At 41.3% G+C, this 258,994-nt stretch overlaps 2 protein-coding genes across 3 annotated transcripts; both read left to right on the forward strand.

Moving 5' to 3' along the window:
• Nucleotides 1-42,267: 42,267 nt before the first annotated feature.
• Nucleotides 42,268-138,131, forward strand: ARMC3 (armadillo repeat containing 3). The gene is made up of 19 exons (XM_059057858.2): nucleotides 42,268-42,341; nucleotides 45,357-45,405; nucleotides 53,879-53,996; nucleotides 60,605-60,730; nucleotides 74,950-75,018; nucleotides 75,264-75,439; nucleotides 78,042-78,236; nucleotides 80,450-80,633; nucleotides 86,292-86,444; nucleotides 86,546-86,651; nucleotides 108,982-109,231; nucleotides 113,511-113,647; nucleotides 114,460-114,628; nucleotides 117,027-117,124; nucleotides 117,796-117,897; nucleotides 118,293-118,388; nucleotides 132,089-132,289; nucleotides 134,108-134,270; nucleotides 137,922-138,131. Exons 2-19 carry the CDS (start codon nucleotides 45,358-45,360, stop codon nucleotides 138,129-138,131), a joined length of 2,601 nt encoding a protein of 866 aa, XP_058913841.1. The 5' UTR covers nucleotides 42,268-42,341; nucleotide 45,357.
• A 50,920-nt stretch (nucleotides 138,132-189,051) lies between these two features.
• MSRB2 (methionine sulfoxide reductase B2) lies at nucleotides 189,052-213,039 on the forward strand. Of its 2 annotated transcripts, none has more exons than XM_059057871.2 (5): nucleotides 189,052-189,227; nucleotides 199,634-199,734; nucleotides 204,781-204,857; nucleotides 211,252-211,399; nucleotides 212,285-213,039. In XM_059057871.2, exons 1-5 carry the CDS (start codon nucleotides 189,110-189,112, stop codon nucleotides 212,387-212,389), a joined length of 549 nt encoding a protein of 182 aa, XP_058913854.1. In that variant the 5' UTR covers nucleotides 189,052-189,109; the 3' UTR covers nucleotides 212,390-213,039. The 2 variants fall into 2 exon arrangements, with proteins under 2 accessions (XP_058913854.1, XP_066886491.1); XM_067030390.1 differs by having other exon boundaries at nucleotides 189,075-189,227; nucleotides 211,252-211,762.
• The last annotated feature ends 45,955 nt before the right edge of the window (nucleotides 213,040-258,994 follow it).

The raw sequence follows: 258,994 nt of genomic DNA on the forward strand, positions 1-258,994 counted from the left end.
AATCAGCACAGGACATGCAACTGTTCGAGTCTAAAGCAACAAGATCGACAAGATCGTAACTGCAGGTAATAGCCAGATTCTATCATAATCTTTCATATGATATCAGCTTTTCAACAAATTGCTGAATCTGTTATCAAGTCCATTCTGACATTCATTCAAATGGGGGGGTCCTGGGAGGAGAGGTGGGACACGAGATGGGCTCAGAAGTATGATTCAAGAGTATGAATGCTCTTGTACGGATGCCAACTACGGAGTTTGCATGATACCCTCTGATAAAGAGGCATCTTTCATTAAACATGTATTATTACAGGTCTAAGGCATGGGCCCCTCAAAGGCACTCCAGTGGTTGGAGGCATACCAGTAATAACTCTTGATTTATTTTAATGTGGAAGTTTTAGCTACTTGACTGTGAATTGAAGGGAATTTGGATGGAGTTGATGTGGCTCTGTAACATGCAATGTGGTGGCATCGTTCTCCAGATTTGGGGAACACTGGCACAGCCCGGTCGGTCTAGGAACGATCATTGCAGGCTTAGGTAGACATGGTTCAAAGCAAGAGGCAAGACCCTGTATGCAGTAAAATGCTACATCAGGTCAGCCTGAAGGCCTTTTTTGAATCGTTGTAGCCTGTTAAGATTTAAATTCCTCAGGCTTCCACTATTTTGTCTGGTAAATGTATAAATAACCTTGCATAGATGTTGTTTTTAATTTGGTTCTGTTTTTTTCAACTGTTACATGCAGGCACTGTTCATATCCATCAACATTAGTTTCATATTAAATGTTGAAAAGTTGGTTTTTGCTACTGTATATTTTTCACTCTCTAATTAGATAAGATGTAATAAAAATTTCCATATATATGTGTTTTCCTGAAGCCAATCTGCTTTATAGTCAAGCAGTTCTTTTACTGATTAGAGATGCCCACAAATAGACATTTCTTTAGAGATGGTGACAAAAAGTATGATGGCCATAAGGACTTTTTTTGTCCTTAGAACGCCCTTTTCTATTTCCATGTGAATCTCATTGCATAAGGGTTGAAGTAATTAATTAGCCAATTTGTAGGTAAGTCTTTCTGACAAGCTACCCACCTTCCTTTAGCAGAAGTGTAAAATGAGCAATCTCAGAGACATGCATTAAATTCGCTAATTAGATTAAATACCAAACCAAGGACTTCCAGGGATCATGTTTCTTTTGTAAAGCAAGGATGTTTTATAATTAATAATTATGTTGCAGTCAATCATTAATTGTAACTAGTACCCGATTTTAAGGGTAAATTTATAAAACAACATTAGAGATCAAATGTACTTATGTGCTAGAGCCTGAACATTTCTACCATTAGATTTTTCAGATGACATTTTCTCCATGGATATTATTAGTGAGGAAATTTTTTCTGGAGTTATAAGACTTTTCCTGTATCTTTCTAAATCCCAGAAGAGAGAATACACAGACGAGCGTATCATGCATACTAGTATCTTGGGCTATACTGGTGGTGTGACAAGAATGTCACTTTCTATTTCCAAAAGATGTTATCACACAGGAGGATAATTATTGCAACCAGTGCCCACTGCAGGGGAAGCATAATCTCAGCTTGGTGATAGTCAAGTAGATCCTACACGTGATGGCAAGTGGAGGCCACTGCAAGGCTCTCTGCCCCTGGGAATAGGTGCTTCCTATGGAATTGCCATCCATCCTATTTTGCCTGTCACACCTTTATGTTCAATGAAAACAGTGGTGACTGGTTAAATCTGCAAGTAGTTGTTGAGTACATGCATCCACAAATCAGGAAAGAGGTCCGAGTTGGCATTATGTTATTTCAGAGTAGAGAGTCCTCAAGGAGAGGAGACAAAGTGCAAAGAGGAGATGCAAGGTGGTGGCCTGAGGGACATGAGTGCTTAAGTGGTGGGGGGAAGAGGAGCATGGGAAGGAAGCTGCACAGAGTGAAGTAAGTCAGACAGAGGAAGACTAACATCGTATGATATCACTTACATGTAGCATTAAAAAAATGATACAAATGAACTTATTTACAAAACAGAAACAGACTTACAGAAATAAAAAACAACCTTATGGTTACCCAAGGGGAAGGGGGGGGATAAATTAAGGATTTGGGAGTGACATATACACACTACTCTATATAAAATAGATAACCAACAAGGACCTACTGTATAGCCCAGGGAACTACTTGGAGCAGTAGGTAGAGATCCCAGAAGGGTCACATGTTAAGTAGTAGAATTAAATTAGTCCTTGATTAAAGACTACTCTAGACATACCTGAAAAAAGCTTATAAACAAGCCTCAGAGGGTCAAACTGACTTGCAAATAACTGCCTGTCAACAAAACAAAGGAAGAAAAAATTCAGATACTCAACAACATAATACAATATCCAGCACCCAATAAACGAGTCAGTCAATATTGGAAAAAAAATAGAAAAAGATCCAGAAATGATAGCAGTGATGAAACCAGCTGAAAAAGGCTTTAACACAACCATTATAAATATGTTCAAGTATCTAAGGGAAAGCAGGAACACAGTGAGGAGAAAAAAATATATTTAAAAAGAACAAAATGGGGGCCTTCCTGGTGGCGCAGTAGTTAAGAATCCACCTGCCAATGTAGGGGACGCGGGTTCGAGCCCTGGTCTAGGAAGATCCCACATGTCGCTGAGCAACTAAGCCCGTGCGCCACAACTACTGAGCCTGCGCTCTAGAGCCCGTAAGCCACAACTGCTGAGCCTGTGAGCCACAACTACTGAGTCCGTGTGCCACAACTACTGAGCCTGCAATCTAGAGCCCTGGCTCTGCAACAAGAGAAGCCTCCACAATGAGAAGCCTACACACTGCCACAAAGAGTAGACCCCACTCTCTGCAACTAGAGAAAGCCCACGTGCAGCAACGAAGACCCAGTGCAGCCAAAAATAAATATATTTTTTAAAAAAGAAGAACAAAATGGAACTTCCCAGAGGTGGAAAATACAATATTTAAAATAAAATTTTATTGGATAGGATTAGCAGCAGATTAGGCATGCAGGGAGAAAAAGAGCAGTAAACTCAAAAGCACTGCAAAAGAAACCACCCAAACTGAAGCAAGAAGAGGAAAGGAAAGGATAAAAAAATGAACAGAGTAGGGAACTATATTCAATATCTCATCATAAACTATAATGGAAAAGAAAAAATAAAAATGAACAGAGCCTTGGCATCCTGTGGGACAATGAAACTCAGGTGGTCCAGATCCCTGTAATTGGAGTGTGGAGGAAGAGGGGAAAGGACAAAACAGAAGTCATGTGAAGATGCCTGAAGAAATAATAGCCCCCCAATGTTCAAATCAAATAAAAAAATTATAACCAACTTGTTGAGAAACAGTGAAAAACAATATTAAAAGGAGAAGAAGGAGAAGGGGAGGGAAGACATTACACACGGGAGGAAAAAAGAATAATCACTGACCTCAGAAACAATGCGAGCTGGAAGAGAGAGGAAGAACATTTCTAAAGTGATGAAAGGGGATAAAAGACTCTAAAGTTTTATATCTAGGAAAAATAGCCTTCAAAAAGATAGACAAGGGCTTCCCTGGTGGCGCAGTGGCTGAGAGTCCGCCTGCCGATGCAGGGGACGCGGGTTCGTGCCCCGGTCCGGGAAGATCCCACGTGCCGCGGAGCGGCTGGGCCCATGAGCCGTGGCCGCTGAGCCTGCGCGTCCGGAGCCTGTGCTCCGCAGCGGGAGAGGCCACGACAGTGAGAGGCCCGCGTACCGAAAAAAAAAAAAAAAAAAAAAAAGATAGACAAAAATAAATAAATGTTCAGGCAAACAGAGAAACAGAAAATTAATGGTCAGGAAAGCTGCACAACAAAAAACATTAAAGAAAGTTCATTCTTCAGGCCATTGAAAGATGATCCCTAATACAGATTCAGATCTACATAAAGGAATGAAGAACACCGGAAGGAGTAAATATATGAGCAAATATTAATGACTTTTTTCCCTCATTTATAAAATAATTAAATAGACAACTAATGAAAACACACTGTATAGCACAGGGAACTCTACTGTGGTGACCTAAATGGGAAGGAAATCCAAAAAAAGAGGGGATATACGTATATGTATAGCTGACTCATTTTGCTATACAGTAGAAACTAACACAACATTGTAAAGCAACTGTAGTCCAATAAAAATTAATTAAAAATAAAAATAAGAAAAAAATAATTGGCTGTGCAAAACAAAATTAATGCCATTGTATTTGTGGTTTTTATCACGTGGAGAAATAGTGTATGATGATAATAGCACAAAGGATAGGAAGGGATTAAGTGAAATCACACTCTATGTAAAGTGGCGTAGTATTATTTGAAGGTGGACAGTGGCAAGTTAAAGATGGATATTATTACCCCTTGAGCAGGGATAACATTAGGGATCTGGGTGGAGGTCTGTGGGAACTCCGGGTACTTCTGCAGCTTTTCTGTAAGTCTAAAATTATTTCAAAATAAAAAGTTAAAAAGAAACAATATATGTATTGGGTACATTTGATCTTATGTTAACTGTATCTCAAAAAAGTTGATTTTAACAAAGATGATACAGCTATGTCTCCTCTCTGTGTGTCACAGAGTCAACTTCATTTCCAAGGTGGTTCCCATAAAGGTCTCAAGACTTCTGCCAGCTGCAGCTGGGACTGCTAGTTTCATCACGTCTATCAGGGGAGAGGGAAAGCACCTTACAGGAAGTTCCCATAATTCTTTCACAGAGAGCCCCTAAACGTCTTAGATCTCACTGCACTGACTGGATCACATGCCTACTCCTGAACAGAGCCTTGTGGCCTGGAAAACAGCATATCTTGAATTACTAAAGCCAATCAGGTCTCACCCTGGAGCTGGGGGTGGCATCAGTCACACCTAAACCTCGCTACTGGGAAAGTTAGGGTTTTGTTAGGACAATGATAGAAAGAAATGTATGCTGGGGAGACAGCCGACAAATGCCTAGAAGAGATGGCTTCTGGGTTGCTATAAGCAAAATATATGTTAAATTCCCAACCTAAGAGGCTCTAAAGACTAATTCTCAGCATTACTTAACTACAGTTATTTTATCATTCTACTTGCTTTTTCCAATCAGAGAAATTTCCAAAGAATTTGGATCGGCTTACACTGGGTAATACCATTTAGATAAAATATTAGATAAACTCAACTCAATGATTTTCATGACTTCCAGAAGACACACCATTCCATTCTCTTTCCTCTCTCCTCTACTTGACAAACTCCCTTACTTTTTCCTCCTTCTCTTATTTTCCCCACTCTTTTTGTTCTGAACACCTTGTTTACAGTAACACAGGTAGAGAAATCCTTGAGTCAAGTGCAATGCCAAATGAAATTAGTTTGATAGTCCTGCTCCTTTCAAAGAATAAGTTTGTCCTACCAATGCTGGGTCTTTGATTTTTCCAATGGCTATGAAATGTAAAAATGGTTAGTGTTGCATATAAAAAGAACAAATGTTCTAACTGTGAGCTCTTTCCAGTGGGAATAATCAGTTTAAGAGTGAGGATGAGAACCTCTGCAAACAGAAGAATGCATTTACTGAGCATCTTCCCTCACTCTTGCTTACTGTACCCAATTTTCTCAAACCTTCATTGGTAGATGTTTTCCCAGGGACTGCCATGGAAGAAAACTGTCATTTTCCTAAGCCTGCTTAAGTGCTTCTAGGCTTGACTGTTTCTAGCCTTGACTGCATCTAACAGTTTTGGGACAAATTTCGATTTTCCTAGGAATAATAATTAACTAGTTTCAGAGTTTGCCAATAACAGGAATACACATCAAATAATATATTATCTGCAATTATGTTTCAGTTAGCATGCTATTACATAATTAGCAATTTTTAGATTACTATAATAATCAGAAGAGCATATATTTTGATAATGTGCTGATTACATGGCCCATAAAATATCTTAACTCTTCAGGAGAGGCTTGTCTCTGAGCATTTTTGAAATTCATACAGTAGAAACTCAGCTCATCTAGCTTCTCAGCTGCAAACCACTTAAATCCAGAGTGAATTTTTAAAAATGCCAACCCTGCTATCTGAAGAGCCTGCTATTGTGCCAGATTCCGCTGATGGAAGAATGTTTTCACAGCTTGAATATCAATCCTGAAAAAATTTCCAAGAGAAAGCAGAAATAGTAGACAAAGGAGAAGACTATAAACCCAAGAAAGGATGTATTATTTCCCTTAGCTATAAGTGGTCTGGACTAATGATTCTCTGAATACTGACTTTGCACATTTGTCCATTTTAGACATGTTACTTTTACTATTTCTAACATTAAAACATTTCACATTATTCACTGTTAATAATTCACGATTTAGTTGAGTGTTAATTTTTTTAAAAGGCTAAGTATAATGTGTATATATTTAACCAAGTTTACAAATCAAAATTAAGTAATTATTCTTTTTTCCCTAGAATGTAAAATATTCTGTGATATTTCAGTGGGAATTGGAAAAACTAAATATGAGTGGGTGAAGCCAGGATCTACAATAACTGACCTCATACCCAGCCCAGTGGGAGAGTTAAGAGATTCTAGAGCCACGTTGTCCAAGAGAATATAGTGAGAGCCACATAGGTAATGTCTAACTTCCTAGTAGCCATATAACAAGACAAAAAGAAACAGGTGAGATTAGTTTTAGTAATATATTCTATTTAGCCTAATATATGTAACATATAATCAATATAAAATTATTACTAATATATTTTGCTTTTCTCATACTATGTCTTTGAAATCAGTGTTATTATACTTAACAGCACACCTCAACTTGGACCAGCCACATTTTAAGTGCTCCAGAGCCACATGGGGCTGGTGGATACCATATTAGACAACCCAGCTCTAGGTAGATTTGCCAAGGATTGATATCATCTGCTTCTCAGACTTTTGGAAGACAAATTAGATTAATAGATTTTTTTTTTTTTTTTTTTTTTGTGTGGTACGCGGGCCTCTCACTGTTGTGGCCTCTCCCGTTACGGAGCACAGGCTCCAGACGCACAGGCTCAGCGGCCATGGCTCACGGGCCCAGCCGCTCCGCGGCACGTGGGATCCTCCCGGACCGGGGCACGAACCCGTATCCCCTGCATTGGCAGGCGGACTCTCAACCACTGCGCCACCAGGGAAGCCCTAGATTTTTTAAAATGTAAACTTCTTATTGAAGTATAAAAAGTACAGAAAAATGCACAAATCCTAAATGCATTTGGATGAGTTTTCATGAAGAACATAGCTGTTTAACTATAATCCAGATCATGAGATGAACATTAAGAGAACCACAGAAGGTCCCTCAAAATCCCCTTAGATTTTTAAAAATTTATTAATTAATTAACTAATTAAATTTTTGGCTGCATTGGGTCCTCGTTGCTGCCCGCGGGCTTTGTCTGGTTGCGGCGAGTGGGGGCTACTCTTCGTTGCGGGGCACGGGCTTCTCACTGCGGTGGCTCCTCTTGTGGAGCATGGGCTCTAGGCTTGCGGGCTTCAGTAGTTGCAGCATGCAGGCTCAGGAGTTGTGGCACACGGGCTTAGTTGCTCTGTGGCATGTGGGATCTTCCTGGACCAGAGCTCCAACCCGTGTCCCCTGAATTGGCAGGCGGATTCTTAACCACTGTACCACCAGGGAAGTCCAGATTTTCTTTTAATATCACAGATATGAAGACATTGCTTTCCTCGCCCTCCCTCCCTCAAGTGGATCTACTTATATAACCAGGAAGAGGATATTGCTGATGTGCTGAAAGCCAATCCTTGGGTGCTCAGGGCCATGACTTAGTGGCCATGAATCTGGATTATGGGCCCCCACAAATGTGAAGAAATCCTCGTGGGATCATGCCAGGAAAGCAGGCTTGGGAAAGCAGGACATCCCTGACTACATTAAAAAAATTGGCTCTATCTATATTTGTCTAGGCTCTCATTTAGTTTCAAATATAAGGTGATTTAGACCCAAATAGCTTTTTTTTTTTTTTTTTTTTTTCTGTATGCGGGCCTCTCACTGTTGTGGCCTCTCCCGTTGCGGAGCACAGGCTCCGGACGCGCAGGCCCAGCGGCCATGGCTCACGGGCTTAGTTGCTCCGCGGCATGTGGGATCTTCCCGGACCAGGGCACGAACCCGTGTCTCCTGCATCGGCAGGCGGATTCTCAACCACTGCGCCACCAGGGAAGCCCCCAAATAGCTTTTTAATCTGCTTTCTTGCTTCACATCGTCATTACATATGAGAGTAGGGTAATGATGAAAAAATTATTCCCAGTTATACCAACTTGCACAGAATTTTGTGACGACCATAAACGTTTTTACTCAGAGGCAAAATTCTCTCTTGGCACAAGAAGAGCTGGGTATACAACATATGCTCTGGAAATACTTGGTGTAACTAGGAGCATGAGAGGCTAGAGCAGGCATCCAAGCATTTTATGTATTCTTCAGAAAAACAATTTTGGGGAAGGCTATGTCTGAGATTTATAGATGTAAAATCTTTCTAGAGCCAGGTTGGGGGCTGGGGCACAAAGGGTCAGAGTGAGGGTAAGTATGAGTGCAGGGAAGCAAACGTGGCCGAGCTAGAGATGAAATCACACAGCTCTGCCCTCTCCTTTAGGACCCTCTGCCTAGGACGGGAGAGCTGCATGCCTTAAAGGCCCTTCCCAAGCAGAGAGCAATCTCATCAACAGCACAGGTCAAAACGGCTCTCCCAGGAAACAGAACACCTTGCTCCCGCTGTGAGCGTGATGTCTCTCTCTTCCTTTCTGGCACATCCTTCCCAGTAGGGTGACTTTCTTTGGGGGGGAAAAAAGTGTCTAGGCTATTTTCAAGCACCTGACAAATGAAGATCATAATGAAAGCCAGTCGACCACAGAGCTATTTAAGTGGTTAAAGATAGAAAATGGTATTGGCGAAAACCCAGTCTTTCCATAGCTTAGCAACTATTTTGTCATAACCTATTCTGTAGAGAGTGAAATCATTTTATAATATTGGTGTCGAGGAAAGGAGGCTGAGGATTCCAGGTTATATCATTTGTTCTATCTCATAGAATATGGCTTAACCCTTTATGTATCTGAACATGATGGAAATCCATATCATCATGAGGTCTTGGAGCTTGGCCAGGAAATGGGCTGGCAACACTAGATCTGCCAGGGAATGGAACCTGTCTAATTTCCCACAAGACTTTTGGAAAGGTTGTTGTTTGATTGAGTACCTCTGAGAAACTTTTTGCCCAGATGAACATTAGGGCATTAGAACATTCAAGAATAAAATAAGTTAGTATAATCTTAATAATTACGTGCAAAATAGATCTCACTTCCCAGAAAAGAAAACCACAAGACAAAATAACGGCAGTTCTATATTTACTTTTTAAAAATATTTTCAGCTTTGTTGAGGTTTAATTGACATATAAAATTCTAAGATATTTAGAGTGTCCTTCAGGGAGATTTGATAGATGTCTACATTGTGAAAGGATCCCCTCCATCAGTTAATTAACACATTTCTCACCTCACCAAAACAGTCAGTGATAGCTACATAGTTATTGCTTGCATTTAGCAAAAAGAGTGAGATCTAGCTCTGTGAAGGCAGTTTTTAACAACAGCAAGAGTCTGATCGCCAGATAACCCCGGACAATGCCTAAACCCCACCCATTTCCATTACAACGCAGCTTGAGGAGGGAGGAGAAAAAGAAGAGAAAGATGGCAACCGTGTGTAAAAGAAACCGTGAAGTTTTACTTTCTCTGGCTCTTCCACCTACCTTCTGTTCCAACCTACATTTTACTCCCTGATAAACCTCTAAACGGTTAATCTGAGCAGAGTACATAAAGCCGTACTAGAACTTTTCTTTGTGCACGTTCTTCCCTAGATAGGTTTATCATTCTCCTGAATTTGCATACCTTCTATATATTCATACCAACAACTCCTAGATCTATTAATATATATCCACGGCACAAACCTTTCCTCTGAGCTTCAGGCACATAAATAGCTTCACAGTAGACACCTCCAAACACATGGTTTATAGGTACGGCAAATTCAGCAAGTCCAATTGAGCCTGGGATGTTTCCCTGACAAAGCTGTTCTCTTGCAGCGTTCTCTGACTCAGTGAATGGCACTTGGTTGCCCAAGTCTGACACCTGGGAGTCATCCACGACATGTCCCAGGTCAGTACTCCAACTCCCAGTCAATCACCAAATCCTTTTGATTCTAGTTCCTTCAAATCTTTTTTTTAAAAAAATTTATTTATTTAATTTATTTTTAGCTGCGTTGGGTCTTCATTGCTGCTCACGGGCTTTCTCCAGCTGCCACGAGCAGGGGCTACTCTTCGTTGTGGTGCACGGGCTTCTCATTATGGTGGCTTCTCTTGTTGCAGAGCACAGGCTCTAGGCACCCGGGCTTCAGTAGTTGTAGTACGCGGGCTCAGTAGTTGTGGCTCTCAGGCTCTAGAGCACAGGCTCAGTAGTTGTGGTGCACAGGCTTAGTTGCTCCGTGGCATGCGGGATCTTTCCGGACCAGGGCTCGAACCCGTGTCCCCTGCATTGGCCAGGGAATTCTTAACCACTGCGCCACCAGGGAAGCCCTAGCTCCTTCAAATCTTAAGTCCATCCACTTCAGCTCAAGGTGAAGGGCACAGTCCTCCAGACTGCCAACTCTGCCCAAGACTTCTGACACCAGCTGGAAGTTTGGGGGCTCCCAGAGCTACCCTTACTTCAGACTAGCTGCCTACAAATACAGGGGTCCCCACAGACACTCTCAGGCTTGATAATTTGGTAAAATGACTCACAGAACTCAGGAAAGTACTATATGTACAATTATGATTTTATTACAGCAAGGAGTAAAAATCAGAACCAGCCAAAGGAAGAGATGCGTGGGGCAGAATTTGGAGCTGAGAGGGCTCCACACTCAGGCTTCCATGTCCACAGGTTGGTGTCCAGAGATTTTACTGAGGCATTAAGTAGGCATGTTGATTGAGTCGTGGCTTACACTGTTAAACTCAATCTCCAGCCCTCTCTCCTTCTTGGAGGTCAGACTGGCATCACATGGCTCAAAGTCCCAACCCTCTAATCACTTAATTCATCTCTCTGGTATGGCCAGTCCTCACTTTAAGACTTTTGGTGTAGGAAGAACCCACCAATGAGTCATCTCTTAGCATAACCTATCAGAATGTCCACCATGAGTCATTTACCAGCATAAACTGTTAGGTGTGGTTTGAGGGGTTACCATGAATAACAACACATTCCTATTACCTGGGACATTCCAAGGGTCTAAACGTTAACTCCCAGGAGCAGGGACAAAGGCCAGGCCTCTCTCTGAGTAAAGTTAATTCATCACTGTACCACATCTTAGAACTGGCAGGTTGGTACTCTGGACAGACAGGCTGCATTCTTTTCTTAACTGCATATAAGAGACCAAAGGCCAAGAATAAGCAAATTGGGGCTTAGGGAGATTTTAGTCTACAAATGCCATCAGCACATTTTATTTTGTCTTCAGCTGCTAAAACTTCATGGTATAGACAAAGAAGAATTAATATTACCAGATATACCCCCAAACAATGACCGCTATACTAAGGCTTAGTTAAACCAAAGGTTACAATAATTTTGGCTTACCTCTTTCTGGTTATTTATAGTTTACAAAGTGCTTTATATACCTTATCCTTGGATTGTTAGTCATACTGTAAAAAGAATATAAAAATTAATTCAAAAATTGAGTGACAGGACTTCCCTGGTGGAACAGTGGTTAAGAATTCCCCAGCCAATGCAGGGGACAAGAGTTTGAGCCCTGGTCCAGAAAGATCCCTCATGCCACAGAGCAACTAAGCCCATGCCCCACAACTACTGAGCCTGTGCTCTAGAGCCCACGAGCCACAACTACTGAGCCCACGTGCCACAACTACTGAAGCCCGGGTGCCTAGAGCCCGTGCTCTGCAACAAGAGAAGCCACTGCAATGAGAAGCCCACGCATCGCAACGAAGAGTAGCCCCAGCTCACCATAGCTCGAGAAAGCCCATGCACAGCAACGAAGACCCAACGCAGCCAAAAATAAATAAATATTTTAAAAAATTGAGTGACAATTAGCAGAGCAAAAAGATTATTCAACTTAATTCATTTAAAAATTAAGTTGTGCTAGAATTCATTTTTCTAACTCATTTTTCTAACTGTTGATATGCTAATTTAGATTCCTCTAGGAAGTCTGTTATGTGGCAATCTTTTGTTAATATAGTTCAAGATATTTTGTTAATTTGAAAGTTCAGAATTTCATATGCAATAGTTTTTTGAGTTTTTTTTCCCTCTAAAACCAAACTTGTGTTAGTGTGACATGAAAAAATTAAGATAAAGTAGATGATGAGGGGCTTTCCTGGTGGCACAGTGGTTAAGAATGCACCTGCCAAGGCAGGGGACACGGGTTCAATCCCTGGTCTGGGAAGATCCCACATGCTGCGGAGCTACTAAGCCCATGCGCCACAACTACTGAGCCCGCGTGCCACAACTACTGAAGTCCTCGCTCCTAGAGCCCACGAGAGAAAGCCCACGCACAGCAATGAGGACCCAACGCAGCCAAAAATAAATAAATAAATGAATTTATTAAAAAAGAAGTAGGTGATGCAATTTTTTTGGAAGGAAGATGTTTGTCATTTAAGCAGAATATTTCCCCCCTGTCCCCTAAATAGGGAGAAATTCATTTATCTTTTTGAGAATGTATGAAAGTTCTTTACTTCTGATATAATATCAACCTACCTACCAGCAATTTTCAGATGCAGAAACTTATGCCCTCACCCTTTTCTTTGAAATTTTCTATATTTAAACTTTTCACAAATTCATACTGACCAAACTAAGGAGGCTTAGCTATAATGATGATATATTTTCTAAATCTTTTGATTTAGAAATTTTTTGAAATCTTTTAAAAAGTGGTTCCAGATACTTTATTTAGAGAAAAACAACTAACCAAAGGATCTGGTCATGATAACAGACTGAGTTCACACCAAAGCCTTATTCTGTGCCTCCCAAACCCTAGAAATAAGATAAAGTAAATATAATAAACTAGTAAATCTATAACTATTCTAGAAGATAAGAATAGCAGTTGAAGACCAAAAACTATAAGGTTCTTTTAAAGTATGGAAAGCAGATAGGTCCAAAATTTTAAAACCACAGCTGGAAATTCAAGAACTGCTATAAAAGACCATTCATGAATCTATAGATGTATTCCAGTGTATCCGTTAGGGAAGGAGAGAAACAGGACCAGTAGTGGAAATATCTACATCCCTATGTACCAAGCGATTTGTTATAGGGTTACCACTTGCTCAATTGTGGGAGCTAGTTAAGTGGTCTCTGTGAAGCTATTGTCTCTGCATTTGATGCTGGAGCTTGAAGTCCACAGGGCAGGCAGTCACGTGGAAAGATTGTGAGCAGAACGGAACCCACAAATGCAAACTGGAACTCCATAAGGATAGACTGAAACCTGTGCTCATTCTTGCTCCTCCTGACATTGGTGTCATTGGTGCCATTGTGTCATAGAGCTAAACAGGCAAACCTGACTCAGGGGTCAGAGAAGTGGAAGGGTGATCCAGGGGAAGGGAGAACAATTGCAGGCCTAGCTGCAATTGCTTTGTGCCTCTAAGATATATCAGCAGATCGGTAACAACATGTGAGCATCCTAACCAGAAACAAACAAGAAAGGGAATTCTAGGAGATGTAGTCCAGCCTACTAGCCAAGGTTAGCACATGACAAAGCTGGAATGCAAGAAAAAAAAAAGAAAAGAAACCAGTGAAATAGGGACTTCCCTGGTGGCACAGTGGTTAAGAAACCAGTGAAACAACTTATTAAAGCTAAATGTGCTAGAGACAGACAAACACTACATGATTTCACTTATGTGTGGAAACTAAAAACCAAAACAAATGAACAAACGTAACAAAACAGAAACAGAGTTATAGATACAGAGAACAAAGAGGCGGTTGCCAGAGAGGAGTTGGGAGGGGGTGGCAGAATGAGAAATAGGTGAGGGAGATTCAGAGATACAAACTTCCAGTTACTGGTATAAAATGTACAGTGTGGGCAATATGGTCAATAATTATGTAATATTTTTGTACAGTGAGGGGTGGTAACAACTTATTGTGGTGATCATTTTAAAACATATAGAAATATCCAATCACTATGTTGTGTAACAGGAACTAACACAGTGTTGTAGGTCAATTACATCTCAAAAACAAACAAATAAAGAAGGTCATAGAAAAACAGATCAGATTTGTGCTTACCAGAGGCCAGGAGTGGGGGGAGAGGAAATTGTACGAAGGTGGTCAACATGTACAAACTTCCAGTTAAAAGATAAATAAGTACTAGGGTTGTAATGTACAACATGATAAATACAATTAACACTGTTGTATGCTATATATAAAAATTGTTAAGAAAGTAGGTCCTAAGGATTCTCATCACAAGGAAAATAAATTTTTTTCTATTTCTTTAATTTTGTATCCAAATGAGATGATGGATGTTTGCTAAACTTATTATGGTAATCATTTCATGATGTATGTAAGTCAAATCATTACACTGTACACCTTAAACTTATATAGTGCTGTATGTCAGTTATATCTCAATAAAACTGGAAGAGAAAACAAACAAACAAAAACTAAAATTCAACACCATTTTAGTTTCGTAAAATGTATTAGGAAAAATTGGGTAATGAAGGGAGATACAGAAAAAAAATACTAGGAAAAAAAAGGAGAAAAATACACTTAAATGTGTTGATTTTTTTTAAAAAATGTAAAGCAAAATCTATAAAAATTACAAATAATACTTTAGAAGAACTCAATATAAGAAACAGTAGGAGTGAGGCAGGAAGGAGGAGAGGGAAAGGAAGAAACAAAATGTTTCTGAGATTCTGCTGATTCAGCAAAAGATATAGCTATTGGCTAATTCTAACAACAATAAAAAAGTGACTTTAAGAATGCATTTTAAAATTATGGAAGCAAAAACAAAAAGGTGAAATAAAGACTTTCCCAGACAATCAAAAGCTTAGGAAATTTTTTTGCTTATAGAAACACACTTTAAGAAATGCTAAAAACTGTTTTACTGATGGAAAGTGATACTAGATGGAAACTTAAATCTATGCAACTGAATAAAGAGTGCTGGAAAAGGTAAATATGTGGGTAAATATAAAATGCTTTTTATATAAAATATAAAATTATTTCTCATTTTAAAATATAAAAAGACAATTGACTGCTTAAGGCAAAAATAATAATACTTTATGGGTTTATAACATATATAGAAGTAAAATGCATGATAATAGCACAAAGCAAGGGAGACGGGGAATTAGTGTATACTGTTGTAAGGTTATTATATTGTGCAGTGATACAATATTATTTGATGGTAGAATGTGATAAGTAAAGATGAATATTGTAAACTCTACAACAACCCCTGGTACCCTCAAAAAACAAGTAACAAGAAATTCAAAGAATATAGCTCTAATGAAAAGCCAGTAGAGAAGATACAGTGGAATACTAAAAAAAAGTCAAAAGAATTTAAAAAAAAGGGGGGGGAAAAGAACATATGGGACAAATAAACAGCAAAGAGCAAGATGGCAGACTTAAATCCAACTATATTAGAAATTAAATGTAATGTAAGTGGCCTAAATACCCCAATTAAAAGATAAAGCCTTAGTGAAATAAGTCAAACAGAGAAAGGCAAATACTATATGATATCACTTATATATAGAATCTGAAAAATAATACAAATGAATATATATACAAAACAGAAACAGATTCACAGACATGAAAAACAAACTTGTGGTTACCAAAGGGGAGAGTGAAGGGGGAGGGACAAATTAAGAGTATGGGATTAACAGGTACAAACTACTATACATAAAATAAACAATGAGGATTTATTGTATAGCACAGGGAATTATACCCATTATCTGTAATAACCTATAATGGAATATAACCTGCAAAAATACCGAGTCGCTATGCTGTACACCTGAAACTAATACAATATTGTAAATCAACTATACTTCAATTAAAAAAAATAAAGAAAAAGCCTGCCAGACAGGATAAAATGACAAAAGCCAACTACATGCATGTTAAAAGAGATGCATATTAAATGGAAAGACACTGAAATGTTGAATGTTAATGGATAGAAAAAGATAAATATAAACCATAACAAAAGAAAACTGACATGGCTACATTAATACTGTCTTCTGGCTTGCGTAATTTCAGACAAAAAGTCTTTCTCTTTTTTATATTTGTTCCTCTGTATAAAATGTGTCTTTTTTTTCCCTGTCTGCTTTCAGATATTGCTCTTTTTTTTTTTTTTTTTTTTTGTGGTACGCGGGCCTCTCACTGTTGTAGCCTCTCCCATTGCGGAGCACAGGCTCCAGATGCACAGGCTCAGCGGCCATGGCTCACGGGCCCAGCCGCTCCACGGCATGTGGGATCTTCCTGGACCGGGGCACGAACCCCTGTCCCCTGCATCGGCAGGTGGATTCTCAACCACTGCGCCACCAGGGAAGCCCTAGAATTTGCTCTTAATCATAGGCAATTTAATTATGCTAAGTCTTGAGGCATTTTTCTTTGTTTTTATCTTGATTAGGATTTGTTAAGATTCTTAGATCTGTGGATTTACACTTGACCTCAAATTCACAAAAATGGTTTGCCATTTTTCTGCTTTCCCCGTTCTTCTAGGACTCCAATTACACATATGTAAACGTGTCTCATAGATAATAAAGGATCTTTACTTATTTTTCCAGCTACTTTCCTCTTCATGTTTCATATTAGAGTTTCTATTTGCTATGCCTTCAAGTTCACTGATCTTTTCTTCGGCAGAATCCAATCAGCTGTTAAGTCCACCTAGTAAATTTTTATTTCAGATTTTGTATTTTTCAGCACTAGAAGTTACGTTTATATAATTTTAATTCTCTCCTCATGTTTATGTATTCCTTTCATTCCTTGACATATTTTTAATAGTAATTTTATAGTCCATTTCTACTAACATTATCATCATCATTCTGGTTCTGTTTTTATTAACTAATTTTCTCCTGCTGAATGTCACATATTCTGCTTTTTTGCACAGCTGGTAATTTTTTTATTGGATGCTGGATGTTGTTAATATTATGTTGTTGAGTGTCTGAATTTTTAAAAAAATTTTCTTTAAAGAGTGTTGAATTTTGCTATGACTGGTAGGCAAATTATTTGCAGTTCAGTTTGATCCTTTTGATGTTTATTTATAAGCTTTGTTAGGGTCGGCAGACAGTGATCTTTACTCTAGGCTATTTTAGCACTATTACTAAGTTGCAACCTTTCTATGGTCTCTGCTGAATACTCCAGCTTTTCAATATGGTTTCTCCATTGTAGCTAATTAGAAAATAAAACATCTCTCAGCCCAGTGTGAGCTCTGGGAATTTTCCAGTTTACAGTTCATTTGTGAAGCCTTATGGAGTTCTGCACTACACATGTGTAGCTTAGTATTCAGCCGAAACCTCAACAGACCCTTATGCAGATTTGTACATTTTTGGAGCTCTAACTCTGCACAGTTCCCTCTTCCCCAATATTTTGCCTTGTAAATTCCATTCACCTTGGCATTCCCAAACTCCAGTCCCTGTCTCTTCAGCTCAGTGAGACCACTGTCATCTGCCTGCTGCCCCCTTACTGTACTACAATATGCAAAGTACCACTGGGCAGAAACCAATGGTGATCATCAGTTTCACTTTGTTTCATTTTTTCAAGTGTTACAGTCCTGACTGGTTTCCAATTTCTAAACACTGTTGTTTCAGATATTTTGTCCAATTTTCTAGTTGTTTATGGCTAGTTCAGTACCAGGTATTCTGTCATGGCTGAAAGAAGAAAACTTCTACACTTTCTCTTGTTTGTATCATGAACCAGTGAATCACATGAAAAATTACCTACCTCTGTACTTTTTAGATACATGAGCCAATATTTTATTTTAAGACAGTATGAGTTGGATTTTTCTGCTGTCTACAACCAAAATTTGTATCCTAAGTGATACACTATATAAAGACTTGGATTCATAGCTAAAAAGTGAAATATTGGGCTTCCCTGGTGGTGCAGTGGTTGTGAGTCCGCCTGCCGATGCGGGGGATGCGGGTTCGTGCCCCGGTCTGGGGGGATCCCACATGCTGCGGAGCGGCTGGGCCCGTGAGCCATGGCTGTTGAGCCTGTGCATCCGGAGCCTATGCTCCGCAACGGGAGAGGCCACAACAGTGAGAGGCCTGCGTACCGCAAAAAAAAAAAAGAAAAAAAAAAGTGAAATATTTATTTAGTATTTTATTATTTCTCCTACATTTTTTCCCAGATTGATCTTTAGCAATGCAAGCATTGTTCTAATTCAGTTCCGTTGCCTTCTGTCAACTACAAATTGGCACTTGACATTGGCATTTGCCATCTACCTCTACAAGGATTAAACCATGTCCTGCTGCAGCTGCTGACTTTCAACACCCACTGAAAGGAGTTCAGTGTGGAGAGCAGAGATGAGGCACTCTGTGCTCTGGGAAAAACGAGCAGAACAGCTCTTCAGATAGATAGTTTCAGGAGCCGATTTTATGAGCTCAATTCTTGTATCTCCTCTTATCTAGAAAAGTACTAAAATCCTTCATGGTGACGTCTGTTCCTCATGACTAACAGTAACTTTCACGAGACTAGCAGAAACCTTCTGCAAAACATATGTGCTTGATTGCATGTACTCTCCCTTCACCAAATTCACATATACACTGACCTTCCCCCCTACCTCTGTGGAGCAGTTTCTCAGAGCTAACTGAAATGCTGTCTCCCGGTCTATAGTCCTCATTTTGCCCCAGATAAAAGTTAACTCACAACTCCCATGTTGTGCTTTTTTTTAAGTCCACACTTCTATACACATTTACTGAAATGTGTCCACATACATTGACCTAAATATAATTTGATGATATGCTAGATACCAAGAGTGTAAAGATAAATTTACTGCTCTCAAGAAGCTGACAGTCTACTAAGGGGAGTTTACATATAAGCAAATAAGGACAATACAGTTTCTTGTGGATTGAATTGTATCCCCTAAAATATGTAGAAGTCCTAACCTCTGATATCTGTGAATGTGAATTTAAGAATTTGGATAAAGGGTCTTTGCAGAAGTAATCAAATTAAGATGAGGTCATACTAAATTAGAGTAAGCCCTAATCCAAAGACTGCTTATCCTTATAAAAAGGAGGACATTTGGACACAGACACAGAGAGGAAAGCACCATGTGAAGACAGAAATGCAGAGACACAAGGGAAGAAGGCCACATGAAGACAGAGGCAGAGACGGGAGTGATTCATCTCCAAGCCAAGGAATGCTAAGGATTGCCAGCAGCCACCAGAAGCTAGGAAGAGATAAAGGAAGGATTGTCCCACAGAGCATTCAGGAAGAGCATGTCCCTGCCTACATCTTGAGTTTGGACTTGTAGCTTCCAGAACTGTGAAAGAATAAATTTGTCTTGTTTTAAGCCACCCAGTTTGTGGTACTTTGTTATGGAAGCTCAAGGAGACTAATACAGTTTTATACACACAATGGTGGAAGCACATGGCAAAAATGTAGCACAGAGGAAGGAATAAAGCTTCTCCGGGACTCAGAAGTGCTATGATGCATCTACTAAGTAGTGAGTAGAAGGACCAATCACTAGACACCAGTCCAAGTACTTTCCATCAGTCAGGAGAAGCCAGAAGGGAAGGGGAGGCAGACAAATATTTCAAGAAATAATGGCCAAAATTTTTCCAAAATTGAGGAAAACCTTAAACCCACATTTTCAAGATCATCAAATCTCAGGGGCTAACAGCAGAAAGATTTCTCATGCACACAAAACTCACTGTGTTTCTGGGAGACCGTGCCAGGTACCCGTCATGAAGGTGCTGGCTCTGCAGGATCTGCCTCAGCTTTCCAGCCAACATCACACCATCCTCAGGATGGCCCCTAGTTGGTGATAAGCACGGCAATATATCAAGGGCCTAGTCATTTCCGCCAAATGCAGAACTCCTCGGAAGGGCAATCTTTGCTCCAGAGTTCTGTCTTTCGGTGGCAGAGACTGTCCCGTCTGCCCTGTGGTCTGACAGCTCCCCTACCCCATCCTCCTCCCTCCCCCTTTCCTTTGTAACTTCTACTTCACAATAAAACACTTACACTTCTGACTTCATTACCACAACTGCTTCCTGGAGAATCCAACCTGTGATCCTCCTCTTAACCCTCCACGCCACCATCAAGGGAGGAATTTGGAAATCAAAGTAAGAAAATCGAGAAAGGTAATTTTTCTGGTTTGACTCACAAAGAGATACTTCCTGCTAAACTGAGAGCACGTTTTAATGAAAACAGACCCAGGTAGAAGGCAAAAAGTTTTTAGCACAATAAGAGGTATTACTGTGTAAGATACATGGCCTAAGTCGTAGGAGGAATAGGCTGTCTGTAGTCTCAGAAGAATACTAATTCCTGAGAGAGTCAGCGGAAGCCAGCTGCAATCTCACTGGGAAGAGAGGCCAAACTGTTTCTCCCAGCATCCAGGAGCCAGAGCCCCTTTTCCATTCTTTCAGAGCCAGGCCATAGCTGGGCATAGGAAAACCCATCCACACCCAAGCAAGGTCTAGGTTGGCAGATTTCTGTAAGTCCCCCAAAAGCGGCTGGAGATGACACTCCTTATCTAGCAGGATTGCCAACCTTCCCCCCAAACAGGTGATGTAAAGGGATCGTAGCCAGTAATATCCCGACCAGCAGTGTAGTGGTACTGTGCTGCTCAAGGATGCTTACAGGAACATTCGGTGACGACATTTTTATTTTAAATTTTTACACAGGCTGCTTTTACCTCCATCCCAGTTTAGTGTGGTTTAATCTGGGAAGTGAGGCATGGCAATGTTAGGAAGGGGCGGTTTCTATTCCTGATCACCTGGTAGGTCACTGTCTGAGACAACCTTGGTTTCTCTTAATGATCCCTCCCTCCTGAGGGTCGCAAGGGACACCCCGGTGGCATGAGAAAGTATTCCCATCATACTGGTGATATGATGATCTGTCTGGGTGTAGAATTTCCTGGGTGCAAACTGATCTATTTTAATTTTATGAACCTCCGTAGTTGTCCTTTTTTATAAAGTGGTTTCCCAAAATGTACAGGATAAAACTCAAAATGCTTTGCATAAACCCCTTGGGCATAAGGTCCCTTCCTATATCCCAGCATCATCTCCTTCCCTTCTCATGGGCTGTCAGCTCATGTCATGATAACTTTCTTGCAGTCGGCAAAAGATATTTTGTTCATATTATTTCCTCTCTCTGAAATGATATCCACCCCATTGTCTATCTGGCTAAATGTAACCAGTTCTAGAAATTCAGCTCCTTGGAGCCTGTCTGCACCTTCTTCCTTCTCTCCTGGACCTGGCAGTGTCCTGTCCTATTGCTTTTCTCTGAGCCTTTTTATATCTAATCACTGAGACTGAGAACTATGAGTTATTGAAGAAGTTTATAGAAAAGACTAAGATTTTGTGGCCACTAATGAACTCTTCTTGTAAATACAGCACACCTATTTCTAAACCTGTTCATATCATTCAGATGAATTGATGTAGAAAACATCTGTGAAACAACAATAGTTTTAAAATATAATAACTTACTAAAATAAATCACTAGTATAAATATCCCAATTGCTGTATTCTTTAGTACATATTCCTGAAAAAGGGGGCCTTATAGTTAGTTCATGAAATATATGATGGGCCAAAATCTCAACAGAGGAGTGAGGTAGAAATTTAAGTAATCAAATAGTTTTAAAATAGATTCTTCTTAGCAATCTCAAAATTTTGCTTCTGAAACTATTCATCTAATTAAGAACTAACATTCTAGGGAATTCCCTGGCAGTCCAGTGGTTAGGACTTGGCACTTTCACTGCCATGGCCCGGGTTCAATCCCTGGTCGGGGAACTAAGATCCCACAAGCCTCAAGGTGTGGCCAAAAAAACCCCCAAAACAAAAAAAAAGAACAAAAAACCCTAACATTCTAGTTCTAGTTCCACAGATGGAGTATCGGTAAAACACCAATAAGTTTCCCATCTCCTGAGACACAGCAGGGAAAAACAAGAATGGTCTTTGATAAGGTAGGGCGTTCATTAAGCATTAGAGTTTCTTACCATTTCTGATGGTAAGAGGGTAAGTGTCCACTGTCACCTGAGAGGGAGGATAGATTTATTTCTGAAATGCCTAAGTTTCTAAGCAGCTAGACTCTTCTCCACTGGTTAGAGCAGGAGAACACTGGCATTGGCAGTCTCAACAATAGTGGAGTGGGCTGGCTGTGCATCCTGTCACCTCAGATTGTTCCGATAGGTAGGGACCATGAACTCTGGATACACCCATGGTTCTGTCAAGCCTAACAGGTCATCCCGGATGTGGGCTGCCCAGACACGTTACCTGTTATTCTTTTCTTTCTTTTTGCTTTAATTTTCCACTTAAAAATTATCATTAAATGGGTAATATAATCACGTTACACAAAAGGTATCAAATGTTATACCATGAAGAATAAGTCTCCTTCCCATGCTTGCTTTCTAGCCAGCCAGTTCTCCCCCCAGATTCGAAAACTGTTATCCTCTGCTTGTGTGTCTTCTAGAGTTTTTGCTCCACAAATGGTAGCATAATATTCACACTGCAATGCACCTTGCTCTTTTACTTAATATCTTTTTGAAATTATTTCAAATCAATACATATATTTCATTCTCTAACAACTGCATATTATTCCATCAGTAAATGAATTTCATTCCCTAGCAATTGCAAATGCTAGAATGAATATTCTCTCTTTCGGCTTTTATGAGGTATAATTGACAAATAAAATTGTAATATAACATTAAAAGTGTACAATGTGATGATTTGATATATGTATATATTACAAAAGGATTCCCACTGAGTTAACTAACATCACTTCTCATATTTACCTTTTTATTTTCTTTTGCTGAGAATGCTCAAGTTCTACTCTCTTAGCAGAGTTCAATTGTACAATACAGTGTTATCAACTGTAGTTGCCATGTTACACATTAGATCCTCAGACTTATTCATCTTATAGCTGAAAGTCTGTACCTTTTTATCAACCTATCCCTATTTCCCTCACCTCCCAGCCCCTGGCAACCACTTTTCTACTGTCTATGAGTTTGATTTTTCAAAAATTATTCCACATATAAGTGACCATACAGTGTTTGTCTTTCTCTGTGTAGCTTATTTCACTTAGCATAATGCCCTCCAGGTTCATTCATGATGTGGCAAATGGAAGGATTACCTTTTTTTTTTTTTTTCTGGCCATGCCACGGGGCTTGTGGGAATCTTAGTTCCCCGACCAGGGATTGAACCTGGGCCCTGCAGTGAAAGTGCTGACTCCTAACCACTGAACCGCCAGGGAATTCCCTCCTTCTTTTTTAAGTTTTTTTTTGTGTGTGTGCTAGGCGGGCCTCTCACTGTTGTGGCCTCTCCTGTTGCAGAGCACAGGCTCCGGACGCGCAGGCTCAGCGGCCATGGCTCACGGGCCCAGCCACTCCGCGGCACGCGGGATCCTCCCGGACCGGGGCACGAACCCGCGTCCCCTGCATCGGCAGGCGGACTCCCAACCACTGCGCCACCAGGGAAGCCCCCTCCTTCTTTTTTTAAGGTTGAATAATTTTCCATTGTACAGATACCAAATCTTCTTTACCCATTTCTCCATCGATGGATGCTTAGGTTGTTTCCATATATTGGCTATTGTGAATAATGCTGCAGTGAATATGGGAGTGCAGATAGCTCTTTGAGATAATGATTTCCTTTGCATATATACCCAGGAGTGGGATTGATAGATTATACGTTAGTTCTATTTTAAATTTCTTGAGGAACCTCCATACTGTTTTCCACAGTAGCTGTACCAGTTTACATTCCCATCAAGTGTCCAAAGGCTCCCATTTCTCCACATCCTCACCAGCATTTGTTAGCTCTTACTTTATTGATAATAGACATCCAAACAGGTATAAGGTGATATCTCATTTTGGTTTAGATTTGCATTTCCCTGATTTTTAATGATTTTGAGCACCTTTCCATGTACGTACTAACCATTTGTATGTCTTCTTTGGAAAAATGTCTACTCAGGTATTTTGCTCATTTTTAAATTGAGGGTTTTTTTGCTATTGGGTTGTATGAACTCCTGAAATATTTTGAATATTAATCCCTTAATGGATATGTGGTTTAAAAATATTTTCTCCCATTCCATAGGTTGTCTTTTCATTTGTTGATGGTTTCCTTTGTCGTACAGAAGCTTTCTGGTTTGATATAGTCTCACTTGTTTATTTTTGCTTTCGTTGCCTTTGCTTTTGGAGCCAAATCCAAAGAATTATTGCCAAGACCAACATCAAGGAACTTATCACCTAGGTTTTCTTCTGGGAGTTTCAGGTCATACATTCAAGTCTTTAGTTCATTTTGACTCAATTTTTGTGTATGGTGTATAGTATATCCAGTTTTCCTAACACCATTTGTTGAAGAGACTATTCTTTCCTCATCGTATATTTTGCCACCTTTGTCAGAAATTAATTGACCATATATGCATATGTTTATTTTTGGACTCTCCATTCTGTTTCATTGATCTATTTCTGTTTTTATGCCAATACCATACTGGTTTGATTACTCTAACTTTGTAATATAGCTTGAAATCAGGAAGTGTGATGCCTTTAGCGTTGTTCTTTTTTTTTTTTTTTTTTTTTTTTTGTGGTACGCGGGCCTCTCACTGTTGTGGCCTCTCCCATTGCGGAGCACAGGCTCCGGATGCACAGGCTCAGCGGCCATGGCTAACGGGCCCAGCTGCTCCACGGTATGTGGGATCTTCCCGGACCGGGGCACGAACCCGTGTCCCCAGCATCGGCAGGCGGATTCTCAACCACTGCGCCACCAGGGAAGCCCTAGCGTTGTTCTTTTTTCTCAAGGTTGCTTTGGCTATTTGGGGCCTTTTGTGGTTCATAAGAATTTTAGAATTATTTTTTTCTATTTATGTAGAAAACACCATTGGAATTTTGATTGGGTTTGCACTGAATCCATAGATCACTTTGAGCAGTGTGGACACTTTAACAATACTAATTTTTCCAATTCATGAAATGTCTTTCCATTTATTTGTGTCTTCTTCAATTTCTTTCATTTGTGGTTTATAGTTTTCAGTGTACAGAGCTTTCACCTCCTTGGTTAAATTTATTCCTAAGTATTTAATTCTTTTTGATGCTATAGTAAATGGAATTTTTCTTAATTTCTCTTTCTAATTGTTCATTGTCAATGTATAGAAACACAACTGATTTTTGTATATTGATTTTGTATCCTGCAACTTTACTGAATTTGTTCTAAGAGTTTTTTAGTGGAATCTTTAGAGTTTTCTACATATAATATCACATCATCTGCAAATAGAGACAGTTTTACTTTTTCCTTTCTGATTTGGATACTTTTTATTTCTTTTTCCTTCTTTTTCTTTTCTTTCTTTTTAAAAAAATTCCTAATTGCTCTGTCTACTAATGTACAACAATGCTCTATAAAGTAGCTTTGGCCATCAAATAGTTTTCTCAGTAGTCATAATACTAGCAAATCCACATTCATAATTAAATATTTGCATCAGTTACATACCTTCCCCAAACACTAGAAGCTTTACTTGAGACATAGGGCAAGATTGTCATCTAGTGTTTTTAAGGCCGAAGAAACATATGGCAACTGATTATTTTAGCAGATATGCATCATTTCTTTGACTTTGGCCCTTAATATGAGTTTTATCTTGATTGAAGCCAACTGTAGAACCATCTTAGAACCTTCAAATCATAAACTGCAGTACTCAGAACTAGTGGATAATAGAACTTCCTGTCTGAGCTGCTACTGTCCACTCTGGTGAATCAACGGAAAAAACTTTTCTGTAGTTACACAATAGAAATTGCAAATATTTCTAATCACCAAAACTGTAATATTCTTTAAAAAAATTCTTTTGAATAAATATATAGCATACTAACTTTCTATTTGAATTAGTTTTCAGGTGCTGTAATTAGTATTGCCAAGCTTAGAATGACAGTTTTTGACTTGGATTATGTTCATTAAGATGCTAAAAAATGTGATGAACATAATCCAAAATTGCAAGGTTCACGTGAAATATAATGTGTACAGTGAACATTAATAGGTTCAAAGAAAAAAGTCACTAGTGTTTAATTATTGTTAGAATTTAATGCTAAATAGTAAGACCAGTAGAGTAACATTGGTTTATGCTTACTTTCTCAAATAGTATCCTGTGACTGCAATGAAAACAAACTCCTTAGTAAGTGGAATATACATAGAACTACATTTTCTGCAGAGGTAGGAATGTGTTTATAAGAGATAGAGACTAAATTTGAAGTGAAGAACTCATCTTATTTTGAATAGAGGAAAACAAAATCTCTCTATTTTGGCATTGTTTTCTTTTTGGACTTTATTTGAATATATTAAGTCTAATTTAATATGAAAAATTAGATTAATGTGATAGAGAAAATTATTTGTATTTAAGAGTTTGTTTTGTTATTTAGTTTTTGTGTGAACTTGGTCTGTCTTCCATTAAATAAAGATTTCAGAATATTTTATCTCTCTTTAACTTTTTGATTCTTACAAAGGGGTCATATTTAAAATAAGCCCTACACCTTGAAATAACTGTTCAGAGAATTATTATTATTTTTTTTTAACATCATTATTGGAATATAACTGCTTTACAATGCTGCTAGTTTCTGCTGTATCACAAAGCAAATCAGCTATATGAATACATATATCCCCATATCCCCTCCCTCTTGCATCTCCCTCCCACCCTCTCTATCCCACCCCTCTACGTGGTCACAAAGCACAGAGCTGATCTCCCTGTGCTATGCGGCTGCTTCCCACTAGCTATTTTACATTTGGTAGTGTATATATGCCCATTCCAGTCTCTCCCTTCGTCCCAGCATACCCCTCCCCCTCCCCGTGTCCTCAAGTCCATTCTCTGTCTGCGTCTTTATTCCTGTCCTGCCCCTAGGTTCTCCAGAACCTTTTTTTTTTTTTTTTTTTTTAGATTCCATATATATGTGTTAGCATACAGTATTTGTCTTTCTCTTTGACTTACTTCACTCTCTATGACTGACTCTAGGTCCATCCACCTCACTACAAATAACTCAATTTCATTTCTTTTTATGGCTGAGTAATGTTCCATTGTATATATGTACCACATCTTTTTTATCCATTCATCTGTTGATGGACACTTAGGTTGTTTCCATGTTCCAGCTACTGTAAATAGTGCTGCAACGAACATTGGGGTGCATGTGTCTTCTTGAATTATGGTTTTCTCAGGGTATATGCCCAGTGGTGGGATTGCTGGGTCGTATGTTAGTTCTACTTTTAGTTTTTTAAGGAACCTCCAAACTTTTCTCCATAGGGGCTGTATCAATTTACATTCCCACCAACAGTGCAAGAGGGTTCCCTTTTCTCCACACCCTCTCCAGCATTTATTGTTTGTAGATTTTTTGATGATGCCCATTCTAATTGGTGTGAGGTGATACCTCATTGTAGTTTTTTTTTTTTTTTTTTTTTTTTTTTTTTGCGGTATGCGGGCCTCTCACTGTTGTGGCCTCTCCCGTTGCGGAGCACAGGCTCCGGACGCGCAGGCCTAGCGGCCATGGCTCACGGGCTTAGTTGCTCCGCGGCATGTGGGATCTTCCCGGACCAGGGCACGAACCCGTGTCTCCTGCATCGGCAGGCGGATTCTCAACCACTGCGCCACCAGGGAAGCCCTCTCATTGTAGTTTTGATATGCAGTTCTCTAATGATTAATGATGTGGAGCATTCTTTCATGTGTTTGCTGGCAATCTGTATATCTTCTTTGGAGAAATGTCTATTCTTTTTTTTTTTTTTTTTTTTGATATTGAGCTTCATGAACTGCTTGTAAATCCTTGCTGGGGAGTAATTTTGGTTGTAGGTTTTCCCCTTTCATCACTTTAAATATGTCCTGCCACACTCTTCTGGCTTGCAGAGTTTCTGCTGAAAGATCAGCTGTTAACTTTATGGGGATTCCCTTGTATATTATTTGTTGCTTTTCCCTTGCTGCTTTTAATATTTTTTCTTTGTATTGAATTTTTGATAGTTTGATTAATATGTGTCTTGGCATGTTTCTCCTTGGATTTATCCTTTATGGGACTCTCCGCACTTCCTGGACTTGATTGACTATTTCCTTTCCCATATTAGGGAAGTTTTCAACTATAATCTCTTCAAATATTTTCTCAGTCCCTTTCTTTTTCTCTTCTTCTTCTGGGACCCCTATAATTTGAATGTTGGTGCATTCAATGTTGTCCCAGAGGTCTCTGAGACTGTCCTCAATTCTTTTCATTCTTTTTTCTTTATTCTGCTCTGCAGTAGTTATTTCCACTATTTTATCTTCCAGGTCACTTATCCTTTCTTCTGCCTCAGTTATTCTGCTACTGATTCCTTCTAGAGAATTTTAAATTTCATTTATTGTGTTGTTCATCATTGTTTGTTTGCTCTTTAATTCTAGGTCCTTGTTAAACGTTTCTTGTATTTTCTCCATTCTATTTCCAAGATTTTGGATCATCTTTACTATCATTACTCTGAATTCTTTTTCACGTAGACTGCCTATTTCCTCTTCATTTGTTTGGTCTGGTGGGTTTTTACCTAGCTCCTTCATCTGCTGTGTATTTCTCTGTCTTCTCATTTTGCTTAACTTACGGTGTTTGGGGTCTCCTTTTCACAGGCTGCAGGTTTGTAGTTCCCATTGTTTTTGGTGTCTGCCCCCAGTGGCAAAGATTGGTTCAGTGGGTTGTGTAGGCTTCCTGCTGGAGGGGACTGGTGCCTGTGTGCTCATGGATGAGGTTGGATCTTGTCTTTCTGGTGGGCAGGACCGCATCCGGTGGTGTGTTTTGGGTCGTCTGTGAACTTATTATGATTTTAGGCAGCCTCTGTGCTAATGGGTGGGGTTGTGTTCCTGTCTTACTAGTTGTTTGGCATGGGGGGTCCAGCCCTGGGGCTTGCTGGTCATTGAGTGGAGCTGGGTCTTAGTGTTGAGATGGAGATCTCTGGGAGAGCCCTCATTGATTGTTATTACAAGGGGCTGGGAGGTCTCTGGTGGACCAACATCCTGAACTTGGCTCTCCCACCTCAGAGGCTCAGGCCTGACACCTGGCCTGAGCACCAAGACTCTGTCAGCCACACAGCTCAGAAGAAAAGGGAGAAAGGAACAAAAAAAGAAAGAAAGATAAGATAAATAAAATAAAGTTATTAAAATAAAATTTTTAATTATTAAAATTTTTTTAAAAGTAGAGAGCAACCAAACCAATAAACAAATCCACCAATGATAACAAGAGCTAAAAACTATACTAAAAAAAAAAAACAGACAGACAGAACCCTAGGACAAATGGTAAAAGCAAACCTATACAGACAAAGAAGCATACACATACACACTCAGAAAAAGAGAAAAAGGAAAAATAAAATATATGTATATATATATTTTTAAAAAGGAAGAGAGAAACCAAATCAATAAAGAAATCTACCAGTGATAATCAGCTCTAAATACTAAACTAAGGTAAACATACAAATCAGAATCTAGTCAGTCACATAGCAAACTCCAAGTAAGTCTACAGTTGCTCCCAAAGTCCACCACCTCAATTTTGGGATGATTCGTTGTCTATTCAGGTATTCTACAGGCTCAGGGTATATCAAGTTGATTGTGGAGATTTAATCTGCTGCTCCTGAGGCTGCTGGGAGAGACTTCTCTTTCTCTTTCTTGTTGGCACAGGTCCTGGGGTTCAGCTTTGGATTTGGCCCCGCCTCTGCATGTAGGTCACCCTCTGGCACCTGTCCTTCACCCAGATGGGAGGGGGTTAAAGGAGCAGCTGAATAGGGGAGGGAGGGGTACGGAATGCGGGGTGAGCCTGCGGCGGCAGAGGCCAGCATGACATTGCAACAGCCTGAGGCGCGCCGTGCGTTCTCCCAGGGAAGTTGTCCCTGGATCACGGGACCCTGGCAGTGGCGGGCTGCACAGGCTCCTTGGAGGGGAGGGGTGGATAGTGACCTGTGCTGGCAAACAGGCTTCTTGGTGGCTGTAGTGGCAGCCTTAGCATTTCATGCCTGTCTCTGCTGTCCACGCCGACAGCCGCGACTCATGCCCGTCTCTGGAGCTGGTTTACGCGTTGCTCTGAATCCCCTCTCCTCGCGCACCCTGAAACAATGGTCTCTTGCCTCTTAGGCAGGCCCAGACTTTTTCCCAGACTCCCTCCTGGCTAGCTGTGGCGCACTAGCCCCCTTCAGCCTGTCTTCATGCAGCCAACTCCAGTCCTCTCCCTGGGGTCTGACCTCTGAAGCCCGAGCCTCAGCTCCCAGCCCCCACCCGCCCCGGCGGGTGAGCAGACAAGCCTCTCAGGCTGGTGAGTGCTGGTCGGCACCGATCCTCTGTGCGGGCATCTCTCCACTTTGCCCTCTGCACCCCTGTTGCTGCGCTCTCCTCCGTGGCTCCAAAGTTTCCCCCCGTCCATCCCCCGTCCCCACCAGCAAAGGGCTTCTTAGTGTGTGGAAACTTTTCCTCCTTCACAGATCCCTCCAAAGGTGCAGGTCCCATCCGTATTCTTTTGTCTCTGTTTTTCCTTTTTTCTTTTGCCCTACCCAGGTACGTGGGGGAGTTTCTTGCCTTTTGGGAAGTCTGAGGTCTTCTGCCAGTGTTCAGTAGGTGTTCTGTAGGAGTTGTTCCACATGCAGATGTATTTTTGATGTATTTGTGGGGAGGAAGGTGATCTCCATGTCTTACTCCTCTGCCATCTTGAAGGTCCTCCCCCAGAGAATTATTAACTCCTTCAAGATGCCCTAAGTTTGAGGTCTAGTCAAAATTAAAGATACACTTTAGGTGACTCTGACCTCTTGTGATTTAAAATTTTCATCAATTTACATAATTTCACTTATTAATATCATAGATTATACTCTACTTGAAGCTAAAAATTGTTTCTTTAGATAGTTAATAATTAAGATATTTCACTGGTAGATATATCTATCCATTATAATTTCAAAAATACAAACAGTGGGGATCTTTCCCCTCTACTTATTCAAATAATAACTATAGTGGATTATTATGCACCTTCTTTTGCTTATTTTTCTGTTGTACAAGTACTTGGATCAAACTTTAATAATTTTAAGTATTTCCATTTATTTATTTATTTATTTTATAAATTTATTTATTTTATTTTTGGCTGCGTTGGGTCTTCGTTCCTGCATGCAGGCCTTCTGTAGTTGCAGCGAGCAGGGGCTACTCTTTGTTGTGGTGCACAGGCTTCTCATTGCAGTGGCTTCTCTTGTTGAGGAGCAAGGGCTCTAGAGCGCAGGCTCAGCAGTTGTGGCGCATGGGCTTAGTTGCTCTGCGAACTGTGGGATCATCCCAGAACAGGGATCAAACCCGTGTCCCCTGCACTGGCAGGCGGATTCTTGACTGCCGCGCCACCAGGGAAGTCCTCCATTTATTTTATTTTTAACATCTTTATTGGAGTATAATTGCTTTACAATGGTGTGTTAGTTTCTGCTTTATAACAAAGTGAATCAGTTATACATACACATATGTTCCTATATCTCTTCCCTCTTGCATCACCCTCCCTCCCACCCTCCCTATCCCACCCCTCTAGGTGGTCACAAAGCACCAAGCTGATCTCCTTGTGCTATGCGGCTGCTTCCCACTAGCTATCTGTTCTACATTTGGTAGTCCATGCCACTCTCTCACTTTGTCACAGCTTACCCTCCCCCCCCCCATATCCTCAAATCCATACTCTAGTAGGTCTGTGTCTTTATTCCTGTCTTGCCCCTAGGTTCTTTCTTTTTTTTTTTCTTAGATTCCATATATATGTGTTAGCATACAGTATTTGTTTTTCTCTTTCTGACTTACTTCACTCTGTATGACAGACTGTAGGTCCATCAACCTCACTACAAATAACTCAATTTCGTTTCTTTTTATGGCTGAGTAATATTCTATTGTATATATGTGCCATATCTTCTTTATCCATTCATCTGTTGATGGACACTTAGGTTGCTTCCATGTCCTGGCTATTGTAAATAGAGCTGCAATGAACATTTTGGTACATGACTCTTTTTGAATTATGGTTTTCTCAGGGTATATGCCCAGTAGTGGGATTGCTGGGTCGTATGGTAGTTCTATTTTTAATTTTTTAAGGAACCTCCATACTGTTCTCCATAGTGGCTGTATCAATTTACATTCCCACCAGCAGTGCAAGAGGGTTCCCTTTTCTCCACACCCTCTCCAGCATTTATTGTTTGTAGATTTTTTGCTCCATTTATTTTTTAAACTTGTTTTACTTGGCATTTCTTAAAATAAGTGATGGAAAATATAACAACTTTGAAATGAAAGTCTGATGATTCTGTCCAAAATTAAACACAAAACTCCAATAGTCTGTGGAAATTAAACTTACTATACCTGAAATGATGCTGCTTTGGAACCAGATCCATGCAGGGTGGCCCACCCCTTCAAATAAGGAGGGCCTTCCAAATTCAGGCTCAAGAACCCTCCTTGGGTCAAGGTTATAGTCACTGACTGTCATTGGAAAAGCATGAGCTCAGACCTCCTTTTCCTGCAGTAATCATGTATCAGTCATGATCCAGCTGAAATCTCTGGCCCAATTTGGTTAAGAAAGCCAAGGAGGGATCAGACCCAGCAGCCTGGCCTCAATAGTACCATGTGCTATTGTATGACCTTACAACTCACCATAACAGGCCAAAAGGAGAGCTCAGAGAACCCTCTCCTACTAATGCACTTGTTTTTGTGGGAAGTCCCCAAACCACATTATATTCAATATAGTTTATTCTGGTGAGTCTGATCTGGGATGTATTTTATTTTTTTATTTTATTTTATTTTTTTTTTTTTGCGGTATGCGGGCCTCTCACTGTTGTGGCCTCTCCCGTTGCGGAGCACAGGCTCCGGACGCGCAGGCCCAGCGGCCATGGCTCACGGGCCCACCCGCTCCACGGCATGTGGGATCTTCCCGGACCAGGGCACGAACCCGTGTCTCCTGCATCGGCAGGCGGATTCTCAACCACTGCGCCACCAGGGAAGCCCTGGGATGTATTTTAGATCAACCCACTTATTCTCAGTTCAAGGGATCCTTCCTTAAACAGACACAATTGTTCAACTTCCTTTTAGAAACAAGCTAAATGCCAGAAGCCAACTCGGGGAATGTCTTCATGTGCAGGGGTTACTCTGACAGCAGTTCCTACTGTGTATCCACAAGCATAGGTTACACATTCTGTGTAGAGGGCTGGTCAGTGGTGGGGAAGTCATTCTGGGGCATCCTTCACAAAATGAGATGTTATCTCAAATGGATAAGTTGTCTCAGACTTTCTGTAAGTGGGATGCATCCTATTTTTTCCCTTAAACCTCTAACCTGTAACAAACAGGAAGATTATCTCCATAGTGCAAATGATAGAAACTTGAGTTCAGAGTCCAAGAATGTAGAACCTAGACTAAGAACTAAATGACTTCTACATATGGAACCAGTCCACTAAGTTAAGCTGATTTTAAAGGCCTGGAGTCAAGTACATGATGAGTAATGTTTACTTTGTAATTCTATCTTTCAGGCTTTTCAATGATCTTTTGTATGCTGTGGCTGCCTTTAGTGTGAGGAGATCTTATTTTTAGCAGTGGGAGCCTAGTCCTATTACCCTTTTGAATGGCCAGCAGGGCTCCCCACTGTTTCATGACCATTTGCAGAACAGTGTCAATCTCTGGGGCCCATCATTTTTTTCTCCCCTGGTACAACAAGACAAATGCACTGAAATTGTGCCAAGATTTCGCTTCAACCCTAGCATGAGATAAAGAGGATTTACAGGCAAAGAACTCCCTTGAACAGCAGCCAAAAAAGCAGATAACTTTTAAATAACACAATGTGGTGGAAGAAACAGCCTTGTGGCAGTCTACAGTGGAGGAAAATAGCAACTATTTACAGTACATGCTGGCAAACTATCTGTTTAAGCTCTAGAAGAGGTGAAGGGTTACCATACTGTTTATGGGTTTCCTTACATCGCTAACACTGAATTGAATGTTACAAACAGAAGTCTTACATTTTTATTGTTTATCTTTAACCAAGTTCAATTGATTTACAACAATCAACCATTTGACTAAGTCAATTTGAATGGAAATGAATTCAAAGAATACATTAAAAGGAACATATTATGATAAATTACCTAATATTATACAGAGGTACCCCCTTCACTTTAAGCAAATTTAGATTTATAAAGTAGATAAATAATATATAATTGCTTTCTTTTACTGAAGGGCTCTTTTTCTTTTTTTACATAAAATGATTCATCCTCAGATTTCTCTAAATAGTGAACTCTCAATGTTCTTAAAGTATAATTAGATTGCAAAAATTCTTTTCAAAAACATATTTTCTGGAACATATCTATTGAATCAAATGAAGTTTGTTATGCTAAGACTCTCAAGTCATTAACATGGGATAGTTGATGGTGTTGTGAGGTTTAATTAGTTTCCAAAACCACAGTACTTGTGGGTGGAGCATGACAGTGATAATACCTAAAGACACTGATTTTTTGTTGTTGTTGTTTTGGCCATGCAGCTTAGTTCCCTGACCAGGGATCAAACCTACCCTGGAAGTGAAAGCCCAAGTCCTAATTCTCAAGGCAGTATATATTATTATATTTCCTGTGATCTTTCCAATCTTGGATCATGTTCATTAACACACTCAAAATATTAGTTCATACATTTTTTTAAATTAATTAATTAATTTTTTATTTTTGGCTGTGTTGGGTCTTCATTGCTGCACATGGGCTTTCTCTAGTTGCGGTGAGTGGGGGCTTCTCTTGTTGCGGAGCATGGGCTCTAAGTGTGTGAGCTTCAGTAGTTGTGGCACTCGGGCTCAGTAGTTGTGGCTCGCGGGCTCTAGAGCGCAGGCTCAGTAGTTGTGGCACAAGGGCTTAGTTGCTCCGCGGCATGTGGGATCTTCCTGGACCAGGGCTCAAACCCGTGTTCCCTGCACTGGCAGGCAGATTCTTAACCACTGAGCCACCAGGTAAGTCCTAGTTCATACATTTTTTAAGCCAACAAACCAACCTTCCAATTTTCAAAGTAAGAATTATCTATACCTACACTTACAGCCAAAATTTCAATTCTTCTTTTAGCTCAGAAACTCTTGAGAACATTTTTCATTGGTCATTCTCTTTGGTATGAACTGGCAGAGTGTTTTTTTAATCTTAATTTTTGCATAAAGCTGTAAACAGGTATGACTACAGTGGCTTGGATTCACCATTTTGAGACTATCATTTAATGTAGAATATGGATCCATGGAAAATCTTTACACCAACATTTCTCTGTAATTAAAACATTGAGTTCTTTCACTGATAGGATTTTGGGAACAAACTATAGATGTAAACCCTTTAACCTACAATTAAACCATCAATACATATGTTTAAGCAGTATTCCTAATACATCTTATTTGTTTTAAAATATTCATTAGCACTTTAAATATTTTACCTTAAGGTCTTTGTTTTGGTGCCTCTTTGCAGAATAAATAATGTCTTTTTTGAAGCATTACTCTTCAGGTTATGTAACTAGATCTATTAACTCGTCACACTTCATAATGTCTGTGGATTCATCAATCATTTGATTTAATTATCTTCTAGATTAGTGTTATCTTTATGGTACCTCACATGCCATAAATGTATCTACTTATGGTGCTATTTAAAAATGACATCTTTTCCTTGCCTTTTCCTTGCTGGTCCCAAACATAGACAATTTTCACAGAGGCTGTTAAACGGAACGATTCTGCAATTGTGCATGTGTGACTTGGCTTTAGCTATGAAATTGAGCTTAATTTCATAAAGGTATAGCTATTTTCATAAAAGAAATTCATTTTTTATTTTGAGCTTGCAGATGCTTTAAGAAGTTTAAATCTTTCTCTCTTCAAGGTCTAAGTTGTGTAGAGTGGAGCTGGCCTGATTCGTTAGGCACTATTGCTTCACTTGATAACTTCTCCATGACAGCAACAACCAAAAAACAGGCTGAGGAGGAAAAGAATTAATGAAGAAGGTAAATGCTAATTGGAGAAAATCCTCCTTATTCTGCATGAAAGTGACTTAAACTTCCTGATTCCTTGGCTTTCTCGTTTGGCCACTTCTGCAGTATTTTTCCCAAGCTTTATTGAGATATAATTGACATACGACATTGTATAAGGTGAAAGTGTACACTATGATGATTTGATACATGTAGGTATTATAAAATGATTACCACAATAAGGTTAGTTGATATATCCTTCACCTCATATAGTTAACATTTTGTTGCTGTTGTTGTTATGACGAGACTATTAAGGCTCCATTCTTATAGCAACTTTCAAGTATACAATACAGTATTGTTAACTATAATCACCATGCTATACTTTACATCCCTGGAATTTATTCATCTTATAATTGAAAGCTTATATCTTTTTTTTTTTTTTTTTTTTTTTTTTGCGGTATGCGGGCCTTTCACTGTTGTGGCCTCTCCCATTGCAGAGCACAGGCTCCGGACGCGCAGGCTCAGCGGCCATGGCTCACAGGCCCAGCCGCTCTGCGGCATGTGGGATCCTCCCGGACCGGGGCACGAACCCGTGTCCCCTGCATCGGCAGGCGGACTCTCAACCACTGCGCCACCAGGGAAGCCCGAAAGCTTATATCTTTTGATCAACATCTTCCCATTTTCCCAGACCCCTCAGCCCCTGGCAACATCATTCTGTTCTGTTTCTATGAGTTCGATGCTTTTAGGTCCACATATAAAGTGAGATTATATTGTATTTGTCTTGCCTCTGTCTGACTCATTTCACTGAGCGTAATGCCCTCAGAGTCCCTCCATGTTGGCATAAATAGCAGGAGTCCCTTCTTTTTTATGGCTGAATAATCTTCCATCGTACATAGATACACACTTTCTTTATCCATTCATCTGTCCGTGGACACAAGTTGTTTTCACTTCGTAGTTATTGTGAATTATGCTCTGCAGTATTGTTTTGAAAGTCATCTCTGAAATATCAGCCTAGAACCTGTTTCTCCATCCTTTGCAACAATGCTATAAATCTCTAATTCCCTGCTAACTAGAATAGATTTTGTTGTCTGCAATGGGACTTCAAATGACACAGTAATTGAAACGAGAAGTGATTATTGATCTTAGAAGTTCTAAGATGTAAATCTGGGACTGGCTCTTTGACCTGATTGAATTTGAAAACTGAAGATTTGCTTACTTTGAGAGGATGCCTTACTGGGAGTCACTTGTGGTCTCCTAAAAAGAAGTACCTATTGAAGAGTTCTGACAGAATAAGTGACTACTGCCATAGCACAGTGTGGTGGACAGAAGGGTTACAAGGGATGTGGGGAGGGTGAACTACTTCTAATTATATTTAGTCGTTCTGAGAAAGAAAATGACAGTTTTAAGATCCCAGTAGAAGCCATGGCTAGAGAACCAGAGAGTGCCTATGACTGCCACACAATGATAGCTTATCTGTTATCACCACAGTCTGGATCTGTAGATATCTGGTTTATAATGTGTGCTGAATTCAGAGCTTCACCAGGCTTCTGAGAAGGCCTAGAAGGAATGACCAACCTAGTAGCAATGAGCAACGCTAGTGTTTAGATTATGGTCTCTAAATTTCATTTTCCACTGTAATGAACCAGGTCCAAAAATATTTCCAAATTATATATATGATAAATGACCTGTATCCAGAATGTACAGCAACTTCTTGCAACTCAGTAATAAGACAAACAGCCCAATTAAAAGTAGGAAAAGTATTTGAACAGATGCTTCACAAAAGATGCAGAAATGGTTAACAAGTACAGAGAATCAGCTCATCATGATTAGTCATGAAGGAAATGCAAATTAAAACCAGAAGGAGATAGCACTACATACCCAATAGGAAGACTAAAATTAAAAGGCCTGACAATATCAAGTGTTGTAGGGCATATAAAGCAAATGGATGTCTGACTCATTGCTGATGGGAATGCAAATATAGTATAGTTCCTTTGGAAAACAGTTTGGCAAGTTCTCATAACATCAAACATACACATGGCATAAGATCCAGAAATTACACTCTTGGGTATTTTTCCAAGGAAGGAGAAACATATGTTCACAAAAAAAACCTGTGTATAACTGTTTAGAGCAGATTTATTTATAACAGTCCAAAACTGCAAAGAACCCAAATGTCCATCAACCAGTGAATGGATGTTGTACATCCATGGAGTGCAACGCTACTCAGCAATAGAGAGAAACAAACTCTTGATACATGCAACACCACGGACAAGTCTCAAAAGTATTTGCAAAGAAGTCAGACTGAAAAGGTAGTGTATTGTGTGGTTCCATATATAAGATGTTCATAAAAATGCAAAATTAAAGGGAGAGAAAATGGATTGATAAGTTGTTCCCATGGAAATGGGATGGAGAGAGAGATTTGACTTCAAAGGGGCACGAAGGAAATTGAGATGATGGAAATGTTCTATGACTTAATTGTGGTAGTGGTCACACAACTGTAAACATTTGCCAAAACTCATCCAACTGTATAAATAGGACCTCAAAAAAAATAGACATGTGCAGTAAAGACTAAGTCTGTGGGGAAAAACAGAATCAAAACAGCAGTTTTAATTATTTCATGAAAACCCTTTACAATTTGTTATAACACTGTATTTTCAGGATGGGCTGGTATGATGTGTTGGTTCAGAACATGACTGACAGTCAAGCTGACCTCAGCTCAACTCCTGGCTCTGCCATTTATTGATAGAGTGACCTATGTCAATTACTTCATTTGTACCTCACAGGGTTATGGTGGGGGTTTAATGCTGCATTTTAACCATTTCATAATTGCCTGGCTCATAAGTATTCAATAAATATGAGTTATTTGAAGAATATTCAGAAACAGCCAAGGTGGGGAGACACACACATTACAAACGAATTACAATATCATGTGAAAATAGCAGAAACAGAGCAGGTGTAAGGTACAAAATGAGAAATGTTTATTATGTTTGGAGAATTAAGACTTTCTGGAGGAAATCATGACTAAAATAAATTTTGAAAGAGAGGTAAGTTTCAGGTTGATTATGAGAGTTAAGGGCATAAAATGTCATGGTGTCCTTGAAGAATTATGAGCAGTTTGCTATTTTTTATTTTTGAGTGATTAGAGAAGCTATTGCAGTAGGGAGGAGTCAGCCAGAACGAGGTCTTGAATGCAAATTTAGGAATCTTATTGCATCTCATCATGTATGTGGTGGAGTGACTGGGGACCAGCGAGGAGAGAGACAAATTACAAAGATTACCTGGGTCATCCTGGAGAAGACGGACTGAAGCCAGGAGAAAGTTAAAGGATGGGAGACATGTCAGAAGGCTTGTTTGATGAAATCAAGCAAAGGATGGTGACACTCTGTACCCAGGCTATGGGAATGGAAAAGTGAGAATAAATTCAAGAGACTTTTAAGGGAATACAAATAACTGCATACATACGAAGGAGAATAAGTCTAGAATGACTGTCAGACTTCATGCTTGGGTATCTAGGTGAGTGGTGGTACCCCTTGATAAATAGCAAATGTTTATATTAGGAAAATAATGAGTTTAGGTGGTAAACACCTGTAGACATCCAGGTGGAGCTTTCCATAAAAAGAAGGATACATGATATAAAATATAGGTAACCAACAAGGACCTACTGTATAGCACAGGGAAATATACTCAGTATTTTGTAATAACCTATAAGGGAAAAGAATCTGATAAAGAATACATATATATGTATGTATGTATGTGTATATATATATATATAATATATATGAATCTCTTTGCTGTACACCTGAAACTAACACAACATTGTAAATCAACTATACTTCAATTTAAAAAAAAAGAAGGCTATATGAGCCTATAGCACAGTACTGGAGTCTGGTGGGGAGCAATATATATGGCATTTGAAGTCACAAAAATAAGTAAAATCACCCGGAAAAAGCTATAATATAACAAGAGAACCAGGAACAGATCCTTGGGAAATATCAACATTTAAGGCTGTACAGAAAGGACCTTAAATAATGCTTATGAAATTAGGAGGATCAAGGAAACCCAGGAAGGTGTTTCAAGTATGAGGTATCATCAAGAGTGTTATTTGCAGCAGCGATGTCAAAAAAGATGAAGTCTAAGTAACAGACAATGGATTTGGGTAGTTTTAGTGGTAGGACCAAACCAGATTACTATGGTTTGAAGAGTGAATGTAGGTTAAAACTGTGGAAGTATCAAATGCAAGCTACTCTGGGGGAAATTCATGGTCAAGAAGAGAAAGAGAAAAACAGAATGATAGCTAGAAGGAGCTACAGGTTCAAAGGAGGCTTTTTGTGTGTCGTTTTTTGTATGAGGCAAACGAGAGACTTCACGGTATGCATCTACCGAAGGGAAGAGACAGAGAGGCTGAAGATACAGGAGTGTATTATTCAAGGTCCAATCAGGAGACAGAAATCACATGTTATTTGACATTACAAAATCTAAAATAAAGAATTGTTAATATGTATAACGCTGTTTATCAGGTAATTGAAAAGGTAAGAAGAAGACATAAAAGGATAGGAAAGAAGCAATTGTAAGAAGCATCTAACACTCTTAGGACTGGGAGGCCAATGGAGACAGGTAGCAGATGGAGTTCAAAAAGCCTGATGGACGCAACCTAAGTGTCCATCAACAGATGAATGGATAAAGAAGATGTGGCACATATATACAATGGAATATTACTCAGCCATAAAAAGAAATGAAACTGAGTTATTTGTAGTGAGGTAGATAGACCTAGAGACTGTCATACAGAGTGAAGTAAGTCAGAAGGAGAAGAACAAATATCATATGCTAACACATATATATGGAATCTAAGAAAAAAAATGCCATGAAGAGACTAGGGGTAAGACGGGAATAAAGACACAGACCTACTAGAGCATGGCCTTGAGGATATGGGGAGCAGGGAAGGGTGAGCTGTGACAAAGTGAGAGAGCCGCATGGACACATATACACTACCAATCGTAAAACAGATAGCTAGTGGGAAGCAGCCGCATAGCACAGGGAGATCAGCTCGGTGCTTTGTGACCACCTAGAGGGGTGGGATAGGGGGGTGGGAAGGAGGGAGATGCAAGAGGGAGGAGATATGGGAACATATGTGTATGTATAGCTGATTCACTTTGTTGTAGAGCAGAAGCTAACACACCATTGTAAAGCAATTATACTCCAATAAAGATGTAAAAACAAACAAACAAACAAAAAAACACTTAAAAAAAAAGCCTGAGGGGAATTCAGGAGAGGGAGAGATTTTTTGCTAAGATCAATCAAAGAGTATTTTATGAAGACGGCATTTGAGCTGGGCTTCATTATGCAGAAATGAAAGAATATTCCAGGAGTTGTGCAAGTTGCCCATGACCTGGCAAATGGTAGATGCTTAATAAATATTTGTTGAATAGATGAAATGATGAAGGAATAGAGTGAGCAAAAATCTGAAGGAGAAAAGCATGGAAACATTTGAAGAACAGGCTAACGAGCTTAGACTTTATTTTAGGAAGCCGCTCAAGTCTGAGTAGGGGAGTGACATGACTAGAGCAATAATTTCCGGAAGGCTGATCTGTGGGACCAAGAAAGCACTGGAAAGAGAAACCGAAACCATCACTTAGAAGGCAAAAAATGATGACCTGGATTGGGGTGACAGTAAAGATTTAAGAGACGGAATAGACAGGGGACAAAAAGTGGAGGGCGGATCGATTTAAGTGCTGATTGGAGTTGGGGGTGGAGGGGGAAGAAGGGAAACTGAAGTTCTAGGCTATTGGGAGGAACGGCAGAAAGAGGAAACAGGTGTAAGAGGAGGAGGTTCTGAAGGGACATGATACGTTCTGTGGGGACACACCGGACACCCTCGTGCATGGAAAGTTAGCAATGCAGGTCGGCAGCTCGGCGGAGTCCGGGCAGAAGGCGGCGATTTGGAAGTCACCTCACAGAGACTCTGGCCGAGGCCTGTCGCTGGGAGAACGCTTCCGCACCTCAGAGTATGTGAATCCATAGCCAGTCCTCTGGCCAGCTGATGAGGCGGCCCTGCCTCCCGATTTACACTTGTCTCTAGGGCTGGCCCTCAACACCTGGAAGGAGAGGATTCCCAGTGTCTATCCTGCCCCGAAGCCCGGGACTCAGGTATAGAGGGCGCACACGGTCCCTCGGGTACCTACCTCTCTACTCGCGAAGGGAAAGGAGTGCTTCGGTAAGCCGAGCGCGCGCGCGCGCGCGCGCGCTTCCACTGCCGCGGCGCACGCGGGCGCGGATTGCGCAGGCGCGGCCCGCTGTCGCCTAGCAACCAGGCACAACAGTGGACTAGAGACGCGAGCTGGCTGCAGCTGGTGCAGTTGGCCGGGTCTGAGAAGCCGCTGCCCGGCGGGATCTCCCTGCAGGTAAAGGCGGGAGGGCGGCAGCACCGCTACCCCTGCGGTTTGAAGAGAGGCCCAGGGTAGAGGCCCCAGCAACCTCTGGGGAAGGAGACAGTGTCCCGCGTGTGGGGGGCATCTGGGGCAACTGAGGAAACACCTTGTAACGACCTCTGGGTCCCTGCCTTACGCCCGCAGTGCTAGACTGTGGTCCCCGTGGATTTCATAAGCGTGCCGGCCGCCTCCTATTTAACAAATAGGTGACAAAACTGAGGCCCAGAGTGAGGACCTGAGGGTCTAAGATTCCGTTACTTGACTCTGAGCAACTCAAAAAGTGGGTCCCCAATTGCTCTAGCCCTTCTCCTCAAAATAAATCTCGTTAGAAAATGTTTAAGATCGCATAGCCTGAAAGTTCACAAAGAAGATCAATAAATTCGTGAAAAAATGTGACTCCTTTCCAATAACCAAGAAGATGCATATTCAGAGCAGATTTGTTTTCATGTCCAATGCCGTGAAGTTCATACCTTTTCACCCAGTTATTTTACTACTAGGGATTTCTCCTAAAGAAACAGTTGCAGATGTGGATGAAAATTTTATTGTCTAAGGATGTTCATTTGCAGCCTTGTCCATAATTCCAGAAAATTGGAAACAAATGCTCAGCAACAGGGGACTGGCTAGATGGTGGATTTTAAAATATTATTTTAAATGACATGCTGATCCACTAACGATGATTGAAGCAATAAATGGAGAATGAGATTTCATGAACTTGTCCATTAGTTTAAGAATTTAGTAAGAAAATGGTCCCAGGAAGGGAAGTTGAGAATAGCAGATAGAAATCCAGGTAAGATGGTAAAATCAGTATAGAAAATACACAAAAATGAGCCATATCCAAATAGTGCTGATCTCCCTGAACTTATTTCTGAGTGATTTTTTTTAAAATTCCATATTCCCTTCCTTGTTTTCCAAATTCTCTGTAATGAAATGTTATAGCTTCATAAGTGAACAGTAGACACAGAATTATACACTTAAAAATGGTTAAAATGGTAAATTTCATGTGACGTATATTTTAGCACAATAAAAAAAATCAATGGGCAGGTGGTAAAATAGTCAAGAAAAACAGGTTTAGCTTGCTTCAAAAAGTCAAAGAGATTTATTTTCTTAATTTGACGTCTCTGTAGCCCTAAAGGAAAATGAGTCTTTAAAAGAATAAAATAAGGTAATTTAGTTGTATCACGTTGATTTTAAGTGAAATGTTTAACTTACAAATTTTTAAAAAAACCTTAGGGTCATCTCTGGGGTTCACTGCCCCTGGACTATGTCAGCTGTGTATTTTCTCCCCTATTAACTGTTATATACAATATGGTAATAAAAAAAAACAAACGAAATGCTTCCTACTTCACCATATTGCCGAGGACCAGTTCTCTGTAATCCTGTATGTTTAGGCTATTCCAGCCTCTGTATTTTTCAGTGTGCAATTACTCAAAACCACTATCCTGAAATGGGAAAAATAAGTTCCTGAGTGAAAATCAGATGACTTCAAGTAACTTTCTACGGGTGTAACTTACTTGCTTCTTGAATGTTATTCATAAGGAATTATTTTGTAAAGCAAAGGCTGCTATATCTTAGAATTGGTTATAAAGAGCTGTGAGATCTCTTTTTCCTAGAGAAATCATAGGTCAGATTTTCATCTGTCCAGAATAGTGTGTGTGTCTGCCTGAAACATTATAGGCACAAAGTCTGGGATCTGTGTGCTTTTCAAGTATCTGAGAGAGAAAGATATTTGGGATCTGAAAAAAAGCAATTTGGTCTAAAATATGAAAAGAAAATTCAAAAATTAATATTAAAATTACATTTGAAAACAATTTTCTTATTTTGCAAGAATTTCCAGGTGTACAAACCGATGAGTCATTTCAAATGCAGAATTTCAAATCTTTTTTATGATGAAAATTATATTTAACAGGGGATGTGGGTGTATTTTAATGTTTTAACATATTAGGTATAGCATGAGGTAGGGCACAGCATAAGCTTGCCCAGGACCTCAAGGATCTTGAAATTTATGTAACCTGTAATAGATGTCTTTCAGAAGTCACTATGAGTTTCTATGAACATGTGGCTTTTTAACTTATGTGATCAATTCTTGGAGTTGCTGTTGTTCCTTGGCAAGCCATCTGAACTAACCCTGACATTGTAGATTCTCTCCAAAGATTTCCTGCCTCCCCAAATTTTCTTGAGACTATAGTAATTTCCTTGAGACTAGAATATACCATCTGAGATTGTCCTAATACCAAACATAACCCCACAAACTCTCATTGGAGAAAACATGAAAGATTTCTAGGGTGATTTTAACAGTTACTAGCATCTTGGAAAGTTCTCTGTACCTAGGTGGAGTTAGTAACCCCAATTTCCCTAGAATACATCTTTTGATATTCTCAATTACTTTTTTATTGAGCTGTAGAATACATTAGAGAAAACATTTTTTCATCTGGGAAAATGACACAAATGTTCACTTGGTCTTGGTAGATCTTGGATATCATTCAGAAAATAATTACCCCCAGGAACAACAGAGTTTATGATTTTTATAAATGTCAAATGCCCACTATGTACCAGACCCTGTTCTAGGTGCTTGGGATAGATCAGTGCAAGAAAGCAGACAAAAATCCCTCCCTTTGTGGCAGGACATTCCTGCAGATCTCAAAAGTAATTTAGATTTAGTCTCCCAAGCCCTACACAAGTGAGCTATAAGCATGGTAAACCATTACCTGTTATGTAAGTAAAATGTAGGTCATTAATGGATTCTCCTTTCCAGAAACCAGGACTAATGCCCAACAGTCTTATCAATAAGTTCCTTTAAAATTGTGAAGTTTGGGATGTAGGTAACATATTTGTATATGTGCAATAATTTCTACATGTATTGCCTAGTTTCTTTTTAGATAAAATTTAGAGGACGAAGTACATCTCCTCCTAGGAATGCAGGTAGCTGAGAGATTTGTACATATACAATGTACAAATGACATTTTAATCATTTGTGGCATCTTTTTCCAGAATGGGTAAAAAGATAAAGAAGGAATCAGAGCCCCCTCCCAAGGATGTGGTAAGTTTCTGATTTGAATACTAGCAGCATGTTAACAACCAGCTTTAAAAATAAACTGTTGAAACAGTTTGGCATGTACCAGTATATACATGAGTGCACGGTGGCAGAAGTCCAAAGTCTGACTAATGATAAGATTAGTCAGAGAAATCTAACATTATGTAAACAAACAGTTACAACATTGTCATTACTTGATTAGCACAATTAGAGAGTAATTATTAGCTTTTCCAGTATGTGGATGGCATGTTTATAAACCTAGTTAATGAACAAATAGTTTTGGTTTGTTCTTCCAAAGTCTTTAAATTTACATTTGCCAGTCTCTCATTAATGTTAATTATCCAAATGAATTTTTTAAAATGACTGGAAGTTAGGCTATAGCTATTAGGTATGTATGTGAGGTTGTCTTAAGACGACTATTTGGACATTAGGAGTCCTGTATTTTCCAATTCTATGGAGAGAAAAATCTGTGTTCGTCACCTTTTTCTCTTTCCAGTGCTTGAATAATGCATTCCCCATGACACAAAAGCTTGTCTCTCCCTTTTAAAAGCAGGGCTCAACGATGTCCAATAGGTTGGACATTTGGGACAAGGTGATCTTAGCAGTTGTAAAATAATTTAAAGTGCTCACGGTAAATAAGCACGGATCATACAAAAAATTATTTCCATAGCGGTAGTGATTATAGAAGTAACAAAAATATTTTACAGTAAAAACTTAGTTAAATAAATTATTCCATTCTGATAAAATGATGTCACTGAATATTTGATAGCATGGGAATATGATCGCAATATTTGAATTAAAAAGCTATGATATAAAGAGGAAAGAAATTGAGTTATTTGTAGTGAGGTGGATGGACCTGGAGTCTGTCACACAGAGTGAGGTAAGTCAGAAAGAGAAAAACAAATACCGTATGCTAATGCATATATATGGAATCTAAAAAAATGGCACTGATGAACCTGGTGGCAGGGCAGGAATAAAGACACAGACGAAGAGAACGGACTTGATGACACGGTGTGGGTGGGGGAAGGGGAAGCTGGGAAGAAGTGAGAGAGTAGCCCTGACATATATACACTGCCAGATGTAAAATAGCTAGGTAGTGGGAAGCAGCTTTATAGCACAGGGAGATCAGCTCGGTGCTTTGTGACCACCTAGAGGGGTGGGATAGGGAAGGTGTGAGGGAGGAGATAGGGGGATATATGTATACATATGTTGATTCACCTTTTTGTACAGCAGAAACTAACACAACATTGTAAAGCAATTATACTACAATAAAGATGTAAAAAAAAATAACCCATCTGAAAAAAATGGAAACTCACCAATTTTTGGTTTCTGCTATCTTACTGGGATACTGAGTTAATCAGTTTATAAGAAACTACTATTCTTGAACTGTAGTTGTTCTACAGAAAGTGGAGATACAGAACCTATTCTAATTACAAAAAAAAAAAAGCTATTATAAAAAATTAAAGCAGGGTTTTATTGTCTCTCTTTAAAGTTTATGAACTGCTGATTATGTTCAAAATAGAAAATGTCCTCAATTTTCAATTTAAAAACTTATTTTGAAACAGACATTTGGTGTGGTTGTCTTCAAATAAAATGTGAATGGGAAAAACTTGTGTATAGTCAGAAGACTCGCAGGATTTTACTGTTTGGAAGAATCTGAGGCTAGTGCAGGAATCTTCCTGACAACACTGGAACATTGTGGCTACAAATGTGACCTCTGTCCCAGCGCTGCCTCTCATAAACTGTTATTTTGGTGAAGTTGCCAAATTTGGCTTATTTCAGCTTTTAAAAAAAAAATCTCTTAAATGAGAATTGTCATGTCCAAGTCATTTTGGTTGTTCTATCGATTACAATGAGAGTACATGAAGTTCACAGTGCCTGGCACGTAGAAAACACCCAGTAAATAAGATCTGTTGCCTTGCAAATTCTTTAGATTCTGCTACACACACACACACACACACACACACACACACACACACACACACCTATATAACTTCTGTATGATCCTTCAGTGCAGCTGGAAACAGAAGCTACAGAAGACCTGTCTGCCCAGGTCTAGGAAAGCTTTGCAGAGAAGGTCACTGTGGTCTCCTGATATAGTTCATCAGTCTAGCTGCTCTCCTTTGGACATACCCCTAAAATGTTCTAAATTCTCTTAATTTTTCACTGCATCTTATTTGCATTACCCTTCTTTTTGCTGCAAAATAGCATTATTGACATCCTATTAGTACCAGAAAGTAGAGTCATGAACACAGTACTTGAGGACAAACACTTTCTGATTAAAATTAGAATTAAGGAACTATTAAACAATAGATATATTTGTCTGATATATAATTTTATAAAATTATAATTTTGTAATGTCTTGCTGGTGTTGTCCTCTGTACTCCAGTCCTTGAGGAGCACAATCAAAGACTGAGAAACAATTCCGACCCTCAAGTTAACAAAAATCTAGCTTTTGCTTCCTTGGGTCACAGCAGTCTTGAGGGCAGCCAAAGGCATGTGTAACAGTGACCATTGCTCTCTGACAATCCCGAGGATCCTTCCTTCCTTCCCCTACTCTGATTTTATGTTAATAAAGCTGACAGAGTAGTATTAAAGTATCTAACTGCTGTTCTGTCTTATAAATTCTAATACTTCAAAACACGATAGCACAGTTTAAACTATCTGAACTTGGAATTTGTTCCGAGGTATACCTCTTCAAAGTCTGTGAAAGGTTTGTTGTACAAATTAGAAATAAAATCCAGATTTTAAAAAGGGATATATAAGTGCTTGAGAAAATAAACTTTTCTGTGTCAAGTCATGGCAATTTGCTTCTTGTATATCTCCTGAAACATTGTTTCCAAAGATTTTTATTTTTATTAGTCTTTCATCTACTGGTTAAAATGGGTAACAGGTACAGAAAAAAAGCGTGTTTGGTGATAAGGTTAAAACAAGATGCTCCCTTTGCTTTTGTTAGTATTCTCATTGTCAAAGCACACACTAATGTGTGCACTTATGGTTTATTGCTCTCTGTTTCTTCTCATAAAGGAGAACACTAGCTGAGAAGATGCCTAAATGGGGGGAAGATACGGCTTGAATAACCAACACAACTATATCATGCTTTCCCAAATCATTTCCAAGTCTGGCTGAAAGGTTGTTTGTGATGCTTTAACAAAAGGCAGACTTTTTCTGTGGACTGATTGTACGAAAGAATTATTAACAGAAACAGCGTTAGTAGGCAATGTTTGGTATAAGGCATGATACTCGGTAACTGAGTATGGGCTCCAGGGTTATACTGTCACAGGCTGAATCCTCACCTCATCCTCCACCAGCTGTGATCTGGGGCAAAGCTCCTAACCTCGGTATTCCCCAGTGAGGATGCAACCGTGTCCACTGCATACCCACTCGCAGCAGCGCGGCAAGGTTAGAGAAGTAAAGGATGCTTAAAACAGTGCCAGGCACTAGATAAGAACTTAGTAAATGTAATTATTAACGATGTAGTTGAGGGTGCTGTCCATCATTGTACAAAACTGCTGAAGTTTGCGTGAACTGTCCAAGGAGGCCTGGGTATCAGCTGTGAAAGCCCATCCGGCCCCTGAAGGTCCCAGAGGCCTAGAGCACAGCCATCACGATTCATGGTCAGGTCTTTGAGTTTAAGAGCACAGAAATTTTATTCTCTTATGTTTCAGAGGCAGTTGAACTTCAGTGGGTAAATCCACAGTATTTAAACTCACAAGAGACTATGATTTGGCCTTGGAATCTTAGCGGTTAAATATCAAGTCAACTGAACATTTACGTTAATGGGTCAACCCCTTCCTGTTAGGTGCATACGGGGAGCCAGCATGGTGGGTACTGAATCAGAGGAACGGGCAATAGTGGAAACTGCCCCCTCACCTGGGCAACCAAACCCTGTTCCCTGGAAGAGTGGGATGTCTGTCCCAGGATCTTGTTTTTCTGGACCCTTTTCATCAGCCCCAGAACTCAACCGTTAACTCTGTCAGAGACTGCCAAAAGTGCCATAGACTTTTTTCTAGGAATGAAGCCTCTTGGGGACTTTATTTTCCTATCTTTCTCCCTCGTCACAGATGTATGTATAAATAAGACACATATACAAAACTGTATGAATAAATATCGGCTTGCTCACCTTGCTCGAAAGAGTTGCTATTTTGATTCAGATTGTAAAGCAAATGAAAGGCCCTTTTAGTGCTCTTCATTTTACCCTTTACCCTTTTGCAGATCTTAAGTGATGTCTAGAGAGTCTGTACTAAAAGTGCATGCTCGAGTGGTGCAGTCTACTTCCTTCTGTTTATCTGTCTCCCTTTTCCTGTGCAACTGGCTCCTCGTGATCGGAGACCACTGACATGGTAAACACATTCCAACAGAAATCAAAAAAGTCTTTTTTTTTTTTTTTTTTTTGCGGTACGCGGGCCTCTAACTGCTGTGGCCTCTCCCGCTGCGGAGCACAGGCTCTGGACGCATAGACTCAGCGGCCACGGCTCACGGGCCCAGCCGCTCCGCGGCACGTGGGATCTTCCCCGACCGGGGCACGAACCCGTGTCCCCTGCATCGGCAGGCGGACTCTCAACCACTGCACCACCAGGGAAGCCCAAAAAAAGCCTTTATTTGCACTTACCGGCAGCATAAAAATCACTCAACTCTCATGATTCATCTCTTTTCACTGAGTTCAGCTATATAATTGTATGTTCCTTTAGACTTGCGCTAATACAGCAGCCACTGGCCACATGTGGTTATTTACATTTAAAATAACTAAAATTGTATTAATTAAAATCAACAATAAAAAATAAAATGAAAAATTCAGTTCCTCAGTCTCATCAGTTACACTTCCAGTGCTCAGGAGCCACATGGGGCTCGTGCCCGCCATATTGGACAATGCAGGATCGGAACATTTCATCGTTGCAGTTCTGTCGGGCAGCCTTATCCGGAATAGTCTTATTGCCTTAACAGAGGTAGAAAAGCATCTCTACAAGTCTATGGCTTCTCTAATTGACTGGGTATAAAACTCAAAGCTTAGCCAAAACGCTTCCCCTTTCTTTCATTCTCTTTGTAAATAATTTTAGTTCATCATTTATTCAGTACAGAGCACGAAATTATAATTTCACAACCAGCTTGTTGGTGACTGACTGAGTTCTTCATGGGAAAGCAGATGGAATCTGTAATTACAGCACAGGATTATATATTTAGTCATGTGGCATTCTGTTATAGCTATCAATTTATTCTCGGCGCCCTTTTTAATAAAAAATTACTATAATGCCGGAGGCTCTGCAGGAGAAACACATGTCATGCCAAGTTTCTCCACTGTCTGCCAAACACTGGTATTTCTCCTCCTTTGACGGCCCTTACAGTGGTAACTCTCACGGTCTCAAACTTCCTCTTAAGCTTCTTGTACCCCCATCACCTTTTTCTTAAGGATGACCAGAAGATATGGCAAAATACTGAAGCGTTTTCTGAACCACTGAAGGAGCATTAAAAGATATTTAAATGTATTTCCACCTACCCTGCTCCTTTCAGAATTGTAGCCATTCTGTGGAGATCACGACAAATCTATGCTTCAACATAGTTTTTTCAGTCACGTGCTAGTAAAATCAGCTTTAAAAATACTGAAATATCAGAAGTCTCTGAAGTGGAAGTTCTAAAATGGAAGGAAAGGTAACCAGCCGGGATGCTAGGGAAACTGACTTAAGTGGAAAAGGTGATCTAAGGCTTTGATTCTCAAGGGTTTGGTGGTGGGCTGGGGGCCTTACGAGGGTAGGATGGTGACTGGATTCTCTCCCTGTAGAATGCACACCAAATGTTCTGCACACAATTTCAGAGAGACAAGCTGTCCCTGGAGCCCACTGATGGCTCCGTGAACCTCAGATTTGGAATCTTCTTTTCTGGCATCAACAGACAGTACAACAGTTAAGGCACTTCAAGGCCACAAGTATAAAAAAAGAAGTTTCCAGAGGCACTTTAATATATTCCTTTATAGACATTTATTGAGGATTTCCATATATTGGGTATTGTTCTAGGTAGTGGAGATAGAGAAATAACATAATCTTTTGTCTGAAGAAAGTCATTCGTTTACTGGACAAATATTGAGTACATACCATATGCAAGTATTCCTTTACATCCTGGGCATATAGATCAGGCCTCAAGGCAACTTACATTATAGTGGGGGAAACAGTTAATTAACAAATATGTAATTCAGGTAATGATAAGATCAATGAAATTTTACCTGAGTTTTGTTGAAAAAATCTAGAATTTTAATTCCAAATCATTATTAACTTTTTTCCTTATGTTGTCATTACTTCAGAAATCCCTTAAGAATTACACTGTGATTCAGACCATCATTATCATCCAGTTTAAATATCAATTTATCAATTTATTGATCCACCACTACTGTGTTTATATTTTGTCCTCCCCAATCTTGGCTTAAGTATTTGCCAAGTAATTTGTTTACGTGTACAGTTGATATACTCTTTGATTTTGTGAATGCCCGAACATGTCTTTTTCACGTATGAATGACAACTTAGCAAGGTATAAATTTCTAGAGTCACAATTCTTTCCTCTGAACTTTGTTGATTATCCTCAATAGAGGGCTGGTGAAGGGAAGGTCTAGGTCACTTGCTGAGGCCTCATCTTTCCTTATTTTTCAGTAATATTTCTGCTTCCTATTACATATTTTCTATTCAGTCAAACTCCTATTTTTATCCACCATAAATGCAGCATTCATTCCCATTTTAAACCTTCCTGGTGTCATTTTCCATCCTTCCTCCTTATCTCAGCCTACCCCTTGTATCCATTCTTCAAATCACATCTAAAATTCTACCACCACCGCGGACCTTTCTCCATTTATCCCAGTTCAAATTAATTCCCCCTTCCGCATCACAATATTTATTGTCTCTGCCATATGTTTTTGTACTTAATAGTATCCTAGAATTTTATATCTGGAAGAGATCTGAGAGATATAATCCAACTCCCTAATTTTTCAGATTAAAAAAGATGTGGTTAGTGAGCTAGTGATGACTCCAAGTGCTCTGGCATTCTGGGGCTACCCTTTAATGCCTATCTAAGATGTTTCTCAAGCCTCAATCACCGGGTACTTTTAAAAGTTCTTCCTTAAAATTTCTCTGGATTTCCAGGCCCTTATGCTCTCCTGGTCAGTGTTGCAGATAGCATCCTAGCCATTGCTCTAGGCTTTTCTAGAGGCCATTTTTTCTCACTGGTTCATGTCACTGGAACCCGTAAGTGCCGCAAGCTTGGTGCATATGGCAGACTTTTACTGAAGATTTGTCTCCCAGAGAGTCTAAGAAGCTTGAGGCTTTGATAACTCTTTCAGCTTCTAGCACGGAGATAGACATGCACAAACAACAGCTTCAATTTGGATGTTAGATAATGCTGTCCTAAAATCCAACAGCCATTTTCCCTCCAAGAGGTATTTTTATCCCAGCCACGTCCTTTCAGGTCATTGCTTACTGCCATCTTCTCTATCTTCACTCTTTTAACCTCACACAGTTATATCTCCTTATTCAGAACAAACTATCTCTCCATCTCTACCCAAAACTGAACATCAATTTTTGCTATATCTCAAAACACATTAAGATGTCCATTTAGAAAGGGCCAACACAAAGAACCAGGTAAAGCTTTGAAATTCAATTTTTTTCCCTTTAACATAAGCAGAACCTCCTCCTCCATGGTCTCTGGAAATGGAAGAAAAATAGTGTAATGATTTTTTTTCTCCTTGATCAAACAAAACCCATGGGGGTCATGCATTTGTTATTGTTCATTTCAGCTCCACATGAATTCTCAAGATCTCACAGCAAGATACAGAACTTCTTAGAGTCCTATACTTTTTCTTTATACTATATTACCTTTTCCCCTGTTCCAGATTTTATCCAGTTTTACATTTTGTGATGTGCTGTTATCTTTTGCTTTTTAGTTGTTTCACATATGTAATTCTTGCTTTTCAAGAGAGGGTGTAGTGGTTAGAAAGCAAGTACTGATCACTGAGACTGTCAGGGCATCTAATACATACAGGTTCTCAAGGATTCTTGTGTATTGACTGAGAATTATACTAATATATGTTATTTAATGAGCATCTATTATGTGCCAGACAATGTGCTAAGTGTTTTACATACATGATCTCTAATCCGTTCCTTAATCCTTTGCAATAGGTATTATTATACCCATTATTCAGAGAAGGAAACTGAAATTCTAACAGCTTAAGTAACTAGTTTGGTTCCCCATGGCTAAAATGAGAGACCTACACCTACCAGATTCCAAAATACTTTGCTCTTCCCTCCATACTCCAGGAATTCCAAAGCCGCCAATGTTGACAACTGTGATGGCTTTTAAATAAAAATTTTACAATGCACTTTGTGGGCAGTGACCACATCCTTTTTGTAAGATTATGTTCTCTTTAAGTTTCAAGACACCACTCATGTTTTATGTGCTTTTAAAGCTTGTATATGGCTCTGATATTTTTCTCTTTGAATTTCAGTTTGATCCATTAACAATTGAAAGCAAAAAAGTAGCAACCGTGGTGTTAATGCTTAATTCTCCAGAAGAAGAAATTTTGGCTAAAGCATGTGAAGCCATTTATAGATTTGCTTTAAAAGGTTTGGATTTTTTTCAGTTTATCTTTCTATTTCATTAGTTTCTTAAAAATATTTGCTACATAATGGGCACTTTTCTCCCCAGTCTTTAACTTACTTCCTGTCTGATGAATTCTTTCAGACAATCAGAATATCATTTAATGCATCACCTGAAAGTAATATATCTCCCTATGTGCCTAACCCAGTCTTAAGGAGCAATTTAGTCAATGGGTAGAAGAGTCATTTTGAAGGCTTTATTGCAGTTTAAAAAATTGTAAATGTCACAGGAGCTGAAAGAGCTCCTAAGGATCAAAGCTGGAATAATTTGAGCAACAAAATAAACCAAGTATTAGATTTATAGCCCTATAATTTATATTAAAGAAGAAAATAAATATCCATAAGTCTATACAGACAAATGAATGATTGAATAAGTAAATAAATGGGAGAGAAAAGACAAATCTCCAATGCAGAAGTCTCCCAATTTATGCAGATACTCTGCCCTTGAGGAGGTGGGGTGCAACTTCTATTCTTTAGGGGCGTCTTTCCAAAGAGTGCAAGATGGACACAGGGGGAAAAGAGTACGTTTGTAGCAGAGAAGCCTGACAAACACTACCTCTGCCAGGTGATCAAAATCAACATCAACAGAGATAAGTCATTTGATAATAAGTGCTCTTGACATGACATAATGAAAATGGCACTTCTATGTTATTTTCCCCCAAACCTACAGCCCCAGTCTAAATATGATTTTTTTAAAAAATAAAACAAATTCCAATTCAGGGACATCCTCCAATTACCTAACCAGTACACTCAAAACTGTCATAGCTATCAAAAACAAGGAAAGTCTGAGAAACTCTCGCAGCCAACAGGAGCTAAGGACACACAGTGACTAAATGTCATGGGGGATCCTGGATAGGATGCTGGAACAGGAAAAGAAAAACTAACAGTAAGGAAATCTGAATAAACTGTGGAATTTCATTAGTAATAACATATCATTATTGGTTCATTAAGTGCATCAAATGTCCCTACTAATGTAAAACAACAGGGGAAACTGGGGGTGGGACACATGGGAAATATCTGTATTATCTTTGAAATATTTCTGTAAAACTAAAACTGTTGTAAAATATAAAGTTTACTAAAATGTTGTAAATGTTACAGATTAGATTCTATTGAAAGACTTGTTCATAGAGGATTTACAAACATAAGGGACAGTTACATTTTAGTTCATTTCAAGTGGTGATAAAATCAGACTTTTATTATACTGTGTAACATTGAAATTGGAAATATTTGAAGAGTTTAGTGTAGCTTGGTTAACAAAACCTTTTTAAACGAAAATGGTAGCAATTTGATTTTTTTAAAATGGTACTTTAAAACATTGTTTGGGGGACTTACATGAGAGAACAACAAATCATTCAATTAGCAAATGGTAAAATACTCACCTGGCTAGCCATCACCGTCACCTCACTCTAGTCATCACTGGGAATTCTGATAAAAACCAGAGTGGTTCTGGAAGGTATGGTTCATGAGTAGATTGTGTAGAATACTGGCTCAAATTTCAGGGAGACATTGGATCATGCATCTATAGCACAGAGTCATCACATGTCACCTCTTTTTATATTGTAAGTCTGATGTTCAGTACTAGCAGTATTTTCTGAAATATTTTCTTAAGTTAAATGATGGGACTTTGCCTTCTTGCCGAGATGAAATAAGGGGCCAGATCTACCCTCCTTACCAGAACAAGTAAGAAAACAGAAAAATATATGAAATAAGAGCTGGCAACACATTGAATATCAAGCCATGAAGGACAGAGACCACTGAGAAACAGGAAACAAAGGAAATTAGCCCACTGATTGCCCCAGCATATTGATTTCAGAGAGTCTCCAGGCCATAGCCCAGGAAGGGGTAACCTGTGCAGAGCCTGGTGGACTCTCTGAGTTGAGACGATAGACCTGAAAATCCAGGAAGATGAAGGCAGCAAGTTTTCAGGACAGAGTAACAGAGAGGAAAGTTGCACAGAGAGAGAACTCAGCAGGTCTGTAAAGGGTCCCACTCAAGTGTTCAGCTTGATCCACATGTATATGTGTGGGGACTACTTGAAGTCAGACAAAGCACCCAACAGGATTAGAGGTAACAGTGCCTGGTGCTCACACAGGGTCAGAAGTAGTGCCTGTTCACATCAGCCAGACTGCAAAACCTCAAGATTCATGGAGAATTGTGCAAGTACGCAGAAGGGTCTTGCCTCAATAGTTAGAAATAATTAGGCCTAGATTGAGCCCTGTTCTAGTACTATCAAATAAATATTTTAAAAGCAAACCCGAAAGGATCAAACTTTCTCCAGATAACTGTGTCCCAGAACAAATTTCAAGGGAACAACAATATCCATTGCCCCAATTCACTATGTCTGGCACCCAGTAAAAAATTACCAGGTGTGACAAAAAGCAGGAAAATACAATGCATAATGAGGATATAATTCAATTTGTAAATCAAAACTGACCCAATGTATGTGTAACTTGAGTCTCTGAATAAAGGAGTGAAGAACAGAATAAGTATTTGAAAAAATAATGGTTAAAATTTCCCCCAATTTGATGAAAACTCTAAGCCCCCAGATCCAAGAAGCTTAACAAAACTGAAGCACAATGAATATGAAGAAAACTACACCAAGTCACATTATAATCAAATTTCTTGAAAAGACTGATAAAGAGAAAATCTTAAAAGCATCCAGAGGAAAAAAATGTTACATTCAGGGGGACAAAAATAAGGATGACAACAGATGTATTATCACAAATGATGCAAGCAAGAAGTCAGTGGGGCAATATCTTTAAACTGAATCACTTTTCTGTGCACCTGAAACTAACACAACATTGTAAATCAACTATATTACAGTAAAAGTTAAAAAAAAAAAGTACTGGAAAAAACCCCAAAACTTTCAATCTAGATTTCAACACCCTTCAAAAATATCTTTCAAAAACATAAGTGAAATAGTCTTTTTCAAACATTCAAAAACTGAAATAGTTCATTGCAAGCAGACCCACACTACTAATTATATTAAGTAGGTCCTTCAGGCCGAAAGAAAATGGCACCAGATGGAAATATGGATCTACACAAAAGAATAAATATAGAACACTAGAAATGGTAACATATAAGGGTTTTTTGCTTATTATTTAAATCATTTAAAAAGCAAATTGGTTATTTTAAACAAAACTAATAATCATAAATTGTGCAGTCTGAAACATGTACAAGTAAGATATATGACAACAGAACCAAGGTAGAAAGGTGAAAAATGGAAGTATACTATTGTAAGTGTACTATATGTGAAGTAGTATACTACCACTTGAAAGAAGACTGTGCTAGGACATATACTACAGACCCTAATGCAACCACAAAAATAACAGAGCAATGATATCAAATAAGCCAACAAAGGAACAAAATGGAATCATAAAATATTCAATTCATACAAAGAAGGCAGAAATGAAGAAAAGAAAAAAAACAATGAAACACATAAGAAATAAGTAACAAGATGGTATATTTAAACCTAACCATATCAATAATCAAATTAAATGTAAATGGTCTGGATACATCAATTAACAGGAAGAGAATGTTTTATTAGAAAAAAAACAAGACCAAACTGCATGATGCCTTCAAGAAATGCACTTAGAATATAATGACAAATAACTTGAAAGTAAAAAGATGAAAAAGGATATCCTATGCTAGCACTAATCAAAAGAAAGCTGAAGTAGCCATATTAATATCACAAAAATAGACAAAAAAAGAGTGGTACCAGAGATAAACATGGCCATTTTATAATAATAATAAAGGGGTCAATTAATCAAGATGCGATGAAAAATCCTAAACAATTAATGTACTTAATATCAGACTTTCAGATTACATGATGCTAGAAATGTAAGGAGAAATAGACATCTACAATTATAGCTAAGGATTTTGATACTCTTCTCTCAATAAATGAAAGAACCAGTAGACAGTAAATCTGTAAGGGTATAGATTTGAACAGCAATATAAATTAATTTAACCTAATTTATATTTATAGAACACTCCAAGAACAGCAGCAGAGTATACATTCTTTTCAAGTGCATACAGGACATTTATCAAAATGGATTATATTCTGGGCCATAAAACAAGCCTTAATAAATTTAAAAGAATTCCAGTCATACAAAGTATATGCTATTCCACATTAGAATTAAATTAAAAATCAATAACACAAAGAACTCTGGACAATCACTAAACAGTCGGAAAGCAAATAGCACACTTCTAAATAACCTGTGCGTAGGGGCTTCCGTGGTGGTGCAGTGGTTAAGAATCCGCCTGCCAATGCAGGGGACACAGGTTCGATCCCTGGTCCGGGAACATCCCACATGCTGTGGAGCAACTAAGCCCGTGCGCCACAACTACTGAGCCTGTGCTCTAGAGCCCGTGAGCCACAACTACTGAGCCTACATGCCGCAACTACTGAAGCCCGCACGCCTAGAGTCCATGCTCCACAACAACAAGAGGAGCCACCGCAATGAGAAGCCCGCACACTGCAACGAAGAGTAAACCCCGCTCGCTGCAACTAGAGAAAGCCTGCGTGCAGCAACGAAGACCCAACACAGCCAAAAATAAATAAATAAATAAATAAAATGATAATAATAATAATAAATAAATAAATAACCTGTGAGTGAAAGTAGAAATCAGAAGGAAAATCCAAATTAAAAATGAAAACACAGCATATAAAAATTTGTAGGATGCTACTAAAAGAGTATTTAGAGAGAAATGTATTGCACCAAGTGCCTGTTAGAAAACAAGAACGTCTCTCAAATCAATGACCTGAGCTTCCACTTGAAGAAAATAGAAAAACAAGAGCTAATTAAACCCAGGCATTTGTAATAAGGATATAATATATACCTGAGCAAAAATCAATAAAACAGAAAAACAGTGGACGAAAGCAGTGAAATGAAAATGTCTAGCCAGATTGATAAATAAAAAGAGAGAAGACAAATAACTGATATGAGGAATGTGAGCATCCCTACAGCTCCTATAGATATTAAAAGGATAATCTAAATGTTATAAACAATTTAATGCCAATAAATTCTACAACTTAGATGAACTGGGCAAATTCATTTTAAGACACAAACTCTCAAAGCTCATTAAAGAAAAACAGATAGCCTGAATAGCCCCTTATCTATTACAGAAATGGAAATTTGTAATTTAAAAATCTCACAAAGAAAACTTTAGGTCCAGATGTTTTCACTGCTGAACTCTGCCACACACTTATGGAGGCAATAATACCAATTATACACAAACTCTTTTAGAAAATTGAAAAAGATGGAATATTTCTCTATTGATTCTATGAAGCCACCATTTATTTAAGTATCCTAAAATTTATCCTTAAATTAAAATGTATTTGGGACCTCCCTGGCATTCCAGTGGTTAAGACTCCGTTCTTCTAACGTAGGGGGTGAGGTTCCATCCCTGATCAGGGAACTAAGATCCCGCATGCTGCGTGGCACAGCAAAAAATAAATAAATAAATAATTTGACAAAATATTTGCATCTAAGAAATTCACTTTTAAAACCCCAATAAAATGCAAACATTATGAGAGGTTTGAGAAGGACGTTTCCAATAGTCAATAATGCATATTTCAGCATATTCTTATCAAGTGACAGATTTAACCATTTAGATACAGGGCAGTACCACAGGCTATGGGAAGGTATATAGTCTGTGTTCAGAGAACTGAGTTATCAGAATGAACCTATAACTTCAAGTATAAAATATTTTAATTTTATAAGAAAACTGAGGCAAAAAAGTTTAAGACTTTATTTTGCTCAAATTAATTTTGAAAATGAAATAGGCATTTTCATAGCTGGTGAAATTGAAGAGCTGAAATTCATCAAGACCTAAATATTATTCCAGACTTTGCAGAATGATATCCCACTTACTGGGGTAGGGATAAACTGCTTTTACTGTTAGGCCAGATGCTGGCCTTCACTGACCTTCTGGTTCTGGGGCTTCTTGCCATAGCTAAGGAATCCCAGTAACCCCGGTGGCTCCGCTTCGTGTGTGTGTCTCCATGCTGGCTGCAAGAAAACCCACTGGGTGAAAAATGAGCGCCCCAAACTCCACCACACTTGAATCTGAAGTGGGGACTCTGCGTGTTAATTTTTATAATCAATTATGCAAGTATTACTGAGTGCCCGTTACATGCCTGGCACTGTGTTAGGCAAGAGGTTATAAGAGAATAGAACAGAAAGGGTATCTGTCGTCATGGAAAGTTAAGTAACAGGGATGTAAGTGAGCAATGCACAGAGATCGTTGAGTGGTATGAAGGAAATAAAGCAGGATAAAGAGAGATCAGAACAACTGGGATGTAGTGATGACATTAGGTAGGGTGATCAGAAGAGACCCCTCACGAGCTTCAGTGTGAGCTAAGAACCAAATGAGGAAGCCAGCTTTGTAAACATCCAGGGGAGGGAGAGTAGCAAGTTCAGGATACCTGAGCTCTGAGGTTTATTCTGAGAGAAATATGTGTGGAAGCAGAGGAATGTGAAAGACAAATGGCAAATAAGAAATTGGAATGACACAAAGAAGAACTTTGATGAGATTGCTATCCATGTCTGATTTTATTTTACCTGTGATGTCAGGTGAGGAAAATAAAGCAACCCTCCTTGAACTCGGAGCTGTGGAACCATTAACTAAGCTGCTCAACCACGAAGACAAAATTGTGAGAAGAAACGCTACTATGATATTTGGAATTCTGGCTTCTAATAGTAAGTATCCGCTTTTAAAACTACTCAAATAATCTCATATGATGCATTATACTTTTAAATTTAACCTTAAGGGACTCGTTTTAATTTTATTTAAGCTGACTTTAATGTTAACAAGAAAGTTAAATAAGTGTAATGTGCAACGTATGATTTCATATTTTAAGTGATATTTTTAAATATAAAAATATGTGCACATATATCCATGGAAAAACTCTCAGAGTTGGTGATGTAGTATGTTCCAGTCTTACAAGTTAGGAGAACAATCATTGTCTCTTAAAATTAAAATAGTTTTTTTCTTGAGTTAGGATAATGTAATTTGAATGTCTGCCTGTGTAAGTTACACTTCATGTATATTTCATTGTAACTGAAGCCCAGAGTAAAAAGTTTTGATGCACTTATTTTTGAAGCTGCAAGCTATATTTTGCCAAAAATAAATTTAGATATTTACTCCTTAAATCAGACCTATTACTTGCTTTAATATTTTCACATATTTAATGTGGTGGAATAACAGTATTACTTAAAATATGCTGTCACTTCTGTTAGAATATCAGTTTGACTAAAACCATGCAATACAGGCAGTCCCTGACTAGTGAACAGGATGTGTTTTCCATTTGTAAGTCATTTTCATGTTATGGTGGTAGATTTTCGAGTTGGACAACAAAAGCCTTGTTATTTATAATAAAAAATGACTTTCTTGGAGGAGACTGAATTGTCATGAAACTCAAGCTCATAGGAATAAACATGTCTCTATCGTGGCATGTGGCTAAAGTCATCCTACCTTCTCCTTTTTACCATGGTCTCAGCAAGCACACAAGCACAGATTCCTCCTCCAGCTTCCTGCACTGTCCCAGCTCACATATCCTGGACCCTCTGTGATGCAGTGGGGGCCCCTCATTCCATGGTGTCCAGCAGGGACTGTGGCCTTGGTATCTTCAGAGACAGTTATGAGTGGAGGAAGGGGGAAGGGAGGGGAAGGAGAGCCTTCTCTGGCATCTGTGCCATCACAGCCTCAGCTGCGGAGACCACATGAACAGTACCTGCAGTGTTATGGGGTTGGCGGGGGCACTTTGCAGTTAGTGGAAGGGTTTCTGGTGGAAGCTCCAGGAGCTCTAGCGGTGGCTGTGCTGCAAGGAGTGGGCTCTGGAAGTATTTCCGGGAATGACGGCAGGATGAGGACAGTCAGCGGGCAGTGGATATTCCACCAATGTAGATTACAATAACACTAGTCAACACTGACAAAGTACTTACAATGTTCCAGGCACTGTCATACATAGTATTTATATATTAAATCGCTTAATGAGGTTGGTGCTATTATTTCCTTTACATATGAGGCGACTGAGGCACAAAGAAAAAACAAAGTAGTAATCATTCGTATTGTGGGGCCTTCATAAATCTGTCTCTTGGGTTGCCTGTAGACTAATTCTGCCATATTGAATGTGCCATATAGAATTATTTATAACCAAAACAGGCAAAATATTTACATTTCTTCCATTTTATTCTGCATGCATACCACAGAGTTTGAAAACCAAAGGTGCTTTGTAACACCCCATGTGCAACTCCTTATTTTATTTTATTTATTTTAATTAATTAATTTATTTATTTATTTTTGGCTGTGTTGGGTCTTGGTTGCTGCACGCAGGCTTTCTCTAGTTGTGGCGAGCGGGGGCTACTCTTTGTTGCGGTGCGCGTGCTTTTCATTGCAGTGGCTTCTCTTGTTGCAGAGCACGGGCTCTAGATGCGCAGGCTTCAGTAATTGTGGCATGCGGGCTCAATAGTTGTGGCTCGCAGGCTCTAGAGCACAGGCTCAGTAGTCGTGGTGCACAGGCTTGGTTGCTCCGCGGCATGTGGGATCTTCCCAGACCAGGGCTCGAACCCGTGTCCCCAACATGGGTAGGCAGATTCTTAACCACTGCACCACCAGGGAAGTCCAACTCCTTATTTTAAACATAAGAAAGATCCCTCAAAGGATTGGGTTCCTTGCCCAAAGTTATGCAGGTGGCTAGCAGCAGAACTGAGATGAGAGCTAAATTACAACTTTACTCTGTTATTCATAGTTCAGTAGACCTTCTATTCACTTAATCTTTTACATTCCTTAACATTAATGTCCATGCTAAGTCATATTCTCCTTCTAAATGATATAGAAAGGAGAGTTATAATTTCCTGTTTACATTTATATTTTCAATTTAGTATCTAGGTCTCTGTGATTTTTTCCCTTTTTTATGTTATTAATTTCTGTTATTCAGTTTATTTTGTATTTTCATCTTCTAATATATACGAGTTTATCATCTGTGAAACCCTACAATTGTTTGCAAATTTTTCTGAGTAGGTTTTTAAGTTGAATTTCATGAGTTTCTAACGGAGTCTGTGGCCCCCAAATGTTAAGAATACTGTTACATTTGGGTGCTAAATGAGATGGCTCCCTTAGACCTGTTGAACCACCATCTGTAAGATGGCTGGCTGGGCTGTAACCAGCGCTAGAACCAGTGTAGTCTGCAACTGCAAAGCTTAACCATGGAAAGAGCTTTGCTGTCTTCAAGGTCTCCACTGAGTGCCTGGATCTCAAGTATACTGCATGAACTTATAAGGACCTTCTTTTGATTCTGTGAAATGGGTGAAAAAAAATCAAACCATTATTGGGATTAACTTACCTGATTTTCTATTTGAACTATCTGAGGACATGGATAAAACACATGGCATCCTCAACTACTTGTGGAGCTCCTCTTTTGGTAAGAGAGCCAATACAATAGCTAGTGCTTCATTTTTCATACATGTCCAAGGAAACTTGGAATAAAAATGAGCAACAAGTCATTTGACCTAAATGCAAAGTCATGTTTTCAGACTAATATGTAAATAAATGCACCTCTGAAGCTGCATGGTTAAATCATCATCTTTGGACAGTCTTAAAATAACTGATACTTCATCAGAAATTTGTATTTTCATATGGTTTTCCACCACTATGTTCACAGTGGATGAACAAACAGAATGTTCCAATATTCCAGGTGCTAAAGTATTGCTATGAGAACCATCTTTCCCTTTTGCAGTTGCAAATAAATTCCTTTTTTTTGGCTAGAGTGATTGAGCTATGTGCTTGTGCCATGCCTGGGTCATTCAAGATAGGAATTTAAATTACTTTGTTAGAGGAAATCAAAAAATACTTAGAAACAAATGACAATGGAGACATGACGACCCCAAACCTATGGGATACAGCAAAAGCAGTTCTAAGACAGACGTTTACAGCAATACAATCATACCTTAAGAAACAGGAAACATCTCGAATAAACAACCTAACTTTGCACCTAAAGCAATTAGAGAAAGAAGAACAAAAAAAACCCAAATTTAGCAGAAGGAAAGAAATCATAAAGATCAGATCAGAAATAAATGAAAAAGAAATGAAGGAAACAATAGTAAAGATCAATAAAACTAAAAGCTGGTTCTTTGAGAAGATAAATAAAATTGATAAACCATTAGCCAGACTCATCAAGAATAAAAGGGAGAAGACTCAAATCAATAGAATTAGAAATGAAAAAGGAGATGTAACAACTGACTCTGCAGAAATACAAAAGATTATTAGAGATTACTACAAGCAACTCTATGCCAATAAAATGGACAACTTGGAAGAAATGGACAAATTCTTAGAAATGCACAACCTGCCGAGACTGAACCAGGAAGAAATAGAAAATATGAACAGACCAATCACAAGTAATGAAATTGAAACTGTGATTAAAAATCTTCCAACAAACAAAAGCCCAGGACCAGATGGCTTCACAGGCGAATTCTATCAAACATTTAGAGAAGAGCTAACACCTATCCTTCTCAAACTCTTCCAAAAGATAGCAGAGGGAGGAACACTCCCAAACTCATTCTATGAGGCCACCATCACCCTGATACCAAAAACAGACAAAGACGTCACAAAGAAAGAAAACTACAGGCCAATATCACTGATGAACATAGATGCAAAAATCCTCAACAAAATATTAGCAAACAGAATCCAACAGCACATTAAAAGGATCATACACCATGATCAAGTGGGGTTTATTCCAGGAATGCAAGGATTCTTCAATATATGCAAATCAATCAACGTGATACACCATATCAACAAACTGAAGGAGAAAAACCGTATGATCATCTCAATAGATGCAGAGAAAGCTTTTGACAAAATTCAACACCCATTTATGATAAAAACCCTGCAGAAAGTGGGCATACAGGGAACTTTCCTCAACATAATAAAGGCCATATATGACAAACCCACAGCCAGCATCGTTCTCAATGGTGAAAAACTGAAACCATTTCCACTAAGATCAGGAACAAGACAAGGTTGCCCACTCTCACCACTCTTATTCAACCTAGTTTTGGAATTTCTAGCCACAGCAATCAGAGAAGAAAAAGAAATAAAAGGAATCCAAATAGGAAATGAAGAAGTAAAGCTGTCACTGTTTGCAGATGACATGATACTATACATAGAGAATCCTAAAGATGCTACCAGAAAAGTACTAGAGCTAATCAATGAATTTGGTAAACTAGCAGGATACAAAATGAATGCACAGAAATCTCTGGCACTCCTATACACGAATGATGAAAAATCTGAAAGAGAAATTAAGAAAACAATCCCATTTACCATTGCAATAAAAAGAATAAAATACCTAGGAATAAACCTACCTAAGGACACACAATACGTGTATGCAGAAAAGTATAAGACAGTGATGAAAGAAATTAAAGATGATATAAATAGGTGGAGAAATATAACATGTTCTTGGATTGGAAGAATCAACATTGTGAAAATGACTCTACTACCCAAAGCAATCTACAGATTCAATGCTATCCCTATCAAATTACCACTGGCATTTTTTACAGAACTAGAACAAAAAATTTCACAATTTGTATGGAAACACAAAAGACCCCGAATAGCCAAAGCAATCTTGAGAACGAAAAATGGAGCTGGAGGAATCAGGCTCCCTGACTTCAGACTATACTACAAGGCTACAGTAATCAAAACAGTATGGTACTGGCACAAAAACAGAAATATAGATCTATGGAACAGGATAGAAAACCCAGAGATAAACCCACACACATATGGTCCCCTTATCTTTGATAAAGGAGGGAAGGGGATACAGTGGAGAAAAGACAGCCTCTTCAATAAGTGGTGCTGGGAAAACTGGACAGCTACATGTAAAAGTATGAAATTAGAACACTCCCTAACACCACACACAAAAATAAACTCAAAATGGGTTAAAGACCTAAATATAAGGCCAGACACTATCAAACTCTTAGAGGAAAACATAGGCAGAACACTCTATGACATAAATCACAGCAAGACCCTTTTTGACCCATCTCCTAGAGAAATGGAAATAAAAACAAAAATAAACAAATGGGACCTAATGAAACTTAAAAACTTTTGCACAGCAAAGGATACCATAAACAAGACCAAAAGACAACCCTCAGAATGGGAGAAAATATTTGCAAATGAAGCAACTGACAAAGGATTAATCTCCAAAAGTTATAAGCAACTCATGCAGCTCAATAACAAAAAAACAAACAACCCAATCCAAAAATGGGCAGAAGAACTAAATAGACATTTCTCCAAAGAAGATATACAGATTGCCAACAAACACATGAAAGAATGCTCAACATCATTAATCATTAGAGAAATGCAAATCAAAACTACAAATGAGATATCATCTCACACCGGTCAGATTGGCCATCATCAAAAACTCTAGAAACAATAAATGCTGGAGAGGGTGTGGAGAAAAGGGAACCCTCTTGCACTGTTGGTGGGAATGTAAATTGATACAGCCACTATGAAGAACAGTATGGGGGTTCCTTAAATAACTAAAAATAGAACTACCATATGACCCAGCAATCCCACTACTGGGCATATACCCTGAGAAAACCATAATTCAAAAAGAGTCATGTACCAAAATGTTCATTGCAGCTCTATTTACGATAGCCAGGACATGGAAGCAACCTAAGTGTCCATCAACAGATGAATGGATAAAGAAGATGTGGCACATATATACAATGGAATATTACTCAGCCATAAAAAGAAACGAAATTGAGTTATTTGTAGTGAGGTTGATGGACCTACAGTCTGTCATACAGAGTGAAGTAAGTCAGAAGGAGAAGAACAAATACCGTATGCTAACACATATATATGGACTCTAAGAAAAAAAAATGTCATGAAGAGATTAGTGGTAGGACAGGAATAAACACAACCTACTAGAGAATGGACTTGAAGATATGGGGAGGGGGAAGAGTAAGCTGTGACAAAGTGAGAGAGTGGCAGGGACATATATACACTACCAAATGTAAAATAGATAGCTAGTGGGAAGCTGCCACATAGCACAGGGAGATCACCTCTGTGCTCTGTGACCACCTAGAGGGGTGGCATAGGGAGGGTGGGAGGGAGGGTGATGCAAGAGGGAAGAGATATGGGAACATATGTATATGTATAACTGATTCACTTTGTTGTAAAGGAAAAACTAACACACTATTGTAAAACAGTTATACTCCAATAAAGATGTTTTAAAAAAAATAAAAAATAAATTACTTTGTTAAACCTTTTTATCAAACGGGAGCTGCTATCTTCTTTCACCTTCCAGTTTGTATTTGGTTCAATGAGGCCATACAACAGAGACTCATTTAATGAAGAGAGAGAGTTCAGCTAAAGAGAGAGTTCATTAGGATCCTCGTGAGGAGAAGAAGCCTTGGAAGTCCAGACGTTACATTACTTAAGGCAGCAGTCCCCAACATTTTTGGCACCAGGGACCAGTTTTGTGGAAGACAATTTTTCCACAGACCAGGTTGGGGGGGCTGGTGGGGAGGGCAGGGAATGGTTTGGGGATGATTCAAGCACATTACATTTATTGTACACTTTATTTCTATTATTATTACATTGTAATATATAATGAAATAATTATACAACTCACCATAATGCTGTCAGGAGGCAGAGCTCAGGCAGTAATATGAATGATGGGGAGCGGCTGTAAATACAGATGAAGCTTCGCTCAATCCCCACTCACCTCCTGCTGTGCAGCCCAATTCCTAACAGGCCATGGATCAGTACCATTCTTTGGCCCGGGGTTTGGAGACGCCTGACTTAAGGCAATCTGAAGAGCCTGCCATCTTAGGAAAAGGTTGATGTAAAAGAGTATACAAGATCAAGAGTAAATTAGGTGGTCAATATTATGCAACAAAAAAATTGTGAATACGAATTAATCCAAGAGCATGGGATATCTTTCCATTCCATTTTTTAAAATTTTTTTATTTTATTTTATTTATTTCTTGGGGTCATCGTTGCTGCATGCAGGCTTTCTCTCTAGTTGTGGCAAGCAGGGGCTACTCTTTGTTGTGCGCAGGCTTTTCTTGCTGCAGTGGCTTCTCTTGTTGTGGAGCATGGGCTCTAGGATCATGGGCTTCAGTAGTTGTGGCATGCAGGCTCAACAGCTGTGGCACACGAGCTTAGTTGCTCCACGGTATGTGGGATCTTCCCAGAGCAGGGATTGAACCCGTGTCCCCTGCATTGGCAGGAGGATTCTTAACCACTGAGCCACCAGGGAAGTCTCTCCATTTCTTTGACTCATCTTCAGTTTCTTTTATTAATGTTTTATAATCTCAGCATATAAGTCTTTCACCTCCTTGGTCAAGTTTATTCCTAAGTACTTAATTTTTTGGATGCGATTTTAAAATGGATTGTGTTCTTTTTTACATTCCATTTTTGATATTTCATTGCTCGTGTAAAGAAACGCAACCAATTTTTGTATGTTAATACTGTATCCTGATACCTTGCTGAATTAATTTATCGCTTAGTTCTAGTAGTTTCTTGTGTGGAGTCTTAGAGATTATCATACTAAGGGAAGTAATTCAGAAAGAGAAAGACAAATATATGACTCCACTTACATGCAGAATCTAAAATATGACACAAATGAACTTATCTACGAAACAGAAATAGACTCCCAGACATAGAGAACAGTCTTGTGGTTGCCAGCGGGGATGGGGGTGGGAGAGGCATGAAATGAGAGTTTAGGATTAGCAGATGCAGACTATTATGTATAGAATGGCTAAACAACAAGGTCCTACTGTATAGCACAGGGAACTGTATTCAATATCTTGTAATAAACCATAATGGAAAAAAATACGTATATATTTGTGTAACTGAATCACTTTGCTGTGCAGCAGAAACTAACATAACATTGTAAGTCAACTATACTTCAATAAAATAATTTTTTAAAAAAGGAATGCAGTTAAAACAGATGGGATGGGAACTACAATCCTGAAGCTGTGGAACAAAAACCACATTCACAGAAAGATAGACAAGATGAAAAGGCAGAGGGCTATGTACCAGATGAAGGAACAAGATAAGACCCCAGAAAAACAACTAAATGAAGTGGAGATAGGCAACCTTCCAGAAAAAGAATTCAGAATAATGATAGTGAAGATGATCCAGGACCGAGGAAAAAGAATGGAGGCAAAGATTGAGAAGATGCAAGAAGTGTTTAACAAAGACCTAGAGGAATTAAAGAACAAACAAACAGAGATGAACAATACAATAACTGAAATGAAAACTACACTAGAAGGAATCAATAGCAGAATAACTGAGGCAGAACAGATAAGTGACCTGGAAGACAGAATGGTGGAATTCACTGCTGCCCAACAGAATAAAGAAAAAAGAATGAAAAGAAATGAAGACAGCCTAAGAGACCTCTGGGACAACATTAAATGTAACAACATTCACATTGTAGGGGTCCCAGAAGGAGAAGAGAGAGAGAAAGGACCCGAGAAAATATTGGAAGAGATTATAGTCAAAAACTTCCCTAACATGAGAAAGGAAAGAGCCACCCAAGTCCAGGAAGTGCAGTGAGTCCCACACAGGATAAACCCAAGGAGAAACACACCGAGACACATAGTAAACAAATGGGCAAAAATTAAAGACAAAGAAAAATTATTGAAAGCAGCAAGGGAAAAATGACAAATAACATACAAGGGAACTCCCATAAGCTTAACAGCTGATTTCTCAGCAGAAACTCTACAAGCCAGAAGGGAGTGGCATGATATACTTAAGTGATGAAAGGGAAGAACCTACCACCAAGATTACTCTACCCGGCAAGGATCTCATTCAGATTCGATGGAGAAATCAAAAGGTTTACAGACAAGCAAAAGCTAAGAGAATTCAGCACAACCAAACCATCTCTACAACAAATGCTAAAGGAACTTCTCCAAGTGGGAAACACAAGAGAAGAAAAGGACCTACAAAAACAAACCCAAAACAAGTAAGAAAATGGTCACAGGAACATACATATCGATAATTACCTTAAACGTGAATGGATTAAATGCTCCAGCCAAAAGACACAGGCTTGTTGAAAGGATACAAAAACAAGACCCATCTATATGCTGTCTACAAGAGACCTACTTCAGAGCTAGAGACACATACAGACTGAAAGTGAGGGGATGGAAAAAGATATTCCATACTAATGGAAATCAAAAGAAAGCTGGAGTAGCAATACTCATATCATATAAAGTTGTCTTTAAAATAAAGAATGTTACAAGAGACAAGGAAGGACACTACATAATGATTAAGGGATCAATCCAAGGAGACAATATAACAATTATAAATATATATGCACCCAACATAGGAGCACCTCAATACATAAGGCAACTGCTAACAGCTATAAAAGAGGAAATCGACAGTAACACAATAATAGTGGGGGACTTTAACACCTCACTTACACCAATGGACAGATCATCCAGACAGAAAATTAATAAGGAAACACAAACTTTAAATGACATAATAGACCAGATAGATTTAATTGATATTTATAGGGCATTCCATCCAAAAACAGCAGATTACACTTTCTTCTCAAGTGTGCACGGAACATTCTCCAGGATAGATCACATCTTGGGTCACATATCAAGCCTCATTAAATTTAAGAAAATTGAAATCATATCAAGCATCTTTTCTGACCACAACACTATGAGATTAGAAAAGAATCACAGGGGAAAAAAACATAAAAAAACACATACACATGGAGGCTAAACAATACGTTACTAAATAACCAAGAGATCACTAAAGAAATTAAAGAGGAAATCAGAAAATACCTAGAGACAAATGACAATGAAAACACGACAATCCAAAACCTATGGGATGCAGCAAAAGCAGTTCTAAGAGGGAAGTTTATAGCTATACAAGCCTACCTCAAGAAACAAAAAAAATCTCAAATAAACAATCTAAACTTACACCTGAAAGAACTAGAGAAAGAAGAACAAACAAAACCCAAAGTTAGCAGAAGGAAAGAAATAAAGATCAGAGCAGAAATAAATGAAATAGAAACAAAGAAAACAATAGCAAAGATCAATAAAACTAAAAGCTGGTTCTTTGAGAAGATAAATAAAATTGATAAACCATTAGCCAGACTCATCAAGAAAAAGAGGGAGAGGACTCAAATCAATAAAATTTGAAATGAAAAAGGAGAAGTTACAACAGACACTGCAGGAATACAAAGCATCCTAAGAGACTACTACAGGCAACTCTATGCCAATAGAATGGACAACTTGGAAGAAATGGACAAATTCTTAGAAAGGTATAACCTTCCAAGACTGAACCAGGAAGAAATAGAAAATATGAACAGACCAATCACAAGTAATGAAATTGAAACTGTGATTAAAAATCTTCCAACAAACAAAAGTCCAGGACCAGATGGCTTCACAGGGGAATTCTGTCAAACATTTAGAGAAGAGCTGGCACCCATCCTTCTCAAACTCTTCTAAAAAATTGAAGAGGAAGGAACACTCCCAAACTCATTCTATGAGGCCACCATCACCCTGATACCAAAACCAGACAAAGATACTACAGAAAAAGAAAATTACAGACAAAAAATTTTAAAATTTTTATGGAGACACAAAAGACCCCGAATAGCCAAAGAAGTCTTGAGGGAAAAAAACGGAGCTGGAGGAATCAGACTCCCTGACTTCAGACTATACTACAAAGCTACAGTGATCAAGTCAATATGATACTGGCACAAAAAGAGAAATATAGATCAATGGAACAAGATAGAAAGCCCAGAGATAAACCCACACACCTATTACATAGATTAGTTAATCTATGACAAAGGAGGCAAGGATATACCATGGAGAAAAGACAGTCTCTTCAATACGTGGTGCTGGGAAAACTGGACAGCTATATGTAAAAGAATGAAATTAGAACACTCCCTAACACCATACACAAAAATAAACTCGAAATGGATTAGAGACCTAAAAATAAGACTGGACACTATAAAACTCTTAGAGGAAAACATAGCAAGAACACTCTTTGACATAAATCACAGCAAGATCTCTTTTGATCCACCTCCTAGAGTAATGGAAATAAAAACAAAAATAAACAAATGGGACCTAATGAAACCTCAAAGCTTTTGCACAGCAAAGGGAACCATAAACAAGATGAAAAGACAACCCTCAGAATGGGAGAAAATATTTGCAAACAAATCAACGGACAAAGGATTAATCTCCAAAATATATTAACAGCTCATGCAGCTCAATATTAAAAAAACAAATAACCCAATCCAAATGGGCAGAAGACCTAAATAGACATTTCTCCAAAGAAGACATACAGATGGCCAAGAAGCACATGAAAAGCTGCTCAACATCACTAATTATTAGAGAAATGCAAATCAAAACTACAATCGGTATCACCTCACACCAGTTAGAATGGGCATCATCAGAAAATCTACAAACAACAAATGCTGGAGAGGGTGTGGAGAAAAGGGAACCCTCTTGCACTGTTGGTGGGAATGTAAACTGATACAGCCACTATGGAGAACAGTATGGAGGTTCCTTAAAAAACTAAAAATAGAATTACCATATGATCCAGCAATCCCACTACTGGGCATATACCCAGAGAAAACCATAATCCAAAAAGACACATGCACCCCAATGTTCATTGCAGCACTATTTACAATAGCCAGTTCATAGAAGCAACCTAATTGTCCATTGAGAGACGAATGGATAAAGAAGTTGTGGTACATATATACAATGGAATATTACTCAGCCATAAAAAGGAATGAAATTGGGTCATCTGTTGAGATGTGGATGGATCTAGACACTGTCACACAGATTGAAATTAAGTCAGAAAGAGAAAAACAAATATCATATATTAATGCATATATGTAGAACCTAGAAAAATGGTACAGATGAACTGTTTTGCAGGGCAGAAGTTGAGACACAGATGTAGAGAACAAACATATGGTCACCAAGTGGGGAAAGTGGCGGGTTGGTGGGGATGGTGGTGTGATGAATTGGGCGATTTGGATTGACTTGTATACACTGACGTGTATAAAAGTGATGACTAAAAAACAAAAACAGATGGCATGAAGATATTCCGGGAAGGAAGGTGCTGGCAGTTCTGAAACAAGCTAGAATTGTAGGTGTCCCACTGCTTGCCTAGAACGTGTTCATGCGGCCCAACCACAAGTCCAAGTTGCCATATCTGAGAGTGTTCTCTGCTGAGAAAGTAGGGCACAGAGATCAATATTATATTTAAAGTGACAGAAGTAGCAGCTTATCCATTATTTCTGCTGATTTAACCTCAAGAACAGAAGGACTATTTGAACAATCTGGTGTCAGAAAGTTGAATAACAAGTTAATCAGCTATGCCACCAATTTACAAGAGCTGCCATTGAATCTGAATGATCCATTGAGCCTTAAGAAAGTGGTGTAGTGGATAAACCTACTAGATCTGTTGTTGAACAGACCTGGGCTAAATTCGTATGTAGAAAGGAATTACGTGGCCCAGAGACTCCTCTGATGAAAACGTTTAACTTGTTTGGGCACACCAATGGGTGGTGGCACATACAGATGCAGCAAGGGGCCCTCTCCCTGTGGGAGCAGATGCTTCCTGCGGGGAGACACAAGGATCAGAGAGTACACAGGGCCTGAATCTTTCTGACCTCATGGTCAGTGTTGTAGCAGAAACTTTGAAGTAGATGGAAGATTATTTTGTATACTAAGTGGAGAATGTACTTGGAGATCTAAAAGCCCAGAAATGCTTTTATTCTAGCATGTAAAAATAGGGAACTTTGGTATAACCTTCCAAAAAATCATTGCAAACAACACAGACTGGACTCATATAAGAGTGAGAAGAGAATGACAGCATGCTTTTCCAGAGGGGGCACCTCTGCCTAGTTTACCAGGACACTTGGAAGGTTCTGACTATTATGCCATGGCTATTATTTCTTGACCTGTGGAGGTAATGTGTTTTTCAGAGGAGTTTCGACTGTAAAATATGAAGTCCTACACTTCCCCCAAACTCAATTATTCTTTTGTGCTGAAAGCCTATCCATGTGCATATAGAGCTAGCTGTAAGTTCGCTAGCCCTCTTTGAGCCATTTTGAACAGAACGGAGAGAAAAGTTTTGACAGCTTGAGGAACAGCCACATCCCTGAATCCCACAGAAAAAGGTGTCCAAGAAAAGGCAGACGTATCCAGCGGTTAATTCCTGAAACGATCTGCTTCAGCTGCTGCAAAGTGAATTCTTCCAAACTTCTGGTAACACTAATTTTGGTTTACAGAAGAGATAATCGACCAAGAAGAGAAATTGCAAAACTAAAGTAGGAGCTATGCCTTATTTCTCAGAAAAAAAGGGGTTAAGGATGGCAAGAAAGAAGTAGGGGCATAATTGTCTAGCTTTAATTAGGCTCCTGTAAATAATACAAAAGTGAATTTTAAAAAATTAATATACTTATCTTTAAGCATTTTTGGCATTTCTGATAAGCAAATGGAACATATACGAGATGTATTTATGGGAAAAGGCTGAGGATAATTCTTACTTGCATTTTATACTAGTTTTATTAAAATCTAAATTTAAAAATACCCTCCCAACAAAACAAAACAAAACAAAAAGAATTACTGTTATATCATAAGCAAGTGAAGGGCACAGTAACTCAACTTTACTGATGGTGTTCTAGGCACTTTCGTGCATTTATGGTTATCTTTTCTAGTGTTTTGGAAGGTCGTACAGCTGAGCAATCAAGGAACATGGGCTAGAATCTGTCTGAGGTCAGACAGACCTGGGTGTGAAACCCGTCCCCACCTCTTACTTGCTGTGTGATTGTGAACCTCAATCTCCTTGTCTGTAAAATTAGGTAATAATAGAACCTATCTCATAAGGAACTATTCCACAGACACTGCCATTATTATTATAATTAATCAACATTAATATTCTGTTTCTTCTTTTGTAGATGATGTCAAAAAATTGTTAAGGGAGTTAGATGTCATGAATTCTGTGATCGCTCAGCTGGCCGCAGAAGGTAACTGTGCATCCTCCATCCAGCAATATTTCAAAAATGGGGACTGGTTTATTTTTCACATCTGATTAAAGTACCGATTGAAAATAGTTTATGAAACACCAATTTTGTATTGTCATTAAACTCTCTCAAACCAAGATGGGCTCCAACCACGGTAACATCTGTGGAGCTTTGGTTTTCACAGAGTGCTTTAACGTAATGGTTGAATAAGCCTTTACATACTTGTGTTATTTGTTTTTGATACACAGAGGAAGTCGTTATCCATGAGTTTGCTAGTCTTTGCCTAGCAAACATGTCTGCAGAATATACCAGCAAAGTGCAAATATTTGAACAAGGTGGATTAGAGCCTCTCATCAGACTGCTAAGCAGCCCAGACCCAGATGTGCAGAAGAATTCTATCGAGTGCATTTACAACTTGGTCCAGGTGAGATTAATTTCTAACAATGAGTTTGGACAAAAGCTGGTTATAGAATTTATTTTCCCATTAAAAAAAGGACAAAGCTTTAAAAAAAGGTCCAGTTTTAATTAATCACTCCTTCTCAGTACTATTTAGTAGTTATCATTCAGAGGGGAAAAAAAATGGAAGTTTAGAGTCAATACCTTTCAGTTTTCACATTTTGTAAGTAATTGTCCCCCATAAAAGGGCATTTTAAAAGAATAGAATGGCTTGCAAATTAAGGCAGGATTATATTAGGTAAGTACTATTTCTTCCAAAACAGAAAATCTAATATTAGTGTTGAGCTAGTTTTGACCTAGGCAGTTACCTGTTGATCTAATCTTGGTGATCCAATTGGTTGTATCATCTGCCTTACGCAATGTACCAAGATTTTGGATTCGGCTTATTTGTTGGTGACAAGTTGAGTTTTGCTGAACAGGACTCATCATTCACAGTTGCAAGATGCTACCTCACTGTGCTGCTTTCCTTCATAATGGAAGAAACACCCTACCCACCCTCCGCCCACAACCTGTCCTGTCCTCTGGCCCCTCCCCTCCAATCCCCAACGCAGCACACACACCCTCACACCCCCAGCAGGTCAGCTTGCTCCCACTTTGGACAGCCTTCTCTGCTTCTTTTCCTGCTCAGCTTCCTGAACAATTCCCACACACATCTGATAAGCTTTAGATCAACTGGAAGTACAAGACACCATTTTTTTTTTTTTTTTTTTGTGGTATGCGGGCCTCACTGTTGTGGCCTCTCCCTTGCGGAGCACAGGCTCCGGACGCGCAGGCTCAGCGGCCATGGCTCACGGGCCCAGCCGCTCCGCGGCACGTGGGATCTTCCCGGACCGGGGCACGAACCCGTGTCCCCTGCATCGGCAGGCGGATTCTCAACCACTGCGCCACCAGGGAAGCCCCAAGACACCATTTTAAATAGCCGTCAAGAGAATGTGAAAGAAGAGACATGGAAGCAAAGGTGAAGGAGGGTTCGTTGAGAAGCAAAGTATCTAGACAAAATATATAGAAAAAGAGGACAAAGGCACTCATGCCAAAAGGCACCCAAAGCACGCAACCCTGGCCCTGGCATGTCCTTGCCACGTGGCTGGGCACCCACTGGTGTTACCTTTACTCTTCCTGAAGAGCAAGTGCAGCCATATCCCTTCTCTGGTGACTTTACTTCACCCTATAGGCCTAAATAATCCTGCAAACGTGTTTGTGTGTTTCATGCCAAGACTCCTTATTAAGTCTATTTCTCTATATTTTTTATCAAGTGGAAATGAAAAGACTTACCTCCACTATTCTTCATAACAGAAAGACTAGTTAATAAGAGCGTATCCATTTCCTAAGGCTGCTGTAACAAAGGACCACAGACTGGCTAAAACAACAGGGAGCTATTCCCTCACGGTTCTCGAGGCTGGACTTCTGACATCAAGGTGTCATCAGGGCCATGCTCCGTGTGGGACTCTGGGTAGAATCCTCCCTTACCTCTTCCCAGCTTCTGGTGGTGGCTGTGAATCCTTGGCGGTCCCTTGCAGCCTTGCAGCCTCATCACTGCAATCTCTCCCTCTGTCGGCTCTCTCACCTCCTGTTATAAAGACACCAATCTCATATGGACACCACTAATTACCACCCCCGACTCCCCCCACGACCTTAGCTTAACTAATTACATCTGCAGCGATCCCATTTCCAAATAAGGTCACATTTTGAGATACTGAGGACTAGGACTTCAACATATTTGGGGGGGGGGGTTTACAATTCAACCCATAGCAAGCAGCAACCTACAGTTTTTATGTCTGAAGAAAGCTGACTATGAGAGGCCAGTTGAAGGATAGACAGAGGGAAGATAAGCTGGAAGTGGGGCCTTTTCTGTCTTTAATTCTATTCTAAGTTTACCCTGTTTTGATTTAAAATGTCATAATTTAGTAGTCAGAGTTTGGGGGCTCTTCATGACTCTTTTGCTTTGTTTTCTCTGTCGCTCACCCCAACGACCCTCGCTCCACCACTCACCCAGGATTGCAGGCACACCACGCAGAGCGGCTTGTCCGGACTCTAATGACCCCTTGATCTTGTAAATGTCTTAAATTAAGGTCATGTGTCAGAACTAAACCTGATGTAAATTTGCATGCACAGATCCTGCCAACAGCACTGCATGCAGATTAGCATTTTATAAACCACCCATTTGAATGACGATAATAAGGACTTGATACCATCATTTCATTTTATCGACTACTATTTGAAACAGGGTATAGCGTGTGAAAAGAATTTCATTTTGCATAGATTTTACTGTGATGCTGTTTGTAGTAAGAGGAGTTTGCTGTATGATGAAAAGACTGTAGCTGCTGAGAAGTCATAGATCATGCCTATTTCCTATTATTGACAAGGTCTGTATAGTTAAAATGAATATTTTGGTGTTGTCAATCCAGGGTTTGCTTATAGTTGTTTGTGAGTTATTTTGGAAGCAAATCCAGAATAAAAGATGGGAACATTATAACTTAGAATGTTCTTTGTTAGAAAATAGAATCTCTCCATTCTTGAGACTGCATTTTGCTTTAAAAATCACTTATTTGAACATTTATATTTCCTGGCAGGATTTTCAGTGCCGAGCGACACTTCAAGAACTAAATGCAATCCCTCCTATATTAGATCTCTTGAAGTCAGAATATCCAATTATTCAGTTGTTGGCTCTCAAAACCTTAGGTGTTATTACAAATGATAAGGAGTGCCGGGCAATGCTAAGAGACAGTCAAGGAGTGGACCACCTTATTAAGATCCTAGAAACTAAGGTACCTGTAACATTCATTCAACTCTCTATGAGGAGATGTATCTCTCCTAAGTGTTGTTATAAAATACAAATTATAGAATATTTTTTAAAAGGAAATTTTATTATATTTAAGCATGATGCTAAGTAGAATGAACTAATTTGCTTATTGCTACATAGTTTACCAGCACAATTAAATCAGACTAATGGTAGAGGGCATTCTAAAATAATTTAATTTTTTTAAATCTTCTGATTTAGAAGATTTAAGGTTTTTAAATTTTTGTTTGTGATCTTATGTTTTCTTGAAACACCTAGAATTAGTCTTTTAACCTTTGTCTGCCCCAGTTTTCTCTAGGGTAAAGCAAGAAGAGTCATTTACCACACATGGAGGGTAACCTGCTTTACTCAGTCTACTGATTTAAATATTAATTTCACCTAAAAAATGCCTTCACAGAAACATCTAGAATAATATTTGACTAAATATCTGGATACTGTGGCCTAGCCAAGTTAAAACATAAATATTAACCATCACAAGTCCATCGCTAGTCAATCTGGCATCCGTACACAGCTCCTAAATCATTAATCTCCAAATAAAGACAAAAACAAGATCATACTTCCACTTAACATGGTCCAGCTGTCCTGTGTACAACAAAAAACCACACTGTCCCCTTCCTCATAGGAGGATGCAAAGTCCTTGGATGATGTTTACTCTTCTCCTTGACATCTCATAATAAGATGTAAAATTAACCATACTTAAATACCATATTGTAAAGGCGGTACATCTCATGTTGCCTGAGGGGATAAGAGAGCGAAGAAAAGGATATTTCATACACACACACACACACACACACACACACACACACACACACACACACATTCATAACAAAATAAGGAAGCAATACTCATGACAATTATAGTCCTCTTTTCTGTAACTGATCACATGGTTGTAGTTGGTATTTATAACTACCTTCTTCCGATACCCATTCCATATTTTCCCCTTGCCCTCAGCAAGCACCTCAGCTCATCTTGATTCTCTACTTGATGTGGTGACCCAAACCTTCATTCCCGAAGAGCCTGGACCATTAGTAGTGGTACCCAGATTGGGTCATTATAGTTTTCCATCAACCTTAATCACAGGGTATGGTATTACTAAGAGATGCCATAAGGGACCCCCTGTATTCCAGGCAGAGTCTTCCTCACCTCTCTTGTGGAGTAGCAGTCCAATTTCCCTTGGATAGGTGGGATCAGTCACCCCAATCAGCACAGTAACTCCCTTCTTTGCCTGTTGATTCAGAGCCATGAGGCTCCCAAAGAGGCCAGGTGGCAGTCTTAGCTTTTAGTCCTGTGGACTCATTGTTGTGTCTCCTGGTGGAAGTATCCCTCCCTTTGGATCTAAGATTTCTAGATCAGCAGAGCATAAGGTTACCGGTACAGGAAACAAAGTTTTTGCTACTGAATTGCCATGGGTCATAGTGAGTGGTGCCACTTCCATATCCACTCCTCGGTTCCTGGATGCTGTTCCAGGGAATATATAGCCCTGCAAGTTATTGCCACTTAGCTAGCACTGTCACTGTGTCTTCCATAGGCCACTCTATCAAGCCAGCTGCTTCGGGACGGTAGGGAACATGGGAAGGCCAGTGATTTCTGTGACCATCCACCCACTGCTGCATTTCTTTTGCTGTGAAGTGAGTTTCTTGATCAGAACCACTGCTGTGCAGAACACCATGGCAGTGGAGCATCCTTACTGTGACTTCTACCTTAAATTTCTAACTGTTCAGAAAAGGCTTCACTTTTCCACTGCTATGGGGATTCTGGAGATTCCTCAGGCAAGAAAGCCACACACTCACAATACCTCCCTCTACCAATTGGAGATTTTAAGGAATATACTTTCCTTCAGCTTCTGTCTGCTTTTTCAAAAAATATTTTCTTTAGATTTTAAACTTGTTGTTGGTGGAAGGCTGTTTGAGCAACATCACTTGGATACCATTACTGGAAGTTTCCAGCAACTGTTTTTTATCTGCAAAACATTTTGGAATACGGGAAATGAGAAGAGATGGGACTAACGGTCAGGGAGAGAGATGTCACGTTAATAAACAGAACTGTTTCCTTGGGCCTCTGTCACAACAAAATTAATTACATTATGTTCTGACTGATCTGAGTCCCTCTTGTAATAAAATTTGGAAAGTGTGGATTGCTTTTATTACAATTTTCTAAAGTTGTGTTTGCTTTTATTATTAGGAATTGAGTGACCTTCATATAGAAGCGCTTTCCGTGTTGGCCAATTGCCTTGAAGATATGGATACCATGGTGATGATTCAGCAGACAGGGGGTCTTAAGAAGCTCCTATCATTTGCAGAAAACTCTACAATTCCTGATATTCAAAAGAATGCAGCAAGAGCAATTACTAAAGCCGCTTATGATCGTATGTCTCATTTTGTATAAACTAAGCATACCTATTTCCTTCTGTAGTCTTGATTTCAATGAGTACTAACAAATGCTAGAGCATTTGTCTGCTTTTAGACGGTCATTTGAGGATAGTGCTATACTTACTATTTAAGATCAAAATTCATCTCAACGCTAATAAGTAAAAGTAGAGATTGCTTTGTCAAGGATTTAATAAACTCAATATGATTTAATTATAACCTTTTTTTAAACAGTTCATTCCTAAATTAAGTTTTAAGCTTTTATTTCTCCTGATTTTGAAATTTTACAGAATGTATGCACTCTTTGTGATCCCAGAAACGTCATTTCAATAAATCCACATTTGGAATGATATCTATAACAGTAATTTCGAGTTGCAGCTGGAGTCTAGCTCTTCCATGTTATATAGCTGTGAAAAATAATACGCTCATACTATACACAAAATACAATTTTCATTTCACTGGCAAGCTATGTTGGCATAAATCTGTAAAATATGAGAGATTAATTACATCATGAACACTGAAGATAAAATTATAGTTTCAATTTATGTATATGTGGAGTATTTTATTTAATAAAAGATGTGATTTTATTTTCCCCCTTCCACATCACCCCTCTTATAAATGATGACAGCTTTGACTAGGTTAAGTGATTTATATTCTAAACATATATAAGTCACTTCTGTATATATGTCTATGTGTATATTATGGGAAACGTTTCCTTTTCAACCCATACTGGATTTCTTCAAAGTTTTAATGCGTATGCCAAATTTCACCTCCCAGTACAAAGTCAATAGAGAGGGGCCTCGTGAGTTACATCATACAGGCCAAATCTAAAGACAGCCTGTAAAATTAATTTTGGCAAACTTGCTTAATTCAGAATTCTCCCCAAAGGAACTTAGGCCTTGTCATTACCTGGTCAGTTCTGTTCTGCATCTATCCCAGGCCGCCTGAGTTATTTGAGACCATTTGAGAGGGCAATGGAAAGACATGAGCAATGTCAAACCTAAAATTTTTACGTATCTCAACTTCTCTTTGGGTTTCGGCCCCTCTTGTGATACAAGTTTCGTGAGTTTATTACCCATCACGCGAAACAGTAGTGAAAAGAGCACGGGATGGAGAGCTCTTGCACTCTTGTTCTACTGCTAATTACGCTCCTGGCACTGCAGTGACCTAGGGATGTGTCTGTGAGTGAGCTACAACCTGTCTGGATCTGTTTATGAATTCATTTATTAATGTTTATTAAGCCCCCAGTTTGTATCAACAAACCCAGGGCAGGCAAGTAAGCAGGCAGGTGCGACGCGGTGTGAAACGTGCCTGATGATGGGGGAACAGGATCCCCCAGGAGGGTCCGCCTAACGCAGAGTCGGGTCAGACAAGCCTTCCTGGAACAGGTGATTTACAGGCTCGGACCTCGAGGAGATGAGGGAAACTGGCTGGGCAAAGAAGGTCCTGGTGAGCTGGGGAGGCTCAGCAGTGCTCTGAGGAGAAGGGACAGTGTGTAGTGGCCAGAGAGGGACAGAGCATGGTGAGTTCCAGAGCTGGAAGTTTTCAGAATGGCCAGGGAATAGAGTGCAGCGGAAAGCTGAGAGTCCAGGCCGGAGAAGTAATGAGCATCACGAGCCAAGTTTAAGGGCTTTGGACTTTATTTTCATGGCAACAAAGCACCCCTCAAGTGACTTAGAGAGGGGAGGGAACCCTACAGATTTTCACTTTTTAGAGAAAGAGCACTCTTGCTGCAAAGTGGAGAAGAGATTAGTCATGCGCAGGACCAGATACAGGAAGACCAAGAAGGGGACTGCTGCGGTGATCGAGGTGAGAGGAGGAGGGGTCCCGAAACAGAGCCGAGGTGGTCGCGATGGACTCGGAGGCGTCTGCAAGGAGACCCAGCAGCACGGTGCTTGAGGGTCCATATGAGTTTGTTGAATGACTCTGTGGGTTGGGGGAAGAAGAGGGTGATGCCAAGGACAAGGCCTTCTGGCTTGGACAGCTGGACGTAGAACGGTGCCACTCACAGAAATGCGGAACTCAAGAAGAAGAGCAGGTTTTGACTGAAGGAAAGGCGATGAGTTCTGTCCTTTTTTGAAAAATTGTAAAATACACATAGTATAAAATTCACTGACTTCACCATTTCGAAGCGTACAGTTCAGTGGTATTAAATACATTCATGTTGTTGTGCTACCATCACCGCCATCCAGCTGCAGGCCTTTCGTCTCACAAGCCTAACCCTCTGTACCCATGAATAAATAACTCCCCCCTCCTCCCTCCCTGTAGTCCTTGGAAACCACCATTCTTTCTGTCTCTGTGAGTTTGACTATAGGTACTTATATCAGTGGAATCATACAACATTTGTCGTTTTGTGATTGGCTTATTTCACTCAGCATAATGTCCTCAAGGTTCACGCATGTTGTAGCATGTGTCAGGATGTCCTTCCTTTTTAACTCTGAAAAATATGCCATTGTATGATTATATCACATTTGTTGATCCTTTCATCCGCTAATAGGCACCTGGATTGCTCCCACCTTTCGGGTACAGTGAATAATGCTGCTATGAACACAGATGTACAAATATCTTTGAGCCCCTGCTTCCAATTCTTCAGGGTATATACCCAGAACTGGAATTGCTGAGACATACGGTAATTCTACGTTTACTATATTGAGGAACTGTTTTCCATAGCAGCTACACCATTTTACATTCCCGTCAACAGGGCACAAGGGTTCCAATTTCTCCACATTCTTGCCAACACTTGGTATATTCTGTCTTTTTTTCTTTTTTTTAAATAGTAGCCATCCTAATGGGTGTGAAGTGGTATCTCTTTGTGTTTTGATTTGCATTTCCTTCATGGTTAGTGATGTTGAGCATCTTTTTCATGTGCTAAATGGCCGTTTAAAAAAATCTTCTTTGGAGGAATGCCTATTCAAATCCTTTGCCCGTTTTTAAACTGGGTTGAAAATTTTTTTTGTTATTGAATTGTAGGAGTTTTTATATTTTCTAGATATTAACTCCTTATCCGATATATGACTTGCAAATATTTTCTCCCATTCTGTGGGTTGCCTTTTAACTCTATGGATGGTGTCTTTTGATGCGTAGACATTTTAAGCTTTGATATAGTCCAGTTAGTATTTTCTTAACTCCATTCATAAGTAGGTTTGGACAAATGTTGCTCCTTACACTGCCCCACACTCATTTATAACGTTCTCTCTTTACTTTCCATCGTCGTAAAAAAGGGTTCTGTAGGCTAGGCTTAGGGTTAATTTAACGCTGTCAGTGCCTGCCAAAAACACAGTTGAAACAAAACCACGTAATATACACTCTTTAAGTTTTGTTTGGTGAGTAAAGTTTTAATATGCACCCCTAAATCAGTATGCCTTTGACCTGGCACCAGGAGGAGGAAGGTGTTAACTGCCATGTTGCCATGAGGTTAATGAACTGGCATTACCATCTCAGCAGGAGCACAGGTGGCCCAGCAGCAACTTCTGAGACTGGGTAAAGAGAAGCATCACTACATACAGATTTATTTTCAGATACAAAACTTCATGCTTTTAAATCTAGTCATACTGAACAAATGTTATTTTTAAAGGACATTATTCTGTTAGCATAATTCCCTTGCCATCTTTATCTTCTGTGTAATTAACACGTAAATACTTTTCAGTGTAGCAATTCAATGAAGGTACTTGGTTAATAAGTTAATTCATCTTTTAAATCCATTATAGCCACGCTGCAGTCAGCACTTTTGAGGTTTGGCGAACACAGCTGGATTTTGAGAACACTCCTAGCAGGGCTGAGAAACTAATTGCCCACAGTATTTAAATTATTTTTTAAAAACTGTTCCAATAATTGTGTATACACTGTTTTTTTTATTGTAACCATCACATACTCCAAAGTTAGCCTTTTCAAATTAATTCTTTTGGTCGATTTTCTTGATGGAATCGGCGCAGAGTGTTCTGTTTAGGAAAGTTGATTGAGCACCACCTCGGAAGTCTTCATTATAAATCTGAGCATTTTAAGTCAGAGATTCTGGAAAAAGTTTGAGATCTTGTTTATTCGGGGAAAACTAATAAGGACTATATATATTTTAAAACATTTTAGGGGCCATACACTTGAGATGTAAGTATTAATTGCAGCTTTTTAATGAAACAGTTATGGCCTGACTGAATTCCAGTTTTCAATGAAGGAGCAGGGATCAAAATGATAGGATTACAGGACATGGTTCATGATTGCTTTAAGGCGAATGAACAGACGTGTCAGTGACTCAGCTTGTGCCAGTGATGGCCAGATTGCTCAGGCACACGTGTGTGTCAGAGGAACAAAGGCCAAAACAGTATTTGCAAAGGTGGTGACATCTGACCGTGATGCCGCTTCTGTGAAAAAGGTAATTTTAAAAAATCATTGTTGAAAGAAGGCAAAAATCAATAAAAGTGGAAACCTAGTTGCTATAATTTCTGAAGATACCTCTGGGGAAAAAGTTAATTAAAATATGTACAAGTAGTGAATTATTTCCACATGTCGATGTAATCTAAGGTAGTATAAGCATTGTTTGCAGAGATCTTTATTCTAACAAAATATTCTTCTCTTGTATGTCAACATCCTAAGAGCACATATCACACATTATTCCATTTTAATCATTTACATTGACTTTATAAAGGTTAATTAATGAGAACCAAACCTATGACAAAATTTTCTTAGGAACTGTAAATAAATTAGCAAGGAATTATTTGTAAGCTGTTTCTTTTCCAATTTGTCTCTGGTTCTATTATAGCATTAAAACTGAGTTTGGTTTAATATATTTTTTTTTCTAGTACATGCTTTTAATAAATAGTAATTTATTTAGAATTAACTTTAGAACACAAAACAAAAATTGTTTAATGTTCTAATTTAATTCAATGCAGTATTTGCTTTTGTATAGTGATGAGATTGTCATTTATTAAAAAAATCAAACTAAATAGAGGAACATCGGGAACAAAAAGAACATTAAAAATACTTTCGTTTTGGTTTTAATTTAGTGTTTTATAGTGGGGTTAATATCATGCTATGTACTTAGAGTCATAACTGTTTTCAAACAGAACTGTGCTATGTTTGTGTTATTTTATGTTTATGGCAACTTAGCAATTAAGTAATTATTATAATTTTTGCTATGTCAGCATGTATTGTAACAAGATAAAAGATGATCATAAATTCCTTAAGACTTGGGATCACATCAATACTTTATTACTCATTTTGACTTTCTCCTCCTCTCTGCTCTGCTCTTGAGCATCCAGCTCACAGGTTTGTGCGTCTCAGGCATTCTTCGAATATAGGGCTTTGTATTTAAAATAAACAGGTTTTTGTATTCAGTGAGAAGATAGCGTGTGAACACAGCACCATGACAGGCACATGTCTGATGTTAAATAAGTTCTTGCTAAGTCTGAAGCTTGCCTCTTTCTTATAGAATTTTCTCTGCCATAGTATTGATATCATATGAGGGAATATGAAAAAAATGCAATGCCCATAATTCATTTTGCATAATCACTGTGTTCTAAAGGATAAATAGGTATATATTTTAGACTGTGACTAAAGCTAACAAATAGTTTGAATTCCTGTCATATTTTGGATGGGAAGTCTTTATACTTGCACAGTTTTTGCAGCAAAATTCTGATTTTTTTTTCCCTTTTGGTTTATGAAAGCTGAAAATAGAAAACTTTTTCACGAACAAGAAGTTGAAAAATGCCTTGTAACCCTTTTGGGTTCTGAAAACGATGGAACTAAAATTGCCGCTGCCCAAGCTATTTCGGCAATATGTGAGAATTCGGGCAGCAAAGAATTTTTCGGTAATCAGGGTAAGCAAACTGGGAAAGGCCACTTTGAACATTTTAAGGTTGCCGTATTCTAGTTCACATGGATGTCTGTAAAGTCACATTTTACCTTTCTTTTTCTGTAGGGATCCCACAGTTAATTCAGTTACTAAAAAGTAACAATGAAGAGGTAAGGGAAGCTTCGGCCCTTGCCCTGGCGAATCTGACCACTTGTAATCCCGCTAATGCAAGGTAAGTACAAAAAGACTCATCCAACAGGGACTTGTTTATGGGATATTTAACAGTCCAAGATGTGCTCATCGTAATCTCCTGGCTTTCAAGGCAGTTTACATATTCTTTCAGATGCTTCTATGTTATTTATTCCTCAGGAACCCTTATGAAAATAAGAGTCAGCAGATAAGCCTGTTTTCCAAAGACATTACAAAATCTTGAGGGTTTCTGGGATTGCTGGGAAAATGTGCAGGCCATTTGATGCAGGTAACAGGCTAACTCTTGTAGAAGGTTCCAGAACAAAGAAAACTGGCTAACACTGGAAGTATTAAAGACATTCTACAAATATTGGTAAATCAAGAAAACAATTTTAAAGAACCAATTTTAAAAGGACATAAACATTAGATAAATAGAGAAACATTTTAAAAGTCCATTGAAAACAACGTATATGGGTAAATACTTATGGAGAAGGGTTGAAAAGGAATGTCCTCCGTATTCCAAACACTGTGGAATGTGATTTATATTCATTTAAAATTTTAATTGTCTAGATACTCCATCTACTAATGAGGAAACTGAAGCTCTGCAAGTTTCCCTAATTTTCCTGGGTACACATATTCATTCAACTAGATAAGCTGGAAATTAAAGCCAGATCTGTTAGACTCCAAAGCCTTGCTATTTCTTCTACAGAAGATACAGTTGCCTTATAAAACAGTAAGAATTTTTAGAAGGCAACTTTCATAAATAAAATGATTATTGCCATTTGCGATAACATGGATGGGCCCTGAAGATATACTGAGTGAAGTAAATCAGATGGAGAAAGACAAATGTTCTATGACTTCACTCTTATGTGGAATATAAAAAACAAACCAACAAAATTAATGAACAAGCCCAACCAAACAAAAACAAATGCATAGATACAGAGAACAGAGTAGTGATTACCAGAGGAGAAGGGGCGGGGTGGTGGGGCGTGGGGATGGGAAATGGGTAAAAGGGGATCAACTGTACGGTAACGGACGGAAACTAAAGTTTTGGTGGTGAGCACACCATAGTGTATACAGAAGTAGAAATATAATGTACATATGAACTTACATAATGTTACAGGCCAATGTAACCTCAATAAAAAATAAATCTAAATAAATAAAGAAGAGTAAAAAAAAATTATTTACCTTCCCTAAATATGGTATGAGTATTAGTCAGGGTTCTCTAGAGAAACAAAACCAATAGGAGATTTATTATAGGGATTGGCTCATGAGCTTATGAAGGCTGAGAAGTCCCACGATCTGCTGTCTGTGACGTGGAGAACAAGGTTGTAAAGGTCAGTCCCAGTGTGAGAACCAGGAGCACTGATGTCCAAGGAAAGGAGAAAGAGGGCTGTCCCATCTCAAGCAGAGAGCAAATTCACCCTTCCTCCTCTCTCTGTACAGTTCCTCAGTGGATTGGATGTTGCCCACCCACGTTGATAAGAGGGATCTTTATTCAGCCTACGGGTTCAAATGCTGACCTCTTCCAGAAACACCCTCACAGACACACTCGGAAATAATGTTTCGCCATTACTGACTGGGCATCCCTTAGCCCAGTCAAGGTGACACATAAAATTAACCCATCTCAGCACATTAGTTTTTAACACTCATTTATTATTGCTCTGTGGCATTGTGTCTAAAATTACCCCTTTCTTACTTGAAATAAATCCTCCTCCATCCCCATCATATAGTTCATCTGTCTCTTACCCTTTCTTTCTTTTTCTATACTCCCACACAAATATTTTATAAAACCTTAACGGAATGACTAAAAATCTAACAATGTCCAATAAAAATGTAGCTGAAATGCATAAGCATCAAAACAAAATTATGTTCCTTTAATAGCTACAATCTTTGACATGATAATTTCCTAAATTCAGGGCCATCATCATGTGTATGAAAGCACACACATTTCTAGAATACTGGGTCATAGTAAGTAGCCATTTGAAAACAACATATTCAGTGATTTTTACAGTGTACTCATGCTAGTGTAAAAATCTTATGACACAAAAACACTTCTATCTCCAGTGCATTTAGATTTATATATTACCTAACGTCCTCTAAAAGGCCTCCAGTGTATATAGCTCTCTTGATTTGATGTGAGTTTGCCTGGCTTACATCGTTTTATATAAAATCATAGAAAATTAGGATGGTAAGTAGTTCTAAAAGAAGCTGCCTTCAGATCTTCTCTCTCAATTATCTATTTATGAAATTTTTGTCTTCTGCCAATATAGTTCCATTTTGTCAACACAGGGAGGTCAATTAGAACTAAATGCTGCCTGACTTTTCCTCTATGACAATCAACCTTATTTTTGTAATCTAATTTTATTTTTTATAAATTTCAATTGCTGTTATTTCTTTAACCTGTTATGTACCGTACATTGTGATTTCTTTTTTCCAACTTATCTTTGGTGAGGGAAATGGGACATGAATGAAGTGTTTTATGGACTTCTTTGAGGTCTATATAGCTTTTACTTTGGACTTTTTGAGCTAAAAGATACTGAAAATTAATGGTTTTGAGGAGGAAATAGAGTCAGATTTGACCTGTTTGTGCCAAATGCTGAAAACTGGGGTTGAAAAAGATTTTATAGTCAATCAAAAGGAATGAACACAGACAAGCCCATTGTCGAGCCTTCTAGGGTGGTACTTACTGACGCTAACCACAGCAGAAGAGACAACAAAGATGATTGGTTATTTGTAGTAAAAAAATGTTTCCTACTCAGATCATTTTTTAAAAAATATCTTAAACTCGGCATTGGTGAGTGTTTCCAGCATCGATTTTTAGAAGCAGTCCATTTCATCAGCTTTCCTAGCAAAGTGCTAGCTATAGGAGCAAGGCTGAGTCCCTGCCTCTGCTGCTGGGGGGCTGGAGCTGGGGGTTAGAAATATTTAGAAAGTTGCTTTTCCATCACACCTAAGTAGTAAGAGAAGAAGGCAAAAACCCAGAGCTATTGTCTTCCAGGCTCATTTGGTAGCTGTTTGGATACCTGATCATTGCTAGCCTTTTTTTTTTTTTTTTTTTAAATGCAGGTAAGCCCTGAGAATTCTAATTTTGTTTGTTAAAATGTAACCCCTTCCCCTATACTTCTATCTCAAGTGTCTAAAATGGATTTCTAATTCTTACACTCAGGGTACCATCTGGAGCTGGAGACTCATTTCATGAACTGAGTGATAACTGGCATGTTATGGCAACATATAATGCTGGTATAATTTCCTTTTATGTAACTGAGTTTTGCTTGGAAAGTTGTGGGTAAATCAGAATTTTCTGAAGTAAAGAAAATAATCAACCAGAGGAAAGAGGAACATACTTTGCCGTGACTCTTTTTGCAAAACTGGCAAAAGCTTTTTTAAGTCAAAGTATTTTTATAATCTAAAAACATAATTTTATAATATACATAAAATAATTTATAATCTAAAATACCTGGATTCAGATTTGCGGTCTTGCAAGAGAAAACACACCCAAATGTAATAAAATAGTACAATGATGAGAAATTTGGTAGCAATGATAAATAAACAACCAGGCCATCCACACCCCTTTGTGGAAGACTTTCAACTTGAATTATAAGTATCTCTTTAATTGGTACCAAAAGATCTTGCCTAATTGTTATTTTCTGTGAATGAGGCTTCCTAGATAAAGTCTTCTAGATACTTGAAAATTTACTTCTATAATCAACAAAGCGTTTAAAAATTTGTAATGAGTTTGAGTCAAAACTTTGCGGGGCTGGGGTATGGTTATCATTTTGAGTAAGTGGTTATCGTCCGCTCCACGGTGGCGTCGTCAGGGGCCCTTAGGGAAGGTGGGTGCTTGTCACCTCTCTGAGTATAGCCTCCAGGTGGGGTGCCTTTGGGGTTGGTGCATTTTATTGACCCCTACCGGCAGGCTGGCGGTGTTAATATGCACTGCCGGCCGTAGATCTGATTGGCAGGCACGACCCTGCCGAGGTTCTCTTCAGATCCCTTCCTCTCAGTCAGCGAACGGCTTGGACACCAGGTAACCAAGCTTTCTCAAAGTTTACATAAAAGCAGTAAGGGAGGACCTGAGGCCACTGCTCTAAGCGGTGTTTTGGTCTTCACAAGCCATTTCTTTCTTCCTTTCTTTTTTTCCTGATAGTTCTCATGTGTGTTCTGGATATGTGAAGTCTCCAGGTATTGAGTTATGGATAAGTGAAATTGTAGTTTAAAAAAATAATTTAACAAACACAAACCCCTTTACTTACAAACAAGCCAATGTCAGAGAGTAAAATGATGAAGCATAAAATAGATGATAAAGTCTATTCTGAAAGTACATTCACCTCCTAGAAGTGTTTTGCTTTAGGCCTTTGGTATGACCATCCTCTCTGCATGGAATGTTCTTCTACTCCAGGATGCCCACCGCTCAGTCCCTCACCCCCTCAGGTCTGCCCAGATGTCCCCTCAAGGAGGCCTGTGGTGACCACAGTGGTTACAACTGTACCACCCACACACATACTCCACCCTCCTTTCCTACTGCCCTTTTCTCATACCTCTTACCATTTTCTTACATACCATACAGCTCACTCATTATGTTCTCTGACCAGCAACCAACACCTTTGTCTGTTTAATTCACTGACACACACCTAGCATCTAGAATAGTGCCCATCCCGTAGCAGGCTTTCCGGGGGAAATACAACCAAAAGGAAAAGGACGGTGAAAAACAGAAGGTCTATCTGACAATGCCCATGACTTGAAACAGAAAGTGATCATCTGTATTGTGTTGTTTGTTTGTTTTCACACAATTTGGATCACAAAGTGGAGAGCAACTTTGCTCTAAGAGTCTTCTAGCCATACTTTTCATTCTTTATTATCTGCCGAAAAAGGTCACTCAAAGTGGACAAAAGGCAATGAATAAGAATAAAAATAACGATTTGGGGGTATAGGAAAAGAGGACAAGAATAGCCAGATTCACTTATTTAAAGTGACAGAGGAAAAACAAGTAATAGCATTTTTAAGTGAATAAGTAAAAAGTGAGGTTAAAACAACCCCCATAGAAAGAAATAGATAAAAAAGGAAACCAAGAAGCAATAATGAATTTTAAATAAAAATGTAATCCACTTAGTTAATTTGGACACCATTATCTTTTTTGGTTCACTGTTAATCTTTCTGACAATTCTCAATTTATAATACTTTTTGGAAAGGAGAAAATTGTTTGCGTTTGAAAGAAGTACTATTTCAGCTAAATTTCATGTTATATTTACCTTGTACTCTTTTATCCAAGTAGTCATATCAAAGTTTTATATTATTTATGCAAGTACTGAGAGAATCTATTCTTGGTTCACATTTTCTGAGGGGCAGAGTCTACATATTATAAGAATATTTTAAACTATTAATTTATAACATCACTGCCATCTGTTGGATCTGATCAGAATTAGAGTTTTTAAGTTATTCCAAGAATGAAAAGAGTTCAATGCTTTTCATTTCCCAAGGCCAACACTAACTAAATTTTGGCTATTGGTAAACAATGAAAAGATTAGAAAATAATACGATCGTTAACTAGATATTTTTCAAAACATACAATTATTTTAAGAAATAAAACAGTGAATAAAATTAAATTATAAAAAGTAATAACTACAATTGACATGTATACACTACTATATATAAAATAGATAACTAATGAGAACCTACTGTATAGCACAGGGAACTCTACTCAGTGCTTTATGGTGACCTAAATGGGAAGGAAATCCAAAAAAGAGTGGATATATGTATACGTATAACTGATTCACTTTGCTGAACAGCAGAAAGTAACACAACATTGTAAAGCAACTATACATCAATAAAAATTAATTAAAAAAAAGAAGTGGTATATATACATATAATGGAATACTACTCAGCCATAAAAACGAATGAAATTTTGCTGTTTGCAGCAACATGGATGGACTTGGAGGGCATTATGCTAAGTGAAATAAGTCAGAGAAAGACAAATACTGTATGATGTCACTCATATGTGGAATCTAAAAAATACAATAGGCCAGTGAATAAAACAAAAAAGAAGCAGAGTTAAGCAGATTGAGGGAGGAACCAAGATGGCAGAATAGAAGGACGTGCTCTCACTCCCTCTTGTGAGAACACCAGAATCACAGCTAGCTGCTGGACAATCATTGACAGGAAGACACTGGAACTCATCACAAAAGATACCCCACATCCAAAGACAAAGGAGAAGCCACAACGAGACGGTAGGAGGGGCGCAATAACAGTAAAATCAACTTCCATAATTGCTGGATGGGTGACTCACAGACTGGAGAACACTTATACCACAAAAGTCCACCCACTGAAGTGAAAGGTTCTGAGCCCTACGTCAGGCTTCCCAACCTGGGGGTCTGGCAACAGGTGGAGGAATTCCTAGAGAATCAGACTTTGAAGCCTAGTGGGATTTGATTGCAGGACTTCGACAGGACTTGGGGAAACAGAGACTCCACTCTTGGAGGGCACACACAAAGTAGTGTGCGTATCAGGACGCAGGGAAAGGAGCAGTGACCCCAAGGAAGCCTGAACCAGACCCACCTGCTACTGTTGGAGGGTCTACTGCAGAGGCAGGGGGTGGCTGTGTCTCACGGAGGGGACAAGGACACTGGCAGCAGAACTTCTGGGAAATACTCCTTGCTGTGAGCCCTCCCAGAGTCTGTCACTAGCCCCACCAAAGAGCCCAGGTAGGCTCCAGTGTTGGGTCGCCTCAAGCTAAACAACCAACAGGGAGGGAACCCAGCCCCACCAATCAGCAGACAATCGGATTATAGTTTTACTGAGCTATTCCCACCAGAACGGCAGTCAGCTCTACCCACCACCAGTCCCTCCCATCAGGAAACTTACACAAGCCTCTTAGGTAGCCTCATCCACCAGAGGGCAGACAGCAGAAGCAAGAAGAACTACAATCCTGCAGCCTGTGGAACAAAAACCACATACACAGGAGGATAGACAAGATGAAAAGGCACAGAGCTATGCACCAGATGAAGGAACAAGATAAGACCCCAGAAAAACAACTAAATGAAGTGGAGATAGGCAACCTTACAGAAAAAGAATTCAGAATAATGATAGTGAAGATGATCCAGGACCTTGGAAAAGAATGGAGGCAAAGATTGAGAAGATGCAAGAAATGTTTAACAAAGACCTAGAAGAATTAAAGAATAAACAAACAGAGATGAACAATACAATAACTGAAATGAAAACTACACTAGAAGGAATCAATAGCAGAATAACTGAGGCAGAAGAACGGATAAGTGACCTGGAAAACAGAATGGTGGAATTCACTACTGTGGAAGAGAATAAAGAAAAACGAATGAAAAGAAATGAAGACAGCCTAAGAGACCTCTGGGACAACATTAAATGCAACAACATTCGCATTGTAGGGGTCCCAGAAGGAGAAGAGAGAGAGAAAGGACCCGAGAAAATATTGGAAGAGATTATAGTCAAAAACTTCCCTAACATGAGAAAGGAAAGAGCCACCCAAGTCCAGGAAGTGCAGTGAGTCCCACACAGGATAAACCCAAGGAGAAACACAACGAGACACATAGTAAACAAATGGGCAAAAATTAAAGACAAAGAAAAATTATTGAAAGCAGCAAGGGAAAAATGACAAATAACATACAAGGGAACTCCCATAAGCTTAACAGCTGATTTCTCAGCAGAAACTCTACAAGCCAGAAGGGAGTGACATGATATACTTAAAGTGATGAAAGGGAAGAACCTACCACCAAGATTACTCTATCCGGCAAGGATCTCATTCAGATTCGATGGAGAAATCAAAAGGTTTACAGACAAGCAAAAGCTAAGAGAATTCAGCACAACCAAACCATCTCTACAACAAATGCTAAAGGAACTTCTCCAAGTGGGAAACACAAGAGAAGAAAAGGACCTACAAAAACAAACCCAAAACGATTAAGAAAATGGTCATAGGAACACACATATCGATAATTACCTTAAACGTGAATGGATTAAATGCTCCAGCCAAAAGACACAGGCTTGTTGAAAGGATACAAAAACAAGTCCCAGCTATATGCTGTCTACAAGAGACCCACTTCAGACCTAGGGACACATACAGACTGAAAGTGAGGGGATGGAAAAAGATATTCCATAGTAATGGAAATCAAAAGAAAGCTGGAGTAGCAATACTCATATCAGATAAAATAGACTTTAAAATAAAGAATGTTACAAAAGACAAGGAAGGACACTACATAATGATTAAGGGATCAATCCAAGGAGAAGATATAACAATTATAAATATATACGCACCCAACATAGGAGCACCTCAATATATAAGGAAACTGCTAACAGCTATAAAAGAGGAAATTGACAGTGACAAAATAATAGTGGGGGACTTTAACACCTCACTTACACCAATGGACAGATCATCCAGACAGAAAATTAATAAGGAAACACAAGCTTTAAATGACACAATAGACCAGATAGATTTAATTGATATTTATAGGGCATTCCATCCAAAAACAGCAGATTACACTTTCTTCTCAAGTGTGCACGGAACATTCTCCAGGATAGATCACATCTTGGGTCACATATCAAGCCTCATTAAATTTAAGAAAATTGAAATCATATCAAGCATCTTTTCTGACCACAACGCTATGAGATTAGAAAAGAATCACAGGGAAAAAAAACATAAAAAACACAAACACATGGAGGCTAAACAATAGTTACTAAATAACCAAGAGATCACTGAAGAAGTCAAAGAGGAAATCAAAAATTACCTAGAGACAAATGACAATGAAAACATGATGATCCAAAACCTATGGGATGCAGCAAAAGCAGTTCGAAGAGGGAAGTTTATAGCTATACAAGCCTACCTCAAGAAACAAAAAAAAAATCTCAAATAAACAATCTAAACTTACACCTGAAAGAACTAGAGAAAGAAGAACAAACAAAACCCAAAGTTAGCAGAAGGAAAGAAATCATAAAGATCAGAGCAGAAATAAATAAAATAGAAACAAAGAAAACAATAGCAAATTTCAATAAAACTAAAAGCTGGTTCTTTGAGAAGATAAATAAAATTGATAAACCATTAGCCAGACTCATCAAGAAAAAGAGGAAGAGGACTCAAATCAATAAAATTTGAAATGAAAAAGGAGAAGTTACAACAGACACCGCAGGAATACAAAGCATCCTAAGAGACTACTACAGGCAACTCTATGCCAATAGAATGGACAACCTGGAAGAAATGGACAAATTCTTAGAAAGGTATAACCTTCCAAGACTGAACCAGGAAGAAATAGAAAATATGAACAGACTAATCACAAGTAATGAAATTGAAACTGTGATTAAAAATCTTCCAACAAACAAAAGTCCAGGACCAGAATCCAACAACACATTAAAAGGATCATACACCATGATCAAGTGGGATTTATCCCAGGGATGCAAGGATTCTTCAATATACACAAATCAATCAATGTGATACACCATATTAACAAACTGAAGAATAAAAACCATATGACCATTTCATTAGATGCAGAAAAAGCTTTTGACAAAATTCAACACCAATTTATGATAAAAACTCTCCAGAAAGTGGGCATAGGGGGAACCTACCTCAACATAATAAAGGCCATATATGACAAACCCACAGCAAACATCATTCTCAATGGTGAAAAAATGAAAGCATCTCCTCTAAGATCAGAACAAGACAAGGATGTCCACTCTCACCACTATTATTCAACATAGTTTTGGAAGTCCTAGCCACTGCAATCAGAGAAGAAAAAGAAATAAGATGAATACAAATTGCAAAAGAAGAAGTAAAACTGTCACTGTTTGCAGATGACATGATACTATACATAGAGAATCCTAAAAATGCCACCAGAAAACTACTAGAGCTAATCAATGAACTTGGTAAAGTTGCAGGATATGAAATTAATGCACAGAAATCTCTTGCATTCCTATACACTAATGATGAAAAATCTCAAAGAGAAATTAAGGAAACACTCCCATTTACCACTGCAACAAAAAGAATAAAATACCTAAGAATAAACCTACCTAGGGAGACAAAAGATCTGTATGCCAAAAACTATGACACTGATGAAAGAAATTAAAGATGATACCAACAGATGGAGAGATATACCATGTTCTTGGATTGGAAGAATCAATATTGTGAAAATGACTATACTACCCAAAGCAATCAACAGATTCAATACAATCCCTATCAAGTTACCAATGGCATTTTTTATGGAACTAGAACAAATAATCTTAAAATTTGTATGGAGACAAAAAAGACCCCGAATAACGAAAGCAGTCGTGAGGGAAAAAAAACGGAGCTGGAGGAATCAGACTCCCTGACTTCAGACTACACTACAAAGCTACAGTAATCAAGACAATATGGTACTGGCATAAAAACAGAAACACAGATCAATGGAACTAGATAGAAAGCCCAGAGATAAACCCACGCACCTATGGTCAACTAATCTATGACAAAGGAGGCAAGGATATACCATGGAGAAAAGACAGTCTCTTCAGTAAGTGGTGCTGGTAAAACTGGACAGCTACATGTAAAAGAATGAAATTAGAACACTCCCTAACACCATACACAAAAATAAACTCAAAATGGATTCGAGACCTAAATGTCTAAATTCGAGACCTAAACTGAACACTATAAAACTCTTAGAGGAAAACATAGCAAGAACACTCTTTGACATATATCACAGCAAAATCTTTTTTGATCCACCTCCTAGAGTCATGGAAATAAAAGCAAAAATAAACAAATGGGACTTAATGAAACTTCAAAGCTTTTGCACAGCAAAGGAAACCACAAACAAGACGGAAAGATAACCCTCAGAATGGGAGAAAATATCTGCAAACGAATCAACGGACAAAGGATTAATCTCCAAAATATTATGAGCTCCAAAACAGCTCATGCAGCTCAATATTAAAGAAACAAACAACCCAATCCAAAAATGGGCAGAAGACCTAAATAGACATTTCTCCAAAGAAGGCATACACATGGCCAGGAAGCACATGAAAAGCTCGTCAACATCACTAATTATTAGAGGAATGCAAATCAAAACTACAATGAGTTATCACCTCACACCAGTTAGAATGGGCATCATCAGAAAAATCTACAAACAACAAATGCTGGAGAGGGTGTGGAGAAAAGGGAAGCCTCTGCACTGTTGGTGGGAATGTAAATTGATACAGCCACTATGGAGAACAGTATGGAGGTTCCTTAAAAAACTAAAAGTAGACATACCATATGATCCAGCAATCCCACTATTGGGCATATACCCAGAGAAAACCATAATCCAAAAAGACACAGGCACCCCTATGTTCATTGCAGCACAATTTACAATAACCAGGTCATAGAAGCAACCTAAATGTCCACTGAGAGATGAATGGATAAAGAAGTTGTGGTACATATATACAATGGAATATTACTCAGCCATAAAAAGGAACGAAATTGAGTCATTCATTGAGACATGGATGGATCTAGAGATTGTCATACAGAGTGAAGTAAATCAGAAAGAGAAAAACAAATATTGTATATTAACGCATGTATGTGGAACCTAGAAAAATGGTACAGATGAACCAGTTTGCAGGGCAGAAGTTGAGACACAGATGTAGAGAACAAACATATGGACACCAAGGGGGGAAAGCCGCAGGGGGGTGGGGATGGTGGTGTGATGAATTGGGTGATTGGGATTGACATATATACACTGATGTGTATAAAATTGATGACTAATAAGAATCTGCTGTATAAAAAAATAAATAAAATTTAAAAAAATCTTTAAATACCAAAATAATCAAGGAAAAAAAAAGCAGACTCACAGATAAAAAGAACAAACTAGTGGTTACCACTTATGGGTGTGGGCAATATAGGGGTGGGGAAAAAAGGGTTGTCATGGGTTTATATGAAGTCACGTGTGTGAAACTTTTGGAAATTGTAAAGCACTATATAAAATTTTAAAAATCTTCCATTCAATAAAAAATTATTTACAATACAATTATTTTAATACCTATAGAGAAGTAAGTCAAAACTATGATTTAGATATAGAAAGTAATCAGGTCTCCATTGTCTACACATAGATCATACTAACTAACTCTGATTCTTCATACTTACTTCATGTTCTCTCCATAAAGAACTGGGCAATTTCCTTAAATCTGAGAGACCTTGTTATCTCCTCTTTCTTATTTTTTTACTTTTTGTTTTTAATACCCCTTCCTGACTTCCCACAACAGCAGTGACTCAAGGAAGTTTTCAATGGCAGCACATATACTGGTTACTTAAAAAAAAATTTTTTTTTTTGATTGATTGCTGGGCCACTGCTTGCTTCCACAATACCAGAGACAAAGAACTCTTCCCTAGGGACCATCCTGCCATCATGTAACCTACAGTCACGACCACAATAAATGAGGGAGATGAGTAAGGAGTATGCCCCAAGGGGACTCCAGAAAGAGACAGAATGCCCCCAAATTATATGGATGTGCATTTTGAGTGCTTTGGGAACTTTTCAGCGTCCTCATTCTACATGGATGATGTGACATTTTGTATTATCAGTATTAATATTTCTCTTCACTAACACAGAAATAAAGCATTGACCGAATAATTTTAATACCTAGTAGAATTATTCATGGGATACTATGCCTAAGAAAGCCATGTAATGTGTAGGGAAAATTTTTGAAAGATATTCCACATACAGAACTTCAAGAGAAGACAGCACTTCATTTATTCACAGTTGACCCAACTCCCTATCCATTCAGTATTGTTAGGGAACGGCCTGACGTTGAGTGATTTGTTGGAATGTTAAATCTCTCTAGTGTGCATACAAAGCACTTTTCAAAGCTTTTTAAAATTCCCACCCCATTAAATAGTTAGTGGAAGTTAGTATACATGTATATTTATTTTTACAAATATTTTAATTTCTTTTATTCTGTAGACTTAAATATAGACTAGTGCTATTCCTTAAAATTGCCTATATTTTCTTGTATACTGGTCATTTTGGAGGGAAGAAACCACCTCTCAAAGCTGGCAAAACATCACAAGATTCACTTCCACATCTCCGTTCCTCTACAGGAAGAGATGGGATACATACCTCCCAGATGGCTAGAGATGTGTACCATCACCATTTGAGAATAAACTTTAACATCCGTTCTAGATCATACTTCTTGGCCAATATGCACAGATTCACTTAGAATAAGCGATCTTGTCGCTTACAGTACTTTTTTTAATCAAAGAAACATTGACCATAGAAATAATCCACTGTGATTTACAACATTAAAATGCAGTCTCGGGAAAAATGCAAACTCATGTTACAGACGTGATGTATGGGTTGGACTTGATAATGCTGAAGTTCTGCAGTTATTGTCTTTGTTAGGGTTTTTCACAGGGAAAATGTTTTCAGTTCCATATTCCTTCTAACAGTGGAGGAACTGTGTCTTCATACTGACCCCTAGTGGCTGTTTAGGAAGAAGTTGGGGGAGGGGCAAAAAAGGTGATAGAAGGTTTGCTCTGTATTTTAGTGAAAACGCACACTAATTTGATTTGAAATACTCTTCAATGTGTCTAAAATAATATTTTAAAACATTACTGAAAGATTGTGATCTGGAAAGCATTCCATTGTGGTGCTTTTAGAGAGAGAGTATTCTACTGCTGTGTGTTAATAGATGCTTGTCTTCGTCTCTTTTTAAGGTGAAGTCATTTCAGAATCTTTTGACACGTTAACTGTCCTGGTGACTGAATATCGGCTGTGCTATATAACCATATAGGATAAATATAATACACTTAACCGACATAAATTAATCTTGTTGTAAGGTACTTACTCTAGAGTTGAATTTTTGCTCTTGACTTTATATAATAGAAAAGATTATTTTGTTTTAAAATTCTGACATATCATTTTGTTGTCAGATGCTACCTCCTTTGAATTAGAATGCCCACAATATGAGAATCCTGCAAGAAAACTTGAGTTATTTCCTTTTAGAAAGTTCAGTTTTGTAGTAAGGATGTTTCAAACTTTTGTATTCAGGATGATACCTCAAAGAACTTTATTTAAAGTGTTCTTCACTACGTTAAAAGCCTTCTGAGTTAATAGATAAAATAGATGGGAAGCATCTTCGTGGTAACCTTAAGTATTACTCTTGCCTTATTTCCATCCAGGTTTACTGAGTGGATACTTTCCGTTTCTACCCCCCTTACTGCCTAGATTCCTTCTCTGCTGTGTGTTGATAGATGCCTCTGATTTGAAGAAATATATAGAATGAAAAGCTGGATTTTGCAATAAAAAAACAAGTTGATTCTACACCCCCATTTTGTGTCAGTTGATGCCTAGTCGATCTTCACAAACAGTTTGAATTTTGTTAGCTACAAGTTTTGTGAGGCTAGGTGAACCCCATGAAATGTTCATTTAGAAACTTATCTATGCTGCTTTTATTACCTAGAGAGCAGAGACTAACATTGCATAACCTTATTTTAAATTTGCTGCTACATCCTTCAGGTTTAATTTCCACTGTTACTGATTTTAAGAGGAAATTATCAGACAGTTTGGATACCTTTATATTGTGTGATTTTTCTCTTAAAATTTGAAGCAGTGCTTAAAACCTACATAAATTCCATTTTTACTCATCTTTGACTTTTCACTATTAATCCTTTTCCTTGATTTTTCTTCCCTCTGAAAATGGCCTTTATTACTCATTTGTTGCCTAAACCAAGAGACTTGGGGGGGATGCTTGAGGAAACTGCTTCTGCTCTAGCCCTGCAGGGGTTGGAGATTTGACCGTCTAGCTGAAAAGTTGTCTGAAAATGAAAATTTCATACACACATGCAAATTTGGATATAGGATCAATTTTTCCCCATCATCCAAGAAATGGAGACAGGATATAGGACAATCTCTGCCCCTGTGGCTCACTGAGTATGTGTGGATGACGGTGATGATGATACCTGGCCTGTGTGGCCCGGCGCTGGGCGAAGTACTCCAAATGAAATGTATCACTAAATCCTTGAAGCAGTCCTGTGAGGTAGGGAATATTATCATCACATCCATTCTGCAGATGAGGAAATATAGGCACCATCTTCGCTCAAGTTCACAGAGGTGGGATGGACACTTCACACCGAGTCAGCAATGTATATCCTGAGGGAGCTCGTGACTTTTCTCTCTCTCTGCGACCTTGAACTTCTCCAAATCTTCCAACCAAATGTTTCCCTTTGCCTTCCTGGTCGTTTTGGATTCTTCCAGACTGCAGGCACCTTTGGAGAATTGAATTTCCATCCCCTCCTTTCCTTCCTTCCTCCTTCCTCCTTCCTTCTAGGTTCCTTTCCCTGTTTTCCCTTCTCCTCCTCCTCATATTCTCTTTATAAGAGAATGAGAAAGAGGAAAAAATGTATCCAATGGTTAGTAAGAATTTCCCACTATGCTATACCTCAAAATGGTCTCCCTTATTTCTCATTCCCTGAAAAATGATGAAGTGAGCCAAATAGATTCGGTTCTTTTTTTTCTAGAAAATACAGTACTTTTTAAAGCTTAAGAGACTGATAATTGTAAAAAAGATAGTGAACTAAAAGTCAGATCATCATGGTTTTAATTCTGTGTCTGTTGACTGACTTGCTTCCTGAGCAAGTCTTACTCTCACTAAATACTATCTTTCTTAACTCTAAAAAAAGTGAATCTGGATTATCTATTATTTGTGTGTCTAAGCTATTACCCTTGATCCAGGATCACAGGGACCCTGGAACATACCTTTCACTAGGAACTAGATGGGATCACTCTTTACCACTTTTGTCATTTTATCCCAGAGGCTAAGGAAGTTATTATCTGTGAATTTCGGTTTCTTTTGTAACTATTTCACAGTTACTTGGGTGTTCTTTATGTGCCAGGTACTGCTCTAGGCTGTAGGGATCATGACAATGGTTCCATGAAACTGCTTTCATGAAGTCTACAGTTTGGACAGGGAGACAGACAACACACGAGTGATTTTAAGGTAATTTCAGAAGTGGGAACAGTATAGATGAAATAAAACAGCACGAAGTCATAGAGAGGGGCATGCATGACACCAGCGTTGTGAAAGGGGTCACGGGAAGGACACAGCTCGTCAATGACTGTCTCTCTGACGCTCTCTCTGACATTAGAGCTGATGAGATGAGGGTAGTCCTGGCAAGGGCCAGCGGGTTTTATGTGCCATCACACTAGAGATTTCAGCCTCCTTATTTTTTTTAGTTAAGAAAATCAACAACGTGGTATCTCTAATTACTTTGGGATTGTGGCCCTTGTCATATCCAGTTATGTAAATAGACTGCTTTCCAGGCTAAACAGAAACATTTGGTAACTGCAGAAGCCATTTATTATGAATGTTCTAACACCTTGACCATTATTCCTATTTTATCAGGAGACAAGTCAGCCATGTAAAATGAAGACAGTTGTTCTTTCCTGATGGCAGCTAGTTAATTATTGGCAGGCATTCCAGCTTTTTGAAACAGAAGGTGGCATGTATGGAAGTGAAGTATCGTGACTGAACAGATAGGTCAGTAAGGATTCCATGTCACTTGTAAGAAAATTACATCTGATTTCCCTGCACCTTGATTGACTGCCTCGTAATTGGTAACAAAACCCCACATGCTCTCTGTGGAGGTGCTGGGTTGGTGTGTGCTCATCTCTTTGCAACTAGCAGTTTTCTCTTGAAAAATCATGATGTCACAGCAACTGTAGCATAAAAGCATGTTCTGGAAGTTCCCAAATCATACCCGCTAGGACACATCGATATGATGGAAACAATTTGGTTTCACATACTTAAAAAAATGTTTTTTTGCATTTTTTTCTTATTTTGCTATAGGATGTAAAACTTCCCACATCTGTTTCTATGTCTGGGTTTCACTTTAATAATAGTGTTACTTTACACTCTTCATTTTAAGCTTTTTGCCTGCAGCTAATTGTGATTCTCCCCCTTACTATGGATAAGCATCTTTAAATAATACTTTTTTCAAAGGAGACAATACTCTTGGATACTTTTGTCAATCCTGGGGTTCAGCCAGAGTTGGGGGGCACATACATTAGTCTTCTGCAACTGTGGGGCTGCTGCAGGGTGATGGTTCTTTGGGACTCAGAAACTGATCAATTTAACAAACACCCTCGACTTCTCGGGTCATTACCTTTGAAAAACTGGCTGGGATGAGAGTCAGGAATCCTGTTCACAGCATTCCAGATCTGGCTGTGATAACCAGGAGATCTGCTTATCATAACGGCCAGCACCCCACCCCCCTCGCACCTGTATAGACTCGCAGGGAGCCTGCAATTAAACTCGCCAACACTGAGTCACTGCTGCATATGCACCTCTCTTCACCACTTGCAGCATGTCTGCCACCAACATGTCTTCCTTGGTGTGACAATCCTCACGGAGACACATATGAAAAGCCGTGCTGGTAGGAATGGGTGTAATCACTGTTAACAAACAAGGTTCTGATTGCCAATATTACCATCTGTTCCAGCGGGTTCCACATATCCCCCTGTATATGGGCTCTGTTAAACAGATTTTCTCTGCGGCCCAAGGTCACCCTTGATTCATGTAACCAGCCTTTGCAGATGAGTTAAACGTGAGTCTCCAAACAGCAGCAAGGATCAAAATCTGAGAGGTACCAAATCGTGTCGTCTGATGACACAACCCAAACAAACTGTGTTTGCAGAGAAGAATATCCACATCCCTTGATACATGAGAGGGACAGGTCCCAAAGACATTGTCTAAAGTGCAAGATTTCATCTATTAAACTTCATATAAAAATGACTTCATGGGGGGACTTCCTTGGTGGCGCAGTGGTTAAGAATCCGCCTGCCAATGCAGGGGACACAGGTTCCAGCCCTGGTCTGGGAAGATTCCACATGCCACGGAGCAACTAAGCCCCTGCACCACAACTATTGAAGCCTGCGCGCCTAGAGCCCGTGCTCCGCAACAAGAGAAGCCACTGCAATGAGAAGCCCGTGCACCGCAGTGAAGAGTCACCCGTTTGCTGCAACTAGAGAAAGCCCGTGCGCAGCAACGAAGACCCAATGTAGCCAAATAAATAATTAGTTTTTTAAAAAATGACTTCACTATATAATCCGAGAAGCCTAGGTGTGAGGGGGAAATAAACTGCTTTTAAGAACAGCTATAAGTGATACAAGCGGAGATCCCCATATTGTTGGATCCCACCCCTTCTTGCAAACTTCACACTGAGCTAAGTACTTTCCCCTCTCCGCTTCTGGACGCCAGCAGAGGTTTTCATTACTCCCCTTGACTTGATTCAAGTCAATTAAAATATATCGATCTTCTCGGCACTGGGGATATAAAAAGACTCACATGCTGCCTAAGTAGGCACCAGGCGTAGACATGGCAGAGGAGGGGGTGATTAATAAGGAGGGGCAGTGATGGACGTGGGTAACCTCATCCAGGAAGCGGTGAGTGAGCTGGCCTTGCGGGGTCCTCAGGTAGAGGTTCGGGAGGGATTTGGGGGCAAAGGGAGCACGGGCGCAAAGGCACACAGATGTGAAATAGCACTGTACTTTCCGGGAAGCATAAATAGACGCTATTCGTGCAATTGAGTTTTTCCTTAGTGCTCTTAGTGCCCATGCTGTAACTGTGGGGCTTGGGGACTTAATATGAAATACTATGTGCCGAACTCCTTTCTGTAACAGGCGCCGTAAAATAATATTTCGAGATTGTGACTCTTCTCTGACTGTGAACACTTGTGCCAAAACCTCATTTTTCAAAACAAAAGGAAATGAATACGTTTAGCAAACGAATGCTCTGAGGACATGTGAAAAAGAGACCTAACCTAGTTCGGGGGGTCAAGAAATGCTTCCTTGAGGAAGAGACATTTGTGCCAAACTTGGCAAGATGAATGGGAATTATCCGGGGGAAGGGACGTCCTGGAGTGAGACCACAGTGTGGGCACACGCCGAGGTGAGACGGAGCCTGGCATATGGCAGGTTGCCAGAAAGGCCTAGGACACGACAACAGGAAGAGGTGGCAGGGTGCACGGGCTGGTGAGGGAGGTGGGGTCAGCTCATGCTGGGCCTCAGAGGCCACGTGAGAAATGTGGGGCTTTATCCTGAGCAACGGCAAACCGTGGAAGTTTTAAGTAGGGGAGAAATAAGATTATTTTTTTTAAATCACTTAAGCTGTAAGATGGAGAAAGGATTAGAGGGGATGAGGGGAAACCTGTTAGCAGAGTACTTATATCAATCCACAAGATACAGGACGTTGAACTGGATTCAGTGGGAGAGATGGAGTTGGACAAAAGGAAGCCATCTGAGAAATATGGAGGAGAGAAATAGTCAGGACTTGGTAATAGATTGGATACACATGACATGTCGAACTTCACTTCTATTTACATATGTCAAATGACATAAACAGATGTTTTTATACATTCCCATATTTGGTTTGTAGTTAGGTTAATTTCTGTTTCAATTTACATTTTAAATGCTTAATTGATTAAACTCCTAATTGATTAAACTCCAGCCGGATGGAGACTAATGATAGTAAAGATCAGAAAATAGTTTCAGATTGTTGTGATGATATATGGCCCTGTAATTCTGGATTTTGTAACAAAGCAGTTTGACTTCTGTCCTATTCATTTGGATAATGCTCTACCATCTAGGAGACTAAAATGTGTCTTAAAAATAGGACAGGCTTCAGCTTGTGTATATGTTAGACTTGGGGAAAAATAAGACAGAATGTCTTGGGTTTGAAAGCACAAAATTAATGCAATTCTTTTTTTTAAAAAAAGTACAAATTCTGCACTCTATTTCTGTGACTGAAATTAGTTTTTTTAAAGTAAGACTAATAGCTTGATTTTTCATATCATAAGTTAATCTCAATTATGCTTTTTGCACTTAAGAGCTGCACGTAGCAAATTATGGGCAGATATGCACATATAACATACGTTGCTCTCCCAGCTGTGCCTGTATGATATGTCTTTCGGTGCTGGCAGTTATGTTCAATTTAGTAAAAGCTATATTCCACTGTGTACTAGAATCTTTGGTTTTTTTAAACAGCTAGGTTTTTATGTACTTCCCTTTACTGCCTCCATAAAGAGCAAAGAAAAAGCAGAAGGTAGAGTATAAATGAACCAGGGCCAGACATGCCTTCGTACAGGAGAAAGGGAGAAGCAAAATCCAAGCAGAAAGGCTGAGAACAGAGACACACCTGATGAAAATCCCTGTGTCTCCATGACCCAGGTTTGTTTGTTTGTTTTTACATAAACTAGAAAAACTGAAACCATGGAGTATGATCCTACATACTTACTTAAATTTTCCCTAAACTCCCTGATGCACACAAAAGATAAGGCCTTTCAGAATTTACTAGTATGCATTTACCTAAAGCATTTCTGGCTTCTATCATGGATGCCGTTGAAATACCTCCATTGTGTGCTCTTTCTTTACTATCCAAGATGTGTTAAAAAATGAACATTGTCAAAGATAAAAACCACTAAGTGACAAAGGAATCGTGCATTTTAGCCAAGATGTGTTTATAATGATTAAAAAAACAGAGTATTTGGTTTAAGGAACTGATTGCATCGAGTGCATGAAAAATAATTCAAAGGAAACAATTTTTTTTGAGAAGGTTTAAGCTTATGTTAATTAATTAGAATATATGCATAATTAAAAATTCTTCCTGGCATTTTTTTTTAAATTCAGTGTAGAGTATGAGAAGTTCCTGGTGAACTAATATACTAGAGCCTCGAAATTTTCCCTTATTCATAAAATCAAATGATCACCGTGTCAGTTAATAATAGGAGAAAGACATAAATGTGAGATTATCTTAAGAGTGTTTATTTTATCCTCTAGGAAAGGAAATTAAATGCTGTTCCTCAGGCTGCCATAGTGAGATGCAGGGCCTTCCTCTCAATATTTTTCTTGGGCTTCCTCCCAAATTTTGGTCACATGTCATCTCACCAAATTTTAGTTTTAAGGGACTCCATCCCAGAGAAAGACTAGGAGATGCCACAGAGGGTTAAATAGACACCAGGAACTGGAGGAGGGGAAACACGGAACTGAGTGCTGACTTTAACTTGGTATCAATCAGTAGGGTGTGTTTTCTGGATGGATTTATATAAACCGGGGATAGGAGGTGTGTTCAAGTTCAACACCAAGGAGCCCTTTGTTCTCCAGAGATGTTGCCTCTAGTCATTCCGTTCCTGCCCAGTGGCTGCTGTTCAGTCTCCTTCAGAGCTGGTTTGGTGCCTGATTCACAGCTTCCTTTCACCTAAAGCTAGCAGTCTCCTTATTGAGGTTGTGTTTGTATTCTGCTCTCTGATGAATAATTGTGATACCTTCTGTTCTTAACACCGTCAGTTCTCCTTCACAACCAGCAAATTCAAGTGACAGAACCAAATTGAACTCATCAGAATACAGATGGGCTAAACTACATAGCCTCACTTCTTTTTTTCAGTGTTGGTTATTACTGTGATCCTAAATTTTTTTAGAAGTGGCAAATATAAACTGGAAAAAGATGTTCGTATTATTGGAGTCCCAAGTGTATTTTTATTGTCTTGATTAACTCTATTTCTATGATGATTCAAATGGATTTTTAACATAATTTGGGGTTTTCCTTTAAAACCAGGATGCTCTATATATCTTACTGCTTGAAACATCTCTTATTTGAAGCAATTCCAAACATTAAAGAACATAATTAAATCAACTTCCACTCTTTAAAATGATCTCTTTTTAAATTTTTTACTATTTTATGAGCTTTTTGAGTGATTACAAAGCAAGGACTATAGAAAGTATAGTGTTTTTAAAAGGAGGTTTAGGATTTCTAATTGTGGGGAAATGTTTTTATACTAGAAATAGGAAATTTAACGACTGAATACACCTACATTACTAAAATTATTCTTGTCAATATCATGACTTTGATCTTGATATTTAATTTGTAAAAGCAACATCTACCCCCAAAATGATTTGCTGCCTTCAAACGTGTTCACATCTGCCTACAGTTATAAACAGCCTCTTAAAAAGAGGGAAGATGAGCCGAAGAATTTTAAATTCCCATGCTCACTCATTCCTCCCATTTAAACCTTTGTTTTCTTACTGTTTAGGAATATTTTAATAGGCTTTCTCTGAATAGAATTTCCTGGTCTTATAAGTATCACTGAGTTAAAAAAATGAATAGCTGTAGTAGGGTTTCTAAGAAGCAGTCATGCATTTTCCTATAACCCAAAGCTGCAGATGTAGGGAAAGGATTATTTAAATTCCTTCATAACCCCCCAGACTCCACTGAAATCCCCAGGGCCTCAATTCCGGGTTCATCGCCCAGGTAAATTAATTTCTTTCTGAAATTGTCTTCAGGCACTCGTTTGTTTTATAAGCTCAGTTGTATGCTCCAAAGATCAGTTCCTGAGCAGGGGTGAACGGCATTTTTATCCTTCATTGACCCAGCGCTGCTGCCGAAGGTGATGGTATCGATGCGTTCATCAGCGCCCTGTCCAGCAGACGAGATGGAGTCACAGCCAACGCCGCCACGGTGCTAACGAACATGGCCGCGCAGGAGCCCCTGCGGCGGAGCATCCAGAGCCACAACATCGCGCGCGCCCTGCTCAGCCCGCTGCACTCTGCCAACACTGTCGTGCAGAGCAGAGCCGCTCTCACCGTTGCTGCGACTGCGTGTGACGTCGAAGCCCGGACACAGGTGAGCGTTTGCATCACTTTCCTTTTCTCTTTCCTCTGGTCCGTACCTACTGGTGCATTAATTGGAAACATCTTCAAGTATCTGAACCTACCCATCATTTAAGTCCCTCAAAATTGGTGCAGCACGTTGGAAAACAAATTAGCATCACCCAGCAAAGAAGGTTAGCGTACCCTGTGATGTGGCAATTTTAGGTATATACCTAAGACACTCTCTTGTCTCTGTGCACCAGGAAGCATTGTTTATAACATCTCAACAGCTGGAAACAAACCAGCTGCAGTTGTTACGAGAATGGATCCATAAATTTGTGGTATATTCATAAAATAGTATCTTGCATCAGTGAAAATGGATAAACTGTAGCTACAGACATCAACAGAGAAGAATCTCAACCAGCATAATGCTGAGCAAAGTCAAGTTCAGAAGAAAACAGATGTGTGAATTCTATTTATATAATGTTCAAAAATATGCAAAGCAAAGCAATATGTTGTTTAAGCACATACCTATAAAACTATAAAGAAAAGTGAGAGAGTGACTGACCCCAAATTTAAGAAATTGGTTACCTCTTGGGGGGTCAAGGGGGTGGGTGTGTTTGAAGAGGAGCACACGGGGGTTCAAGGTCATTGAAATGCACCATTTCTTAAGCTGAGTGGGGAACACTCAGGTGTGCCTTTTACTATGATATGATGCTTGAAATTTTACATGTGGGTTACTCACACTCTTCCATTTCTCTTGTATTTCAAAAATTTTAAACTTGGAATTGTATGTTTTGCAAGTCCATCATATAAAAGTGTGTTTGGCCCATTTCATAAAGACTTGACATAAACCTACAAACGTACCTTTTTCTCTTGCTTTTTTCCTGTTTGCTTGTCGCGTGGCACTCATTCAAACAGCCTAGGACTCTGTTCCTCTCTCCCCAGTAAAAATAACAATAGGGAGCACTTCTTATGCACAGCCAGTGTGCTAAGCATTTAACATGCATTCAAGCCTCACTTGAAATAGGTACGTTTGTCACTACTTCGAAAAGATACGTGCATCTCAATGTGCATAGCAGCATGAGTCACAATAGCCAAGATATGGAAGCAACCGAAATGCCCATTGATGGCTGAATGGATAAAGAAGATGTGGTATCTATACACAATGGAATACTACTCAGCCAGAAACAGAATGAAATTCTGCCACTTGCAACAATGTGGTTGAACCTAGAGGTTGTTATGCTTAGTGAAATAAGTCAGACACAGAAAGACAAGTACTCTGTTATCATTTACATGTGGAATTTTAAAAATAAAACAAACGAATGAATATAACAAAGCAAACAGACTCACAGATACAGAGAACAAACCAGTGGTTACCAGGGAGAGGGGAAGAAGGGAGAGGGGCAAGATAGGGGCAGGGGAGTAAGAGGTACAAACTACTAGGTATAAAATATATAAGCAACAAGGACATATTGCACAGCACAGGGAAAAATATAGCCATTATTTTGTAAGAACTTTAAAAGGAGTATAATCTATAAAAATATTGAATCACTATGTTGTACACCTCAAACTAATATAATAAACCAACTATATGTAATCTATGTAGCATGTAAACCAACTACACTTCCATTTTTAAAAAAGAAGCAGGTACATTTGCAATCCTCATTTTATAGAGGAGGAAAATGAGGCTTCAAGAAATAATGTGCTGAAAGCAGCGTTGATGGGTCGGGGAATCAGGGACTGCGAACACACCCTTCTGAGCCCAGAGCCCCTGTCCTCACACGGTGCTGTCTGCTCAGACAACTAACAAATCTCTTCTGTCTCTTAGATATTTTTTCTACCCCCTTCTTTGTTCCCGTTGACTCAGTTCATTTGTATTCATCCATGAAGGTAGTAAGATAGTCACTAAATATTTTTTTTCTACCAGCTACCATGTGCCAGGCACTGCAGTAGGCAGCGGCAACACAGTGATACACAACACTGGGTTAGTTGCTCACGCCTCCGCGCGGCTCAGCGAGCAGTCCATCCGCTTCCTGGAATGTTGCAACGGACTCCACGGCCCTCCCCACCCCTGCCAGCGCCTATTCCCCAAGCTGCCCCCAGGCTGACCTTTCAAATGTACGAACCGCATCGCATCACTGCAAGTCCCCAGGGCTGTGCCACTGCCCCGGGGGAACAGCTAAGCTGCTTAGTGTGCTGTGCAAGGGCTCGCAGTGATACACCCTTACCTGCCTGAGCCTGAACTCGCTTCCCAGGTGTAACTCTACACTCCAGAAATACCATACGATTTGAATTCTAAAATTCTCTTATTTACATCTCCTTGATTTCTCTGCTTGGAAAGCTAGTCTCACCTTTGTTCTCCTGATAAATGCCTGTTTCTCCTTCAACACCCAGCTCAGCCATCCTGTCCTCCATGACGGCTTTCTTTAGTCTTCAAACGTGGACCTAAACGTCCCGCTCGCGCTTCCCTGGCGGCACAGTGGTTGAGAGTCCGCCTGCCGATGCGGGGGACACGGGTTCGTGCCCCGGTCCGGGAAGATCCCACGCGCCGTGGAGCGGCTGGGCCCGTGAGCCACGGCCACTGGGCCTGCACGTCCGGAGACTGTGCTCCGCAACGGGAGAGGCCACTGCAGTGAGAGGCCCGCGTAACGCAAAAAAAACAAAAAACAAACAAACAAAAAAACGTCCTGCTCTGTGCTCACACCACCCGCTATGCATGCTTCCTTTGAACTCTGTTTTGCATTAGTTTTTGTATGAAAGACCATAAGCTCCCTGAGGCTTTAGGGACGGGAACTGAGGTTTTCCTTCCCTGCGTCCATGTCATTGATTTATACCTGGCACACAGTATATGCTTAATAAACACTTGTTGAATGAATGAGTGAATGCATGAATGGAGGAATGAGTGGTGAAATTAATAAATGAATTAGGTATTTGCCGAAAGCACACGTGGAGTCTGATTGCTATCTTCTACTCAGATATAAAGATGTTCAGAAATTTGGCTTGCTAAGCATCAGATGGCTTCAAGGAAACTTTTCAGAGCTTGCCCAGGTTATGTGTGCTAATGTGTACTCCCTGTTAGAGTCCCTGTGTTTGAGAAGAACATGATTGGAAGTGGATCGTATCTCACAAGGGCTCCTGTCTTCAGATACTACACAGAGACCTGTAGAATGTTCTTTTTTGTCCTCCGGGCTCAGATAATACAGTATTACATTTCAAACAGTGAGACAAGAGCTCTGTCTAATCTTTTTTTATTTCCCCCTGACTGGAACAATTTTATACATGTGTGATTTCTTTTAATAGTGTAATTAATGTAGTTCTCCCCGATTACCTTCTTGTTCTTTTTCTTCTCTTTTTCACTCTTTGAAGCAACGTGAGTGATAACAAAATGGATCTCCTGGTGAACTGCTTCAGCATTGCTTTGTCCACACTGCTGATGTCATGGCACTGTCCAGTGACACGGGTGGCACTAGCCTGCATTGGTGACCCTGCCTGGCTTTGGAGACTGTGTCCGTTTCCTATTGCTGCTGAAACAAATGACCACAACTTAGTGGCTTAAAGCAATACAAATCTATTATCTCATGGTTTGGGAGGTCAGAAGTCTGAAAATGGGTCTTACGGGTTAAAGTCAGGATGTCAACAGAGCTGTGATCCTTCTGGAGACTTGAGGGGGAAATCTGTTTCCGGGCCGTTTCTAGCTTTTACTGTCCACCTGCATTCCTTGGCTGTGGCCCCTTCCTCTGTCTTCAAAGCAGATTACTGCAATCTCTGTTTCTACAAGTCTCCTTTCTCTGCTTCTCACACTCTTATCTCCCTCTTGTAAGGACCCCTGTAATTAAGTTAGGCCAACCTGATAATCCAGGACCGTCTCTCCCTATCCCCAGATCCTTAACCACATCTACCAAATCCCTCCCAGGGACAAGGGCATCTCTGGGGGCCCGTGATTCTGTCCTCTGCAGGCCAGATGGACACGCAGTGGTGAGTAGCAAAGTGAATGAACGTGGGCCATCCCGCTTGTAGAGGGGAGAGGACAGGCTCTTTGCCCTGCACCCACCCCAGGTAAACTCAATGACCTCCCTCAGTTACTTTACTGCGGCCTCTTCCTGACTTTGAACAGAACACCGCGCTCCTGTCTGTAAGGATTTTGCAATTGATTCTTTCCCCCTGAATTTAATAAATCTAAACATGGACACATCCTAAAATGTTTTTACATAGTCAAAACCCTTTCAACAATCAAAAAATGAGATACTTTTTAAGCATAAATGTTTATGTTCTGTAGTCTTAATGTGTACAATCTTGGCTTCCATTTCTAGTTGAGAAATTCAGGTGGGCTGGAGCCGCTGGTAGAGCTCCTGCGTTCCAAGAACGACGAGGTCCGACGGCATGCCAGCTGGGCCATAATGGTCTGTGCCAGTGATGAGCCCACGGCCGCTGAGTTGTACAGGCTTGGGTGAGTGGAGCGGTCTGGAGGGTCTAGCTCAGATGAAGGACACACAGTCTTCAGGCCCGAGGAAGGTCGAGCAGAGTCTCCACGCCCACTCTCAGGCCGCAGGGCGTTCAGCAGCTCTGCGGGTCACAGTCCCTCTGAAGGGACCGCCTGCGGAAGCAGGATCCTCCCCGTTCCTCGCCCGAGAGATCTCCCCGCCACCTCCACAAAATCGTCTTCAATGTCTCCTTTTGCACTTTTTCATCCTGATAAACGTTTCTCTCTCACCTTCCCCTGCTTTGCTAAACACAATCCTAGTTGTCGCTCAGCTTTCAAGGCTAAAGCCACGAGTGCCACCTCTGTCTTCTCCCCCACAAACCGCTCCACCACGATGACGCCTTTAACCAACGTCACCACGTCGGTTCCCTTACAGCAGCCTGTGAGTCAGCTGCCTTTAGCAACTCAGCCAAGAGGGTTTCAAGGTTGCACAGACAGATTTACCCTGTTTCTAGCCATTTCTGTTCTTCGTATATGTCACTTGGTTAGCTGAAAAAATTGGAGTCTGATAGTAATTTTGCTTTAAATGAAGAACTTTTTCTTCCTAAAGTATCCTTTTCAACTGTTCGATTATGAGTTTCTACATGGCATGTATGTTCTCAAAAAGGACTGATTTGTCTTCATAATTCTGTGAGGATTAGTTTACCTAAAAGGGTGGAAAGGTTTTAACCTTTCCATCTCAATCCTTCGTTCAGGATCTTACTGAGGTGTATGAATGGGAACTTACTGTTGGATTGCTTATATAAGGCAAATAATGTCTTTTTTGCTTTTATTGACAGGGCTTTAGATATCCTTGAAGAAATTAATCTATCAGTAAGTCGAAAAAATAAATTCAGTGAGGCAGCTCGTAACAAATTGCTCAACCACCACCTGTCTCTGAAATACAGCCAGACTGGCTATTTGTCATCAAGTAACATAATTACTGATGGAGTCTATGATTATGGTCGGGTAAGTGGCAGCACTAATTTGTGTTTTAGTGTGTGTGATCAGTTCTTCTTGCATCGTGATGCCATTACGTTGAAATTTTATAACCGCCTAACATAATTTATATTTTTATAGGCAGAAACTTGGGAATCAGAACTTCATCCTTAAACTTTGTCTGGCTGTAAGATTTTGCATTTGTGTACAGTTTTAACTAGAATCTGATGACCTGAACTTAAATTAGTTTGCTGCTGCTAGTCTCAAGTTTCAGAGACGATATAAAGCAATCGGCTTTTATATTACTTCTAGGGCTCAGTGTTAATGATAATGTCAACAATAGAAGTAAAAGTTTTTATTCTGTTAATTACAATCTAATTGAAATTAACCAAATTGTAATACTGAATTTTAAAATGTAATGTAGAAGAATATTATTTTACTTAGCTGCGTTTGTGATTACAATTTTAAAACAACTTACAGTGTAATTCAGTGTTAATGTTAAGAGAAACGGGAAGCTGAACATTAGAGTCCTGAGGGCTTTTTGACATTACTGTCTAAGTCAGCATGTTCTATTTCTTCTGGAAACCAAAAGCAATAAGGAGAATGGGGAAATTTTTTTAAAAACCTACAAATCCCATTTTAGGCAGAAGTAGGAAATTGGTATGATCTGCAGACTTCAAAAATATTTTAAAGTCCCTGGGATCAGGCAGAAGTTACACAGGAGGAAGAATGAAAAGGGGAATAAAGCACAGAGAGGGACGAGAGTGGTAGCAGATCTCAGAAAGCACCATCAAAAGTCTACACTTCCCGAGGGGATGGAGAACTCAGACGTACAAAAGCTATATGCTTGGTTCGCAAGGGGGTGGGTGGGCAGGACCTCAGGATCCAGGGTGAGCAGGGCTGGCAGCAGAAACCCTCTTGGACGAATTTGGTTCAAAGAAGCAAAGGAGACAGGGCCATAAAAGAATCACAGCTAAGCCGTATTTGCAGGAAACACTGTACCGTGGCAACAGAATTAGAGATGTGTTGAACAACCAAAGCCGCTAGCCTAAAACTTCTGTCTCTTCCTTCTGCTTGCGCCAGCCACTGCCGCCACCAAACCCTCCATAACAGACACCCACAAACCACCGAGAAATTATGGCTCTCGTTCAATGATGAGGAATTTTAAAAGAACAGGCGCCACATTATTAGCACAAAGACGCTTTAAGAAAAATGAGGAAAAGGGCAGAAAACCCACCAAAGAGCATTTACCAGAGCACTTATCTGTCACCAGGGAACAGATAAAACTGTGACAAAATATATTTGTTCATGATTAAAAAAAAAAAAAAAAATCTTAATGAGACAATTTCCTTATGAAGGAGAACTCTCTGATTCACTCTAAATATTAAGTTTCTAATATTTCAGGCTTTAAATGTGTCAGTGAACAAAAGAGACAAAGATCTCTACTCCCATGGTACCAGTGAGAGGAAACAGACAATAAACACTAAATCTCACCAATACATTCTATCACGTGATAGAAAGGATAGGGGCTGCAGTGGGTGGGGAGGAGGGTAAAGGGGCTGAGGACACTGGCGTTGATGTGGTCAGGCAGCCCCACTGAAAGGGTAGTATCTGAGCAAAGCATCTGAAGGAGGTGAAGGACTTCTTAGCCCTGGGGGTAGTGGGGAAGCAGCTTTCTAGATGGAGGAAAGAGCTAGTGCAGAAACCGTGCGTTAAGTGTGGCTGGCACTGTCAAGGAACAGCCAAGTCGGGGTAGCTGGAACTGAGTCAAGCAGGGGCGGAATAACAGACCAAATCAGAGCAGGTAAGAGCAAGCAGCTCATGGAAGTCTCGTAGACCATGAGAAGGATTGGGGCCTTTACTCTGAATGAAGTGGGAAAACACGTCAGGGCTCTGGGCAGAAGGATGACACGCTCTGTCTTACTTTAAAAGAACCGTGAAAAGTATCTTGGATGAGAGAAGGATGTATTACTCGATTGGAAAAAGAGCTCCCAGGGTGATGTGGTCTAACCCTCTTCACCAGGCCGATAAAATTGCAAAGGGCTTTGTCTAGCTTGTTAGTTATCCTCACAACATTTTTAGTGATCTGTTTACTAATTAGTTACTCTACAGACAGTAAGCTCTTCCTTATGTATATGGATAGATTTTAAAACTCAAATACTTCCAGGGCCAAGCTGATAATTATGGTATGAAAGAGTTGAGTATCAAGTTACAGAGACTGGGGGGGGGGGGTGCAGGGGGAGGGGGAATTGGAGGGTGTATCTTGCCCAAAGGCAAGATATCCACAAGCTTCAGTTTCCTATTTTTAAGGTGTGTGTGTGTGTGAAATTAGATACCTCAAACAGTTAAGAGCCTATTCTATCAGTATTCATTAAAAATATATATAATGCATGCAGATATTACTTTTCAATTCTTAAATTATCTACAGATAAATCCCGGCACCAAACTTTTGCCTTTGAAGGATCTCTGCTTACAAGAACCAAGTGACCAACGTGCTATACTCTTAGTTAACAGTAAATCTGATGTGTGAGTCTTTGCGGGGAGGAGGAATGAAGGGGAGCAAATCATTTGTTTTGTTTGTCCATCATCATGTGAATACATAAAGGTTCCCATATGGTATCTTTCCTTACTTCTGTATGTAGCACCACCATGAAAGTAAACACTGGTCCACAAACTCATAGCCTGACATAGTAAAGAACACAGAATAGTCACCACTGTGGCTTTTCCTTCGACTCCATGTTACCAGTCAATTCCATGGGTATTTCTGCAATCAGGGCTTCTTACCCTTCTGGTAACATGAAGTAACTGAAGAAAAGTATAAACAGATAGGAGCAAACCAAGATGAATTATGTTTACAAATCTCCAGAACTAAATCCAGGAAAACCACTGCTGCCCAATATTTTTAATAAAATGAGAAAATAGTAGAGCTAAAAATGAAAGCTTCAACAGCCATTAAAATGGTCTTGTATTCCTATATATCTATATAATACATTTTATGTGTCTAGCTCATGAAAAGCTTTATAATATTCATTTTATCTTATCTTAACCTCTCCTTTTTGCTTTTAAAATAATGTGTCACTGTTAAAAGTCAGCTCTAAATATGATTTTTTCAGAAAAAAAAATCTATTTTGTAGGACAAAGTCAATACTGACAAATTATTTTAATTTGTACATAATTTCAAATATGTAAAATTTTAGTTCTCCACCTCCATCTACAGAAGATAAGTCATCAGACGTTGGTTGTGGACGAAGTATTTCTTCTTCATCTTCTTTAAGAAGAGCAAGTAAAGAAAAGACCAAGTAAGAAAATGATGTTTTGTCTACACTGAAATAATTCTCTCCCTTAATTTGGGAGTAAAAAAGCAATTCAGATTTTAGGTTTTGGCAACTTAAATTTTATTCTTCTCACGATCACACAGTTTCAGGATGAAAGCCAGGAAACCTGGTTTGACATTCTGTCTTCTGTGACCCCAGAGTGAGAGCTTGAGCCCCTGACTCAGTGTCTGTGATCGGGCTTCGTGTCCTTATCTGTAGATGGAATGAGGCCTGGTGCCCTGCTTCTTCTCGGTGACTGGAATCAAAACATATAATGGAAGTGAAAATGCCTTGCAAATGTAGTGCATTGTTATTTTCTGTATGATTGAAATTGGTTGTGGTTTTTTTCAAATGACAAGACAAAACAGTTATCATTTTAGTGCTGGATTTGGATCTCCCACCGAAGAGAAATCAGAACCTACTCCAGGCCGCAATACTGCTCTTAGCAAAAGTGCCACTAAAGAGAAAGGATCCAGGTAGAAACCTTACTGTATTCTTCTCCGAACTGTAAAACCATCAAGTTTTAATTACCCACAGAGTTGGTGAAAGGGAGGGGTGGCTTTTAACTAGGAAGCTCTTCTTATGGACTCAGGTGTAGGACTCATGAGGTATAATTAAAATTACCTTTATTTGTGTCTCTTGTTGTCTCTTTAAAACTTACCCAGAGGGACTTTCTTCTCTTGCGTCTGGGTGAGAACTCACGGTACTTTGCTCACTGTAAAGTCCTACAGTCACTTCAATTCAGAGACAACAATGGAAACAGCAGTCTCCAGTTAGCCCTTTAAAAGTCCAACCATCAACTTAAAATCAACTTAACATGCACGTTCCTGCCCTCCCGTGGCGGCTGCCTTTGCAGCTGGTGAGCAGCACTGGCTGGAGTGTAAGCCTTCCCTCCTCCCTGCCTCTTGCTTCCACGTCCCCTCCCCATCTTGCCCACGGAAACCCCTGACCCTTCAGGAAGCAACGAGAAGAGGAAAGGGAAACAGGACCACATTCTGAATTTGGCTGGAACCATTATAATGTGCTTCCACACTTTTTAGGCCTGGCATATTTTAAAACACTGTCTACATGTTTACATATTTTTAAACATATTCTTTCTCTTGTGAGCACTTTCCTGGATTCTTCAAAAAACCACTCAGACCTCCTGCCCCGCTCCATGACCTGTCAATTATTGTTGACTTAAGCCCTTGAAAAACACTGGGGTGCTGGAGGCTATTTGGCACACATGTATACAATTGAGCAGCTACCTTCTAAACGGGACGTCTCCTAAGGTCCCCTAAGGAGTGGTCTGCCCTCCTCCGCAGACCTCAGAGCTGTGTGTGTTCTATTTCTGACTGTATTTTCCCATCAGCCTCCGCTGCTCACCGTTCTGATCTCTGCTTCCGCTCATCCGTCTCCCTTTCTGCCCTCCTGCCCCTCCTCACCTCTTTCCTTCCCTTGCGCCCCTCACTTGGCTTTTCTCGTGTCTCCTCCCCTGGACTGAGAGTGCCTTGAGGACAAGAACAGGTTCTGACTCGAATAATTTCTCTTTTCATCCCCAGCATTTAGCACAGTGCGTGGCTGGCATACATAAGGCATTTGTGTTTATTCAAGAGAATAGAAATCTCAACTTTTTGCAGGAAAAGGTTATTTTCAACAAGATCCACACTTACAAACTATGTCTCTTGAGCAAATAGGTTACCTTCTCTTTGGCTGAGTTCACTTATCAGTAAAATGCAAAATAAAACAAACCTGTAGTCTTTTCCTCACAGTGTCTTGAGAAGATTAAATAAGTTAATGAATGAAAAGGGCTTAGAGCAGGGCCTGGCCCAGAGTAAACATTCAACAAATGTTAGTACTATTGGATGAAACAGTTGCAGGGAGCCCAAACCCACTCCAGCCTTGCAGGGATGCAGAAGAATCCCCAGAATCCAGCGCACGACAGGGAGCTGGGAGTAAAGTAGATAAACCGTTAGTCGGCTTGTCTCTCTCCCTCTCTCTTTTTCTCTCTCCGCCTGCAGTGTCTGTTTACAATTGCTTTGTTACCTTCCCTGACTTTCTTTTGGTTGCCGCCTCACCCGTAACTGTAGCTTATACGTGACTTGGACTTGCCACGGGACCAACTCTGGGCCCAATTCCAAGGCAGTCTTTCGGTTCTAAAGCCCAACAATAATCAAGTACAATCTGCGTCTCTTGTGCATACTTGTCGGGGAGACCATCTTATCTTCACATGCTTGACAGGACGAGGCTGGCTCTGAGGCAGGTGTCTCTCCCTGTGGCCTCCTCAAGCCCCCAGCTTCCTGGGGAAGAATCCACCTGGCTTATTTAAGTGATCATTGTGTCCAGGCTCTTTCCCCTTCTTAGCCCTTGGTCCACTGGGGGACAGACTGGTCATAATCTCGTTGTCCTGTTGTTTATCTTTTGGTCAACCTTTCTTGTCTTGTGACTGTTAAAACTTTGGACCCCTGGACTTAGAGTAAAATGTTTTAACTCTACTCATCTGAAAATGTCATGGAGAATGTTTAATGTTGACAAAAAAGATACTGAGCGATGCTGACGAAGAATAATGAGACATCCAGAGCCACAAAGTGGCTGCGTTTTTGAAAGGGAGAGGAGAGGTGGGAGACAAGTCAGTCAACTGTGTGTGAGGTACCAGACAAGGAAAGTGAAAGTGCGGACTTCCGTCTTTTTCCTGATGAATATTATTACCATATACCATGTAAATTAAAATCATTGAGCAAGAGGCTCTCATCAGGTGACCAGCCACCATCTTATTTCTGTTTTCGCAGGTTTTTAATTGCACTTTCTTTTACGGCACAGCACTCAAAGGAGAGGTGATTAATTTATATTTTGTTTATCCAGACACCTTCTTGATACTTCCCTAGGCTTCACGGAATCCAACATGTGTAATGCTCTCTAAAGCTTTTCCTTGTAAAGACCATTCTCCTTACAACAGACCTTTACCATGCCCATTCGTGAAAGGAATTACAAGTTCTATCTACACCATGTTTTTTATTCAGACTCGTTTTCATAAATATCTAAGTTGATTGCACATGAGTTTATTACACACGCTTAAAAGTGTGCTCTTCTGTCCCCAAACAGGAGGATGTGAAGTACATATCTTTCCAGTCTGTTCATTTTTGGAGACTTTTAGATCTTTACAACATATACTTTAACATTTCTGCTACTTAGGTCATCTTGATTCCATCACAATAACTTCCTAAAACATTTTTGTTTTTAAAATGATTTTCCTCAGAAGACTGGACAGCCACATGCATAAGAATGAAACTAGACCACTATCTTATACCATAAACAAAAATTAACTCAAAATGTGAGACCTGACACCATAAAACTCCTAGAAGAAAACTTAGATGATAAGCTGTTTACTTCAGTCTTGGCAATCAATTTTTGGATCTGACTCCAAAAGCAAAGACAACAAAAGCAAAAAATAAATAACTGGGACTACATCAAACCAAAAAGCTTCTGCACAGCAAAGGAAACCACCAACAAAATGAAAAGACAACCTACTGAATGGAAGAAAATATTTGCAAATCATATAACCAATAAAAGGTTAATATCCAAAATATAAGAATTCATAAAACACAGTAGCAAAACAAAGCAATCTTATTTTTAAAGGGCAGAGGATCTGAATAGACATTTGTTCAAAAAAAGACATGCAGATGGCTAACAGGCACATAAAAAGATGCTCAACATCACTAATCGTCAGGGAAATGCAAATCAATACCACAATGAGATACCACCTCACACCTGGTAGACTGGCTACCAGGAAGACAAGAGATAGCAAGTGTTGGCCAGCATACGGAGAAAAGAGAATCCTTGTGCACTGTTGATGGGAATGTAAATTGGTGCAGACTTTATGGAAAACAGTATGGAGGTTCCTCAAAAAATTAAAATGATCCAGCAATTCCCCCTCTGGGTATTTATCTGATGAAAATGAAAGCACTAATTTGAAAATTTTCTACACCCCCACGTTCATTGCAGCATTATTTAACACAGCCAAGATATGGAAACAACCTAAGTATCCATCAATGGATGACTGGATAAAGAAGAAGTGGTATGTGTATACGATAGAATACCACCAGCCATAAAAAAGAATGAAATCTTACCATCTGAGACAACATGGATGGACTTTGAAGGAATTATGCTAAGCAAAGTATCAGACAGAGAAAGACAATATTGTACAATTTCACTTACATGTGGAATCTAAAAAACAAAACAAATGAACAAACAAAACAAAAATCATAGATAAAGAGAATAGAATGGTGGTTGCCAGAGGGAAGGGGGGCTTGAGTGGGTGAAATGGGTGAAGGGGGTCAAGAGGTCAAACTTCCAGTTATAAAATAAAGTCATGGGAATGTAACGTACAGCATGGTGACTACAGTCAATAATATAGAGCATATTTAAATGTTGCCAAGAGAGTGAATCCTAAAAGTTCACTTTGTATGGTGACGGATGATAACTAGACTTACTCTGGCGATCCTTTCACAATGTATAGAAATATCGAATCATTGTGTTGTACACCTGAAACCAATATAATGTTACATGTTAATTATACCTCAATTAAAAAATTTAATTAAAATTTTAAAAAGAAGAGAATTTCTCTCAAACCCTCTTTTTACCCATACCTTACCTTTTTTTTTCCCCTTCCCTTAAATCTTGAATTCAAAAGTCTTCCAAAAACACATATTATCTCTTGGTAACATTTAAATACCTTCTGACCTTCTTTTCGTGAATTTATTCATTCATTCAACAAATATTTACTGAGCAGTTAGATGCCAGGAATTATTCTAGTATTGGAAGTATAGCAGTGAACAAATACCTCTGCCCTAATAGAACTTATATCCTAGTGGAACAAACAAAATAAACTACAGACACACACACACATCACACATCACACACATACACACACACACACACACACACACACACACACACACACACACACACACACGATGTACCTTCCTAAGACCAGAATAAATCATATCTCCACTTTGTACAATACTCCCTTCTCATCCTTTTGGAATAGACTGGGTAGAACAGGACACCTAAGTGGAATAGATTTTGTTCAGTGTTGAACTGCTTGAGTTTCTAATTTTTATTCCTTGTGGAATTTATTGAATGCTACATGGTATTGTGATTATTTTTGATATACCAAAATCTTCTCACCTTAATTGAAACCACAAGTGGGCCGGATTCATGACTTATGTCTCTCCCACCAGCTCTGCTCTATAATTTATATATTCAAATAGTTGGCACTTCCCTGATGGTGCAGTGGTTAAGAATCCGCCTGCCAATGCACGGGACATGGGTTTGAGCCCTGGTCCAGGAAGATCCCACATGCCTTGAAACAACTAAGCTCGTGCGCCACAACTACTGAGCCTGTGCTCCAGAGCCTGCAAGCCACAACTACTGAAGCCCACGGGCCTAGAGCCCATGCTCCACAACAAAGAGAAGCCACCACAATGAGAAGCCCGTGCACCGCAATGAAGAGTAGCCCCTGCTCACCACAACTAGAGAAAGCCCGTGCACAGCAACAAAGAACCAATGCAGCCATAAATAAATAAATAAATAAATTTATTTTTTAAAATAGTTGATGGGATCAAGAAGGAGCAAGTGATTAAACTTTGATAATGTCAATACACAATTTTGAGCCAATTATCTCTCTCTACTTGCCTATCTACCTACTCATCCACCTGTGAACATAGAAAATATCCTTATTGTTTTGGGTTCTCACAGTAAATCTCTGTTCTCTGAGGTAGTTTTGCTAAAGTTTCTGCAAGAAAGCTAGAATTTCTTATATCTTTAATCATAAATTGATGTTCTGGTGATTAATTTTACAGGAGTTAATTTTGTAATTTCCAAGCTCTTATTTCCATGTTTATCTAGAAATGAAATTCATTTAAGTACTGAAGCCCTTATTTACACCACTTGGCAGCCTTCATGGGAAAGAAGTCCAAGTGAAATACTTCTATTTATAGCACAGGAAATTACAATTCAGGGGTTCCCATAAATTATCTCTTTTTAATCACTCAGTCAGATTTCCCTCTCTGATGCACTTAGACCAGAGTACTAGACGTCATCTTCTCACACCAAATGATTCTTCTCACTTCAGGCAGCATGCTCAGGGAGAACTACACCTGCTTTGTTTCAAAGGTGGCTCTGAGTAATCACAGGGTCGAGATCTCCAATCTTACAAAGCTACCCTGTAATTTTAGAAAACAGGTAAACCTATTTATGCTTTCTTGACATTCTAGTTGACCTTCCCAGCATTAGTTCCTAATTTACTAACATCTGACTATGCATGTTAAGATGTTCAGTTTATTTATCTTACAAAAAAGGAAAAGGGTTAAGATGATATAGCTGGAAAGTAGTAATTTTTGCTTGGAGATTTTATCACAATATATGGTTAGCGCATTTAATGCATGATTAGACTCCTTGGCTGTAGTAAATAGAATATTGGATTAGAAAATATAAAACTTTTTTTTTAGTATTTGTTATGATTATAGAGTTTTGTGTAATTCTCCAATAGCAGCTGATTGGATTATTTTTGTATTTTTTTCTCTAAATTAAAGGGAAAACTCAAATGGACTTTAGTTGATCCTCCTCCCACACCATGCTTCAAATAATACTTAAAGATAATTCCCACCCCTAATTTATTGCTAGTGGAACAGAATGCTCCACACTTGTAAATACATAATTTAGGAGATTTACCTACCTACACTAGCCTAGTCCCATTTTGGGGCTTTCAAATATATAATCATGGCTAAGATTTATTATAGCAAAAGATACAATGCAAGATCAGCAGGCAAAAGATACACACAAGCAAAGGCTGAAAGAAGTCACACACAGGCTTCCTAGTCCTCCCTCTATCTCTGCTAGCATTGCATAGGATGCTTCTCATAAGAGACTGCTCCACCCAAGAAAGCCCACCTGAGTCATGGGATCCAGACTTCATAAAGCTGTAAATTCCAATTACCTATAGGGAAACACCAATTTGAATGACAGTAGATTTCTCTCAGACCAGAAGGAAATGGCAACCATTTTTCAAGTGCTAAAAGAATCAACCATGTGTTCTCTATCTTATGAATCTATCCTTCAGCAATAAAGAGGGAGAAATAAAGACATTCCCAGATGAGGGAAAACAATTTATTGCTAGCTGGCCTACCCTTACAGATTGGCTAGCTAAAGGAAGTTCTTCCAACGAAAAGAAAATAATGAAAGAATCTGGAAGGATCAGGAAGAAAGAAGGAAGAGCTGAAATATGGGTATATACAATAGACTCTTTCCTCATGAGCTTTATATATCATATTTGATGACTGAAACAAAAATTGTAAAAACATCTGATACTCAAGACAATGGTATTTAAAAGTGGAGACAGTAAAGAGACCTTCACAGGTGTGAGGTTTCCATATTTCCCTCAAAGTGGTAAAACATGGATACCAGCAGACTGTGATAAGCAATATATGTATATTATAATACCTACAGTAACCACTACAAACCAATACCAAGAGCTACACTCAAAAGCAATGTAAATAAATCAAGATGGATAAATAAAAAATGTTCAAGTAACCCACAGGAAGGCAAGAAAAGAAAAACAAAGGAAAAGAACCAATCAAAAGGCAGAGATTGGCAGAGTGGATTAAAAAGTTATGATTCGGGCTTCCCTGTTGGCACAGTGGTTGAGAGTCTGCCTGCTGATTCAGGGGACACGGGTTCATGCCCCGGTCCAGGAAGATCCCACATGCCGTGGAGCGGCTAGGCCCATGGACCATGGCCTCTGAGCCTGCGTGTCAGGAGCCTGTGCTCCACAACGGGAGAGGCCACAACAGTGAGAGGCCCGCATACTGCAAAAAAAAAAAAAAAAAAAGTTATGATTCAACTATATGCTGTTTAAAAAAACTCAAATGTATTGATATAGGTGGGTTGAAAATGAAAGGATGGAAGAAGATACCATGTAAACATTACTTTTTTTAAAAGTAGGAATGGCTTTTTAAATATGTATTAAGGTAGACTTCAGAGCAAAGAAAAATTCTAGAGACAAAGAGGGACATTACATATGATTAAATGAATCAATCCATGAAGAAGACATAATGATCCAATGTATATGCACCAAATGACAGAGCCTCAAAATACATGAGGCAAAAACTGATAGAGCAGAAAGGAGAAATAGAAAAATCCAAAATTATAGTTGAGGACTTCAACATGCCCCTCTGAGAAACTGATAGAACTACTTGACCTAAAATCAGCAAGGATATAAAAGAGTTGAACAACACCAGAAATAAATAGGATTTAATTGACATATTATGGAACATTCCATCACCAGCAACAGAATACACATTTTTTTCAGCTGCATTTGGAACATTTACAATACCCTGGGTCATAAAAAAAGGCTCAGCAAATTTAAAATAATTGAAATCATACAGATTATGTTCTCTGACCATAATAGAATCAAACTAGATATTAATGACAGAAAAGAAGAAAATCTTTAAGCATATGGAAATTGAATGATACACTTCTAAATAATCTCTGGGATAAAAGGAAGCCTCAAAGGACTTAAAATATACAAAGAACTGAATGAAAATGAAAATACAACTTTCAAAAATTGTGGGATGCAGGGTCTTCCCTGGTGGCGCAGTGGTTGAGAGTCCGCCTGCCGATGCAGGGGACACGGGTTTGTGCCCTGGTCCGGGAAGATCCCACATGCCGCGGAGCGGCTAGGCCCGTGAGCCATGGCGACTGAGCCTGTGCATCTGGAGCCTGTGCTCCACAACGGGAGAGGCCACAACAGTGAGGGCCTGCATACCGCCAAAAAAAAAAAAAAATTTGTGGGATGCTGCCAAAGCAATGCTGAGAGGGAGATTTATTTTACTAAAATGTATTAAGATGGAGAGGTCATAAATCAATAATCTAACCTCAAGAATCTAGAAAAATAAACCTAATACAATTAGAAGGAAGAAAATAATAAAAACAAATCAATGAAATTTAAAACAGAAAAACAGCAGAGAAAGTCAATGAAATCAAAAGCTGGTTCTTTAAAAATGTCAATAACTATGTCAACAGTACTTTAATTCAGCACCTTAGATGAAATGGACCAATTCATCAAAAACTGCAAACTATCAAAACTCACCACAGATGGAACAGATGCCAAAATCATCATTTAACTATTAAAGAAGTTGATTTCATAAAACCCTTCCAAAAGAGAAATCTCTTGACCCAGATGATTTCGTTAGTGAATTCTGCCAAACATTTCAAGAATTAACACTAACTTTAAACAATCTTTTCCAGAAAATAGAAAATCGAATGTTTCCCAACTCATGTCATGATAACAGCATTATCCTAATGTCAATACCAGACAAGGACCTTATAAGAAAAGAAAATTACAGCTCAAAATCCATCATGAACATAGATGAAAAAAAACCTTTCTGAAATATTAGCACATCAAAGCAATATATAAAGAGAATAACTAATTCATCTCAGAGGAGTTTATCCCAGGAATGCAAGGCTGGTTCAATATTTGAAAATCAATCAATGTAATCCATATTAACAGTATAAAGAAGAAAAAGCACATAATCATATTAATTGATGCAGAAAATCAGTTGACAAAATTCAACATCTATTCATGATAAAAAATAAAACTGTCAGCAAAATAGGAATATAAGGGAACTTCCTCAACCTGATAAAAGGCATCCACAAAAATTACACCATACTTAATGGTGAAAGACTGGATGCTTTCCTGCAAAGATCATGAACAAGACAAGGGAGGAGAGAAAAACTGTTCCTATTTGCAAACAACATGATTGTCTAAATAGAAAATCCTTAAGGAATCCACTTAAAAACAAACTCCTAGAACTAATAGGTGAGTTTAGCAACATATCAGGATATAAGTTCAACACAGAAAAATCAATTATATTTTTATATACCAGCAATGAAAAACTGAAAGCCAAAAACTTTTAATACCATTTTAATAGGGCTGAAAAATGAAATATGAAATTAAAGTGAAAGAGAAAATGAAACAAAACATGTATAGAACTTATATATTGAGAACTGTAAAACACAAAGGAAATCAAAGAATCACTAAATATGTGAAGAGATATACCATGTTCATGTGTTGGAAAACTCAACATAGTGAAAATGTCAGTTTTCCCTGAGTTGATCTAGATTTGATACAATTCTATCAAAATTCCAGCAGCATTTTTGGTAGATAGAGATATGTTAATTCTAAAACATTTATGGAAAGGCAAATAAATGATAATAGTGAAAAATCATTTTGAAAAAGAATAAAACTGAATCATTCTACCTGATTTTATGACTTTCTGTAAAGATACAGTAACCAAAATAGTTTGTTATTGATGAAGGGATAGACCGGGACATGAATGAACAGAATAGAGTCCAATAATAGATGACAGAAGCATGGTCAATGGATTTTTTAATTGAAAATATTATGATATAATTGTAAATTCACATGCTATTGTAAGAAATAACATAGAGTGAGCCCATATACCCCTAACCCAGTTTCCCCCAATGATAACATTTTCAAAACTATAGTACAATATCACAACCAGGATAATGACGAATACAATCCAATGATTTTATTCAGGTTCCCCAAGTTTTACTCCTACGTGTGTGTGTTTGTGTGTGTATTAACTTCTATACAATTTTCTCACATGGGTAGGTTCATATTAAGATAATAGTTCTATCACCACAAGGATCATTCATGTCTAACTGCTCAGCACCATTTGTTGAAAGGTCTATACTTCTTCCATTGAATTGCTTTTGCACCTTTGTCAAAAATAGTTGAGCATATTTGTGTGGGCCTGGGTCTTCTGTTCTGTTACATTAATCTGTGTGTCTGTCCCTCCACCAGTATCATTCCATCTGGATTACTGTAGCTACACAGTAAAATTTGATATCAAGCAAAGTGATTCTTCCCACTTTATTCTTCTTTGTCAAATTTGATTTAGCTATTCTAGCACCTGTGCCTTTACATAGAAATCTTAGAATAAGATATTCTATTCTACAAAAAAAACTTTGCTTGGATTTTGATAGGAATTACATTGAACCTAGAGATCATTTGGGGAGAATTACATCTTTAATATGTTGCATCTTTAAACCTATGGACACAGGATGTCTCATCATGTATTTATGACTTCTTTGATTGCTTTTGACAGCACTTTTTAATATTCAGCACACAAATCCTGCACATGTTTTTTAGAAGTTTATACCTAAGGATTTAATTTTCTTGGCATAATTGTAAGTGCTCCAAATTTTTTTTTGGTTTTTAATTTTGGTTTCCACCTGTTCATTGTAACTATATAGAAACATAATTGATTTTGTAGGTTGTTCTTATATCTTCAGATCCTGATGAACTCAATTCTTAGTTCTGGGAGTTTTTTCAGTAGATTCCTTGGGATTTTCTACATAGGCAATCATGTCATCTGGTTTGTCTTTAGTTTTCAATAGTTTGATTTCAACGTGTCTGGAGTGGATTTCTTTGGGTGTACCTTATTGACATTCACTGAAATTCTTTTTTTTTAAATAAATATTTAGTTATTTAGTTAGTTTTGGCTGTGTTGGGTCTTTGTTGCTGCATGTTGGCTTTCTCTAGTTGCAGTGAGCGGGGGCTAGTTTTCGTTGCAGTGCGTGTGCTTCTCCTTGCGGTGGCTTCTGTTGTTGCGGAGCATCGGCTCTAGGCGTGCGGGCTTCAGTAGTTGTGGCACATGGGCTCAGTAGTTGTGGCTCAAGGGCTATAGAGCGTAGGCTCAGTAGTTGTGGTGCACGGGCTTAGTTGCTCTGCGGCATGTGGGATCTTCTCAGACCAGGGTTTGAATCTGTGTCCCCTGCATTAGCAGGCAGGCTCTTAACCACTGTGCCACCAGGGAAGTCCCTGAAACTCTAGACTATGTAGATTTATGTCTTTAACCAAATTGAGGAAACCGTTTCAGCCCTAATTTATTCAATTTTTTTTCTGTGCTTCATTCTTTCTCCTCTTCTTCTGAGTCTATGATGACACCAGTATTAGCTCTTTTTTATTGCACCACAAGTCCCTGAGACTCTGTCAGTTGCTTTTTCAATCTTTTGTTGTCCAGACTGGATCATTTTTATTGATTTATCTTCAAGTTCATAGATTGTTTCTTCTGTTATCTCCATTCTGCTATTAAACCTATTCAGGGAATTGTGTTTTTTAAGTTTTGGTTATTGCATTTTTCAGCTGCAAATTCTATTTTTTTATCTTCTATTTCTTTCTAAGACTTTCTAACTCCCTAGTCATTTCAAGAGTGTTTGACCTACTTGTTGGAACAGTTTACAGCTGAGTCACATCAGCATTGATGTGTTTTGATTGTCTTTTCCCATACAAGGTAAGATTTTCCTGGTTCTTCATATGTTGAGTAATTATATAGATTGTGATATTATGTTATGAGTCCTTCAGTTCTTATTTATGGGTCTTACACATATTCTAAGAAGAATGTTTCTTTTGTGTGTGTGTTTTAGCAGTCAATTGGCCCAGCTGCTTTCAGTCTTCAAATTTCAACCAGTGTTTTGTGGGTTGTCATTCCACCATTAGTCCCATTTTCAAAGGCTTTGCGGTGCTATTTGGATCAGCCCTGCATGTGTGCCAAATAGTGTCCAGTATGGGACTAGGGCAGTAGTTTATACCATAGTTCCATCTTCAAAATCTACGTATGTACCGTTTAGGATCAGTACTATGCACACACAACTTGGAAGTATGCCTAGGAATATAAAAACAATTTTATAGGATTGCTTTCCTGAGTTCCTCCCTCTCCATGATCTTCCTTGTCTTTTTTGGTTCCTTGGAGCTTCCCTTTTGGTCCTCAAGCCAAGAAAACCTTTATTTACCCTGTGCTGCTACACTCTTGCCATGACTGCATCCATGTCCACAGCTAAATAGCAGGAGGACTGAGCAAGTATAAGGCAGTTTTAGACTCTTAGGGACCTTAATATCACCGCCGCTGCCACCGTCACAAGCTTCCTTAGAAGATGGGGCACAAGATAATGGGTAAAAATAAGAAAAGAATCAAAAAAAAGGGGTTTCCTCCACTGTCTCTCTTTCCTGTTTCTCAATCAGGCTTCTCCTTGGGCTCTCTCTGTGCTGATGCCCACTTCCAGACTTGGGGCTATGTTTAGTTCAGCTTGGAGAATAGTGGAGGAAAGTTAAAATATAAGCTCACCATCAGTTTCGTAGTCATTCAAATGTCAGTCTTCTCTGATCTTCCTGCTATGAATTATTTTTCAGAGTTTTCAAATAGCTATTGCATGCACCCTGTCCAGGTTTTATGACTGTATTCAGTCGGAGACACAGGGTGAAGTGTGCTTACTCCCTGTTACCTGGAATGAGAAACCCTGTCATTGATTTGTTCCACTCATGAGAGAATTAGTAAGATATTAATACTGGTTCAAAGATCCTTTGAGAATATATGCATTTATATCCGAGTTAATTAAGGAATGTTAGAAAAAGATTTTAACCTTTGGGAGCATCTTTTCCATTGAACAGAAATAATTTGCATCTCTACTAAACAAAAATCTATATGTTAATTAGTAACTTCTCTAAGTCTGGAACTTTTCATTAAGAGTATCTTTTAATTAAACAGTATCTTTACTGTTTACTAAGTACATTCTATTTTCCCTAAGTACAGAACTAAATACGTTTCCCTAGATAAACTTTGCATGAGTCTTTGCCCCTGCATGACATGGAAATTCCATGCCATCCTTATTTTGTTTTTGTCTTTTTCCATATTTTGGATAATTGTTCTTAAAAGTGGGATCCAAATTCTTCTTGCAGAAGGTCTCAACTAAAGCAATAGATGATATAAGACTGGCATAGACTCTCTGAGGAGGCAACCTATTTTTTCCCAATTCCATAAATATTTATTACATACCTACAATGTACCAAATATCTTGATAAGCAATGGTACAGAAAAGCAATGATTTTCATAATATATATCAGTCATGTAGTAATCTCTTGAAAAATAATTTCTCTGGCAAAATATAGAGACTATAAAACTCTGTCATTATCATGGAAAATTTGAAAACTCTGTATGGTATGGTTGTTGAGGTATATATAAAATACTATATTTCTGCAATGTTCTTCAGATCAACTCAGAGCACAGCTAGTGCTTATTCACTCTGTGATTTTGATTGCTATTGTTTACACTCTAAGGAAAGGCAGAGGAAAAAAAGAAGAGGAAAAAGTGAAGGAGGAGGAAGAGGTTGCAGTAGCACCAAAAGTGACTGGAGAAGAAAGCCCTGATAAAGAATGGCTCCCTCCCTCTGATCCTGACTTCTGTGTTTATGTGTATGAAGTGACCAGATCTATACTTCCCATCACCAGTATAAAGGAACAGATTGAGGTTCTTGCAAAGTAAGCGTCTATATATACATACACATTTTCAATTTCTGAAAAATGTTTTTGATGTTACTGATTTGCACTTTTTAGCCAATTTTCAAACAACTACACCATAATAAAACCGAACTTGTATAGCACCCTGCCTCTGACTCTGAAGCAGAAACACAATGAATTGGAAATAAATCCTCCATTTCTATTTTAGATCGTATTTCTGCCAAGAATCAGAGCTAGGAGCTGGAAATTACTTAAAGAAAAATGCCTAGGTCATTTTCTCCAGCTAAACCAGGAAAAGCATCTTTCAGGGTGATCCTAAAGTTATGAATGAAGGAATCCTATTTTGAATTATTTGTAAACTCACAAGTTGTTTTCTAATACGAATAGCCATCCCTTATTTTTATGTTATATGTCTGATCTTTTGTGTTTCACGTTGCTCCAAAGTGGGATTGTGGGTATTCTAAGAGATGGTTCGGCACGCTGTATAAGCCAGTGAGGTCGCCTCCTAAATGAGAGCATTTAATCTGATTCCGCTAAGAGAAGGCCGAGAACCTGACTTTATGACTGACAGGAAATCACTAGAGATGGAGGCTCGCCTTCATGACTGGCACCAGCCAGTCGTGAGCTCCTGGCTTGTGCAACAGCTGCATTCTCCGTGGGAGCTTGTACCTTCTCCAAATAGAAGTGAACTGCAGGCACCAAACCTGGATGTGACAACTGCAAGAAACACAGCCGCCAGATCACTGACTTCTTGTCAGGCGACTCTGGAAGAGAGCGTTTTTGGCTACCGAAGTTTTCCTTGGTGTCCTTGAGAAATGATGACTCACGCAGAACTCTGACTTAGCTCATTTCAACACTTGTCAAATTTCCTCATGCTTTGTTCCTATCAGAAGTAGTTTTCATCATTCCCAAATAATTGTTTTTTTAAGCTGAACCCACACCAAGAGAGCAATACAGAGATGTGTCCCCATGCCTTTGGCTCCTAGCGGCTGTTACAGGACACCTGGCTGGCACTGAGGGTCAGTTTTCTGCCTAATCCTTTCTCTTGGTTTTCACCATTGTTCTTCTTCACTTGGATCCACATACAGCAAGAGGAAATTCTTTCTTTACAATGGGCAATTCTGCCTTTACTCCATGATGTAGCAGCCTCAGTTGACAGAGGATTTTTGCAGGTGTGCTTACTGACGTCTTCAGTGAGAGCCTAATCTTAGGAGAAACTCACAGGCAAAGTACACCCCCACACCTCACCTCCTCGCCTGTTAGGAATTTTTCCCTTTTTGCCTCTTCCTCTCTCCTCTAACCTCAGTGTTACGTAAATGCCATGTCTTTCTCTAAATTTTAAAAAAATGATAAAATTTAAAAGAAAAAGATGATGAAACTTGAAACTATTTGTGAACCTCAGGGTTCACAATGGTCCTATATGTTTGTCTTTGTCTCTGAGTTTAAATTCCTTAAAAGAAGGACCACATGTCAGGATAATGCCTTGGATTTCAGATTCAAACATTTGAAAATACTTTCCAAGAGTAAGAAAACATTTAAAAACTGTGTTGATACAAATGTAGTGTGATATTGATTTGTATCTTGCTATAAATATTGGGAAAATTAGCATTCATTTCTTTCTTCCTGCTGAATGAAATTGTTAGAATTTCAGTTTATGTAAGATAGCTTAAATATAGTAAGCATAATGTTAACTTATAGTAAATGCATTTTTAAAGCAAAGCAAACAAAAATCAGAGGGAAAGTATCTTTTACAAGTATAATTACACAGATATTTATACTCAAAGCATCCAAAGTGAGATATTAAACTTGATTGATTCAATCTCACTGTAATTGACACAGGTACGTGGCAGAAAAAATGGGCGGTAAAATTCCAAAAGAAAAACTACATGATTTCAGCTGGGAACTTCATATAAGTGAACTAAAGTTTCAACTTAAATCCAATGTTGTACCAATTGGACTGATCAAAAAAGGAATCTTCTACCATCGAGCTTTGCTTTTCAAGGTATTTAAGAGGTTTTGCTCATTTCCCACTAGGTGAAAATGTTTTGTCTTTATCATTGTGGAGTGAGCCAGTTGCTAACAATTAACTGGATAATATTAATCCTATCATTTAGATGTACTTATATTTGGCATGTATATATATATACATACACACACGTATATTCACCAGACTATTGGAAACATATTCATTCAACATTTATCACACACCTACTCTAGGCCAGGGCCTCTTCCAAGGTCTGGGAATATACGGATACTAAAGTGACAGTCTCTGCATTCAAGGGGGACCTAAGCCAGACTTGTGGGTTCTCAGGTAATGTCAGGGAAAGTTTCAAGGGAGGAAGTGATATGTGGCCTCAGAATTAGAGGCTACATAGGATTTCAGCAGGTAAAGAAGGAAGACAAGGGTGTTCTAAACAATACAAATATTTTATTTAAAATAACAGGTATGAGACTCAGTGGTCCATATGAGGGATGTGGAGTAGTTGGTCTGGATCCAGAAAAACAGGGAGGGGTTGGATAAGGTTAAAGCACCAGACAGTAAAGCACCACGTGAATTTGTACTTGATCTTAAAATCTGTGAGTAACCACTGAAAGTTAAGGGGAAAGTGATTTTGAAAGACCACTCAGGCAACAGAATGGGGAATGAGCTAGAACGGGGGAAAGACTGGAGGCGGGCAGAGCAGCTGGAAGGTCACTGGAGCAAGAAGTACAGGTGCCTGCCTGATACTAAAGCCATGGTGGAGGCTGTGAACGAGAGGTGAGTTTGGCGGGAGACGTAGGAGATAAAACTGAAAGGAGTTGTTGACTGCCTAGCGGTGATGTGAGAGACCGCATGAGAAGTAGGAAATGATTTCCAGGATTTGGGCAGGGTAACTGGACATGATGGCATCACTCACAGAGGTGTGGACACTGGAGCAGGATCAGGTTTATGGGAGGGGGTGATCTTTGTTTTCTCCTCCATTGTATCCAGCATCTGGAGTATAATAGGAGCTGAGAAAATTGTTTCAGAGCCATAGACTTAAATGTATAAACTTCCTACCCTCTCCTGAATACCTATAAACCTCATTGAATCTTACCTCCAGTTCCAAGCCAATTCTGTTTATAATCCAAATGCCAGTCTTTCCTATTTCCTTGGATTCCTTGCTCTATCAATTCTTCTCTCCCATCTTAAATCTCTTTCTCTCTACTAGCTGTTTTACCTTTAAAATCTAAACTTAAGTCCAAAACATTTAAAGAGAAAAAATGTAAATCTTTTCTCATTATATCTACGGCTACTCCTACAAGTGTCTATCACCATGACCACCATCATTTTGAGCTTATGTGCCAGGCACTTAATAAATATAATTGTGAAGAGTCTCAAATATGCCAGATGTTGAAATTACTACCTTTGTTTTAAAGATAAGAAAACTGATACTTAGAGAAGGAATTTACCCAAGGACAACCAGAGATACAGCTGGAATTTGAGCCCATGACTATCTGAGCCAAAACCTACCATACTGCTTCTATCTGAAGATAATTCTCATTCCCGGTCAAAATTCTGAGTCATCTCAACTCTTAGTCACTCCTTGACCTCAGTTTCATCTGCAACTCCCTGCAGTCTGGCCCTTGTTCCCTCCCAATAAGGATCACAGTGATCTGTTTTCTGTCTTGCTTGATACGTCAAAGAATTTGTCACTGATCCTTCTCTTTCTTTAACACCACTTTCTTTAGTAACTTTTGTCCTCTCTTGCCATTTCATCTCAGTCTCCTTTGGAGACCTCTTTTCCTCCACCCTTGTCTTAAATGTTGGGGTCCTGACCCAGAACTCAAGGTTCTGTCCCAGGCTCTTCTCTTTTCTCCCTTTACATACTTTGTTTGGTGAGGTCATCCTCCTACATCACCTTAAATACGACTTACATGCCTCAGGTTTCCAGATCATTTCCTCTGTCCCACAAGCCGCTCCTGATTCCAGGTCTGTCTGTCTGTTTACCCTGTAGCTAGCTGCCCTTGTGTGTCTTGTAGGCACTGCATTAGTCTTCTCAGGCCACTATAACCAAGTACCACAGATGGGGTGGCTTAAACAATAAACAGTTATTTCTCACAGTTCTGGAGGCTGAGAAGTCCAAGATCAAGGTGCCAGGAGATTCAGTGTCTCGTGAGGACCCACTTCTTGGTCGGCAGTTGCCACTTTCGTACCATATCCTTATATTTCAGAGTTGGGGGAGGGCCCTTCCTCCTCTTATAAGGGCACAAATCCCATCCCGGGGGCTTCACCCTCGTGACTGCCTCTTAAGGGACCCACCTTGAGAAGGAAAACTCAAGGGGAAACATTTCAGTCCATAACATTACAGCAGGCTGAATTCACTACCCTCACGCCTCACCTGAGGCACGCAGTTGATCACCCAGGTCTTGCCTCCCACTGAATCCCGAACACCAACACTCACTGGTAAAACGTGTTATCCTTCCATTCCTCCCAAAGCGTTCACTATCCTCTTCATCTCCCCGTTTTCTTCCAGTTCCTTTCCTCCATGGAAGCCTAGATAAATCGTCCACAGGCCGTGTAACCTGCTCACTGATTGCCCTCGTCTTCGTGCCCCCATCCTTCCGCCTCTCCACCTTGCCTGCCCGCACTGGACCAAGCCGACTGCCTGCCCTGCCCACGATGACACTCGGGCTGCAGAACGCGACAGTGCAATGTGCCACAGCCAACTCAGGGTCCAAGGTGGTGGATGCACATGCTACCTGGCCATCTTTTCCAGCTCCTGGCCACAGGCTTTTCCTCTTTTCCTCAGCAGCTGTGCCCCACATCTGCCTTCTTTCCTAAGCCTTTTCATCTTCACCTCTTCCTACACGCAGACAACCTTGTTTCCCACTTCACAAAGAAAACAGATACTTCCAGATTCAAGTCAGCTGAGGTTAAGAACTCAGACTCTGGGAATTCCCTGGCGGTCCAGCGGTTAGGACTTGGCGTGCTCACTGCTGGAGCCCTGGGTTCAATCCCTGGTCGGGGAACTAAGGTCCCACAAGCCAGCTCTCTTATCCACTACCATGCGGCTAGGAAGTTTCCAGATTATTTAAAAAGTGCTTTTAAAATCAGGACAAATTGAAGAGACAGCTTCTGAGGAACATATGCAAGCCCTGAGGACAGGGCATCAGGCAGCCCGAGAAGGACCAACCGCGCACAATTCTGCCCCTGCGGCTCCATAACACCTGTCTACACCACACAGAACAAATGGGCTAGAAACAGGTCCCCACCATTCCAATCCTGCCATTCAATCCCACTGCATATCACACCCAAGGAGCCGCCCAGGAGCGTGGAAAGATTGATAGATGCACTAGAGCTGAAAGCCCGTGGAACAGCTTTTCTCCAATTACATTATCAATCTTGTGCTGCTACAATGTAGCGCAACAGCCTGAAAAATGTCCCTTCCCAGCAGGACCTACACAGAGATTTTGAGTCCACAGTTTTGAGCAACAGGGGAACTTGTCACATCTTACCAACTCCTATCACAACACTCCACATTTTTTCCAGCCTCCTTTCTAAGCACTTTGTTGTTGTTGTTCTGCAAGAGTGTATATTTCACCTTCGACCAAGGTGGGTCTTTCAACCAAGGCTTTTTCTCCGCCCCTCTCCCTCCTCACTCTTGGTTGATCTCGCGTTTTCTCCCCACAGGCTCTGGCTGACAGAATTGGCATCGGCTGCTCTCTGGTTCGCGGGGAGTACGGCAGAGCCTGGAATGAAGTCAAGCTGATGAATGAATCCCGAAAGGGGGTGACTGGGGCTCTCCCTCCCCCGGAAACTTACATAGTTGACCTCATGTTCCATCCAGGGGCACTGATGAAGTTAAGAAGCCGAGAGGCAGATCTTTACAGATTTCTCTAAACTTCCAAATGAACACAAAGGGTGTTCAAACAAAAAATTCATTATATACCCTTTCTATGAAGTTCACCGGTAGATTTTATCAATATTTCTTTAAATAAAAATATTAGAAATGCTCTCCCTGTGTAGAAATGAGGTCACTAGGATTGGACTTGGTCGTGCTTCTGAGTTCAGGCTTTTGGCAAGCATTCAGTCTGATGAGATCAGATTACACTTGTGTAAAGCTTATTATTCTCGAAATTAATCCACCCCGCTGTTTCCTAAGGAGCATCTCTGCCCTTTGGGAATCATGTGTAAAAGCACCCAGCTAGGGCTTCCCTGGTGGCGCAGTTGTTGAGAGTCTAACTGCCGATGCAGGGGATGCGGGTTCGTGCCCTGGTCCGGGAGGATCCCATGTGCCGCGGAGCGGCTGAGCCCGTGAGCCCGTGAGCCCGTGAGCCCTGGCCGCTGAGCCTGCGCGTCCAGAGCCTGTGCTCCGCAACGGGAGAGGCCACAACAGTGAGAGGCCCGCTTAACCACACACACACACACACACACACACACACACACACACACACACACACACACACACACACACACACACACACACACACACACAGCACCCAGCTATTGTTCCCAGGACAGTGCCCTATGGCTGTCATTCTTCATGTTCCGGATGCTCCAGGAAGACTTGGTTAAATCAAGTCCATGGTTTTTTGTGTCTTCAGTCGCCTTGTCTCACTCCCATAAAAGTTATTGATATTTTGAATATTTGTAGATGTATTTTAGTATCACAAATTCATTTCTAAAATTTTTTGTTCATATTTTCCCAAATTTATCATTAAGAACACTGTTTAGTATATACTTCACTGAACTCAAAATATTTCTAAAAACTATTTCCATACACAGCACTTATCTATATTGACTTGGAAACATACCTTAAGTTAAAAACAATTCTGATTTGCTTTTTGCACATTTGAACGCTGGGTCACAAAAATGTGACTTCAAATTTACATGACTTAAAAGTTCTTTTCTGGAAAATTTTGAAATATAAGTATAAAGTAAATCTTTGCTGAGGAATTGTGTTTTCAGTATTGAGCACAAAATGGGGAGCAAGCACCCACTTCAAATGGCAAGAGAAAATGAATCTCATGAGGTATACATTTTCTTAGCCAGGCTTTAAGTCTAAAGTTGACCCGTCTAATCATATTTTGCTAGAAGGTTTTCAAAAGTGAGTTTGATTTTAGAAATTAAGGTGAAGATTATTCTGTATGAACCAATGTGTAATTTCAAAGAATGTGTAATTCTTTATTTCAAAATAAAGTTCCTTACATCAAATGGTGTGGTAATTATATTTATCACCCAGTTTCATGAAGAGAGCACAGATTATAGGATACATATCCGTCTAAGCATTTCCAAGTCTCTCCTGATCCAGAAAGCATTCAAAGTGGATTAAAAAGATATATAAGATGTAACAAGATAAAAATAAATGAAAAACAGGCATAAGTGTAGGAAAAGAAAGTTTGACAAGGCCAGGGATAAGCTTAGAATTCAAAACGCAGTCCATGAAAATCCTGCGTATTTGTTAGAGGTAAGTGAAAAGTTGACTCAAAACTTTCTAGCAGCCAGTGCAGAGGGGAATGCTATCAGTTACATGATTGGTAATAGGGTCTACTAGATAAAAGCACAAAGGAGCTTCCCAAGAGGAACAAAGACCAGGGGAATAATTCTTTGAGAGCTTCATACAGATGACAAATGTAATATAGAAAATAACATCTTTGAAAAACAACCTCCTGGCAAGTTCTGGAAATAGCTTTCATAGGCCAATGGCCAAAACGTCAAAATGCAATGAGGGAAAAGTTCCATGCAGAGCCACTAAGATGTTGTTCAGGTATACACCACATTTTTCAGTCTGGTGCAGACCAAAGAGACATTTTTTTTTTTCATCTTAGAGATGATTTTTTGCAATAGTGTCTCTCTCGCTTAGGTTCTAGGTAATAATTGCCCTCCACTTTTAGTAAGTACACATCAGATTGCACATGAACTATTTCCTTGTCAAAGAAGCAGCATTGTCAGTCATGGAAAATATTTTCTAGAAGCTCAAAATAATATGTCAAATCAAATGGATATTGACTTTTCCTTTTTATTGACATGAAGTTCTTTAAATAGTCAAGTTTCTCAGCAAGATTTCCCCATACTATCCCTCTGCCAAAGGCAGTAATCTGGAGATAAGAGATACGGGGTTTCAGGAGACAGTACATTTTCCCTTAGAACCATTCCCAGAAAGGCTATAAACCAATTACTGGTTTTTTTTTTTTTTTTTTTTTAGTTCAGTTGAATAATAAGGGTAAGATAAACTGACAATATGAAAACTATATGGAACGTATCACCAGTTTTGGTATATTTTTAGAGCAATACAATAGTATCAAATCACTTATCTAGAGCTTAGTATTTAAAAGTACTATCCTTAATTTAAAATTACCTTATTATTATATAGATCACTAGCAAAACCTTTGCTTACGTGTATGCTTTTAAAGCCAGAAACCATCATTATTTTAATAATAAAAGTAGACTTGACTTTAAAGGACAACTATCAAGTGTCAGGTGTACATATATTAATATAGTGAATTCAAGTAAGACCCTTGTGGAACTCACACAGTACAAATGACCTGTAGGATATGCCAATAAGCCACAAATCACAATTTGAAAAATAGAAAGCATTGTTGGAAAAGGTAAAGAAATTTTATTGTGGTGATTTTACTTATAAATTTAATAAGCCTTTATTATTGACAAGCAATATAATAATCGTGGCAGAAAGCCCAGATTTGTGAGTCAGAGCTGAGATTAAGTTCTGCATCTACCTTTTTCTACTTAATGTGATTTTGAGAAAATTACTCAACCTTTCTGTCCCTCAATTTACTCATCTGAAAAATGGAGATAAATGATAACAAATAGTTACATGCTGTTTACTGTGTGTTAGAGGCTATATTCTACACCTTCATTTAATCCTTCCAGTAACCCTATGACGTATAGGTGATATTACCCATGTTTAGCAAGTGAGGCACAGAGAAGTTAAGTAACTTACCCCAAAGTCACTCAGCTCGTAATTGGCAAATCTTTATTTAAACCTAGTTTTTCTGTAGAGGTGATGCTCCTAATCTACATGCCTAACAAAGTTGCTGCAAGGATGAAGTAAGACCATGCATGTAAATGACAGGTATGGGTGTACACGGAGGGGCGGGGTTGTACATGCCTATACGTGAGTACGTGTATGTGTTTATAGCTTTCTTTTCTATTCTCACATAATGTTCTGTTCATACCTTGGCCTCTAGCATGTTTTGAGGGAATTCTTTATTCTTCATGTATCTGTCTCTTCTTTTAGATCAGAGGTTAGCAAATATTTTCCTTAAAGAGTCAGATAGTAGGGACTTCCTTGGTGGTCCAGACTCCACGCTCCTAATACACGGGGCCCGGGTTCGATCCCTGGTCAGGGAACTAGATCCTGCATGCCACAACTAAGAGCCCACATGCCACAACTAAGACCTGGCACAGCCAAATAAATAGATAAATAATTTTTTTTAAAAAATACTCTAAAAAAAGAGTCAGATAGTAAATATTTTAGGCTCTGCAAGCCATGCTGTCTCTACTGTGACCACTCAACTCTGCTACTGCAGCACAGAAGCAGCAGTAGATGCTGCTAGACAATAAACTTTATTTAATAAAACAGGTGTGGGCCAGATTTGGCTCACGGGCCAGCTTGCCAACCCTTGCTTTAGATGATGAGCATTTTGAGGGTATGGACATGGAGAGGGCTGTACTTAGCCTAGTCCCTGGGCACCTTGACTAAGCGTCGAAGGGAGACCCTCACAAGGGCATTTTGTCTTCCTTGGTTTCTCTGGGTTCTAAGATCGATCTACTTGATATTAATCCAATGGATGCCAAAGCAGATGCATTATTTTTCAGTAAGGATGAGGACAAATTTGACCTCTTTAAGAAAGAAAACTTTCCTATCTTCTGAAGTGTGAAGGGTCTGAGATTTCACCCCAGTTGCAAGCTAACTGCCACTGTTTCATGGTTGCTGGCATAAGACACAAGATACCTGGGTCAGAGACAAAGGACTTTACTCCTCACTGCACAGCAAGCAGCATGAGACAGCGTATCGTGTCAGGTCCCCTCGCTCCCAAGTCTCATGGGGGCAATGTGGACAGACGCAGACGGACGCCTGCAAACACGGTGGGCTGTGCTCCAGGAGAGGAACACTGAGCTCAGAGGACCTAGCTGTTACAACACATAGGAAGCATCTGCCCTTTTCACTATACCTTCCTGGGCTGTTCACTAACATCCTTGAAGAGATGGTCTAGAGCAAAGGGCAGTCAGGAAGTCTTTGTTTGTAAGACATGCAGAAAAGAGGGAGATCCATGGAGAATTATCTCCCAATAGCTTCATAAATTCTTACAGTGTATGAGGCTTTATGGAATTTCTCATCTATAAAATAGAGATGATTGATATATTTTGATACAAAATTTATAAAATGTTAATATATATATATATAATTAATAATAATTATATAAGAAAGGTGGCAGTAGATCAACTCAGTGATTCATGAGGCCAATTTTCATTCTCTGGCAGCCCCAAATGAGCATTAGTGAGAAAGTATGGTAGTTCTCCTCAATATCATCCTACTAATATTTGGTCTACAAGTTCAAATCCAAGTTCAGATTAAGCCTCACCTTCTTCCCTGAGCTTCCTCAAGATGCTTTTTGCTCTTCTAGTGACCTTCCATGACACTGCCTTTGGCACTCACCTCAACATTTTCCCACATGCTTACTGCCTGGCACTGCCCCTTTCCTCGTGAACATGGCTACCATGTGGTAGTGCAGACCATGCATGGTCCTTGGGGTCAGAGAGACTTGGGTGTGAGAATCCTGCTTCTGCTATTCTTAACGGTGAGATGTTGAACAAATAGCTTGGTGTCCTTGTCTCTAAAATGGACACGCAGCTGTAATAATGACCTCATAAGGCTGCTCTGAGGAACAAATAAGATAGTGGTTGTACACGCTCAGTACAGTGCTAAAATAGTAAGCATCTGACAACTGTTAGCAATTATGCTTTGATCTCTCCCAGTGAGACGCAAAGCTATTTCAGGTCTGGCATCCACCTGACGGGCAGTGACCAGCACAGGGAAAGCCTGAACCATATTTGTTGACTGCCTTTGTGCCATAAACGAACTGACATTAAAGACTACAATGGGATTCTCATTTTCATGTGGATCCTTTTGAAAGCAGTTGTGTGGTAAAGAAAATCATTCCCATCTCTGACTTCCTTTTGCCTTTCAGTGTAGAGGGTACAATGATGGCACAGATACTTTTGAACTTGCTCTACAGGAAGTGAAGACACACAAATGCTCAATGTCTTTGAAGCTCATGGTTGAAATCATTCCCCATTTTGCTTCTCTTTTCTTTTGACTCCACAGTCTTTACTTTGAGAAGAACTTTGGAAAACCCAGATGAATCCATTTATATCTGCACTATCAAGTCATTTATCTGCTAAATCACGATCCTGCATACACAATTTTCTAATTGCGAAGTCATGCTGCCATCACCAACACCTTGCCTACGCCCAGGGGGTGTGTGACCTGTGTGTGGCCGCTTCACTGGGAAAGCACACAGTATTACTTCCATGGTTTGATGATTTCTTATTGCTGCTTGGTCCAGCTTGTCTGTGATTTTGAAAGACTCATCTTGTATATTTACCTTTGAAGGTACTATCAGTTTGTGTGGTTAAGACTACTTAGTTTCTTTTTAACTTGCTAACCACGCATAAGGCTCCCGATTGGCTCAGACCTTTCCACCAAGCAGAACCTGCACATGGGGCAGGCCCTTGATTTACAAGGCCCCAGAAACAAGCATCTGCTTTAGGAATATATTTCAGTCACAGGAGTCTGGGTCTGATCTCATCAGGATCAGCTAAGAGCCATCCATTTCCTTTTCTAACTCGCAGGTATCAGCTCTCAAACCCTGCAGACAGTCCCACTTTGATTATCTTGAGAAAGTCCCAGTTTGTTTTACACAAGAACAGCTGGCACACAAATGGAATCGAGCACTTTAAAGTAGTCATTAATCATACTGATGAGAACAGCTGAAACAAACATTGTTCTCTCAGTACTTACATATCTGACATACAAATCGAGTGATAGCCCAATTAGTTTATTTATAGGTTCCTTTCTTTGAAAAGTCTGAGTTAGTGCCTTTCTTTTCTTGCCATAGCCTTTACTTTTAGAAAAACTTTGAAAACACAGTTGAATGTATTTGTATCTCTATTATCAAGTCATGTATCTGCCAAATCATTGATAGTCATTATCCTGCATACAGAATTGGCTAGCTGTGTGATTTCATTTATTTGGCTTTCTAGAAAAAAATTTTTAATATCTTTTTATTAATACAAATCAAAGAGGTACAGACAGAAAGAAAGGTAAATATGCTGGTCCTTTAGACTCACAGAATAGAAAGCTTCGTTTGTATCCTTTGTTTGCAATTATTTACTTCTTTGAGAATTAGGATGAAAGGGAAAAAATGAACTGCTGCATGAGATGGGGAGATTTTCGTTGTGCAGTTTTTATTTTCCCTAGCTAATAGGAGAATAAAAAAATAAATAAAAACGAAGATAAGAATTGCTAGAAATGGACTTTAGTCCCCCACTCAGAAGTAATAATATTATTACTTTAAGGAATGGCACAAAATTTCACAACAGGAAAACCATCTCCACGCCCAGGATCCATGATTGCTGCATAAACGTTATTGGTGAGTTAAAAAAATTTACAGGATAACTCAAATGCTCCCTTCTGAAGCATGTTCTTTATGAAATGAGTGCCCTGAGACTCAGGATTGCTGAGTCTAACACTGCTACACCGTCACATTCAGAGGATATGCTCACGAATATGAAATCCCACAGAAAGGAAACGAAGAAATGACGAAGGTCATGGAAAATCTCTTAATACAGACCATCTGCTTCCTTTTAGGCTTAGTTTCAGGCTCACCATTGAGTTACTGGCACAGTCCCGAAGGCCTGGGCTGGGCAGGGGGGTGGCGTCTGTCTGGGAACCTAGTCCAGAGCCTTAATGTAAGTCACTCTCCAGGAGAGAAGCCAAATCTCGCTTCAGCCTGTCACTGGCTGAACTGCAGAGCCCTTGGAGTCAGAGGTCTTAAAAAGTGGCTCCTCCAAGGACATGTCCTGTTATCATTTTTCATGTACAGCTGGCATCACTGTCAAAGACACCGTGTAGGAAGGATGCAAATGCACACAGAATTCAACTGTGAACCAGAAACTTCCACAGAGAAGGTCAGAGTCAATCTTTGGTGAGTACTCCAAAGTGTTACTTCAGCTCACATTTTCACATTCATGGTTAAGTGTGGTTTTTTTTTTTTTTTTTTTTTTTTTTTTTTTGCGGGGCGCAGTGGTTGAGAGTCCGCCTGCCGATGCAGGGCACGTGGGTTCGTGCCCCGGTCCGGGAAGATCCCACATGCTGCGGAGCGGCTGGACCCGTGAACCGTAGCCACTGAGCCTGCGCGTCCGGAGCCTGTGCTCCACAACAGGAGAGGCCACAACAGCGAGAGGCCCACGTACCGCAAAAAAAAAAAAAAAAAGACCTTAATGCAAGCAGAGATTTGCAAATAACTATTCTTCAAAATTAAAAAAAAAAAATTGAAACCAAACTTTTGTTTTAATGTATGTTTGTGTCTATAAAAAGCCAATTAAAAAATACATGAAATAAACTGTCTAGGAAATTTGAGACCCATGTTGCACTGAATGTCTTGGTTGCAAATGCCTTCAGCTTTGGAAAGTTTTCTTATTTCACCTTCATTGTTTGCTGATGGCAGGGCTGAGAACACACTACTCCAAAATATGGCAACTTGGAAAACTGAATATTTTTTGCTGAAGGAATTTGAGAAACGGCAGGTGCAGGCGGGTCTCCCTGAACCGGGTCCAGAGACCCCCATGTGAGAGGCAACCTCCTTATACCAGGAGGAAAGGAACGTCCTTATCTCCAAAGACCATGGGGCTCTGAGGGGCATCTGAACAAACAGGCCTTGCTAACTTTTCCTCAACTTACTACAATTAACACATATCCTTTTGCCCCATCACGTTTTTTTCCACAACTTTCCACTCTTCATCAAACCTAGTATAAAAACACTCAGGTTTTACCTGCCTTGGGATATTCATTTCCTTACGAAGGCTCCTGTGTCATGTAAATCTTATATTAAATAAATGTGTAGGAAAGATTAAAAACTAACTATACCACAAGTTCCATACTTTAGGCCAGGGGTTGACAAAATTTATTGCAAATTTGAGAACACAGGTACCCAAGTATTAATTGGGGAGCGTCTCGTAGATTTCCCAAGGCATTAAAAGCTGAAAAAAATTCCTTGCAATTTTTCAATTTTGTATTAACTGATCTTTCATGTTGTTAGAAAGGTCTTGTAGACTATGGACGATTGTTTGCTGGCTTAATTGAAAATCTCCCACTTTTTGTAAAATATCACTTATAGTAGTTTCCTCATAAGTTTCTTTAAATCATTCATAAGTAAAATAATAATTCATTTAATTATCTATCAAAAACTGGTTCTGTATATGTGTGTGTAAGAATCTAAGTCATTTCATACCTGGCCAAAATTACAAGCTCAGATTCTGTTAAAAATCTTTAAAATTTTTATTGATTGATGTTTAATTCCAATGTCAGGTGACTAATTTAGTCGATTATTTTTTTTTGAATTTTTGTATTTATACTTTTGTACAGTAGGTTCTTATTAGTTATCCATTTTAGACATATTAGTGTATATACATCAATCCCAATCTCCCAATTCATACCACCACCACCTCCCCCGCCACTTCCCCCCTTGGTGTCCATACGTTTGCTCTCTACATCTGTGTCTCTATTTCTGCCCTGCAAACTGGTTCATCTGTATGATTTTTCTAGGTTCCACACACATGCGTTAATATACGATATTTGTTTTTCTCTTTCTGACTTACTTCACTCTGTATGACAGTCTCTAGATCCATCCACATCTCTACAAATGACCCAATTTCATTCTTCTTTATGGCTGAGTAATATTCCATTGTATATATGTACCACAACTTCTTTATCCATTCGTCTCTCAATGGGCATTTAGGTTGCTTCCATGTTCTGGCTGCTGTAAATAGTGCTGCAATGAACATTGGGGTGCATGTGTCTTCTTGAATTATGGTTTTCTCTGGGTATATGCCCAGTAGTGGGATTGCTGGGTCATATGGTAATTCTAGTTTTAGTTTTTTAAGGAACCTCCATACTGTTCTCCATAGTGGCTGTATCAATTTACATTCTCACCAACAGTGCAAGAGGGTTCCCTTTTCTCCACACCCTCTCCAGCATTTGTTGTTTGTAGATTTTCTGATGATGCCCATTCTAATTGGTGTGAGGTGATACCTCATTGCAGTTTTGATTTGCATTTCTCTAATAATGTTGAGCAGCTTTTCATGTACTTCTTGGCCAGCTGTATGTCTTCTTTGGAGAAATGTCTATTTAGGTCTTCTGCCCATTTTTGGATTGGGTTGTTTTTTTAATATTGAGCTGCATGAACTGGTTATATATTTTGGAGATTAATACTTTGTCCATTGATTCAATTGCAAATATTTTCTCCCATTCTGAGGGTTGTCTTTTCGTCTTGTTTGTAGTTTCCTTTGCTGGGCAAAAGCTTTTAAGTTTCATTAGGTCGCTTTTTGTTTGTCTGTTTTTATTTCCATTACTGTAGGAGGTGGATCAAAAAAGATCTTGCTGTGATTTATGTCAAAGGGTGTTCTGCCTATGTTTTCCTGTAAGACTTTTATAATGTCTGGTCTTACATTTAGGTCTCTAATCCTTTTTGAATTTATTTTTGTGTATGGTGTTAGGGAGTGCTCTAATTTCATTCTTTTACATGTAGCTGTCCAGTTTTCCCAGCACCACTCATTGAAGAGACTGTCTTTTCTCCAGTGTATATCCTTGCCTCCTTTGTCATAGATTAGTCGACCAGAGGTGTGTGGGTTTATCTCTGGGCTTTCTATCCTGTTCCATTGATCTATATTTCTGTTTTTGTGCCAGTATCATATTGTCTTGATTACTGTAGCTTTGTAGTGTAGTCTGAAGTCGGGCAGTCTGATTCCTCCAGCTCTGTTTTTTTCCCTCACGACTGCTTTCGTTATTCAGGGTCTTTTTTGTCTCCATACAAATTAGTGTATAGGAATACCAGAGATTTCTGTGCATTAATTTTGTATCCTGCAACTTTACCAAATTCATTGATTAGCTCTAGTAGTTTTCTGGTGGCATATTTAGGATTGTCTATGTATAGTATCATGTCATCTGCAAACAGTGACAGTTTTACTTCTTCTTTTCCAATTTGTATTCCTTTTATTTCTTTTTCTCCTCTGATTGCTGTGGCTAGGACTTCCAAAACTATGTTGAATAACACTGGTGAGAATTGACATCCTCAACTTGCTCCTGATCTTAGAGGAAATGCTTTCAATTTTCACCACAGAGAATGATGTTTGCTGTGGGTTTGTCATATATGGTCTTTATTATGTTGAGGTAGGTTCCCTCTATGCACACATTCTGGAGCGTTTTTATCATAAATGGGTGTTGAATTTTGTCAATAGCTTTTTCTGCATCGATTGAGATCATCATATGGTTTTTCTTCTTCAGTTTGGTAATATGGTGCGCATCACATTGATTGATTTGCGTATATTGAAGAATCCTTGCATTCCTGGGATAACTCCCACTTGATCATGGTGCACGATGCTTTTAATGTGTTGTTGGATTCTGTTTGCTAGATTTAGTTGAGGATTTTTGCATCTATATTCATCAGTTAAATTGGTCTGTAATTTTCTTTTTTTGTAGTATCTTTGTCTGGTTTTGGTATCAGGGTGATGGTGGCCTCATAGAATGAGTTTGGGAGTGTGCCTTCCCCTGCAATTTTTTTGGAAGAGTTTGAGAAGGATGGGTGTAGCTCTTCTCTAAATGTTTGATAGAATTTACCTGTGAAGCCACCTGGTCCTGAACTTTTGTTTGTTGGAAGATTTTTAATCACAGTTTCAATTTCATTACTTGTGATTGGTCTGTTCATATTTTCTATTTCTTCCTGATTCATTTTGGAAGGTTATACCTTTCTAAGAATTTGCCCATTTCTTCCAGGTTGTCCATTCTATTGGCATAGGGTTGCTTGTAGTAGTCTCTTAAGATGCCTTGTATATATGCAGTGTCTGTTGTAACTTCTTTTTCATTTCTAATTTTATTGATTTGAGTCCTCTCCTTTTTCTTGATGAGTCTGGCTAATGGTTTATCAATTTTATTTATCTTCTCAAAGAACCAGCTTTTAGTTTTATTGATCTTTGCTATTGTTTTCTTTGTTTCTATTTTATTTATTTCTGCTCTGATCTTTATTATTTCTTTCCTTCTACCAAGTTTGGGTTTTCTTTGTTCTTCTTTCTCAAGTTCCTTTAGGTGTAAGGTTAGATTGTTTATTTGAGATTTTTTTTGTTTCTTGAGGTAGGCTTGTATAGCTATAAACTTCCCTCTTAGAACTGCTTTTGATGCATCCCATAGGTTTTGGATTGTCGTGTTTTCATTGTCATTTGTCTCTAGGTATTTTCTGATTTCCTCTTTGATTTCTTCAGTGATCTCTTGGTTATTTAGTAACGTATTGTTTAGCCTCCATGTGTTTGTGTTTTTTACCTTTTTTCCCCTGTAATTGATTTATAATCTCATAGAGTTGTGGTCAGAAAAGATGCTTGATCTGATTTCAATTTTCTTAAGTTTACCAAGGCTTGATTTGTGACCCAAGATGTGATTAATCCTGGAGAATGTTCCGTGCACACTTGAGAAGAAAGTGTAATCTGATGTTTTTGGATGGAATGTCCTATAAATATCAATTAAATCTACCTGGTCTATTGTGTCATTTAAAGCTTTTCTTTCCTTATTAATTTTCTATTTGGATGATCTGTCCATTGGTGTGAGATGTTAAAGTCCCCCACTATTATTGTGTTACTGTCGATTTCCTCTTTTATAGCTGTTAGCAGTTGCCTTATGTACTGAGGTGCTCCTATGTTGGGTGCATATATATTTATAATTGTTATATCTTCTTCTTAGGTTGATCCCTTGATCATTATGTAGTGTCCTTCCTTGTCTCTTGTAACATTCTTTATTTTGAAGTCTACTTTTTCTGAGATGAGTATTGCTACTCTAGCTTTCTTTTGATTTCCATTTGCATGGGATATCTTTTTCCATCCCCTCATTTTCAGTCTGTATGTGTCCCTAAGTCTGAAGTGCGTCTCTTGTAGACAGCATATATACGGGTCTTGTTTGTGTATCCATTCAGTGAGCCTGTGTCTTTTGGTTGGCGCATTTAATCCATTCACATTTAAGGTAATTATCGATATGTATGTTCCTATTACCTTTTTCTTAACTGTTACGGGTTTGCTTTTGTAGGTCTTTTTCTTCTCTTGTGTTTCCCGCTTAGAGAAGTTCCTTTAGCATTGTTGCAGAGCTCGTTTGGTGGTGCTGAATTCTCTTAGCTTTTGCTTGTCTGTAAAGCTTTTGATTTCTCTGTCAAATCTGAATGAGATCCTTGACGGGTAGAGTAATCTTGGTTGTAGGTTCTTCCCTTTCATCACTTTAAATATACCATGCCACTCCCTTCTGGCTTGTAGAGGTTCTGCTGAAAAATCAGCTGTTAAGCTTATGGGAGTTCCCTTGTATGTTATTTGTCATTTTTCCCTTGCTGCTTTCAATAATTTTCTTTGTCTTTAATTTTTGCCATTTTGATTACCATGTGTCTTGGCATGTTTCTCCTTGGGTTCATCCTGTATGGGACTCTCTGTGCCTCCTGGACTTGGGTAGCTATTTCCTTTCCCATGTTAGGGAAGTTTTTGACTATAATCTCTTCAAATATTTTCTCAGGTCCTTTCTCTCTCTCTTCTCCTTCTGAGTCCCCTATAATGTGAATATTGTTGTAATTAATGTTGTACCAGAGGTCTCTTAGGCTGTCTTCATTTCTTTTCATTCTTTTTTCTTTATTCTGTTGGGCAGCAGTGAATTCCACCATTCTGTCTTCTGGGTCACTTATCCGTTCTTTGCCTCAGTTATTCTGCTATTGATTCCTTCTAGTGTAGTTTTCATTTCAGTTATTGTATTGTTCATCTCTGTTTGTTTGTTCTTTAATTCCTCTAGGTCTTTGTTAAACATTTCTTGCATCTTTTCAATCGTTGCCTCCATTCTTTTTGCAAGGTCCTTGATCATCTTCACTAGCATTATTCTGAATTCTTTTTCTGAAAGGTTGCCTGTCTCCACTTCATTTAGTTGTAGTTGTTTTTCTGGGGTCTTATCTTGTTCCTTCTTCTGGTACATAGCCCTCTGCCTTTCATCTTGTCTGTCTTTCTGAGAATGTGGTTTTTTGTTCCACAGGCTGCAGGATTATAGTTCTTCTTTCTTCTGCTGTCTGTCCTCTGGTGGATGAGGCTATCTAAGAGGCTTGTGCAAGTTTCCTGATGGGAGGGACTGGTGGTGGGTAGAGCTGACTGCCGCTCTGGTGGGCAGAGCTCAGTAAAACTTTAATCTGCTTGTCTGCTGATGGGTGGGGCTGGGTGCCCTCCCTGTTGGTTGTTTGGCCTGAGGGGACCCAACACTGGAGCCTACCCGTGCTGTTTGGTGGGGCTAATGGCAGACTCTGGGAAGACTCATGCCAAGAAGTACTTCCCAGAACTTCTGCTGCCAGTGTCCTTGTCCCCTCAGTGAGACACAGCCACCCCCTGCCTCTGCAGGAGACCCTCCAACAGTAGCAGGTGGGTCTGGTTCAGGCTTCCCTGGGGTCACTGCTCCTTTCCCTGCGTCCTGATACGCACACTACTTTGTGTGTGCCCTCCAAGAGTGGAGTCTCTGTTTCCCCAAGTCCTGTCGAAGTCCTGCAATCAAATCCTGCTGACTTCAATGTCTGATTCTCTAGGAATTTCTCCTCCTGTTGCCAGACCCCCAGGTTGGAAGCCTGATGTGGGGCTCAGAACCTTCACTCCAGTGGGTGTACTTCTGTGGTATAAGTGTTCTCCAGTTTGTGAGTCACCCACCCAGCAGTTATGGGATTTGATTTTATTGTGATTGCACCCCTCCTACCATCTCATTGTGGCTTCTCCTTTGTCTTTGGATGTGGGGTATCATTTTTGGTGTGTTCCAGTGTCTTCCTTTTGATGATTGTTCAGCAGTTAGTTGTGATTGCGGTGCTGTCACAAGACAGAGTGAGAGCACGGCCTTCTACTCTGCCATCTTGAACCAATCTCCTAGTCGATTATTTTTTGACTGTTGAGAAGGAACTTCTTATCAAATTCATTTTTGCTATAAATGTCTGTAATGTTTGTGTTTTGTTTGTTTTAAAAAAACAGAAATCTTTTCTGTTTTATTCTGTGGTAAATTGCAACTGTCATTCACAGTAAAGTTTAAAATATTTTTCTTCCAGTCTCTTCTTTTCTATTCTGATCATAGCATTAGTTTTGCCATCTCCACTCAATTCTGCATCAGTAGTCTGCTTTTGTTTTAAATTTTAAAAATTTGTCCATACCTATTTTTGTACTAAAATATAATTTCATTGTATCAGAATTAAAATATTAGCAAGTATTTCAATGTAATTATCAATTAAGATTTACATAGTTGTCACAGTAACTGGAGGTGTCAGAATAAAGTATTCCAAGAAACACACACACACACACACACACACACACACACAAATAAATAAATAAATAAATAAATGTGCACATCTTTCCTTTGTTAATCTGAATTTTGTCAGTCTAATTTATAGGGTCCCAGACAGAAAACCTAGGAAGGTAGTGTAAAAACACTTTTTCCTCCCTTGCACTGAATTGGGCTGACTTAAGTGGGTTTGCCTACCTTCTTGTCTTTATAGATTCATGCCATTGGGATATTTAATCACTAAAATCCTTAGACGCCGAAAATATTTAGATGACGGGCTTCCATTGGGCACCAGTATTCATTGCTATGCTATTTTTATTCTTGCGATTTGGGAATATAGTTTCCACAGGGAGTCATATTTGTACCTTACCTTCTCAAGCAACAGAATCCCTCACTCCCCAGTCTCCTAATTACGGATGCAAATTGTTAGCACATTATAATTAGTATAATGCCTGGAAAGGTATTCCATTATAATTATTTTTTAAGACTTCTACACACAAATGTAAGCAAAATTTGAAATGACCACCTGCAGACACCATAGTGGGAGACATTGTGTGTCGTGGTCATAACTGAAGGCCATCAGGGAACACCCAGGTTTGTATCCTGGCCCTGCTACCCACTGACTGAGTGGTCTCAGGCCAAGTGACTTCCTGGCCCCCAGTTTCTTTGCCTGGAAAATGGCAATGACAATGGCTCCCTTCTCGCTGGGTTTCAGAGAGAATTAAATGGATGAATAAACGTAAAGCAGTTAAAAGAGTACCTGGCACAGAGGAAGCACCCGATAAACATTTACCCTCCTCGGCTCATTCATGCCATGCCCTGGGACCCAGATCTTCAAACATAAACAACATAAAGGGGAATGTGTGGATAGAAACAATTCACAGCCTCCTTTCATTCAGTGACGGCTGCCCTGGATATAACAAGAACAGTCCATCAAACCACCTCCCAGACCAACCGGAAATCCTCCTCCCTCTCCTCAAGGAGGCTTGTAAGGGTGAGCTGGGGTGAGGACAGATATGCCCTCTTGCTTTTGCATCTAAAAACGAGACTAGCAAAACCTGCTCAGATGGTTTCTGACAGCCCCAGGAGTATGACAAAAGGTATCTTTTTTCTTAAAGGAAAAATCACTTTTAATCACTCAGGGTCAGGAGCTGGGACTCTCTGTTGTCAAACACCTGGAGACTCTGGCTTCCTTTTTTCCCCCTGCAGAGTAAGGACAGGAGAGGGTGAGAACCTCGACAGAACCCTTGAAGCTCGAGGGCAAGGGGGTTTGGCCAGAAAGTCCGGTGTTTCCTGATCTCTAGGGCTCCAGACAACAGCCGGGCTTCCCAGGAATTCAGCCCTGCAAAAGGGGGCGTGTCCTCAAATATGTACTTAAGATTCCCAGGTGCACCCCTGGCAAACCCTGTGGTGGGCAAAGCTGGTTTCCTTCCAATCTCTTCTCCTAGCCCCCCACCCCTCACCCCTCATCAGAGCCTGCCTATCAATTCCAAAGCCTTCTTTCTAGAAGAATGAACTCCTCAGGCAGGCTGTAAAAGACGTCTTCTAGAGAATCTGCATTTTAAAAGCATAAAAAACTTGAGGCTAAATGAATGACTCTTTAATTGTGGAATTCCAAGTATCAGTGAATACATACAAAATGTATCATTTTGTTTTTAAGAGATATGCGCTCAGGACTTCCCTGGTGGCGCAGTGGTTAAGAATCTGCCTGTCAATGCAGGGGACACGGGTTTGAGCCCTGGTCCAGGAAGATTCCACATGCCACGGGGCAACTAAGCCCGTGCATCACAACCACTGAGTCTGCACCCTAGAGCCGACTAGACACAACTACTGAGCCTGTGCGCCGCAACTACTGAAGCCCACTCACCTAGAGCCCATGCTCCACAACAAAAGAAGCCACCGCAATGAGAAGCCCGCACACCACAACGAAGAGTAGACCCTGCTCACCGCAACTAGAGAGAGCCTGGGCGCAGCAACGAACACCCAACACAGCCAAAAATCAATAAATAAATTTCTTTTTTTTTTTAAGTGATATGCGCTCATTCTAGACAGTATGGAAACTATTGCAAAGAAGAAAGAATTTTTTTTTATCAACCGCAGTATTTGTGCTTTGGTATATTTCTTTCCAGTCTATGCAGATTTTGTTCCTACCCCCCCAACACAGAACACACTTATTTGGGAAGGATATTGAGGAGCAGGGCGGGGACAAGAGTGATCCTCCCAGCAGCAGGTAGGGTGGCGTCCGGAAGTCCCACTAGGCTCCGCAACTCCCTGCCCTAGATGCGGCCTCTGTCCCTCCCCCTGTTCAAGGGAGTGCTGAGCAGGAAGAAGCAAAGTGGGGAGAAAAGAACTTGAAAGTGTTACACTTCCTCGGTCCTCTTCCTGTGCTTTGAGTCACGGGCCCCTCCTCAGAGGCCTTGGCTTTATGGAACAGCAGCCACACCCTGTGACAAGCTGGGTGATAAACAGGATATTGATGGGCAATCTCCTGACACCAAATAGCTCTATAAATCAACGTGCTAGACGCTGGTACCCCAGTCAAGGGCAGCCCGCAGCGAAGGCGGGCCCCGCAGCCCTGCGAGGCGAGGCTGGGGGGCGGAGGTGGCCTTCTGAGCACCTTGCAGAGGATGGGAGGTCTGCCTGGTGGGGAGCAGGTGGCCCCATCCCTGGATGCTGCAGTGTCAGTGTGGGGGGAGTCAAGGGCAGGGTCCAGCCCAAACGGGGCTGCACTCCTGCCTTGCTGCCTTCCTGCAATTACCAGCTCCATTACACCTCCTGACCTCCTCCAGGATGGGGAGCTTTAAAAATAATTACTGTTTTAGGATTCTGAGAGTAATACCTTCTCATCGTAGAGAACTTTTAAAATGTGGACAAATATACAAAGAAGCAACTGTCAGCCACAGTCCCACAACCAGAGGTAACTAATCACTCTTAGCAGGTTGTCCCCTTACAGGCTTTTTAAAAAATGATGTTCCTGTCATCCTGGATGCTAAGAAGTGGTACATTTTCATCCTCTGCCTCCCCCCCGCCCCTGCCAAGGACACCCACTCAAGGACAAAGCCTCTCCCGCGACCTGGAGCCAAGGCAGCTTTCCCTTGCTCCAAAGGCAAGGAGCTCAATTTCAGGCAGCCACTTTCTTGCTAAAAGAGGGCCCAGAAGCTTCTAGCTTCTAGCTTGATGCCTAAGAAGCTAAATCCTCCCTACTCAGTCTTATTCAGGTACGACAGGATGTATCATCCCAGACACAGAACATCCCCCCGACAGGAAATACATCTTCCCACAAACAAAAACCAAACAGCGTGGAAATCTGGTCTTAAAGATATACATTTTAGAAGCTCCAAACAGAACTGTTTACAGAAGAGAATGTCGCCAGAGAAAACCTAGACAGACCTGTCTCCAGTGAACCTCCTTCCGGGTACGAAAAGAAGACAGAAAAAAGGCCCGATTCCCTCGCTCCCACGGGAACCATATTTAAAAATAATAAATGAAGTAAGATTGTATGATTTAATAAAGTCCCCTAGTACAGTTATTTTGCAGATAATCACAGAAGGTTTTTTAAAATTCCTTTGTAACAATATTTTAAACACATGAAAAGCAGGAATTGCCCCAGATGAACATTCTTGAGAAGCCCACATCTTCCAGCCAGTCTATGTTAGACCAGTACAGAGCACAGATATTTTGACTTGCTGTGGGGCAAGAGCTCATTTCTCATAAGGTTCCCTCCCAATTACAGCCGAGATGGAATTTACCCCTTGCGTTGATAGTCACGCAAGCATGTCTTAATGAAAAACACACCTTCTCGGGCCCTCTAACAAAATCAGTCCCTCAGCAGGAGAGTGAGAGCTTGTCTCCAATCCTGCATGGAAATGCACATTTGCATGCTAATTACCCAAAAAGCTTCTCCAATTCACTGAGGTGTTATAGAAATGCTAAGTCAGAATTCTAGAAGTCCCCACCTTGCCATCCATGTCCATGGAGAGGAACAGGAACTGAGGATGGTTTTGGTGGAAGCAACTGGGACACAGTTTATTTTTAGTCATTAAAAAAATCCACATTAGCTGAATTAATCATGTCCAGATTAAGCAGAGAACCCTCTCCTGGAGTTACTCTGATTGGGGATCAGAGCAAACAGCTTATTTTTTTCCCATCATTTACAGCTTAAGGAGGCCCTTTCACTCTGAGCCCAAATACAAAAAAATACAATTGTCAAAACTGGCAGACCGCTCCACAGAACCACTTGATCACGGCTCCAAAAGCTCTGTTCAATGGCTAAAAATACATTGTTTTCAAATAGGGTTATAATCGAAAAGAATTATTTTTCGATGGAATAAAATGAAGCTGCATCTCTGCAGCAAAGTCAATCTGTGAATACAATTTGGAAACTGCCTTCTTTCGAGGAAAACAAGGAAAAGATGGGGGACCTACTTTTACTCACGCATATAAATGAGAAGTAAAAGGCTCTTTGGTCTTCTTTTCTTCATGCTCTATACTTGCAGGTGTTGGGCAACATGTTTTCCTTTTTTTCCTTTTCAGAAAGATGCTGTTTCTTTTGTTCTGCCATTTTCCTGTTTTGCTTCCAGAAGGCTTTGCAAGCCTGGGAATGCCAAAGGGAAATAGACATTTTTCATACTGTTTCTTAGACTTTGACCATTGGTGATTTATGTTCTGACTTCTTTCCATTTGTGCCAACCTTTCTTCTGTTCTAAATGCTCTTTCCCCCCCTTGTGAGCCCCATGATTCGGTGCCTCTCAGAGCAATGTTCCCATATTAAGCAGAAATTCCTGGAAGGCAGAGCCAGTGTGCCTGCCTTCTCATCCTTATTGAATCCCAAACCAGCACGACCCAAGCCCCTGGGGCCAGAGGCCTGGATGGAGTGCACAGGAAATAACAGATATCTGCTTTACTGACCCCTAAGTTCAAAATCTTTCTCACAAAACTGTCTGCATTTTCAAATCTTGAATTAAAATAGTGGATTAAAGTCCAAGAAAACATATTCCCCTTTTTGAACTGTTTCACAGACAGTTATCACTGAACTCCCAAAACCAAGGATCCTAAGGATACATGGGGATGGAGCAGTAATGAAGAGGGCAGGGTTTAGAAGCATGCAGTGTAGACAGTGTGATATGTGTCTATACTGTGATATTCACTGAGCACTTTCTGAACACCAGTCAACAGTTCACAGGATTATTCAAACTTTTCTTCCCTACAAAATGGTGGAACCGTGAGCAAGACAATAAATATTCTGGCAGTTGTCTTTACATAGTAAACATTATGTAATGGCAGCTATTTTTGGCCTGGTCTAGGGGGTTGATTGAGATGTAGTTTCACCCTAAGTCATGTAATCCAAGATTCCAAGCCACCTGCAAACATGAGTGTTCATCAAACTGGTGATCTGAGGATTGTGTCTCATTAACCAAAGAGGAACATATCCTTCCACTAAACCCTCGTCCCCTCCCCCATCATTTAATTTATTTGTAAAACAACTATGGAGAACTTATTATTGGATAATTATAAGAAAAATTCACCTAAAAAAAAGATTATGCTGTCCTAGAAATTAGATTATTTCTTCCCACTGACAAAGATTCTTTCCTTGACCAAACTTGAGCCTAGTCTAGTTGTAGCAAAAGTCCTAAGTTAGTTTAGCAAGAACCCCCCACACTTGATTCATCTCCTCTTAAGGGATCCATTGACCCACTCAATCTGCTACTTAACTGTAACTCCCCAGCAGTCTTTACTGTACTGGGAGTTAAGCCCAATCTTTCTCCTCTATTGCAATAGTCCTGAATAAAGTCTTCCTTACCCCTTTAACAACTGTCAAAATAATTTTTTCCTAGCACCTCCCAAATACTCTTAGAGCATACCTTTATGAATTATCCATTGATATTTCAGTGTTTTTACTTTTTCAGAAAGAACTTTTATGTATTATCTTCCTCATTGCACATAAACCACCATTAAACATGGAAATCCATAATATGCTTAGAGTAATCAAAGAGTCCCAGAGCAAATGTGTGTTTCAGATCTACAGTTAATAAATCAAAGACTGTTGTCCTAATTAAGTTCAATAAGATTATAACAATAGAGTTTTAAAGCTTGAAGAATTCCTAGAGACCACCTTGTTCAAACTTCTCATTTGACAGCAGAGAATAACTGAGGACCAGGGAAGCAAAGTGATTTGCCCAAAGTTTTTAGTAAGTTCCTGGCAATGTTGATTTTGAATACAGGTCTCAGTAACGCTGTAATCAGAAACAGCATCTTCTTTTTGGTGGCCTCCACCAGAGCCTGTTCCCCTACACACCAAGCCCCCTCCCCCAGGAGTCAGCACCATTCTGGGTGCTGTGAGGGTGTCTGCTACATCCTGAGTGAGGTGGTGAGACCTGGGACCAAGTGCAAGAGTGAGGCTCTCGTCTGAGTACTGCAGGGGCTGATTTCCTCACTGACGCGATAAAAGGGCTGGCACACACGCCTGCAGGTGCTCTCTGGTTTACCAAGCTCTGTCACCTTGGGATTCACGTGATGGTTACGGAGCCTGGGGGACAGAGCAGATGCTGCTCAGCCCCATCCACACCTAAGAGAACTGAGGCTCAGCGAGTTTGTCACCCGCCCTGTTTTCCATAACCACTGGGTGCCAGGAGCACACAGCCCTTGACTCCAAGCCATTTGTTCCTGCCTTTCTCCCATGTGGATACCACTCCAGGTGATTTCCAAGGTCTTCTAGTGCTAGAGACAGAACATAGAGGAGGACGAGGGGTAGGGGGAAGAGGAGGAAAGAAAAGGGGATCGAATCTATGGCTTTGTGTGTGCACGTAACTTTCTACATCTCCTTACTAAGATGATTTATGAGAAACCCTCCTTATTTCATCACTGGCACAGTTGAAAGAAAATAATTTATAGTGATCCTAGTTAGACTCACGGCACTATGTCTACGTTATATATTTCCCCAAGGAGTTCAAATAATCCGGAAATCATGGCAGACGACTGGCCTTGAGCAGTAACCACAGTGGCTGACCTCCTCTACTGAGCAGAACATCATGGGGTGTGTCCTGGGGCCCAGCTCCTCTTCCTTGGTACCTTCATAGAAATTCTCCCACAGTCCAGCCAAATCAGGAACTGGCTGGTGTGAGGGAACTCTCTTAAGCCAGGGAGAGCGCAATTTCTCTCTGCCTGGAGTGTGTAAAACATGAACATAGCATACAACAGCTCTTAAATCACTTATATTTCCCCTTTTGATGATGCCACTGCAAATTAGCTATTCCTTGCGTTAGTAATTAGAGGCTAGAACAGATGGGGAGGCCGCAGTTCAGAGAGAAAAATCTGCAGGCGCGCAATGGCTGTGCAGGCCCTCCTCCCTGCAATTCACCCAGTGCTGCCTCCAGTGAATCCCTTGCAGCCCCACCCCTCCCAGTCGGGGAGAGCCCTGCCTGCCAATGAGAGCACCTTCCCAGCTGCCCAGGGGGAGCCTCCAAAGCAGAAGCTGCATTTCTCACAAAGCCCTTCCCCTCTCAACTTGATTTGGAGCAAGTCCCAAGAACTCTATCCATCACACATAAACCCAAAACTAAGCATTTTCGAACAAGAGCCGATCATAAGTCAAGAAGCACTGGGGAAGGAAGTAGGGAATCGCTGCTCGTCTCCAACGTCTGGTTTTGCCTGGAAAACGAATTCCAAGGAAATAATGCAAACAGCTCCTGAGTATCTTGTGTGGCTCGGTGTCTGCCACACAGGGGCGTCCTTAATAAGTACTCGTGAAAGGATGCTTGGCTGGGGAGATAAAATATATAGGAGCCCAAAGGTCCTTTTGTTGTGCAAGGCTCTTCCTGGAGAATCCAATCAGCCCAGGGATTCCTCCCCCGCCTGGGGCTGAGACCTGGGCCCTGTGACCTACCCCAGAGCTGGAAGCCAGGCAGGGGCACACCATCCCAGGAAGGCTCCCCCCCCCCACTGCCCCCAGCTGGACTGGCCACCCCTTTTCTTTCCCAGGCTATCTCCTCTGCCCTGAGAGCTCGTCCAGCTGCAACCAAGAAATTGGAAAGCCTCAGAAAATGAAAGGTAAACTTTCCAAAAGCCTCAGCCCCTTTTTTCAACCCCGCAGGAAGCGGTTTACGTCTGGGATATTGGATAGCAGTTTGGGCCCAGTTAACACATCTCTCCCACCACAAATCACCCGGCCGCATTCTCAGATGACACTGACCAAATAAACTCTGGGATCATAAGGCGCTGCTGCCTTTTGTTGAAATGTAAAACGAGGGAGGGGAAACTGGATATAGGACATTGGCTTGAGAATCAGAAACTGATCCGAAATCCACTCGGAATCCCTTTCCTGTTCTCTCTGCCATGAAAATGCAATTTTGGTTACACAGCATATGGGTGATACCACTCAGCCCTCCATTACAATCGGTCCTGTCCAACTTAAACCAGCCTGCAAAGAGTTGCTGACAGCCAACAGCTGAAGGAAGACGTTTTAACTGGTAGCGGTGAGCAAATGTTTGCATGCTGAAGTCTTGGATGGGTTATGGCATTTTAGGCTTGCTTTGCAAACTAAAACCCTCCATGTGTTACCATTTGAAGAAAACAGTATTATAAAGAAGGGAGTTCTAAGGAAGAATAAACTATGCTCAGGAATTGGTTTAAACGTTTTTTTTCTTTTAGTTTTTAAATTGAAATATAGTTGACGTATGGCTTAAACTTTTTTTTTTTTTTTTGGCCGCCCTCGTGCTTTGTGGAATCTCAGTTCCCCAACTAGGGATTGAACCTGAGCCCTCAGCAGTGAAAGCAAGGACCCTAACCACTGGACTGCCAGGGAATTCCCTGACTTAAAGTTCTTAAGAGCACTCTCCACAATACCCAGAGTAGCAAGGAGAAAACTTAAGATCTGCCACTGGGGTTTGATATTTCTTTGAGGGTGATCCAGCATCTTTAGGATCATCTTTTGGCATCTTTCAGACTCAAGGTGGCAAATTTCTCCCCTGCATTGCCTCCCACCCCATTTCTCCCCAAGATGGCATCTGGCTGGTCACAGGTCTGCAGAGTCACTGGGCCCTCTGAGGGGACCACTGTTGGGGAGCTGCTGGCATCTAGCTTTATTTTAAGGAGGGAGGGAATATTAGCACCACGGTGCCAGCTATTTGACGACTCTGGTCACAAATTCCACATGTTCTCTGGTTTCTCTGTTCTAACCTGTCTTCCATCAGCCCACTGACCTCTTCAGTCCCTTGCTGGGGCATGCAGTTAAGTTCCAGATTCCTGTCAAACACTTATAAAGACTGGGAGAGCCAGGGGCACCACTTGCCATGGCCACTGGCCCAGACACCTCCCTCTGCCAAAGCTGGATGATGGCTCCCTGGTGTCCTGTGTGACAGACTCCTTCATGCTATACCCAGGAAAACTGGCCACTGAGTCCTGATGTTCTCAGGTTTTCCAAAATCCACAGGATGTTCCTCACCTTTCCAAACCCTGATACTCAAGAACAAGGAGAAAATAAGAAGCTTGACATTGACCTCCCCATCTTACTTCTCTGACTCCCCACATTAAACCAATGGAGGGAACAGGCTTTTCTCTTACTGTCATACCTGCCTGCTTCCTTACTCCAGCCTCATGATGGGTGAGTGTATCAGTTAGCTATTGCTGTGTAACAAACAACTGTGTATCTTAGGGGCATCTAACTTGTGAGCATTTATTTAGCACACATGTTTGTGGGCATGCTGGATGTTGGCTGATCTATGTGTCTCTCACTCTCCTTCTCAGACCAGAGGGCCTGCCCGAGCCATGTTCTCATGGAAATGGTCGAATCACAAGAGAGCAAGTGAAAACACACAAGTCTTATTAAGACCTAGGTACAGAACTTGCACCCTTTTACTTGCACCTTATTCTTTTGGCCAAGGCAAGTCATGTGGCTAAACATAAGGTCGTAGATTTGGGAAATACACTCTGCCCCTTTGGTGGGAGAAATTGCAAAGCCACAGGGCAAAAGGAGTGAATAGAGAGAGGAGAAAAGGTCTGGGGGCAATGATAGACTCTACCACGGTACAGTAAGGGGGAGAAACTGGCTTGCTAACAATGGAATATAATTTGGGGATTCTTTCAAAAATATTAGATCCATTACATTCATCTGTACACTGGTACCAAAAATATATGGTTACTTGACCTACTAGGTAGATTAATTTATCCTTGGGAAACATTTTTGCTTTTTCCTCAACTTGCTGGCAGGTTACAAGTGGGAATCTTCACCAGCCTGCCAAGGTGTACAACTGTTTATGAAAAGTGGTCCACTCCCCCAGCATTGTCCATTACAAAGAGAAGACCGCTTCTCCACAGTGGTGTCCTCCTGGCCGCTGCCTCTTGTTGCCCACCCTTAGAGGATTTCCAGCCTCCAGACTGTGAAGGAGGCTGCTCGTAAAGCTAGACTGTGCACCATTAACTTGTCCATTTAATGGACATGCAGTAGTAAGTGCCCACCCCTTCCTCACACAGAGATCATGTATTCTATCCTCACCTCTATATAACAGATTACTAACAGGAGAAATACAGATTTTTTCTGCCTAACCTGAGGATCCACAACATCTATGTCTTTATCAGAGACTCTGGAATGGAAAGAAAACTGCAAATGATAATACTTGGAATAGACATCATGATCTTCTGGAATTACATATTATACCGGGACGGGTGTTATCTCTGTCTCCAGAATTGCCTAATTATTTAAGATTAAACATACCAACATACAACAAATATTAAAGCCAAAATGAGCATATGATTTAATAGGGAATATACAGGGTGCCAGGAATCATTTAACATGGTGATAATACTAACATTTTGAATACTTACATTCCAGATACTATTCTAGGCATTTGTATACATTCCTCATTTAATCATCACTATAACTCTTTGAAGGTACTATTATTATCTCCCCTGTAGAAATGAAACCTGAGGCTGGAAATTTAGGTAACGTTCTCAATTCCAGGGTCACTTGGATAGTCAATGGTGGGGCTATGATTCCAACCTGTATATACAGAAATATGAGGTCAAAAGTCACTCACTTTCCCCTCTAGGTCTTAGCTCAGCCTTGAGATATCCTACTCTTATTTTGTATAAATTCTTTAACTGTTGCAATTTAAGTTTACTATTTTTAGTGTCCGGAAGACACAATGCCTGGAATTCATAGTCTTTCCAGGAGGCTAGAACAACATACAAAAAATATTCACAGTGGTTCTCTTTTAGGTGGTGGGATTTCAAGGGATTTTTGTTTTTTTCTTTTCTCTGTGCTTTTCTGTATTAAGTTTTCTATATCAAATAATATTACATTTACATTGAGTAGAAAATTGAAATTTTCTTTTCATGAATTTTTAATACAAATATAACTGGCATGGAACTTTATATTAGTTTTAGGTGTACAACATAATGACTTGAGATATCTATATATCTATATATATCAAAATGCTCACCACAATAAGTTTAGTTAACATCCATCACCTCACAGTTACAAATTTTTTATTATTATTTAAAATTTCTAATTTTTAAATTACTTTGGAAACTAGTTATTTTTGGTAAAAATGTGTTATTTATACACATGAATGGGTTTATTACTGTTATTTTTTAATGAACCAATAAATAATTGAATTTCTCAGTTGTAATTTCTAGTACAGTAAATGGTGATTAATATAACCTACAGAAACAATTACTCTTTAAAATCTTCAGTAACTAGAGTGTAAAGGGGTTCTGAAGTCAAAACATTTGAGGAGGGCTTCCCTGGTGGCGCAGTGGTTGAGAATCCGCCTGCCGATGCAGGGGACATGGGTTCGTGCCCCGGTCCGGGAGGATCCCACATGCCGCGGAGCGGCTGGGCCCGTGAGCTATGGCCACTGAGCCTGCACGTCCGGAGCCTGTGCTCCACAACGGGAAAGGCCACAGCAGTGAGAGGCCCGCGTACCACAGAAAAAACAAAACAAAACATTTGAGGAATGGTGATGGATACAGTACAACAGGATTTGAAGATAAAGGTTCTAAATTCAAATTCCATTTCCATCACTGAACTGACTTTGATTCTCAATAAGTTACTTAAGGGTAGGCTCCAAAGTCAGACTGTCTGGGGTCATAATTTTGGCTCCACTGCCTGCTGGTAGTGTGACTCTGAGTGAGTCATTTTACCTTTGTAAATAGGAATGACTATAATACTCCTTCATCTGGTTGCTGAGGATTAAACGGCATTATCCTTCTTAAATGCTAACAACTGTTCCTACCACAGAGTAAGAGCAATTATTATGAGTCTCAAACATTTTCAAATAGGAAAAAGTTCCTTCTTTTTTCTTCATCTTGTGGCTCAAAATTGTCCATCATAACTATGTGCGATTCTCAAGGGCTGGAAGCTATAAAAAGAGTGACCTTCTCCATCTTCACCTCCGTCGGGCAGGTATGGAAGTCAAAAACGGGTCGTTGTTATTTTCCAGAAGGAGGACGTGAGCAAGGCAAGTTGTGACTCTAAAGCAACAGAAAAATGATGGAGGTTGCAGGTTGACACAGGGGCTTGGAAGGACCCTGGGGAGACCCAGACAGCCAGGCCCCCAGGATGTCTGAGACCTCCTGTACCTGGGAGACATCCTGGCCCCCTAATTCAGCCCAAAGTTGGTTCTTTCCCTGTTCCCCCGCCACACCATGTGGTCCACAAAAACACCATATCCCAATGTCTCTGGAGCTCCCCAGTCCTACAAAAAGCATCCTTCCCACTCCTCCTCCCTTCCCTTCTCCCTGACCCCCCCCCTCCACACCCTCCCACCTGGGAGCTGGCAGCCCTCTTCTCTGTCAGATCCATTAATAGACAGATGAAGGCCTTCCCAGAACAGTTCCAGAGCCTCTGGAGTTAGAAGCCTCACAGCACCAGGGCTGGCAGCCCGCCTTCTCTTTGCACAGAGGTGAACTATTCTGAGGCTCTCAGCGCCCCCTAGCGGGCCCTTCCTTTTACCAAATCCCACAGACACAGCAACCTCTTTATCCACAGGGGAGGATGCCTTTCGTTAGGAGCAAGAAGGTTACAAAATAATGATTCTATTCTAATAATACAACAAAACCCCAGAAACCTTCTCTGCTCCCTCACTCTCCAAATTATTCTTCTAAGAAGGTAGACAGAGGAGAAAGAAAGTTGTTAAGCCAAGAGCCAGCTCACTCTACAACAACGTTCAATTTGTCTAGAGGTCCTAGTAAGATTCCCTAACACAAAAACAGAGTAAAACAAGACTATGGAGTAAACAGAGATGCAGAGATGGGACCAGAAAAAACCAAAGGCAGGAGAGATGTGGATTCAGCAACAGCTGAGGCTTGACCCAGCTCTGATACTTTGAGCTGCTGGTTTATATTTGAATGTAAGTTCAAGTGTCTGTAAGTTCAAGACCAATGAATGGAAGTTCAAGAGCATTAAGAATGCCCTTGGGGAGACTCACAGCAGGACGGTCAGTGTCTCCTTTTCTGCAGTTGCCCTACCCAGGCAGTAAAGCTATGAACCCCAGATTAGGAGAGAAAATTTCTCTGAGTATAACACCCTGTCTCTGAAAAGCCACACTTTTCCAGGCTACAGCTGCCTCAGGAGGCCCCGAAGGAGTCCCAGCCAGAGAGTCTGACCCCCTCCACTGTCAAAGACCCCACCCTCTTTAAATGGCAGATTGTTCCAATGGAAAACCTCTTCTGTACATTCAGCTCAGGATGATAGCAGATTGCTTTCACTTGTAACTTTCAAGGTCAGGTTGTTATAACCCAGAACTCTGGGAAGCAGCGTCATGAAATCATAAGAGCTGTGTTTAGCCAAAGTGGTATGTTCTTATATCAATCATTCATGCAACCCTGTACAAATGCAATTTTAACAGATGTTAGTACATACATGAGCTGGGAGAGCATCTCCATTAATAACTGTCTGCTTGTTCTGGGAGACTGGGTAGACCTCTTCTCAGCTACAGGCTCAAGTTCGGGGTAGGCTGGGAATAGTATCTCCATTTAGACATTTTTAAAGTAACATTAGTAGAGGCTTGACAGTCCCTGACAAATGGCAGGACCTAAATATGTGACCAGTGTGACTGTTTTTTAACCAGTTCATGCAGGGAGTAATTACTCCTTGGTCTTATTTGATGCATGCTAATTGCTACCTTTTTCAAATTGATTTGATTCGAGGTCCCTGGTCTCTTAGTGACAATAGGGAAATTAAGAGGAAAGGTGACATTTCCTGAGAAGGAACAGCAATTCCCACATGAAGAGGCTGCTATTGGGGCCGGGTGGTGGCAGCTATGCCCCCAGCACAGGGAGAAACCGAGGGCAGGTGGGCAGGGGCTGAATATCCTGGAGCCAACCTTTTCCTTGGCAATTGCCCATCTCACTAACAGAAGAAAGCTCATGGATGGGGAAAGACTCTTTCCTCGTCAGGCTGGGTATAAACACTCTTCTGACTCTTCCTAAAGTGAAGGCCCAGGAAGATCTGTTAAGTAGCTGATGCCAGCACTTTTTTTTTTTTTTTTTTTTTTTTTTGTGGTACGCGGGCCTCTCACTGTTGTGGCCTCTCCCGTTGCGGAGCACAGGCTCCGGACGCGCAGGCTCAGTGGCCATGGCTTACGGGCCCAGCCACTCCGCGGCATGTGGGATCTTCCCGGACCGGGGCACGAACCCGTGTCCTCTGCATCGGCAGGCGGACTCTCAACCACTGCGCCACCAGGGAAGCCCAAGCACTTATCTTTTTGATGCAAAGTTCTTGTCATAATGTCATAGGAACCACTGTAAAATGCCGGCATGGACATATGTTTAAAGTGAGAGCCAGGGAGGCTGTGTCAGAAAAATATAGAAGAGACAGAGATTGGGTGATTCAAGAGCTAAACTACTTCTCTCTGTGGTATCGAGTTTACTGCACTTCAGGAAATAATTTGTGGGACTTCCCTGGTGGCAGAGCAGTTAAGAATCCGCCTGCCAATGCAAGGGACATGGGTTCGAGCCCTGGTCCAGGAAGATCCCACGTGCTGTGGAGCGACTAAGCCTGTGCGCCACAACTACTGAGTCTGAGCTCTAGAGCCCATGAGCCACAACTACTGAGCCCTGTGCCACAACTACTGAAGCCCATGCGCCTAGAACCCGTGCTCCACAACGGGAGAGGCCACTGTGATGAGAAGCCTACGCTCAGCAACGAAGAGTAGCTCCTGCTCGCCGCAACTAGAGAAAGCCCGCGCGCAGCAACGAAGACTGAACGCTGCCATAAATAAATAAATAAATAATTTGCAAGAAAAAAATATATTATTAAACTTTAAAAAAAAAAAAGAGAGAGGGACTTTCCTGGTGGCGCAGTGGTTAAGACTCTGCGTTGCCAATGCAGGGGGCCTGGGTTCAACCCCTGGTCTGGGAACTAGACCCCACATGCATGCTGCAACTAAGAGTTCGCATGCCATAACTAAGGAGCTGGCGAGCTGCAACTAAGGAGCCCATGTGCCGCAACTAAGGAGCTGGCAAGCCACAACTAAGACCTGATGCAACCAAATAAATAAATATATTTTTTTAAAAAGGAAAAATAGGGCTTCCCTGGTGGCGCAGTGGTTGAGAATCCACCTGCCGATGCAAGGGACACAGGTTCATGCCCCGGTCCAGGAAGATCCCACATGCCGCGGAGCGGCTGGGCCCATGAGCCATGGCCGCTGAGCCTGCGCGTCCGGAGCCTGTGTTCTGCAACGGGAGAGGCCACAACAGCGAGAGGCCCGCATACCAAAAAAAAAAAAAAAAAGAAAAATAATTTGCCCAAGATCTGGTTGTTTGTCACCTGTCAGAATGGCTATCATCAAAAAGAACAGAAATTACAAGTGTTGGTTAGGAGGTGGAGAAGAGGGAACCCTCGCACACTATTAGTGGGAATGTAAATTGGTGCAAATACTGTGGAAAACAGTATGGAGGTTTCTCAAAAACCGAAGACTAGAACTACGATATGACTCAGCAATTCCACTTCTGAAAAAAACAAAAACACTATTTCGAAAAGATATATGCACCCCAGTGTTGTAGCAGCATTATTTACAGTAGCCAAGGTATGGAAGCAACCTAAGTGTCAATCAACAGAACATGTGAATGGAGAAAAAAAGATGTGAGATAGATAGATAGATAGACAGATAGATAGATAGATAGAAAAATACACACAATAGAATACTACTCAGCCATAAAAAAAATGAAATGTTGCCATTTGCAGCAACATGGATGGACTTGGAGGGCATTATGCTAAGTGAAATAAGTTGGACAGAGAAAGACAAATACTGTATGGTATCACTTATATGTGGAATCTAAAAAATACAACAAAGTAGTGAATATAACAAAAAAGAAGCAGACTCATAGATATAAAGAACAAACTAGTGGTTACCAGTGGGAAGAGGGGAAGGGGGAGGGGCAATATAGGGGCAGGGGATTAGGAGGCACAAACTATTATGTATAAAATAAGCTCCAAGTATATATTGTACAACACAGGAAATATAGCCAATATTTTATAGTAACTATAAATGGAGTATAACCTTTAAAAATTGCAAATCACTATATAGTACACCTGTAACTTACAAAATATTGTACAGCAACCATACTTCAATTTTAAAAAAAGATTTTGTTCTTTATCGCTGATGTGCCCTTGGTCATGGTTGGGGAATTAGCTGTGGGATATGCCCACATTTAGGCATCTCTCCAGAATACTGGCTACTAACCAGTCAATTTGTTGACATCACTGTCTAACTGTAAACAGTTAAGTGATTACTGACACCATTAACTTAGGCCAAGGGGTTGTGCCCCCCCCAAACCACAAACCACTTTAAAAGTAATCCTTTATGTTCCATTCATTAACTACTACTTTGCATTGGCCAAACCTGGACATACTCCAGTACAGGAAGGGAAAGTCAGTCACTGCTCTCATAGCAGGATTCGATCACAAGCACTTGTTCTCACTCTAGACTCAGAGCAGTGGTCTCAAACTTCAGTGGCATCAGAATCACCTGTGTTCTGGCGATTACTGGGCCTCACTCTCAAAGTTCCTCATTCAGTAGTTTTTGGGTAAAACCTGAGCATCTGCATTTGCAACAGGCCCCAGGTTGTACTGATTCTGCTGGTCTGGGGCCACCCTTCGGAAACCACTGACCTAGAACCGCAAGAAATCTCCCATGTAGGCTAGGCTGACTCTCTCCCAATATATGGAAACACAGCAGATGCTACTCACTTCTGAAAAGTTAACTACCATTTTGACTTATAAATGAAGGAGACAGGCAGGCAGTTTTGAGAATTTCTAAATTAAAGTCTTTTCGTTAATAACCCATGGGGATTTCGATTTTAATCTTCTTCATGCCCTGGAAAGATTGTCATTAGAAACAAGGAAAACACTACATTCAGAAATGGGTCACAGCTGCCAGCAGACTGAGGGCATTTGAGCCAAATAAAGGTACACAATTATTTTTACCCCTATTCTTTACACCAAATATATTCGAAGTCAGCAGAATCTCTAAGATGTCTAGGACTAAGAATGAAAAGTAAAGAGTTAAGATCTAAATGCAACAATTCCAAAGCAAGGAAAGAGATTCAGAAGCACCCAATAGCTTTATCTTTTTTTTTTTTTTTTTTTTTGTGCTACGCGGGCCTCTCTCTGTTGTGGTCTCTCCCCTTGCGGAGCACAGGCTCCGGACGTGCAGGCTCCGGACGTGCAGGCTCAGCGGCCATGGCTCACGGGCCCAGCCGCTCCACGGCATGTGGGATCCTCCCGGACCGGGGCACGAACCTGTGTCCCCTGCATTGGCAGGCGGATTCTCAACCACTGCGCCACCAGGGAAGCCCCAGCTTTATCATTTTTTAAACTGCCCATTTTAGCACAGGATTTTTAAACTGGAAAAGAGATAGCAAATTCTACCTATATCTACATCACAATGACTCTTCATTCACTCCTGGCCCTCAGCTTTGCAGATCTGTAGACTGATGACACAAATGGGCTATTGTTTAATTGTATGCATAACTAATGAGTAACTGTATGCTCAGGTGCAGCTTTAGCCGAGTCCTTTGTGTCAGGAAGATGCCCTCAACCATGAACTCTGCAGTCAGGGTTCTGAAGGTTTGACAACCTCAGCAAAGAGCTTAGCCCCAATCCATGCTCATTCATTGATAATTTCCATTGTCATAGTTAATGATGGTGACAATACCAAAGACCACCTCTATAACTGCCTAGATGGGACTTGGTGATTGTATTGTTTAAAAAAAAACGACAGAATGAACACATCCAAATTCAGCTGGAGGCGTGAGTTCCAGTGTCTGTTAAAAATTCTGTCAAACTATTCAATGTTTCACAGTGAACGTTATATTGTTCCACATATTTAAGTACACCGTTGCTACATTCACATGGTGAGATTGGGTTTTTAGGGAGGAATGGCCATGTTTTCCTTGAGTTTCAAGACTGTGTATGTCATGGGCTAGTGGGATTATGAAGTCTGGGGTCCTGCTCTTCAGAACTGAGAGGAGGAAGAGGAAAGAAGAAATCGTGAGATTGCAGGAAGAGCATGGAGCTCCGAGCCGGGAGTTTTCACAGGCGCGGGCAGGAACGGGGAACAGAAGATGGAAGGGCATGGAAATCCACAGATGAAACAACTCTGGGCGCTCCTTCCTCACGTAAGGTTGTTATTGGGAAAGGCCAGACTTACATCTCTTCCCAGCAGGACTTTTCTCAGTATTGAAGGGAACGATGCTTCCTGCCTGAACCCAAAGAACATGAGCCCATCTCTAGGCACCCCCAGCAGTTTATATAGCACTCAATAAAAAGCAGTTGTTATAATGAAACTTTTGCCAGAAACTGATGCTCCAGTGCTTTGCAACATAGCTAAATATAGCTGGATATTCATCCAAGTGCAGGAGAAACAACAGATGTGGTACTTGTTGTTTTCCAGGACTCAGAATGATGGCTCTGGGGCTTCCCTGGTGGCGCAGTGGCTAAGAATCTGCCTGTCAACGTAGGAGACACAGGTTCGAGCCCTGCTCCGGGAAGACCCCACATGCCACGGAGCAACTAAGCCTGTGCACCACAACTACTGAGCCTGTGCTCTACAGCCTGTGAGCCACAACTACTGAGCCCATGTGCCACAACTACTGAGCCCGCACTCTAGAACGCGTGGTCCACAAGAGAAGCCACCACAATGAGAAGCCCGCGCACCGCAACGAAGAGTAGCCCCTGCTCGCCACAACTAGAGAAAGTCCATGCACAGCAACGAACACCCAATGCAGCCAAAAATAAATAAATAAATAAAATAAATTACAAAAAGAAAAGAACGATGGCTCTGCCTCCAGAAACCTAGAGCTGTCAAATGCCACAAATTTGCTTTTTGTTGTTGTTGATATATTTATATCCTACCTTGTTCCACAAATAATTTGAAGAGGCTTATAATATTCATGTCACCTTAAAATACCAAAGTGTGAATAAAAAAGATGAGGAATAATATAGATAGAATGGAAAGACGGAAAGACATTATCAGAAGGCCTCATGCAATCTCCAGAATTGAAGACTAGGCCAGAAATTGGGCTCTGAGCTTTTCAGCAGCCAAAATAATTATAATTATGATAATAATAGAAATGCAAAATTCATATTGTCTATCAAAAGGAAACATAAAAATTCATCCGAAGAAAGGCTTTTTCCTAATTCTTGGGTTGAAAGTACATTCCTATGGGAGATGGCCTGGCCACGGTGCATTTAACCTCACCCTTCCAGTCAAGCCCATCAAGGAAAGGACACTGGAATTAATGTCAGAAAACCTGCGTCTGAGTGACTGTTCCAGTTGATCTTGGGTTAGTCACTTGCCTCTTATAAAGCAGCAAAACATACTCCACAGCTGGCATGAGAATTAAGATCTTGAGATAAACGAAAATCACAAAGTTCTGTTCAAGGAGAAAACATTTTAAAATCATGATTTCTTTATTACTCTTTTAGTTTCCCTTGCCATACAGTCAAGCATGCCCCACACACATCCTCCTGGGTCTCTGAGGTCCACAGGTACATCTCTGGATTCAAAACCAGCCTACATCCTGGAGAGCTGATTTACTTCGGGGGCTTGCTCTCCATAATCAGTAACTGTGAACAGTCCCTGATTTATTACAGCCCTTCTCAAGTTCAATCTCTTGACCAGCAAGTCAGAGATTAATCTGAAAAAACTGTGCTGTGTTCATTTGTCACAATTTCTACTTTTTGCCCAGCTCACTCCATCGTCCTTTCTCACCATCCTTTCTTCACGGTGAAGAACTAACACACATCCCAGGAAGCCTCTGCACTTACATAAAATCTAAGGCAGAACACTGGCAATGACTACAATTTTATTTTGTATATTCATTTCTTTAAAAGTCATTACCCTTTGTTCCTAAAGTCACATAAGAGATGACATCAACTGCTTAATTTGAAAGGTTCAATATAAAGATTGTTTTTAATCCCAAATTCTCAAATACCAAAGATAAAATACAAACTATAGAAAAAGTGTTACAAAGCCAAGATGAAAATTTTACCAAATGACCATTAAAACAGACGCTCAGACTTGTAACTAGTATGCTAACATTATGGGAATTGGTCTATTTTTACTTTGGTATTGGTGGTGGTGACTGGACCTCTTAAGATGATAAAATCTCTTTACTCAAAGCATAGGAACTCATACAAAAGGAGAATGGTTATCCATTTCCTGTTAATGTAATTTTTTAACAGTTCTGCTTCCTCTTTCTCATGACATATGGGGACAGGTCCTCCAGGTGAGAGAGATTCAATGGCTCAAGTTTGTAAGATGCAGGAGTGCATTTTATCTATGAGGTCACCATGTGGAAAACTGCTGTTTCAAGGCACTAATCATAGGTGAATGAATAAAAGTAGTACTTTCTTCATACTTAAAGAGATAAGATGTCTTCTAATTAAGGAATTTATTTCATTTATGACAATATCCATCTGAGTCCAGTAATTTCCCTGTATTTTATTTTTTAAGGGATGAAATAAGAAGTATATTAATATTTTATCTGAAAAAAATGTTGGTAACTCATAAATTAATTTTTTAGATCTGCCACCTTGGATGGCAATCTTTCTAAAATGAATTATATATGTAAATGATTTACCAAGGAATTTCAATTCTTTGAGAATGTAAAGGCAGCATTTTCCCCTCAGTCACGACTTTCAGTGGTGCTATGTCAAATGAGTTTTTCCATTCTCCTAATGATGTCTTAGGCAGAATCTATAATTTCTGGTTACTTTCGGTTATCAGAACCTAGCTAAATTCAAAGCTCCCTCTGTACCTGACGCAGGCTAGGTTTGGGGGCCAAGCACCAGGAGTGGGGTCTGGGCCATGGTTTGCTTATTCATTCTTTCTCCCACACTAGCATGTTGATCTGGTAGATGATGGAGGGGGATGCTGGCCCCACTTCTGGGTCCCGCTGCTCTCCTGTGGGGAGGTAGAGGAAGGACAAGGGAAGTACCATTGAAACACTGTGCTCACAGCACTTAATAAGCAGTAGTTGTTATGGTAATAAAATGTTTTTCAGCAACTGATGTTTGCATGTACATAGCTGGATATTTATCCAAATGCAAGTGAACAGATGGGTTTGACATGCTGTTTTATAGAACTCAGAATGGCGGCCCTCGGGCTTCCCTGGTGGTGCAGTGGTTGGGAGTCCGCCTGCCGATGCAGGGGACACAGGTTCGTGCCCCGGTCCGGGAGGATCCCACATGCCGCGGAGCGGCTGGGCCCGTGAGCCATGGCGGCTGGGCCTGCGCGTCCGGAGCCTGTGCTCCGCAATGGGAGAGGCCACAGCAGTGAGAGGCCCGCGTACCGCAAAAAAAAAAAAAAAAAAAAGAATGGCGGCCCTCTGGCTTGCCTTTGGTTTGGTCTAATAGTTGGTGACTTAGACTGACGGGGTAGACTCCTCAGAGGTGGCTTCTCCCCTTTAGTTGGGTGGTGTTCAGCTCCATCTCAGCCCCCTCTGTCACTGAAGGCCACTCAGAGCAATAGTCTAAGCTCCCTCTCTGCCCCTCTAGTAGTCTACACGTCTAACTCTTTCTCAGGATGGACGACCACATCATTTGACTTGGGGGTCTCCTGGGAAGCCCCACAGCTCTTACCCTTCCTCTGGGTTCCATACTCCTTCAGATGGGGCCATGGGTATGCCTAGGATACTTTTCCCTTCTCTCAGGGGACAGAGAGAGTCCGGTTGGGGTGGAGATGTACCCTGCTTCTTCTAGGCCACTACCACGGTTCAAGACTTGCTGGTACAGAGTACCCCACTGGGCACTCCTGACCAAAAACTGACGGCAGCTCCCTTGCGCTTGTATGCCCCCAATTCCAGAGAATTCACATCAAGTACTCTTTAAGAATTCTCTGACCACCCTCTGCTCGAACTTGTTAAGCCTCCAGCCAGGGGATCAGAAGCAAGTCTCTTGCAAGTACTGCAATTTCTATAAGTAATTATCCTGGGGAAAAGGAGAGAATTAAGTTAAAGAAAAGATAAAGGAGTCAGAGTTTGCTTAAGTCCTCTTCTGGAGAACATTTGACTGGATCAAGAAGTGGAATAGAACCACAGTCTTCAGGGAAAGAACTAGAATGTTGTTTCACTTCTCTTAGAAAGAGTAACTCCTAAAAAGTTCACTATACAGAAGAAAAAGAGACACTTGTGATCTTCAGATTTCCACTATTTATCATAAGGTACGTGCTGTGATTTTCTCTTTCATTGTCTCTTGGCCCTAGAGAAGAAAGTTCTTTACGCATCATGTCGTACGACACAGGAAAATATTGCCTCATGGCCCAAAGAGAACCTACAACTGCCTTGACTTGCCAGGCATTAGTATGTCAGGATTGATGGAGTGTTCCTCAGGGGGAAATTAATGAATATGCATTCGTGACTAAAGCTTTTCATTAGTGCCCTCTGTGTGTGTGTGTGTGTGTGTCTGTGTGTCTGTGTATGGTGGTGGTTTAAAAACTCTGACTTATACAGTTTGGTCAATGACTCGTCTAGTTAGAAAGCTAAATAACAGAACTTTCCATTGAAGAGATGGCCTAACAAACCCAAGTTAATGCAAGCATTTTATATCAACTACTAAGTATATATACCTCTCTCAGTATAGGATGGTACCCCAAACATGTTGCTGACATTATTAGTCCACATGGATACTCTTATCTTATACTTTCTTAAAGAAAAAGGCTTTTTACTCTTGTATGTATGCACTAGGAAAATTTTACTTCCATGAGTAAATATCCACAATTTTGGTGGATTACAGTATTAACCAATGTATTGCCTTTTGAAGATTAATTAAATACTAGTTAGTATGCTGATATTATTTGCTGGCAATCTCATTAACCTCAGATATCCCATCTGAAAGTTTAATGTTCTTTGTTTATATGTAATGTGACACATCTGCAGAATACAGGTAGAAATTCAGATGTGATCACATCTCAGGTTTTATTCTTTTTCATAACAGAGTAAATCAAGGAAGTAGAATTCTGCTGAAGCCAAACTGACTGCAAAGGACTTCTGACCACCTAATCAGTAGATATGATTTCTAACACATATTAAACCTAGATGTAAATTTGTACAATAAACTAGAAATTTAATGCCAGCAAAAGGATTTTTCGTGCAGCGGGTCCAACCAATGGTTTTTTTTAATCGAAGTACAGGTGGTTTACAATATTATAATAGTTTTTATTGGTTGTACAATATTTTTACAACCAGTGGGGTTTGATGAGGGTTTTTCTTCATGCCTGTAATGCTCATCACTCCTTCAACTTGACTTCTTCAAGACCTGTTTCAAGTCTCACCTCTTCTACGAAATGGAAATTAGAAATTCAAAACTGGAAGCTGTAATAATCATGGTTACGATAAAACTTTACCCACAACTAAACAGTAATCTTAAGATAATGCAGGGCAGAGGGCAGACCTAAGGCTGGAAACTGGAGTGAGGCTGAATTTAAGGCACTTCCCGCTGAGCGGAAACTGAAATATACTATTAAATGGGTGTAAATCTTCGCAACCAGGTTTGCAAGGCAGGTGAAAGCACACAGGGTTAGTGTTATTTGCAAAATCCTAAATCAGAATCAGTGCCATAGTCTCACAGTTAATAAGAATGGATACTTGACTGCTATTATATCCAATCTCCCTTGTGGAAGCAGTATGAGAGCACAATGGTCAAGAAGAGCACGGGAAGCAGAGCCAGGCATTGGGACCATCAAACTCCCACACCCCTCCCCCACCGCCACTGGCTGTGGAGCCTGCAGCACATCACTTGTACCTGTGAACTTCAATTTCTTCATCTATGAAAGAGGGGCAGGAATGATATCCATCTCCTACAGAAGTCAGTTAACGACTAAGGCCTCATCCTTGGGGAAGTTAAACGAGATAGCATGTACAGGGATGGGGAGAGTGCTTGGCTCTGTGTCTGTTTGCTGTGCTACTCCTGCTTTGAATGTTTTCCTTCCAGCTTCCAAATTCTCTCTCCATACCTCCTTCAATGTCACTGCTATAAAACTATTCCTGACGTTCCCAGCTTCTCCACAAAGATGTCTCCATTCACGTGGGTGTGCTTCTTCACTGCCCAATTTCGTTAGAGGCATCATGAAGACAGAAATACTATCAAGTCCTTTATTTTATGACTTTTCACAAGCACTTACTAAAGACTTGTTGACTTAAGTCCTTAAATGAGGTAGCAGTTATAGTATTGAGCGTCTACACATGATGCCTCTTAAATCACAATGTGAACACATAAAGTTCTAGAAAGTTATAACTACTAAGGAGTCAAGAAGCAAATGATTTTTATTCAAGGGAAGATTATTTATTTACAAAGGCATAAAAATAGATGACACCCTGTGTGGATAATTATGAGATTTGTGTGAACTTGGCTTTCAGAGAAATGGCGTGTGATGTTCTGCTTTTTAATTTGCAATTCAGTTATATCCAAAAGCCCAGACAGATCTGGGTAAGCAGAGAGAAGCAAGGTAAAATGTAGTGAAAATAGTCTGCAATGGCCTGCTTATTCAGCTGTGAAGATATGCAGTAAAATGGATACTTTAAATAAAATGTATGCATTCATTATAACAAAAATGAGTATGTTCAATTAAAACATGGGCCTTTAAAGCACTACACCAAGAATTAAGAAGGTTAAAAAGCATCAAGATAGTCAAGACAAAATAGATATGATCATCTGAGTCATTTCTATTTCATCATGGCTGTCTACAGAGTTCTCCAGTGAACAGAACTTATTGAAAATCAGATCTACCTCTGAGAAAACAAGGGAACCAGAATAGGTGAATCTTTCATTTGCATAGTGAAACGTAAAGAGTCTACACTATAAGTCAGAAAACACAAGCTGTCAATCTGCTTTTGATCCCACAGAAGAAGAGGAAAGAAGGAGACTGAGGCAGAAAAAAACATTAGCAGACATAATGGCTGAAAAATGTGGAAAATTTTCAACCCAATGGTTCAAGAATCTCAACAAACGTCAAGTAGAATAAACATAGCGATAACTACATCTAGGCACAACACTGTCAAAATGCTGAACGGCAAACCTTAACATCAGCTGGTGGGGATGGCAGGAGGATTACATTAGAGGTAGGAGAATAAAAACTACCGCTGACTTCTCTTAAGACCCAATGAAGCCAGAAGTAAATGGGATGACACTTTTACTGCGCTGGTGTTTAGTGAGGGAGGCTGGAGGGACTGTCAACCTAAAACTCTCTAACTAGCAGAAATATCTTTCGAAAATGAAGGGGGGGAGGAATAAATTAGGAGTCTGGGATTAGCAGATACAACTACTATATATAAAATATTTAGATCAACAACAAGGTCCTCCTGTATAGCATAGGGAACTATATTCAATATCTTGTAATAAACTATAATGGAAAAGAATATGAAAAAATATATATGTATAACCAGATCACTTTGCTTTACACTAGAAACTAACACAACATTGTAAATTATACTTCAAATTTTTAAATTCTTAAAAGAAAAAGAAATCTAATTCTTCCAAAAAAATGAAGGTGAAAAAAGAGATTTTTTTTTAAAAAGTGATTTTGTTGCCAGCAGGTCTGTACTACAATAAATATTGAAGAATGTTCTTCAGGCTGAGGGAACTAATATCAGTTGGAAACTCAAATCTACACAAAGGAATGAAGAACACCATAAATGATACATTTAGAAACTTTTTTTGGTTGTTTTTAAAATTTTTACTTACAGGTTAATTGACTATTTAGAGCAAAAATAAAACAATGTGCTGTGGAGTTTATAGTGTATGCTGAAGATGTATAACAACAATAGCACAAAGTGAGGGTAGTAAGTGGATGCATATGGTTTAAGATTTTATCTGGGAGGGACTTCCCTGGTGGCGCAGTGGCTAAGAATCCACCTGCCAATGCCGGGGACACAGGTTCGAGCCCTGGTCCGGGAAGATTCCACATGCCGCGGAGCAACTAAGTCCATGCACCACAACTACTGAGCCTGCACTCTAGAGCCCGCGAGCCACAACTACTGAGCCTGCATGCTGCAACTACTGAAGCCCATGCGCCTACAGCCTGTGCTCCACAACAAGAGAAGCCACCACAATGAGAATCCCATACACCACAACGAAGAGTAGCCCCCGCTCGCCACAACTTGAGAAAGCCCACACGTAGCAATGAAGACCCAACGCAGCCAAAAATTAAATAAATAAATAAATAATTTTTTAAAAAAAAAAGATTTTATCTGGGCATTGGTATAATGGTCTGTGATAAGTTAAGGATGTATATGGTAATCCCTATGGCAACCATTAAAAAAATAAATAAAACAAAGAGGTATAACTTTAAAAGCCAACAGAAAGGGGAAAATGGAATACCAAAAAACTCAATCCAAAAAAATTCAAGGACTGAGATTAAAAAAGAAACAAAAACAGATGGAGCAATCAGAAAACAAAAGCAAATAATGCCCCAGGCCAAGTGTAATGGTTCTTGGGGGTAGCTCAGTTCCTGTGGGAAAAGACCTTACAAATCTGTTATAGTCACTAAATCATAAGCATAGCTGCACACAAAATCAATAGTGATATCTACGATAACTTATACATATTAAATTAGTATGAATGGGTCCTTAATAATTCCCACTGACTATATTGCACTCAAGAGAAATTTTTAGGACCTTGTTTCCTAGCAGTTTCAACAAGACACTTGGAAATCTGCCTTATGTCAGATAATACATCTTAGAACTAAGAACAATTTACCCAATCATCGAGGTATTTCTGATTCTATGACTGGGAGTTCCAGTGGTTGCTAGAGACAAAAAGCTTTGGGTATCACCTTTTATTTAAGCTGCCAGGCTTAGCGATTCTGATGTTCCAGCCTCCTCCTGTAGGGAGCAGAGGAAGATATTAAACTTGGGAGCCAAACAGACCTGCAGCTAGGGTGTTGAACAGTCCCCTGCATGAACTCAGGTCACCCAGCAGTGGGGCTGAAAAGACAGACAATGGGCCAGGTGCAAATGTCCTCAGTAAATGTGGGAGAGTGACCTGAAAGTTGACAGATGGCAGGACTGAGGACCAGGTCCCGGGTGTTGTAGACATAAGTAACGTGAGCCTCACAGCAGGGGCTTGTTTATGGTAGAAAGAGTTCCAGAGGGCACACTGGAAGAGCTTATGTGGAAGCAGAGCCAGGGGAGAGAGGGGGGGGGTCTGGGTACAGTGAAATCAGATTGTGGGAGACGATGGGTGAATGCAGGAGGCATTCTGTTCCAATGAGGGAACAGAATTCTCTGTTCCTTCTGATTTTCCTTCTGCATTTCTCACATTCTTTAGAAACTGCCCTTCTTCCGGAGCTGTGCTAAGGGGAGCCCAACACGTTCTTTTGTTGTTGTTGTTTACAGCAGAGCAAGACAAAGGGGGCAGGCCACATCCAACGGGACAAAACTGAGACCCATGTGTGGGCTCGCTCCAGGTTGGGAGATATCATTTCTACAGCTCTTCTCTGTCAAAACACTTAGAGGGCTTCTGGTTTCATATAACGAGGCAAATTCTTCCGTTACAGATAATGTCTCGGATTTAATCCCGTCACTGCTATCGTAATGTGAACACGAACAACTTAACAAACACATGCTTTGTAATCGCCATCTATAAACTGTGGAATAGGAGAATGACGATGTTCATAACTGGTGGGGAGTCTCATGACACAAAGTCATTACAAACCCTTTTGTGTCATGTGTGATAAAACAGAATTAGAAATCCATTTCTCCAGCTTTTAAAAACAATGTGTAATGAAGTCAATGCACCATTTTACAATGATTAATAAAATCTAATTTAAATACAAACTTTAGTAATTTATAAAATTGAGAGAAATGCCAAGGACTTACTAAGCTTTTTTTTACTTTAGTCCAAACAGACGAACACTGTTTTCTTGTTCTCTCATGACCTGTTGATAGTCATAAAAGCCAAGCTATTACCTACATCAAAAATGTTGTACATTTCTTAGAGTGTTCGGAGGTCATTTTTTACTCCATCATCTTGGTAGTGTATCTAAAGAAGCATTAAATACAAGGATTATTCTCTCCTTCATCTGCTCTGTAACTCCTAATTCCTTGTTTTTCCGGTGGAATTTAGGAAGCTTCACTTTTTTAACCTCGCAATAGCCATCAGATTAAAGAAAAGCATATATTCAACATCTAATTTTTTTTGAGTAGAACTTTCTTTTTGGTACTGGAGTATAAATTGGACTTTTATGACTTGCTGAAGGTGCTCTCAGTTTCCATTGCAGAGTTGTCCCTATAACAAGCTCTGGAAACGTCCTGTTTCAGATTGCCTCAGACCAGAAGCCAATCAAGCAGGAAAAGGTGAGTCCAGTTATGTGATTACTTCTCATACCCAACGTTTTGATGCTTTCGTTTTGCTTTAAGTGTGGTCAATTCCAAATGCCTCTGGACTCATGAGCAAAATCAAAATAAATACACACACTGACGCAGAACAGTGGGCAAACTCTCTCACGCTCAGATATAACACAACTCAATCAGACTCAACTGTCTTCATGGCAAAGGTCCTCAAAGGGCTCTGCACCAAGCTTTTGAGGTTGAGAAACCCAGGGCTATGTGGAATAATTTGCTCTTACTTTTTTTCCCATGGTTCTGATTTTTAAGTGTAGGGGATTATCCACTGCCTATAGCTCATTAATCATGGTAGCTTTTTGTGTGTGTGTTGGGTCTTCGTTGCTGTGCGTGGGCTTTCTCTAGTTGCGGCGAGCGGGGGCTCCTCTTCGTTGCGGTGCGCAGGCTTCTCACTGCGGTGGCTTCTCTTGTTGCAGATCATGGGCTCTAGGCTAGCAGGCTGAGTAGTTGTAGCTCGTGGGCTCTAGAGTGCAGGCTCAGGAGTTGTGGCCCACAGGCTCAGTTGCTCTGCGGCATGTGGGATCTCCCCGGACCAGGGCTCGAACCCGTGTCCCCTGCATTGGCAGGCAGATTCTTAACCACTGAGCCACCAGGGAAGCCCCTCATGGTACCTTTTGATTATGAAAAGTGCAATCCAAAAGATAGTACTCTGAGGACTTGGCAGAGAAGTTCTATGCCCATCCCTGAAATGTGCCAGAACGCCCTGCACTCTGCCAACTGTGATTACACTTGGCATTAATTGAAGATGCTGAGAGTTATAAGCCTTCCTGAGTTTAACCACCTGGAGCAGATTAAAATCTGGGTCCTGCCGGTGAGGAGCTTTGAGGGACTGGGAATACAAGGCTTTTTTAATCTTTTCCAAGTCAGGCTGTTTAGAAATATCCATACATCAAATGTTCATGGATCTCATACAATTTCCTTCTCGCAGGAGAATTCAATCACCAGTAACACTAAGTGGGATTAACTTGTGGTGGAGAGCCATCTGGAGAGAGAGAATTCACCTTCCCCTGTAAGTATGTTCAGAGATTTACCACCATGGTTTTGAAGAAGTTGCTAAAGGTGCTCAAAGCTACAAATGATGTTTCCTCTGAAAGCCTTGTTCAGTTGACCCAGTGAAATTAAAATGCAACTGAAGGAAAATCTAGTCCTTCCTTTGTGCTTTAATATTCCTCTGCCACAGGAGGGTGATACAAGGATTTCAAGGACTGGCTTGAGGTCTTGCAAAGATATGACGAAAAGCCAGTGGAAGCTGTCCTGAAACTGTATCGCCTAGATAAAGAGAAAAGCTCACGAAAAGGAAAGTGAGCAGAGGGGGGGACTAACAGGGAAATTACTATGAGTCGGAATTCAGCTCTCTGGATCATGCTAGAGATAAGGGCTGCTCCCCTGAAGAACCCAGAAACAAATATAGATTAGTCTTAGAAAGTAGAGGACCCAGAAAAGCACAGAAGGTGGAGAAAGCCTTCATATTTTAATGGGAGAAAACAAATTAGCATAGTCTGCGGATAGAGAGAAGATGGCCCAGGAGGTCAAAGGCCAACCTCAAGTTCCCTGAGTCAACCCAGGTCATCTGAAATGATGCCAGTCTTCAGAGCTGTAAGAATGTCAGTCCTCTGGAAGAGGAGCTGAACCTCAGTAAAAAAAGTAAGTGCCAGCCATACCAATCTGACCTCAAAACCTCTGTGATATGGGGGCAAAATCAGATCAGAAAAATAACAGATTTAAAAATTGGTTTCATTAAATACTTACTATCTTCCCTATTAAAATTACTGACAAACTAGACACATAGTATCTTCTTCAATTTGTAAGTCTATTATGATACAAACAATAGCGAAACCATTAAAATTATGATACATTGATTCTGAACAATATCCATAAGCCTCTAGACTCATTTGGTGAGGCTAGCATAAGTTTGCTATTTAAACCAGGCAATGGCACCATGAGAAAGGAAAATTATAAAGTCAACTCAGTTTTGAATATAAATGTGAAAATCATAAATTAAATATTGGCAAACTGTCTAAAAATGTGTAAAAAAAATACATAATGACTAAGTTGGGTTGATCTCAAGATTTCAGTGATGGCTTAACATTAGTAGAAAGTCTATTAATGTAATGCTCTACATTAACATAGTAAAAGAGGAAGGACATACGGTCATCTCACTAGATACTGGAAAGCCAACAAATAAATTTCAACACTCATTCATGACAAAAACTCTTAGTAAACTAGGAATAGAAGGGAACATCTACATCCTAGTAAAGATTACCAAAAATCTACAATAAATATCACACGAACTGGAGAAATGTTAGAAGCATTTCCTTTAGAGTCAGGAACAAAAAAAGGATGCCTGCTTTCACTACATCTATTCAAAGTTTATTGGATATCCAAGCCAGCACAATAAGAAATAAAAGATATAAGGACTGGAAAGAAAGAAAGATGATCTAATGATAAGATTGTTTTCATAAAAAAATTCAAGAAACTCTTCAAGACAAACTGTGGAATGTAAGAGGAGAATTTGTCAAGATTACTGGATAAAATATCAATGTACTAAAATAGCATTCAAATACACAAGCAACAAATAATTAGAAATTAGAACATGAAATGAAACACACACAAAAGCAACAAAAGTTACAAGTTTTCTACAAATAAATCTAACGAAAGATGGGCAACTCCTTTCTCAATATTAACATAAAACTGAAGAAAAATATAAAATAAAACCTAAATAAATGAAAAGCTACATTACTTTAATAAATATTATCAAAAATAGAAATTGCTCTTTAACTTGTAAATTCAATAATTCAACGCAATTTCAACCAACACTTCAATAGAGGCTTGTTTATTTCTTCTCCTTTTTTGGCCGCACTGTATGGCATGGGGTATCTAGTTCCCTGACCAGGGACTGAACCCATGCCCCCTGCAGTGGAAGCATGGAGTCTCAACCACTGGACCACCAGGGAAGTCCCATCAATAGAGCTGTTTTTATGCAACTAAATTTCACATGTAAGGTGAAATTTATTTCATTTAGATGAATGTAGAGCCAAGAAAAGCCAATACATTTTTGAAGAAGGGAGAATTATATTTGCCAGATAGTAAGGTTTAATATAAAATTATAGTATTAAAACAGTGTGGTTTTGGTACAGGGATAGACAAAGAGGCTAATGGAACAGAGTAGACTTTTAAATAAATAGTTTAATATACGGACATTTAATAAATGGTTCTAACAACTGTCTCTCCATGTAGAAAAACAAAACTAGACCCTTACCTCACACTATACACAAAAATTAATTTCAGGTGGACTAAAAACTTAAAAGTAAAAATAAAAACTGTAAGCTTTAGAAGATAACATAAGAGAATATCATTATTATGTAAAATCCATTAAAAGAAATAAAATAGATTTTAAAAATCCATACAGGTAAAATGTTAAAACAGGGCTTCCCTGGTGGAACAGTGGTTAAGAATCCACCTGCCAGTGCAGGGGACACAGGTTCCAGCCCTGGTCCGGGAAGATCCCACATGCTATGGAGTAACTAAACCCATGCACCACAACTACTGAGCCTTCACTCCAGAGCCCATAAGCCACAACCACTTAAGTTCATGCGCCTAGAGCCCATGCTCCGCAACAGGAGAAGCCACTGCAATGACAAGCCCGTGCACTGCAACGAAGAGTAGCCCCTGCTCGCCGCAACTAGGAAAAGCCTGCACACAGCGACGAAGACAGAACACAGCCAAAAATAAATAAAACCCCCAAATTTTTTAAATGAATAAAATCTATCTTTAAAAAATGAAATGAAATAAAATAAAATGTTAAAACAAAATATTGAGTAAGAAAAGCAAGTTGGAAAGAATGCATACGTTTTGATGATAATAGTATGTACTGTTTGTACAAAATTATAAACACACACATATGGGAACAAACACAGTAAAAGAACATAAGCAAACTGTAAAGGTAGATAAATCTGACTACTTAAAAATTAAAACTTCTGTACAAAAGATATCATGAGCAAAGTAAAAATCAAATTCACATAATGGGAGAAAATAATTAAAACCCATACAATCATCAAATAATTGGTATGCATAATAATAAAGAATTCCAACACAGCTGTAACAAAAAGAGAAACAATCTAAAAGAAAAAGAGACAAGAATGCATACAATTCACAAAAATTGTGAATTGGTGGCTATTAAGCATCTGAAAAGATTCTCAACCCCATTAACAATCAGGGAAATGAAAATTAGAAATCAATGAAACCCATCATATTTTGCATCCATCGTACTGGCAAGAATTAGTAAATCTCATAACATCAAATACTGGTGAAGATGTGGGGAAATGGACTCATGCACATTGTAGGTACCACCACTTTGAAGAGCAACTGATGAAATCCTAGGAAAGCTGAAGATTCTTTGATCCAGTAGTTCCACTTCTACATGTCTATTCTAAAGTAAACTTGGGTGAACAAGGAGGTTTGTATAGAGTCGTTCATTTGTAGCATGGTAACATGGTTGGTAACAGCTGAAGAATGAAAACATCCTACTCTCTCTATCCTCAAGTTTGTCAATACAATGCATTCTACACAGCAGTTAAAATGAATGAAGTAGATCTAAACCTGTCTGTCTATCTATCTATGGCAATAAATCTTTAAAAACCAAAAGACTGAATAATAAAATCAAGTTGTAAAAGCATACTGACAGATTTTAAAACACACTAAACAACACTTAAACTGTTTTAGAACACAGTCATCTGTATCCTATCAGTGATTCCCCCCAGGGGACATTTGGCAATGTCACAACTGGAGGAGGATGCTACTGGCATCTAGTGGGTAAAAGCCAGAAATGCTGCTAAACATCTTGCAAGGCATTGCCCAACCATCCCCCCACCCTCAATACATTTAAAAAATTATTTGACTCCAAATGTCTAAAGGACTGAGTTTGAGAAATCTTGCTCTAGAGCCATCCTATCCAACTTAAATAAATGAGAATGGGGGATTGAGGCAGGAGTGTATTCTTCAAAAAAAAAAGAAAGAAAGAGTATAGTTCAGGGAAAAGGGAAGTAATTAAAACATATCAACTACAGTATGTGTGAAAAAGATTGAAAGAATACACATCAAAATATTCTAAGTAATGATTTCTGAGATAGTGTTAAAGAATTGTGTTGTGTATACTTCTATTTTCTAATTTATCTAAAAGGAACACAAAGCATTGGTGAAATTAAAAATCATTTGAAGAGAAAAATACAAAAAAAAAAAATCTTTCATCAAAAAAGTTTTCTTCCAAACTTTTATGCTTCAGATCAGTTTCATAGCGCATATTTTAACATTACTTTTCTTAAGTATTAACTATTTTGTGTTCTACATTTTTCCATTGGCATTATTTCATATAGATCATTCCATAAATCCAGATCTTTATATTTGAAGTTTTAATGGCTATATGATGTTTCATTGTATTACTTTGTCAAGAGTTACTTAGCCATTTCCTAGCTGCTAATGATTTTGGATCCTTCTATTACTATGAAAAGCATAAACATCTTTGCAAAAATCGAGTGTTTCTCTTTATTGAATTTTTCCCTGGGATTTGCTCCTGGGAGTGGATCTGCCACATGGAAAAATATAATGAATTATGTGATGCTTTGGTACATGCTGTCAGATTTCTTTCCAGAAAAATTATTCCACTATTTCTACAAGCAACGCATGAGTATACTTGAGTCTTCAAAGCACTGTTAACTTTGGTTTAAAAAAAAAAAACCTATTATTAATTTAATATGTAGGAGGTAGCATACTAGAGTCTTTTAATTTGCAATTCTTTAATTATTAGGGAAGCTAAACATTTTCCCAAGTGATTGTACACTATATGTAGTTTCCCGTGTGCAAACCATCTCCTCATATCCTTTAACCATCTGCCCAGTCAGACTTGAGTATTGTCCAAATAGGTAATATTAATATTCTTAAATTCATAATAGTAAATGTTTTTAGGTTATTACAATGTTCCCCCTATTGTTTTCCTATTTATTTATCCAACTTGGGACTGTGATGGTTAATTTTATGGGTCAACTTGACTGGGCCACCAGTTACTCAGATAACTGGTTAAACGTTATTTGGATGTATCTGTGAGGGTGTTTCTGGAAGAGAGGAGCATTGGTGGATTCTGTAAAGCTGGTGGTCCTCCCCAGAATGGAAAGGGAAACAACGACTTTGGAAAACATTTTGGTAGTTTTAAAAAGTTACATTTACCTTATGACCTAGCCATTCCATGTTACATGTCCTTGTAAATGAGGCAGGCTGGGACCTGGGACCCTTTGCTGTAGTGCTTGCACCTGGACAAACTTTCTCCTCCAGAAACAAAATACAAAGAAACTATAAGGGAGTAAAATTAACTGTGAGTTGGGGCAAATTATGAACAACACATACAAAAAGACCAAAAACAGAACTGCCACTTCTGAGGAGCTGGAAGCAAAAGCAAGGTCCTGCACAGGCACCCTGCACACAGCACCACCAAAGGGGTGGCCAGACCACCCAAGCCACCCCTCTAGCACAGCCCCTGGACCCGCCACCTACCCTCGCCCCATGTAAGGAAACAGCTTGCCCTGCCTCAGGAAGCGAGCAAGGGAACCTGTTACTTGTTTTCGCTCCCTCATGTTGCAGTATGAGTCCCAATAAAGCCTTGCCTGAATTTCTTGTCTGCCCTCTTATCTACTTCTATTGATTAAGGAGTCCAAGAACTCTGGTCGCTGACACACAGATTTACACAGAAATGTTCCCAGCAGGTTTACTTCTAATAAGGAAAAATTGGGAATGATAATGTCTATCAACAGGTGACTAGGTAAACACATTGTTGTGTATCTATAAATGGAATAGTACTCAGCACCAACAAGGAATGAACAGTTGTTACATGCAAGAACAGGAAGGGCTGTCAAAATAGTTATTCTGAGTGAAAGAAGCCAGACAAAATAAAAAATGGTTCCACTTATGTGCAACTCAAGAAAAAGCCAACTAATCTACAGTTCCATTTATAAACAATTCTAGAAAATGCAAACAAACTAAAACAGATCAGTGGGGTGGGGGGAGAGGGCGTGGGGAGTAGAGTGCGAAAGGATGCTGTGAGGTGGGACCAGGGGAAGAGCCTGCAAGGGGAGAGGCAGGTTTGGGGGAGCAGCGCAGGGAGGTAGGCGGTACATGGGCCGAGGGGGCCAAAGAAGGCCAAGGGGAGACGGTAGGGGCAGGAGCAAGATGCGGTTAGGAGGAGGAAAGCGGGAAGGGAAGGAGTGGGGTAAGGCGCGCAGCGCGGAGTGTAACTTGGAGACCGGACAGGAAGGGAGGTGGGAGGAGGCGGAGCGGAGCATCGAAGCCGTGGGCGGGCCCTGCGGGCGTGGGCGGGCCCTGCGGGCGTGGGCGGGCCCTGCGGCGTGGGCCCTGCCGGGTCGCGTATAGCGTCATGGCGCGCTTCCTCTGCGCGCTTAGGAGCCTTCCCTTCCGAGAAGTGCCCGGGTGGGCGGTGCGGGGCCGAGCGGACCGGGGTGGCCTTGGCGCTAGTACCGGACCTGAGGACGCAGGTAGGACGGGGGCATAGGAGGCCCCGCCGCCACTTCCCGGCTTTCGGTTTCCCTTCACTTGCCAGGACTTGGGAGCCCGCCTGCTGGTTCTGGACCTGGCGCTTACTTTCTCGGGAAGCTCCTTCCGGACGCCCCTGCCCGCCCACCTCCTGCCTTCTGCGACAGCTGGTTGTAAATTGTTAGGGGCGGGGGTCACTGACCCCTATGAGGATTTGTAAAGGTATAGGTCCTCTCTCCAAACATGCACACACTTTTTTTTTTTTTTTTTTTTTTGCATAAAATGTTATGCTCTAGAGCCGGGCCTCAAGGTGTTGGGTCAGCAGCCCACCCCGCGCGCTCTTTGCTGCAGTGGCCTCTGCTCTGTTACATTGTCCCCCTTCTCCAGTTATGTCTGCTGCTTTTCGCGTCTGAGAAGCAGGCGGTTCAGACTTCGCATGCCTGTGGATCTGCTCCCTGACCTGCTCTATTTCTGTGTTTCCAGGACCCAGGGAAACGTGTGAACTAATAATCCATACCTTCTTTAACCTGGCCATCGTTAGTCAATGGTTGTGATAGAGACTAGGGAAAAGTGTGTGTATTTTCTACAAAATGCCTTTGGCCGCTCTATGGGACTGGGGCACGTTTACATTTCATCCTTTAGTACGGAGTCACTTGTGGAGACGTGCGTTAGCTGGTACTGTATTTCAGGCCTATTTTAGGGGAATCTAGTGCCTCGTGTCCATTGGCTTTCTGGGCAGATGCCTAGCCATCCAATCTCTATATCCATTTGTTATGTGTCCATTGAAGACATTTAAAGCTACGTGTCTATGCTGAAAATGTACCCAGTCACTTGAAATTCTTTTTATCCCTTTAAGTTTTCACAATGCTGTGTTAAATAAATAAAAGCCCTGGCAGTGTGCACTGGGAGCTGATCCGACAGAACTTGGGGCCATGACCTTCAGAACCTCTTGGTGTCCCTAGTCAGCCAATCTGATTATTTGTTCTGTGTCTACTGTGTGCCAAGCACTGGTTTTCCGAGAACCACAGGTGATGGAAACATCACAGCTGTGGGCTGGAGCTCTTCTCATTCCCGTTTATAGGGTGGTGGTTTCAGCAGAAATTTGTCCTTCATGTTTGTACTTGGTGCTGTTGGAAACAGCCTAATGAATCGCCCTGGAATCTGAGGTTCTTCAGCAATGTTAAAATTTGGCCAGACACCAATACAGGAACTGCTAACTTATCAGACACCCCTTTCTGGGAATTCCTTCTAAGGAAATAATTCTAAAGAAGAACAAAGTTATATGTGCAGAGATGTCTTTAACAGAACTACTCTTAAGAACTAGAAACTGGCTCTAACCCAAACATCCATCAGTTAAGGAATGCTTAAGTAAACCATGAAAGTTCAATTCAACAAACTAGTAGGCAACCACTGAGAATGATGGGCAGGTAATAGTTTTGTGGTTAAGGGAGTTTCAGAGTCGTCAGTGTCAATCACTGACCCTGTGTCTCTGGGCACGTCTTGAACTTGGTACGCTGAAGCCTGTTTTTTTTTTTTTTTTTTCTATAAAATAAGGCTAGTGATAATGGTAGGGTTGTTTTACAGAATAAATGAAAAATAAAAACCTAAAAATGTGGCGTGCGCCATTAAGACCCTCATAAGCCTCAGGGCCCGAGTGTACTCTCCTTGGTATGCATCCTGGACTTTATGGTATGAATGTAAAAAAGGGGATGGCCTTTGGCCATCTCGCTCCAGGGACCTGCTCAGATAATGAGAGTCCCTGGTTGTTCCCTAAAGCTAGGAAAAGCAACCCTGGAGGGGAAATTGGTGCCTTTGTGGAACAAGCAATAAACCCGCTGATGCAGATATGGTGCAGATATGGTGTCAACTAAGCCTAGATGAAAGACTAGTTCTATAGAACAATGACTATGCAAAGTCCCTGCTTTAGGGGTATATATATGGCTATGCTTTGTTAATAAATTTGCCTTGCAACCATCAGTTGCTGGTGCCCTTCGGATCGAATACCTTGGTGCTTTCACTTCCCTACCCCTCTCGATTGTTGCTGCACTTTGAGGACCCGCCACGGCTGGCGGCATAAAAATGTTTTATCACAATATTGGTGCTTAGTAGGCATATAATAAGCATTGGTTATAATTATATAAGAAATGGAAAGGTTAAAAGTGCAGCTGCATTTAACCCTGTGTTGTGGACTTGGGGCCTTGTTTATATATTGGCCTAGTTGTCCACGTTGTGGGGAGGACTAGTGAGACATAAACAAGTACAGAGGTTTGCTGACAGGGAAGCATTTTATAGGCTATACATTTTATCACTTATAGCCAATTATCACACAAGCATTGTACATGTGCTTTTAGCAGTAAACTTAAAGCCAGCAGTGACATACCTCATAAGTCATTATACTCTGTGATAACTAGGTAATTTTTTCCATCCTGAACATAGGGGTCAAAAATGTGGCTTGAAGCAAAACAGTAGCTTTCCACTAGAATTCTTTAAATTTCTTACCCAGTTCAGCAGTATGATCTGAAAGTTATCGTATGTTTTCCATATAATTGAACATATTAAATAATCCTAGTTACTTTACTATTTCTTCTGAGATGTCTAGGGGCCCTTTTGAATACTCGAAGTTAGCTTGAGAAAGAAACTTACTGTTATCAAAAGCACCTCAATATTCCTGAAAATTTTGTTCTCTTAACGGAGAAAGAAAACCTAATTCCAGTTTTGTACCAGATTACTATGAATAACAAAGTTCATTTACCTAATTATATCTAATCTAATCTAATCCTTTTTTTTTTTGGCTGCATTGGGTCTTCGTTGCTGCACGTGGGCTTTCTCTAGTTTCAGTGAGTGGGGGCTACTCTTTGCTGTGGTGCGCGACCTTCTCATTGCAGTGGCTTCTTTTGTTGCAGAGCAGGGGCCCTAGGCGCGGGCTTCAGTAGTTGTGGCACACAGTCTCTAGAGCGCACGCTCAGTAGTTCTGGTGCACAGGCTTAGTTGCTCCGCGGCATGTGGGATCTTCCCGGACCAGGGCTTGAACCGTGTCCCCTGCATTGGCAGATGGATTCTTAACCACTGCTCCACCAGGGAAGCCCACAATCTAATCTTAATCACTCCTTCAATGTACAAAATTCTTTTCTCAAAATTCCCTTTTTTCACAAACCTTTTATCACTTTTTGTATCCATATGATTTGTCCCTTTTTTTGGCCCATCCAAAAACAACCATCTGTAGGACAAATTATTCTCATTTTTCCTCAACAAATATATCTCCATTCTTTATACTTTCTCTCACTGACAACACATATCCTACTTGCTTTACACACTGAAATGCTTCCCTTATCATTTTTAGTAGTTTTAATTACATATTATAATTTTTAACCCTTAAAAGCCTTAACAAAACCAAGAAACAAGTAACTGAACTGTTATACCAGCATTTACTGATTGGCAAACTTAAGAACATATTCCATAACCTCTAAAAACTTACATTTTTCTCATAGCATAATTTCTCTTTAATGTGGTACAAGATGTGTGTTTAATAAACCCAAACATCTTTTGAAGTTTTACTATTTAACACAAGGCTGAAGTCTCAAAGTGGGCTGTGTTTATATTTCAAGGACATGATAAGAGTTAACTTCAAGCTTTCTCCTATGCATATTTTTGTTCTCTCAGGGTCAGAATTCTGAAAACAGTATTTTATCAAGCCAGCTTTCTCTCACTGCATATGCAAAAAGAACCGGTTTTGGAATTTCAAAAGAGTTTCATCTTATCCATTCTTTTCCGGAGTATAAAGAATACTGTTGTCATATATTGTGAAAAAAATTATCTTCCTTTTTCTTTAGTCGTAATCTCATAGCTAAAATTTTTCTAATGAATTGAACGTGACCTTCCCATTTTACAAAAGACAGCAAAGATACCAATCACACAAATGAAATACACACTCATACCAGAAGACAGAACTGTCACAATCCTCCAAGACAGTGACCCATGTGGAGTCCCAAACAAACACTTCCCCAACACAAAGGGTCCTCGACAGTAGACACACCTCAGAACCAATTGGCAAAATGCCCAAATGACACACTCAGTGCTCACAAACAGCCCTCAATGTCAGACACGTCAGAACCAATTGGCAAAATACGCAGATAGCACTAAGTGCTCAAAAGAGAAGTTTGGGGCTTCCCTGGTGGCGCAGTGGTTGAGAGCCCGCCTGCCTATGCAGGCGACACGGGTTCGTGCCCCGGTCCGGGAGGATCCCACATGCCACAGAGCGGTTGGGCCCGTGAGCCATGGCCGCTGAGCCTGCGCGTCCGGAGCCTGTGCTCCGCAACAGGAGAGGCCACAACAGTGAGAGGCCCGCGTACCGCAAAAAAAAAAAAAAGAGAGAGAAGTTTGCCCGGCTGCACACCCGTGGACTTACTCGGTCATGGAGCTCGTCAGCTTGTCCAGATGCATGTTTCCATTCCACCAAGGAAAAGCGTACGTTGACAGCCAGTGTCGAGCAGGGGATAAACAGGGAGCATCCCCCAAACACATGGTTTCGGCAGCTGCTAGGAGCGTCCCCCAAAACTCCGCTCCCGGGGCCAGCGAGCCTCGAGTAGCGGCCCCTCACGGCCATCTCGGCGCGTCGTCATGGCGGCTCAGCTCGGGAAAACCCCGGGAGCAGATATCGCGAGAGTACAGCAGCCCCAGGTTGGGAGCCAGAAACTGTAATCGAAAGTGGGGTCGGGCTGCTCGCCGCTCTAAAGCCAATAAAGAGGCCAGGTTGGTGGGAAGGAAAGTTTGCTTTATTTCAGAGGCCGGCAGCCTGGCGGGGGAGGGGGCAGAGTCCTGTACAAAGGCCGACTCCCCCCACTGACACTCAGTGTGCAAGAGCTTTTATAGATGCGGGGAGGGGGCTACAGGCAGAAACAGCACAGTCAGCTCTGACCGTCATCTTTTTTTTTTTTATTTTTCGGTACGCGGGCCTCTCACTGTTGTGGCCTCTCCCGTTGCAGAGCACAGGCTCCGGACGCGCAGGCTCAGCGGCCATGGCTCACAGGCCCAGCCGCTCCGCGGCATGTGGGATCTTCCCGGACCGGGGCACGAACCCGTGTCCCCTGCATCGGCAGGCGGACTCTCAACCACTGCGCCACCAGGGAAGCCCCTGACAGTCATCTTGACGGCGGTCATCGGAGATCTGATCAGCTCATCTTGATTGTTTTAAGTATAGTTAATCTTCAGTTACAGGGTCAATTATTCCCATTTCTTTAAGGCCAGCTCTCAGAATTGTGGCAGCTTATGTCAAGGTTACAGTCTGGTCATCATGTAGTTAACTTCTTCCACCTGGTGGAAGGGGTTTAAGTATCTGTAAGACAGCTCAAAGGATATGGCTCAGAATGTTATCTATAGCCCTTGAGGAGGAACTAAAGGTCCTTGACTTTGCTTAATGACTCACCTATTATAATTTGGTCTTGTTGGACTGTTTTCCTCTGTTTCTGCATTTTCTCACTTCTCTGATTAAACTTATTCTTTGGCTAAAGTTTTTCCACAGACAAAAGGACTTGGGGGGCAAGCACCATAGGGTCCTGCTCCATTTCACTAGGACACTGCATTCTTGTGGTTTCCTTCCCACCTCTCTGCTTCTCCCCATTTCTTCAAACTGTATATTGCGGAGAGCCTCAGAGTCCAGCCCTCAGGCCTCTCTGTTCTGTCTACACTCACTGACTTGGGGATCTTCCAGTCCCCAAGATAAATAACATCTAAAGGCTGAGGAGTCACAAAGTTATATTTTCATCTTAGGCCTCTCTTGAAACTCTAAATCCATATATCCAACTGCCTACTTGACATCTCCACTTGAATATCTGCTTGGCATTTTTAAAGTTAACAAAGTCAAAACTAAGTTCCCAAACCTACTCCTCCTGTAGTCTTCCCCCGTCTTTCAGAGCCCAGAAGCTGTGGAGCATGACCCTTGGCCCTTTACTTTCTCTTACCTCCACATCTGACCCATCTGTGTCCAGTGTCTCGCTACTTCTTAGTCACTCTCCTGCTGCCACCCTGATCCAGGTTTCCACCTCTCAGCCAGATTAAAGTAGCCTCTGTAATGGTTCCCCTGCTTCAGACTTTACCCTGCTTCAAATATTTTTTTAGTATATCTACCACTGCTCCTTTTAAAATATGTCAGATTCATGTCATGCCTCTGCTAACCTTCCAATGACTTCCAAACTCACTCAGAACATAAGCCAGTGTCCTTACAATAGCCTTCAAGGCCCTAAATGATCTGGCCCCCATCATCTGTCTGCTGTCACTTCTACTAACCTTCCCTGCTGACTCCACCTCCATTGCTCTGGCCTCCTTGCTGTTCATCAGACATGCCAGGCACACCCAGCCTGGCACTCCTCTTTCCTGCAGTGCTCTTCTCCTAGGTATTCACGTTGTGTGTTTGTTCATTTCCTTCAACTCTTTGCTGAAATGTCACCTTCTTTTTTTTTTTTTTTTTTTTTTTTTTTTTTTTTTTTTTTTTTTTGCGGTATGCGGGCCTCTCACTGCTGTGGCCTCCCCCATCGCGGGGCACAGGCTCCGAACGCGCAGGCCAAGCAGCCATGGCTCACGGGCCCAGCCGCTCCGCGGCACGTGGGATCCTCCCGGACCGGGGCACGAACCCGTGTCCCCTGCCTCGGCAGGCGGACCCCCAACCACTGCGCCACCAGTGGAAGCCCTGTCACCTTCTTAATAAGGCCTTCCCTCATTATTTTAAAGTGTGTGTGTGTGTGTGTATACGCACACATAAATACATACACACACATCCTCACGCTCTCTAATCTCCTTTGTGATTTTTGAAAAAAATCATCTAAAGTTTTACATTCTTAGTTACTTTACCTCAGCTCCATAAGGGTGGCGACTCTTGTCTGTTTTCTTTACGTCTGTATCCCCAGCATCTAGAATAGTGTCTGGCATATAGTAGGTGCTCTGTAAATATGACCAAATGAATGAAGAAATGAATATTTATCAAAGATTCATTTGATGAATATTTGTTCAGGGGTACACTGAACAAAGACACAGTTTTTTCAGCCTTTAAGCTTCTAGTTGAATGAGACATCTAGACAAATTAACCTGCGATTGTCGTGTCTATCATGGAAGCACTGAGGGCCGTGAGAACCCAGAGGAGGAGCTTGCAACCCAGACTTAGGGGGTCAGGGAACATTTCTTGGAGAAGATAATATGTCAACTGAGACCAGAGATTGGAGACTTCAGTTTCTGTCATGGCATGTAAGGATCTTAGAAGTCTTCAGTCCATCTTAACAACAAGTCAAAAGCTAAACAAACTGTGATGTCTTCTGGGGGAACTCAGAGGACCACAGTTGAGAGGGACTGGAGCATAGTAGAAGGGAGAAGTTGGAAGTGGTAAGCAGGGACAACCATGAAGAGCCTTGGAAGTCACATCAAGGAGTTTGGAATTTATCTTGAGGGTATTATGTCACATTGAACAGTTTTGGGCAGTGAGGAAAAAGAAGCGGTCGGAATAGGGGAGGGCATACAAATTAGAAAAAATCTGTAATAATCCGTGCTGGAGGTAATGGAGGCCTGATCCAAGGTAGTTGCAGAGGGGTGAGAATGAGCAGATCCTAGAGGTATTTAGGAAGTAGAACCAACAGTCTTGGTGCAAGGGCAAGGGAAGAGTCATGGGACTTCCCTGGTGGCGCAACAGTTAAGAATCCGCCTGCCAATGCGGGGGACACAGGTTCGAGCTCTGGTCCCGGAAGATCCCACATGCTGCAGAGCAACTAAGCTCGTGTGCCACAACTACTGAGCCTGCGCTCTAGGCCTGCAAACCACAGCTACTGAGCCCATGCACCACAACTACTGAAGCCTGCGCGCCTAGAGCCCGTGCCCCACAACAAGAGAAGCCACCGCAACGAGAAGCCCGTCAACACAACTAGAGAAAGCCCGCGCGCAGCAACGAAGACCCAACGCAGCCAAAAATAAATAAATAAAATTTTTTTTTAAAAGGGGGAAGAGTCATGGATGATGGCCTGGCTTTCTGGTTTGAAACATGGAATTGATGAGCTGGAGCACATGAGAGGAGGACCAGATTTGGGTTGGGGTGGAGGAGATACATGAAATTCTTTTGTTTGGGACGAGCCTAGTGGAGATATCCAGGTGCAGATTGTGTATGGATCCAGTACTCAGCAGAGAGAAATAGGATGGAGGAAAAAAACAGGTTGGGAGTCTCATCATGTAGATGGTACTTGAAGGATAAAATCTCCCATGGTGGGGGCGGGGGTGATAGAAGAAAGCCTCAGACAGACTCCTCTAAAGAACACCAGTATTCAAGGATGGCTTGAGGAAGGGGAGCTTAGAAAGGATGCTGAGAGGGAGGAACTGGAGAGACAGGAGGATTTGGTGTCATGGAAGCTGAGGGAGTAGACTATACCAGAAAGAGAGAATGTCTAGTGTCACTTCTATGGAGAAGAGATGGGATGAGGATAAAAGTGTTCCTGGGTGTCCCTAAGAAGTCCTGGTGAGCTCTCTGAGAGTAGACTCAGTGCAGCGTGTCCCACCCAGAGGCACATGATGTCAGCTGGCCCCACTGTCAGTGATGCTAACCTTGCTTCCTTGGTTGAGGTGGTGATTTCTAGACTTTTCCATTGTAAAGGTACGTTTTCTTACTTGTAAAATTAATAATTTGAGGGATCATATTTTGAAGATGTGTAGCTATTCCATTCTTCAACAGTCTTTTCACCCAAGGGTTTTAGAATCCCCTGATGATTCTTGCTTGAATCCATCTATTATGTTAGTGATTGCAAAAATGGTGATTTTAAAAATTTTATCATTTCTTCTCCCTTTATTACTTGGCATTCTGCATAATGACTCTGAAAGTCACTAAGCAGTAATAATTATCACATGAATACATTTTGCTTTGCTCCTCAGGAGCTGAGTTCCTGAAAAATTTGGGTGTAAGTGAGCAATATTTCCACAGGAATATTTCAGAGGTATATTTCCATTGGAAAAAAGAAATCCCCGTGGCCTTATAAAAAGTATTTAAGAAAGGACACCTTCTAATATATTTAACAGACAAAACCCCTTAAATACAATGTAGACAACCATAAGCAGTCAATAATATATAATACTGAAAATACCATACTGTGCAGTATTATGAACTCGTGATGAAGATATAAGTCTTCTCTTGCTGAGAGATTATTTAGGACTTTCTTTTTTGTAACCAAAAATGAAATTCAGCCACGATTTTCTGACACATTTGTTATGTGGGTGGTGACATCTCCGGTATTTAACATTTCATCTTCAGTTCTGTGGTCAAGTTACTAACCCTTTGGGCCTTATATTCTCCTTTGTAAGTTGAGGTGTAAGCAGATGATAAGGTCCTTTCATATTCTTAACGTTGGATGATTAAAATGTTTATTTATTATAATATACATTAGGCTTCCTACCTCTCTTTGGCTAAAGTTATTATGTTTACACTCACTGGAAAAAACGTTGTAAGATAGAAGCTGAAGGAAGCAGAAGAAAGGAAGCCAAAAGTGGAAAAACACCGTGAAGCATGATAATAGACTATGGTAGGTCTCGGTTTCCCTTTCAGGCGTATGTGCTATAGGAGTCTCTTATTTTTTCCACACAAAAAGAATTTTTAATAAAAGACCTCCCTTGACAAACAAAATCGGAAATATCTTTATAAACCAGCAAGGAAGAGGGGTTTAATAACCCACTGGCTCCACGATCTTTTCTCTCCAATCACTCAGCTACTCCCAGCTGTATCTTGACAGGAAACACTCCTTTGAACGTAGTAATAGAAGAAAGATGAATTTCTACCCTTAGTAACCCAAGGAGAATTTATTCTACCTTATTTCGTATTTCAGCTGCCTTTTATCTTCTGTGCCCCAGCAGGACTGGAAAACTGGCTCTCTACTTATTACTCATTTCTTATTAAACTAATGAGTCAATTACAGTATTTTGTACCTGAGCTTTCTGGTCTCTGTCAAGAAGGAAGGGGTGGAAGGGGGACGGGAAGGGATGGTGTGTTTTGCTGGGAGATGGTGCACTTTAGGAGAGAGGCTAGGAAAGAAAAGGTCATTGTGCCTTACTGGTTTTGTTCCAAGCAAAATATATTTTAATAATATAGAAAATATAAAAGCCCTTAACTTGATCAAAGACATCATTTGAAAGTCAGTCGCACCCATCTTATAATTTGCAGCTTGTCGACCATTGCTATTAAAGTAAATAAATTCTTATACAGTAGTTATTTTGAGATCCAGAACAATGCAATGAAATACAAAAATCAATTAAAAATATAAATATTTGTAGTAAAGGCATGACTCTAATTCTTTGGGGAAATAACTAAATTCTCTTAGACAAATCCAAGGAAGTCAACCTCAGCACTCTGGGCCTTGCTGTTTTAATTTTTTTCAATTCCTATTTAACAACACAGGGTCCCTTACAAAGCAGAAGCCCATTCTCTCCAAGAGTGAGTTGCAGAAGAAGCTGACTCCAGAGCAGTTCCATGTCACAAGAGAAAAAGGGACGGAACCGGTAAGCTACACCGACCGACAGTTTCTCAGTAGATGTGTTGGGGGCAGGGCAGGACAGGTTGGAGTCTATCTCGCTACGAAACCTAACTCATCATCTGCCCTGCGAATCGGGTGCCTTTCATTGCTCTCCTTCTTCGGCCATGAATATGCATCCACTTGAGCAAACCAGAATCCTTCCTCTGGACACACTGCCCTCCGTCGCCTCGCCCACGCATCCTGCCTCCTAAATGACCTTCCCATCCCTCGGCTTCTCTCCGCTGCTCTCACCTGCAGGCTGGTCCAGGCTCCCACCAGCCCTGGCTTGCGTGCATTTGCCTCCGGCTGCTCTCCTCACAGCTGCCCTTGCCCCTCGCCTTGCCGTTCTCCGTGTGGCTGCCAAAGAGATCTTTTGAAAACAGATCCGACCACATCACCCCCTGCTCGAAATTCTTCAGTGGCTTCCCACTGCTTTAAAAGTAAAGAGAAAAGTTGAAAAGTGGCTAATAAGGCCCTAAAGGCTCTGGCCCTTACCTCCAACCCCTGTCCTCAGATCTGGCCACTTTTCCCCCTGGCCACGGCACTCCGGCCACGCTGTCCTCTTTCAGCTCTCAGACCCTGGGCTTCCCCTCCGTTCAGGCCCTTTCACCCCGTGTCCTCCCCCACCACCAACACCCCGACCCATTCAAACCTTGCTTTCAGCTCTCAGCCCCACTCTCACTGCCACAGAGAAGCCTTTCCTAAGCCCCGATGGGTTTGCTTTTACCAGTACTTTCTCTTCTTAGCGCTTGCCATCCTTGGTATACCCCAGCACGTAACATGGTGCCTGCAGATAACAGGCGCTCAAAAAATAAACCCTGGTGACTGTCGTATGACTGCAGGCCACGAGGGGGACACATTATTGAAGCGGCCTTCAATAATCCCAGCTTTCTTTCATTTCCTGAGAGAACAGCCCTCAGTGGTTCCTCATTATAGTAGGCACCATGTTTACTGTGCTGCATTTCCCAACAAGTAGTCTGTCTTAGTCCCAGATATGACCACTGGAATATAGTTATTGAACCAGGTTATTAGATGTTTTCCTTGGTGAAGCAGACCCCACAGAGTGGACCACAGTGCAGCGGTTTCAAAAGCTGTAGAATATTTATATCTTTGAATTTAGCAGTCCCTGCAAAATTCAGGTATGTGCCACGACCGTATAACTGTGGCCTCACCCTCAACTTCGCCACCGATGCTAAAGCCGTTAGACAGGCCAGCAGATCCCAGTAGATTCTGGTGAAATGCTGGTATTTTTTTAAAACTTCCTGTGGGTGGGATTTTAATAAAGGTTTCACTGGGAAAGAGACTGCATTAGCCATAGTGCAGATAGCACAGGGGAGCCACACGTGTTTCCCTGTGCAGTTGAGTGCATTCCCATAGCATTGTAAGCCGGCCCTATTCTGAGGGACAGAGCCACGCAGGGTGTGGAGCTGGAGACGGCAGCCTGGAGATGAGCTGCCAGATGTGTAGGAGAATAAATATGTGGGATTTTCAAACAAATGGTATAATATACTCTGTGCATTTGGCCGTTTGACAAAATGAGCATCATCCCATTATTTTAAGTAATGTTATAAATCCCTTTCAGTTGATCCATTTCCACGGTTAACTTTTTAGAACGTTGCAGAACTATAAGCCTTAGTTAGCTCCATGAGGGTAAGGAAAGAGAAGTAAAACACTTCAGCTTTCTATTTGGTGACTCAAAATTAAAATTCAGTTGCACATGCTTTTTATCGGACAGCAGTAATCTGCTAGCACTCTGCTAGGTATGACGAAGGGGTTTACAGCCTGGTCAAGCGATAACTGAAAGTCAAATATCAGTAGAAGGTAGGTTTTACGCAGGTCATTCTTTGCCTTCCAGATCCGCTATCCACATGCCTCACTCAGCTCTGAGTTCTGGGAAGACTAACCAGCTCCCTTGCCCTCTGACTCCTGATTGGGTTTGGCCCCTGGGAGATGCCAGCAAGATCAGAGGGCCCAGTGGAGAAACAGGCATCCAGGGTCCCCCTAGGACTGTGTTCCTCCCATGCAGGTTGCAGCTTCTGCAGGCAGCCCTCCCCTCCAGCTGCAGCCTCACGGGTCCTGCCCGCTCTGTGTCCCACAGGCCAGTAGCGTGTTCTCAGTCACTGGCCTGGGGGTGCTTCCCCTTCCCTGTTGGTCTCCATCGGCCCTGTCCCCACCTTTGTAAATAGTTCCGTGTGAAATTATCTGCAAATCATTCCTCTTGAGTGAGTCATCTGTTTCCAACAGGTATGTATTCATAGTATGGAAAAGATAAAAGAAGAGAGAACTCGCATTGGTGCAGACAGGCTGTGTTAGTATAGGCTGCCGTAGCAGGATGCCACAGACTGGGCTGCTTAAACAACAGACATTCATTTCTCAGGCTTCTGGAGGCTGAGAAATCCCAGGTGAAGGTGCCAGCCAATTCAGCTCCTGATAAGGGCTCTCTTTCTGGTTTGCAGATGGCCACCTTCTTGCCATGTCCTCACTTGGTGGAGAAAGAGATCATCTCTCTCGTGTCTCTTCTTATAAGGGCACTAATCCCATTCTTGAGGGCTCCACCCTCATGTCCTCATCACCTCCCAAAGGCCCCACCCCCTAACACCATCACATTGGGGGCCAGGGCTTAAACTTGAATTTGGTGGGGGCAGTACACAAATACTCAGTCCTTAGGACAGACTTTGAAAACCCAGGGGAAGGCATATCTTGAAAGTCATTATGTCTCTGACTCTGACAGTCATGCATTTCAGTTCTCTCTTCTAAATAATTCTTGAATCTATTCTAGTCTTTTTATTTCCACTGCTCCTGCCACAGTTAAATCTAGGAGTGAACTGGTGGCTGTTTGACTGTCCTTTGCCTCCAGTGTCTTCCTGCCCCAACTCCAATCCATTCTTCATGTGCACGTCAAGTGCTCCTTCTGTTGATAAAAACCGGCTCTGATCGTGTGCACACCCACTTGAAAAGTTTCCGACGGCTTTCCATTTTCAGTGGGATGGCATGAAAACTTTAGCGTGGTCTGATCAAAGCCGCTATGATCTGGCCCTCCCCACCTCTGCAGCAACCTCTTCTCCCTTCTCCACCTTGCCCTGTTCTGTCCCGTGGGCCCAGCCCAGGCTGCTTGTCTGTCTGAAATACTCTTCCATTTCTTCATCTGATTAACTCTTACTCATCCTTCAGAACTCAGTTTAGTGTCCTGGCATTTCCTGTAATAAACACCAATCAGCCATGCAGTGAAAAATGATGATAGAAGATTAAAGAAAAAGAAAACCCTGGTCTCAGACATCTCAGACATTACCTGGTCCAGAAAGCCTTGGTGAAAACTCCCCTAGTAGTAAAGGGCCTGGTGCTATCCTCACTCCCTACTAACCTCTCCATCAGAGCTCCTGTCATGTGGTGTGACAGCTGCCAGCTCACGTGTCTCTTCCCAGCCTGGTAGCAGATTCCACGTGCAGGAACTGTGGGTTGGTTTGGTTTCATTTTGTTTTTCCATCTCTGCAGCCTTAGTACCCCAGTCCAGCATTGGATACACACTAGGTTTTCAAGTAAATACTGGAATGAACAAGCGAGAAGCCCTAAATAAGTGATAGGACTTGTATAAAACTGGGGAGGAAGGGTGAGAGGGCAGACAGAGGAAATCAGGAGAGGAGGCGGAGGAGAGATGTCATTTCATAAAATACGTCGGCTAAGTATTCTTTTATGTTTGATTTTTTTTTTTTTAACTTTCTGTGCTACCAGTTCCCTGTCACTTCCTCTGCCCAAGTGTCCCTGCAATGACAGAATTATATTTTGAATATTATCAGGCTGCCCAGAGCACATGAGTAGGCTTTTCTAGATCACCTTCAGGTCTGGGTAGCCCTTTGCATTTGGCCTGTGTGTCTCATCAGCCCAGGTGTGGGGGATGATGCCCATTCGTGCCAGCGTTGGGTAGGGGCCTTCGAGGGCACAGGCCAGAAAAAGACCAGCTCACCACTGTTCGGATGTCTGCAGCCAAGTTCAGGGTTTTTAAAGCGGGAAAACATCCAAGTGTGCTGAGATGGTGGGCTCAGTAGGTTAATTTGAAATTATGCAGCTTCCTGAAAATGTGCTTGTTATTCCTACCACAAGGAATGTGAATGTTTGACCTGTGGACTTGTCGAGGTGGGACGTCTAGAGAAGACCAAGGGGGCTGCTTGTTTCCTGAGTCAGCTCTGGGACTCAGTGACCCACCCTGTGCCTCAGCTTCTCTCCATAAAATGGGACGGCGCCTGCCACTAGCCACTGCCTGTAGATTTTCACACTAGGCTTGTGCAAGAGTTTCTTTTTGACATTCCTTTGACAGACGAGATGACGGAAGGAACTGGGCAAAAATAGTCTTTTTTTTTTTTTTTTTTCAAACAATGAGATCAGTTTACAAAATAACATTTAAAAAAATTAGTCTTGGCTCACTCATTGCTTCAAGTCTCCTTGTGTTCCTCTCGGAACCTGCAAACTCCTTAAGCCACAATTAACGTGGTAATTTCATCTAAGTAGCAACTTAGGCCCTGCGAGAATCTAGCTCATTATTTAGCATTTATTAAGTATGTAGTGTCCTAAACACCACGTGAAGCATATTAAAGGCACAACACTAATCTCACTGAGCTTTGCTTTTTATGTATCTATAGCCTGTCTTTAATTGGAGATGTCAAAGTGTTTTAGACAGTGGGCTAGATTCCTGTTGTATTAACTCTTTTGAAATGGCGACCGAGATCTTACACAATCCGGAGGCGCGGTTCTCTTGCTTTTTCACAGGCTTTGATGTTGGGTGAAAGGTGCTATATAAATACAAAGCTTTATTAATGTCATAATTTGAATATTTGGCACAATAAAGGCTGGTCGTAAACAAGCCTGTAGGCTTCTTCACTGGGCCCATTGTAATTTTCTCTCCAGTGATATTTGCACTTTGTCAAATTAGTACAAAAATTCCTTTATTGGGAGACTTAATCTTGTATTTGGATCTGCTGTACTGTGTCCTGCCGGAGTTAAGAGAAACCTGAACGTGATGTATCTCATTTACTTTCAGCCTTTCAGTGGGATCTACCTGAATAACAAGGAATCAGGAATGTATCACTGTGTGTGCTGTGACAGCCCGCTCTTCAGGTGAGATAAAGATCAAAAGGTACCAAAGGAGAGTAAGCCTCTAAATTCATACAGCTCTGTCTCCTGGGGCCTTGGATAAATACCCATGATGGTTTTTTTTTTTTTTTTTTTTTTTTTTTTTTTTTTTTTTTTGCGGTATGCGGGCCTCTCACTGTTATGGCCTCTCCCATTGCAGAGCACAGGCTCCGGACGCGCAGGCCTAGCGGCCATGGCTCACGGGCTTAGTTGCTCCGCGGCATGTGGGATCTTCCCGGACCAGGGCACGAACCCGTGTCTCCTGCATCGGCAGGCGGATTCTCAACCACTGCGCCACCAGGGAAGCCCACCCATGATGTTTTTAATTGCCCTTCTCATTTGGCCTGGTTGCTATAAGGAGGGCTGTTCATTTAAGATTCTTGCCTATCTTGATTATTTCTAGTGTTTAGAGCATTAACTTCTTAGCCTATATTTTTTCTTTCTGTATCCCCAAGAAACAGCTAAAAAACAAAACAAACTTGGTGGGCACCTTAAGATAAAGCTATTAGAGTTTTTTTTTCCTGGGAAAGTATTTAAATAAATCTAAACCATAATGGTATTTGCTTGGCCATGTGATTAAAACTGTATCTCTCCCAGGGAGAAATGGGTTTATAATTTAATTTAGGAAATGTAGAATTTTATGAGGATAGATTCCCCACAGTGCTTGACCGTAGTGAATACCATGCCCTCTTCTATGTAGCTAAAAGTAAATTTAATTGTCCCTTGATTTCAAAGCCTCTTTTAAGTCAATCAGGATCTGAAATCTCTCAACAAAGCCTTTTTTGTTTAGACATGCAGGAAACAGTCTAAAAAAAGTAGATTCGATGAAGAAGAAAGGAAAATATCTTTGAAGTCCTGTTTTTCAGAACTTCAAAGATGTTTTCCTTTCTTTTGCATCAACCCTAAACTGGTTTAGAATAAAATATAAATCAAGCCAGCTCTGTGAATCTTCCATTAGGCAGTGCTGCATTATGTGCCTTGGGCTTTGAGCAGACCGGGCTTTCCTAGGCTGCTAATGTGGGCTGAATTTGGAAAGCCAGACCCCGCCTGCAAGGATGAGGAACGATTAGGATTTATTTCCTTCATGCTCACGGAAGGGCAGGCCTTTGTCCAGATTCATTCACTCTGTCGGTGGCTGGTGAGGAGATAGCAGAGATGGCAGTCGGGAATTCCCTGGCAGTCCAGTGCTTAGGACTCCCTGCTGTCAACTGCCAAGAGCCCAGGTTCAATCCCTGGTCGGGGAGCTAAGATCCCACAAGCCTTGCGGCACGGCCAAAAAATAAATAAATAAATAATAAAATAAATCTTTAAAAAAAAAAAAAAAAAAGATGGCAGTCAGGCTGAGATGGCCTGGGGGAAGCTAGGAACAGTAAAATGGATGCATATTTCTGAAGCATTAGTTATTCTTTGACCTTTGGTTCTATTAAAAGGGAGAAGTGGGACCTTGAGATGGCCACTCTGCTTTTCGCCGAAGAACCGTGTTGTAAAAGTATAAAGCACGGCCTTGTGACTGTGCAGTAAACAGCCAGATGTTCTGTTTCCATCTTTCGACCGTGAAGGCAAAAGATGTGAGGTCATCTTTGCAAGAGCATGTTCCTTCCTCCATTTGAGTCTTTGTTTTTTAACTTCATTGGCGTTCCCGTTTCTGTACCTGTAAAGATGACACACTCTTCCTACCCAATGCCCAGCCAGGTTCTGTCAGAAAATCACAGAATGTTGGGGGCATGTAGGGACCAGAGAGACCAGAGCAAAAAACTCTGTCTAGTAGAACTTTCTATGATGATGGAAATGTTCTATATCTGTTCCATCCGGTGGCCACCAATCACACATGGCTGTTGAGCACTTGAAATGTGGCTGATGCGGCTGAAAAACTGAATTTTTAATTTTATTTCATTTTAAATAATTTTAAATAATTTAAACTTGAAAGGCCACATGTGACCAGTAGCTACTGTATTAGCACAGTGCTCGTCCAAATTAAGGAAGCTAAGTGACCATACCCAAAGCAGCCAAGACTAATGAGAATACCAGCCAGTTTCCCCAAAAGCCCTTTCATCAAGTGGCTAGTTTAATGACCTACCAACCTGTTTGTTTCTTTTTAATCATTTAGTTTTAGTTGCAGTTTCCATTTTCATTTCTTAAGGACTTCTGAGTTCCATTTTTTTTTCCTCCCACTGCTGCTGCTGCAGCAGCTGAGACTGAGAAAAATAAGAATATATTCATAAGAATCTTTTATGTTCCAGAATGTACTCTTCCTAAAGATGTATTTATTTATAGGAGAGACAGTGTAGTGCAGTGGTTAAGTCTGTAGATGTACATCCTGGCTTCATTGCTGTGTGACCTCTGGCAAGTTTCTTAACCTCTCTGTGCCTCAGTTCCCCACCTGTAACATGAGCATACTAGTAGTACTGAATTCATAGAGTTGTTGGGAGGATTAACCGAGTTATGAGTTAATACATGTGAAAGCACCAGAGCAATGCCTCACACCTGCCAAGCACTGGATACATGTTAGCCATGAGACATTCTTAGAGACAGATCCTTCTTAGGGCCATATACATGAATGTGTCTTTGATAATGAGGAACTCTTGAGAATTTCTTCTAATTAATGAGAATCTATAAATGAAGACTATATTCCTGACGGTGCTTCCCATTCAGGAGGGTGGATAGCTGTGGGGATTCTTGTTGGGCCTCTCATTTTCCCTCTCTCTCTGTCCCCAGTCTCCAGCCTCAGTAATAGAGAGCAGGAGTAGAAAAGAAATAAACATTCCTTCAAATGCTTGTACAGAGTCAAAACCAGGTGAAAAGTCAACCAAAACTAAACAGTTAAGGAATCAAGTGGATGACGGATCACTGTCTCTTGGCTGCTGGGCTCCTTGCCGCCTGCACACTTCCCTTCAGGCCAAACCAGTATGGTGCACATTCTGGGGGAGACAGAGACATTTAATCCAGGGTTTCCAAGTCAAGAGCGCTCTCGCGATTTTATCACTCCGCTGGGGACTCCAGGCTGTTGCTTCCTTAACCTTGGAATTTTGTGACTTTGCCCCTCCCCTGCTTCCTCTATTCCCCTCCCTTCTCCTCCCCCCCCCCCCCACTGATTCTGGAAGTGTTTATTAAAATCTACTGTGAGATCACATGTTTCATGGTCATAAATCGTAGAATAGAAGGAAACTGAGAGCCTGATGTTAGTTCCCTTTTTACAGAATATCCTGACATCCTATGTGTTAATAGGAACTAAGTAACATTGTTAACCTTTTGTGTGCTCCCATTCCTTCAAAGGAATGGAAGTTCTTCTACCGTCAGGAGGGTTGTCAGTTATCACCAAGTGCCTCTGCTGCTGTTTTGGGGGCTGTGGAGTTTCCAGAAACTAAGATAAAAACAAAGCAAATAAACATATAACAAAACTAAACAAAAGGGCTTCCCTGGTGGCGCAGTGGTTGAGAGTCCGCCTGCCGATGCAGGGGACACGGGTTCGTGCCCCGGTCCGGGAAGATCCCACATGCCGCAGAGAGGCTGGGCCCGTGAGCCATGGCCGCTGAGCCTGTGCGTCCGGAGCCTGCGCTCCGCAATGGGAGAGGCCACAACAGTGAGAGGCCCGCGTACCACAAAAAAAAAAAAAAAAAAAAAAAAAAAAAAACTAAACAAAAGAAGCACCTCTAAGAGTACATGACTAAAGATGGTCCAGAATGGTTTTCGTTTCTCAAGGGAGGGCCTTACAATCTGCTAATCATTTAAATACGTATATTGGAATTTCTAATTCACCTTAATATTTAAGTTTTCACTCTTAAATGATATATGATGGGCCTCTCATATTACCTGGTAAAATCTCCAGGTTCTGTGAATTGCATCAATAAAACTTTTATTGTTTCCCATAAAATGTTTTAAATGACTTTTTATTAGTCTTAGATTCATTCATTAAAAGAATTATTATATTCAGGGCTTCCCTGGTGGCGCAGTGGTTGAGAGTCCGCCTGCCAATGTAGGGGACACGGGTTCGTGCCCCGGTCCGGGAAGATTCCCACATGCCGCGGAGCGGCTGGGTCCGTGAGCCGTGGCTGCTGAGCCTGCACGTCCGGAGCCTGTGCCCCGCAACGGGGGAGGCCACAACAGTGAGAGGCCCGCGTACCGCAAAAAAAAAAAAAATTATTATATTCATGATTCTCCATCAAAATTCCTTTAATGATCACTAGTTTATATATAATGTTCAGTGTGGAAAAGCTATGATTAAAATATACTTAAAATGTTTTTCCCTGGACCAAAGTAGCTCGCATGAATATTTTAGAACCCTTGGAAAACAAAAAGGGTTGCAGAGAACCCAATCTGAATGTGCAGACACTTCTAATTGGACCCACAGCTGCTCAAATTTCATGGATACCTGTTACTACTACTAATAATGATATTTCAAAAATAATAGCTACTGACTTAAGTACCACGTGTCTGACACTACGCTAAAAACAGTAAACGTAGAAAGCATCTCAGTTAACCCTCTCAGTAACCCCATAAAATAACAATACCATTACGATTCCGAAGATCAGGACACACAGGCTTTACAAGATTAAATAACTTGCCAAGGTTGCATAGACATAACAGACAGAGCCTGGCTTCACACCCGAGACTCTCGGAAGTCAACCTCAGAGCTATACCTGAGTTCCTGGGATCTTTTCAGGGCTCTTCGAGGTGCTCCCTTTTGCAACTGCGTACCTGAGAGACCACATCCTCTTCCTACACTTCAGTCAAAACAGCATTGCAGCAGACTGAATGCACGAGCACATATAAAGAGTCAATTGTCATTTTTTTTAAGCTAGACGTTAAAGAGATTTACAAAGTTATAAAACAGTGCAACTCTTCACCCTAAATATTTGTTTCAGTTTCAAAAATAGAATTATTGTTGTAAAAATAGGTTATTTATGTTAGCATGTAATGAATTTATTATTTTTAAAAATAATTTAATGCATATATATTTTTTAATTTCTCACTTATAATTTCTAATTTGTTAAGTATTGATAGACAAAACTCATGTAAACAAAAGTTCTCAGCGATCCCCAGTAATTTTGTAGTACAGAGGGGTCCCAAGACCAGAACGTTTGAGTCTCTTTCTTGCACTAGACTCTTCTGCTGGGGTTCGTGCTCTAAACTGAGCTTCCTTCTGTGCTCATAGTCTAGGGATTTGATTATTTGCCACTTTTCCCCCCTCTCTACTCAGTTTTTGGTGATTTGGGGTTTTTTTGAAGAATTTACAATTCATTTCTTGTCTCTCCTCCTCAGATAGAGAGAGCCATTTCCCTGCCATTTAAAATTTGTTTTCCTAGTGTGATTTAAGGGAGTCATCTTTCAAAGCACTTAGAGAGTGAGTCTCTGAGGAGTAGATTTGCTTGTCGCCCTCCTCCTCCTTTGCGGGCTCCTCTGCCACCCCCCCCACCCCCCAGCATCGTTCGTCCCTGTGGCGCTTCCCCGGGAAGGTCACTGCACTGCCGTGATGACTGTGGGTCCCCAGGCTTATCTGTCACCACTTGCTCCACAGCACAGCTCCTTAAACCCTCGCAGCCTCTCTATAACGTAGATATGATTATCCGCATGTTACAGATGAGAAAACTGAGGCTTGGAGAGAATAAGCAGCCTGTCCAATTTCACACAGCTAAGAAGTGACAGAGGCAGCTGCTGAACCCCTGAAGGCAGTCAGGCTTTGAATTTAAGATAACCCGAAGTTCCGGTGGCTGAAGACGGCTCTTTCATCACTTCTCACGCTTCTCTGATACGCGAAACTCACAATGCCCTCCTTCGACCAGTATTACGTCATTTTGATTTCCCCCTTTCCTACGTTTAGAACACAGGGATTTGATCTGTTTCCTAACGTGCAGCAGTTCACAAAGCTCCTCATGTTTTTAGTCCTTGAGAGGGATGCCTTCGACATCAAAGGAACAAGAAATCTTTGACCTGATGAGACAGCGTCTTTAATTTTTTTTTAAAAAATTTTTTTTTTTTTTTTTTTTTTTTTTTGCGGTACGCGGGCCTCTCACTGCTGTGGCCTCTCCCGCTGCGGAGCACAGGCTCCGGACGCGCAGGCTCAGCGGCCATGGCTCACGGGCCCAGCCGCTCCGCGGCACGTGGGATCCTCCCGGACCGGGGCACGAACCCGTGTCTCCTGCATCGGCAGGCGGACTCTCAACCACTGCGCCACCAGGGAAGCCCAAGACAGCGTCTTTAATAGTGGAGGTGCAGTGGGCAGATTCCTGTGGAACCAGTGGTTCACGGAACTGGCCTTGGAATCTGGCAGAGCAGAAGGGAATCGAATCGTGCTTGGGAGAAAAAACGATTCGGGGCATAAAATGCTCTTTGTATGGTAATAGCAGCCTTCACAGCTGTAGTGTTATGATGCCTAACACAGCTCTGAGAAAAAGTACTGCTCGGGCACCGGATGGCCTTCGTTTTCTGAGGCTCACGGGACGTCTGGCTCTGATGAGAGTAACGCAGGGATCCTGCGACGTGTGGACACCTCGTTGGGACCAGCTCGCACAGAGGTCATCTGCAAGCAGGTGGGTGTCTTTGTTTTCTCTGATTCGTTTTCCCCAGCGCCGCCCCAAATGCCTCCGAGAGCTCGCTGGCCCTTGCATATCTGGTGTTATGGCCGGCGGCCCTCCTGTCTCGGAAGCCCCTTGGGTTTCTCCCGTGCTGCTGGTCCCTGTCTCCCATCACTCCGGGCGCCGCAGACCCGAGAAGGAGCCTTTCCTGGTTCAAGCCTTGCAGAGATGGCAGCAGAGCAAGGATCTGAAAGAGAGAGCTGGCCCTTTACATTCTGTTGCACACGGACAGTCAGCAGGAAAGCCAAGCATAGCTGGTGTCGCTACGCCCCCTTCTCACTCTGCAGCGTGTCAGCAACCGGCGGAGCAGCGCTGCAGGTGACATCAGCGCCTTATTCCTCCTGTGAGCTTGGTAGGAGAGAGTGGCTTAAATCCAGACAGCACATTCACTTTGATATCCTTGGGTGCTCAGGTGTTCTGGTTGTGTAAGCAGATAAATAGCTTAGTCTTGTCTTCAATAAGAAACAATAATAATACACTGGCTACAAGATTACCAAGTACTCACCCAGGAACTATGTTAGTGCTTTAAATGTGTCGTATCGATGAATCATCACAACATCTCTATTACGTAGGTATAATTATCATCCCCATTTTACAGATGAGTAAATCGAGGCCTAAGTTAAATCACTTGCTCACATTCTCACTGATAAAGGAGAGAGCTATTTACCACTACTGTGCTCTGCATCCTTTCATTTCTTAATCAAATTCTGGTACAATAGACTTTTTCCCCACACCAGTGTCAAAAACTCGAGGGGGGCGGCCACGTGGGATTCATGTGTCTGGTTTTACATAAAGAGCCTTGTCCCAGTTGAGGAATGACAGAGGCTTCTCTCCTTGCAGTGCGAAGCTCACCTTGGCCATGTGTTTCCTGATGGACCTGGGCCTAATGGTCAGAGGTTTTGCATCAACAGCGTGGCACTCAAGTTCAAACCAAGCAAACACTGACTACCTCCAGGAGTCCCCCTCCCTCGCCACTCCCTCACTTCCAAACTCAATTTTCATAATTTATGTGAATAGCTAGCTTTATTACCTACTAAACCAGGCTAAGTTTGCTGCTATCACCAAGCAAGTCACACCTTCTCTAACTTACTACCTGGAGTCAGCTCAACCCTGGCTCTGGCTTTGATTGGAATTTCACAAAATGACAGAGGGGCAACCATTTCCATTAAATCGACTTCTGTGGGCTTTGCTTGGACCAGAGGGCATGACTCTTTGGGGACATTTGGAGGCTGATGGACAAACCAAAGAATTCCTACAAAACCACCCTGAACGTTCCATTGCAGTTAAGTTCTTCTTGGACATATATAGGTGAGAGATCAAGTGAAAAGAGGAAAGAAAATACGGGGTTAGACTAATTCGCAGTCCCAGCATGGAAAGAAGCAATGAGGAGGAGGGTTGTGGATGAGCCGTGCTTTGGGGGATCCACGGGATGCATGATATTTTTTTCAAAACTTTAGACCGTCTTGAACATACCAGTTCCAACTTCTCTACGGGCAACTTAAGTTTCAATGGGAGTTTGCTAGATTTCAGTGATAATGAATACAAGTGGTTACAAGTTAAAGATTAATTTAGTTCAAATAAAATATTTACTAAAATCTGTTTGCTTTTTGTCTAAGTCTGTGAATTTGCTCTTTTATAAAAATGACTAAATCAAATGCCAAAAAATAATTAGGTCACGTGGTAGTAGGTGTTTGGTTACACCAATGCTGATAGCAACTCAAGTGTTTTTTTACAAATTGAGAGTCTTGAATAATTTGTTACTGAAAGTGCTTAAATCATTTTCTTTGAGACTTTATGGACAGAAAGGAGACTTAAGTATTCTATTTTTCTCTTTATTACTGTGTTATGCGTTATGAACTCTTCTTCTAGTGCTTACCCTGGAAATCACAACATCCATCCTTATTACAATCATACTAAAATTATTAAGTTTTTCTACTTTTCCAAGAATGTTAACCTTAGAACACTTTAACTTCATTAACATTCTCTCATATTTTGTGTTACTATTGTCATGTATTTAATTTAATTTTATACACATATAAACCCCACAAATCACTGTTAGTGTATATGTTGATATTCATCTATGTTTACCTACATATTTGCTGTTTCTGTTGCTCTTTATTTCTTCCTGAAATCCCATGTTTCCTTGTGGGATTTTTTTTTTCTTCTGCTTGAAGAACTCTTTCTTTTAGTTCATGATTTCTCTTGATGAATCTTCTCAGTTTTTATTGGTAAGAAAATGTATTTATTCGCCTTTCATTTTTTTAAAGCTTTATTGAGGTACAATTGATACATTTAAAAATTGCACATATTTAATGTATACCTTTGGGTCTCCTTTTATTTTTGAAGAATCCTTTTCCCTGGACATAGAATTCTAATTTGGAGAAATTTTATTTGGACATTTTACAGTTTCATTCAATTGTCTTATGGCTTCTATAGTTTCTCCTGAGAAATCAGCTGTCAGTGCAATTGTTGCTCCTCTGAAGGTAATGTGTTCCCCTCCCCCCACAACTGTTTTTATGATTTTCTCTTTTTATTTGATTTTCAGCAGTTTGTAATGTGTGGTTACAAACCTGGTGTGGTTGTCTTTGTATTTATTGTGCTTGGGGTTCACAGAGCTCTTTGAATCTTAGGTTGATACTTTCATCAGTTTTGTCATTATCTCTTTCTCCCTAGACTCTCTCCTTTTAAATTACACAAATTTTAGACCATTTATTGCATCCCACATATCTCTAAGGCTCTTTTCTATATCTTCCCATTCTTTTAAATATCTGTATTTCTATGTGGATATTTTCTGTCAACCTCTTCTCTAATTTACTAGTCTTATCCTTTTGCCTGTCTAGTCTGCTGTTAAACACATCTTATGCATTCTTAATTTTAAGTGTTGTACTTTTGTAGTCCTAAAATAACCATTTGATTCTTTCTTATGGATTCCAGTTCTCTGTTAAAGTTCTCTGTCTTCAACAGACAAAAAGAAAATTCTATGAGGCCTTTCCTCCTGAAACAGTTTGAACTTTTAATTTCTGCTCACAAAACTGATGAGAAACAGTGCTCTGCATTTCAGAGGCTTTCCACTTAGGGTTTTAGCACCCTGACCTACACGGATCCCATATTCATCAAATGTGCTAAGATGAAAACTAGCCATTTACTTAGGGTCCCCAAGTCTCTGTTATAAATGCTCTGCTCATTTCTGTGTCCCCTAGTAGATGCCCTTTGTGGGTACAAAGCCTAAATTCTCAGGCTCTTGGCAGAGTTTAGAATTGGCAAATGATCCCAGGATAAAAGGGGCTCTGTGGGGTTCTTCCCTCTCTGGAGTTGTGGCAGACAGAATAATGACTCCCCAGAGATGTCCATATCCTAATCCCCAGACCTGTAAATAGATTATTTTCATGGTAAAAGGGTCTTTGCAGATGTGAATGAATTAAAGACCTTGATACAGGGAGATAGATTATCCTGGATTCTCTGGATGGGTCCACTCTAATCACATGAGTCTTTAGAAGTAAACCTTTTCTGGCTGGGGTCAGGGAGAGATGTGATGATGGAAGAAGGGTCAGAGAGATGCTGCATTGCTGGCTTTGAAGATGGAAGAAGAGGACCATGAGCCCAAGAATGTGAATAGCTTCTAGGAGCTGGAAAAGGCAAGAAAATGGATTCTCTCCTAGAGCCTCAGAAAGGAACACAGCCCTGCCGACATCTTCTTTATCCCAGTGAGAGTCTTTTCAGACTTCCATGTAACCACAAGGTAATAAATGTGTTGTCTTAAGCCACCCAGTTTGTGGTTGGTTGTTAACAGCAGCAATAGAAAACTAGTACAGGAATCTTAGCCCCTTTATTTCTTGTTACCTCAGAACCTTTCTGTTGTCTACAGAGATAATAATTTGTAATTACTTAATAATTTATAAATTAATAAATGTAATACATATTTATAAATTAATAAATAATTTCTATATTTTGCCTAGCTCTAATTGTCCTGGATGGGAGTGCTGGTATGCTGCTAGCTACTCATTGCTCCTGGATAATAGCTCACAGTTTTAGTATCCAAAGCCTTTTAACTTTGCCCTCACAAATGTCCCTGTGAGGAAGACAAAGACAGTATGTTTTTTTGCTATTTTGTATTTGGAGTGGAAGCTCAGGAAGGTTAAGTGAATTATTCCAAATTAGATAATGCTTAAGAAGCCAAGTCAAGCCTACAACACAGGTCTCTAGGCAACACGGCCAGTCCTCTTTCCATTATTATAATGTCTGTGACCCACAATCAGAATCAAGCACTCCTATATTTTAAATTATTTGCATAGTTACTTTAAGTGAAAAAATTGCTGAATGTTAATAATTTCAAACAATGATGTAACCTCTACCACAATCAAGATACAGAAAATTCCCTTACCCTAAAATTAATCCCTCCCCCACCCCGACCCCAGCCAACTACTGATATTTCTGTCACTAGAACATTGCATTGTCTAGCATTCTATATAAATGTAAATATATAGTATGCAGCCATTTGTATTTGAAGCGTTTCGCTTGGCCTAACAGGTTTTTTTTTTTTTTTGGCCTAACAGTTTTAAGATTCATCCATGTTATATTGTGATTTGTTCCTTTTTGTTGCCTAGCAGTATACCATAGTCTATCCATGGGTAAACAATTTATCTATTCACCAATTAACAAACTTTTGGGTTGCTTCCACTTTTGGCTGTTACAAATAGTGCTGTTATGAACGTTTACATACACACTGTTGTGTAGACTTACGTTTTCATTTCTCTGGGAGTGAAATATATATTTAACTTTATAAGGTACTGTGTATGTTTTTCCAGAGTGGCTGTTCTATTTTGTATTCCCAACAGCAACAAATGAACATCCAGTTGCTCCACATCCTTATCAACACTTCCTTTTTTTTTTCCCCTACAGATGGCCAGTTGCCCCAGCACCATTTGTTGAAGACTTTCTTGAACGTTCTTGACATTTTTACAAAAATTAATTTACCATATAAGTGTGGGTCTATTTCTGGACCCTCTGTTCCATTGATATGTTTATCCTTCTGGCATTATGTTGATTAATAATTGCTTTATAGCAAGTTGTAAAATCAGATCAATATGGGTTTCCAGCTTTGTTCTTCTTCAAAAATTGTTTTGGCTATGCTGGTTCTTTTGCATTTCCATATAAATTTTTAAATTATCTTGAATTATATTAGATCAGTTAGGGGAGACTGACACCATCATAATGTTTGGTCCCCCAATCCATGAGTCTGGTATAGCCCTCCATTTATTTAAGTCTTCTTTAATTTTTCTTTAAATATTTTGTAGCTTTAAGTGTAATTCTTATTTTGTTAAATTTATCCCAAAGTATTTTAATTTTCTTAATGCTGTTATAAATTGAGTTGTTTAAATTGTTTCTTGCTGTTATATAGAAATACAATTAGCTTTTGTGTTTTGACCTTGTATACTGCAACCTTGCTAAATTGACTTTCTTAGCTTTTTTCTGAATTCCCTAGAGTTTTCTGCATTCACAATCATATTGTCAACAAATAAGACAGTCTTACTTCTTCCTTTCCAATCTGCCTTTTATTTCTTTTTCCTGCTTTATTCACTACCTGGGCCTTACAGTACAAAGTTAAATCAACATAGTGAGAGTGGGTATCTTTGCTTTGCCTTGTTTCTAATTTTAGATAGGAAACATGAAATCTTTCACCATTGAATATAATGTTAGCTGTAGATTTTTCATAGATGACATTAATCAGATGAGGAAGACTCCTATTCCTAGTTGCTGAGAGATTTTATCATGAGTGTTGATTTTTATCAGATTTTTTCTGCATCTATTGAAATAATTATGTGGTTCTCCTATATTTTATTAATGTGGTGAATTACATTGGTTGACTTTCTAATGTTAAACCAACCTTGCGTTCTGAGATGAACCTTACTTGAACATGATGTATATAGTAGTATCCTTTTTGAATCCTGTTGGGTTTTATTTTCTAATATTTTGTTGAGAATTTTTGCATCTGTGTTCATGAGTGATATTGCTCCTCATTTCCCTTGTGATGGTTTTGATGTTGTAATCAAGGTAATGTTAGCATCATAAAATAAGCTGGGAAATGCTCCTTCTTCTATTTTCTGAAAAAGTTTTTTTAAGACTGGTATTATTTCTTCCTTAAATGTTTGATGGAATTTACCAGTGAAGCCATCTGGATCTGAAGTTTTCTATGTGGGGAGGTTCTTAATTGTGGATTCAATTTCCTTAATTTATATAGGTCTGTCAAGTTTTCTTAAGCCAGTTTTGGTAAATTGTTTCTTTTAAGGAATGTGTTTATTTCATCTAGATTGTCAAACATGTATGCTCATAATAGTCTCTTATTATCCTTATTCATAATAGTCTCTTATTATCCTTTTAGTGTCTGAAGGGCATGTGGTGAGGTTCCTTCTTTCATTCCTAATACTGGGAATTTGTGTCTTCCATTTTCTTGATCACTCTAGCTAGAAGTTTTTTAGTTTTCTTGGATTTATTTCAAAGGGTAGGTTTTGAGTTTACTGATTTTCTCTGTTATTTTCTGTTTTCAGTTTTATTGATTTCTACTCTTTATTCTTCCTTTTGTTTGCTTTGGGTATAATTTATTCTTCTTTTTGTAGTTTCTTAAAGTAGAAGCTTAGATAATTGAGTTTTAGACCTTTATTTCTTTTCCCACAAAGGGATTTAAAATTCTAAGTTTTCCTGTATACCCTATTTTGCCTACATCTCACAAATTTTGATATGTGTATTTTCATTATCATATTTATATGATATACTATCAACATATTTTCTAGTATTGCCATGACACAGCCCACCCCGACCCCGCCATAGCCTCTGAGTGCACCACAGGCTTCTCTTAGCCCCGGGCTAAAATCTGGGCGGATGAGACCAGCTGCTGTGGCTCCCTTGTGCCTTTTTCAGCAGAGCTTGCATTCTTCACTGGAGGTCATTTGCTTCTTTTTACTCTCCAGTACTTTCAGGTAGTTGCTGTGTGTTTTATGTTCAGTTTTCTGGTTGTTTTCTGCAGAAGCACAGTCATCCGGAGTCACCTTAGTCATTGTTCTTGGAAGTGGAAACGTAAGACTCTCAGTTGCCAGTACTTTTCTAAGTGGTGTGTCCTCCTTTCTGGCATAGTCTCCAGAACTTTAATTGGATTTTTATTCAATGATGTTGTACGTTCTTCTGGTGATATACATTCTTCCTGGCTTGCCAGGAAGCTATACAGATTAAAAATCAATGTTTTAGAGGCTCATCATTGAGAAATTTTTCTGAAGCCAAAAGCTATTGGCCAAGTCTTAATTTAAATTTTTTCCAACCTATGCTCTGTGGATTCACTTCTTAATCTAGGATCCTTTAATGGGCTTGAGGAGATTCATGAACCCCTGAAATTGTCTTTTTAAAAGTGACTTAAATGTGGTTTTTTTTTTCTGGGGAGAGTTTTTTAACTTATCAGATCTTCAAAGGGGCCCTTTGCCTAACACTGATTGAAAACCACAGTGCATGTCAGTGGAGTTATGGGGCCTTGAGTATTGTCAACGACGAGGTGGACGAGAACCTTGTTTTGACTCAATTTTCATAAAAGAATGTCATCCCTAATTTTGCTTTATTGCTTTTTCAGATGTATATATTGGCCTTATAGAACACAGAAATATGTAACAGGTGGTCTTTAACAGAGGAATTTATATTGTGATTTCCTTGATACCTAATAGCCTTTTTTTTTTTTCTCATAAATTCCTAGGGAATAGGTTCCAGCAGTTCAGACGCCTTTCTGGGCTTCTCTGGGTGGGGCAGGCTGGGCTTCAGTTGAATGCAGGTGCCTTTGTCTTTATCTTCCTTCTTGTTCTGGTCATTCTCCTTCACGTGTTTCGGAAAGCTATCTCAGGTCTGGGAGTGCTTAATGTGGTCAGAATGTACATTGATTCTCTTGGCAAAATTCTTGCCCTTGTTGGTTTTCAACGACACCAAAGGCGTGCTCATGGGAACAGTGGTGGGGCACGCGTTTTTAACGGTGCCCTTCGCTTGACATCTGCAGTGTCACCTTTCTGGCAGACTCGCATGTACATGGCCAAAGAAACAACTCCAGGCTTTCTAAAGGCCTAGAGAACATATAACAGGTTCCCCTTCTCTTTCTCTTGTGCCTGTAATTTTGGTGAATTACTGGAAGATGGAGGTCCCAGCCAAAGGCCTTTTAAATCCTCTTGTGGTATGTGATGAATCAAGATATTTTGTGCTGGATACTGGCCATGAATATAACTTCTGTGCTGTATTCTGGCTCCTAAACTTTTGTGGGTTTTAAAATATATTCATTATATTACAGCCAGTTGAGATCATGTTGCAAAAATGTAAATCACCATTAGTAGCTGGTTATTATCATATTATAAAAAGTATAAATCATTATTAAGGACCACAGATTCCATTTGCTGGATGTTATGCTGTGGGTTAAAAAAAGAAACCCTGGTGCCAATTTCATTAGCCTGTCAGTTGGGTTCTAATATTTTATTTTTTAATCCCTGTATAACAGTTTGAGAAAATGTATTTATTCTAGAAAAGAAAGAATTCCAAACACACCATTGTAAAACAGTTATATTCCAATAAAGATGTTAAAAAAAAAAAAAAGAAAGAATTCCAGGAAGAATAGTTGTATATTTATATGGTGGCCATTTTTCCTTGATATTAGATGTTGATTTCCATTTTTGTTTTTTTTTTAATTTCAGAGGGCCCACTCTGCTTATCTCTGCTCCTTTTCTTTTTCTTTGCACCTCTCACAGCTTAAAGAAATGGAAGTTGCTCTAATTGTCAGCAACTATGATTCAGGCTCCTGGGTTCTCATAGCATCTCAGATATAATCTCCCAGACTAAGAGGGTGGGAAAGACCCATTCAGAAAATAATGAGTAATCAGACAGGATTCTTCACCCCATTCATTGCCTACCTTTGGAGCACTCTTTCTCAAGGTGATTTGCCTGATTTCAGGTGTGTCTGCCACATCTGTTACGTTTCCACTCTGACCGTATTTTCTTTCAAGAAGGACCTTTCCTAAAAAATAGAAGCATCGATTGCTGCACTAGTCTCTACCCTGCCTTCTGCAGGCCTCTGCCACTTAACTCCAGTCAAGTACTGTGTGAGCGTTTTCACACCGAAGCACTGGGCAATGCATGCAGAGGGATAATAGCAATTTAATAGAAAATGGTTTTCATCTGCTCTCCAGGCATGTCTTTCTTTGGCCACAGGAGAGAACCTCAATCATTTTTTATTGAATTAACAACTTCATAGATTAATCTCATATCCAGGAACTTCATTCCTACCATCAAATCAGCACACATACACACAGTATAAAAAAATAAAGGAGATACAGTCAGAAAGAAGTTGAAACCATGACTTGTTTGAATGACTACAGAGAGTTAGGACTGATGAAATAATCATTGGATTATGTATCGGTGGATTGGAGCACCTCTGCTCCTCTTCGTTCACAATGGCAAGCAAAAAACAAAACACCCCATAATTGTTTTGAATGATATCTTAAGATCTAGAAGGAATGTCAAATGACTAGAGCAAAGAGATTGAATTATATACTTGTGTCAAAAAATTAAATATTAAATAACATAGAGGCTGCAGTGCTGCAGTGCAGTTCTGACACAAACCATCCGGAGTGGCGCCCTCTGCACGTTTGGGGCGTGATCCCAACAGGACTGCCCTCGTGTCGGATGCCAGGCACATTTTGGGGGTCCCTAGGCCACTTGCACTTTTGACCAACTGGCTACAATCCAGGGGTGCTCTTACGACCCCCTCAGCTTCGGTAATTCACTAGAATGACTCACAGAACTCAGGAAAGTGCTATGCTTATTATTAGTTTTACTCTAAACGATACAAATCAAGACCAGTCAGTGAAGAGACACATACGGTGAGGTCCCAACACAGAGCTTTGGCGCCCTCTCCCTGTGGAGGCAGGATGCACCACCGTCCCGGCACAGCCACCAGGAGGCTCACCCAAGCCTCAGCATTCAGAGGTTTGTTTTTTTTTTTTTTTTTTTTTTTTTGCTGTACGCGGGCCTCTCACTGTTGTGGCTTCTCCCGTTGCGGAGCACAGGCTCCGGACGCGCAAGCTCAGCGGCCACGGCTCACGGGCCCAGCCGCTCCATGGCATATGGGATCTTCCTGGACCAGGGCACGAACCCGCGTCCCCTGCATCGGCAGGCGGACTCCCAACCGCTGCGCCACCAGGGAAGCCCCAGAGTTTTTATTGGGGTTTCATTACCTAGCATGATTGATTGCATTGCTCACGTGATTGAACTCAATCTCTATTCCCCCTTCCCTACCTGGAGGTCAGGAGGTTGGGCTGGCTGATATCTTGTGGCTCAAAGCTGAAATCCTCTAATCGCATGGTTGGTCTTTCCAGCAAGACCAGCTCCCACCTGAGTCACCTCCTTAGCATAAACTCAGGTATGGTCTGGTGCTCATTCAAAGACTCAGACATTCCTCGGGAATTTCCAACGGTTTAGAGGCTCCATCCCAGGAACCCAGGACAAAGACCAGACAAGTTCTTTATTATATGACTTTTAGGAAGTAACACTACATATAAAAAATTATAGGGTGTTTTTAATACTATATTCATAGCCTTAAATGCATTTTTTATTTATAAGAGAAAATAAATGAAGTTAAAGATTCATTTAAAGGAGTTAGAAAAAAAGCATTTGTTTTCTAACTTAAGGAAACTTTCTGATCTTAAGGAAAATAGAATAAAGAAATGACAAATTAAAAGGAGACATTAATGAATTAGGAGAGAAATATAGTAAGAGTAAAACATCAAAGAAATGGGTCTCTGAAAAACAACAGTATAAAACTAACTTCTAGTAGTTAATCTAGAAGAAAAGAATATTTATCTGAACTAAAATTAGATATGAAATGCAGGGTATAAAAACAGATACAGGAAATTTAAAAACTGTTAACACATGCTCCTGTAGAGCTCAACTGAAAAAGATGGGTGAAGTGTATGATTTTTGTAGAAAATATTTAGTGATCAAAATTACTATAATAAAATCTGTAATACCCAAATAGACTAATGTGCATAGAGGACTAGAAATTATTCATAGTTGCCTGCAGAAATGACTCTGGGCCTGGAGAGTTTCATGAGCGAGTTCTTTCAAACCTCCAGTAATTCCTGTGCCGTGACATGGTTCCTGGGTTGGTGGGATGAGGAGAGGGGGGAGAGAAAGTCAATTTAATAGTTGGGAAAATAACGTAACAATGAACATCAAATCCCATCCAAGGTAGAGGATAACACAAAAGAAGGAGATCTATAAACCAATTTCACCCAAGAAAATAGATGTGAAAACATTAAGCAAATTTCTAACAAAATAATTTCATTGGGACATTAAAAGAATCATTCGGCTTTCACTCTGGTCAGTATGAAAAATTAAGATTCTTTGAAGGTCACTCCAGCTCAAGACAAAACAAAAACAGAGGGACTTCCCTGGTGGTGCAGTGCCTAATAATCCGCCTGCCAACGTAGGGGACATGGGTTCGAGCCCTGGTCCGGGAAGATCCCACGTGCTGCGGAGCAACTAAGCCCGTGTGCCACAACTATTAAAAAAAAAAAAAAAGGTATTCCAAAACAAAAATAGAACCTGCATGAAACACTCCTGTTTCCAATTACATTGCTTGGCCTGCAGGACCTAAGAGAAATGGTCAAGGCATGTTGTGGGCAATGGAGGTGGGGCTCTAACAGGAAGTGAGACAGGAAGCATTCGGAAAAGGTTGGGTCCCCCGGGGCTGGAGGGGGCGTTAAGCCAACATCACTCATCCGTTCAGTCATTTATTTAACAAATATTTAAGGGGTACCTGCCCTATGCTGGGCTCTTTCCTAGGTACCAGAGACCCAGCCGTCAACAGCACGACATCTGAGCCCTGTCCTCATTTGGAGCATCCATTCTAGTAGGGGAGACTGGCAACAGAATCAACTAATAAATACAATAACATTTTCGGTGGTGCTAAGTGCTATGGAGAAAATTTAAGCCCGGAAAGAGGATAGGACACGTTGGGTGGGTTACAGTTTTAGATAGGGTGATCAGGGATGCCTCACTAAGAAGGTACCATGGAAAGACTTGGAAATGAGGGAAGCTATTCCAGGCAGCAGGAACTGCGCACTGTAAAGGTTATGTGGAGGGGTGTTCTTTAGAAACCGAGGAGACCTATGTGGCAGAAGAGGAACCAAAGAAGAATGACAGAGGGTCTGAATACACAGTGGCCGTCTGCTCTTTCCAATATGGTGCGTTAAGTGGAGATGAACTGGGAATGCCACCCCGTATCCTTTAAGTCTTTAAGGTGGTTCTAATTCCCCTAATCTTTCCCCAAAGGGACACAGAGCCCTGTGCTGTAGTCACTGTACACTGGAGAGGAGAAAACCTCGAACTTTGAGGTCTGCTGGATACGGGATCTGAGCTGTCACTGATTCCAGGGACCCCAAAAGCACCGTGGTCACAGTGGGGATACACAGAGCACGTGGGCCTGGCCCCGATTCATTCACCAGGGGATCACTGAGCCCACAGGTCAGTTAGCTGGCCCCTGAGTACTCAGGACACATATACCTCCCAGCCGGCAGGACCCCATCTGCGGAGCAAGGACAATCGTGATACAAAGGTTCAAGCAGAAGCCTGAAACTGTGCCCCCCACTGCACCCCCACCTACACAGTGAACCAGAAGCAGGACTACAGCCCAGGGAAAATGGCAGAGGTTAGTTACATTCGGAAACAAATAATTAGAATACGAAACAAAACAGCAGCAAAGCTGAGGATGCAGGGCTGCTTTTTGTAGAGAGCTCCTTCTTGCTGCTCTCTGACTTTCTTCTTGGTTTGTGTACGTTCCTCTGAACCATGGTTTCCTTTGGAGCCCTGGAAGGATCTGAATAGTTCCGTTGCCTAGAATTGGACTTGGGAAAGGGTGGAGCAGACAGGTCACATTGCCGCCTGCGTACACATCTTGTCCTGAATCATGAAGTTAGGCTTGGCTAAAAAACCGAGTTTAAAATGTGACCCAGTTGGGCACACATGCCTTAAAAAGGTATAGACGTCAGTCTGAAGGCTGGTTGGTGACTCTGGAGGGCTTCTTCGTGTATGTTGGAGCTCATCGTTGCTCTGAGGGGTTTAAGAAAGCCTGTCCTTAGGAATAGGCCAAGGGTGTTTCTCAGGGGTCATCATGGCTTGATTCTGCCCTGGCACAGGCCGTAAACAGCATTATCCATCGCCCACGATGCAAGGACAATCTGAACACATTGTATCACCAGGTCTGCCAACCCACTGACATTGTAAGGTGCCCCGTGAGACATCACTGGAGCCTCAGGAGTCCGGGAAAAGGCCCTTTTCTCAATACACCAGCAAGAGAGGAATTCTTCAAAGAACCGGTATTCTGCAGGCTTGCCGTCCACATGCGTCCAATTTCCTGTCCTCATACTTGCTGACCTTTCTCCCATATTAAAACTCACTATAGAGGGGCCCCCGGGTCTAGTTGTGGGGAACAGGGATGGGAGACAAAGAGACTTATGCTCATTTCATCTGAACTGGGGGCATCCTGCGAGGCTGCGTTTGTCTCAATGAAATCACCCAAGCCTGGGTCCTGGAGTCTCCCCTGAGAGTCATGAACAAAAGAGTAATTCCTGTTGCATTTAGATGCTGATTCTGGGGGAGGGGTGGTAAGATGAGGGTGGGGCGGGATATTCTTAGTAATCCGAGTATTTGACTGATTGGTGACTGTTTACAGCTTGTTTCTAGCGTGTACCCCTTGAAATCATTTTCTTTGTAAATGATAAAAGCCATAGGAAAAAAACAAAACTAACCTTGATTACCCTTCTTTGTACTTCAATCAGCAGCATGTCAGCCTGTGAATAAACTGTAATTCCTTCACTGTGCCTGTGAGGAGAACATTTAGGCCACATTAAAAAAAAAAAAAAAAAAAAATCTTGGTAGGCGTCTCAAGAACAATTAGCAATTAAAAGCATCTATATTCTACACATTACTCCATGAGCCCCGCTGCTAGGTTGATTTCAGCCTCGGGCACTGCTTCGCTGGGGACCACCGTCTTCGCCGACCCCCAGCTCGCGGAGTCACTGGAGGCGTCTCAAGTGCTGAGGAAGCTCTTGGTGTTCGTGACTCGCTTAGTGCATCGTTAACTTGAGAACTGGACTTGATGCCTATTCCTTCTGGGGGTCACCAGCACTCCCCTCCAATCTCCATTGCTGGGGACTAATGATAAGAAACAACTGCCCGGGGCGAGTGCTGGCGGAGGGCCTGGGACACCTGTGCTCTCCCTGGACGCCGGCCACTGCCACCCACGGCCTGCAATGAGCTTTGCCTACAGATAACATCCTATTATCAGGACTGACTGTTCCGAGAGTAACAGACTCCAAACACCGTCAAATGCCACGGAGAGAAGAGAATGAAAAGACACTGGGTCCAACCCCCGTGCATTTTACCGTTAAACAGACTGAATCCCAGAGAGACTGAAGTAGCTCTTGACCATAGCGACACCCGAGGTTCCTGAGTCCTCACACCGGCCTCTTCCCTAGGCGGTCTTCATGGGTGGAAATCGGGTTAGGTGGCTTCTCTACGATGTGAAATTTGTACAACAGTTCAGGTACAATCCTGATTTCAGGCAGAGGAATGGACTTGAGGACTTTTCAAGGCCACAGTCAGGACCAGGAGTCTCTGAGAGCTGCAGAAACTGTGCTGCGTCTTCAGCAGTGTTCCACATTAAGTGGGTGGCCATCCTGCACGGCCTCAGACCCACCCATCTCCCCGGAGCCCGAACACTGCGGACTGGGGCCAAGACCTGCAGCAGGGCCAAGGCTGTACAAGGTGGGAGAGGGCCCCCACTCGCCAGGAGACACTCACCCTCAGACCCCAAGAGGCAGCCAATGCTGAAATTTCCCTTCTAGGTGCCTCTCTGGCCTCATCCTTGTCCCTATGGGTACCCAGAAAGATGTAAGAAGAGGGGAACGAAAACTGCAAGGGGCAGGGTGACCTGCACAGGGGGTGGGCACTGAGGAGAGTCGCCAAGGTGAGATGCAACGGAGAAGAAGCATCCTCAGCGGGCGTGGAGCCTACCTCACCTGGGCCTGGGGTCTGAGCCAATAGTGAGAGGATGAGCCCCTTTGAGAGGCCCTGGGGTGACCGTTTCCGCTGAGCCTAAGACACGTGTCATCCCCAGATCCTAGGCTAAACCGAGGTTCCAGGATGGGAACGACTGCAGGGGCAGAGCTGCTCCCTGGGGTCTCCTTCCCGGGCCAGAGACCCTCGGGCAATCCACAAGCAGGAGGGATATGGGCCAGAGCGGCCTGAGGGGCCCCTGTCACCAGGATGCTGGTGACACGGTCAGACCAAACCACCTCCAAAGTGACCTCAGTGGTTTCAGTGAAACCTAGACCGTGGTTCAGTCTCAGCTCAGCGATGCTTCCGGAATGCCGGCACCAAAAGTCACATTGTTTTGCCCTAGACGGGAAGCCACCAGGAACCCAGGGACCCCCTCAGTCAGTGGTCCACCCTTAACAAAAGTGACTCTGACCTAAAAGCAAATACATGATAGCTTATGACGCCGAATAACCAATTGTAGAAGATGAAGCACTAAAAATAGTAAAAGAAAAAAAACAGCAGTAAATAGGAAATGCAAACAAAAAAACTTCTAGCAACCTGTCATGAGCCTTTGAGCATTTTTTTCCACTTAGCATGATTTGTTTTTGAAATGTAGGAGTGTTTGGTTGAGATTCATAATGTTTATGAGTGCTATGAATTTTATGTGTTTTTTAAGAAAATTGTTTCCAAATTGGGGCGTGTTTTTCCTAATTCTTTTAAATCAGTGTGCTCACTCTGCTTGCTTAACGGTGTTTTCCATGAATTTAAAATGTCCTCTCTGGTTCTAAGTAAGTCTCCGGAAGAATATTGATCCAAATGAATCTTTTGAATCACTAGTATTTTTAATTGTTAATGCTTGTGCACTTCAGAATGATCTGTATTTAAATGTACTTGCCAGTAATTTTGTCCACTTTGTCAGTTGTTTTGCCTTTTAAACTGATGTGAGTTGGTTTTCAGTCAGTAATTCCTGCCTTACTATTATAAGCCAGCGCCAGCTGCTTGTGTATCCCGCCGTGCGCTCGTGAGATGCGTGGAGGTGCCGGTGGGACGGCACGTTTGGAACTGACCTGATGCCGTTAATGGAGACGCTCTAACCCATGTTTCCGTATCTGCTTGCGTCATCCGTACGCACGAATGCGTTTGCGATATAGAGTAGAGGAGGGCCTCTTGGATGGGGTTTGAAGCAATCCAAGGAAGGAACCCTTTTCGTGAAAATCGCCATAAGATTCTGGACAAGAATCAGCAGCCAAAAGCAGACTGAGGTCTTCTGGAGACACTTTAGGAGAAGAGTAGAAATTAGGGGAGGGGTCAGGAGACAGTCCACACAGTGCTGGGGGCAGCCCTTCCACCAGCCTCTTCCGGTATCCTAGCACCGTCTCGTGGTCAGCACTGGTGTCCTCACGGCCGCCACCACTGATGCATCATTGCACCCCAGGACCCTGCACCGGCAGGAGCTGCGTAGCCGGGGAGGGAGCGGGCCAGCAGCCAGCTTGGTGACTGTAGCAAAGAGGCTGGTTGGTGGTTGCCTTCAAGGTCCCCTTTGGAGACTCCCCAGAACAACTGGGAGACACAAGGATAGCTATGTCCCTTTTAAGGTATATTTAGGGAACCTCAGATTATTGTAATTCGGGCATTAAAAGTTAATGAGACTTGCAGCCACAGGCTAGGGAAGCCTGGATGTAGCCCTTGTACCTGTGATGACTAGAATGCTAAACTATAGAGAATATGATCTAGACGAAACATTTCTTACCTCTTTATTCTAATTTCAGTGGTGAAAAAAAGTGACATTAGCAAATTAGCAGCTTCACGGAGATAGTAGTTCTCCGCTCGGAGACTGGCAAAGTCCAAAAATGCAGTAACATACTCTGTCGGTGAGACTGTGGAGAAACAGTTGGGGGACACAAAACAGCACGACCCCATAGGGGGCAATTTGGTGATATCTACCAGAAAATGTACGTTTACCCTTTGACCTAGCAATCTGACTTCTAGGAATTGACCCTAAAGCTGTATTGGCAAAAATAAGAAAAAGAGAATGTACAAGGATTTTCACTGCAGCGCCGTTTGTAAAAGCAAAAGACTGGAACCAATGTAAGTGCGCATCCGTCAGGCGACGGTTGAATAAGCTATGATGCGGCGCCACGATGAGTACTGTGCGATTAAAAACAGGAATGAAGACTGTCTCCACTGCCAGCACGAAATGACCTCCAGGCTATGTACCAGTGGGGAGGACGGTGTGTAGTATGCTACCTTCATCTACCAAAGGTGGCAACTTCTCCAAATAAACTCTCCTTTGTAGATTTGTGTCAGAAACCATGAAAATATCTTCCATAATTATGAAACAACATTAAATTTAAAAAATCAGTCCCCAAATAAGAATAAAGTGAAACAATGAACCTAACTCTGTATCATGTTAGTGGCATTGCCATAAGGAGAGGAACAATTGTAAGTAATTTTAAAACATGGTAATCTGACTGTCTCTCCATAATGGGCTATTACCTAGGACAAAAAGAACTGCCAAGGAAAAACTTAAGCTATTTTCATATCATAGTGTTGGCAGCTGAGCAAGTATGTTGGTGTCATTGGGGACTGGGATTTCCGGTGTGGAAGAAAGGAGAAACCACTGGATGATAGATAAGGTGACCAAAAAAAGCCTATAGTTTTCGATTTGAGTTGGAAATTCAAGTATGTAATCATATAAAACTCATTTTATCTTAAAAAAATAATAGGGCTTCCCTGGTGGCGCAGTGGTTGAGAGTCCACCTGCCGATGCAGGGGACACGGGTTCGAGCCCTGGTCTGGGAGGATCCCACATGCCGCGGAGCGACTGGGCCCGTGAGCCACAACTGCTGAGTCTGCGCGTCTGGAGCCTGTGCTCCGCAACAAGAGAGGCCGCGATAGTGAGAGGCCCGCACACCGCGATGAAGTTGCCGCAACTAGAGAAAGCCCTCGCGCGGAAACGAGGACCCAACACAGCCAAAAATAAATTAATTAATTAAAAAAATTTTTTTAATTAAATAATAATAATAATTTCCTAACCCTGCCCATGAAGAAGCCTAAAAACAAGGAGCCTTCCAATGATAGGAGGCAAGCAAGGCCCCAGCGCCCCTGGTCAGTCATGTATCCTGGATCAAACATCGCAGATTGATCTTCCAGTGAAGATCTTGGCAGTGAAACTACGGCCGCAGCAGAAATGGCAGAGCCAGCCCGGCAGAGGCAAGAAGGCTGTTTTCATCAGCACCAGATTTGCCCCCGTCTCAGTGATCACCCCAGCTGGGCCCCATCACTGTGATCCCGGCCAGATACTGGATTTCTGGGCCGCTTGAAAGATAAGACCCCAACACAGGAAGCAGCAACAGGGAGTTGGGGACATCAAAACCAGTCAGCTCGTAAAAAGTCGCAGAGGGGCCCTGACAGAACACAGCTGCTGGCCCACGGCCGGTGTGGGGACATCAGCAGCACAAGCCCCAGGACGCCCAGCCTCGAGGGGCTGGAGGAGAGGTCGTTCTGTCCCCCGGCGTCAGTGTCAGGAAGGGCTTCTCCCCCGCTCTCTGGCTGCCCTCGAACTCCCGCTCCCTGGCTGCCCTCGAACTCCCGGGCCGCCCCAGGAAACCAGTGAGTCTGCAGACGGCTTTACTCAAAACCGCCAGAAAGCCTTTTCCTTTATTTTCTATTGACATATATTTGATTTACAATATTGTGTTAGTTTCAGGTGTACAGCATAGTGATTCAGTATTTTTGCAGGTTATATTCCATTACAGGGTTATTACAAGATATCGGGTGTAATGCCCTGTGCTTACAGTTCATCCTTGTTGCCTTTCATTGCTGAGTCAAATGCTCACAAGGAAATGCGGCATTCAAAAGCAGGATGGGATTTTTTTCTAATAATATAGGAAAAGAAAGAAAGAATCCGGGCTTCCCTGGTGGCTCAGTGGTTGAGAATCTGCCTGCCAATGCAGGGGACACGGGTTCAAGCCCCTGGTCTGGGAAGATCCCACATGCCGCGGAGCAACCAGGCCCGTGAGCCACAGCTGCTGAGCCTGCGCGTCTGGAGCCTGTGCTCTGCAACGAGAGGCCGTGACAGTGAGAGGCCCACGCACCGCCATGAAGAGTGGCCCCTGCTCGCCGCAACTGGAGAAAGCCCTCGCACAGAAACGAAAACCCAACACAGCCCAAAATAACTAACTAAATAAATAAAATTTAAAAAAAAAAAAAAAAAAAAAGAAAGAAAGAATCCAAGCACACGAACTTCCCGTTTGGATGCACGGACATGCTGTGTGCTCCTTTTCACTTTTCAACGTGAGAAGGGCCTCTTCCTTCCCTCTCACCAGCCTCACTCCTGTCCCTCTCTTAGGTCTCAGCTTCCTGTCACTTCCTTGGGAAAACCTGTAAGCACCTGGGTCAGGTCGGATCCTCCCATTCATACACCCCAGACTCTCTGAAATCACTTATTACACTTGCAATTCATAAATGATGTAATTGGGCTTCCCTGGTGGCGCAGTGGTTGAGAATCCGCCTGCCGATGCAGGGGACACGGGTTCGTGCCCCGGTCCGGGAAGATCCCACATGCCGCGGAGCGGCTGGGCCCGTGAGCCGTGGCCGCTGAGCCTGCGCGTCCGGAGCCTGTGCTCCGCAATGGGAGAGGCCACAACAATGAGAGGCCCGCCTAGCACCAAAAAAAAAAAAAAAAAATGCATAAATGATGTAATTACTTGTTTAACATTCTTCCCCTCTTGATGATGGGCTGTCCCCGTATGGTTTCCCAAATTCCACTCAGCCTGTCTCTGCGCACCCTCCTCCAGGGAGGCATCAAACGCAGGTTTAAAACAGCAAGTCTCAGGTGTAGCATGAAAAGCCCCAGGTGTCAAGCATTTTGTCACCAAGCCCGGGTGCCAGGGTGGTGGAGGTGCAAAGGCCCTGTGTTCTGCTCAGGGCCGAGTAACAGGAGAACCAGATCCGTGACTGAGGCCACCGATTAATCCAGTCTCTACAACTGTCTGTCAGAGAATCCTCCCCGGAGGAGGCGGGGTGGGGGTGGAGGGCGGGTGCAGTTAAGACATGCAAGTTGCCAGGCAGCATGTATCCTGCGTGACCCAGAACAACTTGCTGCTGTTCAGATGATATATCTGGGGGTATAGCTTCCATATATATATACCTGACCTGGTGCCTGCTCAGCCCGGGCCACACCCCATGCAGGCGCAATCGGGGAGTACCCACCCGGGGTGCTGCCAGTGGTTGGGGTCGAGAACCAAGCCTGGAGGTCTTCCCTGTGCACGGCCCTTTCTCCCACTCCTTTTACTTACTCTGTTCCATTTTTGAAATAATACCTGGGTTTTTGTCATTCAAATGAACAACAAGGACCTTCCCCCAAAGCGATAGATACCGTTTTCCTTTAAGGGGAAATCACTGGGGTATCCAGAAGATTATCCAAATATAGGGATCGGACCAACAAGATTTCTGGAGATTCTCCTCAATCCTATATCCCTATGCGAGGATATCTAGGAAAGTGTTCTAAGAATCTGTAAACCCCTAGACATCTTAATCACTGTCAATACTTTGTGGTTACAATCAGTAGCGCTGGAACTCATATTTTGATAAACTGAAAAATGTCTCTCCTTTTCAAGACCCTTCTGGAAGAAAAGAGAACATATATATTTTTTCTTATATATATAATATATATTAAAATCTATTTTCTTTATAGATTCTATTATACATATGTGTGTATATATATGTATATTTATGTATGTGTGTGTGTGTATATAAATTGTCTAACTAAAAATCTCTCTCTCATCCCCTTCCTTCCTCTTAGGTCATTCACCTCCCCTGTTGGATTTGAGATCTATTTTATAATTCAGAGTTGATCACTAAAAATACATTAAAAAGCCAAAATGCTTAATGTGTCCCCTTTAAGTTTTCAGTACTTTTTAACAGTCCAGTTAGAGTTGTACCTGGGAGAAAAGAAGCAGTGGAGTTGGGGAGACTGAAGATGGAGGGAAGACGGGGTGTGGTCGCTGGGGCCAAGTCCGGGGGAGGCCAGAGCCGGGTGGGTCGGGGGTTGGCAGGGGGAATGGGGGAAGGCAGAGGCGGGAGAGAGGCCGGCCCTGGTGAAGAGGAAAGGAGAGAGGGAGCCAGGTGAGCGTGTGATAAGTCTGTGGAGGGGGCACGAAGCTAAGACAGATGATGCCTCAAGGTTCCCCCTGTAGAGATCGGGGCAGGTTCTTGGGGAGAAGTGAAAGCAACTCTGCCCTGGAGCTGGGGACGGAGAGAAGAAGGAAGCTTCCAGACACATGTGAACAGGTTTTGTTCGTTACAACAAAGGTTGGTATTTAAAACCTCCCAAGACCACTTTAAGGAAGTATCAGGGGGCTTCCCTGGTGGCGCAGGGATTGAGAATCCGCCTGCCGATGCAGGGGACACGTGTTCGAGCCCTGGTCCGGGAAGATCCCACGTGCCGCGGAACAACAACTACTGAGCCCGTGAGCCACAACTACTGAAGCCCACGAGCCCGTGCTCCGCAACGAAGAGTAGCCCCCGCTCGCCGCAACTAGAGAAAGCCCACGTGCAGCGACGAAGACCCAACGCAGCCCTAAATAAATAAATAAATAAATTTATAAAAAGAAAACAAAAGTATCAGGCAGTGCGGTAAATCACAGGAGCCACAAGCCCTCTGCTTATCCCGTGGACGTGGCGGACGTGGCGGGGGCGAGGGCTCACCCTCCATCCCGGGGAGCTGAGCCGCAGGGACACAGGGACTTACGTGGCTGAGGTAATGCCCAAAACGTGACTTGCAACTTGTAACTTCCGCCAGAAGCAGCTGGCGGATTTCTGCCTGGGTCTTGACCACTCGCTCCGGGGTGGGGTGGGGGGGAGGGGAAGGGCGGCTGCCACGTCGACAGCGCCCCCCTGCCCCGAGATCGCCAGGCGGGGAGAGGCCTCTCTGAGGAACCCCACGGTCCCAGCCTCACAGCTGTCTCGCCGTGCACTAGCCATGAGGGGGAGCCCCCATCTGGGGAGCCCTCAGACCACGTGGCACCGACCCTCAGTGACCTTAGTCACCCCCCACCTGCCCGAATTCGTGGCCCACAAAACACATACGATAAAGCGAGGGGGGGTGGGAAATCGGCTCAGCAGCCAAAGTCACCAGAACAGGTAGCGTCCACTACAGCTGAGCACAGCTACTAGGGCCACTCCCGGTAAGCATCTAACCAGGTCGTCTCTGCTTGCACCAGGAGACACATACAAGAAAGCCACAGCAGCACCATAGTCATGACAGTGGCAAACTGGAAACGACGCAAGAAAGGCAAGACAAGAGCTATCCATGGGCTGCATGGGACTGGGTGGAACCAGAAAGAATCGGGGAAAGGACGGCAGCAGAGAAGCCTGGATTGGCTGTTTGTGGCCTGATTGGGGGCAGGGGGGGCCCCAGTTAGATGGTTGTACAGTGCTGAGTACGACACCCATTGTCACAGCTAAACACCCATCGGAAGGGGAGGCACCACCTCCCACCTCCCCCACCAGCATGTGTGAGCTAGTCTTCCTCTAACCAGCCCACTCTACTTGCATTTGCTCTGATCGTTACAGTGTTCCTGGCCTTGTGCCTGGCGATGAGAAACAAGGGAGGGGAGGGAGGGAGGGGAAAAGGAAGCACTAGGCCTCTTTCATTTAAGAAACAGGCATTTAAACAGGTGATTTCAATACAACAAGACGGTGAGTATTCCAGGTGACGTATTCCAGGTTTGCTTGTGCTGGTCACTAGATTTCTCCTTGAATACACCACCTGTCTTCTAGAAAGGAAGCTCCGTGAGAGCAAGGACAGTGTTCTCCTGACTTTTCAATTGCCACAGCATCCAGGCCCTTGTGCATGGTAGGTACGTCAAACCCATTTTTTTTTTTTAACCCATTTAAAAAAAACTGAATGGCTGAATTAAGCCAGAGCTAGCTGCGTTTGTAAGGTCACCCACGAGGTTGCCTGGAGATGACGTGAACCCTCCTCCCCTGCAGTCAGGTGAGAGGAGATACACGTGGGGCTGAGATGAGGACACCTAGCCTCCGGTTTGCTCTGGGTCAGTGGACTGAAGCCAAGGTCTGTGGACAGCTAGTTGTAGCCGAGGACAAACGCCCCTTCCCCAGCATCCCATGACACGGCCGTCACAGTGGGCTCCAGGCACAATGGTCCCATCTAACAATACGGCATCATAGAAAAGTGGGCAGGAAATGGCCCCCGGTCCTGGGGGCTGAGGAGGGAGTTCAGGGGACCCGCAGGTGGAAGGAAATACCCAGGTAGTGAGCAGTGTCTTACCTGACCTGCTTTTGTCCTCCAGGGGTCAGGCTCTCTGGACCCCTGTGATCTATATCCCACTGACCGGCTGAAGTTCAGAAATATACATGCACAGACACCATGAACAGAATGCAAATTGTGCATGAACTTCATTGATTTTCATCATTAAATATCGTTTATCAACCAATTTATAAAGGTACAACTAATATGGAGGGGGGGGTTCTCCTGGAACTCTAAAAGGCTCAGAAACAGCTCTGTGTAGGTGTAGATTCTGATTTTTCCAAATGAAGAAAAAAAAAAAATCTCACATGTAGGACTTATCTGAGCCAATAGAGGGCGTCACTCACGTTTACAAGTCCCTTGAACACTTTTTTGCGGGGGGAGGGGGTTGAGGGTGGCGAGACCCTGAGATGCACTGAATCTGAATGGGCTTTTTGCTGTAGACTAAGGCAGTAGGATGTGGGTGGGATTGGTAACTAGAAAACTGACGTACGAATATTGCTAAAACGCCCCGTCTCTTTTGCATGGAATAGAGTTGAATCAATTTTCTCTCTTCCATTAAGCTCTTCCTCTTGCTACACTGACCTAAGGACATTAGCCAATTCTCCCACCCTTGGCATATAGCTGAGAGTTTCGGTTGATAGACTGTTGCACTGCATCTTTCCATTGTCCAAACGAGTGTGTTTGTTGCGTGTAACCGGGTTATACGTGGCGGGATGAGTAATTCTGGAAATGTCCACTAGAGGGAGCCAAATGACTGCTTTAGAAGCATTCACTGCCCGTTGGGATTCCTCCTGTTCGGGAAGCTGCTTCCTAAAACCTCTTGGCCACCGTCCTCCTTCCCCTTTAAAAATCAGAAGTAATCATAGCAGCAGAACTGTATATTCTGTATTTTCTTACTTAACTACCCACAGACTTTAAACAAACAAGTAATGCCACTGTGGTGACCTATTCAACAATGTGAAGATTCTCTGCCTTCTTAATAGGGAGTAGAATCATTAGAGAAATCTTGCCTTAGAAAGACAATCGGATGCACAGTGAGAAATAAATCCTCAAGTATATTGGGGGGCTAGGGGATGGGAGAATGGTTTATAAGTATAAACAATTACCAGGTTAAGCTGATCACTTTTCATATATTTTCAACTAATATTTTAAGCATCTGTTTTAAAGGGGACTTGACAGTGATTTTTTTTCTTCTTATGCTGTGATAGGGGTTGGCTCTGCATTAAGAATCACCTAGACAAATACATCCTTCCTGCTTCTGTTCTGCTTGAGACCTAGGAGACTGTTCATCGAGGTCAACAGCATCCTCCCGTTGGCATTGGCCGTGACTAGGCATTCTGTAGCCAGGAAGTGCTGGGAAAATGGTGCCTCTGAATTTCAACCAGCTTCTTAAAATACTCCCCTTCCACTTCCCTGGTGGCGCAGTGGTCAAGAGATTGTCTGCCAATGCAGGGGACACAGGTTTGAGCCCTGGTCCAGGAGGATCCCACATGCTGCAGAGCAACTAATACACTGCAGTGAGAAGCCAGCGCACCGCAACAAAGAGCAGCCCCCGCTGGCCACAACTAGAGAAAGCCTGCGCGAAGCAACGAAGACCCAACGCAGCCAAAAAAATAAATATATAAATACTCTCCCTCCTTCTTGGTACCCACCCCTAAACCCTTTCAACGCACTGCCAGGCGCTAGTGGGTCCTTCTGAGATCCCACACACTTTGTAACAAATTATAGCTCCAATTTCATCATACAACTATTTTAAATCTGAATTCCTTATTAAACGGTCAAAGCTTTGAGGAAAGAACTTTGTCTGGATTGTCTCGAGAAAATTTTAGCCCCAGAACCCAGCAGAGTGCAAGGCACACAGGAGTTCATCAATTTTTATGGAATAAATAATATCCTCGTGAACAAGGTGTAAAATAACAAAAGCTAGGAGCAAGCAATGACTTTCCCTGTGCCAGCCTCTCTCTAAGCACGAGATATGTGTGAACTCATTTCATCCTCAGAAATGTCCCCATGAAACAGGTAACAGGTACTACTACAACCTGCATTTTTTTTTTTTTTTTTTTTTTTTTTTTTTTTTGCGGTACGCAGGCCTCTCACTGTTGTGGCCTCTCCCGTTGCGGAGCACAGGCTCCGGACGCGCAGGCGCAGCGGCCACGGCTCACGGGCCCAGCCGCTCCGCGGCATGTGGGATCCTCCCGGACCGGGGCACGAACCCGCGTCCCCTGCGTAGGCAGGCGGACTCTCAACCACTGCGCCACCAGGGAAGCCCCAACCTGCATTTCAAAGTGGAGAGAAGTGACCTCAGATTGACGAGGAGGATTAACTGACTTGCCCAAGGTCATGAGTGGTATAAGCCGAGACCGGGGTTTGAACCCCAGGATGGTGATGCCACCACCTGGACGCTCAGCCACGTTACCATAAAGAACTATGCCCGGGAATCAGAGGTGGTTATGCAGATGTGCACCTGCATACTGACTATACCCTACGGGTGCTAACTAATTCACAACTAAGGAAAACTTGAATGGAGTAACATGCAACTTACCTCACATCTTAGGTAGGTCTCAGCTGCTGTAACAACAAGACTCCCCCCTCCCCGCCCCGCAATTCAATGACTTAAAGATCAAAATATTTATTTCTACCTCATATAAGAGCCTGGAGTGAGTGTTCTGGGCCGGTGGGCAGCTCTCTTCATGTGGTCCTCCAGGGACACAGGCTTTTCCATCCCGGGGCCCAGCCTTTCCCAAGGGCCCTGTGGTTCCTCTGTGCAGTTGGGACCGGCCCTGTCTTTGGAGAGAACTTGGTCACAGAGACACATGTAACTGCTGGGAAATGAGGTCTCACTGGGCAGCCATGTACGCGGTGACAAGTTCACTACCGTGGTAAAAAGCAAACTTGACGGGAAATTAGCTGTGCCCACCACACTCAGTACTCAGGCCTGGGCCAGTCAGCATTTTATTACTCACTTTCATAAGGACAGACGTTATCTGCTCGTGAAATTAGAGGATGACACCAGTAAAGAGAAGAACTATATTGGATGATAGAGGAGGATTTTTTTAAACTCATAACCTTAGGAAATGACTTCTTAGATATGACACCAGAAGCACAAGCTACAAAAGAAAGAATAGCTAAACTAGACATCATCAACATTTAAAACTTTTGTGTTTCCAAGGACACCATCAAGAAAGTGAAAATGCACAGGAGAAAAATTTTGCAAATTATGTATCTGGTAAGGGACTTGTGTCTAGAATATATAAAGAACTGTTAGAGCTTGGTTATAAAAAGACAATTAACCCAATTTTTTAAATTGACAAACTATCTAAATAGTTTCTCCAAAGAAGATACACAAATGTCCAACAAGCACATGAAAAGCGCTCAGCACCATTAGCCAGCAGGAAAATGCAAATCAAACCCATGAGACAGCACTCCACACCCACCAGGGAGGCTATAATCAAAAAGACAAATAATAACAAGTGTTGGCGCGCGTGTGGAGAAACTGGAACCCTCACACACTGCTGGTGGGAACGGAAAATGGTGCAGGCGCTTTGGAAGACAGTCTGGCAGTTCCTCAAAAGCTCAAACGTAAAGTTATTTTATTCTGCTCCTAGGTATACACCCAATAGAAATAGAAACGTATGTCCACACAAAAACTTGTACACAAATGCTCACAGCAGCATCATTCATAACAGCCAAAACGTGAAAACAACCTAAATGTCCATCAACTGATGTGATATATTTGTATAATGGAGTATTATTTGAAAAAAAGGAATAATATTATTTTATAATAATTTTATATGGAGTATAATCTATGAAAATAGCAAATCATTACGTTGTAGAGCTGCAACTAATGTAATATTGTAAGTCAACTACAATTCAATTTTTAAAAGTTAAAAATAAATTATATAATGTACTTCCGAGTTTTAAAAAATGGAGTAAAGTACTGATACATCTACAATATGGATGAAACTTGCAAACATTAAGCTAAGAGGGGGAAACCAGTCACACAGACCACATACTACATGATTCCAATTGTACAGAATATCCAGAATAGGCAGATCTCTAGAGACAGAAAGCAGATTAGTGATTGCCTAGAGCTGGGGAGGTGTGACAGTTAAGGGGTGTTGAGTTGCTTTGGGAAATAATGAAAATGTTCAAAATTGATTGTGGCGATGGATATAGTGTATAGTGAATATGTTAAATCTACGAAAAGCCATTGAATTGTGCACTTTAAATGGGCTTGTATATGTTCATTATTCCTCAGAAAAGCTGTTAAAAAAATCATGGGAATTCCCTGGCGGTCCAGTGGTTAGGACTCTGTGCTTCCACTGCAGGGGGCACAGGTTCGATCCCTGGTCGGGGAACTAAGATCCCGCCTGCCTCGTGGGGAGGCCAAAAATAATAATAATAATAACCAGCGGCAAGAACAATGGGCTCTCACTAACAAATGAAATGCATCATCGCGCCATGTAACATCCAGCTCACAGACTCTAAAAACCCTCTGCACAAGTATGGGATGGGGAGAGAGGTGTTGACAGTGACACCAGGGAAAGGGGGTAGGGGGTCAGGATTGCATTATGAGCAAACAGCATGATGGAACTGCCAGAACAGTTAAATACGCTGAGGTGAAGGCTATCCTCTCCCAGCAGAACTTCCAGGGGCTGTTTCGAGCTTTAAAGCCTGGGGTGCTCTGGAAAACTCGAGCGCACTCACAGCTCTAAACTCACTACTAGGAAAAACAAGTGAGAAGATGGGACTCCTAATGGCGGTTATTGCCAAGGCTTCGATGTCAGAGGAGTTTTCTGTTGTGGCCTCAGGTGGACTGACTCACTGGTGTCAGGCCTGCCTGTGACTTGCAGCACCAGGTTCAGTGGGCAGAGGCTGCAAAGATCTGAGCGGAGGAGTCCCCTGCATTCAGGGCTGTTGGCTGGGGTCCTGAGCAACAGCCCTATTACCGGGCTCCCTGTGGACGCCAGTGAAACAGGAAGTTGGGGGATGGGGTCAGGAATCAAATGGGTTTGAAAAGAAGACAATCGTAACAGGTATACTATTTTAAAAATATCTCCCAGTGATGCTTCTTTAACAGTAAGCCTGGCTCTCTCTCCCTATACTTCCTAAAACGTCCACCTTCCTTTTCTTCATTTACACTCCACTTCTCACCAAAAATAATCTGAGGACAGAATGGAAATTCTGAGCCCCAGGAAGGACTTAATATCATCGCTCTAAGTTTTGGGGCGTCCTTTTTTTTTTTTTTTTTTTTTTTTTTTTTTTTTTTTTTTGCGGTACGCGGGCCTCTCACTGCTGTGGCCTCTCCCGTTGCGGAGCACAGGCTCCGGACACGCAGGCGCAGCGGCCATGGCTCACGGGCCCAGCCGCTCCGCGGCACGTGGGATCTTCCCGGACCGGGGCACGAACCCACGTACCCTGCATCGGCAGGCGGACTCTCAACCACTGCGCCACCAGGAAAGCCCTTGGGGCGTCCTTTGAGCTCACTGGCAGAAAGAAAACAGAAGTGCCTGAATTGTTCTCATTTTCAGGAAGGAGAAAGCATACCACATTTCCAAAATATAAAAGAGTTACTGACACAACAGCTAAAAGAATTTTCTGACGTGACTCTGTTTTAGTGGATAAATGTAGGTGACGGAAAATCATTTTTCAGGAAGGCAGAAAAAGCATTTTATATATTTATGCGTGTTGCTCAGAGTTGCTGATCTATTATTTCTACCAGAAGCCCACGTATGTCAGAAATGCATTTAAACAGCTCAATTTCTGCTAGAATTCACCCTAAAATAAACAAACAAATGAGGAATTATTTATGTGGCTCTTCTGCTTCAGCACTGGGGTGAATGAAGAGATGCCAGAGAGTGAGAATAGTATTTGCGTTCTAGAAAATTCCTTGAGCCATAACAGTAACACACAGGAAATAATTTGAACCGTGGAACAGTACAGACTTAGATGCCGGGGTGGGCGGCAGCTAGGCACCTTACCTTGGACGTATGGGGGTTCCAGCAGGAGAGATCAGTGAGAACCACAGTGGTAAATAAAGCTGCGTCCGAATGAAGGTCTGGAAAGCCAGGCTCCAGGGTTCTGACCCGCCTCCTCCATAAAGAGGGCACCAGGCTCACACCCATCCTGGAAAGGCTGGTCCCACGCCAACGAGGCCAGGGAGCAGAAACGACAATGCCGCAAGCCTCATTACAGGACAGCCGTCCCTCAGAACAGATGCAGCCCCACCCAAACAAGGCAGTTTGGGGACAAAGGAGACCTAAATCCCTTGGCCACCCCCGACCCCCACCCCTCTCAGCCGCGCTGCGGCCTCAAACGGGCCAGGTGGCACCTAGGGCCAGTCTGCCATCCGCTGCTGGGAACTGGCATGTTTAATCCACTCAATTAGAAACGTAACGAGGGCTTCCCTGGTGGCGCAGTGGCTGAGAGTCCGCCTGCCAATGCAGGGGACACGGTTTCGAGCCCCGGTCCGGGAAGATCCCACATGCCGCCCGCGCAGCGGCTGGCCCCGTGAACCATGGCCGCTGCGCCTGCGCGTACGGAGCCCGCGCGCCACAACTACTGAGCCTGCGCTCTAGAGCCCGTGCTCCGCAACAAGAGACGCCGCCGCAGTGAGAAGCCCGCGCACCACCACGAATAGTAGCCCCCGCTCACCACAACTAGGGAGAGCCCGCATGCAGCAACGAAGACCCAATGCAGCCAAAAATAAATAAATAAATTTAAAAAAAAAAGAAAACAAAGAAATGTAATGACTTCTCGCTTCCATTTGCCAGGCTGCCAGGGAGAAGGTACAGACAGCCAAGTGCGGTCCACGATGCTTAGCAAAAGCTCCGAAAGCGCAAGCCCAAAGCTTCCTTCAGAGTGACAAGCATTCTCCAGAAAAGACCCGGATGTGTCCCGCTCTTCTTCCCGCCCCACGTGGTCCTGCCTGCGGGGGCGTGATGGCCAAGGACACGGCCTACAACCCCCTTTTCGTCCTCTAAATCGGTGTAATAATAGATGATGTCTACTCTGGCAAAGATTAACACAGAGCCTATAAAGGGCTGATGCCTGATGTCTGGCACTTAGCAGTTTCCCAGGAGCTGTTATGACCCCGTTAATTTCCAGTATTTTTGGTATTTTTAGTATATTTGCTATTTCTAGTCCCTCCACCGCCGGGACAAAGTGTCTCCTGAGATGCAGCCGAAGAGGGCTCAACCATACGACTCCCCAGCACATCAGTGTCTCAGCAACAAGTCAGGGAAACACCGGGGAAAACACCGGAGGCGTTGATAGATATTGCAGTAAACCCAGGGATGTCCCTTCCAGGATCACGATGCACAGTCACGTCATTTCCGGGTCTTGCTCACCTTCCTGCACCTCTGCCCCACCTGGGGGAAGCAGAGAGGCAGCTGTTTTTATACTTTCCCACCTCCACCCAGGGCCTCCTCCCCCTTGGAGTCCCAGGGCATGGCAATCAAGCATATGTGAGGAAGGGTCTGCAGCAGGCAGAACAGCAGTCCTTTGAGAACACCCACACCCTAGTCCCTGCGAAGGGCACCCCCTGTTCCACAGTGGAGGGCGGCTAAGGTAAAAGATGGAATTAGGGCAGATAATCAGCTGACCTTAAGACAGAGAGATGAAACAACAAATGCTGCAGAGGATGTGGAGAAAAGGGAACCCTCTTACACTGTTGGTGGGAATGTAAATTGATAACAGCCACTATGGAGAACAGTATGGAGGTTCCTCAAAAAACTACAAATAGAACTACCCGGCAATCCCACGACTGGGCATATACCCAGAGAAAACCATAATCCAAAAAGACACGTGCACCCCAATGTTCACTGCAGCATTATTTACAATAGCCAGGTCATGGAAGCAACCTAAATGTCCATCAACAGAGGAATGGATAAAGAAGAAGTGGTACATATATACAATGGAATATTACTCAGCCATAAAAAGGAACAAAATTGGGTCATTTGCAGAGATGTGGATGGACCTAGAGACTGTCATACAGAGTGAAGTAAGTCAGAAAGAGAAAAACAAACATCGTATATGTGGAATCTAGAAAAGTGGTATAGATTATCTTATTTGCAAAGCAGAAATAGAGACACGGATGTAGAGAACAAACCTATGGATACCAAGGGGGAAGGGTGGGGTGTATGAATTGGGAGATTGGGACTGACACATATATACTATTGATACTATGTATAAAATAGATAACTGATGAGAACCTACTGCATAGCACAGGGACCTCTACTCAATGCTCTGTGGTGACCTAAATGGGAAGGAAATCCAAAAAAGAGGGGATATATGTATACGTACAGCTGATTCACTTTGCTGTACAGCAGAAACTAACACAACATTGTAAAGCAACTATACTCCAAAAAAATTTTTTTAAAAAAAGAGATGATACTGGAGGGCCCCACGTGACCACAGCATTCTTAAACGTGGAGAAAGGAGGCAGAAGGAGGTGTGACAACGGAAAAAATGGCCAGAGAGCTGCCATGTCACTGGCTTTGAAGGAGGGCAAGAAGCCAAGGAATGTGGGAGCCTCCAGAAGCTGGAAAAGGCAAGGAAACGGATTCCCCCGTAGAGCCTCCAGCTCAATTTAGTCCAGTGAGACTTGTGTCAGACTTCCAACCTACAGATTGTAAGACAATAAATGTGTATTGTTTTGAGCCACCAAGTTTGTGGTGATTTGAATGACAGCCACAGAGAATGAGTACAGAGCCTTCCCACTCATCACCTGGCAACATCCGTTCTCCCTCCCAAGATGTATTTCTGAGAGAGGTGGTGCGCGCCATCTCCGTGATTTTCCTTGTACTCTGATGGAACATGCCAGCCAAATGCTAAGACCCAATGCCCTGCAAGTATAGGTAAAAATTGCCGTCACACGTGCGAACCTCCGTGTGAGCCTGCTCCAGGAAGTAAGGATGGCCAAGGAGATACTGGAGCCAGCAGCTGTGGCGTGTTCAGGGGTTGCCAAGGGCACCCACGTTCTGCCTGATCCACCCTTCCATGTTTCACAGCCTCTTCATCACCACAGACCTCATGGCCCCAGGGTTTAAGAGATTATGCATGAATTAATTTTTCTCTATTTTTATTCATCAGAGAAATCTATGACTTCCAACCAAAGCTTGTAATGAGCATGAAGTAGCCAGAGCTCTCACTATGATTTCAGTGAATTCCAGGTGAAAGCAAAGCCAGGAAGCTTTAGAAATCCTGCCCAGTCCAATCCTCAGTAAATGGTTGGTTTCTCTACGTTTTTATTTAATATTTAAAATACTTGGTGAAGCCCCATTATCACCTCTATGGCTTCCTAAAGGCCCCAGATGGAGAACTACTGAAAAAGATTTCATTTGTGTGATCCATTTAGATCCTGAACTTTACACCTCGGTATCTAACTCCTTTCACCCCAGTGTTATTTCTGAGTGCCTTTCAGCTCTATGAGTTGAAGATTTTTTTTTTTTTTCATTGTATTGGTAGGTTTACTTCGAGGTCAGCTTAGATTCTGGTCTGCCAAGTGTATAGCAATGGAGGCATCCATGGTGGGCCTTGGAGACTCCACGATCTGATACAGAGGCTTTCCCCAGTCTGTCCCTGGGAAGGAAGGGACTGAAAACAAATTCCCTGGAATCTCCTTTTATGGACCATATGCTCCCACTTCAAAAAGAGCTAAAGCACGTGCTTCCTGCTCCTGGGAGTAGAAACTGTTAGAACCACTGTGAAAAACAGTTTGGAGTTACCGCCTGAAGTTAAAGATACGCATACCCCGTGATCCAGAAGTTCCATTTCTAGGTTTACACTCAAAGAAATGTCCGCACATGTGCACTAAGAGACGTGTACAAGAGTGCTCATAGCAGCGTTATTCCTAACCGTCCAAACTAGAACTGTCTATAGGAGAATGCTACAAAGAGCAGTGTATTCATACAATGCAATAAATACTACGGAGCAATGAACGCAGCACAGTGGATGATATGCACACTCATAGTGTTGAAAAAAAAGAGAGCAGGTGCAAAGGAATGTTCTCTGATTCCATTTACATAACGTTCAAAAAGCAGCTGAAATCATAGCATTTAAGGATTCAGACTTAGGAGACAAAATTCTACAGAAAAGGAAGCAGTTACCACAGAAGTTTAATATTCATTACTCCTGGGGGTCTGGAAGGGGTTGGTGATTGGGAGGGGACATGAGAGGGGCTTCTGGGGGACTGGCCATGCTCTATTTCTTCACCTTGGTGGTGATCACATGGGTGCTTGTCGTGCTAAATCCTTGAGTTGTGTATTTTACACATTTTTCTGTCTGTGTGCTGTGTTTCACACTTTTAAGAAGAAAAGTTTGAAATGTAAATTCTGAACTATTTCCCTAAAAACAAATTCCTTGCACTTGAAATTTTCTTACTTTATGAACTTCCATTATAAAACATATTCATGAGCATAAAAGAACATCTGAAAAACATCAGATAAGTGGGAAAAAATCACCTCTAAATTCTTTCTCCCAAAGCAAATACTGTTAATACTTTGGTATATTTCTTTCCAATCTTTTCTCCATGACTAGTTTTTGATGTTTTTATTTTTCATGATAGACAGCCAGATTTATTCAAATCTATATTTTAATATCTTTCACTTAACATTATCCTGTAAGCATTTTCAAAGTTCTTACAAACCCTCATGTAATTATTTTAATGACCATGTATTTCACTTAATGGTGCATCATTAAAGGACATATCAACTTGAACAATATTTAGGTAATTTCCTCTTTTTCTGTCTATAGGCAGTATCATGGCAGAGCTTTTTCTGTACAGCCTATTTCAAATTATTTCCTTAGAATTGATCTCTAGAAATGCATTTTCAAGAGCCAAAAATAATGCCTTCCTAAGGCTCTTTATACAAAACATGTCCCTTTTCCAGGATCGGAGTTCAAGGAAGTTATCAAATCCAAACAGACTCATCTTAGGTCCATTTAGAATAGCTCCTCCCAGAACCGGGTCAGCTGATCTGTTGATTTCCCCAAATCGCTGCTCCAAGTCCACGGATGCCACTAACCTTGAGTTCACGCACTTTTATCTTCCCACGGACATGCACAGCTCACGGGTACTTTGGTCACCCAGCAAGTTTCCTTCAAAGAGCAGAGCTATAAACTCACCTGTAAGTTTCTAAGTGCTTAGAGCAACAATTCCAACAAAGTTTTAGCGTCTTCAATGTAAAATGAGAATATGAATGTCAAATCTGAAGGAATATGTGTGAGCATAAATGAGGTGACGCATGGAAAGTATTAAGTATAGTGTGTGCCCCATAACAGACTGTCTACAGACGTGAGTGCTCTTTCTTCCCTTTGTCCTGAGACCCATCTTTCTCCCCCAGTGGTGACAGGATCAAGGATGAGAGAGAAAGAAGAAGGAAATATTCAGGAAACATAATAATCGTGACTTCCAAGTATACATTATGAGGCAACAACATTTCTAGAATGTAGGTAGAGAGGCACTTATCCCAAGTCTTGCATTCACCTGGACAATACCTGGGAGTCTTTACCATTTGAACCATTCTTATAAGCTAACGAATTGTCACCAGAAGGCTGAATGATTTGCTTCTCCATAGTTTTGTTTAGGGTAGTGTTTCTCCACATGTGGTTATGGGACATTTGTAGAAGCAACCTGGTATATTAGGGCAAGTAAAGCTGGAAGCTGTAATAAACAGTGCCCCAAACTCAGTGGCTTAACAGCATGAAGATGTAGTTATTGTTCATTTCATAGTTCAGTGTGTGTTAGCATGTTGTAAATGATGGTCTTCCCACCCGGCAGCTGTGGTTTTTTTCCACCTAATGTCTCTGCTCTCATCCAGGACCACAGAGTCCTCTGCCAGATCCTCTGTATCCAGCTGGCAGATAACAAGATGGGGGGAAGCCAACACAGAGGATTCAAGAGTGGTTTTAGGGGAATTCCTTGGTGGTCCAGGGGTTAGGACTCCACTCTTTCACCGCCGTGGGTCTGGGTTCAATCCCTGGTCAGGGAACTAAGATCTCACAAGCCAAGTGGCACAGCCAAAAAAAAAAAAAAAAAGAGTGGTTTTAAGTACCAGTGCTAGAAGTGATCTCCATCATTTTGCTGACATTCTATTGGTCACGACTCAATTACCCAGTCCCACACAGCTGTGGGAGAGGGTGGGGACTGTAGTTTAGCTCCATCCCAGAGGAAACGAAAATGATTTTGGTGATCTCACTGCATACCTGGAGTAACTGTAAATACACACACACACACACACACACACACACACGAAAGAAGCTCGCACTCTGAAAGGGAGGTATTAAGAGGGTGTTGACACGTTTCTTTGAGCAGCTCCTGACAATGGCCCTTGATCTGAGGGAGGTTGCCTCCGGAGGCCTGGCCGTTCCCTTCAGCACCAAGGCCAGCGCACCTGGCTCTTCTGGGATCCCCTTACCTTCCCCATTCCGGAACTCTCACACCCAGAACTACAATAAAGAAATGCTCTTTCTCAATGAAACATGCCTTCTTAATTCTTGAAATGAGCTTCATAAATGGCTCTTCATGGAGTGGCCACCGGTGCCAGCAGAAAAGCTTTTGACAACGAGAGATGAAAATGGTCCGTTTATTGGAGACCTACCCCTTACGAACACAGGCGCCCACGCAACCCCCCCCCCGCACACACTCATACACAAACACATGCGCGCGCGCTGCCAGATGGGCTGCACGTTGGCTCAGCTCTGCTCTTGTCACTCTCAGCACCTCTTCTTACAGAGAAGCAGTTAGGAAAAGCCTTCTTTGCCTCCTGTCCCATCTAGTAGTGACTCCTGTGCCAGCACAGGGAGGGGAGCGTTTTATGTCTGGGGTTTGTGTGTAGCTCTTGACTCTAAGGCGAACAAACAAACGATAACAACCCACCATAAAGACTGCCCTTCCCAACGAAAGTAATACAAATCCTGTAAGGCAAACATTTCGGACATTGGTAACACTATTCCCACTTCACAGATGAGGAAGTTGAGCCCGAGATTAAGCTACTTGCCCAAGACAACACAGTGACAAAGACGAACCAAGGAAGCAAGATTTCCAGTCTCCTTTCTGCTGGTCCTTCCCCAGCAAGATACATACACATATTTGCCAACTGTCACCAGCTTCCGGGTTGTGCACCCCTCCCTCTGGCCCAATTATCTGAAAACCAAAAGAGTAGAAAATCGAAAATGAGAGCGAAGTCGGCAGGGACGTGAGGCAGCGTATTGCTGCCGCTTCCTTGCCTCCTTTTTCAGAAGCTAAAATCGACTCAACTCTTTCTCGGTGACAGCCCCTCGCCTGCGGCGTGGCTCCCGGCCTCGGCGGGGGTCCGTGCAATCTGGGCGCCTCCAGCTGCCCCTTCTCCAGAGTCGCCAGCCGCAGAGCGCTGGGACGGAGCGAGGGTGCCCGGGGTGTCCGGGATGCCCGTTCCGTTGCCGCTGCTGGAGCCGCCCCGGGCGCCCTGCACAGGGCCCGGCTCTCTTCTACTCGCCCGGCGCGCTGCTCGTCCCGGAGCGCAGCCAGCGAGCCTCCAGCTGCGCCCCAGGCCCAGAGCCTGGGCTGTGCGGAGCGCGGAGCCCCGGCTTCCCCCAGCCAGCTCCCTCCTGAGTTAGCACTCAGTGCCAGGGAGAAGCGTGCGTCTCGCCCCACCCCTCCCCAAGCGCACCGGGCCAGCTTCCATCTGATTAGAATGTTTCTTCCATCTGATTAGAATGACAGTAGCTTTCAAGTCATTCATTATAAGAATTTTAGTCTTAAAAGAAAAAGAGGGTCCCACTGTAATTGTGAGTTGTAATAGATGCGAACTTCTGGTGCCTTCCTCTGCAGTATGTAAGACAGTAAAAAATGTGTCTCATCCAAACGCGCCCCCTCCCTAAGCCCATTGTGAAGTCAATCTCTAACAAAGGGGACGTGTGAATATTCAACACCAAGTCTTTCAGTAGTATTTTCCGGAATCCCTGAGTCGGCCTTTTTTTTTCTTTTTCTTTTTTTAAATCAGCGAATACCTGTTTAAGTTTTAAAAGCACATGGAAATCGCCCGCGAGCGACCATATAATTTGATTTGCCAGGCAATCTGCAGAGCGATCGCACATCATTTATAATGTTCATTGAACATTTTGCCTAATTGTGTCTGTCTCTGAAAGGGCGGCGCACCCCCTCCCGACCGCGAGCAGCACAAGTGGCGACATTCCCATGGAGCGGCCGCGCCGCAGCTTGTAGCATTCAGCTCGGGAGGCCGGGCCGCGCGCTTCCCTGCCCGGCGACCGGGCGCGCCTGACACTAATAGCTCGCGGCTCAGGTACGAGCGGCCGCCGCGTTTGACTCCATTCAATTCACAACCGGCCGCGCTTGCAGGTGTCGCCTTTTGAAACTGCCATTCAGGCGGCCGCTGTTCACTTCTCGCTGCGCCGCGGGTTTTGTGGAAGCGCAAGAATGGGACTGATTATTCCCGTGCCCACAGGCCGCCCCCGCCCCAGCCGGACGCGAGGTTTCCCTCCGCCAAAAGAGGCGTTTAATTAGTTCTGGAGCCGCGGACAGCCAGCGCGGCCGACAAAGCCAGGCTCCCCAGGTAATCCCGCTTCCCGGCGGCCCCGGGAGGGGGCGCCCGGGGCCAGAGCACCGGCCTCGGGCCGCGCGCTGCCTCCCGCGCCGCCGCCGTCCCCCTGGCCTCCCGCAGGCTCTCCAGGCGGCGGAAGCCTCGCTCGCCGGGCTTGGGTGACCTTGGCCAGCGGCGCCGTTGGTCCCCGGTCGCGAGCAGCTCTCGGGCGCCTGCGGCCCCTTCCCGCCTGTGTCCCCATCGCCAGCCGGGGAGATGGAAACTTGGTTGGCAAGACAGGTGGCCCTAGCTGTCTTGCGAGTGAGTGTCCTCTCTGGGACATGTCATCCCCCACCCCACTCCCATTTCGGAGAAATATCGGACAATGTTTTGGGGAGACACTTGCCCCCTTTATCCGCCTTTGCGTCTCAGCGCCGCGTGCGCTAAGCTCAGGGCGCAAAGTTGGGCCTGGGAGATGGCGAACGGTTGCCTCGCCACCGCGGCCAGTGACACTCCCTTTGCAACAGGGCTCGGGCGCCCGAGCTGGCCCCAAATACGCACGTCAGTGGACAGCATCAGCCTGGGTCGCATACTGTAGGCCACCGGAGTCACAGGTACCACCCTCACCCTCCAACCCCCCCCCAAAGGGATCGCGCCCCCGGGATCCAGGCCTTTGGCTGCGGGACGCGCAAGACCTGCAGCGGGGGCAGGGTGGGGGGAGGCCCAGTCCAGCCGGACGCACGCTGGGTACCTTTCGGGGTGGGGGGAGGAGTAGGCGTCGGCCGCGGGGCGGGAGCCCCTCCCGCCTCGTCATTTGGTTTCCGCGAGCGTCCGAGGACGCCGGCACCCATTCGTTCCACTCGCTGCGCTCTGTGAACGAGCGTGGGGAGGGCTGGAGAGGCCAGGCCCGAGGAGGGCCGGGTGGTCTCCCTCCCCCGCCCGCCCCGCCGGCCGAGCCGCGGCACAAGTGTTGCGATTCCCACGGACCGGCGGGCTCTGCGGCTGGAGGCCCGGGCACCCGGGGCCCGGGAGACGGGGCGGACGCAGAGGGGTTTGTCGACACGGTGACCTTCGCGCTCCCGCTCTGAAAGGGCCTGAAAGGAGCCGTTTATGGTGCATTACCAGTCAAGGGCTCAGGTACCAGCGCCTTGTGTCGGCAGGCCCCGGCGGCCGCCCGTGCTGCAGGTGTCAACTATACAAACGCCCGGGAGGGGGGAGGACGCCGGGGAGAGCCGGGGAGGGGCTCCCGTTCGCGCCGCGCCTGCCGCTCGCGCGGTTTCGCTCTTTCTCCTCTCTGGTGAGAGCAGCCGGCCTGGGGCGCAGACCCAGGTCCTGGGGGGTTGCGGGGTGGTAGAGAAAGCGGCGGAGGCAAGGGCGGCGGGGGAGAGGGAAGGGCCCACAGGACGTTATTTATGGGCTGCATTTGATCAGGAGGGGAGTCGGGGGAGGCTTTGAGCCTCTGCCCAGCGCGACCCAGTTTCAAGGCTGAGGACAGAGGGAAGTCACGGGAGGCTAGAACTGTCCAGTGGAGGCCAGCGTTGGGCCGGGCAAGGATTTTGCCCGCCGGTAGGGCTGCTTGGGCCCCCAGGGGCCTCCCCGGATTTAACCTGAACTTCCCACGTGGGTCCATCGTCTTCCTGTCTATCTTCCTGTGCAAAGATGGGCCTGAGCCTGGGTGCACGTTTAACAAACGTTCTTGGTTAAAGCAGTGGCCCCTCTCCTCCTCTCCCCGCACCACCGAGTCAGGGTCACTTCCGGCCCAGAAGAAACCAGGGAAGGCGCCGTACCCTCAGTGGGCCCCTCTGTGCCCCCAAAGGCCTGGCAAGCCGAGAACTCAAACCCCTCAAGTTGGCTTCTATAAAGCAACACCTGGAAATGTTTTTTTTTCCCTTAGAGAGGAGACTGTTACTGGAGTTTACTTCCTAGATTGGCCCTCAAAAGCCTTCACGGGGCCAAAATAGTAGAAAAATAAAAGATAAAACAAAACAAAAAAGCCCCAAACACCACTGCCATGATATTAAGACAATTTTTAAAAATAGCAAATGATATTTAATGATTTTCAGGGCCAACTAGAAAAAAAGAGGATGAGCAGACAGAAATCTTAGGTGTGTCTGAAGGAAGCTTCTGGGAACTCCCAAAGGTCTTAGAGATTATCTGCCTTGCTTCCTTATCTAATACAACCTAGAAACTTCTTTCTCCTTTCTGCAGCTCCATCACCCTCATTACTTTTACATGTGCCATCTATGATTAGAATTAGCTTTTAACTGAGTAAAACTGAGTGCTTTTCTTAAAGTAACAGAGGAATGGGACAAGGAATGGTGAAGAGAATGAAGAAGATGGGTGTGTGTCTGAAAGAAAAAGGGGAGAGAACAGATTCCTTACGAGGTGAAAGAAAACATTTCCCACCTGAAAAACAAACAAAAATCGCCCCTGTTCTCTCTATCATGACATTCACAACTAAACGTCTTGAATAAGTTATCCAAAGTAGGGGGTTTCTATTTCCTCACCTTTATTCAGTCCTCAGCACACTGCATTCTGGCCCACACTCTCACACTGGAACTCTCACTCATTTAGTCATTTTCACCAATAACTCCCATGGCCCCCAATTTAAGAACAATTTCTGACCTTATCTTGCCTAAAATGGCAGTAAACAGGCCCACCATTCATCGTGATACCCAGAGCAGAATCCTCAGTACCATCTTTTGTTTTGTTTCCCTCTCTCCTCCAAGCTCACAGTCAATTAGTCACCAGATCCTAAAAGTATTTCTCCAGTCTGCCGGGCTACCAACCAGTTCAAGCCTTCATAATCTCTCAGCCCTTCTTCTGCAGCTTCCTGATCCGTCTCCCTGCCTATAATCTTGCTTTACACCAAACTGTTTTTCAACACTGCAACCTTGGTATCCTTTCTAAATGGCAGACTTGATCATGCCACCTGTGGCTTCAAACTCTTCCCTGATTACTTATATATAAATTATAAACATGTGCTATTGTACTAATCAATTACATACATTATAAAGACCCAGACAAATTTTTAAAGAATGAGATACAAATACAGATTTAAAAAATAAATGATGGATTAGAACAGCAAAAAATAAATAAATACAGGTGATAGTTCTAATATTTTTTTCCCATACCCCAGGGGATCTTCTTCTCCACTCTGGAAATAACTGTTCTATATTATGCCAAAGTCCTTAATACAGCTTGTAAGCTTCCTTATTCTAGACTCTGCCTATGTTTCCATTTTCATCATCTCTCTTTACTTCAGCCTTAATAAAGTTCTTTTATATTTCCAAATGCCATGGTACTCATACTCTGTCTCTGTTTCATGTTTATTTCAACCTCTACTCTCTGTTCCCTCTAGTCTGTAAGCTCCATGAATAAAGGATCTGTTCTATTTATTGTTAGTGCTTATCACAGTTCTCAGCACAGAATTGTTGTTCAATGTTTGTTCCATAAATAAACATGGTACATCTTGGAGGAAGCCATGATTTCTATGAAGAGACTAGAAAGCAGAGAAAACTGATCCACAGAAAAAGAATGAAGCAGACACACAGAGGGGAACAGAAAGAAGCACAGAAAAGACAGAGAGAATGCGCAGGCATCTTTCCAGATCACAGTGTGTTAACAAGGGTACAAGTTAGGCTGCTCTATAAAAGAGTTGAAATATATAGTGGTTTAAAAGAGATAGAAGTTTATTTCTCTCTCACAAAAAAAAAAAAAAAACCTGAATAGGCATTCCAGGCCTCATGTGGGATCTAAATGATGTGGGAGACTCAGACTCTTTTATCTAGTTACTTATCCATCCTCAATATGTAGCTTTCCACTCATGGTTCAGAATGGCTGCTCCAACTCCTGCCATTGCATTGGCATTCCAACCAATAGGAAGAGAGAAAGTAGCAAAATGGGACATGTCCTTCCTCTTCAAAGAGCCCCAAAGGTGAATATCACTTCTACTCATTAGTTAGAAGTTAGTTTCACTGAGCTGCAAGGATGACTAGAAAATGCAATTTTTATTCTGGGTGTCCATGTGCCCAGCTACAATTGTGGGGTTCTATTCATATAGATATGGGGGAGAATTTTCAGTCTCTGAGACTCCTGGTACTGCTGCCTTCCTGAGGCCTAGCTACATTCCTGCTTATGGATTCTAGGACATGCCCGGAATCCCATATCATAGTTCTTTTAATATTTGTTAATTCAAGTTGATTTCCATTACCTGAAACCAAGAGATTTAAAACTAACACACAAATTTACTGAGTAATATGTGCAACAACACAGGTACATCAGATAAGCCAGGTTATGCTGCAGTAGCTACCCCCAAATCTTAGTGGCTTCACACAACAAAAGCTTATTTCTAGTCCAGGTTTCCTGTTCTATGAGAGTTTGCAGGGGGACCCTGTTCATTGTAGTGACTCAAGGTCCCAGGCCGACCGATGTTCTGCCTTGAGCTGAGTTTCCACCATCATTGCAGAAGAGAGAAGCAAAGGAGCCAGTTAGTACACAGGCTCTTAAAGCTTCCTCCTAGCCTGCCCCTGCCCTGGTGCATTCTCCTTAGAGAATCAGCCATTTCTCTAAGGATCTCTGGAACCTTTAAGTGAGGAATGGTTTTTAGAAACCAAGATCTGAGAACCAAGTGTGTTCATTGTTACAACGGCCCTTTTAGCAGACAGAGCTAGGAGAAAAAAAAAAAAGAACATACACATACATATATATAAGTACCTCTACGTTTATATCTATATCCATATGTATCTGTACATTCTAGTCGTTCTCCTTTCCATATTTATAACTCCCTTCTCTAACAGTGAAAAACCCAGTTCTCATTATTCTCAATATATTTACTCATTCATTTACTCCTAGATCACACAGAAAGTCGTTTTAAAATTGCTAACCTATACCACTGTGAACATCAGACCTCCTAAATACAGTTTAGAATTTGTTTATAGTTCTTTTTACCCTGAGTCTGAAAGTATTGTATTCAAAAGTTACTTGGATCACTAATAATAATATTTTTTTTAAATAGCAGGGAAATTACAACAATAAAATGCACTATTGAACATGGAGCGGGAAAAAAAGCTTCCTCCTGGAAGTGACACGGCATTTCTACTCATCTTTTACTAACCCAAGCAAGTTACATCGCCACATCTCACCTCAAAGAAGACAGGGAAGTACAAGCTTATGACCTGCCTGGAAGAAGACAGAGGTCTGTGGCTTGTCCATCCAGCTCCCATCACATGGGATGTCCTATGACGGAAACTTTTCAGGTTAACTCTTGTTGTAAAGCACCTAGAAAGTATAATATGGTCCTCTGCACTTTCCCTTCTTCTCTGCTCACACCTGCCCGGCTGAAGAGGAAAAGTGCTCCCTAAGCACTAGGGACCTGTAAGGTCAGTGACAACATAAATCCCTCACATCACTTTATTTATTTATTTATTTTTGAGGTACGCGGGCCTCTCACTGTTGTGGCCTCTCCCGTTGCGGAGCGCAGGCTCAGCGGCCATGGCTCACGGGCCCAGCCGCTCCGCGGCACGTGGGATCCTCCCGGACCGGGGCACGAACCCGTGTCCCGTGCATCAGACGGACTCTCAACCACTGAGCCACCAGGGAAGCCCTCTTCAGGCTTTTTTAATGCCTTTTATATCATCTCTCATTCATATCTTTTTCTCCTGTACTTGACAGACATTTAATAAAAGCTTACTCAATCTTGTATGCTTGAAAGTTGGTATATAAGAGTAGAGCATTAATGTCCTCACCATAACAGCCGCAACAAAATGGTAATTTTGTGGGGTAAAGGATGTGTTAACTAACCTTATTTTGGTAAACGTTTTGCAATATATACATATATCAGATCATCACATTGAACACTTTAAACTTATACGATGTTATAGGTCAATTACATTTAATAAGCTCAGAGGGGAAAAAAGAACAAAAAAACCCTATTGATTAACCCACTGCGTATAGAGGGAAGCAGGATGAAGCCAGCATTCTCTGAGTGCCTGCTCTCTATACTTTACATACAGCATTGCATTAACTTTCCACAGCAGTCCTTAAGGTAGATATTATTATTTCGTCCCATGTCTATAGCCAATGAAAATAAAGCTCAGCAAGTTTAAGTAACTTATCCAGGAGCCAACAACGGTAAGGAGTGGAACAGATACTTGAATCTGAACTCAGATCTACGTGAGTCAAACATCCACACTTTTCCATCCTCTACACTTTCATATTTCAAACACTTCCTCTATCAAACTTCCAGACTCTTCCTCCTGACTCTTCCCCTTTCTCATTTTGCTTCACACCCTTTTTACTTTACTCCCTTGCCCCCTTTCCCCTCTGCCTTCTTATCTCTTCACCTGAAGCCAAACACATGTATTTGATAATCATCTGGAACAGTATTTCTCAAACCTGACTCTGAATATACGCATGTGTTTATGTGAGTATTCACATATTTATATACACACAGAGATGAATATATGTCCTTGTTTATAAAGTCTCCACACTTTTCATAGAAAGACAAAGCAGCAACCAATAAAGGCTTTCATGAGCCCTCACTCAGTGTCAGCTTAAATGATCATTAAAATGAAACTGCTTAAGGATAAAGAAGATGTGGTATATATCCACAATGGAATATTAATCAGCCACAAAAAAATGAAATCATGCCATCTGCAGCAACATGGATGGACGTAGAGATTATCATACTAAGTGAAGCAAGCCAGACAGAGAAAGACAAATACCATGATATCGCTTACATGTGGAATCTAAAAAAAAACTGATACAAATGATGAACTTGTTTACAAAACAGAAATAGACTCACAGACATAGAAAACAAAATATATGGTTACCAAAGGGGAAAGGTGGTGGGGAGGGATAAATTACGGATTTGGGATTAATAGATACCCACTACTGTATGCAAAATAGATTAGCAACAAGGACCTACAGTATACAGCACAGGGAACTCGAACTCTTCCATAATGGAAGAGAATGTCAAAAAGAATACATATATGTATATGTATAACCGAAACACTTTGCTGTACATCTAACACAACATTGTAAATGAACTATATTTCAATAAAAATTTTTTAGACAGGAAATTGCTGAGATATTTGCCAATATAAAGTCGGTATAAACTCTTTATGGGTGTTGTTCTTATATAACTGCAAAACCCAACACATTAAAACTTTTCTAAATCTACAAATCAATAAAATTCAAATCAGCTGTAAGGTGATATATATGGTACAACTGTATAGTAACAGCATCTGCCACTTACAAAGCTGACGTGTTGTTGGTCCCTATCCTCAAACCACTGTGAGTCACATCCATTTCTCCCCCAGGTTAAGCCAACTACTGTGCTAGCTTTGTTCCTCTAGCTTGTTTTGTAGTTATTTCATTTCTTGGCACGAGCAACAGTATCTGTCTATCTTCTTTAGGCCGAAGCAGTTGAAATAGACTGGCACCACCACAATCTTAAACACAAACGTCAACTCAGATTCAGGCTCCAAGTTCAAAGATAGGGCTAGGTGTTTGGAGAGCCGTCCAGGTGGACCAGAATATGCTCACCCTTTGTTGTCATTGTTTTTTCAAGATTAGCATCTGAACATGGTCACAAAATTGAAAAAAAAAAAAGACATAATTAACTTGTGGAGCCTTCATTTAAGAAGCATGGGTCCAGAAAATCAGAGGTCCACAGAAATGAGAGGGGTCCAGTGACAGGTCGGGACCCTCACCAGGAAAATCAAACTCCTGTGTATGGAAACAGTCCCTTTGCTAGGAAGAGGGAAAAGGCTATAGATACAAGCCCCTGATTATGGAGGCATGGGCAGATGACAGAGCGACTGTTTCTTCTAACAAGCCTGGCTTGTTTTTCCCTGCAGGTGAGGAAAGGCGTCTGGCTTCTCGGCAGGGCTGGTGAGAACGCAGGAATGAGCAGGGAACGCCAGCCCCTGCCCCGTTCCTGCACTCCAGGCCCTGGTGTGTGTCTAACTGGTGTCTCTGAGAAAGACACTGCAGAAGAGAAACAGGAGAGACGGGCCTGCGTGCACGTGCCCAGCTGAGTACTGGGGTCTTGCTCTGCCCCGTCACGGGCTTTGCTCTGGGGGCCATCCTGTGTGAATGGACCATTTTTCCATCCCCGACTCATAACCATGAGCATTAGCAAAACACCATCACCAGGCCTAACCCTAACTGCCTCCAAAAGTTGTGAGAAGAGTTGAACAGAGGTGCACTGCCTCTTCCAGTGTCAGCGGTGAATCAACCTCAGTATTTGTTGATAGATTTTTTTTTTTTTTTGGATATTGGTCCACTCTAAATCCTGGAGCTCAGGGAGGGGTGGGCAAAGCCAACAAGAATGACTCCTTCCTGCTTAATAGGGCTTCCACTTGTAACTGATGCTACATCCTCATCGACTCCACCAATGTTTACCGAGCACCTATGAACCTATTACTGCTAAATAAATAAACAGAATTGAACAACTAAATAAAATTGAGCAAATACTACCGTGTGCCTGACACTGGGTACGTGTTTATATTTGTTAACTCAGTCCTCACAGTAACCCAACACGGCAGTATTGTTATAATTTCTTCTTGCACGAGTAGAGGCCCAGGTAGGTTAGCTAACTTGCCCAAACGGCTGGTCAGTGGCAGAGCCACCAGAATCGAGGCAGTCAGGCTCCGGAGCCCATACTCACGACCTCTGTGCTTCCCCGCCTCTCTGGGGTGGCAGTGGAAGATGGGGTGCTACTTTCTCTGCAACAAAAATAGGCTCCAACCTCTAGCAGTGTGCGATCTGAGAGGAGTCTTGTAGTGGCAAAACCTGGGGCCTGGCGGGGTGCTGATTTCTTGGCATGTCCAAGCATGAAAACTGAATTCCGGACTTTTCGGGAACTTTTCCAAATAACTGGAGTTTCTTGACTAATGGTAGGCACTTCCCTGCTTGAACCAGGCATGGGCTGGCATAAGCTTCTTCAGGCACAGGTTAACCAGGCTGAGGAAGAGTTCTGCTCTAGGCAGGATTTTAAGGAACAAGAACAAAAATGCCACTGCAATAGCCTACATCTTCAGGACCACTGGTAGGCGTGAAAGCTAAGGTATCATTGAGGCGAGGGAGAAGAAATTCCATGGGAATCACAAGCAGTGACCTGCCAAGCACGGAAGAAAGTCAGCCCACGGGCAAAACACATAGGTGACTTCGAGAGATGCGCAAAGTACCACCTCAACTGTGAGTTCTCAGGAGTGAGCGGTGCTTAAGTGAAAATGAAATTATCCGACGGTAAAGTCCTGCGACGAACCATCACGCCACTGTTCAAGCCTGTCAGTAAAGGTATAAGGAAATGGTGATGATGAGAGTCAGTCAAGTGAAAAGTGCAAGATATGAAAATAGAAATACATGGGAGGAGGCAGGCCAAAATGTTAGCAGTAGTCACGTGGAGGCTGCGGAGCTGTGGACAACGCAGACGATGTGGTGGCCTTAATGAGTAATTTTAAAGTCCCTTTGTATTGTCAAATCCCTCTAAATTTTGTTTGCTATTGATCTCATGCAGAGAATGACACTTCACCCCATGCCATCCCATTTCAACTGCACCGTAGGCGGGACTTAGACAATTACATGAAGGCTCACTCAGGACCTGGTCCACATGCAGGGCACCCTACGCGC

The sequence above is a fragment of the Kogia breviceps genome, chromosome 3 (genome assembly GCF_026419965.1).
Source record: "Kogia breviceps isolate mKogBre1 chromosome 3, mKogBre1 haplotype 1, whole genome shotgun sequence".
Lineage (NCBI taxonomy): Eukaryota > Metazoa > Chordata > Mammalia > Artiodactyla > Physeteridae > Kogia > Kogia breviceps.

Coding starts and splice junctions, on each gene's coding strand:
- ARMC3 (XM_059057858.2), top strand. CDS start 45,358: ATGGGTAAAAAGATAAAGAAGGAATCAGAGCCCCCTCCCAAGGATGTG. Junction 86,445..86,545: donor AGAATTTTTCGGTAATCAGG/GTAAGCAAACTG, acceptor CTTTTTCTGTAG/GGATCCCACAGTTAATTCAG. Junction 109,232..113,510: donor ACGTCGAAGCCCGGACACAG/GTGAGCGTTTGC, acceptor TTCCATTTCTAG/TTGAGAAATTCAGGTGGGCT.
- MSRB2 (XM_067030390.1), top strand. CDS start 189,110: ATGGCGCGCTTCCTCTGCGCGCTTAGGAGCCTTCCCTTCCGAGAAGTG. Junction 199,735..204,780: donor GAGAAAAAGGGACGGAACCG/GTAAGCTACACC, acceptor ATTTACTTTCAG/CCTTTCAGTGGGATCTACCT. Junction 211,763..212,284: donor CCGGCGGAGCAGCGCTGCAG/GTGACATCAGCG, acceptor CTCTCCTTGCAG/TGCGAAGCTCACCTTGGCCA.